Source organism: Orbicella franksi, chromosome 7 (assembly GCF_964199315.1).
Source record: "Orbicella franksi chromosome 7, jaOrbFran1.1, whole genome shotgun sequence".
Classification (NCBI taxonomy): Eukaryota; Metazoa; Cnidaria; class Anthozoa; order Scleractinia; family Merulinidae; genus Orbicella; species Orbicella franksi.
In genome coordinates, this window is record NC_138151.1 from 2,415,123 (window position 1) to 2,699,641 (window position 284,519).

Consider the following 284,519-nt stretch of genomic DNA (forward strand, 5'->3'; position numbering starts at 1 on the left):
AGGCTCTCCGTTATTTTCCTTCAAAACAATACTAAACCGTTCTCTTTTGCCAACAGTTTTACTTCAAAAGTCGAAGAAATGTGCCTGCACCATATTTCTATCCTCAGTATGGAAGGACACGGACCTGATGGTTTGCAAATAGAAGAAAATCTTCCCCAATCGAAACGCCATTTTTTCGCTTTGTGAAACGAGTTGCGCGGCACCGTTTAAACCGGATGTGACGTCACTTTTTGTTGGATGATCCAGTACAAAAATTTCAGGAGTCTTCTGCCCCGCCCCTGGTCTGGACTCACATTGGTTGATCTCTGAAGAGTTGTCGTTTTTTATGAGGTCTATGGGTTCGAAGCCCTGAGACCAGCCTGGAAGTTTATTTTAAGAAAAAGACCTGTTTTTCGTACGGGAAATGGAAATGGTCGAAAAACCAAAAAGAAAAGAAAAGAAAAAGAACAAACGAATAAAATTGCACCTGGGTCAAGGGAAGACTGAGCCCACAGTGTAATTGACTAGCAGACGTAGTCCGCATTTCATGCGCCCCCGTTTCGCCCCAGTTCGGTTTAGCATGCCAGGCGCCAGGCGTTGATTCCTACACACAAATTTACATATCAAAACGGAAAGTTAAGTGAATTTCAAGCGATTACGTCTCTCACGGGCGGTTTCGAATGCCCGTATCGGTGCTAGTTGAAGTTTAATTCGAGAGATACTTTCCCTGGACGACAAACAAACGCTGAAATCCATTCTTCTCTTGGCAACATGATCTGTAAAGGAAGTGACGTCTGCGAGGGTGGGCTCTCCCAGCGACTGTTTGAGTGATATTTTAGTGTGAAGTTGCGTGTTTGTCATCCTTGAGAAATCGGTGAAATTTGAGAAGCCTTATGACAAAACTGTGTACGAAAGCGACGTGCTTTTTTGTACGATTTTCTCCATGTTGATTGCGTACAAACAGCGTTTGAGTGGGAACGATAAATGGAACACCATACTCCTACTTCAAGTGTGAATGGCGACTGTTATTATGATGGCGAATCGAGTTACCAAGATACAGATGTCTGCGACTATGATCAGAATATGTTGCCAGAATTGCTGGATTCACAAATAGACAGTACACTACAAGGTCTGGATATGGGCGCCATTAAAAAGAACTGTTACGAAAGAACCCGCGCGGCCATGGCGGTAAGCACGAATTACACTGAAATAGAAAGTTGCAAGTTAATTTATGAACGTTTTATGGTTGACTTGCAGTTGGGAGTTTAGTCTGAGTCTATTAGTATTATTTATTTATCAGTTTCCTAGTTTCTCCGAGAGAAAACAGCTGTGGTGAAAGTAATAATGTGGTTTGCCGTTCTTGCAAAAAGTCGAGTCAGTGTTTTATATGATTCTTAGCTTAATTTCCGATCCGGTGTCGAGCACGCGCTTAACGGTTAAGCTAAGAAAAGCACTCGAGTCAAAGATTTAGTTAGCGTGCTTGGCAAATTGGAAAATGTCAGTTATAGAAAGCTGTTCGCAGGAAACATCGACCTGGTCAGTATTTAACTTGTTTAGTGTTCTTGAAAGAGAGGGTGTCACTGTATTTACTTCAACTTTTTTGCATGCGAGCATAAAATGAGTGGAGTGGCATTTGTGCATTTTGTAAAACAAATATACCTCCTCGGTTGTCAACCTATCACAGGTTTATTGCGGTTGAGTATGCCGTTTTGAAAGCAGGTATTAAGCCATCAAAGTGCGAACTCTCTTCTCTGTTTGAACTTGTTATTTGCTTAACAATTTAATTATTTCTTTTTGACCTGCGTGAAGTTAAGTTCACTTTAGAAAACATTGTAATATTGGCATGTGTTCCTGTATGGAATATGTTTCTTGTCATTAGAGGCAGTTTAAAGGGTCTAAAGCTTAACATCTGCATCTTGGGTTGACAATTTACTACATACTGTCAAAATGTAATTTGTTATAGAAATTAATGTGAAATGTTCCATAGCAAAGGAGAAGATAATCACTCCCAGAAGAGATTTTAAGAGAAGGAAATTAAGCTTGGCCATGCCAAGAGACTGGCAGTTGGCCAAATTGTTCCATAGGCAAGTGGCATGGTTTTCTCAGTGATATAATTCAATTTCAAGATGCTAACAAAGTTCCTGGTAAGGCAGATTTTAAAGGACTTTCATTTTCACAAGCACTGCAAAAATTAGAGAAATGGTTTGAAAGTGCACAGCAATATGTCCAAAATTATACTATAAATAACATTTTGGGGATAATTATTTAGTAGGACTTAACATCTGTCTGGGAGGTCACCCTGTTGTCAACAGAGTATGGCCTTTCAAGGATATAACAAACTTTATATTTACCAGCACTGTGCACCTGATCTCATGATCAACAAACAACATTATATTGGTTGCTGATCATGTCTCCCATTCATAGGCTGCCCTGCTAGACACCCTTGAAATTGTGGTTTTGAGCTGGTTTGGTCGTGATTATGACATCTCCTTTTGCCAGTTTAGTCTGAAATAATTTTGCATTGTTTTTGAGTAAATGATGAGAGTAAATTTAACATATTTATCACTATTTTTGACACTTAACTTAAAAAAAGCAAAAACCTAAAGTAACTAAGAAACATCATTCAAACGAGTCAGGGTAGCCCAGAATGTTTGTCTTAAGTATTGTTTGATTCTGACAGGCCTTTTCTGAGGGACAAGTATGTACATTATTTTCTGCTTGCTACAAATGCTAAAATAATTTCAAGAAGAAGAACAAAGTTTTGAGTTTACATGTTTACATGTTTTGACAGAAGTGTCTGTCATCATTTGTTAGGTCAGTTCAGCTCAGCTATAGTGTATAACTTGTAATGTTGTTGATTTCTGTGAAATCCTTCCCAAGAAATATCCAGACTCAGTCTCTATACAATGAATTACATGCTATGTAAAAAAAATGAGTTCTGTATTCTGTTGTAATCATAATTGGTTAAAAAGTTGTGTTTCGTGAGATTACATGTACATAACATTGGTACAATCTCGTGTGACTGTCACATATAGTGTTATTTTCACACAGTAATTTGTCAACTGATGTCAGTTCACAAACTGAAGTCCGTTTTGTAACACAGGAAGAAAATTGGAAGTCTGTTTGCTGAGGCTAGCTGACTGTTAGTATTCATCTCTGTTGGTTTCTAATTCTCATTTTTTCTTCACAGGCAATAAATCCTATGTTGGCTAAGAGAGTATTACCTTTGGTATGCATTGTGCTTTTTTTCTGATAATAGTGTTTTATATTAGTTAGCACAAATTGGTTGTGATCTGGGAAAAACCTGAATATTGCAGAAGACTTGTTAATAGATTTGTTCATAAACTGTTCACGCAGAATAAGATGTGCTCTGTCATAATCAATGTATAAAGTGGAATAGAAAAACACCTTATCGAGACTTTCATTTGGAACAATGTACACCATAAGCCTTGAACACCTTACAAACATTGTCTGTGTTCATTTACTCGCAGTATTATTTTTACTCAATTATATTATATTAATGTGTGCCTTCTTGTGATTTTTCCTTTGGTAATGCAACAAATAAATATAGCCAAGTGAATTGTCAAAGGAGGAAGCAGCAGCGATTTGTATCCAGGCCCACTTCCGAGGATACCTAGCAAGAAAGTTGTTTGTACAACTTCTGTATCAGAAGTTTATCAAGGTAAGTTAAAACTTCACTTAAGTGATCAGGAAAAATCTTTGATCTCAACTGATAAAAGATGCCCTTGTTAAATGGTAATTGTGCAAAACAGTAATTGCACAGTTATTATATTAAAAAACAAGCATGGATAACTAATCTTGCTCAGGTAACAGCTGGGTTCTTCAGACTAAGAATATTTTCACTTGAGGTTTTTAATTCAGGGGAAACAAATAGCAGGTATATACATGTAGTGGACAAGTAGCTGTTAGGTACTGTTCATGCCTTTGTAACAAACCGTCTGTACTTTGCAGGCATGCCACACAAACATTAGACTAAAACAAAATTTTAGAATTGACATGGCATAGTTAACAATGTCAACAACTGGCATGTTGTCACATATAATCCAGGGTCTGATTTACTCATTTGAGTGCCTAACTGTTCAAATTGTCAGTATGTTTTTATTCAAAAGAAAAAATCGTAAGAGTTTTGTACTACACGTTTATTTATGATAGTCAGTTCATTCGTTCCTTCCTTCGTTCCTTCTGATTGAGATATTATACCTTCCACCTGTTTTCTTGACAATTTGCATAGATTGCAAGGGAGTTGTATCATAACTGAAGGGTTCATTGATAACCTGAGTGTGCATAATGTCGTGCTCAACTTTTGTGAAGTAGGTTTATAAAACAAAGCTGACAATTTGTCTCAGACAAATTATCTTGTGTCTATATTCAGATACCCTGCAGTAGTTATTAATTATACTTGCAAGTAATTCCAGGATCAGATCATGAAATCTAAACCTTTTAAAAGCATTAGTGGAAATTTGATAGATATCTAAAGGAGTCAGTGATATGGGCAAGTTTTCATAAATATATACATGTATGATCAAAATATTTTTGGTTATTTGATACATAACTGCAGCTTTGGTACCAACGATTTTCTTGTGAAACCTTTGGAGTTTAATACATGTTATTGACTGTATAATTGGATTTCTTGTTGTGCGGTGTTTGATTGATTGATTGATTTATGATGTTTTAACAACAGGAAGAAGAAGAAAGAGAAGCAAGAACAAGAGAACAAGTGGAGGAAGGAGAATTACTGGTAGAAAAGTAAGCATAAAATAGTAGATTCGTTATTAAGAAAATTAAGAAGTTCTCTTTGAAAAAGGTGCCATGAAATTGTAAGGCAAAAATTGTGATCTAAAATCAGTTGTAAGGTGAATGAGATGGAAAAGGTGTTTGTTCACATGACAAGTGTTTGTGTGTGTCTTGTAGCTGCATTCAGTCCATTATAGATTTGTTCCATTTGAAGGATTTGAATTAGAAATGTTTTCATGTTTACCATGCATGTATGTGGGTGGTAGCCATCATGCGATTAGAATTTTAAAAGCAGTTTGAAGCTTATGGTGCATGAAACAGGCTGAATTGTAAGATACCTATAGCACATTTCTGGTATTTAAAGCTGCTGTAAGTTATATTCATGTTCTAAATACATTTAATGATTAGATGAGTAACACCTAAGATATTTTTTCTTACTATATATGGTGAATCTTTTTCACTTTATAATTTGCCAATTTGCATAATCCTTGGTGGGCTCATTCAGATTTGTTTACTATATTAATCATGTGGTTACAAAAGCCACACGTAGTCAGGTTTAAAAAGATACACAACCTACTGTATGGTCTTCAATTTTGTAATGTTGATGGAGAGGTAGACAAAATATCTGGAGGGATAGTGTTGTTATTTATTTTACACCAATATTCGTTTCGACTGTGTTTTGGCAATTATTGTATATTTTTAGGGAATTTGCTTTCTATGTTTTCTACCCAATAATATTTTCATCTGTGGCTCATGTTATTCTTGGAAAGTGAAAATGTATGAAATTTGATATTTAGAGAGATAACCTGCCTTTATTTGGCAATAATATTTCAGGTTTCATTTTGGAAACTGGCTGCTAATAATCCATATTTTTCACTTGGTTTAAAAATGATTGATTTGATTTAAAAGCTGATTTTAATTTCACTTCTGATTTGCGGATGAAGTACATTGAGTCATGTACTATTAAAAATTGAAAGGAAGATGACATCTTAAATAGTTGAAGTAAATTTCAGGCATGCCTGTCTGAGATGTAACCAGAATTAATCGTAAATAGCTGCTATTGATCAATGTTGAAAGACTCCTTATAATATCAGAAAATGTCAGGAAAAAGGTTAGGAAGAATGAAGAAAAAAAATAAAATAAAAATGTATTCAAGAGATTTTTGTTGATGTGACAACACATTGTTAGAACAGTTGTATTTTAAGAAACATGACATTGAATAAGGAAAATGAAAGGGTCAAAATTTAGCTTGTACAATTTGCATTTCAGACATGGCTGTAGTTGTTGTCAAAGTAATAACACACTTGGTTTACACCAGGTCAAGACAAGCTAATAATTCAGTTGCCATTTACATGTAGTTCATTTTATTCTTTTTCTAACAGCTATCGCTTAAACCTTGAAATGGAAGAGAATACATGTTTACGTAAAAACGTTAGAAGAGGAATTGAATGTGATGTTATAACGTGAGTTTGACTCAATGATTGAATAGCTCAGTGTACTTTATTTCAAATGTTTATTCAAGAGTATTATTCTATGGGAGATGTGCATGTAATTTTGACTTAGTGTTATGACTATTTGCTCTCTCTTTGTTTGTAAGTTTTTTTCATTTTTGAATGTACGTGGAAACGTTCAATGCTGCTTTTGTGGTTTAAAAATAAGAACTGTCCCTTTTGAACTCTTACATTTTTATATGGACAGTTATTTAGATACATTTTGTTGGGGCAACCTGTGAAAAAGCTAGTAGAAGGAGTTAAAGTATGATGAAGGGTTAGTCGTCCAGGGGCCTGGGAACATTTAGAACTACACTGTACACGTTTATCATTCTGTTACTAGTAAATACTTGTCTTAAGACAGAACACTTGTACTGTGTCATATGTCTGAAAATACACTCTCTTTTCAGGCCCATTTTTGTCAGTAGCTAGGTGTTATTGTTAATTAAGGAGTTACTTTGCCCAAACAAGAACCAGAATTGTATTTTGACTGGCATTAACTATTTGGTCAATTGATTTCTCTACCTCAGCAAATTCCAAACTCGATGGATAAATTTTCCATGCTAATTAACATACTACATTACTTCGTTACTTTTAGTGTTTAACCTTAAAATTTGGTGGACAAGGAAGTCGTTATGTGTACCTGTAACGATGCATGTATGCATACAGGATGTAAAGATTCATTTATTTCTCATTAGTACTGTTTTGTATTTAGCATTCAAAGAGCCTGGCGCCAACACAAGAAACAATCTGTTGGACAGAGAGGAACAAGTTCATATAACATGTCAAATTTTGACGTGGATTTACAACAAAATTACTCTACCTCAGATAGTGGCAGCTTTCATATAAGGACCAATCCTTTTATGGGAAGTAATGAGAGTGCCTCTTACTGTGATGATGACAATCTTTCTGATGTTTTTAATGACAGCCTTGAGCAAGTATCAGAGGAGAATTTTAGAAATACTCAAGAGCATGGACCACATAGACACCTTTATGATAGTGATCAAGTTATTGAGGGTGACACTTTTAATGATGAACTTCCTGGCATAGATTCCGTTAGCTCACCTGCAGAGTTGCCATCACCAACTACTGATTGGGAGTCAATAGAATCATGTCTTACTTCAGAGGGTGAAACACAAGATCTAGAAAGCAGTGAGCTTGTGGACACTGCAAATGAAAGGTTAAAACACTTCTCTTTAAAACCCAAAGATTTGCAAATTTGTTTTGTTGATGATACTTTGCTTAGCGATGTTGAAGGAGATGAAGATGGTTGTGATATAAAAGAGTATATTATTGATAAGCAAGATGTTTCTGATGATGAGAAACGAGACTCAGGTTGTGTTGCGGGTGATGAGGAAATGTCTGAGTCTTTTAGTATTAAAACAGTTAGACCAGAAACTCTAGAAAATCATGAAATTTCTCAGGAGGAAACCAAGAAAGTTTTGTTAGAACTTAGTCAACAGGACAGCGAAGAGGAGGAGAAACAGGAGAGTTATTCAACTGTAATGCTAGGCTGGACAGAAGAGAGGTTACAAGAACTGACTATAGATGAACTCAAAGCACTCCAGAAGAACATGGCACAGTTAATTGAAGGTAAGATACTTAATGTAGAACACCAAGGAACAGAAAATTAAAGTGTGTCGATACAGAGCATTTTTGATTTATACATGGCAAAATAATCATTGCACACAACTGTCATAATAAATCATTTTATTGATTGAGCTTCTTATTGATGCCCCATTGGATGTCTATTAAAATTTGGAAAAGGATGGGTCAAATATTGTGCTTAACCAAATGAGAGGTAGAGGTAGAGTGTTTTGTTTTTACTAATAAATTGCTTCGTCACAATTGAAGAACATGTAATAATAATTGGAGCATACTCGTTTGTAAAAGAACTGGTCAAAAGATTGTAAGAGTAATATTGAAAAAGTATCCTGGGCTTCTAAATGAACATGTGAAAATGTATGTTTGTGTCTTGAATTCTTCACAGCTCAAAATGAAGTGCTGGTCACAGAGTTAATGAACAGAGATAGTCTCCATCTTAGACAAGATTCCCTTCTCATGGACGTTGAGGATGCATCAAAGTAAGCCATTCCTGCATGGTTAATATTTATGTCTTGATTTTTGAAAACCTTGTCAATTTCAAAACCGCAACAAGCCTGCAACTTTTCCATTAAATCAGGCTTTTCAATTTGGCAAACTGTTTGAGTGTGTGGCTCGCTAACTACTGCTACCTTACTGTACACATTGCAGTCAGCTACAATAGGCCTCCACGGAAAGGAAATGAGCATTTTTTTAAAGTCCAAAAGGTCACTCTTTGGACCCACCCCACCCTATGAGGTTAAGATCATTCAGGCTTTACTTGGCAACCTGCTTATAACCAGGGCCCTGTCCACTATGCTGGAACCTCCTTTGCATTAACCCCCTGCATTTAAAAGTGCTAGGAGAGCCTGTATCTCCCGATGTTGGCAGGAGTCAGGGAAAAAAAATTGCACCATTTTTGACTACAAGTCAATGTACATGTTATGGTTCTGAATGTACATGTATTTTATGTCCCTTGGTGCAAAGCTGTGTAGCGCTGTTACAACAATACTAAAATATTGTGGTTCATACCAGAAATGACATTAAATAATTTATAATTAATAAATCAAAAGCTGTCATCCTGCTATTGTTTTTTTCAGTAAAGCTTACACTTAAAGGAAAAATTAATACTTGTAGTATTACTGTGGCTCTTTTTTTTTGTTTGTTTGTTTGTTTCTTTAAACTTAACACTACAATACTCCTGTCATCTCATTTGTTTTCAAAGCTTTTTCTGTTTTGTTATTTATGTTTAATACTTGCGATCCTCTTTTCAGTCCAAACTGATGAACATGTACGCTTGTACATGTATCTTGTTGAAGCTACATCAAGACACAACTGACTCTAACTATGACGGCTAAAGATCAGTTTTATGAATGATGTAATAATAAGAAATTATTGCTTTGCTTTATTATTGGGGAAGAAATCAATCAGCTTTACATAAAATACTAGTCTTAACAAGGTGTCCAGAAGGTTAGAATTATGGAAAAATGATAAAAGAAAGAATATTTTTGATGTTGTTTTCATTGATTGTCACAATGGTGGCACCTAACTTTTTAATGTTGATCTTTAATTATCTTTTCAGTTGTATTCATATATCTCCTAATAGGCCATATTCATATTCCCCGTATTAGACTGGAACTAGCTTGCAAAAGCGCCTAATGTGGGGAGTCATTTCAAATGCAAATGATGTTTATCTCTTTTGAATGATATTCCCCTGGGCCCACATGAGCCTCCCTTGCAAGTTAGTTTCAGTCCAATAATGAGAATACAGATATGGTCTACTGAGTGATTTTCATCATTTTACATATTAAAATTCACGCACATAATGTTCAGTTTGTTCACATAGCTTTATTAACTTAAAACAGTAAAAGCTCAGATAAAAATATGTCAATCTGTTTAAAATTTGCCTTGTTGTTTCTTAAAGTAGGCTCCTAACTTATTCTCAAGACATAATCACTTAATGTCAGGTTGCCATGTAAGGTTCCTAACTGTATAACACCTTTCACTCTCTTTAAAAAGTTTGTTTTATTGCTTTTAGGAGATGCGTCATTAATAGATTACATAATAAAGTTAATTACTAAATAGTGCTCTAATAATGTCTTCCCCTCAAGTTCTTAAATTGTTAATTTTGTGACAATGAATGGGTCTGAAGTTTCGGCTCAAACCTGAGAGCTCTCAATGTGATTTAAATTTTTTGACGTACATTTAAAAGTGTTCACTTTCATGTTACAAAACTTTACCTGTCGTGAGTAATTTTATGTGAATTGGAGAATAAGCAACTTAAGTTACTTGGAAAATGTCTTATAAAGCTGTCTAAATAAACAATGTGCAGAAGTTGTTTCTTTTGATTTTTTGTGTGTGTGATTATATTCTCACCTGTTGTTTTAACATCACTTGCACCAGAAAACTGAATCGTTGTCGACAAGGCAGGGCTTGTTGAATCTGTCAGCCTTGGAGTCCAGCTGTTGTCTGCAGTATCCTGCAGTGGCTCAGATTCCATATGAACAAGATCAATTGGGTTTTATAAATATTTGTATTGTTTCATTGTTTTGTTGTTTATTTTGCACAGACTTGCACAAGCACAATATCAGAAGACACAGAAAGGCAGAAAGAGATAGTCACCACTGCACTTGTATTTGCACACAAAAATATTATTTTTGTTAAATTGTATTTTGTTTTACTTTAAAGCAGTTAGATCAGAGATTGGTTTCAATCATAGTTAGAGTGCAAAATGATTGTATTTGTTGTTGAGTCCAAGTGAAGAAAAATGTCTCCCATGTTGTTATTCTTCTATATCAAACGTTTTTAGGCAGAGTTACATGTATTTTCCATAGATGATTTGGATGTCAATTTTCCAGAAGGACATTTTTGTTTTGGAAATCTTTTAGTCTTTTGACAAAATTAAAGTCCATTTTTGTTAGGTTGGGCAAGTTTTCCTGTTGCTCTGATTTGCTTTTGTTTAGAGCAATGTTGAATTCAGGTACAATCAATTTGCACCCTTTTAATTAATATTACCAATGGATTTGAAAATAATTTTATTTTTCTATGTGAAAGTTAGAGAGATTTAGGTTCTACGTTTGCACATAATAAATAAATGAATACATGATTAATACTTAGAGTAATAAGACTAAAATAAATCATTGAAGCCATTTTTACTTCACCTGTGTTTGAAACAAGGTTAGGCTGTTCGTTGGCTGTTACAGGAAACAAAGACAGGAACATTTCTTAACTCTTTTTGTTGATATTGAACCTCATTATTCATAGATTCAGTAAACAGCGAATTTCATGTGTTGTGACTCCACTAGTTCACTTTCCCTCCTTGCTTGTCCCAGATTTTTTCACTATTTTTGGCAGAAAAATATTATTATTAATTCGTTGGCAACCATGAGGGTTCGTAGGAGGTTTCTTGGTTTCATTTTCAACTACAGGTCGGTAATAATGGTTACAATTCTGAAGTATTATATCTATTTAGTTGGTATCTATGTTAAAAGATGCCTGAGATTGTATTGGTTCATGAGATATAGTTGATTAGCATTTTAGGATAACGGAACATGTGATTCAAATAGTTTAGGGCACTTTGTTATGTACACAGATACAAGAATATTAGATTAGAGCGCTGTTTACAAATGAAAGCTGGAAAATGCGATCAGCTTTAACCTAAAGTGAAGAAATTTGGTAAATTTGCAGTCACTTTGAAATGAAATGATATTGATAAAATTTGAAAAGCGTTTTTCCAGGAACGAAATCATTAACAGCAGAAGATAACCAAGGGAACTTACATAAATTTCAAACGTGAATCTGTTACAGTATGAATCTTTAACATGTACAACATTATGCGCAAAGGCTTGCAACAGGGAAACAATTAACGTTTTCCTTTGTCTTTAGACAATTTGTATGATTATAGTAGTAGTCTACTCTACTATGATGTAATGGTTGATATTTACGTGCGTTACCTTAGGGATCAGTGCTGTCAGTTATTATGACGTCCTTGTTGATTGCATCTGCTCTCTAAAAATAGATTTTGAAAGTTCGACCTTGATCTGACTTCCCTTGCTTATCCTCTCAAATTTTGTCTTCTGAGCCTATTAGACAAGGGTTATGCCTTTTATGTGCAAAGAACTTATTTCTCAATCAAAAACAAATTACTGCTAAGATTGTGTTAGTGGTTTAACGGCAGAATGTTAGCATGTTTAAACTTTTTATACTCGCTTTTTTGCCCCATTACAGTGACGGCGGTCACGTGATTGGATGTGTTCAATGAAATGTAAGTTGCAAAGTTGTTGAGTTCCCCAGTCTGTTTATCATACTGATTTTCTAGTACCCTTTCCCACCTCCACTAGAGAGGAGCGGTCAAACATTTGATGATGCAAGCTACCACTTTAGCGGAGGCGGCGTGGCCCAGTGGTAAGGGCGCTGGATTTGTAATCCGGAGGTTCTGATTTCAAATCATCCTCCCTGCCACTAGATGGATTTGTGTTTGTTGGTCCCAGATTCAACTCCTCCACGCTTGATAAATAGCCAACTGGTCAGCCTCCTGCCAGTTGGAATTTTTAACAAGTTTCTGTCCAATTTACAATATTTGTTTGCTAATTTCAGTGTCCACAATTAGTACAGCCTTGCTAAAAACCTTCGACATTTAAATAAAGTGATTTATTTTATTTTATTTTATTTTTGAGACTGACATCAAACGCTTTGTGAGAAATTGGACAAATGACCAACGGTCAACACCGCTGACCGGCCACCTTCAAACAGCGAGTAACTTCATGTGCCCTTTCCAAAAGTTCACGCCAAAAGAGAGAGTTGACGGTATATCTATCGTTAGTTATATCAGCAGGCCTTACTGCGAACAACGTTCAGTTTGCTAGCACTGGAGCTTATTTTTGTATTGTAATTTAATCGGAATTACTCTTGCTTCAAGTAACATGTTATCGTTCAAAAGATAAAGTGATATTAGTTAGCGTCAAGTGTACATATGAAGAAAAATTGAAACTAGATGTAGGAATAAAATTATAGAAGCGTGATAATACTGTGTGCTGTCTTCATTGTGTCTTTAAATGCAAAATCGTTGCACCTACGTACAGTAGCCTATACATAAAGAAGTTACTCTGTTCAATCAATGAATGCTGCATAGATATTACAACTACACGAGGTGTACCCAAATCTTCGAAACTTTTCCCGTATATTTCCCATACCATTCGATTTTCCTCCAAGATTTTCCTGAATTTTGGTTGAAAGTGTCGCATTTCGGACATGAAACATCTTATGAATTTACTGGAACCAGGTTATTTCCAGACTATTAGCTAACTAACCTATATTTTAGAATTTGAGTTCTCTACGTAATAATCAGACTTGCCTCATTATATTGTTATTTCATCAGATCTTTTTACAGATCTTACCTATACCAGCAGCATTTTCGTTTGCGGGCCCTTTGATCATTTATATTTAATTATTTTTTTGACTGTTCATTTTTAACTTGGTTTGGCCATGTATTTTCTGCGGGACAGTTTTCGTCTGTCCACAATCTACTTATCGCGACAACGACATGATATTCTGAATTTTGCGTATTGTTGACGGCCACGCGTTTGCATTTGACATTGACCAATCCGCAAACATGAATTTGAGTTTCATCTGAGGTCATTACCGTGATTTAGTAGACAATTGGTCCACTGAGGAAGGGCTAACTAGGGCTAGGCCCAAAACGTCTGCTATAAACATTGAGTTTAATTTGGCACTGAATTATTATTATTTACAACTTTTGAACTGGTCCACAAGCCGGTTGCTCTACTCTTTGCCGCTACACCATGGTGTCGAGACCCAACAAGGTCGAAAGAGCTCTCCAGTGGTTGCAATTCTTGCCTTTCAGTTTGGACTCTATTATGTCCTTGTCGCGCTAAGTTGTCTATGTAGTAATCAGCCTTGCCTCATTGTTATTTCCATTTTTGGCTGATCAGATCTTTTTACAGATCCTACGTATACCAGCGGCATTTTCGTTTGCGGTCCCTTGCATCATTTTATAAAAAAGAAATTGCCCAGTGTAACATGTACAGAGGGAGGCAAAGGTAGGGTGCCAATCACGCATCACGCTGAATTTTTCTATTAAATCACGCATCACGGAGAATCTTTTTCATCAATCACGCGTCACGTAAAAAGGAGTAAGTACATCGCCATTTTTACTTTCTCGACCCTAAAAGCGTCGTTAAAAGAAGAATTTTGCCGATTCAACCACAAATGTGCATCGGCAAATATGTGACCTCTCACGCGAAAACGTTCCTTACTGTATCCATTCGAACGGCTGAACGCACGGCTAGTGACCTAGCCTGCGAACAGGCTCCCAGTGAGGGCGCAAAAAAAAATCCGACGGGGGCGGAAAAAAAAAATCCGGCGAGCGAGGCGAGCCGTTAAGCGCGAAAAAAAGAATTCCTCCAAGTGCGCTCCCCCTCGTCACCAATCCGCTCTCAGCTTTCCCCGCTTGCCCTAGACCACACTTGGCTAGCTCGCACTAAACCCATTAACCCAACCGGGAGCCTGCTCGCAGGCTACAAGTGAACGGATAATTTAAATAACGATAGTCAATATACTTGTTCCAAGATATCTGATAACCACTGAATATAATGAGTAATGACTCTAGAAACGATTTAATGTGAGGGATTCATGAGATCTGGGCTGTGAAAGTAATGTTGAGAATTAATACGATGAAAGCTGTGTAGGTATATGTGGGGGATAAATGAGATGTAGGCTGTGTAGGTAGATGTAGGGGATTAATGAGATGTATTGCTGTGCAGCTAGGTATATGTCGGGGATTAATGAAATGTATTGCTGTGTAAGTATGTGGGGAATTTAATGAGATGTGGCCTGTGTACGTATATGTAGGGGATTTCTGAGCGGTAGGCTGTGTAGGTATCTGTAGAGGGCGTTAATGAGATGTAGGCTGTGTAGGTGTATGTCGCGCCGTGGGTATGGGCTGTGAGGGGATATTGGGGGGATATTTAAGGGGGTGGTTGAAGAAGAATACTTGATTATATATCCAGGAGGTATTTTTTCAAGAGAGATTAAGAGAGATGTGTATATTGCGGTGGAGTTAACTAGCCGCCCAACCATCCGGGTGGTGTCGCACTTATAAAGCGAAAGAACGAAAGGCTTGGCTGTGGGCCAATGAGAAATCATTGACGTCATACCCAAACTGGACAAACGAGTTTCTGACACCGGCTGGATTTGATTATTCAAAATGACGGACATACCTTAATTTAAGGTTATAACATGCTAATTTCCAAACATTCCTAAAATGCACGCTTATGTTCTGTAACGGCTTCGTAATTTATGCTACACATATAGTTACATATTAAAAAACGCTTTCAACTTGTGTATCTTGAGTTACAGTAGCCAGATTAACCCTTCACTGATGACGTTCGTTGAAGGTTCTCTGTGCCATCTATTATTACAAGTGGCACCGAAAGGGTAGTTCAAATTCGTCGACAATGTCTACCGTCAACGAATGCCTAAGAGCGGAAGCAACTGCCGGTGCTTCGCTCGCCGCCTAAAGCATCACAATTTTCAATGTTATTCCACCAAATATCATCGTCTCCGAAACATTTAGATTTGAGGTCAATTAAGTGGCGAGATCCCCGAGAACTGGTAGCTGCGGAAAGAGAAACACTGTAATAATTACTTGGAAGCTCCGATCATCACTCGCCATGTTTTCAAGGACGTTACTCAGTGATGACGATGGCCTTTAAGTGTTCAAAGCCTCAAGCTACACTGAAGAAGAAGATGCAAACGATTGCCGCGTAGTAATGGGGAAGATGAAAAGGTATTGCATCGGCGAAGTAACGTAACCGAGATTGTTTCAGCAGGAGGGAAAAACTTCCTACCGAAACGCTCGACAACTTAATCGCTGAATTAAAAAGAACCTTGGCAAAGAGCTGCAATTTATGTGGTTTTTACGGTTTTTACACGATACTCTCATCTACGTTCGACTGGTCTTGGGATAAAACACGAGCAAAGTACAAAGCAGCCACTTGGATGACAGACCCCACGTTAAACAAGTGTATCAACCTTCCAGCATTCGAGATGCAAATATAGGAATCTTAACAATGACGACGGCAATGCCGAGTACAAGGCCTTGTAAAATTGAATTTGTCCAGGATGCCTATGGTCCTAAAACATCCTTCATGCTAAATATGTAATGACAGCGTTCAATTCTATATGGAAATACGAAAAATTAGCAGTTCGCTCGACTCATCGTTCGCGTTCGCGGTCATTTTGCGTTGCTGTTGTTATTGTTGTTGTTTTTTTTTTGAGCAGAGGACGGTTATGAAATTTACAAAGGTTTACTGAACACACTTGTATAGCCTTTGTTTTGCTCATTAAATCTTTTGTTTGGTGCTGCTCATTGACGTCGTGGTTTGCGACAGATTCCGTCCACGCTACGCCGGAGGAATTGAAAAACGCATACAGCTTTATTTCTACGGTTAAGCCTACGTCCTGGTGGGTACTCCCTTATATGGGCTAAATAGGTATTTAGGGCCCCAAAGGGTATGGGTTTTCAGCCGTTTTGGTCATAAATAGGGTATCGATTTTGGCATTTTGGTCTTAAATTGGGTATGGTTTTAGCACTCTAGTCTTGAATTGGGTACATTTCTTAGAAGAAGCTACTTTTTCATCATTATCAATAAGACCACCAACAAAAGCCAGTAACAAAGGTCATATTAAATATGGATTTTCGGCGAGGTCATAAATATGGTAGTATAGACCGCAGATTTTGGTCATAAATAGGGTAAGGGGTTTGGTAAGTGGGCCGCACACCCCTACCCAATTTTTCTGGGATAACCCCCTCCTCGAGGCCTACGGTCCAGAGTAACCCGTCACGAAAACGGAGCTTTTCGAAAACATTGTTTGGGAAACTCACAAATTAACTCGATACCAGAGTAAAGAGTTTTCTTACATAACTTTTCTTTATAGAACAAGCGCAAAAGCTTACGCGTACAACAAGCGCGAGCATTCATTCAGAGTAAGGGTGGAACTTTTTAAGGGAACTTTTTTAAAACAGGATTCCATATTTATGGAACAATTTTCCCGATGAATTGAGGACTGCCAACTCTAGTGTTTCTTCTTTTAAGAGATCATGTACTATTTCTTATAAAGATAAGGTTTTCGACCCTGAGCGCCCCTATACCCCCTGGGCTAACATCAGCAGTTAGTTAGTAAGGATGTTACTAGCCAGTTAGTCAGTTAGATTGCTATTTAGCTAGTTAGTTAGGTAGTTAGTAGATAGTTGATAAATTGCTTGTTAAATGATTAAGCTTTTATATATTCATGATCATGCATTTTATTTTCATAATGGGTTGACTAACACGTGTGGTTCGTAAGTTCCCTTCTAGTCTTCCTCGCTGTCTTGTTATGTACTAAGATTTCTTTCATTAATGTGGTTATTACAATTATTATTATTATTTTGTAATGTCGTTTATGATTTTTTTTCTTTGTTATATAATCGCAGTGAAACTGAATAAACTAAATATTCACAGCGCCAAATCGAAGTCATGTTTTCGACCCTGAAAAACTCACCTTTTCCATTAGCTTAGAACATAAAACTACATATAAGAGCCCTGGTTCCTATTCCCTGCCTTAATCCCTGCCATCGCTGTGAAAAATCTGCAAGAGAATCTCGTAACTCTCGCCATTTGATCACGCAACGTGACAAAATCCACACGAGACCCCTCGACATGTGCGTGGATCCGCGCGGATATATGACGTCCGGATGGCGCAATTTGTTCTAAAAATAGAAAAATTGTCCCATATCATAGGTGCGCGCGGATCCCAAGACTTACGGTCTCCGTCTCTGTCCCCGATTATGGCTCCTGGCATTACGTTACGATGTCCTGTCCCGCGTCATGCGGCTAATTCGGTCTCAATCACGCATCACGCTGCTAATTTTGGAGCGTTCGCGCGTCACGCAAAATCCCTTTGCCACCCTCTGTACAGTGTTACACGTTGACACACGGACAACGATTCAGACAGTTCCTTGAGTTTCAGAACTAGAAATTCGTGAACTTTAGTACACATGATCCGAAACTTGATAGGGTGTCTGTTATTCGGGGATCTGGGTACGAAAGAATTCTACGACATATCTCTAGATCCCAGAGCCCGCGCCAGAAGGCAGCGATAGCGTAAGCGACAACAGAGCGACAGCGACTGCACTGCCTCACACGTTTTGTTAGTCAATGTCCGTTATCTCTGATTTGCAGGCATGTTTCCAAATGTTAATCAGGCAACTCTTGAGTTATTACGGTACGTTTTGAGGGAAGAGAGTATTTTAGACTAACAGCGACCTTCAGTGTTAGTCCTTGGCAATGTATAGTAGTGAAGGTTGGCTGGATGAAAGTTCATCTGTACTCAATATGGCAGGGTTTTTTTTGTAGTAAGCGAAGGGGTTCAAGACGCCGTGTTGATGACAGGTTTCACAAATATATACAGAAAATAACAACGGTAAGATGAAGAGTAGCATAACTATAAGGTATGTAAGTAGGAATGTTAAACTATTAGAAGCAGTTGATGATCGTACATAAGGTTTTAGAAGCTTATGACAATTTTATCCCAAAATTCCATTGAAAAATTTTCAAACGTTTTTCGAGGACTTTTCAAAGTGTCCCCAAATTAGTATGGGATTTTCTCGGGCCACAAGGCATTGACACATCAATAAAGTTTCAATATCTAACAGATTCACAGTAAAAATGTGAACAGCTTTTGGATCAAGGATTTCTCTTTTCTTTATTTCTTGTTTTCGAGAAAACCTTTAAGCATTCCCTAGGATATAAGCTCAAGCTTATCTCAAGCTAAAGATGTTTTAAACTCCTTAGTAGTGTAATTGTGAAGAATAGCCAATCAACTATCCAACACAAATCCTGTATTTGTTTAAATTCTCTGACAGAGTTCAGTATTTAATGGCTTTATCATGGGAGTCATAGTTCTGAATTCCTTAGCCATTGGTTTTGAGACAGTGGAGGAGTGGAAGACGGCATACACTAATGAATTCAAGGCTTTGGATGAATTCTTTCTTGCCATCTACACCATGGAATTCCTCATGAAGTTATATGCAGAACCTAAGGGTTACTGGAAAAGCAGTTACAACAGATTTGACTTCTCAATATTGGCATTGTCTTATGTCCAAGTGATTATGGATGAACTTAATGTTGGAGATAAGATTCTAACACCTTTAAGACTTCTGCGAGGTTTGTCATTGCCACCAGTAAATCTGTATTTAAAGTGAAATAAGTTATTATTGTCAGGAGATAAACTAAAAAGGGATAACCCCTTTTATCTCCTTTTCACTTTACTATGGATTTGTGAATAAACAGTTATTATTATTATTATTATTATTATTATTATTAATTATAAGTTGAACAATTTTTTGCCTTCACAAGGGTTTTCCTATGTAATGTTGAAAATTGTTTTTCTAAAATAACATTGTAGTAAGAAAAGACATAAGAGCAGCATACATATCTAACTTGGAGATTTTTTCATTGTATTTTAGTGAATACTATTACAGAAGTAACGTCAAGTCTGTGTGAGGCTAAGTGGCCCATAGTAGCTGGAGCTTATAACTCTGGTTTCTGTAGCCCTAAACAACTTGGAGTATTTCTACAAATAAAGTATTTTAAACTCACCCATCGTAAGTTGTAAACCAGCTTTTTTTTTCCTATTGTAGCTGCTCGCACATTACGGACCATTTCATTCATTGAAGGCCTCCAGGTTCTTGTCACTGCTTTGATTGACACCATCAGGAATTCTGTGCTCAATGTTGTGATTCTCCTTACAATGCTGATGGCTTTCTTTGCTGTTGTTGGTTATTATATTTTTGGTTATGAAGAAGACACTGGTGATAAAGAGAACTGGGGAACTCTCAGCACAGCAATGTTGACACTCTTTACATTTGTGACTGTGAGTTACTACTAGGTACTATTTGTGCTTGCATCCCTATGTAAAGAACACTTCCAAGCATGCTGAAGAGCTTGTATATTGGATTGTCAAATTATTCTAGATATATCGTCAATGTACCTTCCTTAGTGCTTTCTTTACATCCTTGTTAAAGCTGCACAGTTTGTTTGCTTTATGATATGATAAGTTACTGATCCACGGCATGTGGTTTGTACAATTCCTTAGGTGGATGGCTGGACTGAAATTCAGAAAGATCTTGACAAACGGCCTTACAGCCAGTGGTTTACTGTCATCTTCATCTTCCTGGGCCACTTCATTTTCACTAATTTGTTTATTGGTATCATAATTATGGCAAGTATAATGCTATAGAAATATGAATATTCAAGCTCATTTCAATGCTGACCTACTTATCAATGTTATGTACATTGTAAGTTGATCAACTGTATGTAACATTGACAATATTATGTCAAATGAAATAGATTTTGTTGCCAAATCTCAAATATTACACTACTCTTGCATGATATTTTACTCACTGAAACACAATGTCAATTTGCAGAACATACATGAAGCTACAGAAAAGTTTATTTCGCAACAGAGACAAGAACGTGAAGCTGTTTTGCAGGTACATTTTATATATGTTTTACAATAAAGTATGGAGTTTGTGTGTTGCCAGTATTTCTTCAGCTAACTTCAGAAAACCCGATCAGCATGAATTTGTTAACAGAGATAGACACTATAGATATCATCAAGTTTCTTTTTGCAGATGAAAAAGGATTTTCTGTTTCAAAGGCAACATGATGATGTGAAAGAAATGTTGGAAAAACAGGTAATGGTTCATGGTCAGGTTTTAAAGATCATTAATGTTAAGTTGTAGAAGAAAGCAAATTAAAAGATTACAGTATGAAGAAAATTGATTTTCATTTGTGTGGTTGGGGATAATTGCTTTGATATTTGCAGTTATCGTAGAGATGTACATGAACCACAACCATGGACCAGAACCAACCATGGACCACACTCAAATAATCTATTTTGAAAAGGAAAGAAATGATGTGAAATAAACCGATTGCAAACAGAAGAAATCCAAATTTATGTTGAGGTCAAAAATTTGCTTTTTGGTGAAATTTCTACAGCTCTCTTTAAGTGTTATACTGGCCTCAGCTGGCTCTAACAGTTCAGTACATCTTTGCCTTAACAAATGGAAAAAAAAAAGTTAAAGTAGCATTTTGCGGCTTAATTGAGATTCGCTTGAAGCTGACATGGATTCCTTCTGGAAAGCACAAAGACTCAGTCTCTGAGGATTTTGTAGTATTCCAATTACTCAGATTTGAAATCCTGTGGCAAATTATACCTGTTGATCAATAAACTTGTATAAGCATATGCGAGGAAATTCAAATATGTGAATCAGTGGGGAAAATACACATTTTGATTTAGAATAAAAGAAATCAAAAGTTTTGATTTTCTCATTAGAAAAACAGCCAGTATGCCAACTTTGAAGAGATGACCCACAGCTTCCAGCAAACACTCCGTCATGATGACTACGTCATCATGTCTGACCCTTGTACAAACTTAACTTGGCTAGAGGCATTCCTTACTACTTCAGATCATATAGATCTCTACATGTACAGGTATGTTGAGTTCATATTTCACAGTCTATTCCGTACTCTATTATTTTTGTCACCAGGGATAAATACTGTTTCGACCTAAATCTCATCTTTTTTTTCCTTACCCTTTCAAAAAAAAACCACTTGATCATTAAGGATATCAGTTGCGAGGTAGTTAAAGCAAATGTATTTTGTAAGACAAGTTCATTTGTGACTACCTGTAAGTTTTATTTTGGTTTCTGTTATCATGGTCTATATGTATTGAAATTTATCTGCCATTTCAAGTCCTCTTCCAAGAATCATCCTGTTAAATATAATATTGCCTAAACTACTTTAATTATATGCTTTTCCTACCTATAGATGCCAGCAGACTCAATTTCAAATTGCCAATGTCCTGGCAGATATGGCAGAGATGAAATTGCAGGAAAAAGAGCAACAAGAGGCATTTCAAGCAGCTCCTATGCCAAAAGGATTGCAGTTTTTTATGAGAGGACTAGCAAAAAAGACATCTTAGTTCAAACTATGAGAAGATTGTCTGTTTAATTGTGTTTATTTCTGTTCTTCTCCATGTTTAGTCCTCTTGTTCTTGATGGATCTATTTCAACAGACAGGCAGGTTTTTCAGTGACACAGTAATTTGGGCCGCTATGGGTTGATTATTGGCATTATTAACTGTTACAACATGATGTGAAGATAGAGAACACATTATTCTGATGTATACCTTTTAAGGTTTCATAATTTTTTTTGCTACTTTACGTATTTTACATACTGTTTTGCAGCAGAATTTGATTTGAATTGTATTATAGAAATGAAGTTTAAAAAACTTTTATGTGCAAAATTATTAAAGATATAAAAAAAAATTCATTTTGTCACTGACTGTTTTTCTGACAGTAAAATGTGCTTATACGTGTAAATATATTTGATGGGAAAAACTAATACATTTCAGTCTTGAATGTAAAGTACAAAGAATAGTGTTTGTCATTGTTAATTGATTGTTGCATTATTTTTGTGTAGTTGGATCACCAAAGGCTGCTCTGGATGTTGTTAAAAAGGAGTTGTAATGTTTCTTGAGCTTTGGTGGATCAAGCTCAGGTTGATGGCCAGGAAATGCTGTTGGTTCTCTTGCTATAACAAAGGCAAACAAATATGATTAATCAAGCTTGCACATTTGTTGCACATTGAACTGTAACAGCTGAAAATAGAAAAAAAAAATGCAGCTTGACTTCTGTATAATCATCTCTTGTGAAATGTCACTTGAGAAATGTGTTATCCCTATTTCAGCAAGCAGAGAAAATAAACTATATTAACCTTTCTTGGTTTCAATATCCTTACCACAGTCACACCACCAGTTTTGATGGGTACATGTTGTCACCCCTGGACTACATGACAATAGAAATTTCATATCTTCACAAGGTTGCAAGAAATGTGACCTCGCAATATTCCTGTAACGTCAAAAAGCTCTAGAATATCCTTCCTTCATATGGATAGTAACATCCAAGGCATTACTTTTGCCAGAATATCCCTACATTAACAATTACGTGACTAGTCCTAGTTTTGTTTCATTATGATTATAATAGTGTGTAATTTGGCCTTTTTCACCCTGTATTCCTTTTGAATGAACATGTACCTGTAACGCAATCCAGTTCTGTCACGCTTGAAGTGGTTGCAGGGAAAATCTTCAAGTTTTGACTCACCTTCAAGATGTTTTAACACCTCTGGTACTTTGCTTGTGTCGACAGTGTGATATCCAGAGCCGTAAGTTGTCTCAAAATAGTGGTTATACTGGAAATACAGAACAGGAATGGAATATTTTCAAAAATTAAACGCTCTTAATAAAATGCTGCTAAAAGTGACTCTTTATCCCAATTAATTTCATAAGACATTAGGCATGCTTCAATCTGTGAATCTGACTGTAGTATTTAAGCTTTAAAGTCATTTTACCCGTGAAGGAATAGGTTTTGGCTTTGAAATTCTATTGATATCAAATCGTTGTTCATTCCAGTTTCCGATCAGAGTTTTAGTGTCGTAGGAACTTTCAGTATTCGTGCATCTCCATCCAAACTGTTGCAGTTTCTTTTCGTCCGTATGATCCCAAACTTCCCCGTGTCCTGTCGCTCTAAGCTCACTTACAAAAGGCATAACATTTTGGGAAGTAGCGTAAGACATATTGGTTTGAACTTGATAGATAACAATGCGAAGTTCTTTAGTCTTGTCTTTCACTCTGTTGATATGACAACATGGGTTTTCTCGCGAGAAGCCTTGGCTCTAGGAAAGTTGTAAACCACCTGGTCGCCATGACAACAAGAGTAAATCGGGCCGGCCATTTTGTTTTGAGGGACGGTGAAAATTTCTCTCAGCTAAATTCACAATTTTTTCGCTGGTCCCGCCATGTCTTCAACGCAAACAGTAACACATGGGAAACTTCAAAACTCAAGGACTCATGACTACCTTTATGGTGAGAATTTCTCGTGATGTTATCAGGATAATTTGTGTGCTTCTTCGTTTTTTTCCACTTTTTTCCAATCCGTCCATACTGAAATCTAGTCTGTGTTTGATGTGATGTTCAGTGCAATATTATTTCGTATCTAATGCAAAAGAACTTCTGCTTTGTGTCCTTTTTGACCGAAATACTCAGCCCGCTGAGTAAAACTTTGCACTCACAACAAGCAAATGTTGGAATCAGCATTACGCAGCCAGCTACATGTACCTGTACTGTTAGCTTATGTGACATTGAAAATGTGTCAGAGAAAATCATTTATATATCAGATCGCCAGAAAAGGTTCGCAGAATGAAAGCAATGACCACACAGGTCACTGTGTAATAGTTAGTTACATGTAAAAGAACTTGTTTCATTTCAGATCCGTTGTACACATTGTCAAGTGATAGGGACCATGCAAGATCTACATTTAAGGCCCACACGGGAACTGATAGAATTGTAAGTACAATCAAATAAGCTACATGTACAGTATACATCCTGAACAAAATATAGTTTCATCTTGGTATGAAGTTATCCAATTTCATACATGTAGGCTTGATTAATTTTTAGATCATGTTAACTGTGGGTAGTATTAGTGTTGGTTGACACTGTTGACTGATATATCAAACAATGCTTAGTCAATACATTGGCCAAGTATTAGCCTTTTATGGGGTGAGCGTTGACTGATATGTGGCTGATATATCAACTGACTAGTCGGTTGAGTGTCTGTTGAGTATCTGTCAAAAGTCAGTCGAGTGTCAGTTGATACCTCGGCCAATATGTGTGTCAGTCGAGTAACGGATCCTAATTTTTTTATGTACTGTTAAACAGTACAGCTGGACTGACAGTTTAGTGGAGGGTCTAACAGAAGTTGTGCTTTTAACCATGGGAGCTGGCGGGGTTTTGTTTTTTAATATTCTTCAAGATGTACATGTACATGGCCCATTTAGACTACATTGTACACACAGGAAGTCCTAGTGATAAAGTTCATTGTCTTCATTCTTGTACATAAACCTGTAAAGGCTTCCATTAGAATTGAGAATATTTTATTTTTTCCCTACGTATCATGGCACAGAAACGTGTTCCACACTTCAAGACAATGTTTAGTGACTTGCGTCACTATCCCAGATATGGTATTCACCTGGAGGTGACAGACCCAGTACCCAAGTTCATACCTCGACAATGGAGGGGATATGCTGAGCAAGACAGGGATGCTCTCATCAGATATACCACGTAAATAAACTCTATTTAAAGATTCACCACTGACAATACAAGTAATTTGTTAGAAATAATTCAGGGACTAAAAGATGAATCATTTGGGCCAATTTGTATTACTTAATGTTGAAAAATGAAATGTAAAAATGATGGTCCTGGCTATAACATGTGAATGTGAACTTTCAATAACATGTGAACTCTGAAGTTCACAATGTTACTTATGAATATGGCCAGAGTGTCAATCATAATAAGGATGACAACTACTGGTAACAAACACTCAAATAAAGAAACAAACAAAATAGATCAAAATCTACCAATCACAACCCACAAACGTGACCTTTTGAAACTGTTGAAGTAAACTTCTGTTTCCTAAGATGTCTGCTAAAGTGATTTGTGGTAGCAAAACACAAAGCCATTGATTGAATAGAGTTCACATGTTATTGAAAGCTGCAGTAATGCATGTGATAAAATGCTCAATAATCCAATTGATAGCTTAGTTTTGTCAAGTTGTCACTGTATAATATGTTATACTTTGTGGATAGCGTTAATTTTATCAGTCTTTTGAATGATCAACAAGGACCTGACACGAAGCAAGCCTGCTTCAAAATCCAAGTTGCTGTATGACACAGTTTGCTTTGAAGAAAAAAAATTGACTTTTTGTGGCAAACGATCATTGTTTGTTGAAAAGACTTTTATTCAAATAGCTGGTATACATTGACACACAATGATCATTAACTTGCATTTATTAATTTATTCTCTGTTAGGTTTAATTATGATCCAACTGTTCAAGTTCCTTCCAAACAATATGAAAAAGTTCATGTTTCTGGACAAGACAGATATAAGTACTTTCGCAGACCAATCATTCCATTTTTACAGCAAGTTCCTCCTGATGTCCTCCTACAGTCATCCAAGTAAGAAAACTAAAAGTATTTTATGTAAAATTTCTCAATCCACTCAGGGAATCATCATTGGCCAACTGAGAATCATCTTCAAATATATTTTAGGATATGAGAGCCCCAATGTTATTGCTGATTTTATTATCATTATTTTGGGGGCAGGATATATGAAAATATTGAGGTGGTTAATGCAGGCTTGTAATTCTATCACCTGCCAACAAATGGGCTTGTTTTAAAATTTATAGATAATTCTACAATCATTAAATCATAAAGCTTCTTTTTAGGACAGAATTTTGGGACAAATGTTAAAACATTTAAAAACATTTAGTGATATGAAATATAGTTTACTGATTTTATGTGCTACATTTCACAACAGATTGGATTCATTAGCTGCTCCTGAAATGGAAGCTGACAGGCCCCCTACTCCAGCCACACGGACAGTAGAGATCCAAACAGACTATAGGGACAGTGAGACGCAAACAGACCCATACACTCCAGAATATGTAGTACGACCAGGCTCACAACCTGAGTTACTGACACTGGCTACTCTGTCTTATGGTAAAGTACAGTGTCAATTTAATTAACCAGGCTGCATTTAGTTGTATTAAGTACAGCCTGGCTATGCTAAGTACTGCTTATCTTTGTGTCCTGTTTAAGACTCTCAGTGGCAGTTTTCTTACTGGAGAATTTTTTTGCAGGCCGTGGTCTACCAGCAGGATTAGCAGAAGTTGAGATGATTGAGAGAGCTAGGGCTAAACGGGCCTGGTAAGAACGCTTTGTAAATTATTTATAGGAACATATGATGAACAGCCTAGGTTTTTACTTCGTTTGGCTGCAAGACACCATGAAGGTGTAGTCATGAAACTTATGTGCATGGGTAACCAGTAGCTTGGAGTTACATGACTTTACTGATATCAAGACTTAACAGCTTTATTCTTCGTCATTGTAGGGAGGCTACACTTCCTGCTCTGAATGACATGGAGAATCTTGAAAAAAGAAAACGGATGATGGACGAGCAAGAACGAAGGGAGTGGGCATTCAGAGAACAAGAAATTGAAAAGTAAGGGGGAAAAGTCTTACTCTGGATGTGTACTAAATAGTATATTCCCTGAATGTATCAAGTTTGGGAAATTCTAAATGCTCATTGTACTGTAGCCACAAGTTTAAAGATTCAGTAATTAAACAAATGTGCCTCCAAAAATAAAAACATGAAAACAAATTGTTTAGACTTATAGTATGGAAAATTGATGATAACAATTTCTTTCAAAGTTTTTCTCAGAAATTATAACATTAATTGTTAGATGTAACATTTTAACTTAAATGTCCATTACTGCAGTACATGTATCTGAAAAAGTTGACTGCTGTAAAATTAATTGGCTTGATATTTTTCCATGTAAAGATTACAGGACGCAAGACTTGAGGTTTTAAAGAGAATTCTTGAACAAAGAGAGGAAGATCACACTGAACTGAACACCAAGAGACTTGATAGATTATGGTCAGTTGGTGAATTCTGCTGCTGCTTGTGTCATCTTAGGCCTAGTTCACGATAATTATAAAGTTATCTTTGGATCTAAGAGTAGTTTTCTCTTGATTATTATCCAAGCTATACAGTGTTTATACCATCAGCCAATTATTGTGACAGTGTCAAATGTAACTAAAAAGGAAGGTCAAAAAGTGAACCTCATGAGGTGCCTGGTAGGAATGGGCAGGGGGAAGGAGTTAACAAGTATTTTTAGATGCTGAGAATGTACTATCAATGTAGGGACTCTCTCATAATGTGATGTGATGACATTGCTTCATCCACAGGCTACCATTTATGCATTCATTTATGAAGCATCATTCTAACACACCACTATGAATACTATCATGGTAAAATGATAACTGAAACAATCACAAATGTTTTATGACAAGAGTCAGAAATTATAAAAACAGACTGTAGAGAAGAGTAAAAAAATGTCAATTTACAAAGAGTTGAAGCACTTTTTGCTGTCTTTACACAGGTCAAACAAACAGCAAGAAAAAGAAGCCAGGTTTGAGAGAATTCAAACTGAGCATATCAAAAGTGAGTATCTGTTTCGAGTAGAACTTATCCTAGAATTACCAAAGAATTAGAAATTGTCTTCACCTTGGAAACACTTGAAATTTAAACCTTACGAAAAGTTAACTAACTTCCTTTCACGAATAACAAAGTAATAATCCATAACCTTTTCTCACAAAAGACAACTAGAGATGAGTCAGCAATAGCTGCATGCTTAATTCTCAAAGGTTTCTCGTCAATTAAAACTAACGTTCATGGTTAGCCTTCAATGGTCCAAACAAACACAGCGTATTTATAGCTAGAAAAAACGCCACCCTAATAGAACGTGTAGAGTTTTTCTACTCACATGTACATGTAGCACACTTTCATACACGCATGATGAGTAAGCCTTGTCGAAAATAAATTTAAGGACGAATCTGTAGACTGAAATTTAATGTTACAAGCCGTATGCAGCAAAATAAAAAAAGCTGTATACAGCACTTCGTTTTCTCCGGGTTTGTGACAGACATGAAAATGCTCAAGTCATAGCTTGACTGGTTCAGAAGTGTTTGTAGTGAAAGTCTTTGACAACGATTGTCTTCTTTGCAGCTATAAGAAAACTGAACGAAAAGCGACGAACAGTAGAAGGCAAACTGGAGCGCAGGGAAATAGTCAAAGACTACTCTAACTACGATTCCCAGACATATGCTCCCATGTCCAGAGTAGGCGTGTTCCTTGACCGCGGCTCTGAACAATATAATGTAAAGAGCTACCACCTGAGCACCTACCAGGGTCTGTTAGAGCTGGAGGCCTCCCTCCCAGACTTTGTGACACAGCCTAGGATTCAAGCTCCAAAGCCCAAGTCCAGTGGGAAAGGAGGATTTGTGAAGAGGAAGCAGCGACGTCAGCGGGAGTTAGAAGAAGTGGCAAATGCAATCGAGTTAGCTAAGAGGCCCCCAGAGCCTGAAAAACCGCTCAAGTTTTTGGTGAAGGTGGAGAAGCCAATACCACGCCCTCCGACTCCATCGGTTCAGGTCCCATCCCAGGTAAAGAACGCAAATCTTTTATTTCATGTTTCTTTACCATCTGTGTTTTCTGTCATGAACTGTATCTTAGATGTTCGCTTTCATTGTGGTCTTAATTGTAAGTAAATGTGAAAGATAATTAAATTTACCATATAAAGATATCTCACAAGATGCTCCTTCGTTGTTTTTCAGTTTGAAGAAGAGGAGGAGCTGGCCTTAATTTTCTTACAGAAAGTGATCCGCGGCCGTGCTATTCAGAATATGGTGAGTTGTTTGTGCAGGAACTGTTTCAGCATGTTTAGTTGTAGTGGTTTCGTGCATCAGTCTCCTTCTTTAATACGTAGATCATAGTCAAGTTTCTGAATGTAGTGCACCTCATTTGTTCTTTTTAACAAATAAGTGGATGTTTTTTCATTCTACGTGTAGATGTTTGAAGGAAAGGAAAAGCGCTTGGAGCTGATTCAGGAGCTGCGCAGTACGCATGCCCTTCAAGAAGCTGGTCAGCTGGACAAGAGAAATGAACGACAGGCTGTGTTGAGCTTACAAAGACAAAGGAGACTGGACACTAATAAGGTAGACTGCAGTGAACTTGACTCTGAAGATGACTTCCGCTCAGGTTGTCGAAACGTCAGTCACCAACAACAGTTCTTTTCAGAGCTACCCTCACCCGGACGATCACACTATACGAACTAATAACGAACCTTGTAACATACCAAGACAGTAAATAAAAACAAGCTCCCACTGTATCGAACCTCTTAGTATCACAAACCCTACTTTTGAACGGTCCCCGATATGACGAATTTTCACTAAAATAGCGTACTTTCTGCTTCTGTCAACTTCTTTTTTTAATCCATGGATTCATCCCATCAGAAACAAACTTTTTATCTTGGGTAAATTTCTCAATACTTACTTGTTCTTTGTTACTTGTTCCGTTTTACAGGAATCGTTTGTAGAGGAAGCACTCGCTCAGATGGAAGGTTCTACTCTAGCCGACATGTTTGACTTTTTGAGCAAGGAGCTCATTCGACTTCAGGTAACAAAGAGACAGGAACTCACACATGATCCTGTATTGATGTGTTGTTAAAAAATGTTTTTTTGTTTATCGTCTCGTTTCCATCCAATCGTTCAAGTATCACCTTTGTATTCGAGAATGTTTTCTTTATCTTCTTGTTGTTGTGAAAACTTTACTCAAAAGCGTCATTTCCATTGTTTATTGCGTCGATGTAAAGTTGATTCCTCTTATCCTGTGGCGCCCTACGATTGAAATACGAAATCTCCTTACGTATCGCCATACATTATTTATTAAGTTAGTCATGAGAACTGGGTCATACATCAAGACTAACTAACCTTTTAATGACGATTTTCTTTGGACACTGCATTGATATTATAAGGAGAAATCTTATGCTGATCAATCTCTTGCCGTTTCGGCAAAGGTTGTGCTACAGAGGCGTAAAACCGTACGCAACGATGCCGATAGGTAAAATGGCAAGTGATAGGTTATCTTTGCTTGACTGAGGTTCTCGGTGTTTCAGCAAGAGACAAGGAGAAAGTATGAATTCAAATGTGCGCACTATCTTCTTTTTGTGTCACACTGAAACATCGCAAGCATCGATCTAGCAACGGTGAACCGCCATTATCTATAATACCTTTCGGCATTGTCGCATATGCTTTTGAAGAACGACTTTTTCAGAACAGCTGCATATAGCAATAGCAGAATAATAAATAGCAAAATTTATTGCAAACTGTTTTTGTTTAAAACAATAATGGGGACGGGCTGGAACATATGGGAATTGTTTTGGATAACATCAAACTCGTTTTAATTTTATGCGTGGTGTATTTTCATAAACAGTGTTTTTTTTTTCATATTACTTTTCAGTAACATTGATCAAGGAGCGAAATTCGTTGTTTGTGGTAACTTTCCTTATTATCGGTCCATAAAACACTGGTCTAGTCATAATTTAACAGTATGTGGTCAAAGAATTTCAGCGAATCACAGCTAGTGATCAAAACCACACATCACCACGCTCTTGGATTTTTTTACAATCGTATCCTTTTGTAAAAAGCGCGTCAGTCTTACTTCATCTTTAGCCGCAGAAATGTCTCGTTTAATATAATGATTACCAAGTGTTATGGTTCATTATTTTTTAGGAAGAGAGAAGAATCCATGCATTTGCCATGCTGGCTGAGCGTCAACGAAGAATTCGCGAAGCTGAGGAAAGCGGAAGGCGGCAGCTTGAAGAAAGGAGAAGACGAGAAGAGGACGAAATTTTCAAACAGGTGTGATTTTATATGTCTATACAATCACAAGATATTAAAATAAGGATTTCTTTTTGTACCATTTGTGACTATTTCTTTTCTTTAGACCGCGTTGTACGTTAGTTTTCTTTCTGACATGTTTACTTCAAACTCGCATTCATGTCGTAAAACTGGAGTGCGTCGTAAAATTTCTAAATTAAGCCGTTTTGTTTTCAGAAACGACTCGTTGTAAAAGGTAAATGTCGCACCAAATGACAGGAAGCTGAGATTTAGTAGTTGCAGATGTTTAATACCTTGTAAAAGATTTTTCTTTAAGCGCTGAAAAACAGTTTCTTACCTGTATCGAAATTTCGGGTTTTCTTTGTATTGTGCCTTTGCTTTGCTTGAAAAAAGTCTATTTGATATACCCATGTACATTAAGCTTTAGCTTTATTAAAACAGTAAACAAGTTTAAACCCACGTCGAAAAATAATAAGAAGAATAATAAAGTAAAACAACACTGTTGATGTCACCGTGCATAGCTGAAAGATATTTATTACAAACCGAAGATTGATAGCTTTCGAAAAAGGAAAGTTTTGAAATTGAAAATGTATTAAATTCAGAATTTCAACTTCTAAATAATTAAGACATTTTTACCTAAAAGACCTAAACTGTTGTGATTGTATTATATACATGTTCGTAGAATAGAAACAATAAAGCCAAATTTGCGAACGGCAGAAAAATAAGAATTACTTGAGATAACAACTTGCGACTGTATTATTCAGCCGAGACGAAAAAAGGTCCGGAGAGTAAGATATAACTTGATTTCGGCACAGAAAGCGTTCCATTACGTTTAGGAAATAATTCTGTTTTTATTTAGCCAAAAGTTTATTGGCGTAGTGCAATTTAGATCCTTTCAGGTACGCTAAAAAACAAACAAATAAACAAACATTCAAGTAAAGAAAAAGAGAATTGGAAAGATTTTCAACATTTTATTGCAGTTGCCGTGAAGTAAATCCATCCCACCCCCGGTTATCTCTTGACTATTTCTATCGTAAAATGAGTCACAAAATCATAGGTTGTCTTGCTTTTACTGTGCAAGTAAACTTTCACTGTGCACTGTTTAATGAGATCCCCCTCCCCTCTCTCCCGTGTATATGGTTGTCAAGATCACGTGGTTTATTAAGATTGTGATTGTTTAAATTGTGTTCAGGTTGTCAAGGTTCATCAATCAACTGTTGATACTTACCTTGAAGATATAATCATGGGAGCCATTGACAAGACAGCCGATGAACAGGCGAGTTCACATACTCCTTATAGGTTTTGTATTTTTATTGGCCACCTCCATCCCAGGATCGGTCACGCAATCTTCTCGTCACGAAAAGATTACGTGACCAGCCGGAATCCCTTGTTTGGTTCGGACAATCTAGAGAAGAAACACAACTGAACTTTCTTGTGAGGTAGCAACTAAATCATTGTTATTCAAACCGTTAATTGTTAAAAATAACGCTTACTTTTTCTTTTCCTTAGGCCCGGAAAGAAATCCAAGAACAAGCAGAAAAGATCAACCAAGTAGCTTACGACATGGAGAAAACGTAAGAACTTTTGCATTGTGTAAAACTCTGGCATAAGAAACTCTGCGTATGGGCAGGTTTCCAAAAAAGTTCTACTCACTAAATTTTTACTAACAGGACGATATGCAAACACACTTCAAAAACAATTGCCGTACCATGTTTCATGCGGCAAGTTTTCCCCAGAAAAAAGAGCCATTCCACACTTTGCTTTACTTCGTAAACGTCTGCAAGAAAGAGAGTTATGATGATAAACAGAGGTTTTCTCCTTTCCTGCAGGCGAACCAGACTACAATCTGAAGAAATTGTTGCCGAGTTGGTCACGTCGTTCCTGTTACCTGAAGTACAGAAGATTACAATGAGAGAGAACGGTACAGAATATTAGCTTCTGTTACGTTATGTTTCATTTAAAAGCTTAGTTTGAAAAACGAAGAGAAATTTCTCTCGACTTATTAAGTGCTAAAACAGTTATTTGCTTTTGGTCTGCAGTGAAGCGAAGCCAGCGGAAACATCTTTTGGCAGCTCACAGAATCATCCATGGGGAAGCAGAGACAATAATGGAACAACAACCAAATCCAGAACCCGTGAAGCAAGACAAACTGCCTGACAACAAACAATCCGACGAGGCTGGGGAACCCGAAAGACCACCCTCGGGACAAAGAGTCTCATCCCGACCACCTTCGGGGCAAAACCCGTCGTCCCGACCAACCTCAGTAAAATCGCCCTCTTCAAGGCCAGCGTCTGGAAAGTCACAGAAATCAGATCATGGTAGCGCTAAACAGCCATCTAGAACAGCTAGCCCAAAGTCTGCACAGTCCTCGAGAGCTGGATCGCCAAAGTCGCGTTCCTCTCGGACAAGTTCGGCTAAGTCTCGGCCTGATTCGTCATCATCTCGTCCGTCGGCGGAGCCATCAAATGCCGGTGCCGATGAGGCTTCGTAACTGACACAGTTTGCAAAGTTTATTTTGAAACTATTAAGTTCGAATTGTATAGACTGACTATTTACTCCAGTAATGAAGTGCTTGTATATTTCGAGTTGACAGCAGGTTTAATATTCAATGAATGAATAGATTGCCGTAGATTTTTTGTGTTGATTGATCTCTTTGTAAATAAACTCAGTCCACTGTATTTATCTTATTTGACTTCTATTTAGTTTTGACTCGTGGATCGTATTGTCGAACTGTACGGTCATATTAGTAATTTGATTTGGGCATGATTGAGAATTCATTTTTCTATTCCTGTCAACGTTTTCTGAATCGCAGGCGTCAGATTTTTATCTCAGGAGGGCTTGGATTTTCTAAGAAGTTCCGATTATATCCGAAGACATCCGGAGATTTCCGGGGACGTTTCAAAGATTTCTGAAGACGTTTTATCACTTCCTGCCATCACTCTCAGGTTGTGTTTCGTCAAATAATGTTCAGAATTAGCCAAGCCTAAAAGCGGACCCCCCAACACCAATCATTTACTCTACACAGTATTAAACTGTAAAGAAACACCAATATACCGAATGAATCGGGGGATAGTGCTTTTCACGCATTCTCGCAGCTGAACAGCTCGCGCGAACCTGAGTTGTAAGCAAATCCAACCTGGCGCAACAGAGGAAATTAAGCAGTCTACCAGCCCTTTCTCGGTATATCAACCACTGGAGGCCTCTGGGTCTCCAGATTTCCCATTTTTCACTTTTCGGTCAAAAACTCTGTTAAATTTTGATTCTTTATTTTTTAATCACTACTGCAATTATACTAAATATTATATTGATTTATTTAGTGTAATTATTTTTGAATGACAATAGAACACGAATGCTTAGAAAATAGAGAGCTAGAGAACGTCAATTGACGCAACTTGCCGATATAGCACTGAAATGAGATCGGCAAACAATCAAACTATCGTGTGGCACTAAATGTTTGCGGGTTCTAATTTTTGCGATTTTTGCGGTTTTTTCTCCGATCCAAAAAAAGTGCCCGCAAAAATTTACTCCACTGGCGAAATTATACATGCAAAGATCAGATCCGGCATGAAGAATCCTTCGCTGCCATTTATTTAAAACGTCTCTTTCAATTCGTTTAGTCGGAAATGTTGTTGCTGATCGATTGCCGGAGCAATCAGCCACAGAAGAACACGATTCAATATTGTGATAGAGTGACACTGATTACTGTGACATCTCTTCATGCTGTTTCACTTGTCAATTTACAGGTAATCTAATTTGAAAAATGCCTAAATGTTGTAATGTCAATTAAACGCGGCTTCCCGATAAGCGCAAAAATTAGTACCCAGCAAGAAAAACCAGTCTTACGGTGGCTCCACAGGTTAAATCATTTATGGCGTTGCACGCGCAAGTGTTATGTTTTGAATGCCGTTTTTTGCATTCGTTTTTTCCACCCAGTCCTCTCAAACTAATTACATGTAATAAGCAATGATTAAATAGTGTTTTACTATTAGCTCTGTTAAAATTATCGGTTTTAGTCTTGAATTATAAATGCCCAAACAGATATGTTTTTTGCTTTTTTATGGCTTCACTTGCGATTTTTTCACAGCATATCGCTTCCTGCGGGATACGAATTTTAAAGGCGAAAAACGTAGGGTTTGTAAAGGCAGGTTTTTCGATTTTTGCAAATTTACGTCTTTTATCGCAGCGAGAAAACTGGTCTTATAGATTTCCCTGAAAAACGAGCTCCGACTAAAGTAAAACATTTACTACCAATCTGCCAAGTTTTACGGAATTTCACCGAAGGAAACGCAAGAAAATTCACTGTCAGTTTTGCTTGTTGTGCTCATGTTGACGTAATAAAATATCAAAAAAAAAAATGACGTTTTCCTTCGAGCGCGCGCAGATTACTTGAGTTTTCGTCCTCAGCGCGCTTGCGATTGTAAAACTATAGGGGGCTACCTTAATTAAGCAATCGAAAAAATCCCGGGAGAGAGGGGAGGGGGGACTCCCATATAAAAGGGGCGGGGTGCTCGGCGTACCTTTTAGGGGTTAAAAAAGCCGACTTGGTACCTCTTAGGGTGTAAATCCTCTAAAGGCCCCACAGCAGGAGCTTTGGCAGTACCTTTTAGGGTATTGAGTTGAAAGAAGTCAGTGTAAGGGGATGTAATACTCTAGAATTGAGGTGAACAAAATGCAAGCCACGCCCACAAAACAGGATCTTGGTACCTCTCAGGAGTTCTTTTCAAAATTTCCAACGAGCACCCCTGTCCTTTTTATATGGGAGTACCCCCGGGGCAAAAATTAGTTCTTGCACAAACATTTAGTGCCACACTGTATGTGCACGTACACAGAACAAAACAGTCAAGCCGATCTCATACTCTGCCTTGTAAAGGTAAAAGGATCTTATTTTGTCTTAAAGTAATTAATATTTTCCATCGGTAGTATGTACGAACTTAGCGTAGTCTGCGAATGCCGTGGGTATTTTTCGGCGGCGCGATGTGCTCGGTTTCTGCTTCCACTTCCTCTATCGAAGAGCCGTCGACTAACATACTGAGTAGGGGATCAGTATGGTTTGGTCTCTACAGCTAATTAACCAAAAACAACAAGCTTTATTTGTACTGCATCAACTCTCTAAGCTACTAGCATACAGAAATTCAGAGTACTGTGATATTTTTAAAAACTGAATGAGTTGGTTTTGATATTGTTGCATGTGAAATCAACAGTGTCTACCGACATGCTAACCAAAGGACTAACGCCAAACTAACGTCATAGTCATTAATTATATTGCGGCTGACTGAGTCGTGAACGATATCAGCTTGTGCACCTTGCAGTCCATAATCTGTGAGAGGAAGGAATAAATTTTAGGATCTATTTTGAATGCATATTCTTCTTTTTACACTTGTTTTCGGGATGTGTTAAAACTATACAATAAGTCAACTTTTCATTGTCATCGGATGCAGCCTGGATCATCAAGTTTGTTTATCAAGTACGTGGAACAATGATGACACGAACCAGTTATTTTCGCGAGGAGCCCTTGCTGATACTTGTCGGACTTTCAGTATGTCTTATTCTATGGATGGCGTTTCAACATTACAAAAGAATGCCCCTGCAGGAAAGGAGTCGTTTAACAGTAACAAAGGAGCAATTCATGCTTAAAGCAAAGCCTTTTCGAATTCTCAGTGGATCAATACACTACTTTAGAGTTGTGCCGGAATATTGGAGAGATCGGCTACTGAAACTTAAAGCTATGGGATTGAACACCGTAGAAACGTAAGTTTTTAGTGTGAGATATTGAAAGTTAATTGAGCAATTCGACTTAAATTTAAGCGTTCCGTTATTGAAAGACGGTAAACCTTCAGTAACGATAAGCTTATAAATAAGTTCATCGCATAGAATTCCAAGAAAGATTAAAAACGCCCTTTACCGCTTGCAAATATCTGCATTGGGTCCGGACATATTTACGTTTGAAAAATGTGAAAAATAGACTGATGATGTCATACCAATATTACATATGGGTGATTGACCAAGCGTGAGGTCAAGATGGCTGCATGGATATTGGCCAATTTTTTTTTTCTTTTTTTTTTTTCTTTTTTCGTGTTTATAGACCAGGAAGGAGACAAGGGTCATAAAGACGCAAAAAGGAAAAAGGCCAATATTTAGCTCTTATTAACCGAGCAGGAGGTTTGTATGGGAGAATCTTGACCGAGTTCGTGAGTACAGACCGAACGCGGTGAGGTCTGTACACACGACCGAGGTCAAGATTCTCCCATACAGACCGACTTGGCTCGGTTGATAAGATGTTTATTTTATGGCAAACAAGAAAAATTTAAATCGTTTAATGAAACTGGTTTGCTGACATTTTGCTTGCAAACGGAGATGAGCTTAACTTAAACCTGCCGAAATTTGCTCGTCCTCTTTACTTTTTTTTTTTTTTTTTTTTGTCATCAGGCTTTTTGGCACTTCCATAAATGATTGAGAAGAAAATAAAAGAAAACGGTGAACATTTTTGTATTTTAGTTTGCTACTTTTTCAACGCAAAATGGAACCGGTCTAGATGGGAAAATCTAGAGCGCGGTCAATATCGATTTCAGCCAATCAAATTCGTGAATTCGGTAGTTCCCAGTCCTTGTGAGACACAGCCATATAATAACCAGCCATCTTCACTGAACGGGATTTACTATACTGAAAAAGAATACCATTTTCTTGCGGGACACAGCGGCTAATCCCGAGCGGGCAAGATAGCTCCATCTTGCCCGCTCGGGTAGCCAATCACGGCCCAGGATTCGGTTCACCTTGCTAGCTCGCGGAGCAAACCATATAATAAATCAATTAAATAAATAGAGTTGCTGAACTAGGTCAATTTGCAGCAGATACCAAGGAAACTTGCTAGGCTTATAGTCCTAAAGGCAACAAACCTACGGCTTTAAAGTATTCTGTTCCCATGGAAACACACTCTTTTCCAGTCCGCTCCAACCTGATTTCAATATTTAGCGGTTTTCAGCTCAAAGCCCACAAACTCGACCTAACATATCTGTATGCTTGCTGGATCATGTTGATGAGGCACTGTTGGCAAATATCAAAATGGAATGCCAAAGGTGGCCAAAAAAGCTTTTAATATCGGGCAGGCTGGAACCCAGTATGTTTCCATGGTAACAAAACTGTTAAACTCATATTGTGAAGCACAACTAGTAAAATCTCGCTGCAAAGAATTAGACATTTATGACAAAAATTGGCTGAGACGTCTTTTTTCATCATTTATGATGTCATCACTTGGCTAACTTGTATATCTTAAAAACTGAAATATCCCTGGAACGAAAAGAGATATTTGAACATAGCAAACAGCATTAAATAAACCCTATACTAGTAGTAATCGTAGATTAAAGAGTGCGTTCGAGTATTGATGGGTTTGGTTTGTTAAAATACCAAAAATTCTAGGAACAGCATTTTTTGCGTAAGCTGTTAGTTGGACATGAAATTGGCCCCCTCGCAGGGGCGAAAACAAATGATGGATTCATCGCAAAGCACGTGCATACAAGACGGTTGTTCTCGTTCATACATGTATTACGTATAAATATTAGTTACGATTCTGGACCAAACGTTGCCTGTTCCGTTGGTATGCGAGACGAAGTGCGTTCATTACCAAAACTAAGACAATTATTCTGTTTGCGAACACGACTTTGAATCGCCTTGCCACTTCCAATGAAACGGCACACTTTCGTTGGGTTTATGTTACATATTTTGCGCACAGAAGTCTAGACCAGCGAAGTGAAACTACACATTTCCTCCTCTAATTTATTCAGCAGAGAGCAGTGCTGGTTTTTGGTCGAAGAGAAAAGGATACACAATAGGCAGCCAAACTTCAGTTTTCTGTTCGAACGAAAAGTCCTACACAACCCCTGAAGTCCGCAATGTTCCACAACACTCGAAAGAAAGCACATGGACGAACATGGAGATGACGTCATTCGCCTCTGAAGAACTTTTATGGGGGCCCGAATTGGTGTCCATAGATAGATACACAAAAACTCGATTTATCCCCATTTCCCGATTAGAGCTGCGTTCTCTCGAACGCAAACATGAGTGCACCGTGGGAGACATTGATTAAATCATTTTACTGAATCAACAACAATTTCTCCACAGTTACGTTCCCTGGAATCTTCATGAAGAAATTAAAGGACAGTTCAACTTTGAAGGAATCTTAGATATAGTGTGAGTCTATGCCATATTAAAATTTTGTATAAAATAAGGATGCAGACATGAGGTCAGTCAATGACAAATGCCAGTTCAGGAATGAATGAGAATGCAATTAAGGTTTTACGCCACTTATGATATCTCAATACCCTTTCAAATGCATGAGTCTTTTAGACTGAGAAAATTTTAGATGTCTTATATAATTTGCACTGCAGTAATGTTAAATTGGCGTGCTCTCAGCCAATCATAATGAAGTAATTTTCTCAGTCTTATAACAAGGGTCATTACTGACAGGTTAGTGATTAGTTGTAAGGTAATGTAACATTAGTAAAATACAAACCCAGCAAAAATAAACAAAAATGTGAACCCAATAAATCTCAAACATAAAAATAAGTACGGGTAGTCTCACAGCACCCTCGCCCACCCTACTCCAATATGAGCCTATTGGCAAAAGGAGGCCGTTGTCCCTAATTGGTTCCCTTGGTGCGTACAATCAATCAATCAACCAATAAACTTTATTTAGTGTCTAAAACTTCTAGTCAGCCCGGAGACCGACTAATCGGGGACACCTCCAATAAAATTGCTAATAAATTAAGTTAATAAATTAAGTACTTACTGATCACATTGCTTTCTTACTACGGATGTTTGAAGTTAGATTATAATGGGGCATGCACACCGTTTGTGCAGCAATTATAAGGTTCTTGTTGCTATTTCCCATGTGTTTGTAAAACTGACAGAATTTATCACTGATATATATTTGTCATTTAAAAAAAGTGGCTCTCTCAGATCACTGGACAAAAACTCAGGCACCTTTATGTTGGCCAGTAGTTGCAGGTTTTGTCTTGTCTTTTATCTTATCTCGCATTCTATGTTTAAACTGCGTTACGGTATCACTCAACCGACAGAAAAGATACACTACAAACCCAACTTATTTATTTATTTAGAGAGAAGTACTGAAATCCTAGTTACAAAGAAGCGACTTCTAAACAATGCAATCTATCGCCAAATTAACTTGAGTCTGCTACTAAAACCTCAGTCACCACTGACACAAACCCACAGTAATTAAACGTCGCTGTCTCCAAAGAAATCTCCTCTCGATCCACTTGACTTTAAATGAAGTTCCTCAATAGCTGTCTACGAACCTCTTGGTATAGCTTCTCTAGTCGGTCTCTGCTGACAATAATGACCCACACTATCTAGCTGAGTCCTTATATACAATTAATTAATATTCTAGAATGTTCTTGGAGCTTATTCTAACACAACTATTTAAATATATGGCATTACATCATAGTTACATCATAGTTACATCATTCAGTAGAATATTTTAAACTGTCCTATAGCGCGACAGTAGAAGATTCTGGTACAAACATTGCGCGACTAAACCTTCTATAAATTACCAGAAACTTAGTATTTACAACTGCTCTCCACAACAACTGTTTTGCAGTGAATTCATCAAGTTAGCCCAATCAGTTGGTTTATATGTGATCATTCGTCCTGGACCGTACATTTGTGCAGAGTGGGACCTTGGGGGACTGCCAAGGTAAGGAATATTGCTTAAGAGTTTTTAGACACAATATTAACAATAATAATAATAATAATAATAATAATAATAATACATAATATTTTAAGAGGAGGCCTCCAATCACCGTAAGGTGGTTTTCAGGAGGGTCCTCTGAGAAAATAAATGTTAAACCTTTAAAATACATTAAAATCTAAAATACAATAAAAAGGACAAAAACCTATGCGGTAAACTAATTAGGATTAAAAACTAAAACAAGAATTAAAATACTAAAAATGGTTCAATAAAAATAGGAAACTTCCAAAAGGAACAATTATTTATATAATTAAATTATTATTTATTATTCATAATATTGCCTAGAGGATATTGACTAGTCTTAAGCCATAAGAGAATGGTGATGCTTTGTTTTCAGCATTTTGAAATATTTTGTGCACTTTGTTTTCCTAAACATAGCTGGCTCTTACGTGATCCCAACATGAAACTTAGGTCTATGTATCCTGCATACATTCATGCTGTTGAGAAATATTTCAAGAAACTTCTTCCAATACTTGTCCCTCTTCAGGTAATTTTTTTGCCTAGTTTGTACTGGATGTGGTAAAATATGTTCATTTTATGTTACATGTAGTTTGTTTTCAGAAATTATCGACTGTTAAAATTATGTCGCCTTCATACTTAGCCTTACCCTATTGAGAAACGGCAACCATTTTAATGTTCTGTAAAGTTAAGAACATTTCATCTGAAGCATACATGCTTTGTCTCTCAACATAGCAACCCTTTCTTAAAGTAATACAGCTTATGCGATTGCTGGAGTGTCACTATGTTGTGAGGTTTTGTTTGCTTATTTTTCAGTACTCGCGTGGTGGTCCAATAATAGCATTTCAAGTAGAAAATGAATATGGTTTAAGCTATGAAGAACATGATCTCAGCAAAGAATACATGGCTTATCTCAAAACAGTGAGGAAAATTATAATTTTATTTAGCTATAAATAATGTGACTTTAGGTAAGTAATTTGCACTGATGAAGGGATTTTGTTTAGCGACTTCCCAGTTGTTGCTTTTTGGGGGATGTGCATGACTTGCAGGTTTCCTCTGATTTATAGGAATAGATTTAGATGAAAGAATCATATCAGCTCGAAAAGATGCTAAACAGACTTGTTTAGAATGAATTCATCCACCTCATTTAGAGATCTCCGCGTTACTAATAAGTAATGTTTAGTATTAGGATACTTTTAGTATTTTTTGAGTATTAGTACTGGATGTATCGATCATTTTATTTACAAGTCTACTGCAGGCAATGAAAACTTCTTTTCTTGTAGTTATAACTTACGATGTGGAAACATTTCAGCTTATGATAAATGAAGGCATCTCAGAGCTGTTGTTTACATCAGATAATGTATGGCAAATGGAGGCATCATACTATCCTGAGCTACCAGGAGGTGAGATGGAAAACATGAACCACCAAATGCGTTTGTGCCTTGTTCTGAAAAACTAGCTACCGCCTAAATTTGAGGCCAAACGAACAAATTCCCTTTGACTTGTAGTTTCAAAAGGGACCCTAAAGATGATTCACACGCTCACATTTAAAGGTCGTGAAAAATTCGACAATTCATTTTATTTCAAAATTCTTGGTATAGTGTGATGGCTAGCTCTATGAGCTTTAATTTGATATAGCCGGGGCTTAGGTATCTACAGTTTAAACCGCTACAGTTTACATCGCTTGGGCGCGAGACACCTTTTAAGGTACTCTGAAGGTACACGCTAACCTTAATTAAAAAAGCTCTGGACCAAATCATCTATAACCTCATGGGAATGAAGAGCAAATGATCTCAATTGTTTGCCAATAACCACCCAGTCTCCACAGTCGCCAAGAACAGGTGATATGTTGTTTCATAGCTATGAAAGAATACCAGCACCTGTGAGTAAGTTTCATTCCGACTTTTTTCTCTTTACATTATTAATAGCGCTGAAGACTGCCAATTTCCAGAGTGATGAGATCAGTAATCTTAACAGGCTTAAGAAGCTACAGGTAAGCGTAATCATCAATACATGTAGGTGACAAATCATTCAGAAACAGTGAGAAAAGTTTATTTGAGATGCTTTTGAAGCCAACAAGTTGTAAATTCCAAACTGAGATATTTAGGACTTGACTAATAACTTTTGTCATATGGCTTGTGCAACTACGATACTAAGCCTATGTCACGGCAATTTTACAGACCGGTCTATTTTTTAGGCTTCTTTCCCCGCGAAATCGATCAGTTCCAGTCTACATATATGAGCGCACATCGATAAGCAAAAAAATACTTGTTTTTCTTTTTAATTTTCCGGTGAAATGATGACGTCAACTAAGAATTAAGTCTGTGCTTGTGACTGGTCACTGAGGTTTCTTCGGGGCTCTCAATTCGCGGTAAATTCAAACTAAAAATAGATCGCTCTGTGAAAACGCTATGACAGGAATATGGGGTAGTTGCACGCTCCTAGTGATCAGGGTTCCTTCACTCGGTCTTTATGGGAAAATCTCATACCTTAGCTTTGTCGTATTGACCTCGCTATCGCCCGGTAAAAAACAGCGATGTCTTGGTTTGAGGTTTTCCCATCAAGACCTCACTTTTTGTTAACAAGTACTTGATAGGGATCTTATCAATATCGGTAATGAACCACTCTGAATACTAAACAACCACAAAGGAGTGACATTTTTAATGCGGCTTACAGGTAGAGGGACATAGCGCAAGATGTACTTAAAGAACTTAACTATGATTTGTTTTAATTGCAGCCTGATAAGCCACTAATGGTGACAGAATTCTGGCCAGGATGGTTTGATCATTGGGGTGAAGGACATCACAAGATGGAGGTCAAGAAAGTGAAAGAAAGAGTATCAAACATACTGAGAGCTGGAGCTTCAATTAACTTCTACATGTTCCATGGTAGGTTGGATACTAATTCACTTATAATTCACTTATCGCTACTCAAAGTGGCTTCGACAGTGCTAATCCTAGCAGTATGCAGGACGCTGTCACATATGAACTCAGTTAAATGGCTTTGTTCTCCATGGGTTCTCGTAGCTCAGTGGATAGAGTGCCCGCCCGGTGTTCGGGAGGTCATGGGTTCAATTCCTGTCGGGACTCAGATTTTTTCTTTGTCCCACTGCACGCTCGTGTAATATTGATCAATTTCGCGCGAGACAACTTTACTTAAGGTCTTTGTGAGTTCTATTTCGACGGAATTACCTTAAGTCGGTCGATCAACCAAACAACACACAACTAAAGCCTCGGGCGAACCCAAAAGCATATGCGTCAATTCCATATGTTAAAGAGGTAACGGAGCGAATTAGACGGATTTTGAACCGCGAAAATATCAAGACAATTTTTTAACCACTAAAAAGATTGGGTAATGTTTTCAAGAAACCCAAGTAAAGGCCGACAAAAGAACAGTTGAAAGGAATCGTGTACAAAGCTGGTTGCAGAACGTTCTTATTTGGTTATATTGGAGAGAGTAAAAGAAGTTGGAAGTGCGGGGGGCTGAACATAAGTCTGGAACTATTTAAATGGGAATGTCGGCTAACATGCCGAAACCACTGGCCACGATATACACCCTAATTATGCGAGCATCTTGGAAACAGGCGTATACGTAAAAAAACAAGGACAAAAGGCTTTTTCTAGAGTCATTACATTCATTCCTGGACAAAAACTCTGTTAATGAAAGAGCACCCTTCCCAAGGGTTTATGCATCACTGCTTTCCTCCCCAACAGGCAACGAACAATGACGTCTTAGCTACATTTTGCATTCCGTGGCTCTTGCAGGGTATATTTCTCTGAAGAAGCAGAAGGCGGTCGAAAATTCAGTTGTAACGTTTTTTTAGATCTGTTTTAAACTCCTTTTATAAATTTTAATAGATACTAATATTTGTTTTATTATTTTAAAGGAGGAACAAATTTTGGCTTCATGAATGGTGCCAGTTCTATCACAAATGAGTTTAAGTACCAGCCAGGAGTCACTTCCTATGGTATGTTAACAACTGCGTGGTGTTTTTCGGTATCATTTCACTTGACCGGACTTCTTTTCAGAAAGTAAACAATAATGTCACTCCTTCAGATATGACAAATAAATGATTAACGAATTATCATTCCTGACCTGAACTGAAAGTAATATCATAACCCAACTTAACATAAGAGGGGTTTGAATTTGACAGCATTAATTTTCACGACAACTTACTTTTCTTATACAAGTGAATATATGAAAGAACATATATTTGAACCGCAGAGAAAGATATGAAGGCATGATTGATGATCGCAGTTATACACACAACTGAAGCAGTTATAAAGTTAAAGCCTGAAAAGATTTCAGGCCTGAATCTTTTTCCAGGCTTCAATTTCACAACTGCTTAAGTTGTGTGTATAACTGCCATCATCAATCATTTCTTCATTACTTTTCTTATCTTAAGTTGGCCACTTTTGTTCAGTTGTGATGTTTTATGCAATTGTCCAAAAACTCTCATGACACAAAGGTTCAATAAGGTATATGTACAATATAGTATAAATCCTGATGAAGAATCAGCAAGAGAATTGCAACATAAAGCACAGCCGCAGTAACCCAATAAGGTTTTACAATTATAATCTACTGAAATTCCTCAGTTGCCAAGAATTGTAGATCTAATTTACTTCCGTCTTCACTGTTTTATTTTCTGTAGATTACGATGCTCCATTGTCTGAAGCTGGTGACATCACTGAGAAGTTCCAGGCATTGAAAGAAGTTATTGAAAAATACAATCCTGATGTCGACAAAGAAGGTGATTAAACATGTATCTGGCAGAAATAGAAACCATGTTCTGTTAGCTATTGAAACATGAGTGGAAGTTTAGGAGAACAAGAAATGCTGTGGAAATACGAGCAGACAGGTAAGTGTTCCCACAGATTTTTCGACTTCTCTCAGTCAGACTTTCACAAATGTTTCAAAGTCTATAACTCGATAGAAACACTTAGAACATGTTTTCTTTTTCTATTAGGAAATACTGCAACAAATAACGAAAAAAAGCTTGGTTACTTTGATCATCGTAATATAAATTCTCTTTGCTTGTGTTATCATTAGGTCAGCAGCTCGTACTAGTTCTGTGTTTATTTTCTATTGCAAGTTATAGAAACACGATCTTACACCAATCAGCAGGACTTTTCTTTCGGGGGGGGGGGGGGGGTCTAATGGTTTATATGGAATGGAATTTCCAGAATGGAATCAGTATCAGCAAACACTGTGCACCAACTTTCACTTAAAATACTAAGCCATTCTAGATGAAAAATAAAAGCTGTACATCAGTTAACAGTTCTCAAACTATTTCTTTTTCAGTTTCATTTAACGAGAACCACAAGAGGACAACATATGGTAAGGACATTGATAATATAAACATGAAGCTACTGATGCAACAAGGTTAGGAGCTAGTTGCATGAAATCTGAATGCATGAATGATAGTTAGAAGGGAGCAGGGATGCACATGGTCCCAGGTTTGAATTACAGTCTAATATCATAGGTGAGTTGAGTTTTTCATTGCTTCTTGTACTTTTACGGAGGGTATTCCTCTGGGTTCTAAGGTTTTTCTTCCTCCAAAAGCCCCCGAACATTTTTGGAGCCTGAGGGCTAAATATGTGCTACCCTTCTTAAACATTTTTTTTCCAGTCACTAAATTATTAATTCATTAATTTATTGAGCATAACATTGCAATAATTATTATGGGTTAAATTTTTTTGCAGAGGATGTTGAAATGCAGCATGTTTTGCAGCTTGGAGAAATGTTGCATTTCTTTGTAAGTAGTAACGCATAATGAGGTCTTGTAATTGAAAGTTTAGTACAAGTTGTTAACTAAAATTCCTCACTGCTAGTGGTGAACATATTAATTAACTTCCAGATGTGTTTGTTAATAATTATTGTTTTTGTTAATTCTTCAAAGGAATTTTCAGTTAGCTACTTTGCTATCGAATGCGTAGTTTGATAGGTGAATCATGAAATAGTTTTCAAATGTGTTTTTTTTATCAATGTGCATTGTTTCTTTAAATAACGTTTTTATTTTTCAAGACGCCAGTGGAGACAGAGAATGTGATGCCGATGGAACAGCTACCTATTAACAACAATGGTGGACAGGGATATGGCTTCATTCTGTATCAAAAAGAGCTTGATACAATCCCCAGAGAAATCACAATTCACAACATAAGCGACAGAGCACAGGTGCATGACTTTCAAAGAATGGAACCCACAGGAACGCTATATCATATTCTTAAGTTAAGAGAGTTCCCTGACCCTGGTTTGTGCTACAAACGAGCTTGAACGCCATCAAGTCATGGAGCCAGCCACACAGTTGGAAACCCTTGTTGAGGGATTGCTCTTATACACAAATAAACACTTCAGTCTGTTTTCACTAGTTTGTTTTGGTAGGAGAAGGTTAGAAACATTACTGATCTAAGTTGTTGACTCCTGGGCTGGTCTACTATAGGTTGAAAAACATTTACCGGAATATGGCAAATCAATTCCTATAAAAAAGGTCTTTGTGGACTTCTGGACTCATAGTACAAATGCGTTCTAAATTTAACAAAAGGTAGAAATGTTGCTACTATCAAATAAATTCTTTTCTTTTCAATTTTTTCTAGGTTTTCCTTGACTTCCAACTGATCCACACAACTGACTCAGTGGAACAAGATAAATCTTACATTGACGAAAAAGAACTTTGGAAAGTTACAATAAAACTTGAAAATGACCAAATACACAATGAAAAGGTGACAAACTTGGTTCATTATCCTAGTTAATGTTGTTCTTTATTCTTCTCCACGTTGACTCAGTAAGGCTCTCATGGAAGGAAAAAGATTCTTGATTCTCGCATTCTTGACCTGGCCGTGAGCTCACAAATAATCACATGAACAAAGGCAAAGATTTGTTTCTTGCCCTTGCAGGGTTCTAAAATTCAGCTTGATATTCTTGTTGAAAACATGGGGCGCGTGAACTTTTGGACATTCATGAACAAACAACGGAAAGGTGAGGCTATTTATTTTGCTCTTATAGAGTCTGGTAACCACTGCTAAGGAAAAAAAATACTAACAATGTTTACAATACCTGTAAATGTCTGCTGTTGGATACAGGTAGTGGAAGTATAAGGGATAGTCTTAATGCACATTTAATTATGGCAAGGTTAATAACATCTTTAATGTCTTTGCTCAGTTTTGAGGAACGTAGAACTGTCGTTGTAATAAAGTGGTCAAATTTTATTTGTTGTCCAGGCATACTTGGTGATGTTCTGGTAGATGGAGAAAAACAAAGAGGTTGGAAAATCTACCCAATGGACTTCAAGGGAGACTTTTTCAAGAGGTGAAGATTTAGTGAACAAAATCATTTATTAGTCTTTTTTCTTGATTGTTAACTAAAATAGCGCCACTAGCGAAACATTGTATTGAAACTACCTTTATTGCAACGTCATGCATATTGCTGTTTCAGTGATCAAATGCATGAATGTAATGGAGAATCGCATTACTTGTGAAGTGTTGAATTGCAACTACCATAGGCATATTGCAACGCTATGCACAGTGAGACCACTGTTACGTTGTGTTGTAGAATAAGTAGAGAATCAGATTGGACGAAAATGAAAGAAGGAGAGTTACCCTCCATACCATCACTGTACCGTGGAACATTTGAGGTGACAGAGCAACCTAAAGACACATTCCTGTACATGAAAGGTTGGACCAAAGGCGTGTGCTTCATTAATGGACATAACCTGGGCAGGTACTGGCAAATAGGGCCACAAGAGACGCTATATCTCCCAGCACCATGGTTAAACAAGGGACATAACGAGGTATGTTAGTTAACATGAAATACTGTACAGTGGAATCTTGAGTTTTTCGAGCTACGGACATTGGTACCTTTGTAAGAACGTTTTGCTAACGGAACTAAAATTGCCTCGAATAACTGGCGGTTCGGGAAATATCTAGCGTTAAATAATCCATACCCTCTTAAGGTATTTTGATGCTCACTGTTTTCCGATGGGCACCATGATTCCATGTTCATGTGGTGTACACCTTTAGTGTTTAAACACATCATGGTTCCAAAAGATGAAAACACTGATGCTCCACACCATGATTGGAAGTGACGAAGCATTAAATCACTCATTGAGGTTATAGTAGTTGGAGCGTGGGGAGATTCTATACAGTAACATTTTTTGTTTCTCTTTCAGTTGCTGGTGTTTGAATTGGAGAAATGTGAAGTTCCCGATGTTTCATTTGTCACAGAGCCAAAGCTCACTGGGGAACCTGTTTTCAGACAGTAAACATGACATTGCGAACAGAATGCCACGAGTATTTTACAGTTTTTAATTACTGATCTAGCTTCAAAACCTTTTTGTTGTTTTACAGTTTTATATTTTATCCTATTTTTGTAATCAATAGTTCTCTTGTTTGTAAATACCTTTCAGATACTCTTTTAGATAGTTTTTTTTTTAAATTTTCAGACATGACTACATCCGCGTTGCTGTTATATTTTTATCGCGTATAAATAAATGCTTTACACTACCTTACGCCTTAATGAAACAGAACAAAATTATGGAAGCAAGGAAGTGAACCTTCATGCTTACGCAGTCGAAGAGCAGTTGTATGACTGTTCTTCTGATCCTGTCGCCCTTGACCTGTGCATGCAGTTAAAATTGTATATGTCCTTTGTTCTGCCGCAATTTCTATATTAATCTGCAGTATGGCGCTTTTGCAGCTCTAGGAATAGCGACAAACTTGAGACATCGAACAAGCGCGCACTGCGCGTCGTTTTTAAAGACAGGAAATCAACATATTATCAGTTATTAGATAGAGCAGCAACTAGGATCTACAATTTAAGGGTACAGAATATGTTAATTACAATTTATGAATGTTTACATTACAATTTCTACCCGAAGTATCTTAAAAATTACTTGACTTTGCGTTTACAGTCTACTCTCTGTGAGGACCTGATATATTTTCATTGTGTAAACCTGCTTCCACTCCTTATGGTCTTCACTCTTTTAAGTATTAAAACTTGGAACTCTCTACCTGAGAACATTGGAACGGAGCGTACTTTGGTTTTAGAACGGAGCCTACTTTGTTTCAGTTAAACGCCTCGTGAAAACAGTCTCTTTTCAGGCAGGATTGCTGATTACCACACTGACCCTCTACAATAATTATTTATTTTTGTAATGTGGTCAAACATAATAGTTGGTAGTAGTACTTGTTGTTTTTATATTTACAATTTTCATTTCTACGAAGATATAGCTTGTTAGCTACACTATAAATTCGAGACAAAATAAAGTAATGTATGAATGTATCTATAAGCAAATGATTATATGAAAGATCATACACCGTAGAATTCCGAAAGTAACGGTCCCCCCGAAAATAGTGGCTCCCCAAAAGAAACGTTAATTTTTTGCTTTCCCATTGAATCTCGAAAGTAACGGTTCCCCCGAAAGTAACGACCCACCCGAAAGGAGCGGCCTTAAGAAGATTACCGTACGCGAATCGAATTATATTTGACTTCATACGGTATTTGAACTGCGAAGAGAGATGTAAAGACATGAATGGTCATCGAGGTTTTGTACACAACCTGATTTTTTTCACGCTCAATATATTTACTATAGTGTATTCTTAAAGATGTCAACAAAAACTCTTTCTAATTAAGGGTTAGAAAGTTAGGCTTTTGCATAATATTACTGAAACTCAATTGCAATTTCTTTGAGGGAATGGGAGATAATCGATGGTATTATGTCAAACATTATTGTGGTTTTTCCTTTTATTGCCCTATGGTATGACATTTTACTCGCTCTAGCAAGATGACCTCCATCCCTGAAAAGTGACATGCAAACAATGTCTTACAGGCGAACTCAAGTTGGAGCTGTTTGCCAACAAGTACTAAAAAACTAAGTCTCCGATGTTTGACATTCCCTCAAATGATAATGAGCTGAAATGAACTTCTGAAGACATTTCGAACATTTCCTGCTCTCAGTTCCAGGTTGTGCCGGCCGAATGTAACCCGGTTGCCAGACTTTTCCATTAAAAATCAAAGAATCGTGAGAAGTGCACAGTCATTTTCTCCCATTGGTTCAATTGGCATATTACGTTGGAATGGATAGGTTTAATTAAACACGGAATTTTTAACTCTTTGAATACCAAACTTTCCCCCAAAAATACCGTTTTTAACCGTTTAGTCACATTTTTTGGCTGCCATGACGCTAAATAAGCCTAAGTTTTGCCAAGAAAGTTTTTTTTTTTCCCAAAAAGAGAGATTTTTCGAGAATTAGGTACAAAATTAAGCAATATTTCAGTTCTGGGCATGCGCATAAGCTAAAATTTTTCTCGGTCCTTTTTCTCTGGCTACCTTTTGTGTTGCATGTTCTTTCTGGCTGCCGTGAAAAGTTGCATGTTAATTATGGGCGAAGCTTAGAAATAGACCTTGATCAATCATAGGCATAGTGGACCATTTTACCACCGTTTTTCAGGCACCAAAACTGATAACGTTGATTTTCGATTTGCGACGTCGGAATATCGTCGATATCTAAACCTGACCATTGTAAGGTAAGGCCTAGCCAAGTACTACCATCTGCTTATCAATAATATCTGGTGACGTTTAAAATGATGACGTCACAAGTGGTACAAAGAGCACGACCATTAAGTGGCCGTATATGGCTACTTGGGCGTCAAAGGGTTAAGTTAACTATTAGAAGAGGCCAAAGCACCTTTAACATTGTCCATATTTTTGTTAGCTACGAAGAGAAAGCTCATTGTCCGTATCATTTAAATCGAAAGAACAGCTCGGCTTTGACTGCCGCCTCAGAAAAATATTCTGCAGATATAAGAAAAGCTAAGGCACGGATTGTGTTTGTTGTTCTTGTTTTTTCAAGACCATGGGTAATTTTTTAGCCGCCAGTTATCCGGCTTCCTCTCTCGACATCCGTCGAATAACATACTGTGTAGGGGCCCGGTAAGGTTTGGTCTCTACAGCTACTTAATAATGGTAATAGGACTGAGTGGAGTCCAATTCGGTCTGTAATAATACGAGTGATTAACAAAATCGGACGACCGCGAAGCGGGAGTCCGATTTGTTTATCACGAGTATGATTACAGACTGAATTGGACGACGCGAAGCCCTGTTACCAATTAATCAAAACTATGACAAAATTCGAGAAACGAACAAGCCATCGATTGAGCGCTGAACGATTAAACGTCGTTATATATGAATGCTGAAAAACACAGCAGTTTACTCGACAAAGAACACCGCAGCTACGGCAGCCCAGAAGGGTCACCTACCATTTTATTTTTTTAATGTTTGTTTCAATTTTTGTTTTAATTTTCGTTTTTTGTTTTTTTAATTTTTGTTTCCGTTTTTGTTTCTTAAATTTTTGTTTTTCATTGTCATTTTTTTTTTTCTGGTCAAACAAAAGAAATAAAAACGCAAACAAAAATTAACAAAACAAAAACGAAAACAAAAATTTAAAACAAAAAACGAAAATGAAAACACAAATTAAACAAACATTAAAAAAATAAAAATGGTAGGTGACCCTTCTGGGCTGCCGTAGGCAACAGCGCGAGCAAAATGACGCGTTCCGTCCAATTACAAGCATGACGAGTACACTGTCCAATTAATGCTCAAATCGGGCTGCTGATAGCCAATCACGTTCGAGAATTTTGTTATAGTTTTGATTAACCCAAAATTCAGAGTACTATGGTATTATAAAAAAAAACTGAACGAGTTGGTTTGACAATGTTGCATGTGAAATCATTATAGTTGACGGAATTTCTGCGGACCCTGCGCTGCTAGGAGCTAGATTACTTTAGTCATTATACCGCTGACTCACGGCCTGACTGACTCGAAGCTTTGCCTACCTGTGCGAGACCCAGACCGTTACACCTTGCGGTCCATAATCTGAGGGAGGAAGGAAGAAATTTTAGGAGCTGTTTTGAATGCATGTTCTTCTTACACTAACACCAATTGTGTGTCTTCGCAATGTGTTGAAGTTGTGCAATAAGTTAAATTATTGTTGTCTTCGGGTGCATCCTTTATAATAGACTGGATCGTCAATGCTTTCGTTTATCAACTACGTGGAACAATGATGCAAACCATTTATTTTCGCAAGAAGCCTTTGCTGATACTTGTCGGACTTTCAGTATGTCTTATTCTGTGGATGGCGATTCAACATTACAAAAGAGTGCCCCTGGAAATGAGTGCTTTAACAGTAACCAAGGGGCAATTCATGCTTAAAACAAAGCCTCTTCGAATTTTCAGTGGATCAATACACTACTTTAGAGTTGTGCCGGAATATTGGAGAGATCGGCTACTCAAACTTAAAGCTATGGGATTGAATACCGTAGAAACGTAAGTTTTTATTGTAAGGTAGTTAAATTTAATTGAGTAATCCGAACGAAACTCGCGATTTCGCCTTATATAACATACAACATTGAATAAAACAAACGTCGAGTGTACTTAAATGCGTTAATTATGCATACTCAATCAACAAACATTTCTCCACAGTTACGTTCCCTGGAATCTTCATGAAGAAATTAAAGGACAGTTCAACTTTGAAGGAATCTTAGATATAGTGTGAGTCTATGCCATATTAAAATTTTGTATCAGGCCCGTGGTTGGGGGAACTCCCATGTGAGCTCGTGACGTCTCACTTAGGGGTATAAGTCAAGGATTCTGGTCTCACTTAGGGGGTTGATGACAAAAGGCCACTATTTTTACCCTTCAAAGTATCTTCTTGGGTACACTCGAAGAAATGATAAGAGAAATGTTGTTATTTCTGTTTTTGGGCTCAATTTCTGCCAGTCTCTTGAGTCTGGTCTACTAGCGCGGGCTCCTTTCCTGAACAGCGGCTAGGCTCATGCCCCGATTGGTCTCCCTTAGGAGGACCCTTAGGAGTTTAGTTTAAATTTTCTGACAAGTATTGCTGACCTTTTCATATGGGGGGTGGGGGGGGGGGGTAGGGGGGAGGTCATTGCATCAGTTTCTGTAAATTATAATGTTAGTTCAGGTATTAATGTGAGTGCAATTTAATTATTAAGGCTTTACACCACTCATGATATTTTAATACCCTTTCAAATCCATGAGCCTTTAGACTGAGAAAATTATGAACATGTTGTTACTAATTTTTACTGCAGTAACAATAAATTGGCCTGCTCTCAGCCAATCACAATGAAGTAATTTTCTTAGTCTTATAAGGGTCATTATTGACAGGTTGGTGCACAGTGCTGATCGGTGCAAGTTGCAAGGTTCTTAAAATTTGGAAAATAGAAACCCTACAAAAATAAGAAAAACATGCAAGCAAAAACTAAGGCACATTTATGTTGGCCAGTATTGCAGTTTTTGTCTTCTGTCTCATTCTATGTTTAAACTGTTTTGTAGTAAATTTATTAAGATTGCCCAATCAGTTGGTTTATATGTGATCGTTCGTCCTGGACCGTACATTTGTGCAGAGTGGGACCTTGGGGGACTGCCAAGGTAAGGAATATTGCTAAACACTGAGGACATAATATTACTTATGGGAATTTACTTCCATAACAGAAAAAGAAAAAAAAAATTTATTTAATTTCTATTTGTTTGTTATAATATTGCTTAGAGGATATTGACTAGTTTTAAGCCATAAGAGAATGGGAAAACTTTGTTTTCAGCTTTTTGTTCAAATATTTTGTATACTCTGTTCTCCTAAATATAGCTGGCTCTTACGTGATCCCAACATGAAGCTTAGGTCTATGTATCCTGGATACATTCATGCCGTTGAGAAATATTTCAAGAAACTTCTCCCAATACTTGTTCCTTTACAGGTAATTTTTGCTTTGTTTTAGCGGTAGAAAATATTTTGCCTTAAACTATTTTGTTATTAATAGGAAATCAGTCATTATGTTACCTTCATGGTTAGCCCAATCCTATTGGGAAACAACCAATGATGCTTATGTTCTGTAATTAGAACATTTCATCTGAAGCATACAAGCTATACCTCTGAACATGCATAACAACCCTTTCTTTAAGTGATAGAGCTTGTGTTATTCTGGGGTGTCACTGTGTTGTGTGGTTTTGTTTGCTTGTTTTTCAGTACTCTCTTGGTGGTCCAATAATAGCATTTCAAGTAGAAAATGAATATGGAAGCTATGGAGAACATGATCTCAGCAAAGAATACATGGCTTATCTCAAAACAGTGAGCAATTTTAGCTATAAATAATGCGACTTTAAGAAAGCAATTTGCATAAAGTTAATTTGTCAGCGACTAATCCCAGTTACTGCTTTTTTGGGAGGTCTTCTTGGAGGTTTTCTTTAATTTTATGCCCTGGATAGACTCAGATGAAAGAATGATATTGGGTGGAAATGATGCAGGCCTATTTAGAATGAATTCTTCCACCTTATTTAGAGAGCTCTATTTTTCGAATGTGGAGGCTTTGTCAGTGTGCTCATCCCTGGATTGGTTGGTCTGGTTTCGAGCCCTAGCCGGGGACATTGTGTTGTGTTCTTGTGGAAGACATTTACTTTCACAGTGCCTCTCTTCACCCAGGTGTATAAATGGGTAGTGGCAAACTAAAAGGTGGGGATATAACCCTGCAATGGACTAGCATCCCATCCAGGGGAAGTAGAAATAAGGGGTGGCCACTTAATAGAGATTTAACTGTTTTTTTTTTTTTCTTTCAGTAAGTGTAGTTAATTAACTTACAATGTGGAAACATTTCAGCTTATGACAAATGAAGGCATCTCAGAGCTGTTGTTTACTTCAGATGGCATAAAACAAATGGAGGCATCATACTATCCTGAGTTACCAGGAGGTGAGAAGGAAATCATCAACTGTCAAATGTCTTTGTATCTTATCCTGAAAAGAGTTGTGAATTAATTTCAGCTTGCAAAAGGTATCCTCTAATTATTTTTAGTAAATGTCTACTTGTACACTTAAGAATTGCAACTGCTGCAGTCTGATTGGCTGAACTATTGTGAACTAGTTTGGCCATTAGTGTGCAGTGGCTGTAGGCTCTCTACAAAATGGCATCATTTTAATTAACAAATGTTAATTCAATTCCTGGTAGCACTAAAAGAAGAACACTCACAGTTTCTAGACTGTAAAGGCTGTTGCCTGTATAGACGATCAACTCATTGAAATTGAGAGCAAATAATCCAATTTGTTTGCCAACAAATAGCTAGTCTCCACAATTTTGCCAAGAGTAGATGAGGCATTTTTCCATTAGCTGTGAAAGAATACATGTACCTGTTACATGTGATTAGGTTTTGTTTGGACTTTTTTCTCTTTTTATTTATTTCTTGATAGTGTTGAAGACTGCCAATTTCCAGAACAATGAGACCATTTATCTTAAGAGGCTCAAGCAGCTACAGGTAAATATAACAGTTATGCTGTAATCATCATGTAGGTGACAAAATTTTTCAGAAGTAGTGGATTCAAATCAATCTCTATTTATTTAATGCTTTTGAAGCCAAGTTTCAAAGTCCAAATTGAGAGTACTGGTATTTATTAATTTATTTTAATTAATAATTTATAGTAATATTAACAATTTGAGTACGGAACCACTGCGAATACTAGTTAAACAACCACAAAGGAGTGACATTTTAGATGGTGGCCTACAGGAGGGGTGATAGCCAACACAAGAAATGTGTATTAAGAATGAACTGTGATTTGTTTTGTTCTATAGCCTGATAAGCCACTAATGGTGGCAGAATTTTGGCCAGGATGGTTTGATCATTGGGGTGAACAGCATCACAAGATGGAGGTGAAGAAAGTGAAAGAAAGAGTATCAAACATACTGAGAGCTGGAGCCTCTATTAACTTCTACATGTTTCATGGTAGGTTGGACACTTATAGCCTAATTAAGTGGCATGATCTCAGATCTTCTCACTTTCTTCTGTTCAAGCTGACTGTTTGACATTTTACAGTTTGATGAACCTACCAGAACAGGCTAAACTAGTATGATATATTAAAAATTATATGGTTGAACCTCCTTTAAGTGGCCACCTATTGAGCGGGCTACCCCTTATTAGTGGGCTTGTTTACAAAGTCCCAAAGTTATCATCAGAACAGGCTAAACTAGTATGATATATTAAAAATTATATGGTTGAACCTCCTTTAAGTGGCCACCTATTGAGCGGGCTACCCCTTATTAGTGGGCTTGTTTACAAAGTCCCAAAGTTATCATCAGTAAAATACAGTAAATAGAACCTTTGTTAACCAGCCACCTCTATTAAGCAGCCATGGCCACCTGTTGGTTGTCCTGATGAGAGTTCCAAATTTTATACACATAGTTCGGGTTTGTTTTGGAAAAGTTGATGACAATTAAGAGTCTGATATAGGAAGTGACAATTTATAAAAACATTCAAACAGACTTTTTGCTATGATTGTCTTGATGAGGAACTTCTATGTTCACCATGCAAGCAGCCAACCATATCAACAAAATATTCAAAGTACACCAACACCTATTAAGTGGCCAATCCCAGTGTTAAGCGGCCACCTTCCGTTTTTCCGAGGGTGGCCACTTAATAGGCGTTCGACTGTAGTGTGTGGTCTTGTGCTTACAATTTTGCAGGAAAGGGTGAACTACAGTATTGTGCAAAACTAATGATAGCGAAATGCGTGAATTTCGTTCTTTGTTTCCGCAAACTTTCAAAGAAAATTTGCCCGAAAATTCGAGCATCTTTTTGCAATGTTCATCATGTTACGCTCTCACAGTGCATGTTTACAGCAGTCTTAATTAATTGCTACTATTACATTATAATAATTTATGATTGTATTCCTGACCTGTTTTTTTTAACATCCTCCTAGCCATGCAGGCCTATAAAACTTAAAATGAAGAATTTTGGACTGTGTAATTATAAAATGTGCCAGAAAGTTATAATGAAGAAATTATGATCATAACAGATACTAATGTTTGTTTTATCATTTTGAAGGAGGAACAAATTTTGGCTTCATGAATGGTGGCAATGCTATCGCACATGAGTTTAAGTACCAGCCAACAGTCACTTCTTATGGTATGTGAACAACTGCATAATGTTTTTCAGTATCATTTTGACACTTCACCAGCCCTTTTTTTTGTTGACATAATGAAACAGAAAGCTAGGAAACATTACTGACACTTCCTCAGGTATTACAATGAGTAACTAATCATCATTCTTGCCCTGAGCTTAAAATAATGTCAAGCGACTTTTCTTTTCTTAAGTAGTAACTTTTGTGCTGTTGGGGTTTTTATGCCATTGTCCCAAACATTCCTTGAAACTAAGGTTTAATATATAAGGTATACAGTATATAGCGTAAATCTTGATTAAGAATCAAAAATAGATTTTTAACATAACATTAACAGCTGCATTAACCTGATATTGTTTTAAAATTAATCCACTGATTGAAAGTTCTCCTGTAATTGTTAAATTCTGTAGATTACGATGCTCCATTGTCAGAAGCTGGTGACATCACTGAGAAGTTCCACGCATTGAAAGAAGTTATTGAACAATACAATCCAGATGTCGACAAAGAAGGTGATTAAACGTGTATCTGACATGATGTTATTGTGGAATTCACCTCATTCAATAACTGGAATATCGGCAAACACTGTCCAGCCAAATTGCCCATAAAATACTAAACGATTCTAAATGAAAAATAAAAGCTGCGCATTGACAATATTTCTCAAACTATTTGTTTTTCAGTTTCATTTAATGAGCACCACAAGAGGACAACATATGGTAGGGACATTGATAATATTAACATGAAGCTTTACTGATGCAGTGAGGGTAGGAACCATTTGCATGAAATGATGCGTGAATTTATAATGGTTATAAAGGCGCACAATGGCCATGTTAACTTGAATCACAATCCATTATCATATGTAAGTTGAGTTTGCCATTGGTTCTTGTCCTTTTACTGACGGTATCTCACTAGGTTCTCAGGTTTTCTTCCTCCAAAAAAATTCCCAATTCCAAGTTAATCTGAGTTCTGAGAGTTGAATGTGTGCTACCCTTCCTAGACAAATTTAGTCCATACACCAATTAATTAATTTACCATAGAATTCCAAAAGTAACGGCTCCCCAAAAATAACAGCTTCCCGAAAGTAACCCTGATTTTTTATCTTCCTATTGAACCCCAAAAGTAATGGCCCACATGAAAGTAGCGGCCCTTTGAAGAAGTCACTAAAAGAGAAGCTCTTTTATCTCAATCGCAATGCAGATGGAACAGCCTGCCTGCAGCACTGAACAACTTGGAAGAGTTATTTGTGATTTTATTTTGAACTTTTGTGCTCCTTCCTTAACTGACTGTTTCTTGAAACTATGATTTATAATCTGTAATTATCTGGCAGCAAAGTCAAATAATACAGTATAAATTATGTAATTACAGTCAAACCTATATTAAGCAGCCACTCTCGGGGACGAGACAACTGGCCACTTACCAGTAATAGAAGTGGCTGTTTGATAGTGGTTAACCCGAAAACAACGTTGGGCATGGCCTAGTTTTCAGTTTATCAAATATAAGTACAAGCAAATGCTAGTGGAGAAAAAGTAGAACAATGATGTTTATAATATGGTCCATAATGTTAACAAAAGCCAATGAAACAGTTACATTTCCACATTGTCATTCTCTTACCTTCATCTGGATAAAAACGTCCAACTTCAAATCTTTCTGGCCGTTTAATAGAGGTATAAAACAAAGCAAAATCACCCTTGGGATGGGAAGAAGCTGGCGTTGGCAGCTTAATAGCGGTGGCTGTTGAATAGAGGTTTTTATTACAGTGTAAAAGTATAGCTGACAATTTTTCTGGGACTTTGGCTGCTGGCCACCAAATAAAGGTTGGCCACTTAATAGGGGGCCGCTTAATAGAGATTCAAATTTAGTTTATACTTTCGCCCTACAGTACCAACATGTAGTGCCTTGTTTGTTTATATACAGCCTGCTTTGTTTATAATGTGGGTACTTTGTTTGAAACAACTGTGAATTACTGAACAAACGGTTTTTAACCATCCAAAAGAAATGGCTACCCAAAAGTGACAGCTATCTGAAAGTAGCAGCCCCTTTTGCCAGCTAAATCTGAAAGTAACTGAAGCCATTACTTTCAGAATTCAAATGGTATAAATTTATTGGGCATAGTATTACAATATATATTAGAATCAAATATTTTGTTTTGCAGAGGATGTTGAGATGCAGCATGTTTTACAGCTTGGAGAATTGGTGCATTTCTTTGTAAGTATTAAGGTATATTATTATATGGCTAGCTCCATGAGCGGGCAAGATGAATCAAATCCTGCACTGTGATTGGCTACCTGAGCGGGCAAGATGGAGCTATCTTGCCTGCTCGGGACTACCCGCCTCGTCCTGCAAGAAAAATTTCCCCAAAGCCATATAATAAATCCTTTATTGACTAAGTGTGAGGTAGAGATGGCTGGATATTGTCCTTGTTCTTTTTTTGCGAGTTTATGGACCTCGACTCCGTTTTGGTCCATAAACATGCAAAAAAGGAACAAGGCCAATATCTAGCCATCTTGAGCTCACACTTGGTCAATAACCCATAATGATGTCTTGTAATGGAAAGCTTGTTACAAGTTGGAAACTAATATTCCTCATTACTAGTGGTAAACACATAGCTCCTTCTCCTGCTCCTGTTCCTGCCCCTGCTTCTGCCCCTACTGCTGCCCCTGCCCCTCCCCCTACCCCTGCCCCTGCTCCTGCTTCTGCCCCTCCCCCTGCCCCTGCCCCTGTCCCTACCTCTGCTCCTGCTCCTGCTCCTGCTCCTGCTCCTACTCCTACTCCTGCTGCTGTTCCTGCTCCTGCTCCTGCTCCTGTTCTTGTTCTTGTTCTTGTTTTCCAAACTACACGTTAACAGGATAACTTTGGAAACAGTTTCGGAATAGTTGTTGTAAGTTTGTTTGTTTGTTTGTTCTTTTCCAGACGTCAGTGGAGACAGAGAATGTGATGCCCATGGAACAGCTACCTATTAACAACAATGGTGGACAGGGATATGGCTTCATTCTGTATCAAAAAGAGCTTGATACAATCCCCAGAGAAATCACAATCAACAACGTAAAGGACAGAGCACAGGTAGTACGGAAATCACCGAACTTTGGATTGGGCTTGAAGTTTCGTACAGTGACCACTTCCACTTTATTGAGCTGACCCCCCCCCCCCCCCCCCACATCCCTTTATGTTGTCGTGAGTTGACTGTAAGTGAAGTTCAAACTGAAGGTGGGGAAAGAGTGAGAAGTGGATAAATATGTTAAAAATAACCCATCTATCCGCTTTGTTCCTTCCCCCCACCTTTAGTTTAAACTCGTACCTTGTATCCCATTGCTGCACCTCGGTCAAAGACCACTCCCATAAAGTTCGTTTACCTTCGTTTGCTGCCCATGGACTTTACATCTGTAACCTGAAGCTAGGTAACATCTCCCATGCATACTGAAGGCCATCAAGTCATGGAGCCGACCGCACAATTGGAACCTCTTGTAAAGGGATAGCTCTTATACACAAATAAGCACTTCAGTCTGTTTTCACTAGTTTGTATTGGAAGGAGATTTTTAGGAACATTCTCTAAGTTGCTGACTCCTGGTGGTCCGTTCTACTATAGGTTGAAAACACTTACTGGAATGTGACAGATCAATTCTTATAATAACGTTCTTAGTGTATAGACAGGTTCTTGACTTTTACAGCGAATCAGTAGTACAAATGCGTCCTATATTTAATGAAAGGTAGATTTGTTACTAAAATTCAACTCTTTTATTTTCGATTTGTTGTAGGTTTTCCTTGACTTCAAACTGATCCACACAATTGATGCAATGAAACGAGATAAACATTACATTGACGAGAAAGAGCTTTGGAAAGTGGCAATAAAACTTGATCACCAAAAGCACAGTGAAAAGGTGACAAACTTAGTTCATTATGTTGTTCTTTGTTCTTCTCGACGGTGACTTCGGTACAGTTTATAGCGGGGCTCCAGTGGCCCTTTGGGCCGCCAAGCGGAGAACCATACTCATATAGGAAAGAAAAGAAAACCAATGAATGGATAATCTCATGGTTATCATGGCTATCAGTTTCCTTCTTAATGTTTCCTACAGTTTTTAGAACTTATGGAAAGCCCTACTGATTAATTAGCAATTGGTCCTCGTGTCGTACAATCTAGGGAGTAATCCTGCTCGTAATTTCAAATCAGCCTCGTGCTTCGCACTCGTCCGATTTTGACATTACTCGCGCGATTACTCCCTAAATTGTACTCCAGTTCAATTACTTATGGTACTCAGTCCAATTACTATTACTAATACGTTGACCGAGACATGCAGCTTTGTTTCATAGCGTACTTCTTTGATACGTACTTCTTTGCCAATTGACACCTGTCAAAACAAGTTATCTGCTGACCAGTACACGTGACCTTGTCGCAGGCTCATTTTGTAAAATTGACTGCTGACCAAAGTACTAGTTTTCGATAGGATCTCGAGCTCAAGCCAGGTTTACTTGTTGTAATTAGGGCTGGGTTGTTCAGAAGTCGGTAGACACATCCCGAAATGTTAACTGTAGTATAAATTTTTCTTGTGTAAAAATGTTTTTAACTGCTTATGTTTTGTGTAGTTTGAGATTATTCAAACTCAGAACAGAAGGCCAAACAATATATAAACAGAAAACCTAATCGCAAAGTTACAAAACTCAAATCAAACTTCTCGCTTATCCTGGGTTAGCTCAATCGGGTTTTGGACAACCCGGCCCTGGAGCTCCGCTTTTAGGCTTGGCTAAATCTCTATATTACACTTGTATAAATTATCCGTAATATTCTCATGGAAGGAAAAAGATTAGGCCGTGAGCTCACAAACAATCAGATGAACACAAGCAAAGATTTGTTTCTTGTCCTTGCAGGGTTCTAAAATTCAGCTTGACATTCTTGTTGAAAACATGGGACGTGTGAACTTTTTGAAAGACATGAACAGACAACGGAAAGGTGAGGGTATTTATTTTACCCTTTTTGAGTCTGGTTATCTCTGCCAAGGAAAAGATATACTGACAATGTTTACAGCACCTGTGAATTTCTAGCTTTGTACTTCTGGTTCGTGGACACAGGCAGTGGAAGCACAAGGGACGGTCCGAGCGTACATTTAATTACTACACAGTTACTAATACACTTGAAGAAATATCTCGATTCTGATTGGCTAAACGGGAGTGCAGTTTCCATATAACATGAGTGCAAATTTGACACGCAAGTGCAAAATTGAAACACCAGTGCAAATTACAACGAAGATTTCCGAAGTTAGAACGGAGAAACTCGTGACTACTGACGGTAGTCCTAAGTATTTCGAAGGTAGACGAAGTTCACTCCAAGCCGTCCGAAGATAGCCGAAGGTTATTGGACGTTTTAGGAGCACTTCGGAAGATCAACAAATATCGCCCAAACATTCAGGAACACCTCCGACAATCACCCGAACCCCTCCGAAGATTGCCGAAACGTTACAATGATATACGAAGATTGCCAAAGATCACCCGAAGCTTGCCGAAGACTTTCGAACATTCGAACATTGGAAGTCTTGTGAATTTAAAGTGTATTATTAATAGGTAATCACATGATTATTCCCATGCAATTTGGAATAAATAAGCATAATTTGTAAATTAGTCGTGCTTATTTATTCCAAATTGCACTGGAAATCATGTGATAACCTATAATAAAAGCAGTTTTTATCGTCTGTGCTCAGCTACTGTTTTAAGGAACGTAGAATTGGCGCGGTAAAGTGTTCAAATGTTATTTTTTGTCCAGGTATACTTGGTGATATTCTGGTAGATGGAAAAAAACAAAGAGGCTGGAAAATCTACCCAATGGACTTCAAGGGAGACTTTTTCAAAAGGTAAAAATTTTAGTGAGCAAAAGCATTTATTAATCTTTTTTCTTGATTGTTACCGAAAACAGTGTTACTAGCGAAATATTGTATTGAACCTATTGCAACGTCATACACATTGAAATTTTAGTGAAGAAAAACCTTTATCAGCCGTAATGGATTTTTTTCGCGAGTTTTTAATCTTCTTGCTAAGTGAATGCAATGGAAAATCGCTTTACTTGTGACTTGTTGTATTACAACTACCATATGCATATTGCAACGCTATTTACCACCATTACAAAAACACTATTACGTTGTGTTGTAGAATAAGTAGAGAATCAGATTGGACGAAAATGAAAGAAGGAGATTTACCCTCCATACCATCACTATACCGTGGAACATTTGAGGTGACAGAGGAACCTAAAGACACATTCCTGTACATGAAAGGTTGGACCAAAGGCGTGTGCTTCATTAATGGACATAACCTAGGCAGGTACTGGCAAATAGGGCCACAAGAGACGCTATATCTCCCAGCACCATGGTTAAACAAGGGACATAATGAGGTATGTTAGTTAACATGAAATACTGTACAGTGGAATGTTGAGTTTTTTGAACCACGGACATTGGTACCTTTGTAAGAACGTTTTGCCAACGGTTCGAAAAATATAAGGTACGAAAAATGCGGAATTCCAGTTCATTATATGGCAAGGTATATCATGGTTTATTCTATTTACTCGGGCTTCCGTAAGAAAGCCAAAGTCAAAAAATGCAAGCCGTTCGTCGTCGTCGTCGCCGTGTTTGGTCGCCAAATGGGGGGTCATGGTCGCAGGCGTTCCTAGCGTAGTGCGAGAAAACTGGGGATTAGAATACGACAGCGCTCGCTCTTCGTGAACAGGGAGCTTAAGCAAACCACGACGACGACGGCAACGAGAACGTCACTAAACAAAAGGTTTAATGAGCAAAACAGTAGCTGTGCACGTGCGTTATAAATCTTTGTACATTTCTTTGCCGTCCTCTGCAAAACAACAACGTAAAATGACCAAGGTCTGCGTCGTCTACGGAACGTGGACGACGAACGCTAATTTTTCGTTTTTCCATTTGGAATTGAACGCCGTCGTTGCATATTTAGCTTACTCAGGTTTAAAGAGCCATTGGCGTATTGAACAGATCTAAACAATCACGAATTTCGCTTGTAAAATATAAATACATTTTTTACTAGGCGTCGTCCTCGGCGTCGCCGTTGTCGTTGCTTAAGCTCCCTAATATCAATGTGAATGTTGTGTTTTGCGAGGAAAGTTTGGGAAAGACTCGAAGAAGATGTCGATCGTTTTCAGAACGGTTTGGCCCACGAATTATATTGCTTGAAAGCCGCCGGATAGGCAAAGTTCATGCTCATTCTCATGAGATAACAACGCAGCCATTTACGAGTTCAAACTACGAAAATCATGATGCTGAGGCGAACAACTCGGATATCGAAAAATCAAAGAATCGTCGTAAGCAGAACTTGGAAGATGAGGCAAATAACATGCAATTGGATAAAGAGGATACTCAACGAAGCAACTTGAATAGTAAACATCTAAGCGTAACTCTGTGTGTTAAAACGTATCCTGATTCCTCTATTTGTTTTTACCCGGCAGCCGGGAAGTGTTTTCAAAAAGCTAGATACCTGGCAGTCTGAAATTGCAACCTGTAGCGGACTTTCGTCACGTTATGGTCTGTTATGTGCTTCCATGCCGAGGCAATGTGAATTGAATGCAGTTCGGAAATCCATTGCAATTGGTATTTCTACGCAGAGATCGAGCATTCTCAGCAGGTTCGAATGGACATTTCGGTGGAAAAAACGGAAAGAATTTCTGACTTCCGGGGATATATGTTTTTTTTGAAAATCGTGCCCGGGAGTCACACAAAGTTCGTTGGACAACTTGCAAACTCAAATTATTGAATAAAATCTCTTGGTGTTTATGACCAGAGATCAAAATACTTGTTTAAATACTTTCGGGAGGTTTGAAATAATAACAGTAATTTTTGTAGAAATTGATTATCTAGGAATTTTTGACCGCCGGGTAGCTAGCTTTTTGAACAACCTTGCCCGTGAGTCAAGATTGTCGTAGTATGTCTGGCGAGAATTCGTCCACTACAAAACCAAAACAATTATTTAGAGTCACCTGGCATTTCTGGACAAATATATCTTCATTGTGGACTGAATGTCAAAACATCGAGATTTTATGGTATGTCCAAGCTCGAAAAATTTCCTCAACTACAAAGCCAAATTAGTACTTGAAATCGCTTGACATTTCTAAACAAAGATCTACTATTCTAAGTAATGAGTTATTTCGTGGAAATTCTATAATAATTTCAGGCTGCCGGGTATCTATCTTTCTGAAAACACTTCCCGGCTGCCGGGTATCTAGACGCAATGTTCAGTTTTTATTGTGTTCAATACGCTTACTTGCGGTACGAAGCCCGAGTAAACGCTCTTAGAGCGTCTAGTTCTTGATGTAAATCTGAGCGTTTTGATTGGTTCTTTCTTGGTCAGGATTTTGCTATTCGCACCGTTTTCATTGAAAGGGTCATAAGCCGTGTGGCTGTTTTTTTGTTTGTTTTCGAGTGCCATATAATAAACTACTTACTAATATAACCTGGCTTGCTCGGGCCCTACTGGGGAATAATGGCCCTCGGAGAACCAACTGACCCTACGAATATTGGCCCTACGGACTTCGTCCCGCTTGGTCCCTACTGCCACGACCTCGGGTCAATATTCCCCAGTACGGCCCTCTTGCTCAGTTCGTAAGAAGTGTACAGGGATTATTTTTGAACCTAATCTACACCCTCTTAAGGTATTTTGATGCACTCTATTTTCCGACGGGCACCATGATTCATTTTCCATGCATCGAAGCTAATGTGGCGTACACCTTTGGTGTTTAAAACATCTTCGTACCAGAAGATGAAAATACTGATGCCCCACACGATGAATGGACATGATGAAGTATTAAAATACTCATTGATGTCACAATAGTTTGAGCGTGGAGAGATTCTATAGACAACAATTTTGGTTCTCTTTCAGTTGGTGGTGTTTGAATTGGAGAAATGTGAAGTTCCCGATGTTTCATTTGTCACAGAGCCAAAGATTATGGGAGAACCTGTTTATAGACATTAAAAAAAAAAAGTGATGTCACGAACAGAATTATGTAAGCTAATGATTGTATGAAAGATCATATATTTGAACCGGAACTGCCGAGAAAGATGTAAAGACATGAATGGTCATCGAAGTTTTGTACGCAACTGCAGTTCTGAAGTTAAAGCCCGATTTTTTTTCAGGCTCAACATATTTGCTAGAGTACTCCCCACTTTACCCACCAACGTTTATTGAAGTGGAAAGAAGTCTTCAACTGAAGTTGAATTGATTTGAATTACCACAATGAGTCGGTTAATTCCCGGGGCTCAGATTGGATTTTGTATGCTCAAAAAAAGAGCGCTCTATGTAAACGTTATAACTCTTCAGCTAAAAAGGAATGGTCGGCTTCAAGAGGTGTTTTTGTGTTTTTATCACCCGCTTTGGTCCGAAATAAAGCATAAATATTGATTGTGGGAACCTTACTTAAAGACCATATGGATTCTGGACCCCAGACCTTCGCTTTCCGGACTAAGCCATTAGGCATGCGCAAAAGAGCATAGCTCCAGGGTGCAGGGGGCCAGATGAAAATCGAATCACCAGGGTAATTACGTTCTGTGGGTAGCATATACATATATACATTGCTTTCTGGACGCTCTGTAATTAGCCTTTCAGTGTAAGGGTAGTTTCTATAGTTAGTTCTGAAAATATTCACCCTTACAAAATATGCTACGACAGGAATGATCGCGTAGTTATGTACACAACGTGAACGTTCAAGCCTGAACTATCTTCATCTTACATTTTGAGGCTTTATTTTCACAACTGCTTATAAGTTGTGTACATAACTGCGATGATCAATCATGTCTTTACATCTTTCACCGCAGTTCAAATTTAATATCTTTCACACATTCACTTACACATTAGAAAACACGTGAGTAAGTAATCTGTAACAAAAATTATAAATAAATATCCTAGCGGTGTTATAAATAAATATCCTAGGGGTACATTTTGTGGAAATTTATATGATAAAGAAAATAAAAAAAATACAAAGGGAGTTTGTATCCAACTGTTCAACTTGTATTTGTCGGAGTGGTCCCAGCGACCAGTGAGAAAACCTGGTAAAGTTGGGTGTGATAATCTCACGACGTTCTGCTTGCTCGCGCAATGATCAATTTTGGTACAGTTTTCACACCGTTGCGCTCTTCCAGTGTTTCCGGCTGCTAGCGTTTCAATGAAGTTGGTTACGTGACAGTTCACGTGGTGTATTGCAGACGTATTGACCTCCAGTGGTTCACTCTGTGTTGTGCGCATTCAGTTTTCTAACGGTAACTTGAGGAATCGAGATCTGCTCATAATGAGAGAAGGCGAAGAAGGGTAGGGCGAGAGGGGGACGAGGGAAGTAATTGTGCCATTGGCATTTGTACCACACTTCTACCTCCTTGTACACACTAAAATGGCTGACCACTCCTGCGGGTTCGTTTTGAGATATTTTATTAATAAAAGTTTTCCTTGTTGCACCACTTCTTTCTTGAACTCATTACTACTCAAGCGTTACAGAGCGTTTTCACGTGACGTCATCAAATTCTTAAAGCCAAAACTAAAGAGCCACCGAACTTTTTATCTTCGTCAGTCATAAGATGTACTAAATGTATATCTGTTAACAACTTTCCAGCTCAATAGCGTCTTTGGAAACCAGCGCATTTTGCATTTCAGAGTTATGGTGGTGTGTGACACAAAGCTACGATCGCGGCGTGTCTAAAACACAGGCCACGGGTCATTGTTTTACCAATAACCCTAACCCTAACCACAACCCTAACCCCTTCCTAATGCTAACCTTAGGTTTAAATACTGCACTAAGACAATGTTTAGGCTTAAGGTTAGTATTAGTAAAGGTTTAAGGTTTTTTCAGTATTAGTAAAAACAGTAATAGCCAGTGACCCGTGACCTGTGTTTTAGACTCGCCACTACGATCGCGTTTGTCGAAAAATATGTATTTATCTCGTGATTTTAAGCCGTTTAAGACGTTATAGTATTTGGAAAAGTGCTTATTTAAAGGCTTTTTTGTTCATTGGAGACAATCAGTCTCCTAGATAACCAGAGAAAGTTCCAGATGTTTATACTATTTTCCGGCCGCCATATTAGTGTGCCAAAGAGGAACACCTACATGTCGGCTCCATACTAGGATCTGTAAATTTGCGCGGCACATTTCCACGAATATCTCAACTTTGGGGCAACGCACACTTCTTAAACTTGGAGAAACTGCCTTCTTTATTTATCTTCTATAATATCACAATTTCTTGACTTTATCCACTGGATGGTTTTTGATTTTATTTTTATTGCGTGATAATGAAAACACTCTATTCACCAGTCTAGACGACGTATTTTGTCACGTGCGTTACATTTAATATCACGTCCATGAATCTTGATATTCAATCAGATTCTGACTGGATCCGATGTATAGAGGGTCCGAATGGCTGTCAGTTAAAATTCCTGCCCATTTTTTAAACTATTAGCAGATTTTCCTGCTATAAGTTCAAACAGCTGACTTTTGAAATTTTGACATAGTTTCTAGCATTTAATCAAGTTCCATCCAGGCCCCGCTCTGCACATCAAAACTCTGAACCCTTTGTAACGATGACGAATCAACTCAGCCCGCAGTTCTCATTTCAATGTTGCTAGGCAACTGACGAAGCGATGATGACGTACAACGTTTGGAGCACGCTCGAGTGCTCGAGCTATTCTTTGATTGGATATTGAAAATCGGAGACTTAACGAGTCCTTCGAGGAAGATTTACGAACAACGGTTCTTGTTCCCAAAATGATTTATTGTGTCATATCGAACGCGGAAAAATTTGATATTCAGAAGAGGCACTGTTTGGTAGCCTATGACTACAAGGCTTTTGCCCTGATAAATAACATGAGGAAATTAAATACGTTATATTAAATACAGTTCGTGTTATTCTTACCTTGACATGTTTTACATTGTCACGTAACCGCAAAACGGCAAATTATGCGTGTTGAAATCTTTTTGCAACTTTTTTTTACTCTAAAATCGGTTAAATCTTCAAACGTTTTCAGGCCATTATGCCTATAATAATATGTCAATGTCTATAATAATATTACATGTATTACAAAATTATCCAGGCCCTAATTCTTGTAAAATGTTTTAACGGTTTGCAATTATTCAAAGTGCACAACTTTATAAATCCTTCTGCCCCACTGACACAAATGTTTCCCATTTCTTCGCTCTTCTAGTACAGTGTCACTTCCGTAACAACTTTGCACACACAAAGCGACATCGGGCTACCATCATGTACCAATCCCGGTGTTTGCAGCGTCGCTCGCAGTCGTTTTCAATTTAGCACGACCAGTCGGAGTTTATTAAATTTACGACGTCTTCCTCAATCTCACTGATTTACAAGAGATGAGTTGTTTTATTGGGTAGATCTTTGTTTCAGCCTCGGCGTTTTATTCTTTAAATATTGGTGATGTTGAAAATGACACTTCTGCACTCTTGTAATCGTGAAGTTCAAATATTACCAACTGAAAATCAAAAGAAAAAGTTATCAATTAACATAAAGGCTCAAATTTAGTGAATTATTAAAGAACTAAGAAGTGGTAAATAATCGACAAATTGAATTTAAAATCCCAGCGGGAAAGGGGGGGGGGGGGATGTACTCCCAGAAAAATCCAGTGGGTGTGTGCGGCCCGCTTCCCAAAAACCTGACCCTATTTAAGACCAAAATCTGTGATTTTCCCTACCCTATTTATAACCTGATCAAAAATTTGATACCCTATACAAGACCTTACCATTGGATCAACACCCTGTTTCAGACCTGCCGTATAATTAGCTACCTATTTCTGACAGATGTTGAAGGCATTGTGAAGGGCTTTTGTTTATGGTCCTATCGATAATGATGAAAAAGTAGCTTCTAAAAAGAACATACCCGATTTAAGACTAGAGTACCCTATTTGAGATACCCCATGCCCTATTTGAGACCAAAGTGATCAAAATCAAGACCCTATTTTTGACTTTGGGGCCGCACATATTTGTATAGCTCCTTACATTTGAAATACACTAAATGTCTTGTGTCAGGTGATACAAGTCTACCGGAAATTTCCTTCAAATATTTGTTACCATACTTGCCTCATTTTCTCCCTTCCGTAGCCATGGTGCTGGGAGATACAGTGTCCCTTGAGGGCCTTTTGTCCAGTACCTGCCTAGGTTATGTCCATTAATGAAACACACGCCTTTGGTCCAATTTTCCATGTTCAGAAACGTATCCCGAGGTACATCATTGACTTGAAAGGTTCCCCTGTACAAGTGTGGACCTTGTAGACTCTCACTCCCAGCTGACATATCAGACCATGTTCCTTTTTCTTTGATTCTGCAAAGCAGTCACCAAATATTGATTATGATTGTGTACTACTTACAGGTTTATCAGAGAGGAAATAAGAAGTAGGCCTGTTTTCTTCTATTCATTTTTAGAAGTTGCAATTTCTCAAGCACTGAAGCGCCCGTAAGCAAATAAAGTAATTACGTTTGGGTGTCGTGATAGTATATCTCTAGACTCCAGTCAGCTGAATGTGTCAGGAAAAACTAACAGACTTTCCTGTAGGATGGTTTGACTGAATGGACTGACGACATCCTGGCACGAAAACGTTCTCAGGAGTTAAACCTTCGATCTTCCATAACGATTGATTGAGCAATCTTGTCACACCAGACACATTCGAGTGTTGACGACCACTGCTCTGTTCCAGATGTTAGATATAATTGTTTTGCTATACAGTCGTTACCTTGACAGGATGTGTGGTTTGAATTCAAGCGGATAGATTCGCCATTTGTTGTAACTTTTATCATCAATTTTCACTTCACCACTGATTCCTGAAAGTTGATACAAATGAAAATGTACTGAGAAATTTACAAGGAATAAATTGTCTTTCTCCTATTATAACTTCTCAGTGACTCCAACAGACTACTTTTACTTGTAATCAGAGTTGATCTTTTGTACTTATTTAATCAATGTATCTAAAAGTATGTGGAAATAAGAGAAAGACCCGGTGCATCTAGCACACCTTAGTAGTATATTAAAGCCCTTGATCAGAATGGTGTAAGAGCCCTGGAGCTGACCTTTGGAATTTGCATCTTCCCTCCCCTCCCCCCACACTACTTCCTCCCAGCATGCTGTTCGGTTGCCCACACAGATTGCACAGCAAGATGACCCAGGTGGGAGTTAAAGACTTAAGGAAACCACGCTTTATGAGGACCATGGATCAGTATCATAAGTCGCATGCCTGTTAAAAGTTTCCTCCGACCCACTAGTCACAATACAAATTACTCAGACAAGCGATTTACAAATAAATACTAATTAACTTGCTGATGTTACCTTTTCGCAGTTTTTTCATGTCCCAGCCAATATTTGTTCGACCCATGTTTTCCACTAAGATCTCCAACTTGTGACTTTTCAACTCAAGTAAATCTTTAATTGTTGACTGAGTCAGATGCCTACTCACTGTTACACGAACAGAACTTCTGTCTTCCAAACTTGCATCATATGTATGAATCAACATAGAATCTATAATAACCTGTCAAGGAAAAATTCAGTTTTCAAACTCTAACCCTTAGTTTCAGTTCTGAATTAATTAACATCTTTTTCATTTATTTGGCAATCAAACACGTCATTGCCATATTTAGGTGCCACGCTTGGACTGTAACAATATAACAAATACTTAAGAAAGTGTTCTCGACATCACATTCCTCAAATTTCATCAGAAACACTCCACTGGACTTATTTTTTTTTAATTGTCTTATTTGCATTTGAAATTGCGATGAAGCACTTAATTTGCTCGTGTTCGATATATTATTTCTACATATATTCAACTCATATTTTGGTACACTATTCTTCTCCCTGGTGGAAACTCTTTCACAGAATATTTGAGGATCTTTCAATATCTTAAAGTCCTTAAAGATAACAATCTTTCAAGTATCCTTAAAAGGTTCTTAAGTCTTGCAAAGATCTTTGAGCAGAATCTTTGAAAATCCTTGAAGATTCTTCAGGATCTGGCATTTGAAGATCCTGCCATAATTTTCAAGTTGCTTAACAATATTCAGTCTTGATTTTGTGTGATTTGTTTGGAACAGATGTCAAGTTTAACATTAAATGTGAATGTGAATGCTTTTAAAAAGTCATCTGCAAGTCATCATTCTGACTTTCTCTTTGCTATACTTCAATGAATGTCATTCAGTTTTAATTTCAAATCAAGGTTTGACCGTGACACAACAAAAAATAATTTAAACCAAACTACCATGTGCTTAGGAATATTATTCCCATTTTTATGCAGGTCACTTGAGCACCCCAATTGACTAGAAAAGTGCTGCTAATAAAAGTAACAATGAATACCTGTGCCCTGTCAAACACTTGCTCCATCTCAATTTCTTCGGGAAACGTAGCTAATTCTGTCTGGTAAAGGATAAAGCCATAACCCTGTCCACCATTATTGTTAATTGGCAATTGTTCCATCGGCATGACATGATCACGCTCAACAGGAATCTAATATAATAAAGCAAAAGGAAAGTGGATCAAATAGAGAGATAGAGGGTACAGTCATAAATATAAATAAACAGGCTGCATATTAAAAAAACCCTGAGACTCACAATCATACAACTGAATAAATTCTAAATCCAGTTTCTGTGCCTGTGATATCACTGTAGTTTTAAAATGCATGGAATAACTTACCAAGGCTTCTTAGCAGTACAAAGTATGATATTGCTTGCAAAAACCACACAATGTGTTTGAAATTCATATTATACAAACAAGACATGTTTCGGATGAAACATCATCAGTTTTACAAGAATACCAAGATAAATGAGCCATAAATAGTTTAACAGTGTGTGACGAAAATAAGACTTATTAAGGATTAAGGCATGAAACAAAAAAGTGAAAATATAACACTAAAGTAACAGTCCAATTATTAGTATGAAAGGGATAAATTAAGATGTTTAACTTGTTAATATAATATGAATTTCAAACACATTGTGTGGTTTTTGAAAGCAATATCAAGGAAATAACAAATAAATACTAACAATAATTATGATCTCATTTCATCTTTTTCATTAGGGATTAAAAATTTTAATGGCTCAAATGCACTGTTACATTGCCTATCAGACAGTTATTATCATAACAACCCGGTAACTGGGGCCTTACAGTGGCAAATTATTGTTACAAGCCAATAATCATTTTCCACTTACATGATATTGAAGAAGTTCAGTTAATGACATTAGCTGCTGCATTTCAACTTTTCCTGTTGGGTGGCAATGTAAGAGGAAGAAAAACTTGCAGTACCACAGTTATATTTACAGTGCGGTATTTACGGGGAGGCTACTTTGTGTGATATGTTACAGTAAGCTAGTCATGATATTTTGTTTAATACTGTTCTGAACAAGTGCTTCATTTAATATTGAAAGAGAACTGGACCAGGAATTAACAGATGTTGCCCTGAATGAAATGATCAAACCAAAAATAAAACAAATCAAGCTACTCGTGAACACAATCAACAAGGCTGATCAAGTGCAAACTAGACTTAAATCATCTTTGTTAGTTGATAAAAGTGTGTTATGCCTCTACAGGTACAGACTTAGTGACATGTTTCTGCATAGCACTGAACAATCCCATGAACTAATGCGTGTAGGTCAGATGACTTGATGTGAGCCAGCCTAGCAAAGGTGTCCAGAGCTGTGCACCAATTATACAGCTGTTTTGACAAAGATTGTCCTATAAAAGAGTAAAAGCGTACGCGACAATGCTGATTAGTATTATGGGTAGTAATAGTTTGGTGTTACAGTTAAGGTTGACAGTGTTTTAGCAAGAGGGAAGGAGAAAACATGAATACAAGTGTTGAAAAACCGTCTTGAGCGTTAAACAAGGAGTCATAAACCACCATCACTAATAATCCCTTTTGATCTTTTGTCACATACACTTTTATGCCTTGATAAGACAACCTTTCTTGAAACAACTGTATTTATAAGCATTAACCTACACCACTGAAAGTGAGTAAAAGAATGCCGTCTGTACCATAAGGTCTCTGCAGTGGCACAGCAGTACATTTGACTTTCCCTCACAAGCTGCCACTTACCATAATCCTTTTTTGGAGAATTTGGAACATGTGGAAGATTTTGGGGCACTGGTGAAAAAGATGTGAATATAGTATTCATTGAATACCAATATATATTCTGTTATATTTATAGCATTAAACATTTTTACATTTTCATTACTTTTTTTTGAGGTCAGAGAATCCAATGATGACAATGCCAGTTTACAGCTTATAAATAAGTTTTCTAATTATATGCATACATGTTCACCGCATAATAAGAAATGTGTCTGTAACAGTAATTGAAGGAATCTGGTAATTAATTGATTTATTCTTTTAATTGTTAATTTATTCATTTAATTAGTTACTGGAGTTTTGTGAAGCAGATGGTTCAATCATCATGGCTTTAAGAGTGTGATATTTTGCTGTTGTGTCTCCAGCCTCTGACAAAGGTCCATCATAGTCTGTAAGTAAAAAAGGCACATTATTTAATACTAAATAATAATATCATAGATATTAATTATAACAAATAAATTATTCATATTAGATAATTATTAGTCTGCATAAATTTCTTACTGTATTAGTTGGAGATTAGTTGGAAATTAGTTGGCAATCTCTGTTCAGTTCTATTCTTTAATAATTCCAGCGCTAATGCTCAATAAATGCTAAAAAGCAAGAGATGCCTGTCAGTTTCTTTTAGACTGGCACTTTTAGCATGGTAAGGGAATGAGGAAATGTTTGTCAGATATGATATTAACAGCATGATTAGTTCTGTTTTTTTACTTCACTGTACCATATGACGTTGTTACTGGTACAAGTCCATTTGCGCCATTCATAAAGCCAAAGTTTGTTCCTCCTAAAAATAAAATGTTTGAGATATTGAGCATCAGTTATCAGTGATGACGATTTGCAATTTAAACATTTGGAAAGAAATGTGAGTATTAAAAGCATGTCAGAGGTTTATGGGGCTAAAATTTAGATTATAAAAAAGGTAACTTGAAGACAAAGCAGACAAATTTTATTGTACAATACTAGAATATTTAAACTTGAACAATTCACTCAAATTTCTTTTAAAAAAGAGTTAAAATTTTAAAATTAACTTACAGGGAATAAGTTCAATTCAAAAACACATATTTATGCAGTTTGTAACTGCACTGACCCAGATTTACGAGGTCAAAATGTTACATTTGTTTGAAATATTAATATTCATACTATATTACATGGAAATCACAGTTCTATTGTAGGGATATTCACTATTTACTTGGTTGCATATATTCATTTGTAACTGACATTCATTACCATGAAACATGTAGAGGTTAAAAGAGGCTCCAAACTTGAGAATTTCCTCCATGGTGTCAGCTACTGCTTTAACATCTTTGACACTATGTTGTCTACCCCATTGATCAAACCAGCCTAACCAGTATTCCATTACCATTACAGGTTTGTCAGGCTTCACAATTTAAACAAAGAAAGGAAATGATTAAACAGAGTTAACTTCATTTAGACAGTGTAAATCTACTAGCGTTCTATAACGAATGCTGTTCTCTGATTGGCTACGCTACTCACTATCTATCCTGAGATAGAGAGTAGCAAAGCAGTGTGCGCTTGTTAACAAAATGACAGTGTCTGTAAAGAGGATTTAGATAAGGTTTTGAACGACTAGTAGATTTGTACTAAAACAATTACATTATTCGCTCTTGATTGCTAGGTGTTATAGTTGACGAGGGCTGCGCCCTCGTCAACTATCACGCGATAGAAATCTTCAGCTCATGATCTAATTGTTTAGTAGCAGACTTTAGAGTATTCTGGAATCATGGAGATCATGAGGCAATTATTTGTGGGAGTAAATTTATATAAAAGGATAATGCTGCACAATGGACAAGTGTTCCATCCAGGGGGAGTAAAATACTTCTAGTTCCTTAATGCTACAGAAACATTGGCCTGATCCAGGCCTAACCTCCTTAATGGTAGCTGGAGAAGATTACTAGTAACTTACCATTTAATCAGTGAGAGATTTAACACTACATGAAACTATGCCTACTGTACCTGTGTTTCCTTTAACTCTGTCAGTCTTACTTTTGCATCTTTTTCAACTCCAAAGTTGATTGTTTTTAACACTGTAGTTTAAAAATATCAAAAATGTTAAACATGTTAATAAATAAGTTAATATTTTGTAGCACACCACACATTTTAATTTAATGTAAATTACATTTATTTAAAGTTGACAGTTACTTGTGATAATTAATACACTGTTTGTGGCCAGTCTTACACAGCTCGTCTTGTCCCGGGCAAGGGCCTCATCAGAGACCTTTCTGCTTAGCAAATTCGTTGGGCATTGTGCCCAAAGTCCCCTTCGCTAACAAAATGATGATAGTAATCTCGCCTTATAACGCATACAGATTCCCGACCACACAAATTCACGATGTAAAGTTGACAGTTACTTGTGATAATACATTGTTCATGGCTAGTCTTACGCAGCTTATTTAACAAATTTATAATATTAAATGTAACATACCATTTTGCAGTGAAGGAAGTTTTTTTTGCATTCCCCAATAATTATCTGATGTAAAAAGTAATTCTGTTATACCTCCATTGATCATTACCTACATGTATATAAACACAAAAATAAGTAACACAGAGTTCTACTAATGCTATAGAACATTACAACCAAATGGAACATTAGGCATAGTCACCCATGTTATTAACTAAAGATACAAAATGTGCCACAAAATGTATTTGGAATTTCTTATTTGCCATGTATCAGGTCATATAAATCCTCTGCAGCCACTTTAAATAATCATACTTATCTTACATGTAGTTCATGTGCAGTTAGTAAAATAATAAGGCACAAGAATGTTGTCTTAATATTGTTGTTGCTGCCCGGAGAGGGGTGACTTTACAAAGGTTTATATGGCAAGGCTCTGCCCTGAGGTCCAACCCGTTTCCCTTTTGTATACCAATTTAACAGAAAAGGTACCACTTTCGTATATGTACCTTTTGTTGAAAAACAAGTACCCCTTTCACATACCTATTTACATGTAAGAACATTGCATCTCTATTCTAAACCCCTGAAATGACTTAAATTATGTAGAGCTTAATAAATTATTACAGTCTGATACTACAGTATCATTCACTATTAAAAGCATCCGTTAGAAATATTTTAATTAAAATCTCTTTTAAGTACCTAAATAAGAGATTTCCCTACCCTTTCATATAGCTCAACTTGTAAAATCCTTACCCTTTAATATACCTGAAGCCTGAAAAAAGTACCCCTTTCGGTTGGAGGCTCCCCATATAGGCCATTATAGGGAGTATGCCCCTCCCCCAGGAGTTGCTATAATAATAATTATTATAGTTGCCCTAAGAACTCAAGGCCTTTTGAATTTGGGTAGCAGAGGTATTTGTAGGAGTCCTGTACTGTACAATATACATATACATTCTGGCTGGAAGTTTAATTTATTAGATTTAATAACTTGTATTAAGTAACATTACACTAACAACCAGATTGCTGGCCCATGCGAATATAATTTAATGATTTAACAATTTGTTATGAAATGCAAGGACTTAGATTTCCAGGTACTAACCATTTTGAGGTGCTTTAGATATGCGACATCTGCACCTGGATAGCTGCCATACTCATTCTCTATCTGAAATGCTATTATTGGACCACCCTTGGAATACTAGTGCAGGTAAACAAAATAAAAAAATGTCAACTTAGGGACCGTTCATTTTTTATCAGGTAGAGGGGGCTGGTGGGATTTGGGGGGGGGGCCATGCAAAAAAAATGGCTTTTGAGGGGGGGCCATCCCAAAAAAATAAGGGAAAAAGGGGGGGTCACATGAAATATTTTAGTAAAACTTTAAAATGGCATAATGTTTGAATATCAAAAAAATTGCTATAGAATAAACATAGAAGGCAGGATACAAATTTATCACAAACTTTCCTTCTGCTTTTAAAAAACGTTTGGCGACAAAAAGCATTTGTAGCTACTGAAAAGAAGTATTTAACACTGTTATTTTCGAATGCAACTTTCACTGGCACTCATCTTCATCTTCGCTGTCGTCAAGTTCTTCGTCGCCGCTTGTGCTGCCATGGGAGTCTCTTTCACCGATGCTGCAAGAAGCAGCAATGCTTTCCGTCAGAGTGTACTCTTCAGGGTACATGAAGGTGTAAACATAATCTCTGACTTCCTGCTCAAGGTTGGTGGTGATTCTGCTTCTTGCAGCATTGGTGAAATAATTCCCTTCCAAGAGCTATGCAATGTATGGCCCATCTCTTCTAAATAACGACGTGGCAACATCCTCAACTTTAATACACTCTTCCGGGATGGCCGTTCTAGGAGGGTACACAAGGCATTGTGGAAGATCATTTCCTAGCGGGTTTCCAACACAGATTCCATAAACTCGTTGGACATTGTTTTCAGTCCGCTTCCTCTTTCTTTGATTGGACTTTCTGCGGTTTTCTTTTTTCCTTCTCCTTTTGTTGATGTGCTGTTTGAGTGTGCCCTTGAATATGCTGTTATAATTGCTCTTATTTTCTAGTGCTTCAATGTCCTGCGTGACCTTCCTCAACTTAGCTTCTACACATTTGATCTGTTTTACATTAAAACTGTGGGCATTCATCAATTCAGATGAGGGAGATGCCAATGAGAGGCCAAATGCCACACGCTCAGGGCGAGCCATCACTAGGAGATCCGAAATTGACTTCTCTTTCTTTTGATTTGTTTTTCAAACAACAGCTCTCTGTAGTATAGGTATTGTAAATATTGTCTTCACAGTGAACACAAAACGTGAAGTAGGGGGATAATAGAGAAATATTAAAAAAGTTGAAATCTAAATATTGTTTGTTCAATTTTTTTTTTTTGGGGGGGGGGGTCATCCCAAAAAATGACCGCTATAAGGGGGGGCCACATGAAAAAATTGGTAAGCTGAGGGGGGGTCATGCGATTTTCAAATGGTCCTTCCCAAATCCCACCAGCCCCCCCTCCCTCATAAAAAATGAACGGTCCCTTAACAGGTTTGTACTTTGACAAGCTCCCCTTGTCTCTTAGCTAGTCTGAAACTTGAAAAACAATCTCACAGTTTCATCCAATTTAATCATGTTGGTCTGTTTTAAATCCAACATGACTTGTATCAATTGTTAGTATATAGAGGATATTTTTTACTTGAGTGGCAAGAACAATGTCTCACGAGAACAATATCTCATGAGTTGAGCTGCGCTCACTCGTGAGATATTGTTCTTGCTACAAGAACATAAAATTCATATCTTTGAGGCAACATGTAATGTTCTTTTTATTACACAGACATACAGATGACGGCGTTTTTGATGATTTTCTGAAGATTTCCAATTACTTTCTAAAGATTCTCCTAAACTTGTCCGAAGGTCACACCAACGTTGCCAAACATTTTCCGAAGATTTCCAAAGATTTCGAAAGATTGCCAAAGACTTTCGACGAAGACCCAAAGATGTTTCAATGTACCAATGAATTGAAAAAGAATTTTAGAGACAAACTTGATATCAGTGAAATCATCGATATCTTCACTAGTGAGGATATAGAAAGTATGCCACTCGAGTCCTGGATGTGGTTTCGTATGCATTTTACAAGCGGTGTATTTTCCAGTAAAATACTCATGTCTATATAATGAACATTCATATGCTTCTATTTTTGGGTTGGGGATGATTTGCTTTGATTGAGTGTCTCCTTCCAGCCTGAAGATAGTTTTCATTTTATAAAATCTACTTTTAATTTTTAATTTATTCAGACTACATTGTCTTCCCATCTTCTGTCTGCCAGGAATTTGAACAATGTATAGAGAAGGATAATAAGGGAGTCATTTAAAAATAAAAGGTCAAAAGATTTGTACATTACCTGTAAAGGAGTAACAATTGGTAAAAGTGCCTTTAAATACTGATCACCAGCCTGGACGAATGGAGGATACATTGATCTTGGTTTCATGTGAGGATCACTTAACAGCCAGCTTTGAACAGTAAGATAAGAAGTAAGTCAGATAACACAGGGATATAAGTGTACATGAATGTTGGACCTTCCTTGACTTCACCCCCAACCTCTCCCTCTCTCTCTCTCTCCCTCTCCCTTTGCACATTTAATTTGAACAGTAAAGATAACACAGAGATATAAGTGTACATCAATCTTGGACCAAGTTTGAGTGGGAAATAAAGAGGTCTTATGGTTAGTGTGTTGGACTCCAGACCGAATGGTCCAGATTCGAGTCCTGGTAGGGTCATTGTGCTATCTCCTTGGATAAGACACTTAATACAGTAGTTTGTCTCTCCACCCAGGTGTTTAAATGGGTGAATTTAATGCTCTGGATAATCCCTGTGATGGACTAACTAGCATCACATTCAGGGAGGAGTAGAAATAATCCTATTTGCTGAACCAGAGACAAGAGCAAGCCAGATGGGCCAATAAGGTTTGACTGCAGACTTTACCTTATCACAGAGTTTGAATGTGTCTGTTGTGCTTCATGTACAAGTCAAACAATGCAATGCATTCTTATATAGGGTACATAATGGGTAACAGGTAAACAGTAACAGGCAAACAGTTAAGGGTTTACAAAGGGTAATCTCTTAATAAATATTTGTACTGTGCTTCCATTGCCATTATTGAGAGATACCTGTATACAAGACAACTAGAGTGTTCTTCTGGCCTTGGCCAACCATGCCAGTGAGCCTAAATAGAAGTATGTACTTTAAAAACAATTAACCGGCTACTAACCTACTGTTCAGCTGTTACCTGTAAAAAGTACACGTAAATGTTACTCCACTACCACATAATTATCTATTCTAAATTTTTCCTTACCTTGGCAGTCCGCCAAAATCCCATTCAGAACAAATGTAGGGTCCAGGTCGTAAAATAACATACAGACCAAAATCTTGTGCTAACTCGATAAAAGCCCTTTAAAACAAAACACACAAGAGAACAGCAGATTTAGCTGATAATTTCCCAAATAATGTAAGCTTCTCTTGATGCTAATAGACTAAAAAAATTTGAAACAGTAGAAAAATGCAAACGAAATACTTCTTTCAAAAACCATAAACACTACAGGGGAGTCCAAAACATGACAGAAATGGAAGTTTATTAGCGCTGCACAAACCATATGCATATTACTGAGATGTGAACGAGACTGATAGAAGTAAATTTGTGGGTCACATGTAGCTTGAGTGAGCATAAAGATACTTCATGTACAGTTACTATATGACTGAGATAAAGATCTGTTTACAAGGTATATCGGAGATCTCCCTGTCAAAGATTAAGAAAGGTAAGAATCAGAGAAAACACTATGACCAAGTCACTCCAAAGCCGTACTTCATGCGTGCAATTAAGGTATCTAGGAAAAACTATTCATTTGGTAAAAGGACAAGAAATCTTACAGCACCAAAGGATAGCCAGAGAATAACAGAGAATTTAAATAGTGTATCTCAGACTCTACAGATTATGGCTATACCGACCAGATGGTCATTAGTCTATTATAAAATATCTGTACTTATTCTGCCACAAATAAGAAGACAATTTTGTGGTCCATTTTGAACTCTGGACTGCTATAAACTTTTAGTTCACTAATACCTCTTACTTTATGTCCAAGTTTCCATCAAACTTGAATTCACCCTTTACCTCCTCATGTAAGTTCCATGCTACATACCTGTATTGATGCAAGATTAGAAAGTCAGCCCTGTTGAAACTACAAAATAACAACCCATCTTATAACGCAAACTAGCTAGAGTGTAGCTGCTCAACTTCTGTCATAAGGAATCAGTTATTGCATTACCGTTACTGGCAACTTGATAATGTGTAGTTCCAGAAAATATCCATGCCTCCTCCAATTTCAGTAGCTTTTTAAGGATCCCCCGCCCCCTCTCGAAATTTCAATTAAACTTCACACATTAATTTCTTTGAATTTTTTGGTCTTACCAAACTCCTCCACCCCTAGGAAATTCCAATCCCCTCTATGGGAGAGTATATGGATATTTTTAGGAACAGCAGAATCCTGATTTCTCAAACACTCAATTTTTTGCGATGCTTGATTAGTCGAAGCAAATTTTTTTTCCCTCAGCAAAACTGTTGGGAGAAATTTCCACTTTATTTTGCAGACCTCCCCATTCCCTGTGTTTGAAAAATTGGAAATCCATTGCATCGACAAGTTTGAAATCAAATGCATATAAAGCTCAAGGAAATCTTCGCCTATATCACTGAATATAAACATATGTTTATAATTTAAGTTGCTGTCTCCCCTTGTCTCTTAGCCTGCTAGATGATTGCTGTCATATTAATGATGAGGGGTTTGAGATCAAAAGTTACTATAACCCCCGGGACTCAGCAAAGAGAGTATCCATACTCAACAAAGTTAACTTAAACTAACTAAAAACTAATTTGAGTTGACAACAATTAAGTTAAAAAGTTTTCAATGAGGTGCACTTTAGGTATTTAACAACGTCGTCACAGAATCTAGTATATTTTTGCTTTACAAGAAAATTAAAAGACGTAAATAAACAACTACTGTGTACAATCAACAGGTTATAAATTAATTTCACACAGTTAAATCTTGAACTAAACCCTACATACAGGTGAGGTGTTCAAAGTAATTAATACTTCACTTCAACAGATTCAATTTAAGTAAACGAAAATTTTACTCACGTTTCAACGGTATTTAATCCCATGGCTTTGAGTTTTAGCAATCTATCTTTCCAATACTCTGGAACAACTCTAAAGTAATGTATTGCCCCACTGAGGATTCGAAAGGGCTTTCCATCAAGGAAAAATTCCTTCTCTCCTAAAGTTAAACCACCTCTAGATATTCTCTCCTTGCTATTGTCTTTTAAGTTTGAAAAATCGCCACCGTTAGGTTTTCTTTCAAGGAGCACATAACCGATGAAACATACGATAGCGATTGTCAGCAGTAACAGTTGTTGTTTGCTGATCTGTGGTAAGCGAAAGGTGAAAATTCGCATCTTTGTCGACTCAGCTCACCAAACTTTACAGAAGTATTATTCTTCAGTTCGCCTGGTCCTAACAGCGTACTCCCTGCAGGCTGCTGGCACCCGGGTAAAATAAGAAGTCGATATTACTTCGGCGATTACTAAGATAGCTTTATGTAAAGAAATGTTTCTGGTTTGCCAACAGGTACTTTTTTGGGAACTGGGGACTAACAATGCCATCTGAAGCAGGGTAGGGGGGGGGGGGGGGGGTTAAACTGGCACAGTTATAAACGGGCCCATTTCTCGAAAGTCCCGGGAACTTTTTCGGGCCCGCAAAGCCATTTTTGGTTAATCTGTATCTAAAAATAGAGAGGTGTATACACCTGAAACTTCTTGTGTGAAGGAAACCTCTGTTGATATTACAAATATGTGAATAAAACAGCTTTGTAATCATAACGCTTGACATTTTGCCACGGCTTCCCGGGTGCGAAAACTTCCGGGGACCTTCGAGAAACAGGCCCCAGCTAGTCCGCAATACTCCCGTCCCCACACGGCTGCTCATACACCAGGCGTAGTCAATCGATAAACATCTATATCGGGAATCAATTGATTCAATCGATATCAATCACCGATAGCCTGCGAGTAGGCTCTCGTCATTGGTGGCACGAACAAGGCTCGCTCACTCGCTGACTGACTGATCTCTCGCAAGAGCCTGCTCGGAGGCTAAATCGCCGATTGCTATCGATTGATATCGGCAATCGATAACAATCGAACCCACAGAACAATCCGCTTATCGATTGCTATCGATTTGCAAAAAGCATACAAAATGATTTTTTTTTTTCAAGTCTGGTTTTGAAGCTAACGAACTGGTTACAACGTTTACAAGCTGGTCTTCAAGTTAAGGGGTCAGTTTCTCCTATTTATTATTATTATTATTATTATTATTATTATTATTATTATTACTATTATTATTATTATTATTATTATTATTATTATTATTATTATTATTATTATTATTATTATTATCGTCCTCACGTAATGTTTGCTTAGAGTCCTTAGGGCCGAGACCAAACCATGGTCCTGGGGCACTAGGGGATAGCCAGTTTTTAGCTTGATAGCACCCTCCTCAAAATGTGTGCTGTACCTAGCAAGGTTATCTTTTGTAGTTCACTGATGCTTAATTGGCCGGGAATTCTTCCAAGATAAGTTTCTAGTCCCTTTTTGATAGCTCCAAGTGCTCCAATGATAACTGGTATCGTTTCCGTTCTCATGCCCCACATTCGGCTTGTTTCGATTTCCAAGTCCTTATATTTGGATAGTTTTTCACTGACTTTCACGGATGTGTTTCTGTCTGATGGTACTGCCATGTCAATAAATTTACAGGTTTTCGTTTTGTGGTCTTTAATCACTATATCGGGTCTGTTGGCTGTTATTTTCCTGTCTGTGTGTATTGGCATGTCCCATAATATCGTGACATCCTCGTTTTCTGTAACTGTTTGCGGCTCATGGTCATACCACTTTTCTGATGTCTTTATATTATAGTTGTGACAGACTTTCCAATGTATATACGCGGCTGCTTTATCGTGTCTGTGGGTATATTCTGTTTTCGCAAGTTCAGGACACCCAGACACGATATGGTCAATTGTTTCGTCGTATTTGTTACACATCCTGCATAGGGGGCTAGTACCATCTTTGATAATGCTGGCGTGGTATGATCTGGTAGCTAGGCTTTGGTCTTGGGCTGCGATCATGAATCCTTCCGTTTCTGCCTTCAGTCCACTGCTTTTGAGCCACTGGTTGGTTTTGTGGTGGTCAACATCTGCCTCCTTTATTCTCTTTGGGTATCTTCCATGTAGGGCTTTGTTCTCCCACTGCTTTGTTAATTTTTCTTGGGTCTTATTTCGTGCCATTTGTTTGGTTCTCTTTGCATATTTGGTGGTTGTTTCTTCTGCTTGTTTATCTGGTATTGTTAGGTCTAGTTCTTGTTTGAATTGTTCTGCTTGCCTTTGTATAGAGTACAATTTCTTTCTGCCATCATGTTCTTGCACTAGTTCGATTAGGGCATCATCAGTGTTCTTTAGGTATGTATCGAGCCCTATCGTGGTTGTTTTGTAGGAGGCTTCTAATTGGATAAGACCCCTACCACCAGCATTTCTTGGGAGGTAGAGTCTGTCTACATCTGCTTTTGTGTGATGCATTTTTGATAGGGTGAGTAGTTTTCTTGTTTTTGTGTCTAACCTCTTGATTTCACTCATCTTCCAGTCGATTATGTTAAAACTGTAGGTCACCACTGGGATAGCTAAGGTGTTGATTGCCTCAAATCTATTGGCAGCATTGAGCTCCGTTTTTAGGACCATCCTCACTCTGCGGTAGTATTCCTTCCTCACTCTTTCTTTCATCTTGGCATGCTGTATACCATCACTATTATTATTATTATTATTATTATTATTATTATTATTATTATTATTATTATTATTATTATTATTATATTTCTTTCATCCAAAGGGAACACGGTAGATTTTGAAAAAAAAAAATGTCCATGTATGCAATTCATGCCCACAACCACTTCTGAAGAAAAATTCACGCACATTTAGTTAGCCAGAAAAAAGCATGTTACACTGAGAGAAAATTCCATGCACGCACATGTCCCGAGAGAATAACAAATTCCTGCTGCATGACAGGGTTCAAAAAAAAAAATCATAGCTATATCAAATTACCCACCCCAGCCGCCTCAAAAGTCAAATGGTCGACTCCTAAAACGTAGAAACATGTTTTTTTCGTAGATTTATTACAAGTCAGGAAGCTATGGTAACCAAGAATTTGTTCACGCAATCTATTCTTCCAATTGCCAATTATTCAATGCACAACAATGGTGAAAAATTCGGTGTGAGCGAAGAATATTTCTCACAGTTGATGTGAATTTTAATTGCCTATATAACGAAGTCTCAAGGGACACACCCATCACTCTGGTGTCGGTCATGTTGCATGTGTGCTAACAAAGCGAACCTGTATCTTCCATTGATTTAGTCCCTTCAGGTAAATCCACAGTTTCTATGTATCTTTCTTCTCTTGCTTATTCGTGTACTGATTTGCTGCAGTTTTTCGTGTCGTTCAGCTGTCGCTTTAATTTTTGCACGTTTAGCGTTTCGGCTCGGTGTTCATCAGTGACGCCCAAGAGACGCCATAATGAAAGCGCCGTGCAATAAGTAAGTTGATGAAATACCGATTTATAAACAATTAACAAGCTTTTTCGTTCGTAAGCAATTCATAAAGATTCAGTCTAGTTAAAATGTTTCTTACCAATATTTAATATTGAGCCTGTTTCAACCGCAAGTTATGCCTTTTCACTCGTAATCGCAGCTTCCGACTATGTTGTCTGAGCTGTGCTCAACGTTTTGATTTGATTACCGCGTGCTCGGCAGTACTCGGAAGATAGGAGGAGACGCAGAACATTTGATTGACGGTAGCGAACTTTGAATTTTAGAGTCCGCATGTTATTGAAAGGCGCAGTAAGGGTACATTCATCTTCCACAGTTTTGATCTATTAAAGTCGAAAGACAAAATCCCTCCATTTTCACTTTAGCTATTGCTTTAGAAACAGGAGAAGGACACTGCAACTCTTTTCTATTGTTTTCTGAAGATGCTACATCATGACTGACAATTCGGCTGAGTTTCATGATAAAAATAATTTGATGGTTTATTGATGTCTCCTCTTTTTTGTCAGGTTAGACATCCTTCCAAAAGGAAGTACCGCCATCATCTTGGATTGCAGTGTGTGGCTCTTGGAATCTGGCCCATAAGTTGACTATTGGAAACGTCTCTTTTCAGATAAGTACTTCAAAGATTTCTTATTTCTCTCACAGTTACATTTACAATTCCACGATTTCAGGCAGCTAGTGATCAAAATGTTATCGGTCTTCTTGCAATATCCAAATATTAGGTCTTCTTGCATAGCACGGTGAAAAAAGGGAATGGTTAAGAAGCCCGGCAAACTTCAGTTGCAAAGGAACGAACAAAGATGCCAAGACTCGTGTTGAAAGTTGCACGACTGTATTCAATTTTTAGTTTTGGGCTCACGCACTAATCCTGAATAAGGTCCTCTGCATGATACCTAACTTATTACTCGCTAACCTCTCCAAAATTATAAAAGGTTACTAAATTATCAATATTGTTCTTGTTGTTACTCACAAGATAACAAGTTCAACGAAATTGCAGTCTTTCAAAGAGCTGATAGTGTTCAGTATTGGAGCCAATCACCAGTAAGCTAGTGTGGTTGACGTTGTTATTCCATCCTAGCAGGCCTCTTCGTGAAGGGACAACTTCAATTTCAGACAGGTTAATCAGAGTGTTTGCAAATTTGTTAATTTGTCGCCGATTTTGGTGCACGATTACTTACGGCTGAACTTTTTGTAAATGCCTGGCTTGCTCAAGCTCAGTTCAGTGGTACTTTGAAAGTGGATCAGGACCAAACCTTTTGGTAAAAATTTGACAAAACGAAGAGAGGCAGCTTAATTTATTGATGTTTCTTATTTTAAGGTTAAACAGAGACATGTTGACAAGAATGCTTACATTTGAGCGGCGTCTTTGGATTGCACTGTGTTGCTCGTGCATGGACTCAAGCACAAGCTGACACTGGAAATATCTCACTTCAGATAAGTCCCCCTCAGTTGATATAATATGGAGTTTGGGTATGAAGTCAAAGCCAAACTGGCAGATATTGTTCAATTATTATCAAAAATATATAAAATTACATTACTGTGCTGTTTCTATCACGTATTGACACAGTATTGAAACCAGAGCTAAAATTGTTCGTAAAAGCTTGCTTTGAGAGATCGATAAATAGTTTGACTAAGCTTGATGAGGTCTCCTCTTTTAATCCTGCAATTTGAACACAGGTATTTTGAAAGAAAATTCATCTATTGTGGATTGCAGTGTGCAGCTCTTGGACCCTGGCGATTGGCCACTTTTGGAAGCACTTCATTTCAGATAAGTCTATCACGTTTTCTTTCCTTTTTTGTCGTTTACACCAACAGGTTTCAGTCCAAGTGATCAAATTATTAAATCTCCTTACCATATACACTGTCAATTAGCGAAATTTAGTGACTTGAAATTAATGGATTAAATTTTTTCATTAATGAAGAAAAATGTTAACAGTAACGATTGAGAATTAATATTTCTAGCAGCAAACATTAGGTAAATTAATTATTGTTTCATAGTGAGTGTCTATGTAGAAGAGGGTCGGGGGCGGAATCGCTAGAATCTCAGTACAGTTATCAGTCAAATTTGCGTCGACTTTTTATCTATCATAAATGTTACAGCCAATCTCTCAGCTTTCAGTGAATTTTCTAGATCTCAAATCTCAATTATCACTTTCACAAACGCGTCATTTTGGTGTGAAAGTGATTTCAAGCAATCTTCGGATATCAGTGAAATTTTGTATTAAATCCCATCCTTTCCATCGTAAACCAGATACAGACTTGATCGTAAAACTCGGCAAAATGAGATATTTTTGCAAAAGGAATTTCACATACAAGAAAAATAGACATGCAAACGATTCAGTTGAGATACTAACTTGTGACAAGACGTCGATGTTAGCAAAGACAAACAAACCATTACAAACCCAATTTGCATAAAAGAACTGTGAAAACAGTTTTCTAATAATCATTCATTGCAGTTTACTAAACTATTGACAAATAGTATAGAAGTGCCGGTAAAAAATATGGATCGATAACACACAGCCCTAAATAACAGAAGCGGTAAAAAAAACTTCTACAGCTAGCGTGAATGGATATTCTGAGTAAAATGAGTGCTTGTGGCTGATAATTTTGCAGTATTGATCGACTTTTAACGAAATTTAGAGAGATTTCACTGACATGATAATATAAACTGTATCTATAACAGTTTGGTTTTCCGCTGACTTAGAATCAAATTGGGACGAAAATTTATGTTCTTTTCACAAGTTAGATGTAACATATTGTTAAAAAACAATATTCAGAAGAATACAGATCGAAAACCATCAATTAGGGGATATTTACCGTTAAATTTCCTGATCTGGCATTTTGCAAATTTTAACGATCTAATAGTTTGAGGTCAAATAATATTGATAGTTGATACTGACAGATGATCTATCGCGGCTAGTTTTTATTCTGTTTTATGGGCACCTGTTATAAACGCAGTTCAACCGAACTGAAATTCTTTTCACTATCATTTTAATCAGTCAGACTTTTACTTAACAACTGATTTGGATCCATCACGATTAGATTTTATCGCAGACTTTCTATGATCTTTTAATTCTGGATTTTTGACGTATATTGATAAAAAAAAATGCAACCAAAAATTTGTAGCAACATGGTAATGATGTCTAAACGGATATTTAAGAAGCAGGTATTCAAAATTCTCCAACCAGCATCTTCAGTGCGTCGATAAATTTTAGTTGGACATAAGAGACCTTCAGAAGGATGGTACATTTCCCTCGTGGGAAGATGTTGACATCTTTTGGAATCAGGTCGTTTTCTGTCGCTGCTTCCACATAGTGGAATGCCTTGCCCTTCTCTTTAAGGAAATCAAACACAGTTCAACAGTTTAAATCCTTACTCAAAACGTACCTTTTTAAACTAGTTTTAAAACTTTGCTATAATTTTCGGAATTAATGATGTAATGCGCCTTTGATCATTGCATGCTAAAAGGCGCAATATAAGTTGTTAATTATTATTAATTATCACATTTTCCCCTAGTTTTTCCTTCATAAAGAATACTTCATTGCAACAAAGCAACCATAAGAACAAAACACAACAATCTCTAGAATTCTGCGAACTTTAGGAAGTGACACTGCAGAATTGTATTCTCTTAAATTGACTTAATATTTGTTAATGAAATAACAACTCTATTATTTCATTGATTCTTGCTCTTTATTTGCCAGGGTGAAACACTGAGGTATCTGATCGAAAGATACATCAGCCATTTTGATTTGATTGCAGCGTGTAACTTTTGGATTCTGCTGTAATCTGACACTCGAAACATCTCATTAATTTGAGATAAGTTAATCGTTTTCTCATTTTACCTGAATCTGTTGCTGAAAAAATTTTCAAGTATCCTGTTCAGAAATTTGTTAACAATGAAGAACCGTGAAAGATGAGATGTCTAGCATTACGGGAGTCTGGGACAGAGAAACATCTGAATCCCCGACTTATTTGAACACAGGACCTCCAGGTCGGGGAATCAGGAATTTTTCTGATGTATTATCAAATTTTCAAAAGTAACTAGATTGAAAAAAGATTTTCGCAATTTCAGGCGCAAAACATCTCTGACATGTTTCGTTCGTAAAAATTAAAAAATTTTGCCTTGCCGAACTGATAAAATATGTGATGATCTCAGGATATTTTGTATTTTTCTTGATACCAAGACAGTGGAAAACACATTGACTCCAGATTTTCTTCTGAGACGCGCTGACCATAAGATATGAAAGTACTGAAGCACAATGTATTTGCATGATCAAAGCTCAACTTGAAGGTGAGATTACTACTGATATTGCTGCTGTGCTGTACAGGTATTGTGACGAGGACCTCCAAGAAACCAAGAATCAATCACGTGTCAGACAAAAACATATATGGCAGTTTTGGTTGTAATTCATAACAACATCTTGTATATTTGCATTAAGAAGTTATTTCAAATCACTTCTGATGAAAGTTGTGTTCTAATCCACATTTTAAAGATTGTTTCCTTTGGACCTCTTGGTCTCTAAAAGCAAGGATGTTTAGCGTTGTATCCAAACAAGTTCTTTCCTTCAAACTGAAATGTGGTAAGTTTTTGGTAGTTTAATAAAGGATCTTTTAGTAATCAATGAAAACACTCGCAAGTTTTAAGACCGTGAAGTACCAGCTCAAGGTAGAGCAACCTAACAAGCTATAGCTGATACTGTTCCAAGAAGAAACGCAAGGCTAAATAAACAGTTTGAGAACTATATTACCAATTCCAATATTTAGACGGGCTAAAGAAGACCAAACGCGCGGGAATGTTTAGTAACCTGATTGAAGCTTTTTCTTTTTTATTTTTTCTGTTCTGCTTTTTTCGTTTACTGCAATCAATACCGGTTTGGGGCATAAATTACTGGCATCATACCTGAAGTCTGGAACAGGAAAAACGTGAAAAAACTATAATACGAAATTTCGCTTTGTTAATATTAGATACTACCCATGCACTCAAGTATTAACACAGCCGAGTAGGGTTTAAATTTCATATCACAGGACTTCTTTGAAGAGGGACTTGGCGCTACGAACCCAGCCCATGGCTGCGAGGGCGTCCAGCTTAAACATGGTAAAAGAACATGCTCGTTATCTTTGTTTGGATTTGTGCTTATAGGTCCATAAAAATATAAACAGAAACTTTAAAAGTAAACTCCTGTCACTTGTTCAGATCAGCTAGGGCAGAGCGTGTTTATGATGGTTAATAAAGAAACAAGATCGTGCTAACATTCCAGTTAGATGAAGCAAGGGTCGATTTATTAAAGGTTGTCTTTTTCTTGGTCTAAAAGTAGTTAAGAACAAAACGGGTGAGAAAATCAATGCAGTCCACCTGATGATTTCAGAGTTCTTACTAATGGCCTTTTGAAAATATCTTTGATTTTGATCACTCTTGGGTATAATGTAAAGACTAATAAGGAAAGTTATTATACTTTACAATGATACAGTTACGTGCTTATTATTATTGGAATTCTACTGGTATATATACTAATGCAAATGCTGCATTATGATTAGCTGAGGTACTATCGTACACCATCGCCTTTGCTGCTTTTCTCTCCTTGTCAGGAAAATCTGAAGCCAAAAGATAGCTGCAGCTTGTTAATATATAATCACTTAAGCGAATACCATAAAGTTCTATTTGAAGACAAAATATAAAAATCAATGACAGCAGCATCGCATTTGCACAGCTCACCGTATATATGTTGATTCTAGTTGACACATTCTAATTTACTGTTAATATTTGGTTTTATCAACAGGTAGACTGAAGAATAGTAAAGAAACTAAATAGTAGCACGGCGCAACTGCAAGAACAGGCTACAAGACAAGTGTAGAAACACTTTAAAATATATGCTTCGAACTTAAGAATAAACTTTAAGAAAAAATAACTCATTTTGATGTAGATCGTTCGAGCCTCGTACATGCATGTAGTGAAATGACCATGAGATAGCTAATTAACGAATAAAGTTGTGAATATCATATGTATATGATATCAAAATCACTGCAGAGGAGAAAAAAGAGAAAGGATCGGACGAGATTTTTGAATTAACGAAAGAAAACTTTACTGATGTAAAGAAGGTGCAAAGAGCAAATTAAAGACTAAACTCCAATAAGCTCTTAAACCTTCCTATAATAAAAGATAACTAAGAAACGAACTAAAGAAAAACAAATATGCCGCAGAACCCGAAAGGTGAATGCGGTTTAACATGTGTCGTTGTCCTTTACTTGACATTTAAATTTAGTTTACTCCTTCGACCATTCCTCATGCCTAAAGCGGAGGGCAATGCCAAGATAAAATCGCCAGAGGGAGTTAAACACCCCTCCACGACCCTTTGTACACAGTGTTTAACTCCCGTTGAAAATCCTCCATATTCCTACGGGCGAAGATTGTTCGGAAACTTTTGATTCCTGTCCCCCAACCCTTAGCTCCCCTAAATGAAAAAACAGTGGGGAGGGTTAAATCTCTTCCATAATCTTTTGCCTTCTTGGGGAGAGAATTTGAAGACTAAGTTTAACTCTCATCCACAATCTTTCTCGAGTCCTTCTACGCTCAAAAAGGGTTGTAACACGAATGAAAACTCCCAAATTAATTTTACTCAAAGAGGGTTAAGGTTTAAGAACTTGCGTTAAGACTAGACTAACTCTAGAAATAAATGTATAGTCTAGTCCTACCGCCAGCTCTTAACCCTCAACCTAGTGAGAGAAAATTATGGAAGGAAGTTTTAGTAATACAAACCTTTTTGAACGTAAAAGGCCGAATGGAAGATTATGAATGAGATTAAAACTTCGTCTCCAAATCTTCTCCCTAAGAAAATAGAGGTTTATAAATTAGAATTAATCCTCCAGAGAGTCCGCGGTGGAGGACAAGACTTAGGGCTCCTCGAACAATCTTTGCATAATTAAATCTTCCTGGCATTATGCTCTGCTTTAAGTGGAAAAAAATTGGAGATAGGAGTTAACTAAATTAAAATGTGCAAGAAACAAAGGATGAAAGTTTAATAAACAAGTAGTCTTTCAAACCATGCTCAATTTCTCATCATTATTTTTTGTTTCTAGTTGTTAATTTATTGAATATATGAATAAATTATCTAAGGGAGGGTGGAAGAGTAATCTTCCTCCCTACTACCTCCTTCCTACGGAGAGGAGGAGGGAGGGTGGAAGAGTAATCTTCCTCCCTACTACCTCCTTCCTACGGAGAGGAGGAGGGAGGGTGGAAGAGTAATCTTCCTCCCTACTACCTCCTTCCTACGGAGAGGAGGAGGGAGGGTGGAAGAGTAATCTTCCTCCCTACTACCTCCTTCCTACGGAGAGGAGGAGGGAGGGTGGAAGAGTAATCTTCCTCCCTACTACCTCCTTCCTACGGAGAGGAGGAGGGAGGGTGGAAGAGTAATCTTCCTCCCTACTACCTCCTTCCTACGGAGAGGAGGAGGGAGGGTGGAAGAGTAATCTTCCTCCCTACTACCTCCTTCCTACGGAGAGGAGGAGGGAGGGTGGAAGAGTAATCTTCCTCCCTACTACCTCCTTCCTACGGAGAGGAGGAGGGAGGGTGGAAGAGTAATCTTCCTCCCTACTACCTCCTTCCTACGGAGAGGAGGAGGGAGGGTGGAAGAGTAATCTTCCTCCCTACCACCTCCTTCCTCGCATTTGTATATTGTTATCTAGTTTTTTAAAGGTTTTTTCGCGTTCCCTTCGAAATTTTGGTGTTTTATATACAAATGCAAAAAAGGAGGTATAAGATATATCTTACTTCCTGTACCTACTTGATCTAATGTTATATCAATGGACCAGGACACAGGTTTTGGCTGCACAGAGTCTTGTTGTGCAGTTTGTTTTTTATCTCCTTGTTAAGTAGTTTAGCTATTGAATATTGTAGAAGGTTTTAAGAGCTCCTTGTAATAACTTCTTTAATTAGCTCTGACTCCTTCTTTACAGTAGAAAGGTTTTGCAAAATTTTACTGTGTATTTTATTTGGAGATATAGCTTATGAGAAAACCTTATCGTGTAAAAACAAGCTGGAGATTGTCTACTTGGTATGATTGCTTGAAGTTTAATAATATGGGTAAAAAGTGTCACTTAATTTATACCAAGGACTTCTTTTAAATCAGGTCGAATTTTAATAGTTTGAAGTACTGTAGCCCATTTCCTTGCCTGATCCCTCTAATCTCTGCATGCCTGTTGACAAGATAAATCATTGATTATTTAAAAGGCAAGAAACTGTTTGGAAGTATTGAAAATTCGAGAACTGCAAAGTTGTTCTAATTTAACCACCATACTTAAGAAAGAACGAGGGTAATAATTCCAGAACTCCGTCAAATTTTCTTTGTTTTCGGACGTTTCTTAAAGAAATAATCTTGTAAGAATTTGGCAACAATTCTTTTAGAATGAATATTGACTTTTCTTTGTGCAAGACATTTCAACCAACAATTGAATTTCCATGAATCATTGTTTGCGAGACTCTTAAGCCTAGAATTAAGAAATTCCACCCTGGCATTAATTTGGAAATTTTTCATATCTTTTCATTGAACATCTTAGTCATTATGTAGCATTTGAAAAACATGCTAAGTCGAGCTGTCACAAATCTGAAAACACTTTTAATCTGATTAACAGGGTTTTACTCCAACAAAGCACTGAATCGACACGAAATCCACAGGATATGCCACAAGAACCTGTAGGTTATTTAAAATCTGACGGTAAACACCAAAGAGTTCCCTTTTGGACTGAAAAATGTACATTTTTGAACCTACTCTGTAACAATGAATACAGTCAGCTTTGGTCAAATAACATGCAACTGGAAATTGGCAATTCAGTGGTGGTGTTTTGATGCCATTTCCCTAAACAATGCAAGCGAATGTGCAAAAAAACCCTTCATTCGATGTCTTTTTAAAAACTTAAGGGTATCAAATTTCCAAAAGTAATTTCTCTTTTACTTGTCGTAATTTCTATATGCCAACCATTACACTTGACAACATTGACAAATTTTTCATCAAGACAATATCCCTTAGTTGATTATTTCCTTTGTTCTCGTCACATACCTGCTTGACAATGTATTGATATAGTAAGGAAAAAGAATTTTATAAGTTGATCAGTTCTTGAGAATTGAACAGTTTATTACTAATTAGCCCTTATTTTGTAACATTAATATTGTTCATTTTCTCACCAATTGTCAATTTCCGTAAGATGAATTGATTACACTGGCTCAATTACTATTTTATACTGCCTTGATACGGTACAGAAAGGCGAAATCATAAGTTGATCACTAGTTCTCTAGAATGTAAAGGCTTTTTACTAATAAAATTGTTAGCTCCTACTTTGAAAGTGACCAACATATAACTCATTTTTGCATCCCCTGTAGATTTTATAACCTTATTATTCTTAAGACCAAGTGTTTTAATTGACTGTTGCTTATCATTTAAATTTTTCTTGAAAGAAAGGACCATTGCTTTGAACTCTTCAGGAAAAATATTGTTTTTCATCAACTATTTCCAAAAACGTTTGGTTCTGGTTGTTGATCAATTTGTTATACGCATTACGGAAAAGTAATTTAGTTTTGAAACGAAATTCACAAGAAACTATTCGACAGTTTCAAGTTCACCTCCAAGATAAAGGACCGAGTGGTAACTATTAAGGTTCATCCCTGGCATGCCCAAAATGTTAATTATCAATACTGGTTTCCCCATATTCTTTTTAATGTTGATTCTTAGATTGATAACTGTTAAATCAGGTTAAAGGGAGTAGAGAAATGTACTTATCTTAAATAAGGTTTGTCCAATTGTCAATGTGCACCAGAGTCCAAGAGTACACTGCAATCCAAGATGGCTGTACTTTCTTTCAATAGTGATCTGCTTCCAACCTGGAGAAGGAAAGGAACAACTGTAATAATTAACAATCTTTTAATTCAGTCATTCGACTGATACATTTGTAGTCGTGTTAGATACATTTGATAATTTCATAAATTTTCAGATAACAGTAGTGATTTGGTGTGGTTTCACATTTGCTTAAGAGATCTTGAAGAAAAGCGAATATTCCTTATGGTATCTACCCTCCAAATTATGCCTAGATTATCGACAGAGTAATCGCTCAAGGTTTGGTTTTATGCACTGAAATGAAAACTACTCGATGACTTTATTCTCACAATGTTCTTATTCTTTACAAAAACTGGCTACCAATAGCTTATTTGAACGTTGTCGTCATTTGACTACAACCACCAGAATTCCTTTCGTTTTTTCTTTATTATTTAAATTTTGAATTCCCAGTGGGGTTTAAATAACAATTGCCCTAATTAAAATAAGGAAATGAAAAAGAGAAGGATTCTGGTAGTTGTAGTCAGATGACGCCGTCATGCAAATCTCCTATTGCAATCCAGTGTTGCAACATGTTCTCTTCGGTTTATAATGAAAACCAAACAGTTGTAACTGATTATTTTACAAGTTGTTGCTTTCAAATTGAATTTTCTCGAAAATTATGGAGAGACCGGAACGTTCGTTTTAAGATTCAAAAGCCCTTGTTTACTTGAAAAAAGAGAAGGAAAGAAAAATTTAATAGAATTTTCCCTTAGTTTTTCTAGCAGATTTAGTCTTAGTTTTATATTGAGACTCATCCACAGTGATACCATGTATAAACAGAACTCTTTCGTGAAGCCGCAACCTTTTGAACTGAGACACTTCACAAGAGAAGGAACTAAGTTCTGTTGATTCTGAGAATTTTGTTCTTCATGAAGACAACACCAGTACCTTCAGCTACTGATGATTCTTATTTATTAGCGTTTAATTCTTAGTCAGCAAGACCCCGTTGATAACAATACTTTGTACAGAAGGGTTATCTTGGGGAAATATTCGATTATCGTTATTATTAATATTAGTATTATTATATTATTAACGAAATTGACAAGATACAATATTAAACAGTTTTAGGTCGACTCCCAAGATAAACACTGAGGGGTAACTATTCAGGTTTAACCCTACCACACCCAACATCTATCATTCTGGTTTTTAATGTTGATTCTGAGAATTTCATTCTTCATCAAGACAATACCTTCAGCGACTGATTTTCTTAGATTTTCACCGCTCTTTCGCTGTAACTGTTAAATGGTTAACAAGAGTAGAAATAATGTACTTATCTGATGTTTCCAATAGCCTATATGTGCACCAAAGTCTAAGAGTACACTGCAATCGGCCAAGATGGCTGTAGTTTCCTCAATACTGATCTGTTTCCAACCTGGAAAATATTATAATATTGATGTTTTAATTCAGGCAGCCGACTGATAAATTTGTAGTCGTGTAAGATACATTTGATAATTTCATAAATTTTCAAACTGAACCGTAGTGATTTGCTGTGGTTTTACATTTGCTTAAGAGATCTCGGAGAAAAGTGAATATTCCTTATGGTATCTACCCTCCATCCAGCACCCCTCCCCCTTCTAGCATGTACCTTTAATGACTGTCATGTGCTTTCAAACTCGAATATTGGTCACACCCTCTGAAAACACACCCTTTCGTTTTAGATGCAAAAATCTCTATAACAATAAACTTCCTCCTTCCTTCACTGCCATGTGAAATGTGGAGTTTGATGTCAAAATAGTGACCAAATATCAACATTTACTTTAGAACTTCCTGATGCAAACTGTCTTTGGCTCCATTTGATAAGTGAGATCCTTTCAATAAATCAAAGCTATAACTGCCTTCTTGTTTGTGAAAGATCCTTAATGATGATCAATATTTCCTAATTAAGGTAAGACGAGCTATGTGGATACAAAACTATTGAGGTTCACACCCTGCCTCACCCAAAATATTAATTCTCATCACTGGTTTTCTCATATTTTTTTATGTTGATTCTGAGAATTTGGTTCTTCATAAAAACAAAAACCTCAGTGACTTTCTTAGATTTTGATCATTCTTGCACCAAGGCCACTAACTGGTTAAGGAGAATAGAAATAATGTACTTCAGATTCTTTCAATGAATCAAAGCTATAACTGCCTTCTTTTTTGTGGAAGATCCATGTTTCTTAAGGTAAAAAGAGCTCTGTAGAAATAGAGAGATGTATTTTATTCATTTGGAAGACTGAATAAGGATAAACTGAACTTTGGCAGAGAAACCTCATTTCATGGGCAATTTATACAAGAGTCAACATAAACGCTCCCTTTTTCGAATGTTAAGCCTATAAAATTGGGGCAAGATGCGGAACATAACAATGCGTTCGTCTTTTACAAACAGGCTCTTAAATTATTAATGGCCCTTTACTTGAACTCAAGAGCTAGCAATCGACATCTAATTTCTCCCTATGATACCAATACGTAATCAAGTAGACTTTGATAATTCTTTGACAATTATTGATAATTCTTTGATAGTTCCTTGAAAATTCTTTGATACTTTTTCGACAATTCTTTAATAATTTTTTAGCAATTCTTTTGACAATTCTTTGACAATTCCTTGACAATAATAATAATAATAATAATAATAATAATCACTTTATTTAAGTGTCCATGTATTTAGCACTAATGTGTTAATTGGGGACACTTTAAATAAATAAACAAATATTTCAAATATAACATAAACTATTAATCCCAAATCCTTTGACAATTCTTTGACAATTCCTCGATAATTCTTTGACAATTCTTTGACAATTCTTTGATAATTCTTTAACACTTTTCTGATAATTCTTTGACAATTCTTTGATAATTCTTTGATAATCCTTTGATAATTCATTGATAATCCTTTGATAATTCTTCGATAAATCTTTGATAATTCTTTGACAATTCTTTGATAATTCTTTGACAATTCTCAGACAACTTTTTGATAATTCTTTAAAAATAATACCACAAATCTATATCTTTGATAATTCCTTGATAGTTCTTTGACAATTCTTTGACGATTCTTTGCCAATTACTTGACAATTCCTCGATAATTCTTTGAAAATTCTTTGACAATTCTTTGACAATTCTCTGATAATCTTGTGATAATCTTGTGATAATTCTTTGATAATTCTTTGATAATTCTTTGATAATTCTTTGAAAATTCCTTGAAAATTCTTAGAAAATATTTTAATAATTCTTTAATAATTCTACGACAAGCCTTTGATAATTCCTTGATAGTTCTTTGCCAATTACTTGACAATTCCTCGACAATTCCTCGATAATTCTTTGACAATTCTTTGATAATTCTTTGATAGTTCTTTGAAAATTCCTTGAAAATTCTTAGAACATTTTTTGATAATTCTTTAATAATTCTCTGACAAATCTCTGATAATTCTTTGAGAATTCTTTGAGAATTCTTTGATAATTCTTTGATAATTCTTTGATAATTCTTTGAAAATTCTTTGAAAAACCTTTGACAATCCTTTGACAATTCTTTGAAAATTCCTTGAAAATTCTTTGACATTTTTTTAACAAATCTTTTATAATTCTTTAACAATTCTTTTGGCAGTTCTTTGATAATTCTTTAACAAATCGTTAACAATTCTTCGATAATTCTTTCATAATTCTTTGACAATTCTTTGATAATTCCTTGATAATCTTTTGATAATTCTTTGACAATTCTTTGACAATTCTTTGACAATTCCTTGATAATTCCTTGATAACTTTTTGATAATTCCTTGACAATTCTTTGATAATTCTTTGACAATTCTTCGATAATTCCTTAAAAATTCTTTGAAAATTCTGTGACAATTTTTGACGATTCTTTGATAATTCTTTAAAAATTCTCTGAAAATTGGCCCATCAAGACAACTCTAGGTAGCATTTCTTCAACAGAAGCCACGGTATACGTAAAAAAATTAAGATACTTCATATATACGAAATGATATTTCTAGTGTTGAGCGTGTAAGATAAAAATGACCTGGTAAAGAGCCTTCATAAAATTCTTCTTGAAATGACACCAGGTGTGATTATCCCGGCTCTAAACTACAAATTTCTCATAGAATATATTTATTTTCGGCTCAACTTTTTGTTAACTGTAGACATTTTCACTTTTACCGTATTTGCAGCATTTTAAAATTTTTTGGTCATTTTAATCAATTGTCTAACTAATCTATTTAATTCTTAATAGTTTTAAATGTTTAGTTTGTTTTGGGACCTTCTTGAACAGCTCCTTGGTAAGTGAAGACTTTTGTTTCAGTGAATATTGTTATTGAATCATTTCACCCTTAATTTTTATTCTGTTCGTTCAGTAAACAGTATTTCGCGGTTTCACGTTGACAAATAAACACAATGGATTTTATTCTTTTTTGGCCGGATTTTCAGGACTACCCATTAAGGGCCCATTGACTGATCTTTTTGACGCCGTTGCTAAGGGAAATATTTTCTCATAAAACTCTATCATTTTTAGTTAGTTCAGAGTTATTTCATGTGTGCGATCAGGGTAACTTTCAATATATCAGTAACACCAGGGATGACGTTATCAGGCCACGCCATTGGTCATGTGACTAATACTGAAAAAAAGGCTCCCAGGCAAATTACTTTATAGGAATTTTTTTTCATTGATTTATTACGCTATGCATAGATTTTGTTTCATTTCTAAAAGGCCAGATTTTGAGAGGATTTCAAAATATTGAAAAATTCGTAATTTTCTGAAAAATGCATGATTTCCAGAAAGCAATGCACAGCTATGTTTCCAACGTTAGCCTTAATCGAAACGCGTCGAAAAAGGCTGGATTTAATGAAAAACTGCGTTTCCTTTACCATTTAAAGAAACCGGATGTGCGCCCGATATATAGTGAAAGTTACCCTAGCGTGCGCAATTTACACTACCAGCACACTTCGGTAAGATCAAACAAAGCGACACGGAGTTAGTTTTTCTCTTTCTTTTGCTCTTGTTTTTCTGCTTTTCTCTTATTTTTTCTTTCCTTGTACTTTTTTTATTTTGCATTTGTGAAACACAAAGAAAAAACATCTAAAATGTAAGCGAATTTGCAAGTTATTGAGTTGTTTTTATTTCCGCGCCCAGGATGACGTAAGTAACGGGAAGTGAAATTTCACCTCCTTAGCAACGCGCACGAGCGCGCACACGAATCGGTTAATTGGCCCTCAATGTTAATTCTGATAATTTGGCAATACATCAACCTCGTATAGATAATAAAATTCTGTGTCTGAGACTCTCGATAATGAATAAATTTTCACAGGAAAATTTCATTTTTATTCCTTTGAGATGAAACCATTAAGTGCTAAATGACAGAAGGAACAAAAACAATCAGCAGAATTCCACTTGGGCACCAATGCAAATCCTGCAATCCGTTAGGTCTAAAATGGCAACGTTTTCTCGTTTTTTCGGAGGTTTCAGGAAAATACAAAAACAATGACATTGAATGTTACTCGACTTTAAAAACTGGAAATTGCGGTCAAAAAGCTGACAAGCGTGTGAATACAGTTACAAGTTTCAAACAACTTTTCAGTCTGCACGAGGTGGCTGAACACAGTTTTTGATACCCGTGTTTCATTCACCTTTTTCTCTAAAACCCTTGATCCCTCGGTCGTCAAAAATGGCAGAAAGCTAGTTAACAACATAAACTTTAGTTTTTTGATGGTTAAGCTGACGTATGTGCCGTTGCCATGGCAACATGAATGAATGTAAACAGGCCTTTAAAATCGGTTTTGTTTATTTGCAGAAAATCTAGTCATTAGATTTTCTTTAAAATTTGCATGCAACAAGCTCGTAACAATTCTCACAAGTTAACACCATTTTGCTAATAATTTAATAGAGAGATCTTCAATTATCCCTTGTTGAAAGTTCACTGGAATATCTAGAATTTCCTTTGTCAAAGTTCAATTATTTTTAATATTCCAGTTACTTATTTCCTAAAGTATTTTCGTGTCAAATTTCGTGAAATTCTAATGAGTAGTTCTCGCGAAATAGGCGTATTTTCGAGAGAGCAATTTTCATTCAATCGCAATTTTTTAACTTGCTACGCTTGCGCTGCATTTAATTGGGTTCTTTCGGTAAAAAAGAAAAAGCTGAGAATTGCTGGGTTCTTTGCATCGTTACCTTTTCTAACATATCTTTGTAATAAAAGACTAAAGTCATCAATACGCTGCGTTCAATTATAGAGAAAAATAGCAGATACTGCGGGTGTTGATTAAATAAAATGATCTCTCTATTGACGGCACGTTTGTTTTTTGCAATCCTTGTGCGCGCGCTGAATTGCATCAGCAAAAGCGCGCGCGAAAACTGTGTTCGGCCACCTTAAGTATGAAAACAATAGGCCCTTTGCACGATCCGGTCACATGGTACGGAATTAATTACGCTGGGACGCAAGTTACACAGTGGGATTTCCAAAAACAAAGGAACTCGCACCAGTCCAGCCCGACTTTCCTTTGTTTTGAAAATCCTACTGTGTAACTTGCGTCCCAGCATAATTAATTCTGTACCATGTGACCGGATCGTGTAAAGGGCCTATTACCCCATAAAAACCTTGAGCTCATAGTCTAATTGTAAATTAAAATGGACTTATCTTTAAACATGATGTATCCAATATTCAACTTGGACTAGAGGCCAAGAGCTGTACGTGTCAACACTTCCATCCAGCTGTTTGCACTATAGGAGCACTTGCCTCTTTATTTAGTTTATCTCTTTTTTGATCTGGAGAAAAACAAAGGAAACTTCAATATAACTTAAGCCTATTTTGCATGAATATAGAGATAATTTCAATTCCATAACTCAATTTATCTTTTGATGTCGATTTGTTCATCAATACAATTGATATGAAAAGAAACATAGCCCCTCGAATGTTCACTTCAACGACCAGTATCAACTTTCAGTCCCAGGCTCGACAAATATCAATTGTCTTTACTAACTGTCTTTCATTTTGCAAAAGACAGTTCTGAGAATTGGAAGTACATCAAGACCATCATTTATCCCCTGGTTGATGGTTTTCTTAATTTCCAAGACACTTGACAATTTATGCACGCTATGGCAAAGGTACATTAAGTTGAAAAAGTATAACAGTACGTGACAACAGAAGTATGAAACTACCATTTACTCATCTGAAATAATAAGATGTTTCCCATGGCTGCCTGACACGTCATTCTGCACACTTTGATCCAGTACAGCATTAAACCACGGCTCAACCTGGAAAATAGAAAAACACCAATAAACAAACCAAATCCTTACTGAACTTTTCAGTACAGGCTTGGGTACTTCCAGAAATGCCCTAAAAAACCAATGGACAAATGTCACAGTGATTTTCGATTCGCGCGAATAAAAGCGTTGCGGAGTTACGAATAAAAACTCACCTTCATGGAATGGATTAACAAAACAAACCCACTGCTACATATAGTTGAGCTCCAGAGTGGCTGGACAGAATCTCAAAGCACATACGCTGCAACTAAAACAGTTAGAGAAAACATGTTACCATTATCTCTGTCATCAGTAAAGCATTTTCAAATAATTTAGCTCAATTTACCAAATTTTATTTGGACATCCAGCGAAGTGTCGAAAATCCTTACCGTCCCTTCAGACTGGTTCAGACTATTGTCCAATACCATAGAATTGTATGGGGTTATCAACAAGACAGGGGTATAAAAATCCAAAAACAACACAATTACTTAACTTAAATTGAAGTGGAGGCTTGCATCGCTAAGAATCTGACGTCCAGAGTAGTTTGTTTTGCTGAAAGAGACTGCTCCAACACAATTTCTTTGGACACGTCTGTTGCTCTGTTCCGCTGGATCGTGAAAACAACAAGAAACAATACTTTAGGCCATTTTTATTTTAAGCTTAGCAAAACACCGTTGTTAGCCGTTAATGAGATTTTTTCATTGTTATTATTTATCTCCTGGGTAGGCAAGGATCTGTACAAACCATGCTGCTTATGATATAAGCTTACATGAAAAATGGAAAAATTAAAACCTTTTAACTCAGATTCATTCAATCAATAAATTTAAGCTAACGTCCAGAGCTTTTGTGGTATAGTTTTTAGTTTCTGGATTAATGAATCTGGCATAATTTAGTTTAAAACAGCTTGAAAGTGGTAATTCGCCATCATAAGGACACAATTACTGTTTTTATGGCCATGTTTGTACCTGATTCAAAATTTCAGAGGAAATTCGGAGGGAACAAGCAAAAGCCTGAAAGCCTGGTGTGTGACTACAAAGTCCTACTGTGGAATCTTGCTTTTGATTCATTAGCCAATATATACCTGACATACGTTCCTCCTTCATGTCTGGTTTGAAGCGCATTTTCAAACCGTTGCTGTCGGGAAGGAGAACTGAAGTGACAGCAACAGTGCAGTAAATCCAAAATCTGAGGCAACACTGGCACGGTTGCTACAAAAGAAGCACGAAACAAAAAATACATAAACATCAGCTACCTGCAATACTTACTCGCTCGGAATATAATTTTTTAAGCAATTGCAAATAGGGCTATGGAAACTGGCAGAGTCTAGATGAAGCTGCTTAGAAACTTGAAATTTCATTTCGTCATCATCTTAGAGCAATGCGGTTTGACCGTCAAAGTTCTCATTTAAACAAGAATGAAAATAAAATTTCATTTTAACCGACTGGTCGCACTTGGCAGGGAAACAAGCAGAGTCATGCAATAATTGCTCACTAGAAAAAAGTACTTGCTAACCCAGTATTCCAACAACCTGCAACAACTTACTTTTGACGATTCCTGCGACCCGAGCGAAGGGCAACTCGCAGTGAACTTCACGGCGTGGTCACAAGTCCGTTTAGGGGCCAAAATTGGAAGGCTAGCGAAATTTAGAAATGAAACTAAAGCTAAATAACAATTAAATGAATAGAAATGATACAAACAAGATCAGGAAAATATAAACTTATCTCATAGAAGGACATGAAAGATGTCTGCAGCTTCGCTTCACAGTACAACGATGAACAAAATTTAAACTAAGGGCGTGTCATTTGACGCCTCTTTATATACGTGATTAAAATTCATTCCACGCTGCTTCGAGAAAAATTTTGAATCAGACAGATCTAGAATGCATTATAAGGCGTCTTCAGAATTTCTTCGTTAAAATGTTTTAGCCTTTAATCACTTCAACAATGCCTTGAGAAAAGCACGCACTCCGATTATATCATCAATGCGGAATGCTATTTTTTGTTGGAATAAGCGCGTCGCTGACTTTTTGTTTGCAAGCTTTTAACATCAGGGCATATTTAAAATTCTCCTATTGAATGGATTCTTATTGATTTTTTTCTCAAGGAAAGCAAACGAATGAATATTACTGTAATACGATTTAATAGATGCAAAAGTTCTGAACGTTGAACATTTTGTTTTATAGCCCTCATGATCAGCTAACTTCAGTACTTGAAACGGTTGCAGTATTCAGATATCAGAAAACGTACTGCGCATCTTTCTGCGCGGTACGTGAGGATGTCGCTCGGTTGATCTTCTTATTTGAGCAAGCATGAATTTTTGTTCGGCATTTCACTGTTAAGAAAACAATGCTCCCCCTGCCTGCTCAGAGGTTCTCTCGCTTACTGATATATTCAGTGGTACGCTTATATATGGATGCATAGGATTTTGTTTTAGGTGCTACGCCGTAATTACAGATCTTGTATTCCAGGTGCTAAGATGTTTTCATTTTCAGACAAACAATCCGTAAGCTGTCCCTAGAGCACGGCATCTTAATTGATATTAGTTCGTTAAAATTTTCGGCGTTTCAATCCAAACGCCGACATTGCTTTAGACAGTCCTTGTATATTTTTTTTTCCTTTATTTACTCTCATCCTACTCATTGTATGCTAGCTTATGCTCCCTGTGGTACTATATGTTATCCATACTAAAGCATGAACGGGAGAGTGCAGGGTGCGGTAGTCGCTGGTGTAGCGGTCCAGCGCACCGCATTTGGACCTCAATCAACATGAAGGAGAAAACGTGAACAAATAAACCTTCAGGCATCTTTCCAGCAGCACTACATGGTACAGGAATGCTTACATGGGTAATCCACAGACACAAAGCTCAGTCAACCACATTTCTGCACATTTTATTTACTTTCAAGTCACAACCAGGTGAACCAGCATAAAAGCAATTATGTATTAAATCTGTTAATTTTGTACAAATTAAAAAAAAATTGTTAAAAAAGACCAAACGCACAGAAAGTACAAATCTAACTGAGTGATGTATGCAAGTCCTGGTTTTGTTTAAAACCTGTCAAGAATACAATCTCTTTCAAGGTAAAAATTTCGTTTCAAGTGAGTAGCAATTCATTAATAGGGAATTTAAGAAAACTATAATGGCAACGCCAGTACAATTGCTACGCACGTGCATTATAATTCTTGGCAATTTTGTTTTCGTCGTCCTCTGCAAAACGACAACGTGAAATGACCAAATTCTGCGCTGCAAAGAGAACTGAGGTGAACCACGACGGTTAACTTTTTAAATTTCTATTTCCAATTTAGCATAGTGTTTAAATTTAGCATATGTTTAAATTCGTGCGTGGTTACTAACTTATGATTGAAGGACATCTCAGAGTCATTAACAAAACAGTAAAAATCCTCCTCACATTGTAAGTGTCACAGTTTTAGAATGAGGTTCTAATTTCAAGCAAATAAGTTATTTACAATTGCTAAATTAAATTTCCAGAACCAAGTCAGCTGTCCAAATTGTATTACACTGTAACAAAATTATAAAGGGCACCCGATTAGTCCAAAATTGTTACATCACCGTAACTTCTTATATGATGATATATTATTACATTTGAAAATATATGTTCCAACTCAGTTTCAGTGGACATAAAAATGATCTAATTATCTGTTGTATTCCATTTGATAAACTGTGAATAGCATCAAATTGTAACATTTCTATTAGTTACCAAAAAAATTCCTTTCAATTGACCCATAAATTATAAAACTTTTAATAGTTCTAAATTTTCTCCATGTACCATGTTTGCAATGTTCTAACAGAAAACCAGCAACAGACCAACTGACCAACCGACAAGAAAATCAATAACAGAATTATAATTATTATTAAAAGCATATTAATTTTGTATGAATCGTTTTTATGTCCGTGGTTGCCTTGCTTGTTGCTCTGCAGTTATTTTCTCTGTTGCAGCTTTACGCAGTTCCTTTATCCATCTTCTTGAAAAGGAGCCAGGAATCTCAAAAGCATGCTGTGTAAAGAAATCAAAAGGAAACAGAACTTAAAAACTGCTTCTCCAGTCAAGAAAATCCCATGTTTCTCCGCTTTACATTTGTGACAGATGTTTTCTAATTGTTATAGAAGACATCAGCTGTTATTAGATTTAAGGCACTGAGACAAAAACAAAGTAAGTTTGCTCTTTCATTTTGGTTTATATTTTTTCGTTTGTCTTAATTTGTTTTCTTGAGCATCTCTGCTTAAATATATTTAATTTGTATGTCCAGTAAGAAAATTCTCAACTTCCTAGTCCCCTTCCTTCACATACCAACCCCTCCCCTCTCAAATAGGAGTTGGCTGAAACTCAGGTCTGACCCCAGGCTGAACCGTTATTGATTTTACTCCCTGATTGTCATTCAATCTGAGAATTTTATATTGAAAAGAGACAATATCATTTAGTTGATGCATTGTAAATATAGACTTGTCACAAGTCTGCTTGACAATTCTTGATGCTGTCTGTAACAGTCAACACAATATAAGAGTACAGCACTTAGCCCTTTCTTAAAATACAATGTTTGTTGCTTCATATGGAAAAAGCAAACATAGATTGTTTTTGCATGTGAAACAATGGGCAACTAAACTTGGCAAAGGAATATGCTAAATCAATTGTAAGCACCTTGGACAAATAATGGGTGTGTGTGCTTTACAAATGAACTATTACAATTATTATTATTCATTATCATCATTACGGCAAATAATGGATGAGTGCACTATATAAACGAACTATTACTATTATTATTACTCATTATCATCATTACCTCCATGAATCTGTGACAGTCCATTGTTGAAGGTCCTTGAGTTATTTCCTAACAGTTAACAAAAGGAAATATTCAAAATTAATGTAGCGTTTACATGTGCCAAGGACCACAAACCAAGTCTCCCCTTCAGGGAAGTGTCCCAGTGTTGTGTGACTAGATGTCTCAAAAGTTAAGGCTTGAATTCATTCAAGAAATCCTTAACACCAAATTTCTGATCAGAATAGGGAGTTAAAGCAAATCACAATGGCAACAGCAGAGGCAATGCCACTAATTCTAATGAAACAAAATGTTTAAAAAACACAACAATGATTGAGTACATGTATGTGGGTTATAAATCTTCACTTGGTACATTTCTTTGCTGTTCTTTGCCAAACCACAGCATTAAGGACCCATTAACCAATTTATGCGTGCGCTCGCGCGCGTTGCTAAAGAGGTGAAATTTCACTTCCGGTTACCTACGTCAGCCTGAGCGCGAAAAATAAAAACAACTCAATAACTTCCAAATTTGCTAACATTTTAGATGTTTTTCTTTGTGTTTCACAAAATGCAAAGTAAAAAAGTACAAGCAGAGACAAAATAAGAAGAAGACAGGAAAACAAGAGCAATAGAAAGAGAAAAACTAACTGCGTGTGGCTTTGTTTGATCTGACCCATGTGCGCTGGTAGTGTAAATTGCGCACGTGCTGATAAGGTAACTTCCCATGTATATCGGGTGCACTTCCGGTTTCTTTAAATGCTAAACGAAACACGGTTTTTCATTAAATTCAGCCTTTTTCGACAGATTTCAATAAAAGCCAACGTTTGAAAGACAGCAATGCATTCCTTTTTCAAAATCATGCTTTTTTCAGAAAATTACGAACTTTTTAATATTTTGAAATTCTCTCAAAATCTGACCTTTTAGAAATGAAACAAAATCTATGCATAGCGTAATGAGGATTTAAATTAAAATATCAAATCAATGAAAAAAATCCCCATAAAGTAATTTGCCAGGGAGCCTTTGCGTTTTTTCAGTATTAGCCACATGACCATGGGCGTGGCCTGATGACGTCATCACTAGTGTTACTAATTATGAAAAAGTTAAAACACATGAAATAACTCTGAACTAACTAAAAATGATGAGGTTATATGAGAATAAATTTTCCTTAGCAACGGCTCGAAAAGATCGGTTAATGGGCCCTTAAATGACCAAATTCTGCCTAAATATTACATGTACCTGGAGAAGGTGAGCCACAATGGCTCATTCTAAATTTATTTTTTGAATTTTAATGTTGTTTTGGGATCTGATCTGTCTAATTAGACTTGGAATTGTCCGGCAATAAATAAATCCATCTTTCATGACTAAAAGTTGAGTTCAACCATGAAGATGTCAGCTGTGCTTACATTTTTGACACGGGCCAGGTTACATAGCATGTCAAGAGCTGGGATGTCAAAAGATGGTGGCCATGCGTGAAACACTGAAAGTGGATTTTAAGACAAATTGATTTTTCAAAATCCTTTTTTCCTCTCACCTTCATAGCTGTACACAGTTGAGCAAAGTCATGACAAGCTAGCAGCTTTTCCTTGTTAAGACTCATCATTGTCAGTGCTACTCTGAGGATCACTTTTGATCCTTCATAGAACAGGCAGTCCCAGATGCGAAGCACTGTCTGAAAATGGTTTATAATAAGGTGTTGCTTTAGTAAGCCTAAAATATCTAGTAAATTACATCCATGTAAACATCAGTTCCCAAAAAAGTGCATAAAAAGCTCTTCAGAAAATAGATATATTGTTCAACTGTTTGAATATTAAATGTTTCTACCCAAGTATATATTAAATGAGGACCAACCAATTTAACACCTAAGGAAGTAACCCAAGTTGCACTAGAAGCCCATCAGGGAGGGGGGGGGGGGAGCACATGGAAATCCTCCTGGTAGCCACAGTTACAAGCATCATAAATTACTTTAGATTCTTTCAATGATTGGTTGAACATGATTTTCTGTCATACCTACCTCAACTGGAAGTACATCAATGTAAAGGCAAATGAACCACTTCGTAGAGAAGATGGTGTAAGATACACCAAGTCTATCTATATGCTCAAACAAATCTGGCATCTTGGCTCTGTGTTAATAAAATAATAAAGTTCTAACCCCACATAATCATCAAGATAGCACCACTTGGAAAATATAACAACTATTATGTCAAATACTTTTGTAAACTTAAACTAGTAGTAATCAAAGATTAGAGCAGTGCGTTCATGTGTGTACTTTGCATGTTTGGTCTACTTTGGTGGCGTTTGAATGGCTTGATAGAAAAATAAGTTTGATCGAGTGACAGATAACAATCTGCATGTGAAGTTGAAGCCTGCTGTAATAGTGTTAATTAAGTATTAACTTGTACTGGACACAATATTTTCCAGGAAAGGCACTTAAACTGTTGGCGACACTTCTTGATAAAATTACATTTTGACCAACGACCCAGCAAGACAGGGCATCACCAAATGTTTTCAAATTTTGTGTTTGTATTTCTTTACACTGCTCGAATTTACATCTTGTTTTCACAAATGAAAAAGGTGAATTAACCATTCTGACCACAAAGCACAGCCTTTTGGCGAGTTACACAACACGGAAAGTTTGTTTCCTGACAACCAATCCTGGTCACAATGAATTTTCTGAGCTATAAATTGGAAAATTTATTTTCTGAGCACTGATCTGAGGATCATCATGGCCATTTGCCAAGCTACACAGAAGATTTGTTTTCCTTCCACAATTCATGGCCATTTGTCATCGCCGAGCTACAAAACATTATTTCCTGATAACACAGGCTTTAGTTACTTGTTTGTTGTCGAAGGCTAGTGGGTCAAAATACATGCAGCTTTGCAGAAATCATACACACTTCGAATCTATACAGCAAATATGGGACTGTGTGCATGTGTTCATGGTGTAATTTGTGTAATTCGCCCCCACTGTGGGGGAGGGGGGGAGAATGAGCAAACAAATGATCCTTCCCAAAAATTCTCGATACAAACTGGATTAGGATTGCGTGACACTACATACATGCATTTTGCAAAGATAATTTACTGCTAATAAACAATTACTGTATAACTAAATATTTATCAGTTGAAATGTAAATTCCAGAACATACACCATACCTGACTACTTCCCGTAGAGCCTCTTGCTCAACTTGGAGTCCAAACATGTCCTTAGCATAATAATCTGCAAAAGGCAGCCACTCACTTCACTTTTAATACAACAATCAAATGCTCAACCTTTACTTCATAAAGTTGTTACTCTTTTAATTTGTCCTACACTGTTGTAGGCAGGGTGTTTTGGATGACACCTTAATGTGCTATCACATGTAAAAACAGTCTTTTTTCTCTGTAATACTAATATCTTTTTCCCCGTAATACTACGCTTAATAAAAATAATACCTGGCAAAAGTTTTCCAACAATAACATCCAAAAGCCAGAAAGCCACTTCCTGTTTTCTAACAATGAGAAGCATCAACCCAGCTATATAGTTCAGACCCTGAAATAACAAAACATAACCAATCACATACTACAATATGATTCGATTTAGCACCCTCCTTCAAAATAAGCACCCTTTTGGAATAAGTGCCCCCCTTTGAATGTGTTTTTATTGATAAGCACCCCTATTCCAACTAAGTGCCCCCATTCTAATAAGCAACCCTATTATAATATTATTAATTACATTATAACACCGTCAGAGTATATATCAATGGAGGTTCATCTCCCTTAATTGCTCACATATGTAATGCTGTTATCGTTTCTTTTCTCAGATAGTTGTTTTGAACATTTGGTTGTTTCTCCAAAAAGAAGAGAGTGTTCTGTCCTGAGCAAGTACCCCTCTCGAATAAGCATCCTTCCTTGAAGTACCATAAATAATTAAGCATCCCAGGCACTAAATCAAATCATTACCATACTTGTGTAAGCCTAAGTCAATAGCCACTGAGTTAGTACATTGAGCTTACTAAATTATTTAGACACTGTAGCACACATTTGCACAAGCTTAGGCTCCATGGATATCTAGAACATTGGACCAGGTCTTGGCAGCAAAGAACATGCAGTATGTTCATACAGAGAAGACTCGGGATTGACATTCTCCCAGAACAGTCCCTTGGTTAATAAGTGATTTATTGCACAATGTAACAATTGGAAGCAAACTTAAGCAACTTTACCTGCTGCAATACTACTGGGCTGGCCATGAAGCTTTCCGACTGGCTAATTTTATTGATTACTATAGCTAGCCTTGTGCATCCGATAGTGCGATGAGGACTGATGATAGCTAGCCTTACCAAATCAGACATAATTTGCACGGCCATTTGCAAAAGGGAAGAGTTGCTACCTTGAACTGTACTCAACAGCTTAAGATGATCTTTCCTACACAGAATACATGTAATTATACTCAATCTGGAAAATCCTGCTCACAAAACAGCATGCTAACACTTACTTGGCAATAGCCTATCCTTGGGTTGTGTTTTGCATAAGCAACCAAAACATTGTGCAAAGCAGGCCTCAAGTCAGCTTGATTGTTGGAAAAATGAATGTTATCAGGAAAGGTACGGTCAATATCTAGAGAAAATGTTCAAACGAAAAATGAGATTAATTAAACAATAAACATAATTCAATATAATTTAATAAAAGTCTGAAAAATATGGATGAGCACATGTATAGACTGACTGTGGAGTCAATATACCTGTCTGTATAGCATGCAAGGTCTGTTCATCCAGTGAACTATCTCCTGTTAATTGCTGGTATTTACCACGGTTTAACTTCATTTTCTTTCTTGCTCCACTGATGTCTACCCATACCTTGAAAAAAGCCAAATCCTCAGTTATTAACTAATTAGCTAATGAAGTTAAACCCAAACTTTATGTGCACAGAAAAACTGAACTGGTAATGTTGGTTATGCAGTTACCTACATGTAGTAAACAAATGAAATTTTCAAACTATATAAAACTATGCTGATTGAGAATTGACTTAGTCTTTAAACTTTACCTGAACTTTGCTCAAATAATGGTTGTGGTTTTTGCTACCATATTCCATCAAGTTAGTAGACCCCTTAGGAAACTGATCTGTTTTGTTGATTGTTTCCTTTCCCCAAGGTTAACCCGAATATTGTTCCCCTAAATTGACAGCAACAAGAAATGCAATTGTGTCTAAACCCCCGAGTTTCTACACTACTGCCACAAAGGCACAGTTCAGGCATCTCTGGTAAAAAATATTACAACAACTGATCGCTTGATAAAGCATTAGCTACACAATCAATGTAGCCAGTCACTTAGCTGGCTTGACTTGTCTTGGAAAACAGTTCTATGTCCTACTACGATAAGGACAGGATGAAGGAGAATTTTGTGAGCTAACAAATCAAGACAGTCCTGTTTGAAGCCTACACTCATTTGTATCAAACTTCAAAAATATTTGACCTAATATCAATCAATCTCTACCCAGTAACATTATCAACCTGTTCACCATAATGGAATGACTACTTGAACCTCACTGCAATTAAAGAATCATGTGTACTAAAGGCATCTGTGGTTGGGTGTCGATCGATACCCTCAATCAATACTCTAGATCGACACTTGATCAACACTCCATTGAAAGCTCAGTTGACACTCGATCGACATCTCATTCGACAGTTGATCGGCAGTCAACTAATTTTTGATCAATGCATATGAACTTGTCAGTCGACACTCGGCCAACTATGGACCGGCTGTTGATCAAGTGTTGATCGAGTGTTGACCGAGTATAGATCGGGATGTCGATCAAGTATCCATCACGATGACGATCAAGGGAAGCAATTGAGAGTATCAATCGATCAGATGCCTTTAGTACAATGTACACATGATCCCAATTAAACGCTGAATATACAGTCACACATTACTTTTGTTTAATTACCTGGGCCCTGAGCTCAGATGGAACTCCCTTCCTGACGAACCTCTTGACTGAGAGTTGACAAAGCAGAGAATAACACTTCAGAAAAACCACATCAAGTGGAGTCAATGGCTCAAGTGTTACTGTTAAGGGTTCAGCAATGCACATACGGAAATTACAGTAATACAGAGGGTCACAAAATCCTACTGACAATACAAAATGTACATGTACATGTAGATATCAAGAGTAACATATTGGCCTGCATCAATATTCGATGGACATTTTTTCATCATGTTTAATTAAGCATCAGTATTACAATGTTGTTTTACCTCGTCTTGATTTCCTCACTTTATTTACGCCCCTCAGGAAGCTGTCCCACCTTGAAGCTCTTCTAGCCAGGATCCTAATGTAACTTGACATAAATTCTTCATAGCTTGAATAATCAAAGTCATCAGGTCGATGGAAGCCATATTCATCTACTGGACTACGGTTGAAACATTTAAAAAAGCTTATGTTTGGTTTTCATGACACCAGTCAAATCAGGTTATGGCAATCTGGAATAAAATTTATATCCCAAATGCCTTTCATGTACTTGGATCTCTTTTAGTACAGAGACGTACATGTACGTAGCGAAAGTTGGCTGGATTGACAGAGCCATGTCGATTTCAAACTACAGAGTGGTTTTCTATTGTTTAGTGTCATAACACCAAAGCCAAAGTAATCGCTCAGGCCAATATAACACGCAAAGGGCAAAGGATACACTCAATCCTGTCAACCTGTGCCAGATATTTTAGGCATAGGTTCAACTGTGGTGTTATTTATAGAAAAGCAAAAAAGACAAAGATTGACTACGGAGACCAGCCAATCACATTTTGTCATTTTAATAAAACTAATTCGATATATTAAGCTTAAATAAAGACCTAATTAAAATTCAAGCTTTCATCGAGGTACAATGCACTGCAAGCCTAATTTCATACTGCATATGATTAAGTTTAAATATAACATTTAAAGATTGCTGGTAAACCGCAAGCGTGTTTTTGTTCTTATCTTGTTTATTATGACCTGTACTAGATTGCCTGTGGTCTTCCCAGATACCCAACGACGGTCGAACCTGAACTTGCACAACGACTAAACTGAATACATTAAGAATGAATTGAATAAGCCTTAGTTGGAATGAAGAAAGCAGTTCAGGCCAAACAAAGTATTACGTTTTAAAAGTATATTTTTTGCAGAACATATAAAGCTTCAGTAAGGTTATCACAATGTCTTCTAACCCTTGGTTACGCTGTAATAAACTAAGTAAAAATCATGGTTACTCGAGCGAGATTGTGAGTGTCGAAAGCAAGCAATTCATTCCGCTTGCAGAGGGAGGAACCAAACAAATTGTCTACCAAGGGAGGTCAGTTGCCGTGGAAATACCTTTGAATCGTGGACATATCTGCTATGTCTTATCAAAGAGCATTCTCAGTGGGCTCCGCGCTAAAGAGAACCATGCAAACTATGCATTTGGAAGGTTGGTTTCCTCCCGAGTGGTGTCAATCGTACTCCTTCGCAGACGGGACAGGAAAAATATCCGGTGTTGGTGTTCTATCAGCTCTGATGATTGGCTGACTCTCCTATGACCAATCAAAACATGTGTTATATCATATTTCCAAACAACTCCTTTCAAATGGCCAGGTCTTTCAGGTCGTCATTTTTTCTGCGTTTTACTCCGTTTTGCTTCTGGGTTCATGACTGTCATTACTGTCGTGAATTTTTTTTTTCGCTGTGAAAACGTACTTTGGGAAGCTGCTAATTTTTTTGCCTTGCAGTACCAAAAATTAACCAATCAAATTACGTCTTCTATTGTTGATCTCCAGATGGAAGCGAGGCGTTCTGGGTAGAGGCGAGGTTCCAATATGGCTGCAATTTTTTTTTTTGCAATGACCTGACAGACTTATTACAATTCGGTGGTTCGACTTCGTTTGCGTCTGCAATACGGAAAGATGCAGAGTGAGAGTGATTCTGATAACGAATTCTTCGATGCTCCCGAGAAGCTGTCTTTATCTGGGTCTTTCACGTCAGATTTAAGGTGTGTACCAATTTCATTCCGACCTCTGCTCTTGTTCGAAAAGTGCCTCGTATGAACGTCGTTTGGTGTAAATATTTTATTTTTTCCCCTCACTCATGTAGTTATTCTATCTGTACATGTTACGCTTGGCAAATTTCAACTGAACAATAGAATTTTACGTTAGTTTAATTTTTATATATCTGATTATCGAGCAATTCTTCCTCTCAAAACCACGATTATTTCATCCCGCTTCCACAGGGACTTTTCATTTTCTAAAAGCTTGAGCTTATTTAAAGTTATTTCAATTTTTGTTAACTAGCTTGTGGTTTATTGTCTTTTTTTCTTTTTTTCAGCGCACAGCACGATGTAAACATTGCACAAAAGGTAGTTTCTGGTTTTGTTTTCATGCTTTTTGTATTCGCACAGTCAGCATTTGACAAGTTGGCGAGCAACTTATGTAATTCTGTGCAATTTCATCGCTCTTTAAACGAAATAAAAACCACTTGTCACAACTGACTCAAAACAATTAGCAGTGTATAAACTTTCCTTAAAATCTTAACGAGAGCTGCCACTCAACTCTAACTTCCAGGTTTAATTTTTCTTGTCAGTAGCAGTTAATTGGAATGACTCTGTTTTTGACTGCAGTACAAGGCACTTGAAAAGTGGCGCACATATATTATTACCACTATACATGGTTGTGATGTAAGCATATGTGCAAGAATGTACCAATACATGTGGAAATATGGAAAATCAATAGAGCATCTTGGCAGGAATATAATATTTTGACGTTAAAGGTAGTTTTACATTTTGCCCAAAAATGCAGAAATTTTGGTTGAATGCCAAATGGAACAGTTATTTTTCCAGAAAAATGCATTCAGAAATTATAGACCTCCTACAGGGATTGTCCTCTGAAGGTAAATGACTTGTTGAACCCCAATACACTGTATGTTGTTTTGAAGGCATTGAACAAACATGTTCTTGATTGTTGCAATAAAATTCTCACTTGCAATTGTTATTACCAACTAAATTTTAATAGGTATTTGGTTTTCTGAATTGTTGTTGTCTATTTGATGTAGTAATTAATTTTATTTGTCTCTTGACTGATTTTGAAGATCTAAATAAAACTCTAAGAAATGTTTAAGTTAGCTTTGACGTAATTGAGCAATCTTTCTTGATGTTTCTATTCACTAGAAATGGTAATTTCATTCAAACTTAGCACCAAAAGGCTTCTAAGAGGTATTTCTGTGACTGATCTTTTATTGACTTATTGTAGGACATTGTGGATGGACCTCCTGAGAGTGGTACAATTGACACTTCTTCTGGAGACCAACCTGAACTTCCAAGTGAAGAATTAAATCAGTCGACAGCTTCTGAAGTCAATAAAACAAACAAGACTGACATTGTCAAGACTCGTGGAGAAAGTACAGCTTTGAATAATACAGCTGATGATTTACAAGAAAAACAAGAATCAGGCATTTCTTCTTTAGCCAATGACAGTGAATCCAAATTTGTTCATGAAAATCATGCTACTGACAGCAGCAGCATGTTTCAGGCTCATTCAGGAGAAAGCGAGTCGAAAGTTAGTGATGCAGATTTGAAAACTGACAGAGAAATAGAAGTTGAGCAACATCATAACTGTGAGAAAAAGACAGATTTGACAATGCCCAAAACAGATGCTAGTCAGATTATTGCTGATGTTGTTGAAAGCATAGAGCAAGAAAGTACTCCTCCAGTGGCTCCACCTAGAAGGCGGAAAAGGAAAAAGAAAGCTGAAGGAGAATTACAGGTTAGTAGTCATGTGGTACATGTAAGATTCATGCAGTTACTCGGGTCAAAGTGGCCCATACTGCTTGCTATTATTAAAATCTTAGTTTCTGTGACATCAAAGATCTACAATCATTATGTAGGTGTGTCTTCTGCTACCACTTGACCAGATGAGCTGCTAATCAATTGTATATTACCACCCTCAAGTGACAGTGCTGTTAGGTTACCCAAACAGTTTGCCAGCTCCTGTTTACAGTGATAAGTAGGAAAAGACAATGATATGTGAGAACACATAACAATGCAGGGCAAATTTAGGGTGGTGTAGCAGCCCTCGTAAGGTCTCACATGAATGGCTTGCTGCCCTTTGAGAGAACAATAGAACAAACAACCGAAACAATGCCCCTAGCCCTAAAACAATAACAGCTGCTAACAATGAAGAGAATTACAAGCTTACGAGAGCTGCCACACTTCTGCAAATTTAGGGGAGGAGGCGAAGGGGGCTGCAGCCCCCCTTATTCATTTATTGTTGAAATTCTATAAGCAGCTTCTCCAGGGAAAGTGAAGTTTTCATTTGGTTTTGGGTGGGGGGAGGGGGGGGGGGGGCTTGTACCCCTTCTGTCTGAATTTTCTGGATCTACCCCTGTAATAGCCCTAGTGTGCTTGATTAGGAATCCAATGCATCAACAATTTGACCAGAAGGTTGAAGATGTATTGGGACAAATTTTACCAACTGTTTAGGTTAAAAGTACATGCAGTTATGAAACCAAAATACAAAGCATACACTGTCCTTAGAACTTTCAGGAAATGGCCTGAAAGGTGTCTTCTTTATAATCTCGTTTGTTGTTCCATTTAGACACCAGGATCACCGACACCTTCAGAAAGTCCTGGACCAGATTCAGCTGTTACAACACCAACTGAACAAGCAGCAGCAAGTCCAGTGGAAGCTTTTGCTCAGGCAGCAGCACTTTCCAATGAACAGGAAAACGCACCCAAAGAACTTGAATCACAATCAAACGATATTCATGAAGACGATCCCAGCATTCATGTTGATGCAAATAACAAAGAAATGAAGACTGTGTTAGAAAAAGCAAGTTCTACGGAAGTTATATCGGCATTAAATTTAGATTCTAGACTTAAGTCAGGCAGTGTTGTCTCCCTTGGTAGCACAAGATCAGGAAGTTATGGTAGTGTGGCAAGCGGTATATCAAATGGTATTTTGGAGAATTCTGCAGGTTCGTTTACTTCTGTTGCTAGTTCATTCTCGCAGCATCAGCCGTATGGATCTCACCATGGATTGGTACGATACAGGTCAGCTTCTGGAAGACCCCTGTCTGATATTGTGAGTATATTATGAGATACTGTGAGTATATTGTGAGATATTGTGAGGATATTGTGAGATATTGTTGATGAGATCAACATATCAAGTAGATCATTATTTTTTTGTTATTTAATTTATTTTCCATGCAAATTTACATTCAAGGTATACTGAGACAGTGTTTACTTGAATGACTCAACTAAAAAAGTTTGTGTCAGTTCTTTTAATATTTTTTTATTATTCATTTATTTATATTTATTAAGTTCATTTGATAAAGTACATGTAAGTGTTCTATTGACCTAAGAGGGGGTTTCTGTTGTTTAATTTGCAATATTTAAAAATGAAGCTTGTTATAATTATTTTTTGCCATATACATATAATGTTTAGTTTGAGTGTTATGGAGAATACATTGTTCACTCTTTAATTGGTAGGCCATTGCATTGATATCATTGTTATTATGTGACATGGAGCTTGGGGAAAGCACATTGAAACCTCAGAGTTCTTAACTGAGGTTTCCTTTCAAAAGCTTCAGGTCAGGAGCACGGATGTGTAATGAGACCTTGCAGTTATAAAATAGAGATGTTAATCATCTGTGGTATTTTTGGCATTGCAAAAGTGAAAAATATGTGTGCAATACCTCTACACAGCCATGTGGATAGCTTGTGGACAACTATTTTGACCCTCTTAGGTGATGTTAACACAGCTTTTGTATGACTGTTGCAGGAAATTTTGGAGCAAGTTATGGTAAAGAACCTTGACACAGGAGAAGCTGTACCCCTAAGTGTTGCAGAGGAAAAATTGCCAAAATGTACCAACCCTCTAGCCTTACAGATCATGATATTAACATCTGAGTATTCAAGGTAAACCAATATAATCTTATTAACCTGAATAACTGAGTAATTAAAATAAATGCTGTTGGGAAAAATTAATCATCTTCCTTTAACTACATACCGCCATGTAGTATAATAAATAAATCATCACAGTATGTGGATCCAAATTGTTGCCATTTTCAATAATAAACAGCAATTTCATTTTAATCTTTAGTTTGAGAGCATTCATTCCTAATTCTCCGCTAGCCAGGAGTTTCATTACGGGCTGGGCACTGGGCAAATTGACTGGCTGTGAGCAAGATTTTGCTTGCCTGGTTTGACCAGCTAGAGGAAAGTTTTTCTCATAAAGAAGTTTACTTCTAAAACTTTTGCCCATCTGTGAAAACTAGTTGCCCTCCTGCCAAAAATGTCAATGAAACCTCTACAGCTAGAGCTAGAAAGATTCTTGAGATATTTACTAAATTTACTGTTTATAATTCATTTTTAGCAATCCAGACCTTGCAAACCAAGATCATGAAGATGGACTTGAACGGAAAGTTTCAAAGAAAACGTAGAGCATAAAAATGTCTTTTTGTTGTTTAAATCAATGGTCAATATGTGGATTTTGGAATTTTTTTTTTCTGTTCTTATAATGTGCTTCATTTCCTGTGACCTGTTTTTTTATAGGAAAAAGCTGAAGAAATTTTTTGGTAAAAAAGTGAAAAAGCCAGACAAAGCTGCAAAAGGTTGGTTTGATCAGTGAAACTGTATACCCTGAGATAGTAACTTTGCATAGCATACTCACTCAGTCCTCTTCATGTCACATGGGTTATACAACTTACACCATCCAAACTGCTCTTATTTCTCTCTTGATTGGGAAGCAAGACAAGGCAAAGGCATTATTTATATTGATACATGTATGCTTGTTGTTAAGTATTATGTACACACCTTTAATAGATTTGGGGTTAGACTGTTAAAAGGGAGTGTGAATTACGAAGAAGGTAAACCTCTATCCCTGTTAAAGATTTTTTACTCAGACTTGCTAAATGAACGCTTTTAATTTTGTGTGTAATATTTTTTAGTGCGTAAAGATGACAGTTCTTCAAGTGATGAAGAAACTCCTCAGGATTCTCATACCCCTCTCATCAAGGTAAGTCCCAGCTCTCATTTCTGATTTACCACACACCTGTGTTTATGGTTGTAGCTCTGAAAATTTGGTAGTAATTCAAAATGTCTCTTGTTAATGACTTTATTGGCTGTCGAATAGTCTATATACACTGCAAGAAATGTCTTTAGCATAGTCTTTTACCCCCTTTCTTTTCCCCTACCTACTCTCTACTAACCACACCTTTGTCCATCTTGGCTGAAATGAGGTATCCCTACCTTTTCCACCCTGCAGTAACAGTGCTTTCATCTTAATTGTTATCAGATCAAGTCTGGCCATGGAAAAGGTCCCGCTGAGTTTGAGAAGCTGCGAATTTTACAGGATCTTAGTGGAGAACATGTGGTATGTACATCTGATCAGAGTCACTAATACATACATGTACCCAATTGAAATCCAAACCCAACACTCAATAAATGTTGGTTACCCTTTCCTCTCCTTCCCTCTCAAATCAAATTATCAGTCCAAACTTTTCACTGTCCTCAATCTGAAATAATAACAAGTAAAAAATGCATCTAATTAGTATCCAGGCCTTGCCTACACCTAACCACCAGACCCAGGCCATCCTCTGGACTTAATTTGAGCTAAATCTTGCAATCTATTTTTGTTTAGGGAGCTGTTTGGACAATAAAATTCACTCTTTGTGGCAGACTCATGGTGGGTGTACTATTGATACATGTTTGTTTTTGGCAGTTGTTCACAAGTATTCTTTCCTGTCCACTTAGATGAAATACTTTTCTTTTATCTCACAGGCTACGGCTGGCCAGGATCACATGGTGGTGCGTAGATTAGAGTCTTGTTTATTCAACAAGTGACTTAATGATTTAATGTGTCACCTTGCAAAAAAAAAAAAAAAAAAAAACCTAACTTGTACTTAAATGTACATCCGTAACCTGGTCTCCATTTTGTGTTGATTTGCAGCGAGTTTGGGTACTCAAAGAATCCCAGAGTTATTTTGAAGAAATGAGAGCAAAATACTCTAAAACAGGTGAGAATTCAATCTTTAAATAAAGTTTTTTACATGTAATGTCACACCCATTGTACATGAAAACTCCTCTTAATAATGTTGCAGGCTGAGGAAGGTTGACGAGTGTGCTTTCAGAATGGGTCATTGTTATGGCACCAAACCCTTCAAATTAAAATTTAAATATTCCTTGATAAAAACAATTAATTTTGATGTGCTCTTTGATACTACAGACCATTTCATTTGGTGTCTTTTTATTTCTAGACTGTGTTAAGGATATTGAAGGTGCATACCTTTTTTAGAAAAGTCTCAGACAGCATTTGTAATCTTTGTTTCAAATGTTTTAAAATTTTACTATGTTGTCCTTCAAGGTGACAATTCATCATCTGACCGTGACAAAAACTCAGATGAGTTTTCAGAAATGGAGGGAACATTAAAATCCAATGAAGAAAACACAGGAGATACAGTTGAGGACAAAACAGAAAACAGTGAGGATAGTGAGGTTAGTCATGGTGTCTTAATCCTACTCAGACTGGAGGGGGCAGTGATCTGGCCATGCTGAGTGAACTCAAAGACATTTCTCTTTGAAGAACTTAACTTGCTTACTTTCAGTCTGAAGTCACATGTATGGTAATCTACATCACAGCTCTGAACTGAGATTAGACTAATGCAAAAATTAATGGTGAAACAAAATGGCAGCAAATTTGAATGTTTTTGAAAATTTAGTAATTTTTTAAAATCATGTTCCTTGGTGCAATATGTAGATTCAAGTTACACAATAAAGTAAAAAATAGGCATGGCCAATTTACGTATGTTAGTAAAATAATGAAAAAATAATGGTGAAAAGATTTTCTACACATGTATGATCACAACTGGTGAACTGTTTCAAGGTGTGCACTTTAACCTGTCTTTCAGGAGCCAGCTGCCCCTGTTGATGAGGACTTGGGCCCTTATATGAAAACACCTCTGTGTACCTACTGTGGGCACACTGGGGATGTGCTGGACTTGTCTTGGTCCAAGGTATGAAAGCTAAAATTGTCTGTAGTTGTAATGTAGGTCCCTGATGCAGAATTCTCATATTTGGTCATATATCTTGTTTGGTAGAATTATTTCCTGCTGTCCTCCTCAATGGATAAGACTGTAAGGTATTGCTGTGTGATTATATTTTAATGTACAGTAACTGATTTGTCTAGTTATTTCATGCACTGGAAAGTGCTTTTGTGGAGAACAACTCAGTTTTGGTGTTTGTGGTACTCTCACATGTGGTATTATACAAGTTAAGTGACATCTGAACTTTGTTACCTCCCTTTTTTAAAACATCTGAGTCAACACATTCTCTAGTCTACTATCAAGTAGCAGATGCAATTTTTAACATTTTTTATTCGATCCTTTCAAATTTTACTAAAGTGGATTTTAATTTTATTTTTTATGATTGTATATGTTGTAGAGTGCATTTGATTATATAATTATATATGTTAATTTGCACTATGAAAATATTAAATATTATTATTATTATTATTTCCTAAGGAGTATTTGTTTTAAATCTATCAAGTCCTTCGTTCTTGAATTGTTTATGGAATAGTCAAGACGACTTAGGAACTAACAACTTGCTTGAATTTTGCTGCAGGTTGTGGCATATCTCTAGATCTGAATGTCTGTGCTGTTTTCAGCATATCGACTTTGTTACAGCTATTTGTTTCCATCCCAGGGTAAGTCATTAATCCTACTTACAGCTGGTACAATGATGCAAAGATTCAAAGTGATTTCAGTTCTCACTGTAACTTTCTGACACCTTATATTGATTTTAGTTTGCAGTGGCATTGGGAAACCCTCTTCTTTTGTTTTTTTTAAATCTGTTAAGCCATGTACTTTTTCTTTTGAAAACAAAATAAAGAACCTGCTGGTGTGCAACACGATTTTATAAAATGAGGCTTACGTAGATATTACCCCTTGAAAACGCATGGCCATGCAATGACATCAATGAAATCAGTCAATTAGACTATGAGCCCAAGTTTTCTATGAGTGAATGGTCAATGAGGTGTAGCTAAGTTGACTATAACTCATAGAAAGCAAGGAAAAGTAGTGTAATTGTTTCAGTAGACACTCCAAAGCAGTCCTACGATTTTGTGTATTTTCAAGCCTAAAATTAGGAATAATTTTCTGTTTTAAGAGCAGCATGCATGATCAGTGTCTATCAGCAAATAGAAAACAATGAGAGAACCAATCTGATTCACCGATTTCCAATAGAACACAGCTGAGTGGCGACTAATTAATACTAAAAGTGCTATTGCAAACTGTGTGTAACACGAGCAATATCAAATAATTAGGTATGTTGTGTTTTGTGTCACAGGATGATCGTTACTTCTTAAGTGGCTCACTTGATGGTAAAATCCGTCTGTGGAATATACCAGACAAGAAAGTGGCACTGTGGAATGAGCTTGAAGGAACTGGTAAGTCTGTTTGATGTCTTCTGATGGCTTAATTACTCTGTGGTTTATGTGCAAAAGCCCAATTTTGATATATTAAAATTCAGCCTAAAACAACAGACTTCAACACAAGGCTCCCGGGAATAAACCTCACAAACTCTGTAGCTATTCCCCAGAGCCTCATACTGAGGTCTATTGTTTTAGGCTGAATTTTAATATATCGAAATTGGTCTATTACCGTGATGACAAGTATCTCTGTCATTTTGGGGAAATCTTCATAAAGCAATATTGTCAATAATTCTCTTACATGTAGTTGTAAAATCAAGTGCAGTTGAATTCAGATTATTTTCTGGAACACTGAAGGGAAACAACAATTGTTCAAGATATTTAGGGGGAGTTGGGAGAAAATATTAGGAGTTAAAATTGCAAAACACACTTAAGGGAAACGACTTTTGGTATAAATATTGGAAGGTTTGAGAAATTGCAATTTTGCTGTAGTCAAATGACCACTTCTCCAAGAAAAGATCAGCAATTCAGCAGCAGTAATAATATAATAATATAATAATATACCTATCTTTTCATTTCTCGTAATAGGAAGTAACCTTATTACTGCAGCTAATTTCTGTTTGAATGGCAAATTTGCTGTGGTCGGCACTTATGATGGACGATGCATCTTCTATGAAACCGAGGTGAGATGACTGAGGCTTTGCTTGTTTAAATATACTCTGGACATTCATTGGTCACGGGTGTGGACTGGTAATCCTGGGCCACACAATATTTCAAAGTATGCTAGCTTCTGGCTTCAAGCCCTGGCCGAGGTCAATGTGTTTTGCTCTTGGGTAAGACACTTTACCGTCAGGGTGTCTCTCTCTACCCAGAGATACAAGTGGCTACTTAATAGGCAACATGGTAGAAATCTCATCCTCTAAATTATCTGTGGTTCGTATTCCTTTATGTCAGCAAGCCATAATTACATGCGAGGGAATCCACGTGTCTTTGCTCATTTAGTTCTGTTTTGTTTCATCAGCGACTCAAGTATCATACTCAATGGCAAGTACGGGCTGGACGAAACAAGAAGGCTCGCGGGCGCAAGATCAGCGGTATTGAACCCATGCCTGGAGAAGATAAGGTCACTGGACTATTAAGTCGAGTTTTTTATAAACTTGCCTTAAAATCGAGTTATTACTTCAGGTATACTTTAGGTGTGGATATTTTCTTGAAGTCATCGTGTTTTCCTGTTGCCTGTTTAGGTTCTGATCACGTCAAATGATTCTCGAATAAGACTTTATGATCTGAAGGACAATTCTCTAAACTGCAAGTACAAAGGTTGCGTCAATTCCAGCAGTCAAATCAAAGCGAGCTTCAGGTGAGTAACAAGAAACTCTTTATCTTCTATCAGCAGTAATTGAAAAGTCCTTTCAAGGCAAATTTGATTTTTGTCAAAGGACCAGGAACAAGATTAAAGCAAATTAAGGGGCAAATTAAGTGTAGCGAGAATTAAAAAAGTAGTGATAATATTTTACAGCGTATCAGCATCAAAAGGGATGTATGGCGACCAGTAGACAGAAATCCTGACTTACTAAGTTTTTTTTTTTTACAGTCATGATGGTCAATATGTCATCTGTGGTTCAGAGGATCATTTTGTCTACATTTGGAGAACTCAACACGGATTTCCTTCCTCGAGGAGAGACAAAAACGAGTTTTATGAGAGCTTTTCAGGTAAGACAAGAAATTGAAGACAAATCTCTCACCGTATGAAATTATGTGTCAGAAGAGAGTACCAACTTGAACACACGTGACCAGGGTCACAGTGATGAATTGATCAGAATAAGAAGCAACACACACAGTCGGTAGAGCCGGCTCTGGAGGATGTGTTAACGATGCCAGTCGTGGAAAATCAAGAACGGGAGAGCATGTAAAGGGTTGTAAGCATAGAAAAACATGTTACCTTTTGCTACAGCGCAGCGCCAGTTTAGAATGGTTGGCTATAAAAGCGAACCCCCTCCCACTCCTCCCAAATTTTGAGGAAGCAGACACATTTATCATTTTCAACAGTTAAATCCCGTCTATCGCCTCTGTAAGGTGAATGAGCCACCATATTTCCTTCTTTTAAAGCTCAGATTCGATTTCACGTACCAATTCTTAGTTTAAGGCATTAAATGGCGGTTACCTAGCTAAAACCAAATCACTTTTACTTTCTAATTTTCAAGCCCACGCGGTTGTGGTAACTGCAGCAATGTTCGCCCCAGTTCCCTGGCTAATTATTCCACCCGACTCAAGCTGTCAGCCATTCACCACAGAGGTTCTGGTTACCGCTGACTGGAGCGGCGCCATCAAGTTATTCGTGAACAGATGACACGAGTGTGTCTGTAACTGACATCACCATGGAAACTCTTGGTGTAGAGAAGAGATCTGTCGGTCAATCAGATGCTGACGTGATCCTGATCATCCAACTGGTCGCCATCTTTACACAGCCAGGCCAAGGATCCTGAAGTCAGCTGCTTGGCGTGACGCGATACAGGACTGTTGTGGACCACTTCATTTACATGTGTTAAACAGCTTTGTAGAACAAGGCAGAGCAGTGCAATGAGATGTAAACACGTGGTCCTGTATCCTGAAGCTTTGCTGTCCCGAGAGTGAAGACAAGCTTGCGGACATTCTCTTGATCTATCAATAATTGTCAGAATTAAGAAATGTATGGTAACCAGTAAGGACATGGAAAAACTCAAACTCGCCGTTAATTGTTGATCAACTCTCCCCCCCCCCCCTCCCCTCCCCCCCAAAAAACCCCTGTCAAGCCAGTCAGATTGCGCGTTTACTTGATAGTCGGTCTGGGTTGCGCTAGAATTTATTAGCAGTCAGTTTCAAACTACTTGAGAGGAACTCATTATTAGGGGCTCTCTGACGGGTGTTGTCCTAGGCGACTTCAAATCGTGCTGAAGCTCCATCTTTGTACACTTGACATAATATGACTGAAACCTTGAATAATTTCGAACGGTGCTGTACAGAAAAAATAAATCATTCCCCCGGTACATAATATAACAAGAAGGATGAAACTCGGTTGCAGCAATAATTATTCAGGGGTAGAGAAATTATTTTTGAGGAAGAGAAACAAAGATGTTTTCCTCTATTTGAATTGAATAGAGTCGGAATTTTGTGTGTACAGAATTTGGAATGCAAGGCTATGAATAGTGGCGTAGATAGAGTGAAAGGCCGCTCCTTGTGCTAAGTATTTGTGTGCTTTTGTTGCCGTGCAATGTGTAGTTTATTTTTTTGGCTGTTGGACGAAGTCTGTCGACCTGAAAATCTTAAGGTGTTTATCTCTTTTCAGGTGAACTCTCAAACTGAATCGATTAGAGGTAACAAGATTATTTCAAATTCCAGCTAAGGTTCTAGAAAGTATTAAATATAAGAAGTAAATACAGTGGTCACAAACTACAATACTTAGAAAATACATTGACAGTAAATCTATTTAATAGTGAATTATGCAGGGACATCGTTCGCTTGAAATGTTTTTGAACGATTTAAATGAACTGAGTGATCTGCTGAAGGCTATGAGAAATAAAAGTTTTACTGAAAACAGCAATGTTTGCCAGTAGTCATTTAGTTATGTTAAATTGTAGTACGTGCAACAGTAATATTTCATTTACCCCACATTTTACCACCAAACAGTATTTTTTTTTTTGTCCGCAACTTGAAATTGAACCATCTCGTTGGGCGCGACCCCAGCGAATGGCTGAAATTCAAGATAGACATCAATTTGTTGGTTTTTCCATCGCTTGGCTAATCAAAGTCAAGGAAGCAGAGCATAATCGGGAGCTGGTACAGTGCACGTGGAGAGCTTGATATTCTTTGATTTGATTAGCTGAGATGTTGGAAAACCAACAAAACGTCTATACACCAGCGGGAGGCCATTCGTGGATAGAGTTTTCAAGGAAGACTATGGGCGTATCTAGACCGATTTAGCTCAACCCATTTTGCAGGGATGAGCAATTATTTACAAAACATGCAATTAAGAATCTAATACATTTACTTTCACATGTATCTGTTCTTAAAGCAGCAATGTCACGACATTTTAAGTCATTTTCTGATTACTTTAGATAATTTCCTAAGACAATGACTTCAAATTGTAATTTAAAAAACAAAAATGAATAAGGATGGTCACGACCGAGAAAGATTTACACGGATTACAATTAACAAACTTTAAAAAAGTTTTAAGATGCGCGTTCTATGGCGTAGCTCCTTTAATACACTCAGCCGGAAACTACAGTCAGCTCCTTCGTTTGCAGTTCACTTGTTTTCACTCCTAGTTCGATGTTCCATACTCCCTTTTCAACATCAACAGCATTACCTGAAATATAAAGATGAAAACTGTTAATCGGGGCGTTACCAGTCCTGGCTATCTGATGTTACCTCGCCTGGGATTTACTCACTGTTATCACAAACAAAAGCTAATTTTAATGTGTTAGAATAATTAATAATATACATGAAAAAGTTACTCGATTCTGACTGGCTGAGAGCAGTGCAGTTCACGTGTAACACCAGTGCAAAAAGTGTAACATCAGTGCAAATTACACATAATTCTAGATTATGATTGGCAGAAAGACAATAGGAAATTTTCTAAGCCAATGATATCACGTAAAATGATGACAAAAATTTTGTGCAGAAACTTTGAAAAAGGTTTTCTCGAATGAGAAAAAGTGGCTTCAAGAAAGATCTTCTGGCACTTCTACGCGAATTTTTTCATGTTTATACTATTAATAAGTAATAGCAGAGGTTTTAATATGGTGCACGTGCGTACCGATGAAAAAGCTACCTGATAAAAGATATCAGTTAATTGTCAATTGAGAATTTATCTTTTGTGAGGATAGCGTAGATACCCTTCGTCCAATTTCTTGTCCCTTACACCTTCAGTGATAACACTAAGGCTATGTTCACGCTTGGTGACTAGCACGGTGCTCCAGTACGATTCCATCTTTGCACTAATGTGAACACACCTTTATTCCAGGTACACACACCAGAATTCGGACACCGTGCCCGTGCCCGTGAACTCGATCATGACCTTGTACTCGGGCACTTGATGGTACTTGAGTACTTGGAGTTCCCAGTGTCTGAACGCAACACCATTTTGTGCCGGGTGCCCAAGCACCATTGCTCGGACATCAAGTGTGAACACAGCCTACGTAATTTATAGGGAAATGTTTTAATTTAATTTAGAATAGGGAAAGAATAAACGATAGGGTAAGTCATGTGGCGTTTTGTCTGTTGTGCATGGGGCCAAATAAGACAGCAAAAGATGAAACAACTGAGATTTTGTCATAGGTTAAACTACAGAATGAAATAGACGGAATTACTCAAGCAACTTAAAGGTATGGCCACCTGTTAATGTTCTGATGCATATTTTGTTCCAAACGGACGTTTTTGTTGGATCGTGCAGGAATTTTAAGACCCTAAACGACTTTCATCTGTGCTGAACATATCATGACTGAAGAGACTCAGACATGACAGAGAACAAGTAAAAGGTTCGGCTTAAGTGATGGGTAACAAAAACTGAAGTCATTTTAATTATTTATGAGTGTAAAAGTCCAGTTTCGAGTTTGCCATGACCGCTGATTAAAAGCACTGAGAACGCATTTGCACAGGGTTAGCCTCGACCTAAAGTAAAATGTTCACAAATTCCAGCGAGAAGATGGCCTGTTTACAGCTCTGTGTATTGTTTAATTTTCAAATTTGTGGCACCTTCCCGCCAGTATTTGTGAATATTTTTTTTTAGGTCGAGGCTAACCCTGTGCACATGCGTTTTCAGTGCTTTTATTGAGCGGTCATGGCGAACTCGAAACTGGGCTATTCTATTTCATCTGAAGGCTGAGATCTAAGATACAAACCAGCGGTGATTTCCATGTGTCTGACTCTGATGCTAACATTCCACAGTGCTCCTATCGTCAACAAGATGATGATCAGAGCGCCACAGGCCAGCAGAACATGATCGATGAGTCCCAACCGGCGAGTAGATGAAGCCCGCTTCACATCTTGACGGTATTTCCCTCTGCTATGGTCTTTTAGGCAGCGGAACTAAAAAAAACACAAACAAGAAATCTAAATCATTTTGATTAATTGGTAGGCAATACCTACAGAGCAACCGCAATTTCATGTTCAGAACATCTCCGATATCAACGAAGAATTAAAGCCAAATTCAAAGGGGCTAATGTCCCAGCACTCCACACCCTCCACTCCCTTGGTTTCAGCATTGCCCCAGCACTCCACACCCTCCACTCCCTTGGTTTCAGAAGTACCCTAGCGCTCCACACCCTCCACTCCCTTGGTTTCAGCAGTGCCCCAGCATTCCACGCCCTCCACTCCCTTGGTATTTGTTTACTCTATGTGCGGAGTTGTACTAAATAGCAAATGCACTGTGACATCTAGGAGTGTACATTCGTGTGGACCGACTAGCTTCAAAGACAGAAAATAGATATCTAACTAGTTATAATAAGCCATTTCAGGGTTACATTACGCTTCTGATTTAAAACCACATGAAAGTGAACGTGCAAGTGAAACACATTTTCATATGACTGGTTTTGCACGAAGATTCGTTTTGACGCAGAAGCAAAAGGCAACTCGCAAATGGCCTATTGGACACCTCTAAAATTGGACAAACACGGGATTGCGCGCCAATATTACGTGACAAGTACACGCGCGGAGAACCAGTCGATAGGGAATGTTTGTAATAGATACGATTAAGTATCTAGGTTACTGATCTAAGCCGGTTATTATTATTTAAATGTTCTATTTTGACAATCCAAGCCTTTTGTTACTTTTCGATGATGACTATGGATCGGAGAAACGTTGGGTGACAGCAAATAAGACAAAAATTCGCTAGGGAAAAGCAATGAAGTCAGTAAAATTAAACAATGCTTTCTTACATCCTGTTTCCAGAATAGATTGTCATCATCATCATCATCATCATCATCATCATCACGATCGTTATCATCATCGTCACCATCCATTTCCAAACATTCGGTAAAATTTTGATCGAAGTAGCTTCTGTTCAAGAATTGAACTCTTACTCCTATTGTAGGTTTCTGCCACATAAAGTCATCATCGAGAACGCTGACGATCGTGAAATCTGGACTTATTTCTTTATGATTAGCCTGGCAGCCAAACATCCAGACTTTATCTACAGTACCATTCTGCAAGCTTGTGAGGAGTTCACGCTCAGTTGAATATTCTGCAATTAACAAACGTAGCAAAAACATAAGCTACGGTCATTCCAATAATCACGCTGCCGTCTTAGACATTTTAGACCGAGTAATTGCCCACATTTTTCCGTTTTTGCAAGTGATCACATTACGTTGGCGTTGACACCCCACGGAAGAGAGAATGCTATTTCTACTGTGGTTGATGAGCCACAACTAGCCTGCGACCAAGCTCACCTTTGAGTCACGCGCGCGAGCGGCGAAGAGCAAAGCGATCCGGCGGGAAGAAGTCTGGTGAAGAGGCACCACTTACTCGTCTCTCGCGGCTTCGCCGCTCGATTTCGCGCTCGCGGCTACGCAGCGCGCGATTGTGCTCCAACATGAGCCTGCTCACCCTTCGTGGCTATCACGCTCTGAAATTAAGCTTCCAGTGTAACCAAATTCAAATCTCAGTTTAAGATTATATTTAGACTGGTTTCATTCCGAAATAGAGAATAATGTGAATTACGCGAGGAACTGCTATATTGTACACAGTTAGCTGAGTGAAAACACTCAATAACTGGATTAATACCTATCACTGATTCCGCTCCGTAGCAGTATTTCTGAAAGAAACTCTTGCTTCCTAAAGGTACACCAATCTGCAATAAATACACGGTATAGAGTGATTTTCAATCGAGTGTCGTAAAACCAAACCAAAGTAGTATATCTAGCCGATCACAAAGGACGCATGTACAGACAATACAGTTATTTATTTAACTTCGCCTAACTAAAATACAGTACAACAAAATTCAGTAGCTAAAGCTACTCATATATAAACAAGAAGAGTCAAAAGGAAACAAAACAGAAGTTCAAATCGCTAGAAACAGCACGACGGCGGGCACAGAAGAGACCTCGCTGTGTTGAACCTGGGACAGATTGTTCTCCAGGTTCCTATGCTGTCAACGTCGTACAGATCTAGAGCCCTGTTGTAATTAAAGTGGTAAACGTTTAAATGAGGCTAGGGAGATGTGACTCGTGCGTACAGTGAACCAATGAACCGTTTTTTAAGCCAATTGTGAAACTTAGTGATGCAAACCTAATTACTCTTCGACCCCCAAATGAAAACCGTTCTATACAAGCCGGGTATTTTGGGACAAATTAAATATCCGGCCGAGCCTGTGTACATCTGTGACATTTTTTCTGGCCCACAACAACAGTTCCAATGCTGTTGTTTATAGTGGTCAATGCGCTTAACTACACCTGGCTACTTCACAGGCATGGTCAAATTCAGTTGCAACGAGAATGGTTTTATCGAATCATAGCGCCATTTTTCTTTTCATATTATATTATACTGCACATTAGTGCCGGATTTTACCTGCCAAGGGACAAGCGCAGCAAAGAAGACCGCATTCCTGGATTATCAGCTGCTCTTCCTTTGAGCAGTCAGGGAATGAGATAACATAGATGAAATACTGAATAGTTCATTTATTTAATGCAGAAAAGGTAGGGATTTACCGCTCTCCCGAACTAAGGGCACATAAAACGTTTGACAAATTGAAACTAATGTGCAATAAATAAAATGGATAAATTATAATAATAATGAAAAAGCTGATTACACATGCCAGTATCTGAAAAATCAGGATAACAAAGAGAACTTTGATGCACTTGGTTGTTAGCTAGTTTAGAATTCTAGCTTGTCTTTGTACATTAATCAAATGTTCCATGAAATACATATCTTATACCTTGTTTCCAAATATCTCGTTTAAAGGACTCAGTCCATCAGCCGTAATGGACGAGGAGATCTGGGCAGTAAAGGTTGACATTAACAGCATTCCTATTATCATCCACAGTGAAGCGTAGGCTCGCGCCAGGAACGACCGCGGCGTCTTGTCACCATACCTACCAAACAAATATGCTAATTTGATTTACAATAAAAACTGTTGACATTTTGCACTCTTCATTCAAGTCAGCAAGTAAATTTTTCAGCTGTTGATGTTCCCGGGCAGAACACAAAGTTAGAATTTTCTTGGCTCGAATAATAAACTCTGGGATACACAAAGGAGAGCAATTACCGAGGCAGGGGAGTAGAACATAATGTTACTTATTATTCTTGCAGATATTGACAGGTTCTATATATACTTGAAAATTGATTTTCTTACCCCACTGTTGTCATGGTAACAATGGCCCACCACAAACCTTCCCGTATGCCGCTCCAAAATGAGTTTGGAAAGTGTCCAGAATTTGCTTTGTGATCCTGTTGAAAAAAAAAAGCGTAGATTATTTTCCTTTCACGGTGTAAACAAACCAACCTAATAAACTCAATATAGTTTTAAGTCTTAAAAAAATTGGAATTTTTCTTGGAGAAAAATGGAGAACAAAATGCTTATAAATGTAACAGATGGTATTAAAATAAAAATTTTTATTATTAATATATTTTCTATTATTCTTGTAAGAACTTAGTTTTTTTCTATCCATGTTATTTCTTTTCCACACATGTTTCCCCTTGTTTTGAATTTCGTCAGCAACTTTCAGTGGATAAATAAAACCACACGAGTTCTTTTGACATAAGAATTGCGAATGACGCATATCTACCGTGGCTGAAGAACAGCTTTACATTAAATTCTAGGTCTTCATTTTAACTGTTCACTGCTTGGGGAAATATCTGACTGAAACAAGTGCTAGTAAAATTTGCAGTGTCTGAAACTAAAGACAGAGTTACTACGCTACTGGTTTTATTTCCATGCCTTGAAAGTGGTCCATTTAGCCGCGTCTTTCCTATCCACAAACCTTTATGCATCTTATTGTCTATAACGTTATACCTACGCTTATTAGTTTACTTAAAGACTGATCCGTTATATGCCATATATAATTCTGAAAATACTCACAAAAAACCAGATCAGAATTCCTGATAACATGGCAGCCATTAGGCAGAGAATGAACAGTTGCCATATCTTCTCAAACGCGCGCAGAATCTGACTTGCAGTGTTGGTAGAGGCTTCTTTTGTAGCCAAGACAGGTCTATGCAGCTTGTTCAACGTTATATTTGGATCTCTAGAGATCAACGGAAATTTCACCGAAAGAGCTGGACAACTTTTTGTCCCAACTGCTGAATGATGTTGAAGGCAATTATTTGTTAAATTACGAACGTAGCCTTTCAATGAGTGGTTTTCCTTGGAGAAAAAACCGAATTCAAACCTACGATTCCAATGAAACTTCACACAAGAGTCATTTCGTTTATCCAAAGGATGAGCAACTTCAACATTTAAAATGATGAAGAAGAGGCAAAAGGCCCTGCACCGCATTTCTCTGATCTGTCGAAGTTTCCGCCTTCTGACGTGTATTGAGCGAACTGTTAGGAGCACGTACATGCGACAATTTTAATTCTAGTAATAGCATTACAACCAATAAGCCGCGCTCAAATCCCCGTCACTTGGCATTTATTTAACATCTAACCACCAGATGTTTAGACACCAACCAATCTTATTGTGCAGAATGGAGACAAGACGTCTATGTGAACTCTTATTATATGGCTAGCCCCGTGATGAACCAAATACTGCGCCGTGGTTGGCTACCCAAGCGGACAAGACGGCACCATATTGCCAGCTCGGGATTGCGTACGCTCGTGTCCCGATCAAGCGCGAATAATTTTTTGGGTGTTTTTTATCCCATATAGTAAATCCTTTATTGACCAAGCTTGTTCGGTCGAGATGGTTGGATATGAATTAATCACGCTAAGAACTCGGCTAATATTCCGGCATCTTCTCGGCCAATAACCCAGATATAATGAAAGTATGACAGACTTGCAAAGTTAGTGGTAGTCATTAACTGTCATAGTATTTAAAAATAGAAGATGAAATCGGTTTTCACATGTTGAGAAGACTCGTTTGCAGACAGAAAGTCACTACTGATCAAATCGAGACCCAATTCATCTGTAATCGATCTGTTATGGGGAAGCAGTTTGCCGTCAAAACAAACAAAATAAAGAAAACCGCGGAAAAAAAAAGACAACTCACAACCATGGGTCTAGTTACGACTAATTTCTGTGCGGACCTAGATTATTTCAAGTAAACTCGTCACTGACGTTTCATATCATAGCTACTGGTCTGAAACCAGGGGTATCAGTACTTTGTCTTGTGCGATCGCCTGTTGTTAGTGACATGACGTTTCGACAACCTGAGCGTAAGTCATCTTCAGAATCAAACTGACTTCCAAGATTAAAAAGAGCTTGTGAAACTTCAGTAGTAAATCAGTGAAATTGTCGGTCATGTTCTTTAGGTGTTAATATTCGCGGAAAAATCTAGCTTTCAAAATCTGCCAAATTTCTGGTTGGCACAAGCGCCAATGAGCTCTTGCACTCTTTGTAAAATTATCCGTTCTTAAACCCACGTCGCACAAAAAGTATTCAGTACATCGGGTTCCAATTACTTGGGACAGTTAATCGTGCTATGCCCTGTCAATATCCATTACTTGATGAGAAACTGAATCGCCTGTGCAAATAATTTATTGTAAACAATATTTTGGGCGTACTATATTGTGGCGTTTTGGAAAAAATATCGCGAAAATTAACACGACGTTACACTTGCGAAAAAAAGAGCGCAAAAATTTAACACGATTAAACTCAGCAGATTATGCAAAAAAACAGTACACGGGTTTAAATGTTCTTCACGGGCTCGTCGATAGTTGTTCAATTTTTGTGCAGTCATCAATTTTCCATTTGTTGGCTCCTTGTAGTGAAACAAGGCCTTCGAACCAGGATTTGAGAAAAGCTATGGCAAAAGCTTGGAATAAAATCACTTGTGTGGAGTTTTTTTCCAGGAATGACGAAAATTAATACTCTCGAAATACAGTTCTCGAATTTTCGCGAAAAGTAGCATAAATATTCAGTACGCCTCAGACCGTTACCAGCGCAATACTATTCCGAGTCATTTACATGACGTACCAGACACCAATAGCACGTTGACCACCGAGTCCTACTGCTGAGTTGCTTGTCACGACTTGCGCTATGGAGGGAAAAGCACAGTTTGGAAAAGTAGATTTTGCTGTTTTTGGAGTTATGTTGCTCCTGTCAACTTTCATTGGAATATACCATGCCTTTACTGGGGGAAGACAGCGAACAACGAAAGAATTTTTGTTCGCTAACCGCGGTATGATGGCTGTACCTGTGGCGCTGTCTTTGTTGGCATCGTTCATGTCTGCGATTACAATTCTCGGTGTTCCCTCGGAGATTTACATCTTCGGGACACAATACTGGCTTATTATCGCTTCTTACGTGATTCTTTTCCCATCTGTGGCGCTGATATTTGTTCCTGTGTTTCGTGCAGTGGACATTTCAAGTTCGTATGAAGTAAGTGCGTAACTTGTCAAGTCAAAACATCGCATGCATATGATGAATAAACCCATGATTTTTGTTAAAAAAAAAAACGAGTAATATGAATGGCCTTTTTCAACTCAGTTTTGTTTTGGTTTTACTAGTTAATTAATCGTCAAATTTTTACTTTTTAGAAAATTTCGTGATTTGTTTAATAAATAGTTGGCAGTTTTCTGTACTTTTAGAGTTTTCTTTTACTCGCTAGCTAATTTATTAATCCACGTGGTAATCATTGACCAAAGTCCAGTTAAGTCTTTTGATGAGAGAAAGCGGGAACGCAAAGCAGTAACAAGGTCTAAATATGGTTTTGTTACAAACAACCTTTGATCTGAAATATATTTACATCCTTGTGGACCTTTTTATTTTTATTTTTATTTTTATTTCGTTTTGTCCAGTGTCTATAATATTTGCAAAGTTCAGTATACCTTTAAACCCTATTCTTATCTGGAGTAATACAATGTTGGGTTATAAACCTCAGAGGCCTTCCAACTGTATATTGTTTGCGGAGATTCATCTCTTTAAAAGAAGCAATTTGTACCATTAGTGTTTTGATTATTGGGATTTCATGTGGTTGAACTTCTTTACAAATTGCATGCATGACCATGCATGTTCATCACTGGAATTGCTCCCTAACCCCTGAGCCATGTTGTATCAAAGTAGTCAAAAGTGGCCAACTGCCAGGTTATCTTGGCCAGCTTGTCTGTTGTGCTATTTGTCTGTCTCCTGTGACACAAAAAGGAAATATAAGCCATGTATACTCTAACAATAGCTACCTTCTTCAAAGTTGTGTGACAAACCTGACATATGATATATAATAGAGTAGGGGGTAGGAATGGGGTAAATTTTCCCTTCTCTTTCCCTAAATCCCCAGTTCCAACCTCTGTAGTGGTTCCTACCTCTTGATGCCTTTTCTGTTAAAAAAAATAGTGCAGTCACCAGTGTACTGTAGCATTAATTTTCTCATTTTCTTCCAGTTTCCACTACTTTGTAAATTCTCCTTCCTGACCTCTCTTGTCCTGCTTTCTGTCCCCTTTACTCCTGTGTTCCCACCCATAGTCTCCCTCCACACATAAGTCCCCATTAAAAGATTTCACAGGCTGGATAAATTGGTCCCATACCCAACCTGGGAACCTGGAGACCAGGACTTCACCAGGCTTTAACACTTGGCCGTTCCAGCATGGTTGGACCTGCCCGGGACTAAAGCTCCAGCTGGTATTATTGTTGAGATCATTAAGACATGCAAGGTGTCATGCCTGTAAGAAGTCACACTAATAACGTTTCTGTTTTAGTACTTAGAAAAGAGGTTTTCCACTGGAATTCGTAACATTGGAAGTTTGTGTTTTATAATCCAGACTGTGAGTTTCAAATGCATCATTCTTTTATTTGGAATTCTCTGTTTAATTGGTGTGACACTGAAATATATATTTTTAATATGCAAATGTAATTCAATTTCATTATAAAATGTTACCCTGTGATTGCTTCTTTTGCAGTCTCTGTATATGGCCATTGTGGTTTACGGCCCAGCCATAGCTTTGGAAGCAGGTAATTTGTGTAGCAATTAATAGCCTTGGTTAATTTATCTTGATTGTCAAGTGTTTTGGATACAACTATATTGCTTTCCATGATGTCAGAAGGGTGAATTCCATGTACATAGAAGTTAACTAATTATTAGCTATCTTAGCTTGTTTATCATGGGAGGCACGGTGGCCTCATGAGTAGTGCGCTCAACTCCGGAGCGAGCAGTCTGGGTTCGAGCCCTAGCTGGGTACAATTACAGTGTTGTGTTCTTGGGCAAGACACTTTACTCTCATTGTGCCTCTCTCCACCTAGGTGTATAAATGGATACCAGTAAATTTAATGCTGGAGGTAACCCTGCAATGGACTAGCATCCCATCCAGGGGGGATTAGAAATACTCCTAGTTGCTTCATGCCACTGAAACTGGGATAAGCTCTGCCCTGATGAGCCACTTGGCTCGTATGCAGACTTTATCCCCCTAGCTTGTGCATTGGTTACCATGTCAACCTAACATACTAAGGCCAGTATCCTGTTGCATGCTTGTAATTGATTCATTTAAACTCATCTCAGCTTGTTAATATTAACTGATTCTCGTGTTTTGGTTTCTTGTTTACCACAGTGACAGGATTTCCAGTGTGGGCCTCCATTATATCCATTGGCATCGTCTGTACTTTTTACACAACCATTGTAAGCTAATCTTGTGTTCATTAGTTATTTTCTTAATGAAAATAAGGTCCTGAGAGTAATGAAGTACACAAAAAAATGACATGTACATGTCGAAACAGATTCCTTCCTTTTTATTCCAAGCCTTATCTTAATAGACTCGGGCAGCTTGTACAAACATGCTGTCAGCTAGCAAATGGTGATATCTGTGATTGCTGTTTGTAACATCTTTGAATTCTATTATAGTTCTTTTTTTTTTTTTCTATTATTTTGGAATGTACAGTGTATATGTTACACCTATGTATAAGAATTGTTAATTATTTATTATTTTGTTGTATTTGGCTACTTTCCAGGGAGGCATGAAAGCTGTCATTTGGAATGATGTGTTTCAAGCCATAGTTATGCTTGGTGGCTTAATTGCAGTGCTCATTGTTGGGACAGTCAAAGTTGGGGGATTTGGAAAAGTCTTTGATCTTTTGGAGAAAGGCCAAAGACTGAAGTTTATTGAGTAAGTTTATGCAATGACCTGACAGTGAAAGCTGAGAGGCTGTAGTGTAAATTAAATAATTAAGTAATGTACGAGTTTATTGTAGGGACTGCAATGTAAAATAAATAATGAAAATCAAATGTATGTATTATTAGTGACAAAAAGTAATGTAAAGTGGGTTAAGCAATATATAAGATGGACGATGTACAAACTAGTAGCTCAGAAAATGAATAAGAAAGCTGAGAGGCCTAATGGTGTACTGGTGTTGACACTGCAGCAACTCTTGTCTTTGTAGTATGAAGCAGTAGAAGTATTGAGCACTGCATTTACCCTTCTTGGATTAGGGGCTTGTGTCTATCCCAGGCTTAACCTCTGGGTGGTATTTTCCAGGATGCCTCAACAATTAACCATTAATTTACCCACTCATTATGTTATAATCTGTGCTGGGGAGAGGCCCTGTGTGTCAAAGCTGGATTCCGGCTTTTCCAAAAACACACCACTCTTACATTTAGATCTCTTGACCTGCTGTCCAGTTTTAATAAGTTAACCAATCTTTGCACCACTATGCTGACAAAATGTATGATATGTACTTGTCTTGATGAACAGCGCTATGTTCTGACTGGATCAAAGAGGAATGAACACTTAAACACATAACATTTCTTGCACCATATTTGTTTCTTGAATTCTAAGTTGTTCAACAATCTAAAATGTTAACTTTATATCAATGATACTTACAGAACAGTCAGAGAGTTGCTACAGTGTAGATGTTTTGTATCTGTCATAAGCTATTTAATTAATAATATTTTCTTTCTTCAGTTTTAACCCAGATCCTACTCAGCGCCTGTCAATATGGAGTCTGATCATTGGGGGAGCATTTGGTTTGTTTCCTCTCTGGGCTGTCAATCAAACTGCAGTGCAAAGATTCTTGGCCGCCAAGTCAAACAAGGAGGCAAAACGGTGAATGTTCACATTTTTTTAAATACATGTTAATTAACACCAACTTCAAAACAATGAATTAACTCTGAAGCTCAGCAGAATAGGACAAACAGTACATGTAGTGTGAACCGAGCAGAGCAAGGTCTGTATACAAATGACTGAGGGCCAGTGTTCCCAAGTACTGCTTGACCAATCTAGGTTAGAAGGTCGTTGTTCATATTGCATATTGCACATTGATGAGAAAGAACCCACCAGAATGCTTGGATTTACATCAAGACTACCTTGTCATATAACAATTAAGCAACAGAGCACTTTTACCCTGTTTGCATAGCCTCATCTAACATGAAAAGGGTTGGGAGAATTTGAGACAGTTATGCAAACCCTTGACTACGTCTCAGGCTTGCATAACTTTCAAGAATTCTCCCAGCCCCCCGAGTGTTTGGATGAGGCTATGTGAACATGGAGAAAATGCTCTATTGCTTTTATAAAATAGTTCTCAAATATATGTGCAAATCTAAACCGTCCCAACCGTGATTACAATTACTCTTATCTTAGAAACACACCTATCAACTGGCACTTGAGAGTGCGGGTAGTAGCTCAGTTATTTTATAACTTACCTTATTTAAGGTCACTATTTTAGCAAAGAACTTTGCTTACTGATTGTAAGTGGTATTTTAATCTGTTCATTTTCATTCTTTGTGCAGTGCTGTTTGGATCAACTTGCCTCTCAGTATATTTGCTGTTTCTCTTTGTGCTCTGTGTGGATGTGTGATTTATGCATTTTACGCTGACTGTGACCCCATCTCAGCTGAACGCATCAAAAAGGGTGACCAGGTAAATTGGGTGCAAATTTATTTTTAACATGTAGAATAGAAACTAACGTAATTATTTCTAATACTAACTACTTAATAACCGAGAGTGAGGTCGTTACGGGAAAATCTCAAACTGAGGTCTTGCCGTATTGACCGAGCGATAGCGAGGTCAATACAGTAGGCCGAGGTTTGAGATTTTCGCAGAACGACCGAACGGTCGAGGTTATTAAGTTGTTTATTATATGGCTCATCAATAAAGAGAAAAATCATTCGAGCGGAAGTTGTCAATTTACATCCAGCGATGCGTGCATTTACCGATTCATTCATCATCTCAAACCTAGGGCAAAACTACACAGTCAGTGAATTTCACCACTGTATTACGTATTCCGTTAAAAACGCTCATTTCTTTACGGAAAAGTCACTGTCACAGCCTCAAAAACGTATTTTAGTATCGTGGTACCACAAGTTTATGGGGAAGTTTTTCCGACTTTTGGGGCGAAACGTCAACACATATAGAAAAGACAGCAAGTGCTTCAAAATTGTCCAAACCAACCGTCTTTTCGGTGAAAGAAAATACTAATGCTTCAGAATGCACTGCTCAAAACAAGCTTAACTCGATCTTCGCATTCGCTTTCGACAACATATCTTCGCCTTCTTCATTCTGGGATTTATGAATGAACATTTCAAGCCTTGTGAACGTCTGCAGTTATCAGAAACACTGCTACCGACAGAAACCGCCCGATTGTTTACATCTGATGATCCTGGAAGCTGATTTACACTTGCTTGTGTCAAAGCGAGGGAATCTATTTGACGAGAACTTTGACAGAGTTCAATACTTCAGTAATTGCTGTGACTAAGATGATAACTTATAAGTTTCTTTGTGGTGTTCTGCTCAGGATGCATGGCAGATCTGTTGATGGTGTTTTTTACTTAGCGATTTTAGCTTTACTTAAGACTAGGCAAACTTTGATTGTTTTTCACTAGTGCCCGCCAAGGTTACCGACTGGTAAGTCATCTATAAAATTTTTATTAAAGAAATATGCCTAAACTTTTAGCTACTGATATTCTCGTACTGATTTTAATCGGCTTTCGTCGCTTCAATGTGCTTGAATTTTCAGAACCGGGCTCTTCCTAATTTGCATAATCTGTAATCGGCCCGTGGGCATTACGGGAGAATAATGCCCTACAATTCAGTGACAATTAACCAATCAGAGCGCGCATTATATCGGCCACAAGCCAAAGCCATATATTTATTAATACATGTATAATCTTCTCAAACGGCTATAGATGTCATTGTCTACATTAGATGCAGGGCAAACTATTTCTGATAGGTTGGGGCGAGATTGATACAAATTGATAGCTCACAGAATGGAAGGAGTTGGTCTGCATGGACCTCAGTAGAATACAATTGAAACCTTGCTACAGTGTAACTATTAACTACATGTAATTGGAGCTTAGTAAAAACCTATGAACTGAAATGGCTATCAATCAGCTATGAAAAACATAGCTGAAAAACCCCCACTGTGATGAGTTACAAAGAATGCATCTTAGTTGCTCATTGTTGTTCCACAGATCCTGCCATATTTTGTGATGCATGTGTTGGGATCACTGTATGGAGTACCTGGTTTATTTGTGGCCTGTCTTTTCAGTGGGACTCTCAGGTATTATACTATAATTTTATTCTCATCATGGCTGTGCTCTAGAAGTGCCTGGGTGTCCCAGGCAACTGGAAAAGCTTACTTTTACCATATGAGCTTAAGTGCTTGGCACCAGGATTTCAGGGTTAGGAACCTTTGAGCTCCTTGTAATTTTTCCAAGACCACAGCCTTGTTCATCTACTTCTAACACTTGCCAATGCCGATTTATTGGTCACTCTCTTTTGTTGACTATTCTTAGTCTTATACACGCACCTATTACCTTGTTTTGTTCTAGTACGGTGTCATCAGGTCTAAACTCATTAGCAGCCGTTGTGTTGGAAGACTTTATCAGGCCATGGTGCAGAAATAGACAGATGCAGCTCTCTGAGATACGTGCTACATTGTACTCAAAACTTCTAGGTAAGTGAATTTCTTGAGAACATTCTTAAATAAGATGGTAGCCTGCATTGAAGGTATTCATTTATTTGCAAAAGCATGCAAAGGGAACGAAACTGCATGTGAGTGCAAAAAAATAAGCACCCCTCCCACTTCATTTTTTGCTCACCCCCTCCCCACTTCTCCTCCTTTTATGCTCACCCCAGGCACATTCCTTTGCTTGGTCGCTTTCTTGATCTCCCCGCCTGGAAATTGGAAAGGAAACATCTGCTACACAGTGTCATAAGATGTTTATTTTTCCTGATAAACCTGAATAAGCAGGTGCCTGAGATTTGGCTCGCAAATGTCCATGCTTGAATATTGGCTCTGATTGGTGGCTCCTTGTCCACAAAAATTGATAGCCAAACTTGATACCAATTTGGAATAGTACCTGTACATCATGCTCTTGTCAGCAGGGACATCAGTACGGAATGTTCTCCTCTAAGGCTGGTATGATCCAGACCAGCTCCCACTCTCCTCTTGCAGTATAATACCGTACACAGCATTTTAACAATACCAGTTATGGTGATTATTCTGGGTTGTAACTTATCCAACCTTGTGTGCATTTTTTTTTTGCAGCTTTTGGATTTGGAGTATTGACTATTGGCCTGTCTTTTCTTGCCACTAGGCTGGGTGCCCTTCTACAGGTGTGACATGAATCACAGTTACGTGAAAAATTATATTAAATATGACCTCACGTGATGTTTACATGACCTTACATACAAGTTTATTCAAATTCAAAAGTACAAAAAAAAAAATAATTATATAAATTCGAAAAGGGGAGTTTGGAGGTCAACCTTAGGTCTTAATTGTCAGCCAGTTAATTTCAAGGTTTTTCTGGGTCAAATGCAATCCTTTTTTTAATGTAATTCCTGTTTTACAACAGCAACAAAACTGCACACTCTGCTCCTGATAATTTGAATGGCAGTTTTAAACTGTATGAATTCGCTTTTTATATACTTTGGCCAAAGCAGTTGTTATTCTACCAATGAATGTTTCTATGTACACATATATGTAACTGTTTGTAGCACCTGCTTTAATCACATACAGTATTCTATTCAACAAAAACTGTCCACGTACTCCGCATCTTTTTCACTGTCCAGTTGTACCGGACCTTTCGTGCTGTATTGCGGCTTATCGTTTTCTTTTGGCAGTTATTTTACAGCGTCTTCGGTGTTGTTGGTGGACCTGTTGTAGGTGCATTTTGTCTTGGAATGTTCACGCGGCGAGCTCATTCAAGGGTAAATAATTAACTCTGTAAGATTTGGTTTTTGTTTTCTTTGTTGTAGTTTTCCTGTCATGACCAGCACTGTTGATTGTTGTGTGTTTCATTTTGTTAGGGTGTGTATATCGGTCTATTGCTTGGCTTTGCTGTTGGTCTGTGGATAGGTATTGGTGCTAAGGTGTATCCCCCACCCGTCACTAAGGCCCCTCTCTCCACGGAGGGCTGTAAAGTCAATGTTATGTCCATTAACAGCACAGTTAATTCAACAAGGTACATTTATAATGACACCTAATTTCTCCGTAGAGTATAATTTTAGGGAGCTTAAGCAGTGACAACGGCGACCCCGAGGACAACGCCTAGTGAAAAATGAATTTATATTTTACCTTCGAATTTCGCAATTGTCTTGATGCAATCATTGCGCCTGGAACGGCAACGAAAACGTCACCAAACAAAAGGTTTAATGAGTAGAACACTGGCTGTGCACGTGGGTTATGAATCTTGGAATATTTCTTTGCCGTCCTCTGAAAACAACAAAGTCGAGTGACAAAGTTCTGCGTACTTTAGAGAACGCGAACGACGGCGGATAATTTTTGCTATTTCCTTTTGCAATTGAACGCCGGCATTACATATTTAGCTTGAGCAACTTCTGAGACCGTCGTCGTGGTTTACGTAAGCTCCCCAATGTGTTCCTAATGTTGAATAGCAACACAACGTAGCTGCCCTTCTCTATTACATGTACTGTTACATTTCAAACCTTTGTTAGTCAATATATGCTCTAGTTAGTGGTGAGAAGCCATTGCAATACCATTAGTAATAAGAGGTTGTCGGAATTGATTCTTTTTGAGGAGGGAGGTCCTTATAATTTAGCAGGAAATATTATTAAGTTTTCTGATTTTCTGACTTGCTTTTGATGTGTTATGTTGCCATGTTGACGGGATAAACGTTAATGTACTCCACCGTAAATTAACGAGAATCCAACTCATTTTTTCATGATCGCTGCCCGAACAGACTTCATCAGAAAAGAATTTATTCGTGCTCATTTTTAATGATACGCGTGTTTAAAAAGGTTTAGATCTAATACTCCCGCACCACTATAGTTTTTAATTTGATTTTAAGAATTGGAATTGCGTCAGAAATGTTTCCAAAAAAACGACTCGCACTTTATCCAAGAGAGTGCAATAGTGTCTTCTTACTGACGGACCGTGAGGGCCGTATTGGGAAATATTGGCCCGAGTTCGTGGTCGTACGGACCGAGCGTAACGGAGTCCGAACAAAAAGGACCAAGGGCTAATATCACCCAGTACGTTTCGAGTAAGCTAGGTTAGTAAGTAGTTTATTACATGGCCCACGGGCCATGCTCGCTTATTTGAGTTTGCCGGCTTTCAGAAACAAAAAGTACACGGCAATCAGAACCTGGTAGATATATGAATCATACTTATGTTGTTGTTATTTGTTCCGTTCACTAGTGCTCCGCCACCAAAGGAGTATGAAGGTCATATATTGTACAGAATATCCTGGTTATGGTACAGCGCCGTGTGCTTTGCAGTAACGTATATCACAGGACTTCTTGTTAGCGTCTTATGGCGTGGTACGTCATGTTCTCAGTCACTTTAAACAAATCTTACGTGCAACCAAAGCATAGGAAGTTGTTTGAATCGCTATAACACCTGTGGGACTTGCTAGGCTTGTTTTCATCCTGGATTGCAAAAAGAGTAGGCGGGAAGTAACTATTTTCCAAGCGATATAACTTCAATTATTTGGAAATGCGTCTTCTTTTCCATCATTCGACTCAGTCACGTTTGAGTATTCCAACTTGTTTTGCGTAAGCAAGTATCCTAACTCGTTCGATCAGTGTAATGGAATCTCCGTTGTAAGTATTTGACAGTGTTGTTTAATGGAATCTCGTTGTAAGTGTTTGACAGTGTTGTTTAATGGAATCTCGTTGTAAGTGTTTGACAGTGTTGTTTAATGGAATCTCCGTTGTAAGTGTTTGACAGTGTTGTTTAATGGAATCTCGTAAGTGTTTGACAGTGTTGTTTAATGGAATCTCCGTTGTAAGTGTTTGACAGTGTTGTTTAATGGAATCTCCGTTGTGAGTGTTTGACAGTGTTGTTTAATGGAATCTCCGTTGTAAGTGTTTGACAATGTTGTTTAATGGAATCTCCGTTGTAAGTGTTTGACAGTGTTGTTTAATGGAATCTCCGTTGTAAGTGTTTGACAGTGTTGTTTAATGGAATCTCCGTTGTAAGTGTTTGACAATGTTGTTTAATGGAATCTCCGTTGTAAGTGTCTGACAGTGTTGTTTAATGGAATCTCCGTTGTAAGTGTTTGACAGTGTTGTTTAATGGAATCTCCGTTGTAAGTGTTTGACAGTGTTGTTTAATGGAATCTCCGTTGTAAGTGTCTGACAGTGTTGTTTGTGTCCAAGGTAATCATGATGGTAACGAGATAGACGCGCGTCTACTGTTCAGAATTGATTACTGTTTACCAAATTGCACGAGGAAAAGTTCTGAAGGAAAACAGGACGAACAACAACAGCTAAACAAGGTGAGCCAAGACATGAACTAATATTACTTTTGAGAATTTGAGACTATGTAAGGTAAGTTTCCTAATTGTCATCACTGCCTGCTTAACCTTGATCATGTGATGGGCAGAAATACGATTTCAGTAACTCAGCATGTTCCTTCCCTTTTTGTTACAGGCTGAAAGCGAAGAAACTAAACAGAATGGCGAGGCTTCAAAATCAGGACCACAAATTGACGACGAACAGGTGTACCCAGAGGGTCCCTTGTTAATGACGACAAGGATGTGATGACGTCATGTGACGACTGAACAGCTGATTTGGCGGGGAACAGAGTTACTGATAGGTTTTGTTGGTGAGAACATCAGTGGTGGATGGCAATATGAGGCTGAGATGAAATGCATGCACATATACTATGTGATTTATTGAATTTTTTTCTAGATAGCTGAAATTAAGATCGAATAATTGCCTTTTGTAAATTTGTTTTTTTAATTTGCCGTGCAAGAACATCTACTAAAATTTTATTTCACGTAATGTAGAATGAGGTTTCCTCGCTTGTTTGTCCTTTTTCAAACTGAATATTCCTTTCGGGCATGTTTTGTTTTATTGGGAGGTTCGTATTGGGTTTTTTGCTGTTTAAATGAATTACACACCTCCAGCTGGTCAGTCATGTGGTGTGTGGTAAGTTCGCCGCGGTTTACTTCGCGTACATTGTTCACATGGAACACCAAACCAAGGCGTATAATATCGAACGCGGGTTTACATTGTTTATTAGGGATGTAATAATTATTTTATTGCCAAATTATTGTATTTAAACTTTGAAAGGGTTCAGAACTGTATAAGATGGTTGTTTAAGTTAGGTTAATATCAATATCGTTCGTAAACATGACACGTTATTAAAACGTAATTTACAATAAAAACGCGTCATTTACATAATTTCCGTCTCACGTAATCGCTGGTGTTTTTTCGTTCATGTGCAAAGATCCGCTCACGAGTTTAACTCCTCAGAGTTCCGTTCACTTTTGAGTGCAAGTGCTCGGCCCGATGCCAGCAACTCCGAGTGTGGTGGACTGGGACGAGGGGGATGGGTGAGGAGGGTGGTACAGATTGCTTCAAAGATGATGGACCGCTGTCAAACCACAGAAAGAGGCAAAAAAAAAAAAAAAAAAAAAAAAAAACGAAAGAAAGGCACTTCAAAGCTGAGGGTATCTTTTTCACTGTTCATTGTGGTGATTAAGATTTTTTGAACTTTACTTGAAAGCTCAAGTGTTTGAAAATGAAGGAGCGCGGACACGTGGACCCCATTAGTCAAGCAGCCATTTTTTGCATTGAGCGAAGAATGCATTTTAGAAAAATAATAATATAGAGACTCAGTAATATACATCTTTGCTCATATGCCTCCTCTTCATCGTGAATAAAATGCCCCAAAATATAAGGACCGTGGTCAAGTCTCAACGGCTTGTAACGATTGTTTCACACGACCATAGTTGATCAATCGACTTTTTTTCTGTCGGCCAAGAGATCCAAGTGACTATGAGGACGACAATGGCTTTTAGTTGGCAATTTAAAAGTCAGCTCAATTTTAAATTGTTGCGTTCAGAAATCGAGTCACGGGTTTCAATCGTGCAGCCGTGTTTTCTTTCCTTTGCTTTCTGTTCCACTTGCGAAAATTGTAAAGCCTTTTAGAGTAAAAAAGGAAATGATAATTTCACGGATCGTTCGTTTCATAATGTTTTCTTCATCCGAAACAATATGCGGTCATGTGTAAATATTGGACCAGTATCGTGTTATGTCGCTATTTTGTTTTTCATCGACGAATTCGTTATGTAAAAGCGCCGTAATGTTGGTTATGATTATTGATTCAGCTGTTGTTAAAACATGACTTGCTTGATGTTGCTGTACTTTATTCAATGTAACATGTGCTGTACAATCTGACACAAAAACAGTTTACATTAGTCGTGAAAATACCGTGAACTATATACACTACATGCTACACTACCTAGCTGAGTATCTTGCAAACACATTTACATTGATTTCCCTCGAATGAAAAGCTCGCAAACTGCATAGCCTTTTCATCGGTTTTTCAGGAGGAAGCCGAGAGGTCATGGCTTTTCTTATGATAACATCACCTTTTAATTTACAGGCAATTTTGGAGACGGTAAAAACCGGACGCCTTTTGAGAGATACGTTGCATTTGTACATTTTAACATTATATTTTTTAAAGAGAATACCAACTTGTGTCATTATTAAAATACGAATATATTTTTGCGTCTTGTTTGGTCTTCTTGATCAAATCATTTCGAAGCGTTCAAAGAAGACTGTTAAAAGTGACATTTCAAGTTCTCGTTTTCAGACTATGGAAGAGCTTTCTTTCAATAAAGAATCCTGTTTTATATAGCGTATTTTGAGTTTTCGACTTAGTTTAAATTTTGTGTTTTGTTTGCCTTTGAAAATTATGTAAAATGCCAAGGCGCGAACGGAAGTGTTGCAAAATTTCCATTAATCGACAAGAAAGATATAGAATTTTTATCATGAGAAATCTGTCTTGAAGGAAAACGAATAAGTTTTCTATTAGAGCGAAGCATTAATAACAAACTTTTATCAGGTTTCCACTCAGTACACTTAGGAATAGATGCCTCTTGAATCTTTTCAACCTTATAAACTGCAAGCTTTTAAAAATCTACTATTTGTGTTAGAAGGAAAACAAACAACGCGAAAATAAAACAAGGAATAGGCAAACACGTCGCACACCTTGCAAAGTTAAGAACAATTCAATATTTTTTCTAGTTCTTTCTGTTATGTTTGCCATTGTACGCGTTTTGTTTTAACTGTTAAAAGCAAAGGAAAGCGGTCCTTTGTTTTGAAGAATTTCTTCATTGAAAAAGTAATTCAGGCAGGAATTACGCCAGCAATTGGTACTGTTTTATGACTTGTCAATTTTGATAATGGAAAAGGCTGGCTGGCTGCAGCTCTGTTTTGTGTGTTTCGCGGTTGAGGTTTCGGCAAACTACCGGAAAACACATAAAATTAACTCGATATCCGTAACATAATCACACCTTTACAGCGTAAACAAGTCATTTTTCATCCCTCAGAGAGAAAACATGTTTTATCTTTGCACAGTGAAACCGGAATTAACTACCGTAGCCACTGAAAATTTTTTCAAATAAATTTAGGTCAGTTTTTACGACTGTGTCTGATGTTATCCTTGTGCTCTACCGCAAAAAATCGAAAACATCCAAACTTTTTCACACCCTTAACTCTATATTATAGAATGTTCATAAATGCTGATGTCTTATTGGATTCACTTTTCAACACTGAACGATATCAATTTACACCTGCGAACTATAAAGGTTTCTTTTTTGTTTCCTATAGTGGACCTTCACTGAGCGAATGAGAAAACACACATACCACCATGTTTCGCCGCTGTGACGGAGGACACTTCGTTACCTCATTAAAGTTTTTTTGCCCATTTTCGCGCGGCAATGGGGCTGGTACAATCGTTCATGTTTGTCAAACCAATATGCATTGCATGACTTGAAACGAACGGAGATCCCGCATTTTGCAAAGTTCACAGTCAAAGTTTATTTTGTGGTTTCAGTGTTCCGTGCGTGAGCTGATCAACTAGCCAAAGAAAAGCAAGCCGATTATCACCACCCATCCGCACACGAGAACCTACACGGGGAAAATGTGTTTGTTACACAAGCTCGTATTAATCAGGTGAAACTACTGCTTGTACTGCTTCAGTTCAGTTTTTATTCCGTTCTCTTATTTGCTAATTTTTTTCCGTCAGACGCAACTTTCCGTTGAAGTGCTGTCGTGAATCTTCCCGGAAACAAATCATTCAACAAGTCTCCTTCAAAGTCGTTTAGTTCTGCTGGTTGGAGACCACCCAAACCATGGCTTCGCGCGGAAGAGCCCGATATGCTAAAACACCCTTTAGTATTTCTAATCTCTGTACATGTCTGAAGATCTCGACAGTGAAAAGTTGATCGTGATAGTGCGAAAGCGAGAGATTGAATTTGACGAGGCCATCTCGCCGGGCTGCACGCCATCTCTTCTGCAGAAAGATTTCAGAGCCCTGGAAAAATCTCGCTTGAGAAATGCGTACAAAATCGGATTCACGAACGCCACTGCAAAACGAATATAATCAAACGCCATAAGCGCTTTATGGGGTAGCGACCTTAAGTCCATCATAAAGATCAGAAAGCCAGTCACATAGAAAGACAGCCAGCAAACTATGAAGACAGTCAACATCAGAGCAAAGATGAACAGAGCACGAGCTTCAGTTGCGATCGGCGCTCGCTGGTTTGCGGTTACTCCGTTACGCGTGTTGTAAAGGCCACGGATTTCTTTAATTTGCCGGTGGATCACCATGAACATACGTACATAGCTGATGGCCATGAAGACAGCTGGGAGAAAAAAAGTGAACACGATACCGAAGATGTTATAACCCAGCGCATAGTTTCGCCAGACTTGGTCGCGAGGTTCGAAGAATTTCGTTGGGTCTTCCCACGCGAGTTGAATAAGCGAGAAGAAAATTGATAAGAGCCAAAGGCCAGCTATAGCCATAAGCAACCGAGGTCCTGTCACGATGTTGATGTACTTCATGGGATACATGACATAGATGTATCTCTCCAAAGTCACAACGAGAATGTGGTACATAGTGGAGACGGCAATGAACCGGTAGATGAGAGCAGCGGCGGTGCACACTCCTTCCTCTAGGAACGCGTTGCAGGCAATGTTCAGTGGAATCCCCAGTAACCCAACCAAGAGATCGGACACGGCCAGACTGATAAGCAGACTGTTGGTTTTTGTCTGCAGATATTCTCTGTGAAAGAACAGAGAAATAACCAGCAGATTTATGGCGACAACCAACACGCTTAGGACAATCAACAGCCCATCGAACACTGGGTTGAAATACGTGTCAGCTGTGACATCACCGGACACAGAAGGAGGTGTAGCCGTTGTGTTTGGGAAGTAAGAGACGTTGTTCACCAAACTCGTCGTCATTTTGGCGCGGCGTAAAACAACGTGTCTCTTATAACTGTGGTGTCGATTAACACGATTGTGGTCGCAGGTTTGATTCAGTCGAGTTATCTTTGAGGCCAGCGATAACTTGCTTCACATCAACGAATCCGCCGTCAGCAATCACGATACAATATTTGAAGTTGCCAAAGGCGATGATTTTCACCAAGGGAAAGTAGTACAAGCAAAACGTGTAGTTTAGACGTGGCTTCAGCCCTCAAGCTTTAGGTTTTAGGTCGTCTCAGTTTGTTTGAATGATAAGTTTTACACGATGGCTCTGTTGGCAGCGTGTAAAATGAAAAATTGTTTTTTTTGTGTGACACTTGTTCTCGTCTCCAGATGACTAACTCTTCTCAAGGAAACAGGAACTTGATCTTCTCAATGACAGAATGCTAAATTCTTTCACGAAGTACTTTTTAAGCATCTGTTGATGGAAGGACTGTGCTTTCACCAATTCAATCTTCTGCGATAGTGTTTGTATCCTTGAGCGCTGGCTTTTAGCCTGTCGGCAAGAGCGCGGCTCCTTCTCTTGTTTAGTGTCGCAATTAAGTGAATTAAAATCGAAATTTTTACTAATGTATCGGTAGACAACGTTATTTGTTTCGCCTCCAACTGAGCCGTTTCGCGTAAAAACGCCTACATCAGCCACTAAAACAAAATAAACACTCTTGGATCCTTCAGAATTGACAATAGAGTTACCTTAACTTTCTTCCTCTGATGGTTGCGTAGAAAACAAAACCCCACGGCGAGATTAAAGTAAATTTGAAGTGTTTCAGCTGGAATGTAGTTGCTGTCTTAGGCGTGCATTAGCGAGGCTACTCTCCAAAACAGCTCTCCCTCGCACGTTGGGAGAAAGCCCGCATCGAAAGGTGCTGAGATCGGAGAAAGCCAACGAATTTGTCTTGTTAAAATTTCAAAGGAAACTCGTGCGGTTTGCTTCTCTAATTGGGTTGATTTGGCCTCACAAGGCTGGCTGACAATCTTGAAGTAGAATTGTGTCTTCACTAAAGCGAGCTCTCTTAATATCCTCGACCTGTTCAGTCTTTTTTGTCTGTCTGATCAAACAAAGAAACCGTCTTTTTGTACCAATTGTGTATATTATCGAGTTTCTATATTGTGATGAGTCGGTGAAATGTTTGAAGTACAGCTGTTTGGCAACGAGTTTATAATGATTTCAACAGATAAGAGATTTGATTCTCGGTCATTTCCTTTCTAGCGCTCTCGGGGTTCAAACTTGCTTCAGGAAAATTCAAAACTAAACTTGCTAATTATCCCTGCTGGACTTACATTATTCACCAATGAAAGTGTGGAGAGGGGATTGGCTATCCACAAACGAGTGCTTCTAGTGCAAACAAGCACCATGGTCCTGTTTGGTTAGTTTCGACGTATTCTGACGTGTTTTTTATAATGACCGGAAAGTTGTTCTTATGAAGATGTCTAGTGGGAAACCCTTTAATGCAGCAGCTTTACCGCGGAAACCATAGCAACAGTGACAGGTTACTTTCCTGAGGAATGGTTGCGGGGCGTTAAAGTCCTCAAAATGACACATCCCGCCATATTTTGATCTTTTTCCTATTGAGTACGTGGTTATCTCCTCGTGTTGTAACAATTTTATTTATTTTGTTTAATTGTAAATTGGTCCCGCGCGTCTATTTTGGGAAAGTGAAACGAAAAAAGCTTTCAAGAATTTACTCTTATTTGCATCTGACAAAGTTCAGATTTGCTGTTTTCAAATAGGAGAGAGAGCACGATTGCCATAATGTTGCGTAAGTTACATTCGACGGAGTGTAAAATACTAAAAAATACTTTTCTCTTCATATTTCGTTTTGTTCCCCGGAAGAGCTGTCTTTTTGTGAATAAATTTGTGGGAAACAGTGACGAGATTGTCAGGATAGTGTTATAAATTTTAGAAAGCGCTTGGAAATATCCCCGGAAACAAACTCCCCTGCAAAATACACCCTTTTTTTCTTACCTCTAACCGGTCATTTCTATTGGCGAATATTCAACAACCGATTTTGTGCGCGTAAAGGCATATGTTAAGGTGAGCTATCCAGCTAAAGAGTTACATTACACGAAGCACAAATTTTAAAGAGAAAACATAATTTTCTGCAATAGAGCAGTTGTAGTGGTTTGGTCAAACAATATGACAGAACACTTGATTGAAATTTACAAAGCTTCTCTGAACTGTCAGCGGGAAAGTTAATTTTTATTTTCTTTCCCAGTTTCTCTTGTCACTGAGAGAGGATCCTGTTTGAATATGTCAATTTGACTCGTCACACACACCAAGCAGTATCATGAAACAAACCTTACACGCGCATTTCAAGAAATCTCTAGATTTTAATCGTGCCGTAAAGATTTTAGTTAGCGTGCATGGAGGGTTTTGTTGTGTTTTAGCGCAATGAACACAATTCCAATTAGTTATTTTCAACTCATTAAGTGAACTTTTATGAATAAGGTTACTTTCAAAGCCTTTAAAAATCCCGAACGGTAATTATTCAGAAACTTCATAATACTTGGTGCATTAGTTGTAAAATACTGTCTTTCTTATTGTTCAATATTGCAAGAGTACTTAAACATAATTTTTGTTCCTTATTTCGTTTATGTGCCCATAGACACAATCAATGTAGTTCTTTATTTTCATCATAAACTATCATTGATAGCTGCCAAAAAACAGAGCGGGTTGAAAAAATGACTTACTTCATGTGTTTTGCTGGAGCGGTACGATTAATTGAACACTGTTAAATGTTCATGAAAATAAAACATTGCAACACAAGTGCGTTAGGAATCAAAGACGCTTTTTTCTCCTCGGCGAAATAGAGAATTCGAATCCGTTCTGTAGAGTGAAAACCGAGAAGAATATCCTAAAGAACTTGATTTTCGAATTTTTTGAAGTTAGATCAGGTGCTCTTAGTTACGCCTGTAATATTTCAACTTCGTGAATTGATAATACACTTTCATCACATGGCATCCGGTGAGGCTCTGTTTCTTGGAAATAACAGAAAAATTATAATTATTTTAGGAGCGTAATCCTTTTTTTCAAAGCCGTGTCGGTGTAAGCTAATATCTGACTGTAAAGCAGTAAATTTCCTTTTTTAGACTCTATATAGCTCCAGTTGAGATCGGTCAGATTAACTGCAGAATGGCGATGTTTCAGATTATAAAGGAAACGTAATACCGGATAAAACAGATTTCTGTGTCATTCCTTAACTGCATGATTAGTGCTAAAATCTGAAACAAACATGGTGGTCCAACGAATAAAATCTAATACTTGACTTTCGTGTCATTTCAGGTTAATGGTACACTAAATAAATAAATGGAAAACTGTAGCTTCCAACTGAGGTGTATAACTGTGAAATAAAAAAAAAATAGCTTTGACCGAAAATTATCTTTGTTTTTGTGACCGAAAATTATCTTTGGTTTAACTTTTAGCTTTTTATGTATGCAGGGCCCCTCTGAAAACTGCATATGCCAATTTTGTTGATTGACTGTTTTCCATTCATTTTCAAGTCGAGTTTTTTTCCTTATAAAGTCTGTCGTCCTCGAATAAAGGAAAAAGATATCGTTTTCATGAATCAGTTTTTGACACTCTTCTGTGGTTCACCCTTGTCCTAAATAGAGTATTTTGCCTTAACGAAAAAGAGGAATAAAAATTGGGGTTGAAAGGATAATTCCAAATTCAAATTTTTATCGTTTCTTGCATGGAACCTAAAGATAACTCTCGCTTGGCTTCCCATTACTTTGATAGTCATAAAATGCGGATTACGGTCTGCTGACGTCGGTTTAAAATAACTGACTAGATCGAGCAATAAGCTTTAGAATGGCAAATACTGACTCCCTAATCAACCCTAGTTTTACATAGTTCCTAAGTCTCATTATTTTTGTTCTGTAGATGTCAATTTCAGAAGGAAACTTTTTCGAGTTAAAATGACAGGGACATAGCCGGAATCAATAAATCCGTCTGAATTTTGTTGTTAATTCCACTCTTGTTTGCCTGTATCTCAGGATTTTAAAATAATATGGCCATTGATACCTTGCCTCAAAGACGATTACCTACCAAACTTATTCGACTGGAGGTTTTAATCAGTCGCACGATCTTCAAGCCATGAATTGGTATCCGCGTTTGATTTGATCCTATAAAACACACTGACATTTTCAATGTTCACAGAATTTACAGATATCGATTTACGAGTTTCAAGATCTTCTAACGATCATTGTTTTAAATTCTTTTTTTTTTTCGCGTGCGTGGTTAAATAAAGTAAGAGAAAAGTATATAAAAACATCAAAGTTATTGCCATATGAAAGGTACAAGGAATATGTAAAAGCAGACCGTTTGCTGCAGCTTAGAAAGAGAGAAGAAAGATGGAAAGTTCGAAGCATCATGCGACTTTAATTGCTTGTTTTGTTTTCATTCAACACCGGCTTTGAGGTATAAGCTAGGCGATAACAGCTGGTTATTGTGGGCTTTCCGCCACACCGGATAGAGTTTCGTGTAGGCGTATTCGGTTCAATTCTTTGTCGCGGAATGGAATCGTTATCGCGTATTTGACGAGAAGAAGAAAAAAAGCTACATTATATTTCACAAGATGACAAAAGCAAAAAAAAAAAAAAAAAAAAAAAGAATTAGAAACCAAGCGAGACTGCAATCGACTTGTGATTTGATTTAACAAAACATAACAATTAAAGGGAGGCAAAAGCTACTCAAAGAAGATAAATAATTTTCTTTTAGAAAGGAAGGAAACTTGCAGCGGTAATTTGAAAACTTATTAGTGACTTATCGCAGTCGCACAGAACACACCAGAGTCTTTCAGTAATAATTTTACAACTAATCGATGTTAACAACGAAATGGAAATGTCGACGCGGGTTCTGATACAAAAATAAACGGAGATGAAAAGAACTTGAAAAAAAAAAATATATATATATATATCAGTGTTAAAATTGGTGGCAAGATTACCGCCTAGGGTTGTGCTGACCGTGGACCATGGAGCTTTGAAGTGTGGAAAGTTCATGATTTTAGTTACGATGATTCAGTTTGTTATTTCCGCTGGCAAGAAAAATAAGAATCACCTCAAGAGTTTTTTCAAAAGGAAGGTCGTGATATTCCAACCTAATTCCCTCTCTTTCTTCTTCGCCGCGTGAGGTCTGGATAAGATATCACTTTAACTTCGATAATACAAGGCCTTTAGCAAAGATTCTTTTTTCGCCAGAAATGTTGAAGACAAGGAATAAAACTGATTTCTCCTGATTGCCAGGTCATAAGTTGAATGTCACTGCAGTCTTAAACCACACTATTCTTTTCCTATTTTAATTCTGGAACTGAAAACTAAAGATTATGTTTCCTTGAATATGAGTTCAAACTGTGTTCGTGCTCAGACTTAATAACTTGCTACAGGCTAGGTAATTAAAAATTTATATTTGTTTTTGTTTGTAACCAAATAAATTGAAATGTGACAGGAAATACATTGCAATGACTTTTCTTTGCTTTTTATTTTTGAACCAGATCACGTCCTCTGACTGAGAAAACTGATCAGATAGCGATTTAATCAACGAACATGTCAAGACACACGTAATTAAAAAGCTTTTTTAAACCGTCTATCGAAAAGTCAAATAATTTTTTTCCAGCTATCGTCCTTGTAAGAAGCGAGTTCATATGCATCGAAAACTTCTTTATGGACAGTTTGCGTGTAAGTCTTAAACCACTAAAAATATTGTCATTTTACGTTAATGGCATTCTTGTTCCTAGCAGGTTAAGGTTGACCTCCGGAAATTTTCGACCAGCAGCAGCTTGTCAAATCCATTTAAAATGCTTTAAGAATAATGTGCACTGATGGGTGAGTAACGTACCTTTTCTAAGAACAAGGTCTTGGCTCTAACCCGAAGCTCTAATATCAAATCAGTGTGTGGAGAGTTGGGGAACAATTTCGAAAAACGTATACTTTCCTGTTCAACTTCATGCATGCATCTCGTGTGTTGGGTTTTTTTCCTTAAAAAATGGACACTTGCGTTGCTTGCGTTGGATTAGGTCGGCATTCGAAGCACGTAGTGAACAGTAATTATCCAAAAACATCACGCTTGGTCCATTAGTTGCAATTTGTTTGAAGGCAGTATTTGATCCTTATTTTCTGTGCCTTTTTATGTTTGGAGATTGCTTTTACTTTAAACAGTATACATTATTCTTTTAACGTAAACTAAATCAATATTGTCAAAAAGTAGCACAACCGAGAAATGACTTCCTGTGGACTTTGTATATACATTGGGCATCGTAAGCACGTCAATCAATGCAAAATCGAGAAGTTTGCAATTAAATTTAAATTTCGTGTGACCAATTACGAACTTAGAGTGAGTTCCAGGTGGCACGCGCGGAAAATGTGTGTTGAGAACTCGAGCCGAGATAAAATAGCAAGCTGCTAGCGCACACTCCTCGCACGCCACGCGCCCGATTCAACCAGGGCGCTTATATGTACCCGGCCTTTTTCCGCCCTGATTCAACCCTTTGGCTATTTATGTGTTTCGAGGCGCACGTTTCTTCTGCACATAACATTTATGGTGAAATATAAAATATCATCAAACAATGCGCCACGCTCTTTCGTTCCCAGCAAAATAGAAAGGTGGAATGGTAACCAAAAAAGAAAAATTTACTCTTAAGTGAAGAACTTACGGTATACCAAAATACCCGAAAGGCATACGAAGAAATAAGTTTCAATCCAACTCTAGGATATAAACTAATTCGAAACTAATTATTCAGTACTCCTGTTGAGGCTTAATTTGAATAACGATGTTTTACACTGGGACTGAAACAGCTCATTTCCTTTTTGTGATTTCTGCTCAAGATTGAATTCGATAAGAATCATTTCTAGCACACAGCCACCGATCATCCGGTTTAATTTAAGCGGAAAACAAGCGATAAAATCTTCTTATTTCGCAGCCTTGTTGTTCCGTTCTTTTACAGTGGAAGTTAAAATGAGTTGTACCAGCCTGCGAAAGGATGGAACGGAAGGGGAGAGAGAGGGTACAGCTAAACGGCGTCAGAGTTTCAAAAGATAGACCGGACAAGATTGAATTTAATTAATTCATGAGACGAGCTCCAACAGTTTCTACGTTTCACAATAGTGAACACAACAAACTGAAGTCGAATCTCCTCTACAAGGCCACCTCTCCACAATGCCAAAGATTTTTCGTCACGACTGTGCTCTGATCCATACTGTTCATGGCTATTGAAACCTACCCGCAATGGCTACTTCTCTACAATGGACAGTTAATTCTACCCTAGGGTGTCTGTTGTATTGATGTCTTTTACTTCGCGGCAATTCCAACACGAGCCCAAAAACCTAGAGCGTTTTGCTAGCGATAGTTTTGATTTTGTGTGTTGGCTAGTTGATAGTGACCGACGAATCGTGCTCTGCTCTAAACAGCCAATTAGGCGTTAGAACAAAACCAACCGCGATGTGGTTCACGCTATTTTCCCGCATTCACCAGACTGCGGGAAAAGGTTACTGAACTATTTGCCAGAACTGTGATGGGTTCCGACGTAAGTACTTTTTTTCTTGGTTTTAGTTTTAAGTCCATCATTATAAAAGTGCTCTTTAACATAAGTAAGTAAAAAATTGTTAGTGGTGCATCAGGCAGTTCTTGAACAAAAAATAAAAAGGTAACATCCATTTACTTCACTGCCCGGTATCACCTTGGGTATGTTTGTTTTTTTCCTTGATTTGGTGATGACAATGGGAAACACTTGGAATCTATCCATGTCAGAAATGCAAAGAGTTTCCATCTTTCACGAAATTGGAAGACAGTTCATTTTCAAGGTTGAATGATGCAGTAACAAATTCAAAACTTGGCCTTTTTCCATGTTAAGAGAATATTTTTGTTGAGGAAAGAGTAAAATCCAGTTGTTATTTCTTTCCTTCAATCATAATAATGTGATAACCAAACTGTGTCTTGACTGGGGGGTCTGTATAAGCTGGCTTATCTACCGAGCTCGGGGACAGGGCAAAAGCTGCATCTTGAAATGCACCAACCTATTAAATGAGAAACAAAATGGACTCACAAATCAAAATTAAATTTAGGTTCACAGGGAGTGAACGGGTTAAGCCTGTACAATGGTTCCTCGAAATCCTGATGAGAGGGAATGCTTATGTCAAAACTTTAATCTACTCCCAAACATGTTATTTCAACACTGTAAACATAAAAAAGCTGTAATTTGTATAGGTAATCATACGCTTTCGAGTTCAATTTGGAATTAATTTGCACGAGTGAGTTTTTCAAAAAGCTGAAATTGCCTTAGCCGCTTCGGCGAGTGCAATTTGAGCTTTTTTAAGAGCTCACAAGTGCAAATTAATTCCAAATTGAACGAGAAAAACCGTATGATTACTTATTAATAATATAAACATGAAAAAAAATTTGTGTGGAGGAAATGCCGGTAGACCTTTCCTGAAGCCATCTTTTCTCTTTCGAGAAAACTTTTTTCAAAGTTTCTGCACTAAATTTTCGTCATCATTTTATATGATATCATTGGCTTAGAAAATTTCCTATTTTCTTTCAGCCAATCATAATCTAGAGTTACGATGTGTAATTTGCACTGGTGTTACACTTTTTGCACTAATGTTACACTTTTTGCACTGGTGTTACACTTGAACTGCACTGCTCTCAGCCAATCAGAATCGAGTAATTTTTTCATGTATATTATTATATCTGTAAATGTAAATTGTGAGGAAATATTGTAAGTTATGTCACTAATTGACAAATTTTAGTGTTGCACTTGTAACATTCATGTCTAAAAATAATGATAAGCATTATTCTGACGTTTGTTTCTTACCATGGATCCTCTTGTCATCCATCCTAGATCACCCTGATTGACAATGAAACAAAGTTCAGTCAAAAATCAACCACACAACAGTTTTATAAAGAAAATTGGCAGAGTCAGTAGTTGTCAGAGGTTTACTGTTCAACTACCCCAACCAAGCCCATTCAAGCAAATTCTTTGCAAATTGACCACTGGCATTTTGAAAGTTTTAAAATGGTTACTAATCAAAATGACCACAAATCTGTTGCCTTTGTAATGTACAGCTTGATTACTGGATAATTTGTTGGAAAACTATTGTTAAAATCCAAGATTTTTATTCATTAAATTTCCGGAAAATTTTGTCATGTGGCCTTGGTTAGAGTAATCTCAATGTAAATGATTATGGAATCTATATTTAGGAAGGGTGAGTGACTAATAGTGGAAAGGAAGAAACTGGATTACAATGATTTGGTCAAACTTTAAAATGCTAGCGTCACACTTTTAGTTTCACTGTACCAGACATAATATCCCACACATAAAAATTGAAAATGGTCACTGTTTATCACTGTTTATCACTGCGCTGTGCCTGGTATGACAGTCAAGCCTCTGTAAATGTAGAAACTGACAGTATGCTGAGAAAGATAACTTGTAAATATGATCTAACGTCCAATCCAAGGAGGACTACGGAAACTAGTGAAAGTAACAGTTCTGTGAGCCACTTGACTTGTAACCAAGAAGTCATGAACATTGTACACATCTTTGTTCAAATAACTCATGTACATACCCCTTGCCTTGCTTTATCTTCACTATATGCTGAAGCAACTTCATTAAACTTCTGTCCATCCTTTAATTTTGCCATAGCTTCCATAACTTTTGAGTGTTTTTCACATAAAATATGCCGCACCTGAGTGTCAAGGGTAAGGGAACGTCAGTGAAATGTTACTTTTCCTTTCTTTTTCCTTTTTTAGTTCTGATAATTTGGTGGTACATGTACATCAAGACAACAGCCCCAGTTTATAATATTCATCATTCTCATCACCTGTTTGCTTGAAATTGTGATGATATGGTGACGAGAAATAAGATTCTGAAATATCATTGTTAGAGCTGACATAAGCTTACCTTAACTGCTGTTCCTCCTTTTTTTGTCTTTCCTCCACTTGCACCCTCATCCTCACCGCCCCCTCCCCCTAAAGAATCAGAATGAAAGTGTCCCAAACAAAAAGAAAAACTCTTTAACTGTTTGTATTAACAGCATGTGATTTGAGAGATCAGACAGCTTTTCTAGACTCTGTTTCGTCCAAAGATGATTATTAAATATGGTAGTTAAATTTCAGTCTTTTAATGTAGTGTAAATGAGGTAGTTAAATTTCATGCATTGTAAATAGTCAGGTTTTAGGTGTTTAAATTTTAACAATTTATTTCGTTTACTTTAAATGTCCCCTATTAGTAGAGGGTTTTTAGCCTCAGCTAGACTTCTTCGACACGTTAATTAAATTAATAAAGTTTTCATTTCATTTCATTTAGGGATCTAACTCTGTCGTTACTCCAGCGATGAAACAGACTTGCCTTTTGCTGCTCCTTTTCCTTTATCTTGTTTTCCACCACCCTTTCCTTTTTTAGGAGGCATTTTACAGCTGATGTCCGACTATAATGGACTGTTCTGATCGCTCAATCTGAACCCTCAATCAGGCCGCCATCTTCAAATATGCCGATAAGCGAGAGACTGGGAACAAATATGAACCATTTTCTGTTGTCAGCGGTCTCACTATTGGAAGGTTACCATTTGATATAAGGAGACTATAATATCCTTTCCATTTCATTTTTGAACTCATTTGAACTGGAAACATCTTTTTCATGGAGATTGGTCCAATTCTACCACCACATCTAGCCAAAAACTTGAACTCAGATGTTAAAAAGAGTGGAAATGTTAATGAAGAAGACGAGAATGATGAACGATCTCAATTAGTTCAAGCAGAAGGCAATGACAGTGATGAATGTGATAGCTATGGACCAGCTTTGCCCCCTGGCTTTCAGAGAAAAGAGGAAAGTGTTTCTAGACCAAGAGTCATCGGACCCATGAGACCTCCACAGTTTGAACATCCCAGGGCATACACATCAAGTGGTTTGTACGAAAAAATTGTCAGTTGAAGGGAATCTTGGCTGCGCAATCATTCAAGCTCTAACTTATAAGTATAAGCTTATAAGTCTTTAGTTAAATATGCATGGTTCTATTTTATGGGCTATGGGTTGTCAATTTCTTTGTGGGACACTTGTTACAGAGTTGTCTGCATTTTATACCGAGTCTGTGGTCTGCATGTTGTACAAGTGACTGGATTTGTTAGTTTTCTAAATAGAGAGCTGTTAATAATAGCCAAGTTGCAGTCTCTCCTCACAGACTCCCTAGGGAGGGGAAGTGAAATGGGAGTGGGAAGGTGCAATTCCATTATTTCCTCTCCCCAACCACAGAACTACCAGCCTACATGGTCAAGCCAGGTAGCATGAAAGAGGTCTGTACAGAGGAGAGAGTTACAGAGTTGCCTAGATTAAAATGTAGGCAGTCAGATGAACATGTTTGGCCTGCATCTTTTATTTATTGCTTTATTTTACAATCAGTAGATGAAAAGAATGTCAGCAGCGATGAAGAGGAAGATATCATTGGGCCGGCACCACCAGCTGAGGCAGTAAGAACTTTATAACACAACACGACAGCACAACAACCAGTCATTTATTTGCCAAAAAATAAAGAAAATAAGCGAAACAGTGAATAAAATAGCTTCAATAGGCAAAAACTACTCAGAATGGTAAATACTAAACAAGCTGATTGGTCCCATAAATCAACAAACTTTATCCAGGTTGTAAAACTCAAGACAGAAGAAGATACTATTGTTTTACAAAGGGTAAATTTTATCAATTCTCCTGGGTGGAAAAATGGCACTTTGAAAGGTAAGGATCTTGCTCAAACCTACAATGCTTGAATGAGACTCCAACACTTTGCCTTCTGAATTAAAGTATAAGGTCACCCTGTCTTTCAAAGCTTGATATATGCAGACCTTGGTTAACTAATAGGTTTTAAGACAGTATTTTAAAGAAATTTTTTGTGAAAATCTGCAGGAGATGGATGTTGGATTTGAAAGGACCAAGATGGACATAGAGGCTCGAAGTAAGGCTAAGAAAGATCAAATGACAGGCAAGGTATGATTAAACAAGGCAGTGACTGCACGCAGTTACTGACTAAATTACAACTTGCTAAATAAATTGGTTAACTTGTTTTGAATGAACTTTGAGTTTCTCAATTTCTTAGAAAGACTCAAAGCCTAAAAGAGAATCTTGGATGACAGAACTTCCCCCCGATTTGAGCAAAAACTTTGGTAAGTTGTAGTAAAATATTATCTTCAAGGGATGCTTATTCAGGGCAGGATTATAAATCAAGGATCAAGAAAAAGAACAATTAGTTGTAATTGATATGAATTCGTCAATAAAAGCATCCATGGTGCATGCCATACCAAAATTTTATAACTATTGGGTCACAAAAAAAAATTACTTTTCTATGTACACAACAAAACCTTGATAGTTACATAACACTCTCTGCACACACTTCATACCTATATTGCCAGCTTGTAGTCTATGCAAAATACAAAAGGTTATCATACGGATTACAGGTACTCTACATTCAAGATAGTGCACAGGGACAACGCAATGTTGCAACACCCTACACCTGCAGCACTTTATAGTCTTGGTGTGTTAGGTTCCTATAACAGCACAGTCTACTAATCATGTCTGTAAATAGTACAAGTTTCTTTAGAACTTTGCAATTATAAAAGACAAAACGAAGGTTTTGGAGTAGCAGTGCAGCATGGCAGACATCATTGTAATTTAAACCACGCAGTGAGTGTTTGTGCACTTCTTAGTAGATTTGTGACTTGACAGGTCTTGGACCACGTAAGTTCCGTGCTCGTGCTGTTGAAGTTGGAGATCAGTCAGTGTGGACCGACACTCCTGCAGACAAGGCCAGAAAGGTAAATAACTGAATATTTACACCCTTGCCAAGAACAGGAATTTGTGAAGCTTAATAAAAACATTTGTAACTCAAACGAAAGCTAACAACGGTAGTGCTGGTGATGTTGTAAATTGATACTCAGCCAAGGAAAGGAATCCATTTTGATTATGGAATGGAGATGATAAACAATAGGCCATTTCCAAGTTACCTTTAGCCGTGTTCTCAAAGTGAGTCTTGGTGTCCATCCTTTCATATGAAAATGAGATTTCATTTACATGGAAATTAAACTCATTTTCAAATGAATGGTAGACCTTGCTTTGATAGAGAGGCTTAAGGCAACTTGGAAATGGGCAATTGCAAAAATTGATTACTATGTGAATAAACTTGAAAATGTGAGACTTGATTTCAAGAGTGATTCAGGATTTCTCTGTAATAATTTTACTCCATTCTGATGCAACTTGTTGGGGTATTAACAAGATTATTGTTGACCATCTTGAGCACGCACTCATTGCAGAATGTTGTTGATGTATTCATATGATTGTCACCCTTGCAGTCAAAAGAAGGTGACAAAGGTTCTAAAAGAAGTGCTGATGAGAGTGATCCAGTCAGGACTCCATGGGAGTTAGCGAGAGACCAACATATGAGCCACCAAGTTGAAAACTACAATGTAAGGAAAACGAAAACTGAAGTAAGCCTTGTACAGTACTGACTTACTGATTTGCTTGTGACACATGACAGAGTTCAGTTGCTCTAGGTCTGTGTTTTGTGAAGCTTTAGGATGAAAGCCTTATTTTAGTAGAGGATCCAGGTGTGTTCAGAAGGGGAAGGGGTGGGGGTAGGGGTGGGGACAATAGGTGGCTTTGGGCCTTACATGTTTGCATACCCCACACCATCCTCCCTTGTTCTGCTTTACTGTTTTTTTACATGTATGCATCAGCACTATGTCTTATTGACTGCCCCTTGTATAATATTGGATTTAAACTAATTTTCCTCTTTAGAAGCGGCACAGAGGAGAATCCCTAATGGACCTGCACACCAAGAAACTTGAAAAGCAAAAGGTATGAAAAACTGGCAAGCTGCTTTCAGTGTTTCGTCTTCAATAGCTACCTACGGAACAAAAGTTTGCCTGGAATCACCAAGGAACATGGCCATCATGAAGTCATGCGAAACTTTCTCAATTGTTTTATATCGTACAAAAACGTCAGAGCTCGTTTCCGATCCTGAATCTAATGTAGGAGAAAACGTCTCCACGATGATAGAATCCCAGAAAACTTTACTGTAATTCTTCCACACGCAAATGGTCGACTCTTTTTTCAGGTCGTGATATTAACGTTTCTCTCAATCTTGTCCTTTTTAACCGGCTTACAAGTTTATGCAAAGAAATGTTGTTCAGATACTATTACATCACAAGAACGCTCTGTTTTTCCATCATAAATCGTCCGGACAATAAGTTAACAGATAAATTTACTGCTAAACGAAGAAAAAAACGTCATTGTTTGCAGTTTGCAGAAGTGAAACTTGTTTATACTCGTAAAGTCTGGGAGACAGTTTCTGTATTTCAGTCAGTGGTTGTATGTAACGCAAACTTAAATTGTTGTTTGTTTTGACAGAAGGAAGATAAAGACAAGCCTGTAGAAAGAAGACCATTTGACAGGGACCAAGATTTAAATTTGCCAAAAATGAGCGATGGGCAAAAGAAGTCCGTTATCCAGAAATCCAAAGAACTTGGATCCAGGTTCCAACATTCCCGGAGTGGTTCTTCATTCCTTTAGGAAGTCGAACAACTCGTGTCCAGGTTCTCATGACGTGCGACCCGATCAAATGTACAAGGAAAGACTGAAAACGTTAAACACGTTTTTTCTTGTGAATATATAACAAACATTGATCCAACAAGTTTTTCAATTCCATCGTCTACATTTATTGGAAATACACCTAGAAAAACGTTCAATTCAGTGCAAATACTCCGTGACCTGGTGCCTTGATACGAGCCGAGGAGAAGCGAGCAGTACGCAAGGAAAGAGCGGCCAGCACTAACAGCACAGCCCCTACCCACTTCTGCCCTACCTGTGGGAGAGGCTTCCTCGCCCGGATTGATCTCATCAGCCACCTCCGGACACACCGTAGAAATTTATTAACAAACTAGATGTCTTTGGTCATCTTCGACTACGAAGGACAAACAACACTGCAACTGTCTGACACAAGGTGGAATGGGTCCCACTGGGCTAGTTTGCAAGTCGTTTGCAGATCGAGGGTCTCATAAAACCTGGTTTGATGTGTACACAGTTTACAGTAACAAATTCATCCAGCTAAGCAGTTTTTACAATCAAGAGCATGTATTTTGATACAGCCAGACGTTGTGGTCCGGAGGAGACACGTTTTGATCACGACCGACTCAATGTTCGTTTATCGGAGTTTTGCAAATAGAAAAACATCGGATATAGGGAAGCAAATTCAGGGCAGTGAACGTAGTTTTCAAACTCTGGAGTACTTATGCTTTCAGAGTCGCTCAATGTCTGACCTTTACCTCTGACGGACTTACTGCCCCTTTCAATAAAATGCGGACTCTTAAATTCAAAGCTTAACCGACAAATGCGTTTTTCGCTAGCGTCGATCAAATGTTCGGCGGCTCCTCCCAGCTTCCAACTACTTCCGAGCACTGTTTCGTTGTCTGAACTGTGCTCAACGATTTGATTACTGCACGCTCGGCAGTAGTCGGAAGCTGGGACGAGCCGCCGAACATTTGATTGACGGTAGCGAAAAACGCATTTGTCTGTTGAGCTTTGAATTTAAGAGTCCGCATTTTATTGAAAGGCGCAGTAAAATCGATAGGTTACGAAATAACTGACTGGTGTTATAATTTCCAATGTCGCTCAAGGCTATTTTATGCCGTCGCAAACTCAACCCGGCTAGTTACATAAAATTTTCATCGTTTTCTGCGTAAAGTTGGAAAAATGTTACACGGAGGTGCTAAGTTTAACAGTGAGAATTTCAATAGGCCCTTTGCACGACCCGGTCACCTGATACAAAATCACACATGCTGGCACGAATGTTGCACCGTAGGACTCCAAAACAAAGCAACTCATACTAGTCCACCTTGACCTACCTTTGTTTTGGAAGTCCCACTGTACAACTTGCGTCCCAGCATGTGTGATTTTGTACCATGTGACCGGATCGTGCAAAAGGCCTATTGTTCGGCGTAGTTTTTGTTTCCTCTGTCCATTTTCAGATTTTGTTGATAAGCAATTTTCATGTTTACCAAAGTATACTGTTGGTGAGTGTCAAATAGACTAAACTGCATTTCTGTAAACGCTGTAAAAGCCGCGTCGAAACCCTCCATCTAATATTTTTCATGAAAAACATGAAAGGCTAGCTTCTCTGGGAGTATATCGAAACAATTGAACAAATAGATTCCATGTTGCCGTGCGTCTGTACAGTAAGAGATCGCAGATGACATCACAATGTGGTAAGAGCGGAAAAGGAGGCACACGATGGCGATAGCCGAGTTTGGAGCTTTATATGAGCAGATGAGTTATGTAACCAAAGAGCGCGCTGACGAACAAAACCCATGACACAAATAATCCCTTCAGTGATTTGCGCATTTTGCTGTGTGGTTTTTACCAGGGTAAGGTAGACTAAAACTGTGAATGCTTGTGGGCGTATATATATTTTTTCTCTTTATTAGCCTGTACCCAAGTCGAATAAATGAGTTAAAAGGATGGTATCGCTCAAGGGAATCACTCTGTCTCAGTTCGTTGTTGGTTTTTTTAATTGCCCAACACGGGCTTCTAAAATTGATTTCACATTTTTTAATACTAACATTCTACTTAAAACTGAAATAGCACGCCAGCTCAACTGAAGTAAATTATAATAAACGCCATGTTCTTCGGCTTCTTTTCTTGAACATTTTGAATGCGGCGATCAACACCACAATAAGAGGCTTCAGGAGTAGCACAAGGGAGTTGTGTCGTAGGGGAATCTTTGCTCACGGTATATTTACATTTCACCTGATTAGTATACGTCTTGCGTAGAGATGGATATACGCTGCAAACATTAAAAGAGCTTGTGAAACTCTTTGGGTGTCATGTAATGATATTGGCATTAGAAAAGGTCCAAATTTCTGAGCGGCAAAAGCGCTAATGAGGCCATTAATTTGTGGAATTTTGAGTTTTGAAGCCCGCAGCCTGCGTAGCAGGCTTATAAAGGGGAGGAGGAAGAGAATTCCCCTCCCCCTCCTCCGTTTTTTTTTCCCACCCCCTCCCCTTTATACGCCTGCTACACAGGCTATGAAGCCCGCGTCACATAAAACGTGTTTAATAAATTGGGCTCAAGTTGGTATGTTTTTTAGCTGGATCAGGGACCGAAGCGATTACGCTAATGAGGTAACTAATGTGCAAAAAGATTCCCCTTGACACCATAACATAACACAAACGGAAGTCACAACACATACACAGGCTGAGCTTTTGATTTACCAAACAGTTTTAACAAACTACAACTGCGTTTGCCAAAACCAAAAGCTTGCATTCACTGAATTGTGCAACTCTCCTCAAGAAGCTGAAGGTATCTAAAGTACAATGAAGCACAAGTTTCGTTACATCACATTCACTGCATAACAGAGCATTAACATTGCTATGTACATGAAAATTCAGGATGCACAAGGCCTGATTCTGCTATGAGATGTAATGTATATAATCAGCTAATTAAATAACAATCTGGTGTGACCAGCTGACCTTAATAAATACATGTAATCCTCACCCTAACCAACAAAATAATTTACATTGAAATACGCAAAAGTTTCAACTAATTTACATCACGATGGTTTTAGCATAAAGAGGAAACTTATATTACAAAAATAATAAAGCAACACTTACCATTCATTATCATTGCCAATCAGTAAGAATACAGTGCAGATAAAACGAAATTAAAATAAAGGACTGTGGAAAAGGCAAACAAGTACCATTTATATGTCACGCAACTGCAGGAACTTCGTTTTCAGAATGTCATTCCCAGAGAATTGCTGAAATCAGCAAATCTCTTACTTCTTATAATTATTTCGTGAATTATGCCGAAAAGTCTCGGAAGTAACGAGGCCCTTACATTTGCTTTGGGGCCAAGAAAGCACTAATGTCACTACAAACAGAACAAAAAGTAGTACGCTTCACTGATTTGCAGTTTTCATGACTGGATTGGATTTTTATAGCGAGGCTTTGCAGATCGTGATGATGAAAACTGCTTTACTACCACAGTACAAAACTGTGTACTTACAAGCAATTTTCTTCAACAGACCTTCAAAATTTAAGACGTGAAACATTGCTACAATTGAGTTACTTCAGAATATTTTCGAAACATGCAGGCGTTTAATTGAGAGCGAAGCAACAGCATTTACACTGCAAACACTTGCCAGAAACAATGCTTATACACCAAGCAATTGATGGGTTTGAAAAGTCTAAGAAAATATTCGTCGTTATTTGCCTGGTGAGTCAAATATCATAAAATATTACACTTTTTTCCCGAGTGTATATCTTGCATTAAAATACCCATTCAATGTATAACTACATTTCTAATTTATGTTGTTCCCGGTAATTGACTGATAAAACCAATTCAGTTTCTATCTAGACTGCTTCAATAAATTCCAATTCCAAAATTCAATATTAAGTAGACATTGCCTTGAACATTTTTCTTTTTACAAGCACTTCAATCTACTACCTTAACACAAACGAATGGTTACGATATTATAAAGATTAAAAAGCTTTCACAACATAAAAAAATAACACTTTGAGACATTGACGTAAAAATTAAAAAGTAACTATATTGAATTAATAAATGGCACGTTTATGCTTCACCTTTTTGAACCTTGCATTTACAATGACTTTTGGTGTAAAGGTTCTATTCTACCTGCTTAAGTTGTACGTTCTTTGAACTATTTTATCAGACAATTAATTATACTACAAAGACATGTGACACCTCTACATCATTATTAATATATATATACATAAACTATTGTAAGATTAAATGACGTCTAAAGGGATCAGGAGATTCTTGAGTTGGTCCCCAAGGACATTTTCTGAAAACAACAACAAAAGAAGACAACATCTATTATTTATAAAAGCCGATTTGAAGCCAGAAAACTACACCATGTACTAGGTATTTATCTCCCCTCCCCCACCTCAGTTCAGTGGACTGGACATTTCGAGAGAGAAACTTGGGACAACAAACAGTTACTAAATCTAACGTCAACTCGGGCACAAAAAGATGATAGAAATATGACTGGTTGAATTTCTACTTGAGTTAGGACAAACGTGGCGACGACAAGTTACAAATTTCATTGCCTTTTTGCTTGTTTATTCCGACAAGCATTTAAATAAATTATAACCTGGTAATTTGATCAATAGAACTTTCAGATGTACACTGATTCCAACTTACTTGCTGCCATGTCTTGTAAGACGATGTGTAATTTTGCGGTGTTGTTTGTGCTCTTGCTCTAGGCTGATAATGTGTGAACGGATATCATTAATCGTCGCCAACTTTTGTTTCCACATTTCCGGGGTTGTTCCTTCGACTGTACAGTTTTCACATTGACTTTCGCATTCAGCTGAGGTATATAGAAATAAAGTTTTAAATAATGGTAATGTTAATATAATGGTATTGTCAATATGAAGGTACACTATTTTTAAGAAAGAATAAAAAGAAAACATTGACTTTCGCATTCAACTGAGGTATAAAGAAATTAAGTTTTAAAAATAGTGGGTATCATTCAAATGTACCGGTAGGTACGGTATTTTGAATAAACAATAAGGGGAAAACTTACTTTGCAGCTCGTCCAGCTTGTCCAGGTTTATTAAGAATAAGGAGTGTATTCTCTCAATCTCCCGATCACAATCTATAGCTACGTTCACGCATTTAGGTTGAGGCACTCTAAACACAACAAAAAAAAAACAGGGTTTGAGTAGGACACACATTACGGACAAAATCTTGGAGTCCGAAGAACAGGCTGTTTACCAGCACAAAGCACGTAACGTAGCGCACGCGCGTGAAGCGCAACGGCAAGCACATGCAGGGTGCGAGACTCGAGCGATTCTTGAGAGAAGGTTTTTTGTCACCCTGTACTCGTGTATTCTGCCCTAGCTGTAAACAGCCTATTCTGCGGGCCAAAGTCTTGTCTTATATAAAACTGTATAACTGATTTTAAGCCTAAGGTGTGGGCAAGGACACAGCTGAGTAACCTAGCCCCTTATTATCCGCTGGAGTGGAAAACAAAAGATCCGCCAGTTTTCAGAAAACCTAAAACGTTCCAAGATTGCACATTCACAATCCGATGCTAAGGAGTAAATTGATAAGACTTTGACACTCATATATGATAGAAAGTTCAATTATTAATCGTGTATCAGCAGTAGGAACGTACTCTGTTATGGGTGTGCATCCTGTGGCTTTCTCTGATCGTTCTTTACAGCTGCAAGAGAAACAAAAACACTTCATGTACTTCTCCCGCTTCCTACATGTTTCTGATTTACTATTGATTACAATGATTTCATAATGAATTTGTAAATCACAATAACTTCCTAATCGTCTTCATTTTCATAATCTGCTTGCAGACAAAAATGATGAAGAGAAACCCTCATAATTGACACCAAGAGTAGAAGACTTTCAAATAAAGGCCTGTTTTCACGAGCGCATACGTAAATATGTAAGCACGACAGGCAGATGCAGATGTTGATAATTAGCGCCAGAGGAAACATTCCTAACGAAAGGCTCTACTGAAAAGCACCTGGAAACATCTTTTGATTAAGACTCATACATCTTACCATAGCCACTTGCCACATACAAAGGCTTCAGGGTGATACTTATGAACTCGGTGTGGATTGCTGTGACACACTTTACGCAGTGCACGGGTCCTATAAAACAACACATTATTAAAATTTCCATCAACGCCTCATCATGTTGTAGCCAAAAGCAATACAAAATACGGAATATATTACCATTGTAAGGAAGTTGGAAAATATGACAATAACTTTGTTTTTATAGTTAACTGAAATGGTAATGTGTGGCTGCGCAGGTCATAACTATCAAACATTAAAATTTCTGTTCACGTTTTGACTTCCTTTCCTCGATTAGGGTACAAATTGTCTCCCTGAGTTATCAGCATTTTTCTTTGAATTCTCGGTCAAAAAGACAACTGTTTGATCTGATTTTGAGGGTTAAGCTATGTGCTATACATTTCGCTAAGTATATATACGTTGTTGTTTGCTTTTTTTGCTTCTTTACTTACCATTCTCTTTCTTCAACAGTGTTGCTTGCCTGTACATATAACAGTCTGTCAGGCTGAATTATCTGTACCATCTAAAGTGACAAAAAGCAATCAGACTTGTCTATTAATACATGTAAATTAAATAAAGCATCAAAATTGAGAATTCTATGGATAAAAAGCATTGCTTGATTTACTGGCAGCCATGGAGACTATAAATGCAGTAACAGATCTCTAAGCACACCTTGTTGTACCCTGCAAAGCAGAGATACCCTTATCTTTCTGGAAAGAGCAGGGAATAGGCCCTTTGCAGCTAAGCCATCACGTGACCTACTTTTCATAAAATTATGGGCTATAACTTAACGAATGCCAGAAATGGAAAAAGCATGTCGAAAATATCAAAATGGCCAAGTTTGAGGCCCCCATCATCAGAGAATAAGATTTTATGATGGTCTGAATTTTTGAAAGAATAAGAAGATTTGTATGGAAAAATGTTGCTGGAGAGCAAGACCTTGCTCTCCAGCAACATTTTCCATACGAATCCTCTAAATTTTCCGAAAATTCAAACTATGGTATAAACTTACTCGTTTTTTCCTGGGGCCTCAAACTTGGCCATTTTGGTATTTTCGATGCGCTCTTTCCATTCCTGGCATTCTTTTAGTTATAGCCCATAATACAAAAATTTTTTAGGAAAAATTTGGTCACGTGACCCCAGCTGCAAAGGGCCTATTGCAGTCTTTCAAGGTATCCTTGTTTTGTGGTGAATGTTCTTACCAGTTTTAAATGGAATGAGTCCTCTCCAAGGCTTTCTGCTCCCAAGATGTCACATACAGGAATGTGTCCAAGAGTAGCTTTGGTCTTGTCCTTGGAGTACGAAAGACCTTTGTTTGTCAAAACAAAGAACCTCTTTTTGAAATTTTTAAATCCTAACCTGCTTCGTCCTTGGGCTCGCTTTATCAACATCCTGATGAAGGAATCGCAGTACAATTTAGAATTATCATTAGTCAGTAAAGAATAAAACGTGCCGTGTTAATGGCTCTGGAAACGTGCTTCAAGTTATTGGGTCAATGACACAACATACAATCTTACTTCTTGTCAAGATAAAACTTGTTTTGCTTTTATCCCTCGTATATTTTATCTTGCTAGTTAACACAGTATTAGCAAAAATAATTGTTGTCGTCATTGTCTTTGTCATCATTGTCGTCATCATCGTCATTGTCACTGTCATCGTCATCGTCATCGTCATAATCGTCGTCATCACCTTTGTCATTGACATCATCATCACATTAATTTTGCCACAATAAAGAAAGATGTACTGTATGTACAAGTACAGTTTGAGCTCTGAAATGTCAAAGTTGTTGAGCATATAAATATCATCATAATTATTATCTTTATAATTCAGCCAGCTCACAAGTTACGAAGTGAATGTGCAACTCTATAACAGTGTGAGTGTGCAACTCACCCCTCCTTGAGAACAATGGTAGAGTCTACAGGCAGCCCTTGTGCTCTACTGGGTGATGAGATGATCTCCAAGAACTGAAAAGTTTAACAAAATAAGTTATTACAGATTAAAACTTAATTCTTCAACATGCTAAACACCGATGAGTGCCCTCCTAAAGAAATTCTCAACTGAGTATCATAAAGCCATAACTCAAGTAATCAGTTCGACCAATCACAAAGGAGGTAGAAAATCCATTAAAGCTATAAGAAGTAGAAGCAAATTCATGTAGCTGATGCAAAGTACAGCGCATGTGTGGCAGGTCATATCCTCCTTTTTTAACAATAATTATTGCATACAGCCCGTTACTGTAACATAGTAAGTTGCATAGTTGCATCCTGAATAAGCATGTAACTTACCCTTTTGACAGCAGTTATGTGTTCCTGATCAAGAATTAATGACTTCAATGTTTCCATATAAGGTTCTTTCACCTGTCCACACTTTTTTAAGAAATAAAACACACCAGTAGTTAAGGATTTAATTTGTCTTTCTCAGTTATCCATACAGTGCTCTTGATTTTAAGGGGAAAAAATGTATATCAACCTACCAGGACAGAACTCACAACATTTCCTAAACTTTGTATTGCCTTGGATATAAGTGTTAGAGTCCTTGCTGTCTGTGCATCCTAACACAACAACAAACAACAAAATACATCAACAGATTGTTTCATTGCACTTTGCATTGGACAAGAAATACGAATGCAAAGCATTCCTCATACTGTCAGCAGCAAAAACAGGTTCACACACATTCACTAGCAGACTTCCAGTATTCTTCAATCTGTGTCACATGGTATGACAAAAGTCTTACTACAGCCTAAGGAAAGAGCAATGCCATAGCTAGGCTTTTAACTCTTCCTATGTTGTACCAGCAGTTGTAACAGGCTACTCTCTTAACAAAGTGGATACATATCAAACTGCAGAGTCAGGGGATTATAAGCAGGCTTAAAAGACTGAACAGAAAAGTCAATGATTAAATAGTAATAGTTATTAATAGCAATATCAAAATAAAATGAAATAATCAAGAGAAATTAAAATTTCTGTAATGTGAAGTCACTTACCGGGTGTTCATTTCTCATCTGAAATAATTTAGGGTTTAAAATAGCAGGGGCAAAGAATCTCAGGAACACAAAACCACTCACTGATGTGTAACAGACATCCTCATCATCTGAATTAAAACAAAAGATAGACAGTTTGTCAGTACGACAGAAAGATATGTAATACATTGCAAACATAGGCATCCCATGGTAAACAGATGGATGGAATATGAAAACAAGCACAGAAACATCATGAGCACTCACTTTAATATTACCATAAAAATATTTAACATAGTTTACACAGCATGACATTAACACTGAACAACTGCAAACAACAATGTTGCTGTGGTAACAACGACCAAAAGAAACATTTCTTGCTTTGAACGTCTAACTTTGACTTTTAGGATGTTTTGCAGTGAACACTTTCCATATAGACAGCTGCATAATTTATAGTATATTATGTCATTACATGTATGGACAGAATAATAAGTCCTGACAAAGTTTGGTTACATTTTCTAATAATTCATTGTCAACTGTTGTGCCAAAGAGTTCTTTCTAACTTTGCAGACTCCCCAGAGAATTATGTGGTCTGTCCCTTTTCTCTCTGTGGCACTGTACTGACCTTTCCATTTAGTGAATAAAACAAAAAAAAACCTCAATTTAGACACAGCATAGCACAAGACAGAATCCTTTGGAATGGAGTGTGACTTTAACATATCATACAGACACATCTCCAGAACCAACATTTTGGCATGTCCCTCTGATGTCCATATTAGAGAGGTAGGTTCAAATGTATTTCAGTCATAAATTTAAATGTTACAGAGCATCTTACTTGGAAACTTCCAAGCAGCAGCTTCTCTAATGTTGTGGAACACCTGACACATGACAGTTGGGCATGCCATGGCTGAACAAGTGATGGCTGCAAATAATCTGTTCACATACCCTCGGAGATGAACCTGTCAATAAAACATTACACAACAACACTCAGTAATGCAATATGCTGTACAGAGGAGATACCTTTTGTAAGAAGCATGTTTCATTGGGAGGATATCAATCACTATCCAGGTATTGAGAACTCCCTTTTGGGGAGTTTGGGAAGTTACTGCACTATACTAATAGCTACTAGATACTAGTCAAGGCCAGAAAGGACTCCAAAATCTACCCACAACAGCCATCATTTTACACCTCTGCTGGCATTAATTGATATCACTGTAAAAAATAAATAAAATAAAATAAATATTTTTAAGTACGATTTAGCAAACTGCCAGCTTACCAAATTTGCTTCTAACGATTCTCCTTCTCTCAGTTTTGCTGGGTCAATTTCACAGCGTTTGTGGTCTTCAAAAATCTGCAAAAATTAAGCTTGGTGTCATAAACCATTTCTCTATCTACAAATATGATGCTAACTTTTCCAACAGCAACCAAAGGCAGTGTTATATTCAATCGTCAAATAAAGCTTTGGGCTGTTTCGCTTCAATCTCTTGGGAAGATAGTCAGAAATAGACAGATGTTAAGTAAAATGCCTATGTTTGAGAGAAGTTCATGAGCTAATGGGTTAAAATTTCAGTGGACATATAGAGCTGACTCACCTCATCTACAAGACATTTGATGGTATCATGAAGGTAGTACATGCCAGCATGTTTCATGAATTCATCAACTGACTTGGTTGCTACTGAATTGCCTCTAAAAAGTGTATTGGGATCTCTGAAGGAAAAACGTAATTTTGTGGATAAGCTTATCAATGAACATATGTCTTAGTTCACAGATTGATACACAAACTTACCACAGAAGCTAAAAACCCAGCTAAATCATCCTCTCCTCTTTAAAAATACCACACAAATTTTATAGTACCGGTAATAATGGAGAATCGATCAATCATCAATCAATCAGTCAATCAAACAATCAATTATCAGGATTTGTCTTTCATACAACTTTCTGCAACAGCTAGACCAAAAGGAAAGACAATTTGACAAAGGGGTAAATTACTCACTTTGTATTTTGGACTTCATGATCTACAACCAGCTTAATGAAGTCTACAACCTGCAATTATCAACAACATAATGTATAGTATTAGACCAAAAAAATTATGTTTATTAATACCTAGCTTGAGATGCACATTAGTCAAGGTTAAACTGTGATGAACAGGTGAGAAGTAACACATAATACAAACAACTACTCATGAAGAACCACAGGAACATAACCTGTTTTATGTATTCTGCACTTGGGTCAAAGTGGCCAGTGTTTTCTCTGTTCTCTAGTGTCAAGCAGGAGTATTGTTACCATGATTCTCTGGATCTTAAATTCCCCCAGCAATTTGTAAGGCTACTGTTAAGCAGTTATGATAAAAGTAGCTATTATCTACTTCTGGATGAAGAGAGTAATTTCTTGTATAGCTACCCAAAGCTGGACTGAAAAGGTTTTCAATCAAATTATCCGATGGACATTTTTGAACCCAAAGAAGGCCTTGCAGATACTTAGTGAAAGGTGTAAATTAAACTTTTCTGGTTATCAACATTTAAATCATTTTGAGAAAACTAAAAGAGCAGAGCAAACCTGATTATGATGAGAGAAAACCCTAACAAGTGACCTCGCCACTGAAGCCTTGTCCTTCACAAGATCACCAAGGATATGAGCAGCAGTGGGCTGCACATCCTATTAAAAAAAACAAACCAAACAATATAACACGTACATTCAAATTATTGGTCAAAAAGTTATTCCTTCAACTTGGTTTCAAAAAACAAAAAAAACTGCTAGAGATAAATGATCACAGCTATAATGGCTTGTAGTTGTTGTTGTTTTGTTTTTGCATGTTATTGCAATTGTGCATTAATTAACTTCTGTACCTGACCATCCTTGATGCCTAAAATTGTTTCCCTCAAAGGATCATAAAAACTTGAAGGGAAGACATAGTCTTGAGTGTGGCACACTCTAAGTCTCAATGAGCCTAGTTCTTGTTTGCTGGGAGGGTCATTTTTATCCTCACGAGGTCCAAGCCAATACCTGCAAGAGCAAGCAAGAAAAAACAGCAACATGATGATCAGAATCTCAACTTAGTTTGTTGTTGTTGTTGTTCTTGTAAAATTCCAACTTGTTTAAACAACAGTGCAGTACATGTATTTGACTTTCACAGCTAGTGTACAAGCCATGTTTAAAAAAAAACAAATGGTCAGATTACATCACAATTTTTTAGTCCCACTGTACAAAGTCTTCTAGGAAAAAGATTAGAACAAGTAAAACTGTAAATTTACTATCAAGCATTTTAAAGGAATATTTACTGCAAGTAATTTCATCAACTACCGTTTGGTTTACAATTTTAATCACATGTTATGGGACAGATGTGTATCTCACTACTACGTAACACTCACCATCCTTCGTGCGTTGATGACAAGTCACATTTACTTAGAGGAACCCTGACCTACAGGTCGATAAGAACAATGGCACATTAAAATCTGGCATCAAACTAAAATATGCTAACTTATCACTAGCTTGACGTATGTTGTGACTGATTTCTTAATAAAGACTTCTACTACTACTACTAAGCCATTGCAACTAAAAATCTTGACACAACCATGTCATTTAAAACCAGAGCTAATGTTTAATTTTCTTGGACTTTTCAAGTAAATAGCCTAACTTTCCATGCTCCTGTCTTTCACTTAAGACAATTTACTGTAGGTACCACTTATAAATTAAATCACCACCACTTACTTCTCCTAAGAAGATATCTTCTCCTATAAGACTTGCACTCCATGCTGCACATCTAAAATGTCAATCAAAAGAAAACTTATTTACAACTGCATGTTTCTTTTAAATTAATAATAAGTTTATGACTAAAAATACTATGGCATTATCGTGATAGTTTATGATCTGATATCAGCATACATGAATACTATTGTAATTATATTATAACACACCTCAAGACCAAACTTTCAACATCATCATCAGGTATCTGCAAAACAGAAATTTTAACAATGATAATGGAGTCTGGCTGAGGAACACTTTGATTTGGATAATGCAATTAAAGAGTAATTTTTTGGGATATTTTTATTTTCATTTTGTTTTAGTTTTCTATATTTTGGGGAAGTTTTTTATAAATAAAAATATATTCCACTTGCACTCATTTGATACGAGATGATTGTCGCAACTTGGTGAAACGTGCCTCTTTGGCTCATATCCAAAGCATGCCTGTTGAATAAATTGTTAATTACTATTGTTATACATCCTTTAACGCTTGCTTTACAAGAGGCACAGTCTCTACATACAGGTATTTTCTGCTGTTGGCGGTTATTGCATACCTCAAAGAGAAATGATTCTTCAAACTGAGGATTTAAAGTTCTCTTCTTGACTTTGGTCTTTTTAGGCTCTGACCTGCAGAAGCAATTAAAAAAGCAGGTACGTTATGTGACATCTTGCAAATTATAATACAGTTGGATCCTGCTAATTTGTACTCAGTTATTTCAAATTCCCCATTATTTTGAACTCGAAACCCTGGGATTTGCCCTTCACAGGTCTTCTGATAGGGTGCAATAATAACACAGAAATGACGCAAAATTTTCGGGGCAGATTATGCCACAAGAACGGGTTATTATGTGATAAAATATGCAAATTATGCAATATTTTCCAAGCTATTTTAAGCTTGTTTTACTAGGTTTAAGAACAAGAAAACCATTTTTGGGCTGCTCCAAAGACAAATTGAACATCAAGGAACAATAATTAAACATCTATGGGCATATGGAATAAGAAAAGACTTGAGGTGCTTGCCACCACAGAATTCCCAAGATGATCTATTACAACGACGAACAAACCCTCTTGAACAGCTTATCATCCAAGTGAAAGAGGTATCTTTTTCAATCTTTTAAAATTAAATTTGGCAGGAAGTGCCACTCAGTCTTTTCAGTCTAAGAAACAGCAGGCATTTTCACTTATCCGCAAGCGGCATTTGTTTCATTCCACAAATTCCACTGAAATAAACATTGCTTGGACCACATAAATAAATAAATAAATAAATAAATATACATTTATATAGCGCCATTTTCCATTAATTGTCCATGGCGCTTTACAATACTTTAAAATTAAAATCCTAAGTTTAAAATCCTAAAATTAAAATCCTAATCCTTTAAAAACCAAAAATCCTAAATCCTAAAAGTTAAAATCCTAAGAATTAAATACGCTATATAATACAATTAGACTACAAATAAAAAGTAAAAAACTACAAATCAAATGAACGCTTAAAAAGATAAGTCTTAAGATTAGCCTTAAAAACTGCCTCTGATGATGAAAGTCTGATCTGGAGGGGTAGTTTGTTCCAGAGCCTTGGTGCCACCACGGAAAAAGCCCTTTCACCACACATTTTAAGATTTGCTCTAAGCTCATCAAGCAACCTGTTGTTTGAAGATCTTAGTGTGCAACCAGAAATGTTAAATCGCAGTAGGTCTCTAATGTAATCAGGGGCCAGCCCATTCAGAGCTTTGTAAGTTAACAACAATATTTTGAAAATAATCCTAAAATGAACTGGCAACCAATGTAAGCTCCTTAGTATTGGTGTGATGTGTTCCTGCCTTCTAGTCAAGGTAACATGCTGCTGATATGCCAAAAATTCTGATTGACCAAACCAAAGAAAGGGATTGTTTGCGTTACACCAATAGACTATTCTTTGAGAATATTCACTTCGATTGTTTACAAAATCAAAGATTGTAGAAGGTTTTCGAGGCTTTTTCAAAGGAAAATCAACTTGAAATGACGTGTAGATATGGGATTTTTCCTGATAAAGTGTCAAGTAAACGTTTATTTTGTTAAATTTGTGCTATTTTTTCATGAATTGTGCCATTTTTCATGAATTGTGCCATCGGATATGCGATTTGAGGTCAATTGTGAGAAATTGCACCATCGCATAATATCAGAAGGCCTGCCTTCAGTCAATTTGCTATCAGCTTTTTTGAACTCCCACTATTTCGAACTTTTTTTTTTTTTTTCGTTTCCCAAGTGTTCGAAATAGCAGGATTCAACTGTACTATTAACTACACATTGAAAGGACTACAGTAATCACGTATGATCAGACGTGTTGGAGAGTTGCTATCATTGGCCTAAGTACCTTGAGAGCGACCCATGTACAGTGATACTGACATAAGGATCAGAAAATGTTCCATTTCCATTGCATCCATACAAATCAGCGCATTCTAAAATCCTAAAAGAAAACAAACAAAACATATTCACACAAAGCACATTCACCAACAATTTGGAATCACACCTTTAATTATTTTGTGGTCTCTTTTTCATTTTCCACTTCTTCTCTTTTTTTAGTAAGTGGGAAGGGGGTGTTACACGTTCTACTGGAGGGGTTTTTCCATCCAAGATATCATTAAGGAGAGGTGTGTTTTTAATAAAAATGAATAAACTGTCTTATCAAATTTCCAAAGCTCTACAATTTACAATGTTTCAGTCCTATGAAGCCGTTTAAATCAGACAAGCAAACCATAAAGTTTGCATGCATTATCCATGCAATTTACGGGCTGCAACAAAAACAAATCTTCGGGAGCTTGCCATTTAGGCAAGATCTAAATATGATGTACTAGCCTGAAAATCATTCTCTGTAGCTCCCAAAACACTTCCCCATAAATGCAGTACCAAGAAACATCACTTGCCCAGAGGGCAATTGACAGACAGAAGTCACAATCTGACTAGACAGTCCACTAGCCCTGGGCTAGGACTTTCTTTGCACACTGCTTTAAAATAATGCTACACGTAATTTCAAATACATTTAAAACATACCTTATACTGATTTTGGGTGTACTAGAGTATTCATCATCATCTGTATCAGGTATAAATTCATAATGTTTGATTTCTAAATGTATTCTTCCTTGAACTTCAGTATCAGGTTCAACCTGAACCAGAGGAAACCACGAGTCTGATGGGTAATTATGGACACTGCCTTTCTTTATTGCAACCTAAAAGAGCAAAACAAATTAATTTAATTTACACAACAATCTGGAAAATAACATGTAGCATTCTAGCATTGCAAATTCTCAAAATGATTTTCCCACAACTGTATTGTTTTGATCTCATATCAATAAGACCAGTGACATTATAATTTTGCACCTTCTCCCTCCCACACAGGGCCTGATTTTCTTATTAAACAACAATATTTCAGACGAAGTGTGTGTCTTACTTAATTGATATGAAATAATTAGCTTAAACATCAGAATGCAATTAAAAATTTTAACAACTGACAACAACTCAAGAAATGTAACAAAAGGGACTCCATTTGCTTGTTCAACACATTATAGTTTATGTTCAGATGAGAACGTAGACAACATAATTCACTTGTCTTATTATTAGTCTACTGTACCAATATCAGCCTGAAAAACATGTAGCAAGGTCTGTTTTATCCCCCCAGGCTATGAGCTAGTACATGTACCATTGGTTTGTGCCAGATTGGACAAAAATGCAGTTACTTAGGCAAACAAAGCACAGAATAATACAACTTAAATAAGCACACAAACAGCTTTAATTGAGAAAGGACAAATGAATACCATTTGGGAAAAGAAAATAAGATAAATAAATACACTTACCTTTCCTAACACTGTATCCTTTCCTATAAGGTCAGTGTCAAACAGATAGAAACACAATGTCCTAAAGTCTCTGGGAACTTCAAAATGTACATCTTCACCGAAGAATGGGCTGTCAACAGAAAAAAAAAACACACAACCAACAAGCAGTTCATCTACATGTATTAAAGAATCTTTTTATCACTCTTTGCTTTCTTAATTAAAGAGCTACTAACAGTATAATTCCAATTTTTTGCAACCTCAATTCTTTCTTACCTTTTGATTATTTGAATCAATTTTTTGATCCTCGGCAAAAAGGTTATGAGAAACCAGTATCCTTGATTTTTGAACCTTCCAATTTTCTGAGATGGTTCAAAAATCAGGATATATTTTCACTGTATGTCACACATGACACTGAACAGAATTACTTTCAAATTGAAGGAAACCTTAAACTTACAAATTATTTTCTAAAGCAGAAAAACTCCAAAGAAGTAATAACAAACTGAAAATACAAGGACAGTTATGATGTGATTGATATTACAAGGGAATTGAAAAAAATTGCCAATTTTTTTTTTTTTTTTTTGAAATTCTAACAAGAGTCACACTACCTTCCCATCACTCACAGGTCCTCAGAGGAGATAGCATTTACAATTTGTCAAGTTTCACAAAATTTGACAGGTAAAGATCTGTATTAATTAACATAATAATCAATGATGGTTTCTTTCAAGAACGTGAAGGGTAAATTATTCATATTAGTTCAGAAAAAAATTGAGACATGTTTCTTTTATATATTACCACACATTAGTTTGAGAAATTGAACATATTGAAAAATCAATAAAGCTTCTTCTAGACTCTTGGAAATATAAGAATTTAACTCAGTTAAAAAACTCAAAATATGTAGAAGTAGCAGGAACGTAGTTATCTTGAAAACTGAGTTTGCATGATTAATTAAATAATTGAAAATGCTTAAACCAATTAGTTTGAAATATCAAAATTAACATGCCCTCAAACCTTAGAATTTAAAGAACACTTCCACCACAATTTAGAAAAAAAAACAATACTCCACTCAGATTTCAAGAGTAAGATAAATTACGTTAGCGAAGAGTAAGTATTTACGATCGATTTAAATACACTAACAAAACATTCTCTTGCGTGAGTTAAGCTAACAGGAACAATTAAGTTTTCAAGTTCCTGATTTAAATAGACGCCGGAAAATTAAGCACGGTAGAAGCAGCATCGTAACTGCATTTTGCATCAATCAAATCTTAGCAGATCTGTTTTCTCTTAGACTCCGCCTCGTGTGCCATGTATCACACGCTTTGAAAGTAGCTGCTAATGTAACCTTAATCAAATATCTGTCTGCCGCGTAAACGAGATTTCTGTGCAATTTCGTATGCAAACCACGTAAAACCACTTAACCGTTTTTTTCAGTACAAGATAAAAATCTAAAACATGGGCTCCAAGGCTCAAATATTACGACAACAAAGTAAATGAAAATTTTAAGGTCAAACAGGGGTAAAACACACACAACCGCGTGCTGACGTTACGTTGGACTAGTAAAAAACTACAACCTCAGCCCGACAAGACGAAACATAACTTAACCAGTGTTGCAAGTTCTATCAAATAAGCCTCAGAATTAAAATATGATATCTTTTGATATGCCATGAGTCTGTGAAATTATTAAAATATAAGGCCGCTTAGGAAATACAAAATTTATTACAGGAACTCACCACAAACTTTTCTCCACTGTCGAGGTCCTAAATACTTGTTCTTGATCGAGTGTCACAACACAATAGCAGTTTCGTAAATATCTCGGTTCTTTTCTCGGTTGCAGGTTTTTCGCTTCCCCTAGAAAATCACACGGTTAACGTGAAGCAATTCGTGAATGGATTCGATGCTGTTGTGGGCTTACCTATCCTTATTTTGAGTGTTTCTTCAATCCGTACATCACACAAGTTCACACCAGCCGCCATGTCGAAGCCATCCTTGTCACATGACCCCAAAATGTAAATTTTGATTGGATAACCGCTTCCGGTAACATCTTGATTTAATTTCCGGTTTAGTCTTCTTTTCCCGCGCTTTCTGATTCCTGATTGATATTTTATCCCCTTCATTTTGAAAAACAAGCCCTTTCTTCACTGGCAAAGCCTTGTATTTCATACAACCCTCTGAATTGTCCCGAGGCAATCTATGTAATACATCTTTTGCGGCTAGAAAGGATATTAAATAAAGATGAAAAAGATAAGGGAATTTACGATACTGGCGCTGTCATTTTATTTATAACAATACTGAAAATTACATTATGCATGGTGAATTTATGTTGCAAAATATTAAACTGAGCACTTTTCAGAGCAATGAAATATGGTGCGCAGCACAGATTCGTAAGAACAGTTCTCAAATCTTTTATCTGATGGGGCCGATTGAATAATTTAATGAGCTCTGGACCAAAATTATCCTAATTTTTTTTAATAACTTAATATTCGCCGTGCCGTTGTTAGGATATTTTTGAACATGGAGTCTCTCCAATTCTAGTACTTTTCAGTAAACTCACTGAGGGCTGCTGTTACACAAAGAGCCTTGGTTACATTGTATATGTAAACATAGTTTATTAACTATCTTCCAATCACGCTACCAACTACAACTGTTCATAAATAAAACACCTGCCTCTTAGTCATGAGGATGAGATCGGCGAGCCAAAGATCAAAGGATGTGACGCAGAAAATACTGAACTAAATATGCGTCACGGCGGTAATTTTGTGTTATATTTATCGGGTATTGTCCCCAAAGTGTTTGCCATGGGCTCAGTTGTGGGAGACTTAACGGTAATTTGTAAGCTTAGATTCTTATTTATCATTGGTTGATCTTGATAAGACCAGCGCTTTCTAAAGTGCTGATACATTAGTTTTCTAGGATACTGATACAGCGGAAGTTATTGTTATTATTATTATTACTATTTTACTCCTTGACCCAGGTGTAGATGGAGTTAGGGATTTTCCACTAAGGCTCCACGTTCCCTCCCTGTTTCCTCGTTTAACCTTTCCCGACAACTCGGTCGTTTAACGTCTTTTTTACAACGGGCTTCAGAGTGTTATTTGTGATTCGACAATAGCAATCTGAAAGCCTTCGGATATTCTGCGAATTGCCGAAGATGAGCCCTTAATTTACAAACGGTCCTCAATAATAAACGGCCCAACTATTGCAACAGCCAAAGCACTTGTAAATGTGTTCTGAACTTGGTGCCCGACCCTATTCTGTCCTATTCTATCTTGCTTTTCTACACTCTCCTTTGACTTTACTTCACTTCAATTTCTCTACTCTACTCTACTCTACTCGACTCTACTCTACTCGACTCGACTCGACTCGACTCGACTCGACTCGACTCGACTCGACTCGACTCGACTCGACTCGACTCGACTCTATTCTACTCTATTGTACGTATACTCTACTCTACGTATACTCTACTCTACTCTACTCTACCGTACTCTTTACCACTCCACTTAACTCTATCGTAGTCTGCTCTTTTTACACTGTTCTACACTACTTTACTATGTACTGCCCTGTTCTAATCTGTTCTTCTCCAATGTATTCCATTGCAGTCTATTCACTCATTAATAAAATCGCAGCCATAAAGCTCGATTCGTAAAGCAGAACGGCCGTATTTAGTAAGAGGAACAACTCGTATGAATGATGCCTTGATAGATGGCGAGATGGCGTGTTTCACAACCGAATTGACGTCTGAGTTACCAAGGAAAACCTGCAATTGAGAGGAAATGATCACGTGATGATCAGTCTTCATAATAAGTGTCTAATAATTTCTTAAGCTAATTACTTATTAATCGCTTTGGTTTTCAGACCAAAGCACAGTCAATGGGACCTGCTCAGAGTGGGTTTTGAAAGCGGCAGAGTATTTACTGCATGTGTCATGTAAAATTGGTCGGGCGAAGACTAGTCACTTTACAGCATTAGACATCACGTGGTAAGTTTCAGGCTCGATTACCAGCCACTGTGCAGGAAAGAAGCTTGCGCTCACAAGGCAGCCATGGGAATCGAGCCTAGGTAAAGTTTGGAAACAAGAAATTTTTTAATCATGCCCATTATGTCCCTATTTTTTAATGTTTCAACAGTACCCTTCCCTATTAAAATCCTGTGCATTTCTTCAATGTTACTGAGTATTGATATTGACAATTTGACGACTTTCTTAATTCTCAGCATCTGTCTGGATACTGCGTATTGATAATTTATGGGGAAATTGGAGGCTGATCACTCTTGCTAGCCGCTATTTTGTCAGTATTTACTCGTATTCACCTTGCGTACCACTTCAAACCCTTCTTTTTCATAATCCCGCCATATTTTTCCCGTCATGCTATATTTCAGGGTGTAGCTTGTAGTCCACCAGTCATGTGACGGGTTTCCCTGAGTAGCAATACCGCTGATAATTTTGATTTCAGGCGCAAAGCTGACTTGTAACCATGGACTAAAATCCAAAATAGCACTGACCCAGGAAAGTGACTGGTGCCTCAGACGGGCATCCTTGGCTTTAAAAGACTGGAGAGTTATTATCCACATTCCATCTGATGAGGCAGTTAATTGATGATTTAGGATCCGACCATCTTGCATTCCTAGGGGAGGAGAACTGCAAACTAGTAGGAAAGCAAAATTCCATGGTCAAGTTAGAATTCTATATCTATGGAATAGAATTGATCTAGATAAGAGCGAGGAAAATATTCATGTTTAAACAATACTTTGTTTTCAGGATAACACATTCCCGCAACACTTCGCATTAGTTTTACACAGTCAAATTGCTCGATATTACAGTGATGCCAACGCCAATTTTTGAATGGTATGTTCTAAACACATCGTATTTACACGAGAAAGCGCCTATCCCGATTAGGTCGTCTGGGATGAAAAGAAAATACTCACCAGCACCGCCCTTGGATAAACACACACCATCTCTACTTCAACAACAACGTGGCAGCGCTTATTCAGTTGAGCTCCGGTGAATTGAATTGTCTCCGATCGGGAAAACACCTAACCTAAAATTATCGTTTTGAACTGGTAGTTGGTTATTATTGCAGTCCCAACTGGATAATGAAGAGTTCATATGATCATATAAACTTTATTTTTATCAGTAGACTTTTCTGAGCGCTCTCAACCAAACAACCACCACATCAGAGAGACGCCGTCATCTAATACATCTTCACAGATTTCTATGTTTATTACGCCATTTGAAAGCTAAGTGACAGCGCTTTTTTTAAATTACTTTTCGACACAATTTCATAATGAGATGACTCAGCTCGCCAATATTTAATAGTGAAATCTAGTATTGATTCTGACAGTTGAAGAAAAAAATTTCATAGCCATAATTGGTAAATTTGACATAATCTGTTTGCTTGTAACATCAAAGACAACAAAAGTTAAAGAAAGTTACTTTCAGAAACTACGTCCGGTTGACCGTGAATCGGCTTATTTCCAATATTTATGATTTTACCTTCACACTTATCTCCTGTGTAGTCATGCTGACATTCACATTTATATCCTGGGGCTCTTGCGACATTCATGCACTTCCCCTTGTTTTTACACGGCCGGTCACCCGAGCATGATCCCGAGGGACGGGACGGGTGGTCAAAATAAATAGCACCGGAGGAGGTGACAAATTCTAGAGGATGTAGAGATCGAGTCACGTTGTTCAGCTCGCACGTTTTGGCGGGAAACTTGTAATTGAAGCTATAGCAGTTTGTGTCCTGGTCACACGAGATGATACAAGTCATAAGAGATTTCCCGGATGTTGTCTTATAAGAGTGACCAATCAGAGAGTAGTCTTTAATGGAGGAAACAGTGATGCAATCTTCATAACCAGCGGTGATTGAAACAAATATGGACAGTAAGCCGAGTGTTTGGTTTTGTAGCATGGTGTATCCTGATAAAAGAATGGAAAAGCAATGTTTAGCGTTCTTAAGTACAACACCAGCATTTTTTAAAATCGTTTCAGGTGATCATAGAACATGAGCAATATGATAAGGGTTATTCTAAGCTCTGTTCGAAGTCAAACGATTGAGTATCATGTAAGCGAGGGGATTAAAACGCACATGATGTTTCTTCATAGAAGAAAAAACCTCCTAAAGATTTAATTTTTGTAACTCACATGTACAAACGGAGGTTTCACCTCGTTTCTTCTAGTTTACACCCTTCATAGAAACCAGTTACGTACATTTATACCAGATTTTAGGATTGCATCTCACAATGTTAAACATTACATGTAATACTTGTGTGGTTGATTTGATTAGTTCTTCCATTGTTTAAGGTGCTAAAATACTGAGTCTGTTGTTGAAAATAAAAATAAATCAACTGACCTGACTTGATATTTCATGTCACATGGTTGATCGATGAATTATGAACGAAAAGCCTCTATCAATTCACTTGCGGCAGGCGAGCTCAAACCAAACGATGTAAGATTACACAAAAGTCTAAAAAGCGAGCAATTCGTTGATTTTGAAAAAACAAACCGATTGCCCGAGAAAATATGATCCGTTTACTTAGCTGTCCAGCTGTGGTCGTTAAATTAAGGCAGGAAATTTATCAGAGACAAAAGCAGCCAAGCTTAAGTTGATTCTCATTATCAAGCTGTTCTGTTTTGTGTTTGCTTTAATTTACAAACAGAAAAGAACACAATAGGACCAATAGGGGGATTCTTTTACCATGTTGACAAAAATGGCTAACGTGTAATTAATTTTCTTTTAGTTCATGAATCTCCCTCTATGATCACGTTTCTGTCTAAGCCGTATATCGGCCTGGTTAGAAGCCGTGACTCCAAATTTACGAAGCCGTTACTCTCAGATTTACTTGAAATATATTCTACAAGTGCTTTCTGTTCAAGAACTTTATTACGAGTAAGGGATTTAGATATGTAAACTTCTAAGGTGCGAATTATTGTTTTAAGTTCATGTTCTAATTAAGCTTGTTTCACTAAGGTTATACTAAGTTTGTCGTGACAGGACGTTAAATCCCAGTAGGGCAGCAAGAGTTTTCACTGTCGTTTTACTTTTCCTACCGATTGTCTTTGTGTTAAGCATGGAGTAAATATTTGCTACCTACTATGTGCAGAATTCTTCTTGGATCGTGATTAAAAACCATATACACAGAAAAAAAAAACGGTATATGATCACTGGAGGATAGCAATGTCCGCTTTTTGTTTGAAAGCCCGAAAACGTCTACGAACTAGTATAAATTAAGTTGTCATGCTCTAGGGATAGTTTGTCTGAAAAAAAAAAAATTAAGCTCGAATACAAGCACTGTAATCAGAGCATAGAACAAAGCACCAGAACAAAATAGCCACGCAATTTTATATTGTAGCACTAAAATGTCCACATCATCCAGTTGATTGAAGAATTTAATAAAGCAATGATTCCATTCGCCCTTGTTGGATATGAGGTGTTTATAATAGGGAGTTTAAGAAGCTACGACGGCGACGCCAAGGACAACGTCGATTGAAAAATGAATTTATGTTTTACCTACGAATCTCGCGATACTCAAAAGTCGTATACTTTGTTTATCACTGTCAAAACTATCGCGAAACTGAATCTGGGACACAGCGATAAATTTGAAATAGAAATTTAAAAACTTAACCGTTGTGGTTCACGTTCTCCAGACAACGCAGAATTTGGTCATTTCACGTTGTTTTGCGGAGGATGGCAAAGAAATGTTCCAAAAATTACAACGCACGTGCACAGCCATTGTTCTGCTCATTAAACCTTTTGTTTAGCGACGTTGCCGTTGCCGTCGTGATTTTCTTAAGCTCTCTAATGAACTCTGCGCAACGCGCGCCACTTTTGTTATTTATCACCTCGTATACAACAGAGGCTCATTGAATAATTGTTTTAAATATACACAGTGTATACGACGTATATTAATATTTACATTTAACTTAACTTACTATAATTTAAAACTGACTTAATGCAAAATATAACAGTTCCTTTCCTGCGTAAAAATCGACGGAAAAAATATTCCTATGTGTTTGTGAGTTATATGAAGTCCTTAATCTCACAAAGTTTCCCTTTCAATAGAGTAGCAGCTTCTCTTTTGTGATCATGTTCTAAATACTCAAGAACTCTGTGGCTGTCTTGGTATAAATATATTAAGGAGAAAGAACATTTTTGGTGACTTTTCGGACTGAAATTCGGCACCATCCATGCTATCAGTCTTTGAGCATGTGTCTTTAGATCATTAGTTAGGTTTAGAGTGAATTCCTTTCGAGAATGTGTCGTTTCTGAAGCAATAAATACTTGTACAGAGTGACAGTTTAAACAGAACAATTTCAACAACTTTGATACGGTTCAACGTAAGCTGCATGGTTTAGACAGTCAGAGGTTCTGGGCTCTCCAGGGGCAAGTTGCATGACGGATGTTTACAACTGAGCTCTTTGACCATTACATATACATTCCTGGACCAGAGATCTGGACCAGCGTTTCTCACAACACGTCACTAACATTTTCCGTTATGATATCGCTGGGGACAACACGTGACGATCGTCTTGTGTGTAAACCCTCCGCTATACACAAGTTCCAAACCTGAAAAATAAATATCACAAAAGATTATGATCAACTCACATGTACATCTGACCTCATACTTCTTTTCAAAATGCTTATTGGCCAGGTTTTGCATATTCAGTTTTGGAGATTGGGGTGGGGGGGAGGGGGGGGGGGAGGACGCACTCCCTGACAACCCAAATAACGGCTCCGGCTGCGATTGTAGCAGAATAAACTAAAGTGAAAGCAAACGTAACACGGGCATGCAGTTCAGAGTTCCGTTCTCTGAAAATACCTTTTACATAGTCTTTGAGATAAATACCTTTTAGATAGTTCTTTTAGGTAGTTTTTTTTAGTTTTTAGACACGAGTACATCAGCGTTGCTGTTATATTTTTATCGTGTAGAAATAAATGCTTTACCTTACCTTACCATATTTAAACACAGCAGGACCGAACCTATAGAACATATTGCGATTCAGTAATCATCAGTGTCTTGACAAAGTTAATAGAGCGAAATGGTTAGGAAACCTGGCAAAATTCTTTGTTGTAGGTTTTTGTTGGCTATTTTGGGAGTTGACCCTGCACAAAACCTAACAAAATACAGAAGGGGGTTATGTGTGCTCATACAACTAACCAATAGAAGCATTACGATTATACATAGTTTATAAGCATTAAACAAAAGATATGCTGGGTCAAGGACCTTCCAAAATAGATCTTAGTCTGTTTGTTTGCTTCTTTGATGTTTACTGGTCTTCGTAACCATTCCTTCTATTAACTATGATACGTATTAAGACTAAGTTCAAGCCTTTTCTAATAGACCTTTTTAGACCTTTCACCTATCTCAAAATTATTCAATCATATACCCGCGATTATTTGAAATTTTGAAAGAATGGATTCTCAAGAGTATCATCACGTGGTCTGAAATGGGGCAACAAAAAGGGCTAATGTTAATTAGAAATCTGAACAGTACTGATATTAATTTAAATTCTAATTGCATATCAAGTAATGCAGTGATTCAATTAGGTTTACCACTATAGCTCGTTAGTTTGTAGCTCAGTTTTATTATTTTTATTTGTATTTTATCGTGAATGAATATTTTATTTTGTCCTCGTATTTTTAATAAGTGTTATTAAATGCCATGGGCAATTAGTGGAGTATGGCCTTCTATAAATGAATTTTCTTTTTCTTTTAAATTCATGTAAATGATGTTGGGAAATAGTTTTTATCATGAAAAAGATACTGATTAGTCATACAGCGACGAAAGTTGTTTTCTAGGAAAACACTTTCGGAGTTCTCCTGACATTGAAGCAACAGCTGTAGACTCAAAACAGTCTGCATTTTAGCGCGACATTCCCTCCCACTAATTCACATGTCGCACCATCAATTTCTCAAGGGAGAAGCAGGATTGATTTGTGACTTAAAACATTTAACAAGTATATGCCTGTAAGCATACTTACAATTATTGCAAAAAGAATCAAAAGAATTGCTCCAAGGACACCTGCAATAGCTGCAACCACCTTTACACTGGGGAGTCCTTTTATTATCACCACAGTGGTCGGTATTGCCGGTGTAGTTGGGTTGTTAAATTGAGTGACAGATGTGCTTGCTGTTTGTGACATAGTTATCCAAGAGGACTTGATCCAAGTCTTTGTATATCTTGAATGTGCATTTTGTGCATTTTTCGAAGAGGAAGTAAGAGATAACGATGAAACAATGGAGTTTGTTCGCACGGACGTCGTTTTAGTCTCATTGGTGGACAGGGAGTTTGTTGTTAAGTTGTTTAGGATGGTTAACGAAGGAACAACCAAGGAGCTGGGTGAAACCGTAATGGTAGCAGCTTGACTACTGCTACTTAGAAGGGCCAAGACAACTGAAAATGAGAATAAAAAATACATGAGATCAAAATTATAAAGTAACTACTCATGTATTTTTCTACTAATATAGCTATAAGAAACGAACAGATTGTAAAAAAAAAGGTTTAAACCCCCCAAAAGGCAAACTATGTCACACTTACAAACCCGTTACGACAGTTGGGCATACAGGAGAATGTCATGTTTTGTGTTTCTAACTCGTCACGCGATCCGCCATTAGGAACAGGTAATTATTTTGTCCTAATATGTGCAAATTTGACCATCGGTTTTGTAAGTCCTCGTTTCTTGGCTTGAGTACGACAGAACACTGTGCCACTTCGAACGATGACGTGGGGGCAAATCTACGAACGTGCACGATTCCCTTAACTTAATTAATCTCAACCTCTCCCTCCCTTCTCAACGTTCCTTGTGGTATGCACGTCACGTTGTCTTACAGATCTCAACAAAGAGAAGATTGTTCGGAAACAAAAGTTGTTTACACGACAAGTGGTTTTCTTTAGATTCCTTTATAAGATTTCATTAAAATTCTATACCATTCCTGCTGTAATTACATATTACGTTTCAAATATGACGTAAAAGCATTAAGACGTTATAAGCTTATTGATGTCACCAACAAAGTGTTAAACAGATTATAGAGCGCTAGCGAGGATTAAGTCTATCAACTGAATAACTGTGTCTGAGCCTCGAGCGACATATTTTTTCGCTATAAAAGTCTTGCATTTTTCCTGCTCAGGTTATTCTAATTATTCGTCCGAATGTTGACGCTAAATGCTTGCGAAACTTTGTAAGTTGTTGAGATTTATGGGAGATATTTCAACTGAGTACCTACATGTTTATTTTGTCTCAGAAGCTAATAAATGTTTGAGAGAAAATGAAATACCTCCTTGGCCTTCTATAAAGGAGACTTCTAAAAGAAGTTTGATTCAGTAGTACATGGTAACGATTTTTTCGACTATTTTCGCCAAATATTAACTATTTTCCCGCAAAAACCCTTTTCTTTTCTTTTTGCATGTTGTTTGTTTTTACTCACACTTTTTGAATACCGTTGTTTTGTTTAGTTAATCCTTCGAATGTCTTTTACAGAATGCTGCCGACAGAATTAATCCCCTGTGACGGATTCTGGCTCGTCAGTTTTAGAAACTAAAAAATTTAGGTTTTTCCCGAGATCTTTTCTTCGTATTGATGACAAGCAATGAAAACCGTATCAAATTGTTAGCTCCGCTCTAGCTTGAAATAAGAAAACATTCATTTGTTTGTTTTTCTTCCGATTGCCAAGTTTGGGGTTTTTAGCCGTCACTTGGAGCTGACCATAATATACAGACTGTGTTTTGGAAATTGCACAATAAAAAGATGCGAAAGTAAAGTGCACTACATGGTCCGCGAGAAGAGATTAATGACCGCGGTTGGCACATTTCGTAAGAGTACATCCTTACCTTTAATAATGGTGAACAGAGTCCTGACACGGAACGAGAAGTCGGAATGTCCATTCCTCGTCATTTACCCCTTTTGTAAGAACTTAAATCAAAACTAGCCAAATTAAAAGCCACACCACAGACCTCCACACTGTTTTTAAACTCAGCGGTAAACCAGTAATACAAGATATTCCACTCTCTCGGCGGAGACACAGTTGTTAGGCGAATTCTTCCTTCTCTGGTTAATTTTTCGCGGCGAACAATCGTTGTTTACATATTCCGACATCCATAAAGTTTACATTAAAAGTTACACAGGAAAGAAAATCAAATTAAAAGTAATGATGACGCTCGAACCATTTCCGTTTCAGTGGACAATTTTTCTTGCCATGTATGTCATGTCGTAAATTGAGAGTTCCTTTTGGTAACGTGCTCCAGACCTGTTAATGACCTTTGTTTTCTCACTGTCTTTTCTCGAATTTCAGTGAAGATGTCACAAGACTTAAAAATTAATACTTTTATGTCACACAATAAAGGAAACCGACAGATCCCTCAGCTACTGAAGCTTCTTTCAATACACATGTAGAGTAAAAATTGATTTTTTTTATTCTGGAGCTAGATAGCTTTTAAATGCGCGCTAATCCGAGCGATATTTTTTTCTGTGAAGACATCGCAGGTATGTCTGGCCACATCCGTGTCACGAATACCTTTATCTTTGAACGTACGCATGCAAAACAGGAAATCATCATATTTATTTGCCCCGACTTGGTGATGAATTTTTAAGCGCCAGGGCGGGATGTATTACGTAAATTTTACACGTCGCTACCGTCTTCTCTTTTTAGTATGATATCCACATTCTTGGGTCGAAAATCGAAACAATACTTAAACAACATTTCAAATCACTAGAAATTCTCAATTTACTAGCGTTGAAGCAATGACCTCTAGCTTAGCCGGAATTTATTTAATATTTTGTTCTAAGTTAGTTTTCCAAACGAAGAGACGGCCTCCACTGAAGCATACATGCAAACAAGTTACTTTATGTCAATGACACTGATATGTGTGTTATTACTATTTGCTAGGCAACTGGCGTTTCAGCCTGGCACGCTATACTTTGAATTCGTCGTTTTGAGAGGATACTGAACCTCAAAGAGAGATAGAGAGGGTCGTGTATGTCTCCTGTCTGCTTTGCCATGAGAACTCCATTACTGCTAGATGTGCTGCAAGTCCAGAGAAGAAGATGAGAAGGACTGGAGCCCGTCACCTTTAGATTTGTGTCTTCTCTGGCCTTTTATGGCCCAAGGTGCCCTGCGTGGCAAGATGCGAATAAATGAGTAGGTAATTGGCCAATTTTTACTTGGCTCCGACGCTCAGGGGAATAAAACAAAAAGAAATTAATCATTTATCCCTCAATCTCGATGCGATTTACTTTAATTTGCTTTTACCCCTAAGCTATGTTAGAATTAGCCTGCGAAGCAAGCGTTTCTGTGGAGTTCGGGACTTTTTTTGGCTCTCTCCCCATTTTCCGCGCGCGGAGGCAAAACACCGAAAATCCCGTTCCTCGGTCTGTCTTTGCTCCCAAACCCCACAGAAACGCTTGTTACGCAGGCTATGTCAGGATAAAACTTGGTCTTCTAGTGCCCTATCTTTGCAGAGAGCTAGATCTTTTTAGACACAAATTAAGTTATCATCGTCATCATCATCATCATTATCATCATCATCACCCTTCAGAGGAGCCGATATCAGTGACGGTGCAGCACTCATGGCCTTTGAGTGTGTTGTGGTCGATCAACAAATTAGCAGTTCATACCCAGGCAGACTTGTCACCTCACCAGGCATCACTTCTTGAATTACTTTGTCCACTCTGTTGTATTAAGCTGCGCATTAACTTGGTGAAATGGATAGGGTTAAAACTTCGTGATTCATAGGTCGTGGGATTCAGTGAATGTAATGGTTTTTCTGCTTTTCTCAGAGCCTTTGTTTACAAAATTTCGCCATAGACATACTTATTTCACAAGCATCGTTCGAATTCTCATCGATTCTCTTATCCGTTTCTGGCCTAAAAATTTCAACCAAGGCTTAAATCATTCGAAAATCCATGCAGCTCATCTGTTATGTGATTCGGCAGCAGACTACAGTCCGCGTTGTCTACAGTCTACAGTCAGCTGTGCGCAACTCTTTCTCTTTCTGAAGGAGCGGGTGGAAGTGTTTAGGTCAGTCGCCCACTAGTCTGTGGCATGTCATCAACGTGAATAACTTTGGAAGTGTTGTCAGCTGAAGCAGCGCCCAGAAGGCGAATATACTCAGTTTTGTCCATCACAACGCCTCCCGAGCCTTTTTAATATCTGGTTTGGTAATAACGATGTCGTTGCGTTTCTTTAAACAATTCAGGGCTTTAACGAGAGCCTTGGGTGGACTGGGGCTTGTCCACTGAATATAATTTAAGGCGATTCAGCTTAACGTTGAGCTAACCAGTTCCTCATCATTTTCTTCCAATAATGGCTCTATTCTCCAATACGCTTTCTCAAAGCTGGCTTGAATGTCAATGAATGAAAGAGGGTGGCAAAGGGTTTTTGCGTGACGCGTGATCGCCCCAAAATTAGCAGCGTGGTGCGTGATTAAGACCAAATTAGCCGCGTGACGCGGGACACGACATCATAACGTGATGCGTGATTTGCTATTTTACAAGCACGTGATGCGTGATTTACTAATTAGATTTCCGTGAAAAGTGAATGTTCTTTGAACTAGAAGGATAGCATTCATTCAAAGTAAATAGTAAATAGAGTCTTAAAAAAGATGATCAAAACGTGGCAGACGTGACACCATTTCCTGGTCTTTTTCGTCCTTTTCTTGACCTCTGGTGTCTTTGATCTTCGTGGATCTCATGGTACTATAGGTCCAAACAATTGTGATACAAATCATAGGAATAAGTCAATTGAAAATAGTTCAACTTTGCACAAGGGCTTCAGTGTTATTTTTGTCCATTTTGCCGACCGATCATTTTTTTGGCAGTGCATCAGAGCAAGAGAATATGACACACCATATCCGAATCCGGCTATCGTATAAAAGGTCTGAACGAATTTCGTCTGAAAGGGCTGAAACGATAACACGCGTTAGAGTTTGGTGTCATTTTATACCGCTCGAGAGGACAGTCGCGTAAGCAGCGAGAGGTTACCCAAGGGAAACGCTTGTGTGCTACGTAATGAAGGTCGTCATAAAGACCTAACTAAATTCAAAAGCCATGTTATGTCCTTTACAGACATAAAAACGTTGCCGCACAGAAAAGGATTTGCAGGTGTAAAGGTTTGACACAAATATTGCCAGTATATTGAAGCATGGCAAAGGTGGCGTAGACGTCTTCTCAATTCGTATACAAGATCTCTGCCAACTTAGCCTGTGAACAGGCTCCCGATTGTGATACAGGGGAATGATAAAAATATTTAACAAAACGAGCGACTTGTCGTTGTACACCTTAGATCTGGATGTCATGAATTTCCTCTTAGGTATGCGAATCACATACCCGTGTTTCCATTTAGAATTGAACTCTGTCATTACATATTAAGCCTGAGCGAGGTTTTAGAACTATAGGCATCCTGGACAAATTCAATTTTACAAGGTGTTGTCCTCGGCGTCGCCGTCTTCGTTGTTATGATCCCTATATTTGCATCTCAGATGCTGGAAGGTCGATACACTTGTTTAACGACTGGGGTCTGTCATCCTAAGTGGCTACTTTGTGCTTTGCTCATGCTTTAAGACCAGTCGAACGCTGATGAGAGTATCGTGTAAAAACAGTAAAAAATCACATAAATTGCAGTTCTTTGCTAAAGTCCTTTTTAATTCAGCGATTAAGTAGTCGAGCGTTTCGGTAGGAAGTTTTCCCCTCCTGCTGAGACAATCTCGTTTACGTTACTTCGCCGATGGAATACCTTTTCATCTTCCCCATTACTACACGGCAATCGTTTGCATCTTCTTCCTCAGTATAGCTTAAGGCTTTGAACACTTAAAGCCCATCGTCATCAATAACGTCCTTGAACATGGCGAGTTGATACTCGGAGCTTTTCCACTCCAAACCAAGTAATTATTACAGTATTTCTCTTTCCACAGCTTCCAGTTCTCGAGGATCTCGCTACTTAATTGACCTCAAATCTAAATGTTGCGGAGACAATGATATCTGGTGGAAAAACATTGAAAATTGTGATGCTTTAGGCGGCGAGGCACCGAAAGTTGTTTCGCTCGTAGGCATTCGTAGACGGTAGGCATTCGTAGACGGTACCCTTTCGCTGCAACATGTAATATTAGATGGCAGAGAGAACCTTAAACGAACGTCTACCGTAACTCAAGATACACAAGGCGAACGCTTATTTTAATATGCAACTGCAAGTATAGCATAAATTGCAAAGCCGTTACAGGACATAAGCGTGCATATGGTGACTGTTTGGCAAATTAGCATATTATAACCTTAAATTAGGTATGTCCGCCATTTTGAATAATCAAGTCCAGCCGGTGCCAGAAACTCGTTTGTCCAGTTTGGCTATGACGTCAGTGCTTTCTCATTGGCTCACAGCCAAGCCTTTTGTTCTTTCGCTTTATAAGTTCGACACCACCCGGATGGTTGGTGTCTCCTCAATGTCCCCTCCAACATCCCCCAATATCCCCTCATATCCCCTCATCCTCTACATATACCAGCATAGCCTACAGCTCATTAATCCCCCACATATACCTATACAACCTACATTTTATTAATCCCGTACAGAAACCTACACATTAATCCCCTTCATATACCTAGACATCCTACATCTCATTAATCCCCCTCATACACCTACACAGCCTACATTTGATTAATCTCCCAATTATTCCTACACAGCCTTCATCTCATTAATCCCCCACATATACCTAAATAGCCTACATACAGCTCATTAATCTCTCACATATACCTACATTTCATCGTATTAATTCCCAACATATACCTACACAGCCCAGATCTCATGAATCCCTCACATTTACCTTCACACTTTGCATTTGTTTAAATTGTTTCTTGAGTCATTACTCATTACATTGAGTGGTTATCAACTCATGTAGAACCCAGTGGTCTTAAGATATCTTGGAACAAGTAAACTGACTACCGCTATTCAAATTATCCGTTTACTTGTAGCCTGGGAACAGGCTCCCGGTTGGGTTAATGGGTTTAATGCGAACTAGCCAAGTGTGGTCTAGGGCGAGCGGGGAGAGCCGAGAGGGGAATGGTGACGAGGGGGAGCGCAATTCACGAAATTCTTTTTTTTCGCGCTGAGCGGCTCGCTTCGCTCGCCGGATGTTTTTTTTCGCCCCCGGCGGATTTTTTTTCCGCCCTCGCTGGGAGCCTGTTCGCAGGCTAGGTCACTTGCCGTGCGTTCAGCCGTTCGAACGGATACCGTAAGTAACGTTTTCGTGTGAGAGGTCATATATTTGCCGATGAATTTTTGTGGTTGAATCGGGAAAGTTCTTCTTTTAATGACGCTTTTAGGGTCGAGAAAGTAAAATTGGCGACGTTTTTATTTCATTTAAGTGACGCGTGATTGGTGAAAAAAAATTCGCAGTGATGCTTGATTTAATAGAAAAATTCAACGTGATGGGTGATTGGTACTTCACCTTTGCCACCCTCATGAAACTTTCTGTGGTATAGAAAACTTCAAACTCCTGCAGACGATAAGCTTCCCGAAGAAAGAGAGGCGGTATGAAGACATGTTGTTTATGTGCTCGTTAACAAACTTCCTTGAAATTAAGCGTGAGAGCTTGTTGACATGGCATTTCAACATTTCGTCGTATTGGTATTTACGAAGAGTTTTCAGCATTCGCACGATGGTGACAAGGCGAGGAAAAGAGCACTCCTCCCTGAGATCTTTGTAGTCGTTTTGAAATTCTTCTCTAAGATGTTGTCTATTGTTGTCTGTTGTTTATTGTCAGTCAGCACACAGGCGGCCCAAGCTCTCAATGTTATCCTTTTTTTTTTTCTTTTTATCCGAACGTTCAGGCTAACGTGACATATGGCATGTACTATTACATAACGACCGAATTTGACCACGCGAAACATGACTCTCGCCTTGCAGCATATGGAGGTGTTGTGTTACAACGGTTTGAATTTATAAAGGTTTGTATGGGAATGCAACGGCTTTGCTTGAAAAGCCAATTATTCTTATATTTTGGGAATAAAATCTACTTACCCTGTTGCTGTGTTGTATTCTTTGTTGTTTGCCAGCTCCTCGGGCCGATCTCACGCGATTTCGGCGAGTTATCGTTCTGTGGGTTTCCACTACTAAAAGAAAGACAAGGCCGGACACTGATTTCCGGAGTGCCCGCCGCTCGGAGCGAATAAATCCAATGAAAATAACCCTGCCGGCTCAATTCCTCCGTAGAATCGAAGGAGAGATGTTGAAGTTCCATGTCAGTTCACTCGCTACGCGATTCCGTCCACAACGCCTTCGCAACGATACATTTATTTCGAGATTGCTTCGCTCGCAAACTCGAAAACAGCCGCGTCACAAAAGTTAGGACACTTTCGCGGTGTTGGGTAACTATAATTAGCCCGACCGGGGGTAGTCAGCAACGATTTGTCAACGGTCAAACCAAAATGCCCCCCGGGTACCCTCGTGCTTTAGTTGTCAAACCCATAAAGGGAGTGCCCGGTTACCCGGGGAGCATTTTGGTTTGACCGTTGACAAATCGTTGCTGACTACCCCCGGTCGGGCTAATTATAGTTACCCAACACCGCGAAAGTGTCCTAACTTTTGTGACGCGGCTGTTTTCGAGTTTGCGAGCGAAGCAATCTCGAAATAAATGTATCGTTGCGAAGGCGTTGTGGACGGAATCGCGTAGCGAGTGAACTGACATGGAACTTCAACATCTCTCCTTCGATTCTACGGAGGAATTGAGCCGGCAGGGTTATTTTCACTGGATTTATTCGCTCCGAGCGGCGGGCACTCCGGAAATCAGTGTCCGGCCTTGTCTTTCTTTTAGTAGTGGAAACCCACAGAACGACAACTCGCCGAAATCGCGTGAGATCGGCCCGAGGAGCTGGCAAACAACAAAGAATACAACACAGCAACAGGGTAAGTAGATTTTATTCCCAAAATATAAGAATAATTGGCTTTTCAAGCAAAGCCGTTGCATTCCCATACAAACCTTTATAAATTCAAACCGTTGTAACACAACACCTCCATATGCTGCAAGGCGAGAGTCATGTTTCGCGTGGTCAAATTCGGTCGTTATGTAATAGTACATGCCATATGTCACGTTAGCCTGAACGTTCGCATAAAAAGGAAAAAAAAAGGATAACATTGAGAGCTTGGGACGCCTGTGGTCAGCAATGATGCTGATTGTGTCGGCTACACAGCCCGACACCTTTTTCAACGTCAGCTGAACATAACAATTCGGCAATCGGCAAGCATTTTCATGAAGCGCACGGTAGGAGCGATCTTTTGAATTAGAGCCATTTCAAGATTCTGAGAAAGTGCCAATACAAATTTGATTGTTTAGTGTTTGAAATGCTTTACATCAAGAAATTCAAACCTAATTTTAACGTCCAAACGGACTCCATACGTGCGAAAGCTTTTTGTTTAACTTGTAATTTTTGTAATTATTTTCATCACTTATTGTTCGTCTTAGTATTTCTGGAACCTAGTTTTTATACATTTTTGACTTAATAATGACGTCACGGTAACGTCGAAACGTCGTCAATTTTTAATTCAGCTTTAATGCTTTTAAGAAATGTTCTGTCGCAATTTGTCATTATTCTTATTATTATCTGCTATGAGATCCCAGAAAAATTCAGTTCTAGCACTCGATCAAGCTCGATCCCAGGATCTCTCTCCTTTGCCTCTCTTAAACGACGAGAAATTAAAAAAGACAGGGGAGGGGTATGAAGGGTCGTCCATAATGATTTGTCTTGCACATTTTCAAGCTTCTCCCGAGTCAACTGAAGGCCTTAGCTGGAACAGGATAGAAAAGTCACACATGCATGAGATAGACAAGGAACGGAAGTTTTTTTTTCTTTTTCAGCTCTACAACAGAACACGCTACCCACAGACTTTGAACTTCCTTAATCAATATCAATTAATTAACGAATTCGACCCGCGGTTAAAACTGTTTATTTATGTCAATGAACTTGAGAGAAAGTAAACTAAAAAGAGTGGGGGTAAATGCTAAAAACGTGATGAATATTCCATTAAGAACAACTGAAAAGTGAATATTTGAACAAATCGTTATTATTTTCTTTCTTGTAGTGGTCGTGCTATCAGTGTCAAAGTTTGACCAGTGCAGGCCCGCGATTTTGACAGCTTGTCTAACTTGGTTTTACGAAAATTTGTCCTCAATAGGATGTTAAGTTCCTTTTACCGGAGTTACGAGTTGCGCAATAATAAATTCATTTGTTCCCATCGTGGAGTCATATCCTGAGGAATAACCGAAAATTCAATGAGCCTGTCAGGTAACGAAATTATCAGTGAAAGAGAAAACATTTATCAAGGATGTTTCTCTCATAATGTTAAGAGGGCTCAACACCAGAGATAGCAAGTTTGCTCAAGGTAAGATAACCATCTGCCTGGGTTTTTTATTTTTGGTTTTTTGATTCAGGTTCCCGTTCGTGAGCCGCTACACTCGTATGTATGCTGCACCGGCTAAGGTTAAATTTGCCTAGAGCGACAGTGTTTTCATTAATTCGTCTAGCCATCTTTTTTTTTTTAATAAATAAGGCTAGAACAAATATGAAGCAAAAAATATAACTGTCACCGTACGCGGCTTCAAACTCGAGCCAGTTATACTGTTTGCTGATCCAGACTTTTATTTATTTAACTTCGCCTAACTGAAATACTAACTTATATACATTAAGACTGACGCATGAATGCAAGGAGAGGAAACGTAGCTGAGAAGCAAAATAAAACATCTGCCTGGCCTTTGCCATACCATATATGTTTATTCCAATTTTTTTTTCATAAAAAATTCATATAACAATCTGTAAAAAATATATTCTATGCTGCAATTTTGATACCCGTAATCTTCCTATTTATCTACCGGACTTCTACAAAAAGTGTCTCGATGCGTGGTATGATTTTAAATACAACAAACCTTGTTTCTTATGACGATGTTGTGAACCAAACAATATGGAACAATAAGTTTATCCTTACTGAGAACAAGTCGTGTTATATAAAACATCTGGGCGTCCATGAAATCGTTAAAATAGGAGATTTAATATCTGACAATGGTATTTTTCTCGAAAGTGAAAAATTATTACAAGCTCGACTATCTACTGTCCGCTTTTTAAATTAATGGGCATCGTTAATTCTATTCCTAACGAATAGAAACTTATCATGAAACAAAGTCAACAGCATATTTGTCCTCCCTTGAACGACACGTTTCAAATAAACATAGAAAGCACTAAGGTAAATGTTTTGAAAGTTACATCGAAAATGCTTTACAATGAATTTGAACGCAAAAAGCAAACGGTGCCTTCCTCTCAAAAGAAAATCAAGCTAAAATATCCAGATCGTTCTCTGGAATGGAAAGAAATCTACTCTCTTCCGTTTACCGTCGCAGACGACACTATAAACTAGGGAATTTCTGTACAAATTGTTAAATAACATTGTTTTTACATTTGATAAATTATTCAGATTTAAAATGATTGATTCTCCTCTTTGCGCCTTTTGTCAAACAGAAGTCGAGTCTCCTGAGCATTTACAGTTTTTCCTGGATTTTTGAACAAAGGATAATCTCAACATCCTTAACGCTAGAAAATGAAATTTTTGGAGTATTCAATGTCGTAGGGGACTTTCATATTCTAAACCATATTATTTTATTAGCTAAATATTATATTTATAAATGTTAATTAAATGTCATACATCCTCCTTTAAAGGTCTTCATAGCCAAGGTTAAAGCAATTTACCAGATTGAACAGAAAATTGCAGCTACCAGCAATAAATTGGTGAAACATCATAAAAAATAGAACAAATCTTTACCCTGATTCAGTTAATTTAGTCTTTTTGTGATAGTGTATGTATAGATCTATTTAATAGGCCTCTCTGCTTCCTTTTTTATTTTTTGTGTCCGTCCTTTTCACATTTTTTCCCTTTTTTATGTAAAATTGTAAAACTATCATTATAGTACCGTTTCGCTCGTAGCTCTTGTACAACCTACAAATAAAAACAATAAAACACAAAAAAATAAATATAAGTTAGACGAGGGAAATTCGAGGTCATCCCTGTATGTAAAAAAAACCCTGAATAGATCCATCATTAATTTTAAGAATTCAAAGGTTAAATGGCAGCTTTATTGAGCAAACAATCTAGATTTTACAACTGACTTTTGATGACGTCAAGTGCAAGCTACCTACACAAATAAACTACCTTAGAAATATAAAAGAGACAAAATTACGAGTTTGTCGAAACAGAAAAGGTTTTTACTAGTACGTTATCGTGAATCTTTCACCCCAGTGATGACATAAACTTTTGTTTTTTTTTCAGAAATTTTAATTCATAAATCTCAAGTCACAGTTTAAGTAGTTAGCAATTCAGCAAATACCTCGCCAGAGGAACAACATTTTAACTCTTGGCTGTTTGTGGCATGTTCATTCCAGGGTTAGCCATCGATCTTGTTGAGCTGGAGTCATAAGTGCCAATGTCAAAGAAGCGTTCTTACGGTAGGCATGTGTTCTAGTGTGTCGTACATCAGTGATCAAAAAAACATGATGCTTGCTGAATGAGTTATTATCAGACGATATCTTCATGGGAGAATAACTCAGTTATGTTGTAATATTCTATTTAACGTTCGGCAAAGCGTGGCAGGCTGAGCTGCAAGTCATCCCGAGTGGCTAACAACAATAACTTGCCGTGATGACATCAAAAAGCTGACGGGAGACATTTCAGGGAGATCGCGCTGTATTTCTTTAAAATTTTGGATTTTTTCAATCCAATGAGAAATAAATCACACCTGTTCCCTTCCCCTAGAAAAGTAATCCAAGGAACGAGAACTGGGAAGGAGGGATGGAGTGGCGCTCGTCTTCCACAAATGTGGCCCGGGTTCGAATCCGGCCCGGTGTCATGTATGGGTTGAAAATTCTCCTGTCCGTTTCTGGCCTAAAACTTTCAACCGAGGTTTTAATCATTCGAAAATCCATGCAGCTCATCAGTTATGTGATTCGAAAGCAGACTACAGTCAAACCTTCGGGAAATGATCCAATGACTTATCCGTATCTAACACTTTATACAGCAGACGCTCCACAGCAGACGCACTGGATGAAACTCGATCCCAGAAAAAAAAAAGGGGGAGGGATATGAAGGGTCCTCCACAGAGATTTTTTTTGTACATTTTCAAGCTTCTCCTCGACCAAATGAAGGCCTTAGCTGGAACAGGATAGAAACGTAACACATGAGAAAGGCAAAGAACGGAAGTTTTTTTTTTCTTTTTCAGCTCTACAACAGAACACGCCCCTCACATACTTTAAACTTCCTTAATCAATATCAATTTATCAATGAATTCCGCCCGCAATTAAAACTGTTTATTTATGTCAATGAACTTGAGAGAAAGTAAACTAAAAACATTGGCGATAAATGCTAAGAACGTGATCACTATTCCATCAAGAACAACTGAAAAGTCGATATTTGAACAAATTGACATCGTTTTCTTTCTTGTAGTGGTTGTGCTATCAGTGTCAAGGTTATGGAACAGTGTCAAGGTTATAGAACAATAAGTTTATCCGTATTGAGAACAAGTCGTGTTATATAAAACATCTGGGTGTCCATGGAATCGTTAAAATAGGAGATTTGATATCTGACAATGGTATTTTTTTCGGAAGTGAAAAATTATTACAAGTTCGACTATCTCCTGTCCGCTTTAATTTTTTAAATTACTGGGCATCGTTAATTCTATTCCTAACGAATGGAAGCTTATCATCAGACAAAGTCAACAGCATATTTGTCCTCCCTTGAACGACACGTTTCAAATTAACATAGAAAGCACTAAGGTAAATGTTTTGAAAGTTACATCGAAAATGCTTTGCAGTGAATTTAGACGAAAAAAGCAAACGGTTCCTTCCTCTCAAAGAAAATAAAGCTGAAATATCCAGATCTTTCCCTGGAATGGAAAGAAATCTACTCTCTTCCGTTTACCGTCACCCGCGATACAAAAATTTCAGTACAAATTGTGAGGTAACGTCAAGAGAAAATGAGAAAGAAACAATAAAATACAAAAACAAAATACAAGTTTGAAGAGGGAGTTTCGAGGTCATACCTGTATGTAAAAAAAAAGAACCCTAAATAGAGCCATCATTAATTTTAAGAATTCAAAGATTAAATGGCAGCTTTATTGAGCAAACAATCTAGATTTTACAACTGAATTTTGATGACGTCATGTGCAAATCACCTAGACAAATAAACTACCTTAGAAATATAAAAGGGATAAAATTATGAATTCGTCGAAACAGCAAAGGTTCTTTACCAGTAAGTTATCATGAATCTTTCACCCCAGTGAAGACATAAACGTTTGGTTTTTTTCAGAATTTTTATTGCATTAATCTCAAGTCACAGTTTCAGTAAAACAAATTTAGTTTCCTGAACAAATTAAAACTAATCAGAATGTTTATTTACTATGACAGAAAACAAATCCTACGCAAATTTTAAAGGAAGATATCCACAATTTGAATTTCAAGCCACTCAGACTATAAACAACACTAATCCTGTCTTAGATATTGAGCAATTTAGCGCGTACTCCGCCAGAGGAACGATATATTAACTCTTTGTTGTTTGTGACATTGCCATTCCAGGGTTAGCCATCGAAGTCATAACCGCCAATGTAAAAGACTGAGGCCTTCTAACGGTAGGCATATGTTCTAGTACAGTGATAATCTCCAAGGTGACATGCATCAGTGATCACAATACCATGATGCTTACTGAATGAGTTAGTATCAGACGATATCTTCATGGAAGAATAACTCAGTTATGTTGTAACACCCTATTTAACGTTCGGCAAAGCGTGGCAGGCTGAGCTGCAAGTCATCCCGAGTGGCTAACAAGAATAACTTGCCGTGATGATATTAAAAAGCTCACGGGAGAAATTTCTGGGAGATCGCGCTGTATTTCTTTAACAGCTTTGATTTTTTTTCAGTCCAATGAGAATTAAATTACACCTGTTCCCTCCCCCTAGAAAAGAAACCCAGCTAACAGAGATGGCGGAGCACTTGCCTCCCACCAGTGAGGCCCGAGTTCGATTCCAGCCTGGTGACATATCTGGATTCAGTTTGTTGTTGGTTCTCGCCTTGCTCCGATGTTTTTTTTCTCCGGATTCTCCGGCTTTCCTATCTCAACAAAAACCGACATCTTCAAATTCTAATTCGACCGGATAGAGAACCTGCATGGAAACCAGCCACGGCTGTTGTGCTACGTCTCTGAATATTGTAATTAATTTGTTTATATATTTTTAGGAACCTGACATCCTACTAGACGTTGGTTCCAAGTAAAGATGTACATGAGTGATTATACCACGGAGTATAAATTTGCACTACCGCAAACAACATAGCCTGATGTGTTATTAATATTTCAGGTGCCTTTATTCTTGTCCTTTGAATAACGTACTGGAGATGTTACCGTATTTGGAATTCATCTTACTCTTCGTAAGCCTTTTTCCTAAGAACACTGCTGGCTCCAACAGTTGCCGCACCAGTTTTTCAGATACAGATCATGTCCTGACTGGTCACGTGATGCAGACTCTCAATCACAAGTCTTTTGAGAGCTGCACATTTTCCTGTGAACTGGAGCCGCAATGCTTCAGTGTCAACTACATTTCATTGGGCAAAACGTGTCAACTGAACGACGCAACCAAGGAATACTTTCCTGGTGACTTGGTGAAACAGAAGGGATCATTTTACATGGGTATGGTGATTCGCAGTTATAACCCTTGTACGAGCATGCGCTGTGAGAACGGAGGAACTTGTGTTAGCAGACCTTCTCTGAAGTGCAAGTGTCTGAAAGGATTCAGTGGACCTCGTTGCGAAAGTAAGAACATTTTTTCCTCTTGCTATACTTATGTGAACCAAAAGCGTGCTTAGAAATATAAGGCAAAACTTTTTGGTAGCCCTAGGTAGGAGGCGGGTAAGGAAAATATATACCAACTGCAGGGTAAACAAACATAAAGGCGAAAACTGTGGCTGTCAGGGAACCAAACAATGGAGTTTACAATCGATGGAACTGGCATCGCACTGTAACTTAGTGGGCTAATTTGATTTCCACAGATGGCACCAGCTCAATCACTCGATCTCTAGCCAGTTATGTTTTCAGCAACATAAATACCATGAAAGAAGCAAAATGAATGGTCCTTTAAATAAGTCACAAAGCCATCCACTTCGTCGGCATGCATTGCTTATTACTTTGTCGAAATTCCAGTCTATTGCCTCCGGGGGAACTTGAATTTTTCTGTGTGTCAGTAAAGCATGCATAGAAGTAAACTACATTCACGTCTTTTTCTCTCCAGTTCACTCGGTCGTTTTTGCCGCAAATCATTTGTCGATAGGCTAACGATTTCACCAAATGACGATTTCTGAGTCATGATTTTGGCCACGTACAGAAATACCGTTATATTGAACGAAACCTGAAAATAGCAGTTTACTAAGATAGAGAGACATTAAAGAGATAATGATAAACCATGAACGAACAAGGATGGTTCGGGATGGAGAAGATTGACACGGATTACAAACGAAGAACTTGAAAAGTTTAGGCAAAACTATTCAAGATGCGGAAACATGTAGTGACGTAGCTTCTTTAAGTCAGGGTCTACCAGATTATTACTAACTGTGTTTTTAAAACAGCTCTTCAAGCACTAGGGATGGAAAGTGGTACAATTCCTGATGGTAATATAAAAGCTTCGTCTGAAAAGACTGGTTATGACGCGTGGAAAGGGCGACTGAATGGCCAATCCTGTTGGATGCCAGCAAACGATAATACCACTGAATACATCATGGTGACGTTTGCAACAGTGGTAAGGATTGTTGCCATAGCTATCCAAGGTGCCCCAAAGGATGGTTGTTGGGTTAAGAGTTTCTCTATTCGATATGGTGCTGCGAGCGCTGTGGTAGTTGACTCTGAGGTAAAGAATTCATTGTATCCCTAACCGCTCATTTGTTTCATAATCGGGTTTTCGTCAATGAAGCCGAGTTGTAGACTGTTGAGAGTAATAACATTTTAATCCTGGCTTTGAATTCAGGCATTTTGTATTTAACCATTATCTCACGAGAGCACATTAGATATGAGACACAGTTATGACCCGGGGGCGGGGGGCGGGGGGGCTCCCATATAAAATGGACGGGAGTGGTTGTCGCAAAGTTTGTAAAGAACCCCTGAGAGATACCAATTCCCTGTTTTGTGGGCGTAACCTTAAATTTATTTCATCCTTAAGAGGTATCAACTCTAAAACAACACATTAACTGACACTTTTAAATAACGATAAAAACGATTTCTTCAAATACTTTCTACTCGTAAAGTTGATTATCACATATCTCCTGTCGTACGTTTTTTGGCTCAATACCCTAAAAGGTACCGCGAAAGCTCTCACTGAGGACCTTCTGAGGCTGATCACCCTAAGAGATACCAAAACAGCTCTTTTAGGGCCATAGTCAGCCATACCTTTGTTTTTGTTTACATACGAGAGTTTGGCTATTACATTTTACTCGGAGCATGTCGAACCAAAGAAAATCACTGTGAAACTATTAAATATAAAGAGACATACTTTCAGGCACACAACTTACAGGAAAGCAAAAAGATTTCACATCACCGTGTAACATCAATAATTTCGATGGCATCGAAAATGGCAGAGGCTGACTGAGACTTTTAAAGGTACTACGAGCATCCCCACCCTTTTTATATGGGAGTACCCCCCCCCGGAATGGGCGATTAACAATCAGTCCGCGAGCCTCAGTTTGTTATAATCATATCCTAATTATTGTTGCGAATAAAAAATTCTTTTAGTTTGATTTCGAGGTAATAGCAAAAAAATTCAAATTACATTTCATCTTCATTGTTTATGCAGGCATATAAGGCGAATTCGGACAAGAACACTGTAGTCACAAACAAGTTCTCAAGTCCTCTTTATGCCACATGGATTAGAATCTATCCTGCAAGCTGGTCTTCATGTATTGCAATGAGGCTAGAAGTGTACGGTTACTAGTAGCTACAACCTCCCACTTGCTTATGGGATTCACTACACATTCCTACTGGCGCGTATGAGCATACGTGTTTTTGGTTTGTTATCTTTCACATACAGACTCGACCATTTACTGAACTACACGCGGTATTGACAAAAAAATCCTTGCAATGGCATAAAATGTCAGCGGCAAGACACAGAAGCCAAAAAAAGGAGCCTCGTGATTGACTACAGCGAGGTTTCCGCATTGACAGTGGTTCCAAGCTCAAGCAACATAGATGATGCGTTTACACCTTGAACAACCGGCCTAAAAGCTTACTTCGACTTTTCAGTTCCAGGAAAGTCGAGTACGTTTGATAAAGAGTGTCCCTGATAAACAGCCGAAATGTTCTAAAAGTAGCGACTCTTAGTTTAGTGGGGCTGCTTCCTTTCCTTCTGGTGGTTAAATAGTGTGTCATGTCAGATGTACATGTGGGACCCTTGTATTGTATATATTTATCCATCTTTAACATTTTGAATAAACCTTGAATATACATAGCGTTGAAGATTGTAAAATACGGAGAAAATCCTTGGGTTGCTTCCTTTTCCTTCCAGTAGCTTAATAGTGTATCACATGCACATGTTTATTGTATATATCGATCCATCTTCCACCAATATTTGAAATAAAACTTGAATTTACATGGTGTTGAAGTTTGTTAAATATGGAGAAAATCCTTGAGAAATATATGTCATGCACAAACTCTTTGCGGAAAATCACGTTCGCCAAGCCATATAACTCACAAGAGACGAATCCTGTTGATAAGGTTAACAACCGGCCATGAAATTTTGACTTAATTAACGGGGTAACCGTACTTAACGGGTCAGGGTCGATTTTAAGTGATGTTTGACAGATATATCACAACTGCACATCTAAACAACTTTGTTAATAAGCATCCGGAATGCAGATATAATTTTTTTTTAAAAATTTAAACTTCAATCTGTACATCTAATATTAACCATGGGAAGATTAACATAACTCGTTCGACGGGGTAAAATTATAATGAATTATACAAGTTGGGATTTCCGAGTGTGACTATTGGCCGTATTAATGGGGCGGCCAAATTAACGGCCGGGCGTTTTCTCTAAGAAAAGATATGGGCGTTTCGCTGGGACAGAAAAAGTGGCCGTAATAACGAGGTGACTGTAAGGCAAGGTTCCACTGTAGTGTTTTCTTTTTTATATTTGTTTCAGCCTCTTCTATAACATGAGTCCCTGGGTACAAATTTAAGTCAGTCAGCTGATTAAATCTGGCATTGACATCAGCTATGTGTGGAGTTTGAGTTAAATGTTTCAAATGTAACGAGTTTCCTCTCAAACAAGTGAATATTTGAACAAATTGACACTGATTTCATACGTGTGGTGGTATTAGGACAAAACACTGTCAAAATAAAAGTAAACATTGTTTGAGTCGTGTCCACGATTTTGACAAAATGTCTAGCTATAATTACGAAATTTTACTTTTAAGAGGACGTTTATATTCCTTTCACCGGAAAAGGTTTATGATTCGCAATTCACGCTGTTAGGATGAAACTAGATAAACACTGAAAGCGGTGACGAAATTTCCCGGCAAGCGAAAAAAAAAAAGAGTTTCGGCGAGAACCCTGAATATCGTCAGAAATCACCACAAACCTCAAGAAACATGAAACGTTTACACAAGGTAACTTTCTGTTTGTTTGGCCGGGGACTAATTTAATGCGGTTTCCATTTTATTTTGATTTGATTATTTTGATTTATTGTTATTTTATTTTGATTCAGACGGCGTACTAAATTCTTTTTAAAATAATGGATGTATTTAATTCGGTACATTAGAATCAGTTTGTCGAGCGCTTAAATCATATTAATGGCTTGTAAGAGAGCCTCTTGTAACCGTGAACGAGAAATCGTACAATTGTGGTACTAAAGCTCTCTAAAGTTTGCTTTCTGCAATGCTTCACTCTGTCCATCAGTAAGGTTTAATGTAAGAGTGAAGCGGCGTTTGAACCGGCCCTAATCTGGAAAGTTGCTCTTGTCAATGAATTAAACGGTGTTATTAACTTGCCAAGCGGTGTATCACAAACATGATGATATAAACGGCGACTGATAACGATAATTACAATCTATTTTTTCCAGAAATGAAAAGCAAAAAAAAAAAAAGAGTAATTTTCAAAAAGTAGGATCTAATTTCTAAGCTTTAGTCAGGCGGTACCTGAAGCTATAAAGAGGTAACTAAGGTTTGGTGACCATTGAATATTACAATCAATAGATTAGGTACGGTAAAACTAAGTAAATGGATTGGTCAATATAACTACATCCGAGATAAAAATTAACATCAGTCGGTAGATAAACATACGCAAGTGATTCCTTTAGCAGGTGGGAGAAAGCAGCTACAAAACAGAGGGATATACAGATAAGGACATACCATTTTAAAGCTGTGACTTTGTTCATTTTAAGGGTATATGAAAAACTGCACCATTTTCTACGGAGCTCTGAATTGATGTTTTCGTAGGGGGAGGGAGTCTAAAGTGAATTTTCATAAGAAAAGAAATCACGCCACGGTATTTCGAAACTTTTAGCTTTTCTCAACGACGCTTAATTAGCACCTATTCCTCGGTCTACCTCAACATAGACTCCATGGGCAGATTACTGCCGCGTGTACCTTTGTGGGGATTTGTCCGAGAAAAAGTCACAAGCAATCTAGGCCAGTTTTTTCATAATACAGTAATATGTTAATATATACGTCAGCATATAGCCTTTTCGGAGTAGCTTAGTGATGTTACAATTAGTTAACTAAATTATTAACTAAAGAAAACACCCTATCACCAAAATCACATGCGCTTTGTAACACGGGATTAAAACGTTGTAAACACTGATTTACTTGCAATATTTTCCAGTGACTTCCAGTAATTGTCAAGCTTATTATGTATTTTTACCACAGATCACGTGATCATTCTTACGTTTGAACTACACACCGGGGATGATACCGTATTCGGAATTCATCTTACTCTACGTCATCCTCTTTTCTAAGGACACCGCTGACTCTAGTCGCTGCCTCACAAGTTTTTCAGATACAGATCATGTTCTCACTGGTCACGTGATGCGGACTCTTTATCACAAAACTTTTGAGAGGTGCACATTTTCCTGTGAACTGGAGTCGCAATGCTTCAGTGTCAACTACATTTCGTTCCACAAAACGTGTCAACTGAACGACGCAACCAAGGAATACTTTCCTGGTGACTTGGTGAAACAGAAGGGATCATTTTACATGGGTATGGTGATTCGCAGTTATAACCCTTGTACGAGCATGCGCTGTGAAAACGGAGGAACTTGTGTTCTCAGTCCTTCTCTAGAGTGCAAGTGTCTGAAAGGATTCAGTGGACCTCGCTGCGAAAGTTATGATCCTTGCGTGAGCATGCGCTGTGAAAACGGAGGAACGTGTATTAGCAGGCCTACTTTAAAGTGCAAGTGTCTTAATGGCTACACTGGTCTTCACTGTGACGGTAAAAACATCATTTTCGTTTAGCTTTCTTTAGCGTCTTTTTTGTTTTCTAATCAAATAATCAATATACTGAGAGGTGAGATTTAAGTCTTACAATATGCCAATGTAAACTACTGTTAGAATTTTAACTCCTGTCCTAAGATTAAGTAACTTGAGTGAAACGTTTTTTGTAGCCCATATATTACTAACTACTTATTAACCGAGAGTCGGATCTTTACGGGAAAATCTCAAACCGAGATCTTGCCTTATTGAGGTCAATACGACAAAGTATTGCTCGGTCAATACGGCAAGGCGGAGGTTTGAGATTTATCCGTAAAGACCGACCGTTACATGTTCGTAAAGAGATGAATTCAAGGTTAATAAGTTGTTTATTATATGACATCTTGTTTGTTTTTGCAGGCCGTAATCGGCCCGCGGGCACTATGGGAGAATAATGCCCTGGAATGGACCAATTTCGATATATTAAAATTCAGCCAAAAACAATAGACCTCAGCACGAGGCTCTGGGGAATAAACGCCACAAAATCTGACTGATGTCTATTGTTTTAGGCTGGATTTTAATATACCGAAATTGGTCTATTAGCCAATCAGAGGGCGCGTTATATGGCTGCAAACACAAGCCATATAATAAAAGGCTATCACCAGAATCAGAGCACCCCGAATTATAACAATGGTTTTTCTTTATAACAATACTATTTGTTTTAATCAGCTCTTCAGGCTCTTGGAATGGAGAGCGGGGCAATTCCTGATGGGAGTATAAAAGCTTCCTCTACAAAGACTGGTTACGATCCTTGGGACGGACGCCTAAATGGAAACTCCTGTTGGATGCCAGCACAAAATAGCAATTCCGAGTACATTACGGTGAGGTTTGTAGCCCAGGTAACCGTTGTTGCCATAGCAACGCAAGGTGCCCCTATCGATAGCTGTTGGGTGAAGAGTTATATTATTCGATATGGTGTTCGACTTGCTATATCACAAGACCCCAAGGTAATCTACTTACAATCTTTGTAATCCTCTCTTAATTACATGTATTTGCAACAACAGCAACTATTCTAAGATGTTCTGAAAATTCGAAACAAACCAACCTCTCGTAGCAATGATAAGTGAATAAAGATGGTGAATTTTAAGCTCGGTAATGAAATGTGAAAGATTAATTGATCAACATGACACGAGCGTGGGACAAAGAAAAAATCTGAGTCTCGGACAGGAATCGAACCCATGACCTCGACAATGCTGATCCTAGCAGTATGCAAGACGCCTGTCACATATGAACTCAGTTAAATGACCTTGCTCTCCATGAGTTCTCGTAGCTCAGTGGATAGAGCGAAGCAGTCCCCTTCTGTGAAAAATTGCAGCTCACTGACGAGAGCCTCAAGGCTGTCATTAAGTAGTTGGGTGAGTCTAATTAATGGGCCGAAAATTTAGCGAGAATACACAGAAGGCAATGAAAGCTATAGAATGTATTTTGACCGTGAATGTCTGACTGGATAAAGACCAGCTCGTATTATGAAAGGACAAGTTACCGAATTACCTCAGCAAGGCAGCGGTCGAAAAGCTAGAATTTCGAAAAAAAAAAACCCAGTGATCAACTAACTGATGAAACAGTTAATGAACTGTTTCGCAAAATAGCGTGATGATTTGTCCGTGTCTCGAAATCAATCATTTGCCTCAATTAACGTTCGGCCTCTGCAAATTAATGATCTAGCCGCTGCTGACAATTTGCGGTATTTTTCTCAACTCCCTTTCCCGATATGTGTTCTTTCTTTTGTGTCCAGAAAAATAGAAACAAACTATTTTTATTTCTGATGCAGGTGTACCAAGCGAATTCAGACAAGGCTAGCATTGTCACAAACAAGTTCTCAAGTCCTCGCTCTGCCGAATGGATCAGTATCGCTCCAACAAGTTGGTCGTCTTGTATTGCGCTGAGACTAGAAGTGTACGGATACTAGTAGCTACAAACTGACGCTTCTTTATGGGTTTACTTATGACATCCTTGCTGACCTGTGTGAGCATGCGCATGTCTACTTTGTTATCTCTCATAAGCTTACTCGACCACTTTTGGAACTGCAAACGGACTGTTCAGAAAAAAATCGTTACGATACCTGAAATATCAGGTCCTATCGTTCTGAGTAACGGAAAAGACAGTAATGATTGCCTAAGACGAGGTTTACTCTATAAGTTATAGAAAAATGAAACACCAGCTACCGTTAAATGCCGTCTGTACGTAAGCCCTGGGCTTAGCTAACTTCGTGAAGACTTAGAGGAAAGTGACCCTGATTAATCGTTTAATCTCTTGTACATTCCTATTTATATTCCATGGCCAGGGGAAGTTTATAAAACGGAACCTCCAGTAAGCGACCACCTAAAATGTCAAGCCTTGGTGGTCGCTTACCAGAGCTTAGATCATATTGGGTCAAACTTTTGCCTCATTAGCATTATGGTAACTGCAGAGACTTACCCCCTGCTTTAAAAGTTTTATTCTTGTGAAAAGTCAATTTTGAGAAAAAATCCGGTACTTCCCATTTAGAAATTTCCGTCTCTTGTACTATCCTAGCCTGCGAACGCAGATGTATATCGGCTGTCGCTAGTCTCCGCCGAAAGTAACGTCTGCGAACCCGAGCTAGGAAACGATTTCTGTGACGTAGGAATTTTAGGCCAATCACTGTTTAGCTCAAGTAGCCCCAGAACCACTGCGCGAGGTATTCGCTGCGAGGAACACTCGAGTTTCATTCTATCATAGAATCTGATTGGCCGAAGAGAAACAAAAGTCATTACGTCGTAGAAATCGTTTCCTGGCTCGGGTTCGCAGACATTATTTTCGGCAGAGACAAGCGACAGCCGAAAATACGTCTGCGTTCGCAGGCTAGTACTATCCAGGAATGTATGCGATAATGTTGCAACACCTGATTATCCAATATCTGCTCTATATGGTCTATTACGAGAGGCTAAAAACAAGAGGCAAATTCAAACTTTTAGCTGTAAAAGTGGTCGCGGTCGCTTAAGAGCGGCGGTCGCTTACAAGAGGTTCCAAATGCTGTGATTTGCCTTGGAAACTTTTGTTATTTTGGAAAACTGGTCGCTGAGGAGAGGTGGTCGCAACCGAATGGCAGGTGGACCAATTACCAAGGGTCATAATATAAGCAGCATTTTGTGGAATGATCTTAGCTAGTCTGTCAAACCTTTCAGAAAACACTGTTATATGTAACAGTAAACTAAAACCTCAATAAAAACCTCAAAAAATTAACTAGGTCAAGTAAATGGTTAATGTTAAAATTTTCAAAAAATGTAGAAAGTCTGGCATAGGAATATGTTAGCTCCAGGTTTGCTCCACGGCTTCCCTAGATTGTATATAGTGACCGAAATCATGCGAAACATAAGTTCTATAGCGCAATGCATTGGTTGCATTCTTTTCCAGCTGCTTTTAAACATAATTTCCCCACAAGAAAAAAAAAATCAAGTTCACTTGTTTCTGACTGAGCCCAGGAAGAGGTAAACTAAATGTTTTGGGGTCAATGTTGATAATGTGATGAGTGTTCCCTTTTGGAGCGAATCGGCAGTGATTTTTGCTTCTTCTAGGCTAAAAAATATATACATAGCACGCGTAATCAAAGTAAACATTGCTCGTGCTCACCCCAGTTTTCACGCAGTCAAAATAAGGATCAGGAAAACACTAACTCTTACGGGAACGCCTTGTAAGAGGGCTTGCGTTGTGTCCGAAAACCTGTCTAACATGTTTTTACGACCATGTCAGTGTTATTCCGCAATGGATGATTCTATTTCTTTTGTAAGGTCCTAATATTTTCAATATATATGCAAGTGAAAAATATTAAGTGTCAGTGGCAAACCTTTTTCCATAGAACTTATGACATCTCCTGACTACACTTTTTCCACTTTTAAATATATGCAAGGCGTTTGGTAACAGTTTCCAATGATCTTTGAGCCCTGCTATATTGATGAATCAATATACTACCACCTAACGGTTTACATTGTTGCTATGGTAACCTTTCGCGTCACAAAAATGACAAAAACTTGTTCAACAACGATTGGATTGAAGGAATCTACCAAGAATAATACTGATTCCAAATTTGAACTTATAAGTTCAAATTTTGAATCAAAGGGAAAAACGAGGATGGTTTGACGATTCTTCACCACTCACCTCTTGGCTTTTTCCGTGGCTTTGCTTATCGCGCAATAAAATGTGATGGAAAAAAAAAGAGGATTCTAGCCTAATTAACATCTTCAAAAGTTATGTAGATGTTTGTTTTGAACTGTGAGGCATTGACTCGACTGTGCATTACAGTATATGAGTAATTGGTCATGGACTTTTTAAAAGATCATATTGACAAAAATGATGCCATATGCATCTGCTGCGGTGTTTTTTCAGTATTTTTATTTTTTATGTAATTTTTATTTATTATATAGACAAAAGGTTTTTACTGAAAAATACAACACCCGAAAAATTCATACGAAACTACATTCTGGACCCAATAGGCGTCAATTGACGGCTGATCGTGCAAAACGTCCGTTACGGTGGCTTGAAGATATGAGTCGTATCTTTTCGTGTTTAAAACAATATTTGGTTCGTTCGCTGGGCGCGGTCTGGGTACAATATTGTTTATACCTCTCCAGCTGATAAAATTTCATATCTTTGCACCACCGTGTGATAATGCTCTGTCTAATGCAGTTTCGATATGCCAACGTCGCTAATAAATTTTGAGGATGTAGACATCAAGGTCGAACGGCATAGACTGAAATTAAAGAATTCTTGTGTGAAAAGGATCGTTTTCGAAACGTTAGCTCTAAAAACCATCAATTATCTTCCTCAAAATTAAAAACCGCACCTTCAAGGTATTGAATTTTTCCTTGAAGAAAAATTGATTTGTGTTTGCCCAGACAGATGGCAATCAACACAGACAGGCGAGCTAAGGATATGGAAAGCATCATTCAGATAATTTTTTAAAACAATGTTTCTTTAAAATATTAAAATAAAACCGTGTATTAGAAAACAAGGAAAGCATACTGTACTTTTCACGTAATTTAAGCTTTTTTTCCTTACATACCGCACAGTGTAGCGCACTTTATACAACAACAGTCCGGCACACTTTGCTAATTAGGCCTGCCGCACATTGTAACAGTCCCTTATTTTAGTTGTTTCAAGTACAACAGTGAAGCTTTCTAAGTTTTACATATATGCTTTTTGCCTCTGTTTCGAAACGAGTCCTCGTGCAAATCTTTTCTTACGAATAATTTGCATGAAAATGAACTTACAGATAAGACGCAATTTCATAAGGATGAATACTCGTTTTGACACTGAGGCAATAGAGAGCAACTCGGAAATTAAATGGCCTATTGTAATACGCCTTGGCGTAACCTTGAAATGTACACTGAATGTTCGGCAGATTTTAATTTTTTATCTATACCTTAAGATCCGTGTCACATATAATACAATGTAAATGGTAGTAACATGTAGAACATAGAAATTTCCCAACTTGACGACTTCACCAAATTCTCAGAGAAATTACTCTCCGCGCGCACATGCTCCCCTGTAAGTTGGTGTCCCCGATAAAAGTTAAGCCTACTACATCGTTTTCCTCCAGATCATGTAATAATCACTAGTATCATGCACTTGAAAACACGCCAGAGATGTTACCGTATTTGGAATTCATCTTACCCTTCATCAGCCTTTTCCCTAAGAACACTGCTGGCTCCAACAGTTGCCGCACCAGTTTTTCAGATACAGATCACGCTCTCACTGGTCGCGTAATGCAGACTCTTAATCACAAGTCTTTTGAGAGCTGCACATTATTCCTGTGAACTGGAGCCGCAATGCTTCAGTGTCAACTACATTTCATTGCACAAAACTTGTCGACTGAACGACGCAACCAAGGAATACTTTCCTGGTGAATTGGTGACACAGAAGGGAGCATTTTACATAGGTATGGTGATTCGCAGTTATAACCCTTGTGCGAGCATGCGCTGTGAGAACGGAGACACGTGTGTCAGCAGTCTTCGCTTGAAGTGCAAGTCCCTTAAGGGATCCAGTGACGTTAAGAGAATTTCTACATATGGCGTTTTTTCCTTGTAACCTCAGTAATTTGAACATGAAGCGCAGTTCAAAGCCAAAACTGAAGATATCGCTTAAATAGGATGGCCGTCTCGAATCCTCTGGTTTAACGGAGAATTAACGAGGCGCAAAGTTTTGCCCAATGTCGAAATGTCTCGCCAAAACGTTTGAAATGTGAAAACTTGCGGACACACAAGGTTTTGTGATGTTGGCGGACACCAACATACCAACGTGATTATCAAGTCGGTAGATCACTCGATCTCTCGTGAAGGTGTAAGTAACATGAATTCTTAAAATTTTATTTCTGTGTGGCATATTACAGTTACCACATAGAGGATGGTGTTCCATGATCTCTGAGAAAATAATGCGTTTGAAGTCTAAAAAAACTGCTGTTGAACGCACGAGCGGAACGCGAGTGAGTTAAGCATTTTTTTTTTTAGTCTCAGAAGTGCATTATTTTCCGGCGTAGAAAACATAGGAACACCATCTTCTATTTGGTTTAGAATTAAGCATGAAAAAGTGAAAATAATTAAATCTGAGAAGGGGCGGGACATACGTTCTCTATAATTGCCATCGCTCAGCTCCGATAGCGGGCCGACAACAGCTATATTCTAAGGAGCTGTCTTCAACAGAACAATGCATTGTTTGTAACAATAGTTTTTAGCTGTAAGGTCTCTAGGAATCGAGAATGATGTAATTCCCGATGGACGCATACGGGCTTCCTCCGAAAAGACTGGTTATGACGCATGGAAAGGACGATTAAACGGAAACTCCTGTTGTATTCCATTAAAAAATAAAGCTACACTGTACATAAGGATTGCTTTTGTAACCAAGGTTACCATTGTTGCCATAGCTACGCAAGGTGCCCCTGATACCTTCTGCTGGGTGAAGAGTTACTACATACATTGGGGGTCCTATGTACCGTCTGGGGTGGTTATGGAAGCTGAACCCAAGGTAAAGTAGACATCATTCTTTTTTTATTCTTTGTCTTGATTTTACTCTTTATATTTACGTTTCGGTTTAGTTTTTTTCGAACATCGATAACAAAACATTGGAACCTTGCTTATCAGAAAAGTGATTTTATTTATATGTGCTATGCAGCCCAATCGATTGTGTACTGTCAGACTCTGTGATAGACCTTGCCGATAGTCCAAAGAACGATGGCCCTGAGTCCAGGTTAAAGTGGACAAAAATTCAGCAAACGTATGAAAATGTTCACCCCAACCTCGCTCTGCAGGCACTGAAGTGGAATGCGGGAAAGGTCTGTTGAATTTCTCTCTCCACTCTAGGCCCCCTTTTTTCAAAGTAGGCCGGATTACGGTTGGTCCAGAATTTTTAGATCATAGGCTCTTAGTCAGCGTAAATTTTGATTTCAGTTTTACACCTTGTAAGTGGGATTATCTGATTATGTTTTCTGTACTCCAGTTTCGATGTCTTTTAAACCACCCTTTTAATTCTGATACTTGCTGGGGTGTATAAAGAGGAAACGTTACAGAGAAAGACCCTGACTGGAAATTCTACCTTAAAAAAGAAAAGAAGAGAAAAGAAAAGAAACAGAACTTTATTTGTTCCTTTTCACACAGGTGTATCAGGCGAATTCATACCAGACCACTATTGTCACAAACGTTTTGCCAAATCCACCACAAAATGTCGACTTCATTCTTATCTATCCGTCAAGCTGGATTCGTGTATTGCAATGAGACTCGAAGTGTACGGATACTAATAGATCTAATAAATCTACTTTGTTATTTTTTACCACTTTGGGACGTCTGCAAGCGTTGTAAACATGATGAGAAAAACATTTTACAATAATCTTACTGTAGTATTGTGCAGTCATTTGATCTAGTAGACTTACCTGTAAATAATCTATAACAGCATAATAAAGCCTCATTTCTTGTTTACATAATTGATGTGGTCTGTTTAGATCAGCAATATACAACATAGATGTAATTTTAAAATTTTCTAGATACCCGACTAGCGGCTTAAGTTCTTGGAAACGTTGTTTAAATTAACCGTTTCCCAAACTAAAAATCATACAGCGATCCTTGTTGATGTGGAGTTAAACAAGTTTTCATCCTGGTAAAGAGTCTTAATTTGAGAGTCTTAAGAGCAGCTTCGCCTAAATATCAACTAGACTTGGAAATAGCGAAAAAATCGAGTTTCTTCAAACTCGCCCAGAATGAAGCCCTACGGGCACTAGTTACAAAAATATCGTTTTAAGTTCGATAAATCAAAATTTATTTTTTTCCGCAATTTTTTCGTTTCGATGCCCCAAATCGGCCAAAATCCATCGAAAATAAGCGGCATATTCAGAGGCTCGTAAACTCAAAAGTAAAAATCTTCATTACAAACTGATTGCACGTCGTATTTGTACTTCCTTTTTTGTCTATTTAGAGCTAAATAGATCGTGATTTGATTAGAACTTAAATATTTGACGAATTTCCTAAATTAACGACCCAAGACAGCTTTACAAGAGGTCTACATTTAGCCTATTTTCAAATGCTAAAAAGGCGTTCTGGTACACGGCTTTTCCCAAAACGACTAGTTTGGTGTAAAAGAGCATTCTTTCTTCTTCAAATTAGTGAAATAAAATTTTTGGGTAAATAAAATCGCGAGCGCTGAGATAGCGAACTAAATGCAGCACTTCTTCCTGAAAACGTGACCTTTGACCCGAGCGTAACGAAACCGATTACTGCAAGAAAACCCGGAAGAAAAGCAAACGCTTCGTTATTTTGAAACAATTTCTAGTGATATCTCTCCGAAACCATGATTGCAAGAAACTATTTCCAGATATGAAATCTTACAGGGTCAAAAAAGGAGCTAAAGGGCGCATTTTGACACAATAACTTTGTTTGCTGAAAATTGAAGTCAACGACCGTTAACGAATTCCAGTCAAATTTGCAAACTTGAAGTATGTTAGCCGATACTTACCTGAATATTTATATTAATAGAAGAGTCGTCTTCTTGGATTAACCTTCAAAAGAAACAGGATCCAGATTTGAAAACCTCTAAAAGAAGAAATGTTTAATGTTCCGTGACCTGCCCGCCGCTATAAATTAGCTTAAATTCCATGCACATGCCGACCGCATGTTTGTCGTAAAACTCACTTAACTCCACTGACAGTTTCCATGGGCAACCCCAAAATAAACAATCCCCAAAAATGTAAAGTGAAATTGGCTGTCTTCATGAACAGTTAGAAGCTAGAGTCAAGTTCCATTACCTTTTAAAAGTGCTTGATTCTACTTTGTTCACTCAGTAGTTACTGTCACGTTCGAATACTGCGTAGTATCGGTCACGCCAAAACACTGCAGACCGTGCAGACTGAGTAAGTTTCCCATACAAAGTCTTGTACGCGTTTGTCTATTGAATCAAAAGTCAAATACTGCGCTTGTGCAGCCTGTGGATAAATGACAAACTTTCAGATATATTTAACACTATTTTGTAACTAGACCCAAAAAAAGGAGTCACAATGAAAAGCCCAAACAAGTGTCTGCAGTCTGCACGGTCTGCACTGTTTTGGCGTGACCGATTCGCGGCATTCGAACGTGAGAGTAGTAGACAAAGTCGACGCAAACAAATAAATTCAAGCACTTTTTAAAGGTAATGGAACTTGACTCTAGCTTCTAACTGTTCATGAAGACAGCCAATTTCACTTTACATTTTTGGGGATTGTTTATTTTGGGGTTGCCCATGGAAACTGTCAGTGGAGTTCAGTTGGTTTTACGACAAACATGCGGTCGGCATGTGCATGGAATTCAAGCTAATTTATAGCAGCGGGCAGGTCACGGAACATTAAACATTTCTTCTTTTAGAGGTTTTCAAATCTGGATCCTGCTTCTTTTGAAGGTTAATCCAAGAAGACGACTCTTCTATTAATATAAATATTCAGGTAAGTATCGGCTAACATACTTCAAGTTTGCAAATTTGACTGGAATTCGTTAACGGTCGTTGACTTCAATTTTCAGCAAACAAAGTTATTGTGTCAAAATGCGCCCTTTAGCTCCTTTTTTGACCCTGTAAGATTTCATATCTGGAAATAGTTTCTTGCAATCATGGTTTCGGAGAGATATCACTAGGAATTGTTTCAAAATAACGAAGCGTTTGCTTTTCTTCCGGGTTTTCTTGCAGTAATCGGTTTCGTTACGCTCGGGTCAAAGGTCACGTTTTCAGGAAGAAGTGCTGCATTTAGTTCGCTATCTCAGCGCTCGCGATTTTATTTACCGAAAATTTTATTTCACTAATTTGAAGAAGAAAGAATGCTCTTTTACACCAAACTAGTCGTTTTGGGAAAAGCCGTGTACCAGAACGCCTTTTTAGCATTTGAAAATAGGCTAAATGTAGACCTCTTGTAAAGCTGTCTTGGGTCGTTAATTTAGGAAATTCGTCAAATATTTAAGTTCTAATCAAATCACGATCTATTTAGCTCTAAATAGACAAAAAAGGAAGTACAAATACGACGTGCGGTTAGTTTGTAATGAGAATTTTTACTTTTGAGTTTACGAGCCTCTGAATATGCCGCTCATTTTCGATGGATTTTGGCCGATTTGGGGCATCGAAACGAAAAAATTGCGGAAAAAAATAAATTTTGATTTATCGAACTTAAAACGATATTTTTGTAACTAGTGCCCGTAGGGCTTCATTCTGGGCGAGTTTGAAGAAATTCGATTTTTTCGCTATTTCCAACTCTAGTTGATATTTAGGCGAAGCTGCTCTTAATCGCTAGGTCCGCCAACAATTCACCTTGTTCATTTCATTTCTTCAGTCAGTAATCAAATAGTTCTTCTTCCGTGGAATTTCTTACTCTTTACTCTTTACTCTTTACTCTTTACTCTTTACTCTTTACTCTTTACTCTTTACTCTTTACTCTTTACTCTTTACTCTTTACTCTTTACTCTTTACTCTTTACTCTTTACTCTTTACTCTTTACTCTTTACTCTTTACTCTTTATTCTTTACTCTTTACTCTTTACTCTTTACTCTTTACTCTTTACTCTTTACTCTTTACTCTTTACTCTTTACTCTTTACTCTTTACTCTTTACTCTTTACTCTTTACTCTTTACTCTTTACTCTTTACTCTTTACTCTTTACTCTTTACTCTTTACTCTTTACTCTTTACTCTTTACTCTTTACTCTTTACTCTTTACTCTTTACTCTTTACTCTTTACTCTTTACTCTTTACTCTTTACTCTTTACTCTTTACTCTTTACTCTTTACTCTTTACTCTTTACTCTTTACTCTTTACTCTTTACTCTTTACTCTTTACTCTTTACTCTTTACTCTTTACTCTTTACTCTTTACTCTTTACTCTTTACTCTTTACTCTTTACTCTTTACTCTTTACTCTTTACTCTTTACTCTTTACTCTTTACTCTTTACTCTTTACTCTTTACTCTTTACTCTTTACTCTTTACTCTTTACTCTTTACTCTTTACTCTTTACTCTTTACTCTTTACTCTTTACTCTTTACTCTTTACTCTTTACTCTTTACTCTTTACTCTTTACTCTTTACTCTTTACTCTTTACTCTTTACTCTTTACTCTTTACTCTTTACTCTTTACTCTTTACTCTTTACTCTTTACTCTTTACTCTTTACTCTTTACTCTTTACTCTTTACTCTTTACTCTTTACTCTTTACTCTTTACTCTTTACTCTTTACTCTTTACTCTTTACTCTTTACTCTTTACTCTTTACTCTTTACTCTTTACTCTTTACTCTTTACTCTTTACTCTTTACTCTTTACTCTTTACTCTTTACTCTTTACTCTTTACTCTTTACTCTTTACTCTTTACTCTTTACTCTTTACTCTTTACTCTTTACTCTTTACTCTTTACTCTTTACTCTTTACTCTTTACTCTTTACTCTTTACTCTTTACTCTTTACTCTTTACTCTTTACTCTTTACTCTTTACTCTTTACTCTTTACTCTTTACTCTTTACTCTTTACTCTTTACTCTTTACTCTTTACTCTTTACTCTTTACTCTTTACTCTTTACTCTTTACTCTTTACTCTTTACTCTTTACTCTTTACTCTTTACTCTTTACTCTTTACTCTTTACTCTTTACTCTTTACTCTTTACTCTTTACTCTTTACTCTTTACTCTTTACTCTTTACTCTTTACTCTTTACTCTTTACTCTTTACTCTTTACTCTTTACTCTTTACTCTTTACTCTTTACTCTTTACTCTTTACTCTTTACTCTTTACTCTTTACTCTTTACTCTTTACTCTTTACTCTTTACTCTTTACTCTTTACTCTTTACTCTTTACTCTTTACTCTTTACTCTTTACTCTTTACTCTTTACTCTTTACTCTTTACTCTTTACTCTTTACTCTTTACTCTTTACTCTTTACTCTTTACTCTTTACTCTTTACTCTTTACTCTTTACTCTTTACTCTTTACTCTTTACTCTTTACTCTTTACTCTTTACTCTTTACTCTTTACTCTTTACTCTTTACTCTTTACTCTTTACTCTTTACTCTTTACTCTTTACTCTTTACTCTTTACTCTTTACTCTTTACTCTTTACTCTTTACTCTTTACTCTTTACTCTTTACTCTTTACTCTTTACTCTTTACTCTTTACTCTTTACTCTTTACTCTTTACTCTTTACTCTTTACTCTTTACTCTTTACTCTTTACTCTTTACTCTTTACTCTTTACTCTTTACTCTTTACTCTTTACTCTTTACTCTTTACTCTTTACTCTTTACTCTTTACTCTTTACTCTTTACTCTTTACTCTTTACTCTTTACTCTTTACTCTTTACTCTTTACTCTTTACTCTTTACTCTTTACTCTTTACTCTTTACTCTTTACTCTTTACTCTTTACTCTTTACTCTTTACTCTTTACTCTTTACTCTTTACTCTTTACTCTTTACTCTTTACTCTTTACTCTTTACTCTTTACTCTTTACTCTTTACTCTTTACTCTTTACTCTTTACTCTTTACTCTTTACTCTTTACTCTTTACTCTTTACTCTTTACTCTTTACTCTTTACTCTTTACTCTTTACTCTTTACTCTTTACTCTTTACTCTTTACTCTTTACTCTTTACTCTTTACTCTTTACTCTTTACTCTTTACTCTTTACTCTTTACTCTTTACTCTTTACTCTTTACTCTTTACTCTTTACTCTTTACTCTTTACTCTTTACTCTTTACTCTTTACTCTTTACTCTTTACTCTTTACTCTTTACTCTTTACTCTTTACTCTTTACTCTTTACTCTTTACTCTTTACTCTTTACTCTTTACTCTTTACTCTTTACTCTTTACTCTTTACTCTTTACTCTTTACTCTTTACTCTTTACTCTTTACTCTTTACTCTTTACTCTTTACTCTTTACTCTTTACTCTTTACTCTTTACTCTTTACTCTTTACTCTTTACTCTTTACTCTTTACTCTTTACTCTTTACTCTTTACTCTTTACTCTTTACTCTTTACTCTTTACTCTTTACTCTTTACTCTTTACTCTTTACTCTTTACTCTTTACTCTTTACTCTTTACTCTTTACTCTTTACTCTTTACTCTTTACTCTTTACTCTTTACTCTTTACTCTTTACTCTTTACTCTTTACTCTTTACTCTTTACTCTTTACTCTTTACTCTTTACTCTTTACTCTTTACTCTTTACTCTTTACTCTTTACTCTTTACTCTTTACTCTTTACTCTTTACTCTTTACTCTTTACTCTTTACTCTTTACTCTTTACTCTTTACTCTTTACTCTTTACTCTTTACTCTTTACTCTTTACTCTTTACTCTTTACTCTTTACTCTTTACTCTTTACTCTTTACTCTTTACTCTTTACTCTTTACTCTTTACTCTTTACTCTTTACTCTTTACTCTTTACTCTTTACTCTTTACTCTTTACTCTTTACTCTTTACTCTTTACTCTTTACTCTTTACTCTTTACTCTTTACTCTTTACTCTTTACTCTTTACTCTTTACTCTTTACTCTTTACTCTTTACTCTTTACTCTTTACTCTTTACTCTTTACTCTTTACTCTTTACTCTTTACTCTTTACTCTTTACTCTTTACTCTTTACTCTTTACTCTTTACTCTTTACTCTTTACTCTTTACTCTTTACTCTTTACTCTTTACTCTTTACTCTTTACTCTTTACTCTTTACTCTTTACTCTTTACTCTTTACTCTTTACTCTTTACTCTTTACTCTTTACTCTTTACTCTTTACTCTTTACTCTTTACTCTTTACTCTTTACTCTTTACTCTTTACTCTTTACTCTTTACTCTTTACTCTTTACTCTTTACTCTTTACTCTTTACTCTTTACTCTTTACTCTTTACTCTTTACTCTTTACTCTTTACTCTTTACTCTTTACTCTTTACTCTTTACTCTTTACTCTTTACTCTTTACTCTTTACTCTTTACTCTTTACTCTTTACTCTTTACTCTTTACTCTTTACTCTTTACTCTTTACTCTTTACTCTTTACTCTTTACTCTTTACTCTTTACTCTTTACTCTTTACTCTTTACTCTTTACTCTTTACTCTTTACTCTTTACTCTTTACTCTTTACTCTTTACTCTTTACTCTTTACTCTTTACTCTTTACTCTTTACTCTTTACTCTTTACTCTTTACTCTTTACTCTTTACTCTTTACTCTTTACTCTTTACTCTTTACTCTTTACTCTTTACTCTTTACTCTTTACTCTTTACTCTTTACTCTTTACTCTTTACTCTTTACTCTTTACTCTTTACTCTTTACTCTTTACTCTTTACTCTTTACTCTTTACTCTTTACTCTTTACTCTTTACTCTTTACTCTTTACTCTTTACTCTTTACTCTTTACTCTTTACTCTTTACTCTTTACTCTTTACTCTTTACTCTTTACTCTTTACTCTTTACTCTTTACTCTTTACTCTTTACTCTTTACTCTTTACTCTTTACTCTTTACTCTTTACTCTTTACTCTTTACTCTTTACTCTTTACTCTTTACTCTTTACTCTTTACTCTTTACTCTTTACTCTTTACTCTTTACTCTTTACTCTTTACTCTTTACTCTTTACTCTTTACTCTTTACTCTTTACTCTTTACTCTTTACTCTTTACTCTTTACTCTTTACTCTTTACTCTTTACTCTTTACTCTTTACTCTTTACTCTTTACTCTTTACTCTTTACTCTTTACTCTTTACTCTTTACTCTTTACTCTTTACTCTTTACTCTTTACTCTTTACTCTTTACTCTTTACTCTTTACTCTTTACTCTTTACTCTTTACTCTTTACTCTTTACTCTTTACTCTTTACTCTTTACTCTTTACTCTTTACTCTTTACTCTTTACTCTTTACTCTTTACTCTTTACTCTTTACTCTTTACTCTTTACTCTTTACTCTTTACTCTTTACTCTTTACTCTTTACTCTTTACTCTTTACTCTTTACTCTTTACTCTTTACTCTTTACTCTTTACTCTTTACTCTTTACTCTTTACTCTTTACTCTTTACTCTTTACTCTTTACTCTTTACTCTTTACTCTTTACTCTTTACTCTTTACTCTTTACTCTTTACTCTTTACTCTTTACTCTTTACTCTTTACTCTTTACTCTTTACTCTTTACTCTTTACTCTTTACTCTTTACTCTTTACTCTTTACTCTTTACTCTTTACTCTTTACTCTTTACTCTTTACTCTTTACTCTTTACTCTTTACTCTTTACTCTTTACTCTTTACTCTTTACTCTTTACTCTTTACTCTTTACTCTTTACTCTTTACTCTTTACTCTTTACTCTTTACTCTTTACTCTTTACTCTTTACTCTTTACTCTTTACTCTTTACTCTTTACTCTTTACTCTTTACTCTTTACTCTTTACTCTTTACTCTTTACTCTTTACTCTTTACTCTTTACTCTTTACTCTTTACTCTTTACTCTTTACTCTTTACTCTTTACTCTTTACTCTTTACTCTTTACTCTTTACTCTTTACTCTTTACTCTTTACTCTTTACTCTTTACTCTTTACTCTTTACTCTTTACTCTTTACTCTTTACTCTTTACTCTTTACTCTTTACTCTTTACTCTTTACTCTTTACTCTTTACTCTTTACTCTTTACTCTTTACTCTTTACTCTTTACTCTTTACTCTTTACTCTTTACTCTTTACTCTTTACTCTTTACTCTTTACTCTTTACTCTTTACTCTTTACTCTTTACTCTTTACTCTTTACTCTTTACTCTTTACTCTTTACTCTTTACTCTTTACTCTTTACTCTTTACTCTTTACTCTTTACTCTTTACTCTTTACTCTTTACTCTTTACTCTTTACTCTTTACTCTTTACTCTTTACTCTTTACTCTTTACTCTTTACTCTTTACTCTTTACTCTTTACTCTTTACTCTTTACTCTTTACTCTTTACTCTTTACTCTTTACTCTTTACTCTTTACTCTTTACTCTTTACTCTTTACTCTTTACTCTTTACTCTTTACTCTTTACTCTTTACTCTTTACTCTTTACTCTTTACTCTTTACTCTTTACTCTTTACTCTTTACTCTTTACTCTTTACTCTTTACTCTTTACTCTTTACTCTTTACTCTTTACTCTTTACTCTTTACTCTTTACTCTTTACTCTTTACTCTTTACTCTTTACTCTTTACTCTTTACTCTTTACTCTTTACTCTTTACTCTTTACTCTTTACTCTTTACTCTTTACTCTTTACTCTTTACTCTTTACTCTTTACTCTTTACTCTTTACTCTTTACTCTTTACTCTTTACTCTTTACTCTTTACTCTTTACTCTTTACTCTTTACTCTTTACTCTTTACTCTTTACTCTTTACTCTTTACTCTTTACTCTTTACTCTTTACTCTTTACTCTTTACTCTTTACTCTTTACTCTTTACTCTTTACTCTTTACTCTTTACTCTTTACTCTTTACTCTTTACTCTTTACTCTTTACTCTTTACTCTTTACTCTTTACTCTTTACTCTTTACTCTTTACTCTTTACTCTTTACTCTTTACTCTTTACTCTTTACTCTTTACTCTTTACTCTTTACTCTTTACTCTTTACTCTTTACTCTTTACTCTTTACTCTTTACTCTTTACTCTTTACTCTTTACTCTTTACTCTTTACTCTTTACTCTTTACTCTTTACTCTTTACTCTTTACTCTTTACTCTTTACTCTTTACTCTTTACTCTTTACTCTTTACTCTTTACTCTTTACTCTTTACTCTTTACTCTTTACTCTTTACTCTTTACTCTTTACTCTTTACTCTTTACTCTTTACTCTTTACTCTTTACTCTTTACTCTTTACTCTTTACTCTTTACTCTTTACTCTTTACTCTTTACTCTTTACTCTTTACTCTTTACTCTTTACTCTTTACTCTTTACTCTTTACTCTTTACTCTTTACTCTTTACTCTTTACTCTTTACTCTTTACTCTTTACTCTTTACTCTTTACTCTTTACTCTTTACTCTTTACTCTTTACTCTTTACTCTTTACTCTTTACTCTTTACTCTTTACTCTTTACTCTTTACTCTTTACTCTTTACTCTTTACTCTTTACTCTTTACTCTTTACTCTTTACTCTTTACTCTTTACTCTTTACTCTTTACTCTTTACTCTTTACTCTTTACTCTTTACTCTTTACTCTTTACTCTTTACTCTTTACTCTTTACTCTTTACTCTTTACTCTTTACTCTTTACTCTTTACTCTTTACTCTTTACTCTTTACTCTTTACTCTTTACTCTTTACTCTTTACTCTTTACTCTTTACTCTTTACTCTTTACTCTTTACTCTTTACTCTTTACTCTTTACTCTTTACTCTTTACTCTTTACTCTTTACTCTTTACTCTTTACTCTTTACTCTTTACTCTTTACTCTTTACTCTTTACTCTTTACTCTTTACTCTTTACTCTTTACTCTTTACTCTTTACTCTTTACTCTTTACTCTTTACTCTTTACTCTTTACTCTTTACTCTTTACTCTTTACTCTTTACTCTTTACTCTTTACTCTTTACTCTTTACTCTTTACTCTTTACTCTTTACTCTTTACTCTTTACTCTTTACTCTTTACTCTTTACTCTTTACTCTTTACTCTTTACTCTTTACTCTTTACTCTTTACTCTTTACTCTTTACTCTTTACTCTTTACTCTTTACTCTTTACTCTTTACTCTTTACTCTTTACTCTTTACTCTTTACTCTTTACTCTTTACTCTTTACTCTTTACTCTTTACTCTTTACTCTTTACTCTTTACTCTTTACTCTTTACTCTTTACTCTTTACTCTTTACTCTTTACTCTTTACTCTTTACTCTTTACTCTTTACTCTTTACTCTTTACTCTTTACTCTTTACTCTTTACTCTTTACTCTTTACTCTTTACTCTTTACTCTTTACTCTTTACTCTTTACTCTTTACTCTTTACTCTTTACTCTTTACTCTTTACTCTTTACTCTTTACTCTTTACTCTTTACTCTTTACTCTTTACTCTTTACTCTTTACTCTTTACTCTTTACTCTTTACTCTTTACTCTTTACTCTTTACTCTTTACTCTTTACTCTTTACTCTTTACTCTTTACTCTTTACTCTTTACTCTTTACTCTTTACTCTTTACTCTTTACTCTTTACTCTTTACTCTTTACTCTTTACTCTTTACTCTTTACTCTTTACTCTTTACTCTTTACTCTTTACTCTTTACTCTTTACTCTTTACTCTTTACTCTTTACTCTTTACTCTTTACTCTTTACTCTTTACTCTTTACTCTTTACTCTTTACTCTTTACTCTTTACTCTTTACTCTTTACTCTTTACTCTTTACTCTTTACTCTTTACTCTTTACTCTTTACTCTTTACTCTTTACTCTTTACTCTTTACTCTTTACTCTTTACTCTTTACTCTTTACTCTTTACTCTTTACTCTTTACTCTTTACTCTTTACTCTTTACTCTTTACTCTTTACTCTTTACTCTTTACTCTTTACTCTTTACTCTTTACTCTTTACTCTTTACTCTTTACTCTTTACTCTTTACTCTTTACTCTTTACTCTTTACTCTTTACTCTTTACTCTTTACTCTTTACTCTTTACTCTTTACTCTTTACTCTTTACTCTTTACTCTTTACTCTTTACTCTTTACTCTTTACTCTTTACTCTTTACTCTTTACTCTTTACTCTTTACTCTTTACTCTTTACTCTTTACTCTTTACTCTTTACTCTTTACTCTTTACTCTTTACTCTTTACTCTTTACTCTTTACTCTTTACTCTTTACTCTTTACTCTTTACTCTTTACTCTTTACTCTTTACTCTTTACTCTTTACTCTTTACTCTTTACTCTTTACTCTTTACTCTTTACTCTTTACTCTTTACTCTTTACTCTTTACTCTTTACTCTTTACTCTTTACTCTTTACTCTTTACTCTTTACTCTTTACTCTTTACTCTTTACTCTTTACTCTTTACTCTTTACTCTTTACTCTTTACTCTTTACTCGGGAGGAGATGACATCTGTAGCGCCAATCACCCATCCACTTACTGACCTTTCCCAACAAGTCTTAACTTACCTGATCAACCGATTAGCGGTGCTGCCCCTGGGCTACTGCTTCTTTGCCCCTGAGAAAATAAAGAAATTTGAACAGTTTTAACTTTTGTTTAAAAGTGACATTTGCACCGAATTGAGATTTTCAAACCGGATTATTGAAATATAATAACATTTGGGGGAAAATATTATTTCTTAATGCTACTTTTTAAAATAAAAAGACTAAATTTGAATAGGTATGAAGTTCAACTTTTAAACTTTGTCACAGTACAAAAGTCTCCCGTACTAAAATTTATTACTGCAACCTTCAGTTGTTTATATTATCTTTCGTAACTTTTATCAATGTTAAGGTTGGTGTTTCTGTACATAATTTGGACAAGAGTTTGCAGATCATGCCTGAGTTTATTGACGATACCTCGAGGAAGGTCCAGCACCACAGGCCTTTTTACAGCGAGGGAAATACAGTAAAAACAAAACTAACACAGAAGAATAAAAGAGGTGGAGACTGCGAGTTATTTTCCTGGTTGGCTAAAGTAGAAAAGATTACGGCTTTTGAATAGAAAGTTAAGTCAAATTTTGACAGCGGCAAATCTGCAACGCCTTCCCTAAGACAACAAGTCCACGGGAAACAGAAATTTACAGCTTCCTGAATATTCCGCAGCCAGTAACGTTATTGCAAGGCGACGGCAATCCTACCCAATCAAGGAAGAGATGAGGTAGGCACAAAAGGAGAGATTTACATTGCTCCAGAATAAATATTTTTATTAATACGAGTTGGTTTCGTTTCTCTCCTTCGTGATGGACTTGATTTATTTTTCACGTATCGCTTTCAGTTGTTTGAATTATTGCTGTTTAGATAAACAGTTAATGGCCTCCAAATCACAGTTGTGAACGGCTTCAGAGATTGTGGAGGTTTATGAACAAACTCATCACGACTGTCACTTCTGTAGATTTGAACATTATCGATGGTTTTAACTTGTTTGTTTACTTTCCGTTTCATCTTTTCTTCAGACCAAATGATACTTTACATAATTATGCTACTACTTTTGTCAAGGTGCATTGTTGCATCATCATTTTATACGATATGTCCTATGCCGTAATTATGGTGATTGTATTGGAGGTGTAAGTTTTTCTTTTTTGACAAAAGGAAACCTGCAATGTGATAACGAACTTTGAACTGGATCGTTATTAAAAAGTTTGGAATTTTCGGTCCTCCGGCCTGCTAGCGGAAAGCGTTATCTTTTACGGCATTTTTATTGTTACATTTTTAATAAGATAACGCAGTGGTTTCGAATTATCTCTCGCTCTTTCTAAAGCCCTGGAAACTTTTCGGGTCTGCAAAGCCATTTTTAGTTAATTTGTATCTAAAAACAGAAAGGTGTATATGCCTGAAACTTCTTGTATGAAGGGAACTTCTGGCCATATTCGTCGTCGTCGGCAGCCGTTCATCTCGGGAGACGATGGTACGTGTAGCGCTATGTCGATGCGGAGCATCGTCTCGAGTGGCTATAGAGTCCCACTCTGGAGTGGCAGCCTCTGGCCATATTAAGAATACGTAATTAAAACAGCTCTGTAATCATAAGGTTTGAGATTTCGCTACGGCTTTCCGGGTGCGGAAACTTTTCGGGACCCTCAAGAAACGGGCCCATGCCGGGATCATTTGTGGTCCCGAGAATATTTGCGGGCCTGTACAGAGCAGCTCCAAATTTTAACTCGAAAAATATTACAACAAAAGAATGAAAGTACAAGAAATGTAAAATTTTAAAAATCCGGAATCTCACTAAAACAGAAATTTAAGTTTTTATTTTTTCTAAAAACGATAACAACAATAACACTTATGTCACTGATCATCTCTCATTAGGTACAGCGTCCTTTGCAGACCGATTTAAACTTACTTTTACAACGCATTTCGGCGTCAGGTGCTTTTGTGTCAAAGAAGTGTAGCTACTCCGTTCTGTAGCCTTCAAGCCCGGGTTTGAATCCGCCTGGTTGTTACTTAGAATTTTTTTTTTATAAATATTTTTATTAATACGAGTTGGTTTCGTTTCTCTCCTTCATGACTGACTTGATTTATTATTCACGTATCGCTTTCACTTGTTTGAATTATTGCTGTTTAGGTAAACACTTAATGGCCTCCAAATCACAGTTGTGAACGGCTTTAGAGATGGTGGAGGTTTATAGGCAAACTCATCATGACTGTCATTTTTGTAGATTTGAACATTATCGGTGGTTTTAACTTGTTTGTTTACTTTCCGTTTCATCTTTTTTTCAGACCAAATGATACTTTGCATAATTATGCTACTACTTTTGTCAAGGTGTTCTATTTGCAACATTTGTTTGTTTATCTACAGTGCCCTCAACTAGCACAACAGTGCTAAATAAATTTGACACTTTAATAAAATAATCATTATTATGATGGTGATGATGATGGTTATTATTATTAGTATTAGTAAATACCACACAAGTGAATAGTGCTTTTCGCGCGCTCTGATTGGTTAACTCGGGGGTGATTAGCAAGTACTATTCACCTCCGAGCAGCCGGGCGCGAGAGATTTTAAAATTTCCGACCGCTTGTCACACATAAAATAACGTTTTGGTCCGCTAATTATTCAGCTTGTGTGGTATATACTAAAACAGTTATTCCCCTCAGTGTCGGTGAAAGTGATGGATATTTACCTCCACTTCGGTGAATAATTGTTAATCATTATTATCATCATCATCATCATCATCATTCAATTATTTTTCACCCGATAAATGTAGAAAACGCGAGCCGCAGGCGAGTGTTTTCTACATTCCCTCGTGTTCTCAAATGCCGTCGTGTTTTATCCCATGTAATACCCGGCTTCGGCTTCTTTATTTATTAAACAACAATGACTTAATATTATTCAGTTGAAGTTTCCTCTCTTAAGGCGGCATATTTCTTTCAGGAGTAAATTTTTGCTAAATGCTACGCGCGAAAGCGGGAGCCCTTTTCACCTCGAATGCTCTTACTCTTGTTCTTGTTCTTACTCAATTTTGTCACTCATCCAATATCCAACCTCACTAAGCAGGACTCAACGACCTCAATCATGTGTCCCATTCATTACAACGGCTTGTATTTAAGCCCTGCATTACATAATCGTAGATTCGTATTGGTAGTTGTATGAATATGATTGTAATTAAGGATTTACACTACGAATGATATTTGAAAATTCTCTCAAAATTTGCAATTTGAAAGAATTTTCAAATATCACGAGTGGTGTAAATCCGTAATTGCGCGAGCTTTAAGCTTTCATATGATTACTCATTTGTTATATGACTAAGAAAATGACGGACGCACGCTCGTTTATCTGCACTGCAGTGCAAATTAAAAGTTTTTTCAACCAGATAATATTACTCGTAATCATCAAGGTAAGTAGGTAGTTTCATCTGTTCTAGATCTCCGAAAAAAAGAAAAAGAATCCTTGACGAGTTTAGCTATGTTTACTTGCAAAATTCTGGATTCACCCGAGTCAAGAAATACCTTCAATAGGGGCCTCTTAAACTGTTATAATTAAGTAAACGGACATATATCAAGATTGGTAAGTAAGTTTTAACTTGGTATCTAAGTTTTAAGCTGAGAAAGGCACTGATTTCAGACCCGCTTTGAGTTGACGGATCGAGAACGAAGAACTTAGGAGGTTCTGAAACACTGAAACATGGCGGAAGATTAGCTTCCCTGAATTTCTCCAAGCTACTGGCCCTTGAAAAAAAATGTTTGAGGAATTGGACTTAACTGGCGAAAGATATTTAATGGTACAAAAGGCATTTTGCCCCAGAACTTCAGGTTGTGTTAAAAGACCACTAGCTTCGATATAAGAAACCTGATGATCAATGTCAACCATAATTATTGGATTTATTAAGAGGAAAACCTTTCGTGGAGTGCCTTAAATGCTCGGTTCAGACGCCGCACTTCACATGAGCGGAATCGAATGCTAATGAGGGAGAACAAAGGATTTTTCTCATTTGCATTCGATTCGGCTCATTTGAAGTACGACGTCTGAACTTGGCCTTAGTGGTACAAGTCATACTGAGCTCTGTGAGTAATCGCGTTAGATTCCGGGAGTGAAAAAAGGGGGAACCCATGCAAATAAAGCGCACGTTTCCAAATAAGCAAATTGATGTAAAATATCCTGTATTTCCGTGAGCCGATAGATTACTTTTTGTTTACTAGAAATAACTTGTGATTAGCTCCCAAGAAATCGTTATGTGTATGGAACAATACCTAGTCTTAGTTGTTGATCGACAATGCAGAATAGGCGCCGACGCGAAGTGAAACAAGTTGTCCCAGTCATCCTGACCGAGTCTGGTAAATTGTACGTTTAAGACAATAGGTATAATCTGGGCAACTGTAAGGAAAGTAACCAGAACTTTTCTCTAAATAAGGGCAGATGATCGGAACAATCAATTGATTATAACGTGGAAAATCTACTCGAACGAAGGACACCATGACGATCACTTGAACCGCTTCAGTTTCTAAAGGGATGATTGGAAGAACGTGAGCGATCTCGAGATGCGATCGGAGTGGTCGATCAAAACCAGATTATCCCAGAATTCAGACCTTTTTGTGACCGCCAATTTGTTTTAAGGTGGTCTTATACATACCTTAAAAATGAATTATTTTTTTATAAAACAACGTAAATCAAGGAGTGATACGAAAATACGTTTTGTAAAAGGTCAGAGATGTTGAATCTTCATGTTTCGGAAAAATAGTTTTTTGGAGGAAAGTTTATCTGTCATAGTAGAACACCATCCTAGGTAAGGTAAAGTCTGCATACGAGCCAAGTGGCCCACCAGGCCGGAGCTTATCCCGGTTTCTGCAGCATGAAGCGACTAGGAGTATTTCTACTCCCCCCTGGATGGGATGCTAGTCCATCGCGGCATAAAAATGCTATTTGACGAAAATTGTTCCGATCGTCCGCATCACTTACAGTGCTTTGAAATGACAAATGTGATCTGGATTATCTCAGGATTAATTTTTGTGATTATATCAAAACCGACCTTCAATTTTTAAAATGGAGTTTGTGACAGTTCGCAAATGAAAAAGTAACTAATGACATAAAAGAAACTCTAAGAAAATGCCGGTATTAATTGAAATATAAAACAAGACTTAATTAACTAGGAATATACAAGCGAAAATGTGCCATTATGTACAAGAAATGTGTACTGAATTAATAACAAAAAGAGGCTCCGTTTGATATGTTTTAATTTTAAAAAGTTGCTTTTAATTTCATCTAGCCATGACTTCGCCCTTGTCATCGACGAGCCAGAAAGTTAGTCTCTTTGGATCTTATGGCTTTTATTACAATTCTACGCCTTCGAGCCATTTTTCATTATTAATTTAATACAGCAAATATATGGATTAATTGCATATTAGTTAAAGCTAGTAGTAGAACAAAACTTGCTACAAAAGTGTTAAAATAGAGGGCAGCACTTTCGAAAGTTATCATATTTTATTAAAATAGCAATTGAGCGCGGCCAAATGTTCGTAACAATACGTGACAGATGTCTTATAGGCAATTTCAGTTTGGCGTTTGCAGGAAGCCACAGATCAATATTTATCTAAGACAAAACCTGTGTGTTATACCAGAGGAGCTCTTCCCAAACAACATTTTTAGCAGAGAATTTCAGCTGGAACGAATGTAGGAACTGCAAGCAAACGAGTTCGGGACTGAATGGCATTTTGTCAAAAGTGACGTGAACTATCAATCAGAAAGAAAAACGACGTATGCTAAAAGACTTTCAAAAAAAGAACTTGTACTCTTCTTGCCGCGTCGTATTATTATTGAGGTAAAGGTGCAAACTTCACAATGGGAAAGATTAGAGGTATGACATATGTTTCATAATTATTTTTCTAGTAGTTAAACTCAACCTTACTTTTTTTCGTTCACATCCTTACGAAAATATCAGTGTCGTAAAAAGATTATTCAACTTTACCTAGGCAGTGAAGCAAATCTGTAAGATCATCTACATTTTTCGTTCTGCAAAGTCGACAGGAACTTGAGGAAAACATTTTCAACTTTAAAATTATCTTAAGAGCGTTAAAGTTCTTCCCTTACTTATTCCATTTGGAATGATTTTGTATTACGCATACTTCATTTGATATCAATAAAATTGAGTAAAAGGAGTTCCACAACAACCCTCTTGATCAGAAAAAGGTAATAATCTAGAAACTATTTTAATACGCTTACGATTATGTCTTATGTGCTTCGGTTACATGTCAAAATTTCATGACTTGAAAAATTAAATTTTGGTCATAAATTCGCCCTTGTTGTGCTACAGTTATTGCGTGTCGAATACTGTCATTTTGAAGCAATGAAAACGCAAAGATGTCAAGCTTAGATTTGATCTGTCACGAGAAGGACTTAGAAGGCTACATAGACATCTATTTCCTGGTTTCTGTTTTGAGAGGATCTCGCGGTTGACTCTCTGTTTGAACAGAGATAAAAAAAAAAAAAACGGTCACGTTCGTATACCCAAATGGACAAAGATCTTATCGATCTAATTCTAGCTAACCTTGATATCAACATAAACATGCTGAATTTTCTCTTCGTAAACGAACAGTACCACAAATGAAAAGAGCAAATTTTTACATCCAAAAGATATTCTACATCATTGGAAGAGACTATTTAGACATATAAACTTACGTCACTTTGAAAAGCGGGTAAACGATGAACGAAACTGGATGAAAATAATGATTTGAGACCGTGCTTAGCTAAATGGAAAAGCTTAAAACTGAAACTATTAAGAACCAGGAAAAAGCGACAAGATATGACATCGATTAGGAGAAACATTTTAACTTGCAGAAATACTTTTTGTTTATTTTTAGTTTCAGTTTCATTACCGAATATGAAAATTTCAATTCCCAGTTCCCTCAGAAACTAAGAAGCAAGCTTTATGAATTACTTTTTCCGTTACAATTTTACACTAATTTTAACTGTTGATGTTTCCATCTAAGGTCAACAACATTTCCAGCTAATGCTACTCTCCAAAGCTGTAATTTATTCAATAATGGGCATGCATTCTTGCGGAATAGCTGCTGAGCAGACATGTCGCACGTCCAGACCAGTACCGGACCACGTACTTACAGGTCACGTGATCGCGTCCCTTGAAGGAAAACGCCTGGATAGCTGCGTGATCTCTTGTGAGATCACACAGAATTGCTTTAGCATTAACTACTATAAAGCACTCAAGAAATGTGAATTAAACAGGAAAACAGCTGAATGGTATCCCAGTAACTTGCTCCCAAGATCTGGTGCAGTGTATCTCAACATGGTGGTACGTGACTACACGCCGTGTGTCGATCGAAATCCGCCATGTTCAGGAAAATGTGTTGTTATCCCTGGATCCTTAACGACACGGTGTGTTTGTGAATCAGGAAATGCTGCTTGCAAAAACGACTGTAAGTTTGAGTCACAGTTTACATCACTTGTAATTACTTCGCTAATACAGACGGGCCCAATAAGATAGCATTAAACAAGTGTATTTAATATAAACCATTTCTTTAAATTAAGACCTAATGCAGACAGACGGAATACAGCTATTAATGCAGACAGACATGGGTCACTGGCCTGAGTCACTGTACTCGACTTTTGGGTTTTACAGTCCCTTCGACCAGGAGAACTGATATAATGAGATAAATTGTTAAGGCGCATCAAAAAGCTCCTGCAATAAATTGGTGAGGCCCCGTGTTAAGCCCTGTCCATCGGAAAATGTTTAGCAACCAAACACGATCAAGCACTGTTTAGTGGCTAAAAATGTTGATGATGTACTGAGTGGCCAAACCGTATATATTAAACATCTTTGATCACAGATCACCGTCCAAATGAACAAATTGTTTTACAATGTTTGATCAAATTCTGCCCGGCATCGTTCAAATTTTATCAAACACGATCAGAAACACGACCAGACGGACAAGGTGTCCAAACGGGAAAATCGTTGGTCACCAAACAATGTTTGATCGTGTTTGGTGGCCAAACATTTCCCGTTTGGGCAGGGCTTTAAACTGGACTAAAAAATATTTTTGGCCATTAAGTGCTTTATGTCATCTCTTTTCCCCCGGCCTGTCGTCTACCTTATACTTTTATTTAACTAACAATTTGCTACCAGTTAAAATTCAACTGTCCGTTTTATATTATTACGATAAAATACAGCCTGTATTTCTAAGCCATTGGGAATGGAGGACGGTTCAATTCCAGACAATAAGATTACAGCATCATCCACACACAGCAACAGTGAGGTGGCTTGGGGAAGGCTTCACTATTCACAAGGAAGTTGGACTCCGAGAACAGATGACAGATACCAATGGCTCCAAGTGAACTTCGTACCGAATGTGAAACTCATAACACACATCGCCACGCAAGGAAACGGAAAGGGCTGGTGGTGGGTAAAAGAATATTACGTCATGTATAAGAAAAGACAGGAAGCCCTTAAAGAATACATGGAAAATAATCATCGAGTGGTGAGTAAAATTCTAGTAGCTCCAGCTTTCTCGTAAGCAGATTGAAGAGGGGAAATGTCTTATGAATTCGAACAACTCAGTCTTAATTGTTGAACTTTTAAACTTCTAGCAATTAGATTTCGATAGCGTGCTGCCATTTTCTGCCCTAGTTCTTCAGTTGCATTAGCTACCCAGGAGAATTATTCTTGCACTCTCCTCCTGCCCCCCTTCCCCTCTTCCCACCGCGTAATCCCCGGGCCGAGACCAGAGGAAAGTTACTAGTAAAGTTAATGCCTGTTCTAGGCTACATTTCAACAGCGCGCAACAGAGATATCTTTTGTTGGCTCTTACTCGGTGTAGAAGACACGACGTAAGGAGGCAGCTAGCGTGACCGAGTGGTCAGCCCGTCGGACTTGCAATCCAGCAGACCTGGGCTCGAGTCCCGCTTTGACCACTTCCTGGATTTGTTTCACGGTAGCCCAGAATTCAAATCGACCTCGGCCACGCTTGTAAATAGGAAAACGGTTTGCCTCCGGCCAGCTGGGATTCTTAACAATGTTATGTTCAATATGAATTATTTGTTTCAGTTGTTTTCCTCGGCCCCACTAGCCTTTGTGCTATAAACACTGCCGAGGGTAAATAAAGGTATATTTATTTTTATTTATTTATTTATTAAGATCGACAATAGAGAACAAATGGACAAAAGAACGGGGAATACAATGAAAAGGATAGGTTTGTGAGGCGGTGTTCTATTGTGATGTGTCCTGTGTCTTCTACTGAGACTACACCAAGAAGGAGTCCTATTGTTATATTAACATTACATGCAAGGCCCATTATATTTATTCTGTTTGTTTCAGCTCTTCTCAGGAAACAAAAACAAGGATGGTGTAGTAAAGAACCAGATTAACAATCCCTTTGAAGCGGACACCGTGCGTATTATACCCACAGCAAATTATGGAAGGATAGCTTTGCGAATTGAGCTGTATGGGTGTGACGCCCGAGTACCGTAATCTCTGACACTTTTGTATTTAACTTGACCGAATGTGCAATGGCTGATTAAGATTTCCCCACGATAACTATCCCTTACCATAAGAACCCCTATGATTAAGGATCTCTCCAGGTCGAGATTTCTTGGAAAAAATATTCCCCGGAAAAAGAATCACTCAGTACAAAAATCTCTGGGGAAAAAAAAAAGGCTTATTATCCAGCTCTACTGACTTGGTTCCGGTTCCCATGATCGAGTTAGTGAGCTCAGTTCTTTATTCTCGGTTTAATCATCAAGACCATGCTTATCAAAATATATCATGTTTAAGACAGGTTTTCTGTTTTATTCAAAGATGTAGAGTTATTTTTTCCTGTTTTTCGGTAGAATAGGGATGATTGGTTGAAGTAGAAGCCAGTCAATTGTAGTTTGCGGAAGCTGGGCGTGCACCAAAAAAATCGTTAAGTATAATTGTAAACAAAATATCGGACTAAACTGGCACTATGCGCTCAGTGATTTATGGGCACAAGTGGCGCTTCGAAAGTTCTGAATATGACGTCACGAGCCCATAAATAGATGCACATGCATTTCCTAATAATTACTAAATACCACACTAAATTTACTGATGTTTAAAGATCGGAGTAAACAATAATAGGAAGAGATAAATTAAACTTATTCAAGATTTTTCAAGATGTTGTAAAAGATTTCGGTCAATACAATAATTAATCGTCGCTGCTGAATGAACAAAAGCTAAAACTGCAATATAGAAGGTTTTAATTAAAAATATCTAGAAACTTGTTCGAAGCAGATTTTCATATATAGAATTATTGAAAAAACTCAACTTTGAATACTTTACTACTGCAGTACATTTGACACATTCATTGGAGCATTTAAATTAAAGAATTTGTACTTATGTAAATGAAACTATACTTATTAAATTTAATTAACCTTTGCAGCGAATATAATAAAAAATCCTAAAAAAAAAATAATAATAATAATCTGAAGCCCTTTTCAGCTTTTCAGGGATCCTGAGTTATCTCATACAGTTTCTTTGTCATTTGCTTAGTTGCTGTGAAATAACCGTGCAGTCGGCAGGCTTTCTGTAAATCACAACAACCAGGCGGGATAAAAACGAATGCAGTCACTGATATTAATTATAAGGGGAGGATGTTGTAACCGAGCCTTAACCATTTTGTACAGTTTTGTTTTTCAACATATTAACCACAGTTTAGACATATGAACAGCTTGGAAGAGTAACAATAGGCTGAAGATAGCCAATCACCAACCAGTATACATTGTAGAACTACACCTCGGTCCTGACAAAACCGCCTCCAACTGATGATCAATGATTAAAAGAAAGTAAAAGTGACTTCTGCTGCGCTTGACAAAATGACTGCACGGTTAGCAATGCAAGGGAAAAAAGTTTTATTATTCATTCTGTTTCAAGAGATCATGAACGCAGCAGACTTGAACACTGTCGAGAAACCGTCGGTGACATCGACTTCACGATCGGCATTTGTTGTTTTCCGTAAAAACACGCAACTCGTGGGCCACGCTATCAAGTGGTTTTATTCGCCGAGTTTGCTTTCGTGCGGCCAGTTATGTTTGAGTAAAACCTGGTGCGCGTCAATAAACTTTAAGATGTCCTCTAAGGAGGACGGCAAAGGAACTTGTGAGCTTAACAAGCACAACTGGCCCTTGATTGACGAGTATGGAATATTACAAAGTCAGCATGGAGTGACTTTCGCATTGCTTCTCAAGGTAAGTCTTGGGCCATACCTTTTTAAGTTAATCTTCCATTTGCAGTTAAAATAGAATATTTGCTTTGAATTTGTGCTTTACAGTAAGGCAATCAGCCATGATTTCTAATTCATTCGACATTTTAAGGTTTCAGTTTGCTCTGACTTGCCGCTCACACAACAGCTTGCTTGCAGTTCGCAATTAAGGGCCGTCCTCAGGGCTGTCCTACTGCTTTGAGTGCGTCAAAAGGGAAAACATGAATAACTTCAAACGTTCAATACATATGAACTAGTGTGACGTTTTTACTTTACCCATTTTGATGACAATCTTTAATTTTTGCCGCAACTCGGTCCAGTTTAGATGGTATAAAAATTCAAAGAACTGCCACTTTTTCCCCTGCACTGAAATCGTCCGTATTGTACTATTCTACTATCTCTTTTTAATAACTTGGCGTGATTTCCAGGAATTACCGAGTCATAAAATCAAGTTCTGTAGCTCACTTGGTGCAAAAGGAACGATTTTTCATCAGCCGTACCGTTTTCATAAATCCAGTCGTATACGCTCTTTTTTTTTAACAAGAATAAAAATATTGTTTTTACTGCCGAGACTGAATATTCTTATTTTTCTGGCGATGTTAGGCTGAAAATATTCAGCGTCAAATATTCTTAGATTATAACGTACGCCATTTCTGTTTTCGAATGTATTTGGTGTCTGAATCGTGTTAAAGTAATTTTGGAGCCTGCCTGCGGACATTTAAGCCTGATATGACACATAACGTCTTGCAGAAAGCATTGAACATACGGCTACAGCTGTTTTTATTATTTTTTACCTGGTTTTGCCGTTTAGATCGAGAAAGGGCGAGTTTTATATGGTTTAGTTCAAAAACATAACTGTATTGCATTTACAAATTTTCAACACACAAAATATTTTTCTTTACAAAATCTCGGCCTCAAATTTATTATTAAAATTTCGCAAATCTCGTAAATTTCAGCCTCAATATTCTTACAAAATATATTCTTATAAAAAAGAATGTATTAGCACAGAATGTTGGAAACCATCAGGAAATGTGTTTTGACTCTAGATACACCAGAAAGATCGAAAGTAATTAGAGATGCTTATTTTAGGGCCTTTCCAGGTCATTCAGTCATTTTCCATGGAAAATAATAAAATGATCAGGAAATGCCCTGGGTTCACTCCAGATGCCCTAGAAAGATCGACAGTATAAATACATCCAGACAAATACATATATTGGTCACTTGAGAGTGCCAACATGCAGATGAACAGGAATATGTTAGTGTGTTTGTATTTGCTCAAGCTATTTTTGATGACAATGTAGATATCGACCACTTTGACAGCACCAACAGGTGAACAGGAACAAGTCCCCAACGTCACGTAATCATATCATCAATTTTGATTAAAATCACTTTCAAAGAAAGCCATAAATTTCTCTTAATGTCAAAAATGATCTCAAAGGCTAAGACTGTTTTCAGGTGACAATTACAATTTCCAGTCCGAGCTATTGGAGACTAAATTCTTAGTACCTTCATCATTTCAGTTTTGTCCAGTGCTTTTATGGCAATTTTTTTTAACTTTGTTATTATTTTTAACATCATTTGTATATGCTATTTGTTATAGAAAGCAATAAATTATTACATTAATAAAAAACTATAGGCATATAACTTGTAAAATATTGTAGTCTAGTCGGTCCTCGTTACAAAATCGAAATAACTTTTAATCTTTGTTATTATTTCTAATATTATTTGTATTTGTTTTGGAAAGCAATAAATGATTATATCCCAAAAATATTTATGCGGGCTTTTACTCCACTTATTTAGCGTTGAGAACTTATTGATGCAGCAAGACAATTCACCATAAATTATGATTTTCTTAATTCTTATCAACTTTCTTCTTTACAAGGTCTTCATATTGGAAGGAGAAAATAAATACTGATCAGTATAGTATATAGCCACAGCGTGTTTCATAACCCATTGCTTTTGATCGCTGATTTCCGCCGACTGACTGGCTTTTTAATCAGATTTCGTTTGCTATTTTCCTATGGATAAAAAGAAGTATCCACGATAATTTAAAATAAAAACATAAATTTACGTGTAAATGAAAAGGTGCGTAAGTATAGAGAAGTATAGGGAATTAGAACCAAAAGTGCGAATCAAGGAGGGAAAGAAATTTTCTCAGGGTATTTCGCGCAATTGTTTTTGCAACTATTTAGAATCAAAAAGCTTCAGAGGCACAAGGTACATTTTAAAGAACCAGTAAAGGCCGAAGCAAGTAAGAATTTGAAATGACGTGAGGTGAAGCTGTTACTCTTCTGTTGACTTCCAACTCCCATGATCTCTAATTCTCTGTTAAATTCTCTGAGTTAAAATCTCTTCTGTGAGGTATGTAGTTGCCCTAATCGAAAGGTTTTAGTTAAAGATCAATCATTCGAAACCAAAATTTTAGCGTCCAAGAATCTAGCCAATCAATCTAGCTCCCCAGAGCCCGTGTCGGTCAGTGGGAACGCTGGGATCTGGGTAACAGGATGACTCCTATTAAACCGGAACTTACTCAAGACTTTTAGGCCATGTCCACGCTACTCCGGGGGAATTTAAAACCGTAACAATCACCGGTCATTTTGGATTTGTATTTGAGCAAAACTCGGTCAGGAAATCACATAATTATCTTGACGCCATCGTTTTCGAAAAGCTCCGTTTTCAAAATGTTTTCCTTCCACGCTAAAACTCAAAGTCGGCGTTTTCAAATTCCCCCGGTTTGAAGAGCGTTTTCGAAAAGCTCCGCTTTCGTGACGCATTAGTGTGGATGGAAGGCTTACCGGAGAAATGAAGCTCCGTTTTCAAGTTCTTCCGGGGTAGTATGCACGGGACCTTCAACAGTAAACCAGAGTTTTTTTGTTTGTTTGTTTTTTTTTTGGTTGTTGTTTTTTGTTTTTTGTTTTGTTTCTAAATTGCATGTTAATTCTAACTTACTCTCAAATCGTTTGACAAGGCGATTAGTCAATGAATGAGTGATGAAAATGAAGACCCTAGTGTGCCAGTACTGTATACCATGCAGTTTCTCTTTCAGCCCTCATTGTGGTTTTGAAATTGCAAACAAAACTGTGAGAATCATTTCTCCGCTTTATAAAATATCTGTCAGTCATAACACCCGCTGTGACTGGTCAATTTAGCAGGCCGTAATCGACTGCCCGCTAAAACCGCCATGTTAAAACCTAAAGCGAGGTATTGGTAACTAGCTAGACAACAACGAACAAAAGAAACTACATCCCGGTGTGAATTAATAAAAAAATAGTCTTTCACTCCGAAGTTTTCATTTAGGGCGGGTTTTTAAGTCCCGCATTAACACTGTTTCCTTGATTTTACACTGTAAATCACATTGCCCTGTTATGACATGCAGCTGAAGCCGAAGGCTGAGGCTGATACGTCGACCTTGATTATTCAGCTGAATATAACAAAAACCTCATCCAATAATTGTTTAAAAACAAAAGGTCGGACTAAACTGCCCACGTTCCAGTCACGAGCCTACATATAACTGCACGTGCATTTCTAAATGTATTTACTAAATGCCACACTAATCTCGTATCCTTACTGAGGTTTAAAGATCGGAGTAAACTAATAATAAGAAAAGATGAATTAAACTCATTCAAGATTTCGACTTTATTCAAGATGCTTAGTTAAAGATTTCGGTCAATGCAATAATTGCTAGTCGCAGCTGAATGAACAAAAGCTGCAACTGCAATAACAGACGCTTTAATCAAAATTACGATAAAAACGTTTGCTGGTTAAAAAATTTCAAAAAGAACACGAGCTTTCCGCTGTCAATCTTAAGCCTTCAACGGATAGAAATGGATGCAGAATGATGAAATATATATGCAAGAAAAGGCGAGATAAAAATAAGAAGAAGAACAAAAGCAAAGTAAAAATGTGTAGATTAGCTGACTATTATTTAAAAGAATGCTATACTGGTTTGGAATCGGCTTAAAATTATTGTCAGCATGCTTGGTAGCAGAGGGGTGCCAAGCCAACAAAGTTTTTCTAGGATAGATGAATCTTTTTTTCACTCGTTTGTCTCACGATGGAGTCACTTTGAGATGTAGATCGCGACGTTTCGACGTTTTTACACATCTTTAATGAAAAAGTTTTTCCAATGCGAAAAGAGCCTTTGTCGATGACACAAGAGTTATCAAAATCTATGCGATGGTCGAATGACCACGCATGTTTCGCAATGTTTGATCCATTAGCACATGTTTTGACATTCATGATATGTTCTTTCTTTACGAGTTTCAAAACACCGGCCAGTTTCGCCTACATAACACCAATCACGATCGGCCCAGGATTCCAAACCAGTATAGTATTTCTTTTAAACAATAGTCCCTAATTTACGCATTTTTACTTTGCTTTTGTCTATTTTTATCTCGCGTTTTCTTTCTCATTCTGCATTCCATTTTTATCCGTCCAAGGCTGTACTTGACAGCCGAAAGCACACGTTCCTTTTGAAATTTTTCAGCCAGCGAACGTTCTAGTCGTAATTTTGATTATATTATTTTATTACATTTAACCTTTGTAGCGGAATACAGTGAAAATCCTAAGAATACCTTAATCTGAAGCCTTTTTCACTCTTTTGAAGATGCTGAGTTATTTCATGCAGTTTCTTTGCATTCATTTAGTTGTAAAATAATCAGTCGGTAGGGTTTCTGTCAGAGTAATCACAACACTCAGGCGGCTAAAAAAACGAAAGCAGCCACTGATATTATCAGGGGAGGATGTTGTAGCCGAGCCTCAGTCAGATTGCAATGTTTTGTTTCTCAACATATATATTAACCACAGGTTAGACATATTAACAACCTGCAAAAATTACAATAGGCTGAAGATAGCCAATCACCAACCTGTATAGGACTACACCTGACAAAAATGCCTCTCACTGATCTGTGATCAACGATGAAAAGAAAGTAAAGTGACTTCTGCTGCGCTTGACAAAATGACTGCTCGGTTAGCAGTGCAAGGGAAAAAAGTTTTATTATTCATCCTGTTTCAAGAGATCATGAACGTAGCAGACTTGAACACCGTTGAGAAACCGTCGGTGACATCGACTTCACGATCGGCATTTTTTGTTTCCCGTAAAAACACGCGACTCGTGGGCCACGCTATCAAGTGGTTTTATTCGCCGAGTTTACTTTCGTGCGGCCAGTTATGTTTGAGTAAAACCTGGTGCACTTCAATAAACTTCAAGATGTCCTCTAAGGAGGACGGCAAAGGAACTTGTGAACTGAACAAGCACAATTGGCCCTTGATTGACGAGTATGGAATATTACAAAGTCAGCATGGAGTGACTTTCGCATTACTTATCAAGGTAATACTTTTTTAAATTAATCTTCCAACTAGTTGAAATAGAATCTAGTTTTTTTAATTTTTGCTTTTACGGTAAGGCAGTTAGTCGTGATTTCTAAAATTTATTCGACATTTTACCGTTTCTGTTTGTTCTGCTCTGAAGCGCTCGCTCATCAACTTGCTTGCAGTTCGCGCTTGACGCTGTCCTCAGGGCTGTTCGGCTACTGCTTTGATAGCGTCAAAAGGGTAAACTGGAGTAACGTCAGAGTGAATTTTGCCACTTTACCTATTTTTAATGACAATGTATGTGCCTGAATTTATGATTACAATGTTGATGAACCCTTATTGCCCCAACTCGGTCCAAAGTATAGGGGAAATAAAAAATTCAAAAGCATGTCACTTTTTTCCCCCACTCTAATCGTCCGTTTTGTATTCTTCTACTATCTCTTTTAAATTATTTGGCGTATCGCTTGGCGTGATTCCCAGTCCTTACCGAGTCCTAAAATCAAGTTCTGTAGCTCACTTGGTGCAAAAAAGTATGCGCAAATTTTTCATCAACCGTACCGTTTGGTGTCTGGATGGTGCTAAAGTAATTTTGCAGTCAGCCTGCAGCCATTAAAACCTAATGACGCACAAAACTTCTTGCAGAAATATTATTGGCATCGAACATATATACGGCTGGTGCTGTTTTGCTGCTTTTTTGCCTAGTTTTGCGGTTTAGAGAAAGGAAGAATTTTACACGGTTTAGTTAAAAACATATTCGACACAAAAAAAAATGCTTTCTTTTCAATTTTACATTCTCAACTTTCGCAAATTTCAGCCTCGATATTCTTACAAAATATATTCTAATAAAAAAGAGTGTATTGGCACAGGATGTTGGAAATAATCAGGAAATGCCGTGTTTTGACTCTAGATACACCAGAAAGATCGAAAGTAATTAGAGATGCTTATTTTTGGCCTTTCCAGGTCATTCAATCATTTTCCATGAAAATAATAAGAAGCACAGAATATTGGAAATGATCAGGAAATGTCCTTATATTTTGAGTCCAGATGCCCTAGACAGATCGACAGTATAAATAAATCCAGACATGTACAAACACATATTGATCACTTGAGAGTGCCAACACCGGGGGGGGGGGGGGGGGACGGGTGCTCGTCGTACTTTTTAGAGCTTAAAAAAGCGGGAACTTTAGCGGTACTTTAGAGTATTGAGCCAAAAAAAGTGACAGTAGACGGAGTGTTGTTTTAGAATCAGTACCTCTTAAGGGGGAAAGAAATTTCACGCCATATCCGGTCCGTAAAAGAGGGTCTTGGAACCTCTTAAGGGGGTTCTTTTCAAAATTTCCCGACGAGCACCCCCGTCCTTTTTATATGGGGGTCCCCCCGGATGCCAACATGCAGGTGAACATGAATAACGTCAAAACGTCAAAATCAGAACTTCAAATTCAAAACGTCAGTAAAAACCAGCGTGTTTGGTTTACTCAAGCTATTTTTGATGACAATGCAGATACTGACCACTTTGACAGCGTCAACAGGTGAACAGGAACAAGTTCCCAACGTCACATAATCGTACGAACCTATCTCACGCTTCTGTTTTTGATTACAATGTATATTAACCACTTGGAAAGGAAGCCAGAAATTTCTCTTGATGGCAAAAATGTTCTCAAAGGCTAAAACTGTTTTTAGGTGACAGTTACGATTTCCAGTCCGAGCTATATATTGGAAACTAAACCTCAGCTCAAACCTCAACTCAAACCTCAACTCAAACCTCAACTCAAACCTCAACTCAAACCTCAACTCAAACCTCAACTCAAACCTCAACCTCAACAGGGTATTTCCTGTGCTTTCATGTCAGTTTACTTTTTATTTCATTTATTTAGCACTGAGAAATTGTTGATATATCAAGGCACTGCACCATAAATTATGATTTTCTTAATTCTTATCACCTGTCTTCTTTACAAGGCCTTCACGTTGGAAGGAGAAAATAGATACTGTTCAGTATAGCATATAGCCATAGCGTGTTTCATAACCCATTGCTTTTAATCGTCGGCTTTTTAATCGAATTTCGTTAGGGAATTTTCTATGAATAAAAAGACGAATCAACTTCTATGCAAAACAGACAAGGATTTGACATGATTTGCTCTCCCTTGCCGTCATTTTTTTACCCTTTGTTTTCATTTTTAGAATTTTTGTTTGTTTTTCTCTTAGAAGATAAGTTATAAACGTAAGCCAACTTTTTTAGTCAGGTATTAGGACATTCCGCAGATTGCTTTTGCAGTGTTTCGTTCTTCTATGCATATTCAGAAGATGTTTCTTTGCTTTGTATCGCTTGTCTTGTCTGTTTTTTCAGGGTTGTCTTAAAGCAGGCTGTCTTGACGGAGGTTCCTGTTTATTTGACAAGAAAAACGAGACATTTTCATGCGTCAAAGAACCGCAAACGGACGATAACAGTGACATCCAAACAGGTTAGACTAGGAAACAGGTTTTATATAATGGAAAGCGATCACGTACGACTCCTTAGGCGTGAATTACTTGATCGAGTACACTGTACCCAGATCTCTCACGGGTCTGGATACGCAATACGCATGCGTCTTACGTAGTAGTTGTTTAATCTCGTACCTAGGGTCAGCACTGAGGGACTAACGTGCATTCTATTAAAGTGGACTTTTGCCTATTGCTAAGGAAAACAATGACTCAGATATCAAATCTCCTGTGCATGTGTAATATTGTAAATTTGTTTTGTCTGTTATCACTAAATTAGACTGCGATAGTTCCAAGCCATTGGGTATGGAGGACGGTTCAATTCCAGATAATAAGATCACAGCATCTTCCACACACAGCAACAGTGAAGTGGCTTGGGGAAGACTTCACTATTCACAAGGAAGTTGGACTCCAAACACAGATACCGGTTACCAATGGCTCCAAGTAAACTTCGTACCGGAAGTGAAACTCATAACACACATCGCCACGCAAGGAAACGGAAAGGGCTGGTGGTGGGTAAAAGAATATTACGTCATGTATAAGAAAAGACAGGAAGCCCTTAAAGAATACATGGAAAATAATCGTCGAGTGGTGAGTTAAAACACAATCTTGAACGGTTAAAAAATGGTTTGTTTAGTAGGTAATTTACTTAAATCTGTTGTCTTTTTAAAACAGAGAGGCACACAGACTGATGGGGAGAGAGCCATAAAAAGTAATTTCAATGTTTTCTATTTTTTGTTATAGCTCTTCCCAGGCAACAAAAACAAGGATGGTGAAGTCAAGAACAAGATTACCAATCCTTTTCAAGGGGATACTGTGCGCATAAAACCGACAGCATTTTCTGGAAGGATTGCTTTGAGAATTGAATTGTACGGATGTGAAGTCTAGTCAGTACTACATCCATAAAGTTCATGAAGGAAATTATAAAATAGCTGAAAACCTAGCTTGACAAAAATGCCAGCAGATAAATTTACTGTGAGCTTAAGTGGGAAGGGCCGGGACCCCTGGTGAGGGGGGACTCCCATATCTTAAAAAGAACCCCTCAGAGGTACCAGGATGCTGCTATGTGGGCGTGCCATAAAAAGTTTTCATTCCTAAGAGGTACCAGTTCTAAAACAACACATAATGTCCTGTTATATTTTTTGGCTCAATCTAACCCTAAAACGGGTACATGTACCGCAAAAAGCTCCCGCCGTGGACCTTTTGAGGCAGAACACCATTAGAAGTACCAAAACCGCTTTCTAACCCCTGAAAGGTACGACGAGCACCCCCGGTCCTTTTTATATTGGAGTTACCCGGGGGGCCGGAACAGGCTGGCATACAAACCGGCCCTACCACTTAGTCAGTAATCTCTTGTTATTAGCTGTAAGAGTCAAATTATTTCCTGAGATTATCAGAATAATCCTAGAACTGTGTCGTATTAACTCTTGTTTTTAGGCCATCGTAGCTTGATTAAGAATATAACACAAACAGCGGTGATAAACATTGTATTCCGACGCATTTCAATACAGAACTTGACGTTATATATGCTAGTCTACATACATTTTTAAAAGTGACCGTTACAATTTTTAAAAAGCTATATATCGTAATTATTAGAGGTCTGAAACCTAGACTGTGAGAAATGATCTGTAGGTTAACGTACTGCTGCAGATCATTACTATCAAGTCGTCACGGATTTCAGTAAGTGTGTAAGTCTTTATCTAAAATTATATTATTACTATAAATTGTCGCGGATTTGACTACATCGTCGCTGCATGGATTTGACTTTGGCTACATCGTCACGCATTTGACTTTGACTATATCGTCACACATTTGACTTTGACTACATCGTCACGCATTTGACTTTGACTACATCATCACGCATTTGACTTTGACTACATCGTCACGCATTTGACTTTGACTACATCGTCACGCATTTGACTTTGACTACATCGTTACGCATATGACTTTGACTAAATCGTCACGCATTTGACTTTGACTACATCGTCACGTATTTGACTTTGACCATATCGTCACGCATTTGACTTTAACTACATCGTCACGCATTTGACTTTGATTACATCGTCACGCATTTGACTTTGATTACATCCTCGCGGATTTGGCTTTATCGTGAATTTACGTCCGTAAGTCTACGGACTTACAAGCGTTCATATAAAACCTCAATTTGATTTTAAATTATCAAGGATTTGACTATTACCTTCACGGATTTCACCATAATGTCACAGATTTGACAAAAAGCCGTGAATCAAAGGTACGAATATAGTCACTAACTGAGTCGTCGCGGATTTAACTCTACCGTCACGGATCTTATGTTTTTCCGTCACGTGTAAGTCACAGGTCCGTCACGGAGCCTTTACGTAAATAACTGTCACTTGTTTTACCAGTTTTGACCGTCACGGGTTTTACCAATGTCCTTAAACGTCGCCTTTGACTAGCGTCTCCTTGCCTTTTTTTTAGCGTAATTGCATTAACCAGTCAAACCTATGCATTATATCACACTTAAGGTCATTCCACTGAAATAGAACCGGCACTGAGATTTTTGTCAAACTTTGCCTATTGACTGTTTATATTGTAGGGACTTAAATTTGTAAATAAAAATGAGGGGTCCCCATGTTCGTTTAGGAGCAATAGCACCTTGTTTATACGATATAAATCCTTACAATAGCACCATGATTATAGTCACGATTTCTTGCTAAAATCACGTTTCCGACGATTGTTTCCTGCTCAACACTGAGAATTGGCCCATATTTATTTTACATAGAGAAATTTATTACTCAATTCAACACAACAGAAAAAAATGATGGGTCACCGTACTCGTTTTCGAGAAAATGACGATTTACCTCTAGGGTGAGGTCCAGCCGCAAAGAAAAAGCCGCCATTTTTTAATGCGCGCGCGCTAATCACGCGTGAAATTATGCGTAGCAGGGATGCGCAATGCAATACTGGGGAACGACCTTAACCGTTTCTGACCCGATACTTAAGTACTTTATTAGAGCGCAGATGTTTTAAGAGTCATAGTCTATGAGATTCAAACTTTGGCCGGCCACCGTACCTCACCGATTTTGCTGAAATTTGGCATCCAATCTTGTTTTAGGATCGTAACTACGAAATGGATGTTAAAAAGTTCCAGTTCTTTCTACTTTGGAAAATATCGAGAAGGTCGATTTCGGATGACCTTGGCGGATGGAAGGAGTTCTTGTTACTTCAATCCTGATCCTGCCATCGTAATTTCTCGACAATTCTTGTAACAGACACAAACAACTATCCTTCTTTGTCTTATATATCAAAATAAATTCGGAAAATGATAAGTTTGAACGACCAACGGCCAAGAGGCACGAAGGTATATTTTCTTAGCTTTGAAAAGTCGTAAATTTACTTCAAATTGGAAGGCTGATATCTCCAGTGTTATCTCGATTGAGAAGTAGCCAGTTACCCAGAGTGTAGCTTAGTTATTGCTGATTTGATTCCATTAATAAAACTTTGGGGGAGTTGTAACAGCGTAGACTGAAAAATTATATTATTAGTAGTAATTTATTTTCTGCGGAACAGCTTGTTAAGCCAATATTTGTCGAGGGAAATAGAAAACGATTCCTGTCGCTTAAATAATGCAATTTCCATATTTTCTTGCTTATGTGATTCAAAGAGCTGTGTTTGAAAACAGGTTTCAAGATTGTGTGTGCGATTTTTAGCGAAAATTTTACACTGTTCACTTTGTTGTTGCACTGTAAAAAGTCTTCACTGAAAATCCAAATTACAGATTTGAAATCGCCAAATGCGTGAACATGTCCCGTTCAAGTGCTTATTCAATTGATTATCTATTTTTAAATTCCTCTCACACTATTGGGATATTGAAATCACTTATCTTCTGGCATGAAAAATCTGTTTGTTCCACACAGAACAACGAATGTCGATGAAATACGGCGAATGAATTTGTGACAAGCTCCTGTGAAATGAACATCGTGAGGTGCGCTATATCGCTAATTAATTTTATTCATTTGGTCATCTGACATTGTGCAAATGTTATATCTAAGTTAATGAAACCGATTTTTAGGTTTAACAGTTACAGTAGTGTCGAGTAGCACGTTTTAGAAGTATTTGTTGGTGGAGCTGCAAGTTTATTTATAATATTAGTATCGATGATATGATACCGTAAAGTTGGTATGGGGATATTTGAAACGCGGTCAGTGTAAAACATGGACTACCGACTGTGGACTGTAGAATACGGACTACGGACTGGGTGTAAAACACGCACTGTCAATTTCAAGGCATAACTAACACGGCGTTATCTTTTAGAATGATCTAAGTTGTTCAAACTTGATGGTTTATATTAACGACCGAAGAAACGGTAAGATGATACTTTCCGTCTAGCTGTAAGTCTACATTTTTTGATGGCTTCGAGTGGGGTGTAGGGGAGGGCCGCGGATGTCCATCTGCTGTACAGCAAAATTTAACTACAGCGAAAGACAACTCTAAATGAGGAAAAAAAATAAAGTTTTGCAAAACTCTCTGAGGCAAGTTTTTTTGCAAGTTATCACAATGCAACTCTCATTTCATGGGCCCACAGAAGACGTGGTTGAGTGGTAGCGGAACACTCCGATACCATTGGGGTTAACGCACCAAGAAACGGAGCTTTTCGTTTTCCTTGTTGACCAGGCACTTCCAGTTTAAGTAAGCGACAAATTTCGCTTAGTTTACCGATTTTTAATATACTTAGCTTCTGTGAAGTGACGAGTTCGCAAAGATTGTAACCATCGCACATGACTGGGTGCTTGGGCTGTATGTGCTCCAATACCTCATTTCGTAAGGTTGCCAGCGCTTCTTCATTTTCAGCTGCTTCATAGTCTTCGCCGGAAATTGACTGGGCTTCTGAGTTTTTGTATTTTGCCCGCCGTGAAAAGAAACTTTGGGGAAGACAAAATCTCCTCGTCTGAGAATTGTCTCTGACCATCAACATCTCGAGCAATTTTCGTTTTCATTTCTTCCTTAAATTCCTAGGTTTGATAGGGCGGAAGTTGCTATGTGAAAATGAAGCATCGGTTGCCGTAACGGTAGCGTTGTGACCTTCAATGCCTGAAAGAAATAATGATCATGGTGAGTAATAATTTCTCGACGGTTTGACAAACAATATATAAAAATAAATAATATTTCTTTTCCCTTTTAGCACCCTCTTTGCAATTTGCAAATATATTTAATGCAAATCAAATTAAGTTGTGAAATATATTATATTGTGATGTTTTTGGCTTCCTGCAGTAAATTGAAAACGCCTGCAAAGAGCATATACTTGTAATTAGGGAAGTACCGTTAGAAACGTTACAATGGGGTATATACCAAAAGCAAAAAAAAAAAAAAACTTTGAGCAAGGGAGAATTGCGCAAAAAAGTCCTGCACAGCGATCAGCCCAGGCAAAATTCCCTGCCGCATCAGAGAGTAGGTACGATCGGGAAAAAAGAAAAAAAAAGAAAAAAAATCGTCATCAGCGTCAGTCAGTGATAAGTCATATCGTACCCTTCTAATGGTCTGCTTTGTTTGATTCTTCATGTCAACTATGTGAATGGCAGGATGTCCTTTCCCTAAACGAAGATTACCCCACTCAGGAATATTGCGCTTAGAATCCAGATTACCGGGCGCTAAGGATTAGTCGTATTTTGGAGGAACCGTCGATACAGCGGGTATAGAACATCAAATTATGGGGCGAAAATGTTTACAATGAAATAGATAAGTAATTCGAATCAGTACCTGCTCTTGCCCAAAGTAGCTGAATTTCGCTTTTAAGCGAAGCATCGATAACGTTAATTGAAACATTTGAGATGAGGCCTTATATCTCTGGTGCCTTGTGAAAACGATACGCACTCGCTTGATGCTATGCTTTGTCCGCAGCTATCCGTAAAAAAACCTTGAAAACCTACATCTAACCACTGTTACTTCATTTTTGTGTCGATGAAAGCCAAAGAAATAAAGATAGAAATAAAATAAAACCACTTACTTAATTCAAACCATAGCAAGGAAAATTCTTCACCCTGTGCACGGTAGGATTGAGTGAATAAACTTAATTAGCGAATGCGCGCGCTGCAAGTTAGCAAACGGGAAAGGATGTTCATTTCACATCAGTTTGTCTATCAGTCATCCTCGTTATGTCCTCGACGTTCATCGTTCAGGCTTCAAATTCTGCCGGGATACACAACCTTTTCACAATAGAAGCTAAGGTAGGTGATTTTTATATGCCATCTAGAGAAAGGGGAGCACAAAGGGGAGTTTAAGAGCCTGAATCAGTTAAAGAGGACTTCATTTGAAACGTGACGTAATTTGCATATTTGTTCTCAACAGTGATTGAAATTATGTCGGTCGCTATTTCCGCGATATTTTGTAGCCACGTAATCTAGGTAAAATAATTTTTTTTTTTTTTGATATTGGAAATGAAAATTGAGTTCCTATGTTCTGGGTGGTTTCCAGGATACTTTGATTTGGAAAAAAAGAAATCTAGTGCGTGTTATGAAGAATGTTTACAATTCCACAACAAAATGATCCATATCAATTCAAGATTTCTCCAGAAATCACGCATCAGTAGTTTTTTAACATGTCTTAAGACGTAGAGTATTTGTACCATATGAACAAGAAACATGGAAAAAACTTTATTTAGACGACAGGAATAGTTTTGTTTTCATTTCTCTCAATTAAGACATCTGCCGTATTCGCTTAACGGGCTGGTCCTCAGCAATGGCTAAACTGGTCAGACTGTCACTGGTGCTATAATTTTTTTATATCCACGGTTAAATTTCCCCTATTTTTTTTTTATTGAAGGAATCAATTTTTCAATAAACAAGCTGTGTTCAGGGTAAATGGCTAGTTCTTAATCGAGATAACAGTGGAGATATCAGCTTCCTAATTTGCAGTAAATTTGCGACTATTTAAAGCGACGTAAACATAACTTCGAGCTTCTTAGCCGTTGCTTGTTCAAACTTCTCATTTTCCGAATTTATTTTGATAAAGAAGAGAAAAAACGATAGTTCTTTATGCCTGTTACAAGAATTGTCGAGAACTAATTACGATGGCAGGATCAGGATTGAAGTAGCAAGAACTCCTTCCATCCGCCATATTGGCGGGTCGCCAAGGTCACTCGAAATCGGCCTTCTCGATATTTTCCAAAGTAAAAGGAATTGGAACTTTTTAACATCCATTTCGCTGTTAGGACTCTACAACAAGACTGCAAGCCAAATTTCAGCAAAATCGGCGAGGTACGGTGGCCGCGACCTTTTTATATAGCTCGAAAATAACTGAGTATGACTCTTAACAAGTTTTTGTTAATCCTAAATGTTGCGTGGGTAAATAGAGGATTGTATTGCATTGCATTGCATTGCATTACGTTGCGTTGCCTTGCCTTGCCTTGCCTTGTCTTGCCTTGCCTTGTCTTGCCTTGTCTTGCATTACCTTGCCTTGCCTTGCATTGCATTGCATTGCACTGCATTGCATTGTATTTTATTGTACTGTTTATTGTACTGCATTGCATTGCATTGCACTGCATTGCAGGAGCTCGGGCTGCAGAGATCCCATTCAGAGGACAATGCGTTATACAAATAAATCTGAAAGTTAATGGCCCTTCCGTTCCTGCCTCGCCGCCAGATCAAACATATGTTCCTTCGCCTTCAAGTTGACGCCCAAAATGAGCCCGGCTGCAGAACCTCGTCAGCTGCATGAAACGACAATGGATCGAAAGTGCGATTTTCCTATCAAAGAAAACGAGTGTCTACAGACAAGAGGGGCCATTAAAGACGATTCTTTGGTTCCTCAAGGATCCACAGATTGGTCGAACATCCCCGTCTATGAACTCAAAACAGTTCTTCCGGGGTGGGGGAGGGGGGGGGGAGCTTTTGTTAGAAATGAATCCCAGTAGTTGTCGATACATTTATTTTTTCGAAATTACCTTTTTACATTTTTAGGAACCTCCACGATTTCTGACATATTTAAAGGAGGCGCTTTACTTTTAACATTCAACTTTTAAGCCATTAGGAAGAAAGCTCTTACATGCAAGGGTTTAATCTGACTGATAAACATGTTTTTTTGTTTCTTTTTAAACATGTTTTGATAAAAGCCATGCAGTCGGTCACAGTTTATAAAAGAACTTAGAAACTGACTCCTTATGCGTTACACTCAAGAGCTTCAAGTTCCGAGAAGCACTCCACGCGTCTCGTGTTTCTTTTAGTACTTCAGGAGTGTTGTGCTGAAAGAATCCCCTGATACATTACTGCCAGCATATTACCAAAACCTCCCATGATAACTTCTTTACAAGGACACAAGTGCTAATCACGAAATTATAAAGAGGCAAGTCGTTTAAAGAAGCAATCCCGTTCCTCGAGTCTTTGGTCCTTACCGCCAAGCTTGACGGAACGAGCGACTCCTGAGAGCTCCGTTGCAGGTTTGATTTTGATTGGTTTTAGAAACAATGAAATGAGCGGAAGTGAAAGACCGTAAAACACCAGCGACTCGATTGCGCGATGTGTTTGTCAGTTAGGCAGGCGCAATTTAACCTGAACTGAGATTGGGTGACTGTTGGATGTTCTAATTAACCACCACGATATAGGATCTCTCCATGGCGAGCAGCTTCGTGCAAACATGTTCTACCATGCTGCTAGGTTCGATTACGTCTTAAACTTAGCAATCCAGCTTAACATTGACTTAATCGAAGCTGCCATTCCTCTTCCATAAGTTAATCTTCAATTTGGCTTTAAAAACAAAATTTGCTTGTAATCGTCCCCTGCAGGTATAAGGCATGAAGATAGAAAAGATTTTATAAACTCTTGTTTTTAGGTCATCGTAGCTTCAGATTAAGAATATAACACAAACAGCGGTGATAAACATGGTATTCTAACGCATTTTAATCCTTCGGCTTTAACTGTAAAAAAAAGAATTCCTACGCCCACAACAATCACTCGATCGGCTCAAAAACGCTGGTAAACCTAGAAAAGTGGTTTCTCCGTCGAACAGTACAGTTTCGTCTCCAAATGTGAAATCAGAACGGAAATATAAAGATAAACATTTGTTTTACGGCTTTGCTTCTTTGTAAATTTGCCCTGATTACCCAAAATGCACCTTAGAGCGTGAACTCCTCTATTCTGATGGAATGTTTTTGCCGGTGTTTTTGAAACCTTTTCGACCTTTTTCCTCCGACGTTTTCCTCTGTGGTGCTTTCTCCGACGACACATCTAAGTTTATATCAAAAATCTACAGACGGAGAACACTCCGAACAGCTCGTCGACTTTCAAACACAAACGTTTGACAATCGTACATACGGTGGCAATCTGTCACGCAACCTTTTAATGGCAAGTGTACTTCTCGTGACAACCCGTTGACAACTGTCAATTAGAGGTAATTAACGCAAAGAAACGTTTTTCGTTTATACCTTTGCCTAGAATCAATCTTTTTTCGTAGAAATTTTTTAAATAAAAGATTGCAACAAGATCTATCTGAAAAAGCGAAAGACAGTCTTTTTGAAAAATGGTAAAGTTTGGGGTATACTGATACCTTAATCAATCGATGAGATTAAATGAAATTGACTCTTGTCCAACTTACTAGACCTTAGTGTGCAAATACTGCATAACATGCATTGTTTCTTTCAGTCTTTATTGCGGTTTTGAAATCGTAAACAAAACTGCGAGGATCATTTTTCTACTTTATAAGATATCTCTCTGTCATTACACGTGCTGTGATTGGTCAATTTAGCAGGTCTTATTCGACTGCACTGCCCGCTAAAATATGACGCAGTCTGCCAAGTTGTTTGCGAAATTTTCGTAGAAGTCTGGGTCAAAGTGAGTTATGATTGGTTGACTGGCTTGTAATTTACTTATGTCACCTACAGCAACGTAAGCACAGCACAAGCATAAGAAGAACGAAACATTATACGCGAAGACTTTCGCAATGCTTTTTTCCAATTATTACTTTCTTTTCCAAAACTGATCAAAAAATTAAAACCAATATAAATCATTACTTATGTAGCAGAAGTTTCATTTCGTTTATCTTTAACACAGTGCCAGTTTTCCGACCAATTGTTTTCTTTCGTTACTTATGAACTACACGCGGCAGTTCAAAATATGCGGCTGTCAATCGTACGCAGTTTAAAACAGCAACATTTAATAAAACCGCTTAGGTTTTGTACACAAAACCAGTGACAATACATATAATTATCAACAGGATCAGAAAGGTCGCTCTTATAGCTTTGATGAACAGAAAATAAAGCACACCCAAAAGACAACATCCGAACAAAATCCTGAGGTTGATACATGAAAGACTGAACGAAGACTTCCTTTGGACTTCGAATGGTTTACTTGCTGTAATATAATCGCGGGAATTAAAACAACTTTGGTCGTTGTTCTAAAAAACACGGTAAGAAAGTAAATATTGATATTTTTTCCGAATAGGATACTGAAAACTAAGAACAAAATGCTGTCGCAATTTTGCGCTTTGCGCTGGCAAATATAATCATTGCCTACAAATGTAATGGTGGGTATAGAATGATTTAGCTGGTACTAAGATAAAGTGAAATATAGTTTTTCAAGGCTAGATACAGATGTAAATGAGAGATGTTAGAGTATCGTTGTACCCGTGTCCGGGAAGTTAAAGATCTCTGGATTAAAAAAAAGACAGGTCCAAGTACCGTTGGTTGCTGAAAAAACCAATGAAATCTACTGAGGACAGGTTTTTTTGGCTGAAATTGTCTTCTTTCACCAATTGTGTCTACTGAAAATAGAATTCCCCCAAAAAATAATCATAATATTAATAAATTGGATAATTGAAATCCGGAGAGCTCTCGAACGGATGAAAGGGTTTGACCCAAACAAAATATTAATGAAATCTAGTGATTGTCATATATTTATTTTACGTGTCTTGGTCCTCGCAATTCATCACAACTCATGGCCACCCGAGGACTACGAGAGAACCCTACTACAAGGTCAATTCTATCTCTGACCAATTTTTAATTAACAATCCTCTTAGTATTTTTCTACACTAAAATATTTTTAACTGGTTCTTTCCGTTGATTTCAGTATATTAGAAAAATCCTGGTAATTGCTTCAACACAGTGCTGCAGGTGTATCAGTGTAACAGGCAGAAATCCTAAACTTGTACAATGCGTCGTTTATCACACAAGCTAGTCTGTTGAATGAGAAACACTGTAATTTCAAATTAATTTTCAATTTTTTACGCTTCTGTATCTTGAGGACCAATATCATCAACGCTAGAATGACTAAAACATCTAATTTGATAAGGTTTTTCAATCCTTCCCGAATAATTATGACACGAAAAACGTTAATTTGTTTTCTTCTTTATATAGCTCCCGCAAAAGCGTTAAAGTTTTCATTCATTCATGTCAATTTTTTGATTATTGAACTGTGGTCTGTATCCCTCTGATAGGGTGCCGTTATTCTCTCTAAAAGTGACGACACGTTTCTATTGACCTGTGTCATTGGGCAAGTGAGTCACTTGACAAATTCTCCAAATAGTGACCGACAACTAATTTTCCCCCACATGGTGGCTCAAAATTCAATTAAATAGGTTCAAGCTAGGCACATGTGACTATTGATTCCACTTGGCGTGTTCGTTGTCAAGGTTCATCTGTTATTACACAAAACAGCCGCTATTTTTCATTGAGCTGAAAGCTTCCTGAGAGTTTCCTAAAATAATATATATAAAGAAGAATCAATAAGTCGAGTTGGTGCGTCGCTTGTAGCTTGGGATTGTACCGTTTGTAGAGTGGGTGCGCAATGCTCATGTATAAGGCAAGAAACTGTTGGAGTCGGGTGACTTCTGACGTCATGAACTAAGGATATGGCTTATTTCTCAAACTTACATTAATAGAATAATATGGGGATCAGTAGGGTGAGTGGAAAAGGAAGGTTGTAAAAAAAAACACAAATTTCCTCCAACATTTTAGAGAATGCTGGTACAACATATGTAGGCGACTACATGTCAGCAACAATAACAAAGCGAGTGAAATGGTCAGTATTCCACGGCCTCACGTTTGTAGTGTCAGCAAGCGAAAGAAAGATTCCATGCATGATACGTAAAATCCTGGTAACTAACTGGCCTTCTTTGCAGGGAATGCCTGTGGTGTCCAGTCTTCTTTTCCTACTTTCCATCCATACCGCTGACTTCTGCCAAGTTATAAAGCCTATCAAACAGCATGAGCTCATTGGTCACGTGATGAAAGCGATGCAAGAGACCAGTTTTGAGATATGCACCTATCGCTGTGAACTTGACGTCAAATGTTACAGCGTTAATTTCCACACAAAGACTGGGAGATGTGAATTCAACTACGGAAGTAAGGAAATGTTTCCTCAAGATTTCAAGGAGAGCCGAGACACGCTGTACATCCACAACATCAGGAAAGACATGAAAGATCCATGCAGGCTGCTGTACTGTCTGCATGGCGGCTCATGCTACCCGCTGCCGCAGCCATACTGTGTGTGTACTGTGGACTTCACAGGATCAAGATGCCAAAACATAAGTAAGTTGAAACTTTGTTTCGTGCTCTTATCTTTCCCAAAACCTCAGCTTGGAAGGTCAGAGCCTATTATTAGTGTCGAACAAAAATTATTCACAGCCAACTCAAACGCAAAGGGAGGATCATGAACTTTTGCAAACTAAGTAGGTACTTTTTTATTCAAAGCAAAAAATGTACTGCTTTCCTTAGTACTCTTTCTCTCCAGCTCTGCCGTTGGAAGCAGAAAACAACAACAAAACGTCTGCATAAAAGAATCAATTATCAAATTTTATTCACAGCCCACTTAAATTCATACTAAGGGAGGAACATTGAGTTTGCAATTGAGTTAGTTCTGGAAACACTTTAAAATGGACTGCCTCCTCGATCCTCTTTGTCTCTAGCTCTGCCACTGAAAGCAGTAGGAATAGAAGACGATAACAAGATATTCGACGGTCAGCTGACCTCCAGCACCTCACCAGTCGGACACGAGGCATGGAGGGGCCGACTTCACGGTCCGGGGAGCTGGAAACCAGTGACAGGAGACTTGGCACCCAATTTTAACATCAGCTTGTTTTCACCGGTGAATGTAACTTATATTGCGACACAGGGATCCCCGACGGAAGACTGCTGGACAACGACATTCAGGATATATTATAGGATGCAGGGGGGATCGCTAAAACAATACCCAGAGGTATATATCATGGTGACTAGCCGTAAGTTTGTCACGTGACTGTCTCTTCTTGATTGGTATGTGAAGTCATTAGTTAAAGAGATTAGCAGTTTTTAACCTAACTGAGTGTCCAAAAAATGCGATCAATATAACAAATCAAGGCAAACTTTAAGAGCACAGCGAATCAGTCCACACATACCCGCCTAGCGCCAAGTGGGGTTAAATGCGTGTGTCCTCCATCGTGGTTAGTTTTGGTCATACATGGACGTTTATCTCATTGGCTGGGTTGGTGACTCGAAGTTTTAAACCAACCACAGAACAGCCCAGCTCAATTCTTTAGTATCTTAGGAAGTTAATTGAAAACCGCTCTTAGAACAAAGTAAATCAGCGTCAATTGAGGGACGCAGAGGATCACGCAACGAAGAATAAAACTGCTTAGCTTGTCTGATGACAGATCTCTTGCTCAGGCAATGCTTGTACCAGAGGTCACTCTAAGCGTAAAAGAAAACTGATCGCAAAACTGATACTACGGTTCAGTACGGCACTACAGCAAACGGGCAAAATTTATTAACTAAATTAAAATTTCAACAGACAACTAGCAAAGCCCAGACTTCTTCAGGGTCTAGTACTATCTTTGTTGGACGTAAAAAGTGTAATTTTCACTGTACTCATTAATTTTCCTCTCCTTTCTTGCTTTTCCAGATCATCGCAGGCAACACAGACAGGGATACGGTGATTTATCACCCCCTTAAACCGGCACTTGTCCAAATCGAATTTTTAAGTATTCAACCATACTCTTCCAACAGATGCATCGGTCTTAGAGTGGAGTTATATGAATGACATTTTCAACTTGAAACGGCAAACGAAAGCTGCCTTCACATTCATGATTCAGGCACCTTTCACGTTGCTTTATAATCGGGTGAAGCAGCAAAGTTCCCTTCAACATTTCCGTTGCAAAGATATGAGACAATTAATTCGTGCTTTTAGTTTCACATCATAGAGTCATGATCGATGTACCTTGAAGGAAAGGAGAGCACTGTAACAATTCTTGGGCCTAGTTTACACTAGCGACATAACGACATTAGAAGGACGTTACGCTGTTATGATTGCAGTGTGAACATTCTTACTTAATGACACAAAAGCAACAGAACACCACGAACTTAACGACATAAAAAAATCGATCTTTTTCCTAAGTCTCTATGTCGATGTTCACATTAACGACATGGTTATGTCGTTTATGTCGGTATGTCGCTGGTCTGAACTAAGCCTTTCTCTTCTTTCGTTCTCTCCAGGCCTCCCGAGAGCATCATACACGTGACTCGATGAAGGACACTAACTTCAGTTAATCACTTGTTAATTACTCCACAAAAAGAAAACGTATATCGAAGCGATCTGTCTAGCCGTGATTGTTTACATCTTATCTCCCATTTAGTAACATTTTTCAGTAAGGACAAAAGCAATGATATAACTAGAAATAACACGCAATTTATTTCCCGAGATTTACTCATTGTACCGAGTTAAAATTGAACTGCTGCAAGGCTGTGTGGCTATAGGATTGGTTATCTCTCCTTTCATTTCTTTGAAACTTGATAAACTCCGATTTAACACTGAAAAACGTGAACTATCATTAGCTTTTGGGCTTTTCGCATGCCTGTGCTGGGGACAGCTTTCTCTTAACAGTTTTATTTACAGAGTGGTGCCACAGTCATCAGTTAATAAATTAATTAATTCTAAGTTTTTCATGGACGAAAAAAGGCCACTGTAAACAAAAATCGCCTTCAGGAATACACCGGCATTAGTAAGTGAACGTTCATACTACCGTTCATGCTACTCAGTGTTCACCACCGTTTCACCCCAGCTTCGATATTTTTTCTCAATACTTATGCAATAGATGCACACTTGCCACAGAGCGGTAAAGAGCCGTTTTCACTATTACTAGCATACCTTCCCTACCCGCAGTTCAGGTATATTATTCAGTAATGAATATTTGTAATGTACACATTTATTACTAACGATTATTGAACTTGCCCAAAACAAGGAAATGATCTGCTTGATTACACTGCGAAAAATCAGTTACTCAAGAGAGTACTGGAACCTAGTCCAGTTTTGTGATTTCTTTAATTTATTAAAGCTGTATTAGAAAGTTTCAGAAACAAGCAGTAAAACGCAATAAAAACGCAGTTTATCTAACGTGATGTCTGTGTAAGTCTTCAGTTAAAGCAGCAGCCGTGCCATTGTTAATGAAATGCATTACATTATTTTGTCATATTTTTGAAACCCCTTTGATTACTTTCATGGCTGTACTTATCACCGTCTTTAAATAAGCTAAGCTGTTACCGTTCGAGTTCTCCTGACACCCAGAGTCTTTGGGATTTAATAGTCATACTGAGCTCTAAGTCGGCGGCTTGTTATACCAACCGCAGATGACTGATGCACCCATCTCCCCACCGCCAAACTTCCCCATGCATCTCACTCCGAAAATCTGGGCATTCAGGGCAAACACTGGGTACTAGTGTCTAAAGCCACTTAGAGCGCCTGTTATATATATCATATTAGATGTTTTGGTGTGTAGTATCGCTGTATATTTTTACGAGCTGTGCCGTATTTTGACGAGCCCGTAGGGCGAGTCAAAATACAAACAACGAGTAACAATATATAGCACTTGTTCATTCATATACTCGTTGAATTTTCGTCCAAATAGCCTTACTTGATGCAATCACTGGATCGATCTCGTAAGAACTCTAACTTTTGAAAGCCACTGAGTCCTTACAATTGTTTTACAGGTGTTGGTGTTATTCAGATGTTGCGTGCACTCAAATATTACGCAACAGTTTTTTTATTCCTTTTACAAAATCAGTGGCGGAATGTCAATAACGTCTGTGATGTCATAACCACGTTAATTGCGTTCGACGAAGTGGAACGCAAACCTAATTTTGACCTGTGGCTTTTCAGAGTTGGTCTGCCTGTGCACGGTTCTAGGCCGAAAAAAACCACATTCCTGTAAGGACACCAAAATGGCCACCCCGCTTGATTTTTGCAGGGGCATGTCACGGTTAGTAAACTGGTGCCGTTTAATGCTAAGACATGTGATAAGACATGTGGCGAACATGTGAATATGTGAGCAGACCATGTGAGCTCGTCTTTCCGATGGATCTTTTTTTTGACTTCTTTCCATTCGGTCGCCGTACGCCTCGCTATTATGTGCTCTCAGCGTTAGATTTTGGTGAATTTAAACGCTTCGACGGCAGCATTTATCGCGATCTGAGGAATTGTCCTTGTTTATTAACACGACTTGGCTTTGGGATGATAACCGTGGGAACAGCTACATTTTGATTGCATTTGTTAATTAGTTCCTGTCGCGACAGATAGTTCAGTCTTTATCCGGTCGAAATTTTATTGTTTGGAATCGGTGGAAAAGTACTCGGGAGGCAAGATCCATAAGACTACTTTATTCATCAGGGGAAATACTCGATTTAGTCGCGAAACGAGCACGCGACTACAAATGCTAGCTTTGGATAATGTACGTAATTTAAATATTCTATGAAACTTGAGAGACCACAGAAACTGGCAGCGTCACGCAACGTATCAACAAATCGTGACCTCTTCACTAGCATGGACTTTGACACTATGCATATCTGACTGTAAAACCTCGGTTGTTGCTGAAAAATGTTGATTTTAGCAATAGACAAAGGTTGAAAGTCAGCTAGTGAAATCATTTACTTACGATATATAATTATATATTAAAGTGAGAGCGTCGAACGCACTCTCATAATCTCTGATTACTACTAGTTTAAATAGTTTCATGCAAAGCTTGCTTTGCAATCAGAACACAAATTAAAAAAGAATATAAATGAGTGCATGCTCCCACACATCAGAAGACTTCTGGTTTAAAGGTCTGATCGTGAATGCCATAATTCCCTGGAGACAAGATAGAATCAACTCTTTCGAGTGGAACCGTGAAATGTCCTTTTTGCTGTAAGTTTCTCACTGTTCGTATCCATACAGTTCTAGCCTCATTGCTATACATTTAGACCAACGTTTCGGCCTTATACGGATCCAGTCCACTGCTTGGAGAGGAGCTGAGAACGTGTTTGTCACCGTTGTATTTCTATCTGTATTCGCTTGGTATTCCTGAAAATGATACAAATTTGACAGCGTTACTATGGAGATTGGGATGAGGGGGTTTACTGGGAGCTCGTGAAGATTATTGCAATGCAGATCTAACTATGATCTAAGACATTTCTCGTCATTTAATAGTAAGAATTTTCCCTTGGAAACAATCACAAATTTCCCAGATTAGGGTCTGCAGGTTAAAGCTACCCAACCCAAAACCTGAAAATATGAAAAAAGTATCATAAGTTATACAGTTCCAAAATACTAAATCATGTTTTTTTTAAAGTCTTAAACAGAGAACCAAAGATGATAATAAAACTCAAGGTTAGATAGAAATAATCATCTAAGCAGGAAAATTAACGTAAGAAAAGTAACATGACGTTTCGACGACTTCGATGTCATCATTGTCGAGTGAAATCTTTGAAATGCTGTTGATTAAGAACAAAAGACCGAAACTGAACACGCAAGCGGATTCCAATGATTCGCGCGAAACTTTTTACACGAATGTTTTCATGTAAAGTTTGCTAATTTTATTTTCTCGCATCCTAAGTACTATAAATATGCCTTGCATGCCGTAATTTTTAATTCATTCATTCGACAATGATGACATGAAGGCGTCGAAACGTCATGTTACTTTTCTTACTTTGATTTTCCAGCTTAAATGTTTCTCGAAATCGTTTTTTATAGAATTAAGGGACCGTTCATTTTTTATGAGGGAGGGGGGGCTGGTGGGATTTGGGAAGCACCATTTAAAAATCGCATGACCCCCCCTCAGCTTACCAATTTTTTCACATGGCCCCCCCCCCCCTTATAGCGGTCATTTTTGGGGATGACCCCCCCAAAAAAAGAAATTGAACAAACAATATTTAGATTTCAACTTCTTTAATGTTTCTCTATTATCCCCCTACTTCACGTTTTGTGCTCACTGTGAAGACAATATTTACAATCCCTATACTACAGAGAGCTGTTGTTTGAAAAACAAATCAAAAGAAAGAGAAGTCAATTTCGGATCTCCTAGTTATGGCTCGCCCTGAGCGTGTGGCATTTGGCCTCTCATTGGCATCTCCCTCATCTGAATTGATGAATGCCCACAGTTTTAATGTAAAACAGATCAAATGTGTAGAAGCTAAGTTGAGGAAGGTCACGCAGGACATTGAAGCACTAGAAAATAAGAGCAATTATAACAGCACATTCAAGGGCATACTCAAACAGCACATCAACAAAAGGAGAAGGAAAAAGAAAACCGCAGGAAGTCAAATGAAAGAAAGAGGAAGCGGACTGAAAACAACGTCCAACGAGTTTATGGAATCTGTGTTGGAAACCCGCTAGGAAATGATCTTCCACAATGCCTTGTGTACCCTCCTAGAACGGCCGTCCCGGGAGAGTGTATTAAAGTTGAGGATGTTGCCGCGTTGTTATTTAGAAGAGATGGGCCATACATCGCATAGCTCTTGGAAGGGAATTATTTCACCAATGCTGCAAGAAGCAGAATCACCACCAACCTTGAGCAGGAAGTCAGAGATTATGTTTACACCTTCATGTACCCTGAAGAGTACACTCTGACGGAAAGCATTGCTGCTTCTTGCAGCATCGGTGAAAGAGACTCCCATAGCAGCACAAGCGGCGACGAAGAACTCGACGACAGCGAAGATGAAGATGAGTGCCAGTGAAAGTTGCATTCCAAAATAACAGTGTTAAATACTTCTTTTCAGTAGGTACAAATGCTTTTTGTCGCCAAACGTTTTTTTAAAGCAGAAGGAAAGTTTGTAATAAATTTGTATCCTGCCTTCTATGTTTATTCTGTAGCAATTTTTTTGATATTCAAACATTATGCCATTTTAAAGTTTTACTAAAATATTTCACGTGACCCCCCCTTTTTCCCTTATTTTTTTGGGATGGCCCCCCCTCGAAAGCCATTTTTTTCGCATGCCCCCTCCCCAAATCCCACCAGCCCCCCTTCCTGATAAAAAATGAACGGTCCCTAACAAACATTTTCTTACCTTTGGACTGTGAAGAGTGCCAGTAAACCATTGATAACTATACCGTTCCACCCAGCAATCGTCGATTGGGGAACCTTGCGTAGCTATGGCAACAATGGTTACCTTGGCTGCAAAGTTCACTCTCAAGTACTCAGTATCTTTATTTTGGATCGGCATCCAACAGGACGTTCCGTTCAGACGCCCTTTTGCTGCTTCATAACCAAGCTTTTCAGTGGAAGCTTCTATACTTGCGTCAGGAATGTGATTATTTTCCATCCCCAGGGCCTGAAGATCTGATAAAAATATTGGATTTTATCGTAGTAAGATATCTGACTACTGCTCGCCCCATTTACTCTTTTTTTATTATCATAAAGGTTACGAGCTGACGTTTCGGCGTCATCGTGACACCAGTCTCAAGGCAAAGCGAATAAATTAATGCGAAGATCTGATTTTGATAGTTCACAGTCTCTAAAAAATAGTATAATAACAAAGGTTCACAAGAATGGTGTCACTATGACGCCAAAACGTCGGCTTTTAACTTTAATATTCGCTTGTTTTTGTTTTAAAAAGTCATTATTGATCAAGAGTTTATTATTATATATTATTTAATTACCACATACTTAGAATACATACAAGACGACTACTTATACTCCTTAGGATACAGTGCGTCTACTTGCACCTCTCGCCTCTTTTATTTCACAGTGTTTCAAGAAGCTTTATTTCACTTATTATCCTTTAGATTTGCATTTCATCCACCCATCCATTCATTCATTCATTCATTCATCCACCCATCCATCCATTCATTCATTCATCCATTCATTCATTCATTTATTCATTGACCTTCATTCGTTCGTTCGTTCGTTTTTTCGTGGGTTGGGTTAAACATTTTTAGCTGAAATTCGTCTATCTCGTGTCACGTCATCTTATTACTCCTCGCGAGTAGATTGAATTGCGCTTTATGTAAATATGATTCGCTAGATAAAAACTCTCTTACTTTGACAGAGAAGTCCACTGAATCCTTTCAGACACTTGCACTTTAAGCTAGGACTGAGAACACAAGTTCCACCGTTCTCACAGCCCATGCTCAAGCAAGGATCATAACTTTCGCAGCGAGGTCCACTGAATCCTTGCCGGCAGTTGCACTTTAGAGAAGGACTGCTAACACAAGTTCCTCCGTTCTCACAGCGCATGTTCGCGCAAGGGTTATAACTGCGAATAACCATACCCATGTAAAATGCTCCCTTCTGTTTCACCAAGTCACCAGGAAAGTATTCCTTGGTTGCGTCGCTCAGTTGACACGTTTTGTGCGATGAAATGTAGTTGACACTGAAGCATTGCGGCTCCAGTTCACAGGAAAATGTGCAGCTTTCAAAAGACTTGTGATTGAGAGTCCGCATCACGTGACCGGTGAGAACATGATCTGTAACGGAGAAACTGGAGCGGCATTCGCTAGCAACACTGCTCCTGTAAAAGAGGCTGACGTAGAGTAAGACGAATTCCAAGTACGGTGACATCCCCGGTGTCTCTTTTAAGGATCACATGACCTGCATTAATAAAGATGAAGTGTGGTGTCAAAATAGATTTTGCTATGAATACGTGGTTAAAGAATAGAGCGTTCTTAAAATTTGAATTAAGTGATCAACAGACTTGGAATTTACAACTCCTTTAAGATGATTTTGACTTCGTACTGCGCACTCTCGAGAGTTTGTTGACGTCTTTTGTTTTGGTTCATGTAAGACGTCACGAAATGAAATATTTCGCAACTACTTACAGGAAGTTTCATGTCAACCCTATTATGCATGCGAAGCTTTATGCTTCGTTCTGTCTGACATCACTAGATGAAAAAACTTCGAAGCTGTAAAAGTCAAAGAAACTGTTGGAAAGAATTTAAAACGCTTCGAAGATAAGGTATGTGGTTCGTAACGAATAACATCGATTCACCTTCCATCGCGTGAGACTCACAAACATTGAGGTTCTGAGGCTGCGCAGTACGGACTGTAAATCGTCTTTAAGGTCCAAATCCACTCCAAGCGACCCAAGAAAAAGGCGGAGAAAAAGAGTATGCGAAAAGAAGAAAAGATAGTGGAGGAACTCAAATAACAATGAAGCAAAGCTCATTACTGCTTAGAAAACTTAAGACAACAAAGACATAATAGAACCCAATTTGAAAGACAAGAATTACAACCGTCGGACAGCTGTTTCTACCTAAAGACAGACATTCCTTTGATATTTTGTATTTTCTAGACTGCTTTAATACCAAGGTGAAATTTTCTTTAACATAAATAAATCCAGAAATAAATATATGCAGCAAAATTTGGACCACAAGGTGCGAGAGTCTGCATTCCCGAAAGACCACTTATCGGTCTACGAGCTTCCTTAAACGCAGATCTATTCACCTCGTGCGGGCTTAAATTTATATCCCGGAAGCCTCCCCCCCCCCCCCCCTCCCTCTCCCACAGCCGCGATTATCCCGTACATCAATCGCAATTTAGCAATCTATTGTTCTAATTGTCCACCTTTTGGCTTGTAGACACTCGTCGGTATAAGCAGACACCATTACCTTGTACCGCACGTGCATTGTACATGTTGGCGAACCGCGACGACGACATTTCTCGTTGAACTTAAAAATTATATTCAGCTCTAAGATGGTTTCACATGAAGAGAAACGGTCATGCAGAATGGATCCATACAGGTAATGTTGACAAAACGATGACGGGCGTTAGTATTTAAGGTTCGCAACGATTCAGTATTTTAGGGTAGGCTTACTAAGAGGTAAAGCAGAGGTTTAGTTTAGGTTAAGGTCGGTTTTCGGATTACGGTTAGGTTTAGTCGTATCAAATATTGTTAGGGTCGCTCTGCCTTCACACCCGAGCGATGACTTCACCCGTTATCTCCACATCCCTAATGGTAGGTACCACAAAGCCTCTCCTATGCATTCCCAAATTTTCCTATTCATTCTCTCCTATGCATTTGTAACTCAGGAACACAAGCATCGAGGATTAACTCTTGAATGAAGCGGAGAGTAGCTTAGTTATTTAACAAACACGATAAAATATTCCTCATCTGACTTAAAGTTAATTAACGTGCGATTGAGCTATTTATTTAGTCTTTTGAATTTTTAAATATCTCTTTCCTTCAAAATTAAATTTCTGACGGATTTGTTTTGTGCCGGCTGAAAATTACCGTTTCTTAGTATTTGCACTGGTGCGCAATACTTATCTTATTTAGCAGGCCTCTATTACAAAATTTGTATTGAGAAATGAAAAAATACTTAAGACTTATATGTTATGAAGTAAAACGGGCTTTCGTCAAAATAAATTTTGGTAACGCAGTTAATATTCAGTGGTTTTATGTTCAGGTTTTAGAGAGCAATGTTGTGAGTTTCCCTTTGCATGATGCAGCAATGTTACCACTATAAATGCATGCTTATGTTTCAACGTAAGAAAAAATACTATTTTAACAGCTCTTTGTAAGAGCTACTACTATTGAAGATGAGCTAAAAGCATTGAGCCATTTAAATACTTTTCTACGTCTGCGCAAAACCCGTAACAAATTAACCATAAGCGCTGACAGCAGAATATCTCAAAGATTTTATGATAGACTGAACTATAAATTAAGCTTAAATAACCCCCGAGTTTGCCACTTTTTTTTGGTACTTTAGCCTTTCGTTCTTAGCGGCAGCGGGTGTGAATATTCAACCATATCTTGTTTTGAATTTGCTTGGTGTTAGAGCGGGCGCAAATGAGCAGGAAACTTAAAGTTCTTCAAACTTGAAAAGGAACAAATTCTAAAAAGTATACGAACGAGCAATGATTTACCTTGCTTAAACGCCACTTGTATCCTGGGTTTTACTCTTGTTACTAACCGCAATTCTGAAATTACTGCTCCAATTTCGCCCTTCAGTCATCAGAAAATAACATTCATTTTAACTAATTTACTCAATTTGACAGGGTGAAACCAGTCTCCATTCGTCGGATTGACTATTTCAAGTAGCTTTCCGGTAAAAGGACAACAAAGTAAGGTGCTATCGTTATTAAATTTTACCCACGCCTGGTATCAGCAAATAATGCAATAAAGTGTACTATACGTGTTGTCTGACGAAAACCAGCATCTGTAGCTTGCCTCGGAACTAAACGGTATATCCTGAACATAAAATAACAACATGGCCCTCCATTTCTTTAGTTTGAAAGTTAACCCCCTAAAAATGCAAGACTTCAATGTTTAATATGTCAGTAGCGTGACGAAAATTATTACGGTTTTCACTGAGTAAACTATGACGTACATTGCTGTTTCATATTTTCGCTTAAACGAATTTCGCGAAAATGGGCGAATTTAGCGAGGTCTAATTTTGCAATTTCCCAGCTGATTTCCTGAGACTTCATCGAGACGGCTTTGAAGTAGCCTATTTTAAAAACAGGAAGGTTATTTAATTGGACGTTGAAAAATTGTAAATAAAAAAAATCGATGCTTCTAAAGATACTGAATACGGACTGATAGACAGCTGGCTTATCCGCAACACGTCTGTGTCTGGAACGATAATTATTCAAGCCTGCCGATAAATTCCTAGACGTTATTTCTCAATTCTATTTTACATTACTTATGGATCTTTTAACGATGTTTACAACTTAACTGTCAGTATACAAAGCCAAGTAATTGTTGATTAACAAAACATTGAAGTTACTAAAGCCATGCACCCGTAACAAGGCGCGACACTTTGATGTAACTTAAATTAGCATAATTAAGGCGCGATTTGTTGAGTCTTGTCCACTGAAACCCGAGACAACATTATCATAAATTAAAATAATTTAATCACCTCTGTACATAAATAGATAAAGAGAGTGAGACAAACAATCTGTAAAATCGTATCTCCAAGTTAAGTATGCATGATAATTTATTTGGAAGTTGCGTTGTGTGTTCGCTTGAACACCTCATTGGAACGCAAAGCCCCTTTCAATGATACCACTTTTTGACATCATCCAGCCCAGGGAAAAAATTATGCGTGCCTTCCGTAATCAGAGTGTGTTTCTGGATTAGGATTTTATGACGTAGAGCTAAGGTAAGTCCTAAACTACTGACTTTGAAGAACGGAGGCCATTAGAAACCTATTTAGCCAGCTAACCCAGCTTCTGTATTACAACCGACCAAGAGTACGTTGAAATTTCTGGAGGGTACTTTGACCGCAATGAAGGGGTTAAGGAATTTTCTGCAGCCAAAGGACTAAACATCTATTGCAATATTGACAGCCCGTCGTTTCCGGGCATATTAGGCGAGATCTAAAAGTTTGTATCATCCGTTTTCTGTTCGACAAAATTCCCTCTGTAAATCCATCGAATCGTAATTAAGGAATCGAGTAAAATTTTTGAACACGTATCCGGTGAAATATGCACATGTGACGGGAAGTGTTGAATTCTATGACTAATAAGTTGTAGCTTGCGACCATGGCAGTAATAATAACTTCAAATTGTTTCTCGGTGGAAAAACTGTTTGATCTCAGTCGTCTTGTTGATAAGAAACTTAAGGCCATAATTTGACAGTAACTATAAAGTCCTATCTTTAAAGCTATATAGTTCAGTGCTTGCCGGAAAATATCAACTGACGTCATGTAGTGATTAGCGTGCAGTTGCGCGCATTTTCAGTGTTGTGCTTTGTAAATTCTCTTGTTTATATAAAATATAAAACATCCAGCTAGACGTTTAGAAGTTTACAAGACAATTGAAACGCTACCTTAAATAGCGAATATCTCATTTGTGGTGTGACTGTTAAAGCGAAATTTTCACTCCATCGACATTAGAATTAAAAGTTTATAATCTTTATATGTATTTCAGTCGACTCTTCGGGTTTAACTCAGTGTTACTTGGTAAATGCTGTCAAACCGAAACGTATATTGCTTTGCGTCTTCATCTTGGGCATTTTTGACCATTCCAGGGAATAGATACATCTGAAAAGGAAATTCCAAGGTGTACACATGACACGCAATTAATGACTTTGTTTACAGCTTGTATATGTCAGTGATCACAGCTCAGGGTGTAGCACTCTACTAATTGGGGAGTACTAAATTTACTTACAACAGTATTTAAGAGTCATACTCAGTTATTTTCGAGCTATATAAAAAGGTTGCGGCCACCGTACCTCGCCGATTTTGCTGAAATTTGGCTTGCAGTCTTGTTGTAGAGTCCTAACAGCGAAATGGATGTTAAGAAGTTCCAATTCTTTTTACTTTGGAAAATATCGAGAAGGCCGATTTCGAGTGACCTTGCCGGCCCGCCAATATGGCGGATGGAAGGAGTTCTTGTTACTTCAATCCTGATCCTGCCATTGTAATTAGTTCTCGACGATTCTTGTAACAGGCATAAAGCACTATCCTTTTTTCTCTTATTCATCAAAATAAATTCGGAAAATGAGAAGTTTGAACAAGCAACGGCTAAGAAGCTCGAAGTTATGTTTACGTCGCTTTAAATGGTCGCAAATTTACTGCAAATTAGGAAGCTGATATCTCCACTGTTATCTCGATTAAGAACTAGCCATTTACCCTGAACACAGCTTGTTTATTGAAAAATTGATTCCCTCAATAAAAAAATAGGGGAAATTTAAGCGTGGATATAAAAAAATTATAGCACCAGTGACAGTCTGACCAGTTTAGCCATTGCTGAGGACCAGCCCGTTAAGCGAATACGGCAGATGTCTTAACTGAGAGCAAGAGAAAATGAGAAATGAAAACAAAACTATTCCTGTCGTCTAAATAAAGTTATTTCCATGTTTCTTGTTCATATGGTACAAATACTCTACTTCTTAAGACATGTTAAAAAACTACTGATGCGTGATTTCTGGAGAAATCTTGAATTGATATGGATCATTTTGTTGTTGAATTGTAAACATTCTTCATAACACGCACTAGATTTCTTTTTTCCAAATCAAAGTATCCTGGAAATCACCCAGAACATAGGAACTCAATTTTCATTTCCAATATCGAAAAAAAAAAAAAACCTTTTTATTTTACCCAAATTACGTGGCTACAAACTATCGCGGAAATAGCGACCGACATAATTTCAATCACTGTTGAGAACAAATATGCAAATTACGTCACGTTTCAAATGAAGCCCTCTTTAACTGATTCAGGCTCTTAAACTCCCCTTTGTGCTCCCCTTTCTCTAGATGGCATATAAAAATCACCTACCTTAGCTTCTATTGTGAAAAATTTGTGTATCCCGGCAGAATTTGAAGCCTGAACGATGAACGTCGAGAACATAACGAGCATGACTGATTGACAAACTGATGTGAAATGGGACATCCTTTCCCGTTCGCTAACTTGCAGCGCGCGCATTCGCTAATTAAGTTTATTCACTCAATCCTACCGTGCACAGGGTGAAGAATTTTCCTTGCTATGGTTTAAATTAAGGTAAGTGGTTTTATTTTATTTCTATCTTTATTTCTTTGGCTTTCATCGACACAAAGATGAAGTAACAGTGGTTAGATGTAGGTTTTCAAGGTTTGTTACGGACAGCTGCGGACAAAGCATAGCATCAAGCGAGTGTGTATCGTTTTCACAATGCACCAGAGATATAAGGCCTCATCCCAAAGGTTTCAGTTAAGGTTATCGATGCTTTGCTTAAAAGCGAAATTCAGCTACTTTGGGCAAGAGCAGGTACTGATTCGAATTACTCATCTATTTCATTGTAAACATTTTCGCCCCATAATTTGATGTTCTATACCCGCTGTATCGACGGTTCCTACAAAATACGACTAATCCTTAGCGCCCGGTAATCTGGGTTCTAAGCTGGGAAGTGACTTGAAGCGCAATATTCTTGAGTGAGGTAATCTTCGTGTAGGGAAAGGATATCCTGCCATTCACATAGTTGACATGAAGAATCAAACAAAGCAGACCATTAGAAGGGTACGATATGACTTATCACTGACTGACGCTGATGACGATTTTTTTTCTTTTTTTTTCTTTTTTCCCGATCGTACCTACTCTCTGATGCGGCAGGGAATTTTGCCTGGGCTGATCGCTGTGCAGGACTTTTTTGCGCAATTCTCCCTTGCTCAAAGTTTTTTTTTTTTTTTGCTTTTGGTATATACCCCATTGTAACGTTTCTAACGGTACTTCCCTAATTACAAGTATATGCTCTTTGCAGGCGTTTTCAATTTACTGCAGGAAGCCAAAAACATCACAATATAATATATTTCACAACTTAATTTGATTTGCATTAAATATATTTGCAAATTGCAAAGAGGGTGCTAAAAGGGAAAAAAATATATTATATATTTATATGTATTGTTTGTCAAACCGTCGAGACTACTGTAACTGTTAAACCTAAAAATCGGTTTCATTAACTTAGATATAGCATTTGCACAATGTCAGATGACCAAATGAATAAAATTAATTAGCGATATAGCGCGCCTCGAGATGTTCATTTCACAGGAGCTTGTCACAAATTCATTCGCCGTATTTCATCGACATTCATTGTTCTGCGTGGAACAAACAGATTTTTCATGCCAGAAGATAAGTGATTTCAATATCCCAATAGTGTGAGAGGAATTTAAAAATAGATAATCAATTGAATAAGCACTTGAACGGGACATGTTCATGCATTTGGGCGATTTCAAATCTGTAATTTGGATTTTCAGTGAAGACTGTTTACAGTGCAACAACAAAGTGAGCAGTGTAAAATTTTCGCTAAAAGTCGCACACACAATTTTAAAACCTGTTTTCAAACACAGCTCTTTGAATCACATAAGCAAGAAAACATGGAAATTGCATTATTTAAGCGATAGGAATCGTTTTCTATTTCCCTCGACAAATATTGGCTTAACAAGCTGTTCCGCAGAAAAGGCTAAATTACTACTAATAATATAATTTTTCAGTCTACGCTGTTACAACTCCCCCAAATTTTTATTAATGGAATCAAATCAGCATTAAGTAAGCTACACTCTGGGTAACTGGCTACTTCTCAATCGAGATAACACTGGAGATATCAGCCTTCCAATTTGAAGTAAATTTACGACTTTTCAAAGCTAAGAAAATATACCTTCGTGCCTCTTGGCCGTTGGTCGTTCAAACTTATCATTTTCCGAATTTATTTTGATATATAAGACAAAGAAGGATAGTTGTTTGTGTCAGTTACAAGAATTGTCGAGAAATTACGATGGCAGGATCAGGATTGAAGTAACAAGAACTCCTTCCATCCGCCATATTGGCGGGCCGCTAAGGTCATCCGAAATCGACCCTCTCGATATTTTCCAAAGTAGAAAGAACTGGAACCTTTTAACATCCATTTCGTAGTTAGGATCCTAAAACAAGATTGCATGCCAAATTTCAGCAAAATCGGTGAGGTACGGTGGCCGGCCAAAGTTTGAATCTCAGAGACTAGTATGACTCTTAAGAAGTAGAAAACAAGTACCGCGTTTCTATCGAGTTTAAGTATAAATCTACTAGCGTTCTATCACGAATGCCGTTCTCTGATTGGCCACGCTACTCACTATCTATCCTGTGATAGATAGTGAGTAGCGTAGCAGTTTGCGCTTGTTAACAAAATTACTTCAGCTTCTTGGCGTTTTCGAAGTGTCTATGCAGAGGATTAAGACACAGTTTTGAACGACTAGTAGACTTATACTAAAACAATTGGATTATTCGCTCTCGATTTCTACCACACGATAGAAATCTAGAGCTCATAATCTAATTATTTAAAAGAAACACGAGTGAAAAATTGGGGGAACGAAAAAAGTTGTGGAAACAAGAGCCGACAGGCGAGTGTTTCCACAGCTTTTTCCAGAGCTTTTTCTTGGGCTATTTTTTTTTAAACAAAATAACAGTAAATAAGTCAGAGTGAAATTTTACTAACGCTAGTCTAGCTACGACAAAATAATCAATATCTATGAGAATGTGACTAAATTCCAGAGCAATGGAGCTGAGTTTCTCAGCTTCTCTTTAGTAGCAAAACCAATGTTCCATGTGTTGCAATTTGCTTAATATACGTTTCCACTCAGTGCAAAATTACATCACGAGGATACTTCTAAATCTGGAGCGGCCTGATCTGTAGCCTTCTTACACCGCCTGGCCGCGCTAAGCTCCTAACATAGTTCAAAGCGAAGATTACGAGGGAACGTAACGTTGGGCCTGCGGCAAAACTTCTTCAGTCTAGGGTCGTATACATCGAAATGAGTGGGAGCATTGATCTAGGACGAAACCCAGTGCTTCTACAGTTATATTCCTTATAAACTGACAGTATGCGCTCTACCCAGTGTGTTAGCTCCCGAGTAAAGTTTTAGTACTTAGGGTTGGTCACATAATAGAACCAAAGAATATAGACAACATCAAAGGAAAACCTGCGTGTTGGACATTCTCAGTCAGCCCTCGCACGTGTTAAGTTTTTGCTCTTGGAAAATTTGAGTGCAGATTCATTAACTGAATTCTGACGGAGCAGTGTGGCTGGTGATAAAAACTATTGGTCATCACTGAACATTGATACGGACCCAAAAGTTTAGGCAAGCGCGCAAGAAAACTGTTTCTATCAAAATGTAATTTCTCCTTAAAGGATCAGCACATCAGCAAGCAGCCAAGTGATGAGAATAAAGAATATCACTAGAATCATGAGATATTGTCGCGGAGTGCCTCCACAAAAGTCCGTACTATGACGAGGTAAATCTTGTTACTTGAAGCGTTATATGTGTCCTGTAATTGTCCTTTGCTTTCTCAGTTTTTAAAAGAAACTATAATAAACATGATCTGCGTGAGTATGAGATCGTAAATCATGGGACTGATAGCGGTAGCTGTAGGCTCCATCATTAAGAATGACGAAAGTACCTTGAGAAAATTGTGTCGTGTCCGCTATTTACGTAAACCGGTCGACTCGACTGAAAAAAAGACAACAGTTTACATCGTATGAAATATTTTTTCCAACATTCGGTGCATTGTACTTGGGACTAAAAACATTTTTGAACTCTGTTTCATTAGACCTTTTTTGAAAACGCAATTATCATCTGAGAGTACATCTATTTCAAGATTATTCTTCTTTTAATATATAAATAGCCTTTTTCTAAACAGCATAGCTTGAGGGCTTCACCAACAAAAAAATTAACCCGTTCGACTGTGACAAATTCGAGGCACGAGAAATAGGTTTGTTCGGTTTCGATTCATTGAACTTTCAT

The 284,519-nt window shown here is 37.5% G+C and overlaps 23 protein-coding genes and 2 pseudogenes across 38 annotated transcripts in view; 15 read left to right on the forward strand and 10 right to left on the reverse strand.

Moving 5' to 3' along the window:
* The first annotated feature begins 345 nt into the window (after positions 1–345).
* Positions 346–12,829, forward strand: LOC145492050 (uncharacterized). 6 transcript variants are annotated; one of them, XM_081471362.1, is made up of 8 exons: positions 347–1,167; positions 3,170–3,208; positions 3,551–3,661; positions 4,682–4,746; positions 6,117–6,197; positions 6,940–7,817; positions 8,215–8,308; positions 10,209–12,829. In XM_081471362.1, exons 1-8 carry the CDS (start codon positions 964–966, stop codon positions 10,243–10,245), a joined length of 1,509 nt encoding a protein of 502 aa, XP_081327488.1. In that variant the 5' UTR covers positions 347–963; the 3' UTR covers positions 10,246–12,829. The 6 variants fall into 6 exon arrangements, with proteins under 6 accessions (XP_081327490.1, XP_081327488.1, XP_081327489.1 ...); XM_081471363.1 differs by having other exon boundaries at positions 348–1,167; positions 9,080–12,829; XM_081471361.1 differs by having other exon boundaries at positions 348–1,167; positions 10,375–12,829.
* Positions 12,830–17,293: 4,464 nt separating this feature from the next.
* On the forward strand, positions 17,294–21,874 carry LOC145492054 (cation channel sperm-associated protein 3-like). Its single transcript, XM_081471371.1, has 9 exons — positions 17,294–18,089; positions 18,221–18,287; positions 18,730–19,030; positions 19,507–19,739; positions 19,962–20,087; positions 20,293–20,358; positions 20,500–20,562; positions 21,204–21,361; positions 21,698–21,874. The coding sequence occupies exons 1-9, from the start codon at positions 18,049–18,051 to the stop codon at positions 21,849–21,851; spliced, it is 1,209 nt and encodes a 402-aa protein (XP_081327497.1). The 5' UTR covers positions 17,294–18,048; the 3' UTR covers positions 21,852–21,874.
* Positions 21,875–22,336: 462 nt separating this feature from the next.
* LOC145492062 (cilia- and flagella-associated protein 68-like) lies at positions 22,337–23,660 on the reverse strand (annotated as a pseudogene). The gene is made up of 3 exons (XR_014049917.1): positions 23,278–23,660; positions 23,031–23,118; positions 22,337–22,461 (listed from the first exon to the last, which is right to left on the reverse strand). The product of XR_014049917.1 is annotated as a cilia- and flagella-associated protein 68-like (transcript).
* A 48-nt stretch (positions 23,661–23,708) lies between these two features.
* LOC145492046 (cilia- and flagella-associated protein 91-like) lies at positions 23,709–33,899 on the forward strand. Its single transcript, XM_081471357.1, has 18 exons — positions 23,709–23,791; positions 24,195–24,271; positions 24,888–25,045; positions 25,792–25,938; positions 26,300–26,481; positions 26,622–26,688; positions 26,873–26,983; positions 27,323–27,418; positions 27,924–27,985; positions 28,550–28,986; positions 29,158–29,229; positions 29,392–29,538; positions 29,906–29,998; positions 31,114–31,242; positions 32,414–32,497; positions 32,731–32,795; positions 33,051–33,142; positions 33,261–33,899. Exons 1-18 carry the CDS (start codon positions 23,725–23,727, stop codon positions 33,710–33,712), a joined length of 2,538 nt encoding a protein of 845 aa, XP_081327483.1. The 5' UTR covers positions 23,709–23,724; the 3' UTR covers positions 33,713–33,899.
* A 92-nt stretch (positions 33,900–33,991) lies between these two features.
* On the forward strand, positions 33,992–50,216 carry LOC145492064 (beta-galactosidase-1-like protein 2). Its single transcript, XM_081471381.1, has 18 exons — positions 33,992–36,969; positions 39,337–39,405; positions 40,832–40,927; positions 41,360–41,468; positions 41,756–41,860; positions 42,252–42,342; positions 42,868–42,932; positions 43,677–43,827; positions 44,826–44,906; positions 45,591–45,689; positions 46,241–46,276; positions 46,642–46,694; positions 46,964–47,113; positions 47,533–47,658; positions 47,833–47,914; positions 48,157–48,244; positions 48,488–48,725; positions 49,104–50,216. The coding sequence occupies exons 1-18, from the start codon at positions 36,698–36,700 to the stop codon at positions 49,194–49,196; spliced, it is 2,004 nt and encodes a 667-aa protein (XP_081327507.1). The 5' UTR covers positions 33,992–36,697; the 3' UTR covers positions 49,197–50,216.
* Positions 50,217–52,523: 2,307 nt separating this feature from the next.
* LOC145492047 (beta-galactosidase-1-like protein 2) lies at positions 52,524–67,927 on the forward strand. The gene is made up of 18 exons (XM_081471358.1): positions 52,524–53,257; positions 53,414–53,482; positions 54,287–54,382; positions 54,597–54,705; positions 54,975–55,076; positions 55,602–55,692; positions 56,187–56,251; positions 56,566–56,716; positions 57,815–57,895; positions 58,298–58,396; positions 58,565–58,600; positions 60,037–60,089; positions 60,795–60,944; positions 61,637–61,759; positions 62,745–62,826; positions 63,634–63,721; positions 64,017–64,254; positions 66,756–67,927. Exons 1-18 carry the CDS (start codon positions 52,992–52,994, stop codon positions 66,846–66,848), a joined length of 1,992 nt encoding a protein of 663 aa, XP_081327484.1. The 5' UTR covers positions 52,524–52,991; the 3' UTR covers positions 66,849–67,927.
* Positions 67,928–70,815: 2,888 nt separating this feature from the next.
* Positions 70,816–83,985, reverse strand: LOC145492048 (beta-galactosidase-1-like protein 2). Its single transcript, XM_081471359.1, has 16 exons — positions 83,545–83,985; positions 82,484–82,552; positions 81,712–81,807; positions 80,761–80,869; positions 78,476–78,571; positions 77,407–77,494; positions 76,938–77,008; positions 76,191–76,341; positions 75,685–75,747; positions 75,260–75,355; positions 74,937–74,984; positions 74,053–74,105; positions 73,205–73,354; positions 72,191–72,389; positions 71,601–71,688; positions 70,816–71,191 (listed from the first exon to the last, which is right to left on the reverse strand). The coding sequence occupies exons 1-16, from the start codon at positions 83,856–83,858 to the stop codon at positions 70,927–70,929; spliced, it is 1,956 nt and encodes a 651-aa protein (XP_081327485.1). The 5' UTR covers positions 83,859–83,985; the 3' UTR covers positions 70,816–70,926.
* Positions 83,986–106,291: 22,306 nt separating this feature from the next.
* On the reverse strand, positions 106,292–116,324 carry LOC145492059 (growth hormone-regulated TBC protein 1-like). The gene is made up of 11 exons (XM_081471375.1): positions 116,188–116,324; positions 115,098–115,252; positions 114,793–114,839; positions 113,591–113,705; positions 113,345–113,466; positions 112,306–112,402; positions 112,027–112,090; positions 110,888–110,996; positions 110,408–110,545; positions 108,901–108,948; positions 106,292–108,116 (listed from the first exon to the last, which is right to left on the reverse strand). The coding sequence occupies exons 1-11, from the start codon at positions 116,202–116,204 to the stop codon at positions 108,006–108,008; spliced, it is 1,023 nt and encodes a 340-aa protein (XP_081327501.1). The 5' UTR covers positions 116,205–116,324; the 3' UTR covers positions 106,292–108,005.
* A 316-nt stretch (positions 116,325–116,640) lies between these two features.
* On the forward strand, positions 116,641–128,838 carry LOC145492044 (WD repeat-containing protein 44-like). The gene is made up of 22 exons (XM_081471355.1): positions 116,641–116,839; positions 117,172–117,202; positions 118,092–118,604; positions 119,436–119,921; positions 120,621–120,757; positions 121,215–121,277; positions 121,394–121,452; positions 121,789–121,856; positions 122,136–122,213; positions 122,481–122,525; positions 122,621–122,647; positions 122,790–122,856; positions 123,204–123,334; positions 123,748–123,852; positions 123,937–123,977; positions 124,460–124,541; positions 125,183–125,282; positions 125,853–125,947; positions 126,286–126,387; positions 126,509–126,624; positions 126,859–126,977; positions 127,469–128,838. Exons 1-22 carry the CDS (start codon positions 116,754–116,756, stop codon positions 127,612–127,614), a joined length of 2,697 nt encoding a protein of 898 aa, XP_081327481.1. The 5' UTR covers positions 116,641–116,753; the 3' UTR covers positions 127,615–128,838.
* Positions 128,839–128,943: 105 nt separating this feature from the next.
* On the reverse strand, positions 128,944–135,798 carry LOC145492052 (uncharacterized). The gene is made up of 7 exons (XM_081471368.1): positions 135,316–135,798; positions 134,590–134,684; positions 134,173–134,329; positions 133,023–133,089; positions 132,179–132,483; positions 131,144–131,330; positions 128,944–129,609 (listed from the first exon to the last, which is right to left on the reverse strand). Exons 1-7 carry the CDS (start codon positions 135,796–135,798, stop codon positions 129,512–129,514), a joined length of 1,392 nt encoding a protein of 463 aa, XP_081327494.1. The 3' UTR covers positions 128,944–129,511.
* A 1,189-nt stretch (positions 135,799–136,987) lies between these two features.
* LOC145492049 (sodium-coupled monocarboxylate transporter 1-like) lies at positions 136,988–148,966 on the forward strand. Its single transcript, XM_081471360.1, has 15 exons — positions 136,988–137,774; positions 139,088–139,153; positions 139,289–139,340; positions 139,934–140,001; positions 140,331–140,485; positions 141,281–141,421; positions 142,105–142,234; positions 143,785–143,873; positions 144,145–144,269; positions 144,864–144,931; positions 145,439–145,525; positions 145,625–145,779; positions 146,976–147,097; positions 147,938–148,056; positions 148,211–148,966. Exons 1-15 carry the CDS (start codon positions 137,433–137,435, stop codon positions 148,319–148,321), a joined length of 1,830 nt encoding a protein of 609 aa, XP_081327486.1. The 5' UTR covers positions 136,988–137,432; the 3' UTR covers positions 148,322–148,966.
* Positions 148,967–149,066: 100 nt separating this feature from the next.
* LOC145492056 (adenosine receptor A2b-like) lies at positions 149,067–157,318 on the reverse strand. Its single transcript, XM_081471373.1, has one exon. It carries the CDS (start codon positions 153,038–153,040, stop codon positions 151,976–151,978), a length of 1,065 nt encoding a protein of 354 aa, XP_081327499.1. The 5' UTR covers positions 153,041–157,318; the 3' UTR covers positions 149,067–151,975.
* A 3,261-nt stretch (positions 157,319–160,579) lies between these two features.
* LOC145492063 (peptidyl-prolyl cis-trans isomerase NIMA-interacting 4-like) lies at positions 160,580–163,539 on the reverse strand. Its single transcript, XM_081471380.1, has 5 exons — positions 163,402–163,539; positions 162,955–163,022; positions 162,620–162,739; positions 161,869–161,901; positions 160,580–161,071 (listed from the first exon to the last, which is right to left on the reverse strand). Exons 1-5 carry the CDS (start codon positions 163,460–163,462, stop codon positions 160,946–160,948), a joined length of 408 nt encoding a protein of 135 aa, XP_081327506.1. The 5' UTR covers positions 163,463–163,539; the 3' UTR covers positions 160,580–160,945.
* Positions 163,540–163,689: 150 nt separating this feature from the next.
* Positions 163,690–169,677, forward strand: LOC145492061 (GPALPP motifs-containing protein 1-like). 2 transcript variants are annotated; one of them, XM_081471377.1, is made up of 8 exons: positions 163,690–163,957; positions 164,449–164,516; positions 164,947–165,027; positions 165,137–165,203; positions 165,763–165,851; positions 166,386–166,499; positions 166,831–166,890; positions 167,443–169,677. In XM_081471377.1, the coding sequence occupies exons 1-8, from the start codon at positions 163,690–163,692 to the stop codon at positions 167,602–167,604; spliced, it is 909 nt and encodes a 302-aa protein (XP_081327503.1). In that variant the 3' UTR covers positions 167,605–169,677. The 2 variants fall into 2 exon arrangements, with proteins under 2 accessions (XP_081327503.1, XP_081327505.1); XM_081471379.1 differs by having other exon boundaries at positions 164,452–164,516.
* On the reverse strand, positions 169,605–186,370 carry LOC145492045 (ras GTPase-activating protein 3-like). The gene is made up of 26 exons (XM_081471356.1): positions 186,056–186,370; positions 185,874–185,991; positions 184,168–184,276; positions 183,368–183,543; positions 182,691–182,783; positions 180,895–180,967; positions 180,514–180,548; positions 180,308–180,359; positions 179,968–180,017; positions 179,446–179,602; positions 179,156–179,254; positions 178,593–178,642; positions 178,192–178,306; positions 177,876–177,950; positions 177,435–177,558; positions 176,627–176,733; positions 176,117–176,194; positions 175,929–176,009; positions 175,534–175,607; positions 174,846–175,035; positions 174,096–174,166; positions 173,632–173,721; positions 173,232–173,279; positions 172,638–172,744; positions 172,253–172,421; positions 169,605–171,893 (listed from the first exon to the last, which is right to left on the reverse strand). Exons 1-26 carry the CDS (start codon positions 186,255–186,257, stop codon positions 171,827–171,829), a joined length of 2,610 nt encoding a protein of 869 aa, XP_081327482.1. The 5' UTR covers positions 186,258–186,370; the 3' UTR covers positions 169,605–171,826.
* A 537-nt stretch (positions 186,371–186,907) lies between these two features.
* On the reverse strand, positions 186,908–190,052 carry LOC145491913 (lactadherin-like). Its single transcript, XM_081471202.1, has 3 exons — positions 189,632–190,052; positions 188,458–188,783; positions 186,908–187,897 (listed from the first exon to the last, which is right to left on the reverse strand). Exons 1-3 carry the CDS (start codon positions 190,050–190,052, stop codon positions 187,745–187,747), a joined length of 900 nt encoding a protein of 299 aa, XP_081327328.1. The 3' UTR covers positions 186,908–187,744.
* A 955-nt stretch (positions 190,053–191,007) lies between these two features.
* Positions 191,008–199,374, reverse strand: LOC145491915 (uncharacterized). Its single transcript, XM_081471212.1, has 3 exons — positions 195,970–199,374; positions 194,123–194,535; positions 191,008–192,707 (listed from the first exon to the last, which is right to left on the reverse strand). Exons 1-3 carry the CDS (start codon positions 196,031–196,033, stop codon positions 192,609–192,611), a joined length of 576 nt encoding a protein of 191 aa, XP_081327338.1. The 5' UTR covers positions 196,034–199,374; the 3' UTR covers positions 191,008–192,608.
* A 3,765-nt stretch (positions 199,375–203,139) lies between these two features.
* Positions 203,140–213,058, forward strand: LOC145491914 (lactadherin-like). Of its 6 annotated transcripts, none has more exons than XM_081471207.1 (6): positions 203,140–204,500; positions 206,546–206,608; positions 208,730–208,782; positions 209,110–209,957; positions 210,767–211,044; positions 211,984–213,058. In XM_081471207.1, exons 4-6 carry the CDS (start codon positions 209,543–209,545, stop codon positions 212,119–212,121), a joined length of 831 nt encoding a protein of 276 aa, XP_081327333.1. In that variant the 5' UTR covers positions 203,140–204,500; positions 206,546–206,608; positions 208,730–208,782; positions 209,110–209,542; the 3' UTR covers positions 212,122–213,058. The 6 variants fall into 6 exon arrangements, with proteins under 6 accessions (XP_081327333.1, XP_081327334.1, XP_081327335.1 ...); XM_081471208.1 differs by having other exon boundaries at positions 209,387–209,957; XM_081471209.1 differs by having other exon boundaries at positions 209,506–209,957.
* Positions 213,059–213,606: 548 nt separating this feature from the next.
* On the forward strand, positions 213,607–218,912 carry LOC145492179 (lactadherin-like). 2 transcript variants are annotated; one of them, XM_081471521.1, is made up of 4 exons: positions 213,607–213,793; positions 215,051–215,612; positions 216,320–216,597; positions 217,422–218,912. In XM_081471521.1, exons 2-4 carry the CDS (start codon positions 215,090–215,092, stop codon positions 217,557–217,559), a joined length of 939 nt encoding a protein of 312 aa, XP_081327647.1. In that variant the 5' UTR covers positions 213,607–213,793; positions 215,051–215,089; the 3' UTR covers positions 217,560–218,912. The 2 variants fall into 2 exon arrangements, with proteins under 2 accessions (XP_081327647.1, XP_081327646.1); XM_081471520.1 differs by lacking the exon at positions 213,607–213,793 and having other exon boundaries at positions 214,391–215,612.
* Positions 218,913–221,173: 2,261 nt separating this feature from the next.
* LOC145493474 (neuropilin-1-like) lies at positions 221,174–223,397 on the forward strand (annotated as a pseudogene).
* Positions 223,398–238,993: 15,596 nt separating this feature from the next.
* On the forward strand, positions 238,994–245,248 carry LOC145492077 (contactin-associated protein-like 2). Of its 2 annotated transcripts, XM_081471397.1 has the most exons (5): positions 238,994–239,474; positions 240,699–240,984; positions 242,117–242,560; positions 243,312–243,619; positions 244,456–245,248. In XM_081471397.1, exons 2-5 carry the CDS (start codon positions 240,969–240,971, stop codon positions 244,606–244,608), a joined length of 921 nt encoding a protein of 306 aa, XP_081327523.1. In that variant the 5' UTR covers positions 238,994–239,474; positions 240,699–240,968; the 3' UTR covers positions 244,609–245,248. The 2 variants fall into 2 exon arrangements, with proteins under 2 accessions (XP_081327523.1, XP_081327522.1); XM_081471396.1 differs by lacking the exon at positions 238,994–239,474 and having other exon boundaries at positions 240,642–240,984.
* A 4,869-nt stretch (positions 245,249–250,117) lies between these two features.
* Positions 250,118–255,309, forward strand: LOC145492079 (retinoschisin-like). Its single transcript, XM_081471398.1, has 4 exons — positions 250,118–251,684; positions 254,013–254,127; positions 254,424–254,734; positions 254,888–255,309. The coding sequence occupies exons 1-4, from the start codon at positions 251,313–251,315 to the stop codon at positions 255,029–255,031; spliced, it is 942 nt and encodes a 313-aa protein (XP_081327524.1). The 5' UTR covers positions 250,118–251,312; the 3' UTR covers positions 255,032–255,309.
* Positions 255,310–264,401: 9,092 nt separating this feature from the next.
* LOC145492745 (contactin-associated protein like 5-3-like) lies at positions 264,402–268,825 on the forward strand. Of its 2 annotated transcripts, XM_081472134.1 has the most exons (4): positions 264,402–264,517; positions 266,228–266,636; positions 267,014–267,303; positions 267,985–268,825. In XM_081472134.1, exons 2-4 carry the CDS (start codon positions 266,231–266,233, stop codon positions 268,120–268,122), a joined length of 834 nt encoding a protein of 277 aa, XP_081328260.1. In that variant the 5' UTR covers positions 264,402–264,517; positions 266,228–266,230; the 3' UTR covers positions 268,123–268,825. The 2 variants fall into 2 exon arrangements, with proteins under 2 accessions (XP_081328260.1, XP_081328259.1); XM_081472133.1 differs by lacking the exon at positions 264,402–264,517 and having other exon boundaries at positions 265,534–266,636.
* A 1,237-nt stretch (positions 268,826–270,062) lies between these two features.
* Positions 270,063–274,888, reverse strand: LOC145492192 (lactadherin-like). The gene is made up of 3 exons (XM_081471534.1): positions 274,369–274,888; positions 273,396–273,667; positions 270,063–271,413 (listed from the first exon to the last, which is right to left on the reverse strand). Exons 1-3 carry the CDS (start codon positions 274,886–274,888, stop codon positions 271,267–271,269), a joined length of 939 nt encoding a protein of 312 aa, XP_081327660.1. The 3' UTR covers positions 270,063–271,266.
* A 3,487-nt stretch (positions 274,889–278,375) lies between these two features.
* LOC145491958 (retinoblastoma-associated protein-like) overlaps positions 278,376–284,519 on the forward strand; it is a 34,076-nt gene continuing 27,932 nt past the window's right edge. Inside the window, exon 1 of the mRNA XM_081471263.1 lies at positions 278,376–278,430. The gene's annotated coding sequence lies outside the window, so the exon portion shown is untranslated. The remainder of the gene's footprint in view (positions 278,431–284,519) is intronic.

Coding starts and splice junctions, on each gene's coding strand:
- LOC145492050 (XM_081471361.1), top strand. CDS start 964: ATGGAACACCATACTCCTACTTCAAGTGTGAATGGCGACTGTTATTAT. Junction 6,198..6,939: donor ATTGAATGTGATGTTATAAC/GTGAGTTTGACT, acceptor TTTTGTATTTAG/CATTCAAAGAGCCTGGCGCC. Junction 8,309..10,374: donor GACGTTGAGGATGCATCAAA/GTAAGCCATTCC, acceptor TATTTTGCACAG/ACTTGCACAAGCACAATATC.
- LOC145492054 (XM_081471371.1), top strand. CDS start 18,049: ATGTTTCCAAATGTTAATCAGGCAACTCTTGAGTTATTACG. Junction 19,740..19,961: donor CACTCTTTACATTTGTGACT/GTGAGTTACTAC, acceptor ACAATTCCTTAG/GTGGATGGCTGGACTGAAAT. Junction 20,359..20,499: donor AACGTGAAGCTGTTTTGCAG/GTACATTTTATA, acceptor TTCTTTTTGCAG/ATGAAAAAGGATTTTCTGTT.
- LOC145492046 (XM_081471357.1), top strand. CDS start 23,725: ATGTCTTCAACGCAAACAGTAACACATGGGAAACTTCAAAACTCAAGG. Junction 25,939..26,299: donor GTCCTCCTACAGTCATCCAA/GTAAGAAAACTA, acceptor ATTTCACAACAG/ATTGGATTCATTAGCTGCTC. Junction 26,689..26,872: donor GCTAGGGCTAAACGGGCCTG/GTAAGAACGCTT, acceptor TCGTCATTGTAG/GGAGGCTACACTTCCTGCTC.
- LOC145492064 (XM_081471381.1), top strand. CDS start 36,698: ATGATGACACGAACCAGTTATTTTCGCGAGGAGCCCTTGCTGATACTT. Junction 41,861..42,251: donor ACATGGCTTATCTCAAAACA/GTGAGGAAAATT, acceptor GAAACATTTCAG/CTTATGATAAATGAAGGCAT. Junction 47,114..47,532: donor ACATAAGCGACAGAGCACAG/GTGCATGACTTT, acceptor AATTTTTTCTAG/GTTTTCCTTGACTTCCAACT.
- LOC145492047 (XM_081471358.1), top strand. CDS start 52,992: ATGATGCAAACCATTTATTTTCGCAAGAAGCCTTTGCTGATACTTGTC. Junction 53,483..54,286: donor GAAGGAATCTTAGATATAGT/GTGAGTCTATGC, acceptor ACTGTTTTGTAG/TAAATTTATTAAGATTGCCC. Junction 55,077..55,601: donor ACATGGCTTATCTCAAAACA/GTGAGCAATTTT, acceptor GAAACATTTCAG/CTTATGACAAATGAAGGCAT.
- LOC145492048 (XM_081471359.1), bottom strand. CDS start 83,858: ATGCGAATTTTCACCTTTCGCTTACCACAGATCAGCAAACAACAACTG. Junction 77,495..78,475: donor ATCTAAAGCACCTCAAAATG/GTTAGTACCTGG, acceptor ATATACATGTAG/GTAATGATCAATGGAGGTAT. Junction 74,106..74,936: donor TTCTCCAAAAAAGGATTATG/GTAAGTGGCAGC, acceptor GCCACCCAACAG/GAAAAGTTGAAATGCAGCAG.
- LOC145492059 (XM_081471375.1), bottom strand. Junction 113,706..114,792: donor CATCTGAGCTCAGGGCCCAG/GTAATTAAACAA, acceptor GCTTTTTTCAAG/GTATGGGTAGACATCAGTGG. Junction 112,091..112,305: donor TGTTGGAAAACTTTTGCCAG/GTATTATTTTTA, acceptor TGCCTTTTGCAG/ATTATTATGCTAAGGACATG.
- LOC145492044 (XM_081471355.1), top strand. CDS start 116,754: ATGCAGAGTGAGAGTGATTCTGATAACGAATTCTTCGATGCTCCCGAG. Junction 122,648..122,789: donor CTGGCCAGGATCACATGGTG/GTGCGTAGATTA, acceptor GTTGATTTGCAG/CGAGTTTGGGTACTCAAAGA. Junction 122,857..123,203: donor AGCAAAATACTCTAAAACAG/GTGAGAATTCAA, acceptor TTGTCCTTCAAG/GTGACAATTCATCATCTGAC.
- LOC145492052 (XM_081471368.1), bottom strand. CDS start 135,798: ATGTACGTGCTCCTAACAGTTCGCTCAATACACGTCAGAAGGCGGAAA. Junction 134,685..135,315: donor GAATTCTGATCTGGTTTTTT/GTGAGTATTTTC, acceptor TTTTTTCAACAG/GATCACAAAGCAAATTCTGG. Junction 132,484..133,022: donor CGGAGCGGAATCAGTGATAG/GTATTAATCCAG, acceptor TGTTAATTGCAG/AATATTCAACTGAGCGTGAA.
- LOC145492049 (XM_081471360.1), top strand. CDS start 137,433: ATGGAGGGAAAAGCACAGTTTGGAAAAGTAGATTTTGCTGTTTTTGGA. Junction 140,002..140,330: donor GTACTTTTTACACAACCATT/GTAAGCTAATCT, acceptor GCTACTTTCCAG/GGAGGCATGAAAGCTGTCAT. Junction 142,235..143,784: donor GCATCAAAAAGGGTGACCAG/GTAAATTGGGTG, acceptor GTTGTTCCACAG/ATCCTGCCATATTTTGTGAT.
- LOC145492056 (XM_081471373.1), bottom strand. CDS start 153,040: ATGACGACGAGTTTGGTGAACAACGTCTCTTACTTCCCAAACACAACG.
- LOC145492063 (XM_081471380.1), bottom strand. CDS start 163,462: ATGCCTCCTAAAAAAGGAAAGGGTGGTGGAAAACAAGATAAAGGAAAA. Junction 163,023..163,401: donor AGGAAAAGGAGCAGCAAAAG/GCAAGTCTGTTT, acceptor CTGATTCTTTAG/GGGGAGGGGGCGGTGAGGAT. Junction 162,740..162,954: donor AAGGAGGAACAGCAGTTAAG/GTAAGCTTATGT, acceptor CTTGACACTCAG/GTGCGGCATATTTTATGTGA.
- LOC145492061 (XM_081471377.1), top strand. CDS start 163,690: ATGGAGATTGGTCCAATTCTACCACCACATCTAGCCAAAAACTTGAAC. Junction 164,517..164,946: donor CGGCACCACCAGCTGAGGCA/GTAAGAACTTTA, acceptor GAAAATCTGCAG/GAGATGGATGTTGGATTTGA. Junction 166,500..166,830: donor ACCAAGTTGAAAACTACAAT/GTAAGGAAAACG, acceptor TTTCCTCTTTAG/AAGCGGCACAGAGGAGAATC.
- LOC145492045 (XM_081471356.1), bottom strand. CDS start 186,257: ATGAAGGGGATAAAATATCAATCAGGAATCAGAAAGCGCGGGAAAAGA. Junction 180,968..182,690: donor GTACATGGGTCGCTCTCAAG/GTACTTAGGCCA, acceptor TTGCTTCTGCAG/GTCAGAGCCTAAAAAGACCA. Junction 176,734..177,434: donor TGCTGCTTGGAAGTTTCCAA/GTAAGATGCTCT, acceptor GTTTTAATTCAG/ATGATGAGGATGTCTGTTAC.
- LOC145491913 (XM_081471202.1), bottom strand. CDS start 190,052: ATGCTACAAAACCAAACACTCGGCTTACTGTCCATATTTGTTTCAATC. Junction 188,784..189,631: donor CACAGGAGATAAGTGTGAAG/GTAAAATCATAA, acceptor CTTTCCTACTAG/TTTGCAGTTCTCCTCCCCTA. Junction 187,898..188,457: donor AAAAAGAAGGGTTTGAAGTG/GTACGCAAGGTG, acceptor TCTCAATTGCAG/GTTTTCCTTGGTAACTCAGA.
- LOC145491915 (XM_081471212.1), bottom strand. CDS start 196,033: ATGACGAGGAATGGACATTCCGACTTCTCGTTCCGTGTCAGGACTCTG. Junction 194,536..195,969: donor TCTGTTCACCATTATTAAAG/GTAAGGATGTAC, acceptor TCTCATTTTCAG/TTGTCTTGGCCCTTCTAAGT. Junction 192,708..194,122: donor TGATTCTTTTTGCAATAATT/GTAAGTATGCTT, acceptor TTTATTTTTCAG/GTTTGGAACTTGTGTATAGC.
- LOC145491914 (XM_081471203.1), top strand. CDS start 209,543: ATGTTACCGTATTTGGAATTCATCTTACTCTTCGTAAGCCTTTTTCCT. Junction 209,958..210,766: donor CAGTGGACCTCGTTGCGAAA/GTAAGAACATTT, acceptor TTTTTAAAACAG/CTCTTCAAGCACTAGGGATG. Junction 211,045..211,983: donor CTGTGGTAGTTGACTCTGAG/GTAAAGAATTCA, acceptor TTGTTTATGCAG/GCATATAAGGCGAATTCGGA.
- LOC145492179 (XM_081471521.1), top strand. CDS start 215,090: ATGATACCGTATTCGGAATTCATCTTACTCTACGTCATCCTCTTTTCT. Junction 215,613..216,319: donor CACTGGTCTTCACTGTGACG/GTAAAAACATCA, acceptor TGTTTTAATCAG/CTCTTCAGGCTCTTGGAATG. Junction 216,598..217,421: donor CTATATCACAAGACCCCAAG/GTAATCTACTTA, acceptor TTTCTGATGCAG/GTGTACCAAGCGAATTCAGA.
- LOC145492077 (XM_081471397.1), top strand. Junction 242,561..243,311: donor TGCTGCTTGCAAAAACGACT/GTAAGTTTGAGT, acceptor GATAAAATACAG/CCTGTATTTCTAAGCCATTG. Junction 243,620..244,455: donor TGGAAAATAATCATCGAGTG/GTGAGTAAAATT, acceptor TGTTTGTTTCAG/CTCTTCTCAGGAAACAAAAA.
- LOC145492079 (XM_081471398.1), top strand. CDS start 251,313: ATGACTGCTCGGTTAGCAGTGCAAGGGAAAAAAGTTTTATTATTCATC. Junction 254,128..254,423: donor TAACAGTGACATCCAAACAG/GTTAGACTAGGA, acceptor TCACTAAATTAG/ACTGCGATAGTTCCAAGCCA. Junction 254,735..254,887: donor TGGAAAATAATCGTCGAGTG/GTGAGTTAAAAC, acceptor TTTTTGTTATAG/CTCTTCCCAGGCAACAAAAA.
- LOC145492745 (XM_081472133.1), top strand. CDS start 266,096: ATGTCAGCAACAATAACAAAGCGAGTGAAATGGTCAGTATTCCACGGC. Junction 266,637..267,013: donor ATCAAGATGCCAAAACATAA/GTAAGTTGAAAC, acceptor CTTTGTCTCTAG/CTCTGCCACTGAAAGCAGTA. Junction 267,304..267,984: donor CGCTAAAACAATACCCAGAG/GTATATATCATG, acceptor TTGCTTTTCCAG/ATCATCGCAGGCAACACAGA.
- LOC145492192 (XM_081471534.1), bottom strand. CDS start 274,888: ATGTCACCGTACTTGGAATTCGTCTTACTCTACGTCAGCCTCTTTTAC. Junction 273,668..274,368: donor CAGTGGACTTCTCTGTCAAA/GTAAGAGAGTTT, acceptor TATTTTTATCAG/ATCTTCAGGCCCTGGGGATG. Junction 271,414..273,395: donor GCACTCTTCACAGTCCAAAG/GTAAGAAAATGT, acceptor TATCATTTTCAG/GAATACCAAGCGAATACAGA.